Source organism: Leptodactylus fuscus, chromosome 2, assembly GCF_031893055.1.
Source record: "Leptodactylus fuscus isolate aLepFus1 chromosome 2, aLepFus1.hap2, whole genome shotgun sequence".
Classification (NCBI taxonomy): domain Eukaryota; kingdom Metazoa; phylum Chordata; class Amphibia; order Anura; family Leptodactylidae; genus Leptodactylus; species Leptodactylus fuscus.
This window is the reverse complement of record NC_134266.1, coordinates 170,958,623-171,246,980: the sequence shown is the minus strand read 5'-3', so window position 1 is coordinate 171,246,980 and position 288,358 is coordinate 170,958,623. Positions and strand designations below refer to the sequence as shown.

The 288,358-nt window shown below is 42.4% G+C and overlaps 2 protein-coding genes across 5 annotated transcripts; both read left to right on the top strand.

Moving 5' to 3' along the window:
• The first annotated feature begins 114,200 nt into the window (after positions 1-114,200).
• MAP4K4 (mitogen-activated protein kinase kinase kinase kinase 4) lies at positions 114,201-235,546 on the top strand. Of its 4 annotated transcripts, XM_075265153.1 has the most exons (33): positions 114,202-114,607; positions 115,032-115,097; positions 153,587-153,643; positions 182,839-182,964; positions 184,656-184,766; positions 185,498-185,588; positions 192,947-193,077; positions 193,402-193,456; positions 193,544-193,622; positions 197,498-197,673; positions 198,920-198,992; positions 202,542-202,752; positions 204,673-204,834; positions 206,172-206,258; positions 207,396-207,641; positions 208,003-208,164; positions 212,929-213,159; positions 215,553-215,659; positions 216,850-217,001; positions 217,290-217,387; positions 217,821-217,829; positions 218,501-218,676; positions 218,768-218,888; positions 219,622-219,804; positions 221,521-221,638; positions 222,706-222,876; positions 225,530-225,673; positions 226,527-226,661; positions 228,231-228,331; positions 228,466-228,615; positions 230,778-230,937; positions 231,024-231,163; positions 232,645-235,545. In XM_075265153.1, the coding sequence occupies exons 1-33, from the start codon at positions 114,551-114,553 to the stop codon at positions 232,726-232,728; spliced, it is 4,170 nt and encodes a 1,389-aa protein (XP_075121254.1). In that variant the 5' UTR covers positions 114,202-114,550; the 3' UTR covers positions 232,729-235,545. The 4 variants fall into 4 exon arrangements, with proteins under 4 accessions (XP_075121255.1, XP_075121254.1, XP_075121256.1 ...); XM_075265154.1 differs by lacking the exon at positions 219,622-219,804 and having other exon boundaries at positions 114,201-114,607; positions 232,645-235,546; XM_075265155.1 differs by lacking the exon at positions 212,929-213,159 and having other exon boundaries at positions 232,645-235,544.
• An 11,121-nt stretch (positions 235,547-246,667) lies between these two features.
• Positions 246,668-278,386, top strand: LOC142196190 (interleukin-18 receptor 1-like; the record flags this gene model as incomplete). The annotated part of the gene is made up of 10 exons (XM_075266409.1): positions 246,668-246,717; positions 249,016-249,184; positions 254,687-254,834; positions 256,147-256,203; positions 261,427-261,495; positions 263,427-263,580; positions 265,533-265,669; positions 271,862-272,023; positions 272,783-272,938; positions 278,022-278,386. Coding segments are annotated over 10 exons (1,467 nt in total), but the record flags the coding sequence as incomplete, so codon positions are not given.
• Positions 278,387-288,358: the final 9,972 nt, after the last annotated feature.

Sequence of the window (288,358 nt, the reverse complement as noted above, 5' to 3'; positions counted from 1 at the left end):
TGATCAATCCCTCACCAATCTGCACGTATCCTTTATCTTGAGGGTAGAGGATATGTTGCTATTGTGAGCAAAAGCTTTTAGCACAGACTCCATTAAAGTCAATAGGGGCTAGGTCTGTCCCTGTTTGATCTAAGCCCTACTCTTTTAAAAAATGACGGATTAAGGGTAAGTTCACATGGGGCTTTTTGGACCGGAACCTGAGGCAGAGGCTGCCTCAGGTTCCGGTCCAATATATGGGTAGCCGTGACTGAATGCAGGTGCACTGCACCAGCATCCAGTCGCGCACTCCGCTCTGGATTAGGCCCAATGAATGGGCCTAGTCGGGAGGAGGGAGGGTCTTCAGGCCGAATCAGGAGGCAAATCAGCCTGAAGGATGAACATCTCGCTTCTTTTTCTGGGAGCCGGAACAAACCGGCTCCTGGAAAAAAAGAACTGACCGGCTCCCATTGATTTCAATGGGAGCCGTCTTTTTGATCAGGATTTTGACGCGGATCCGGCCTCAAAATCCTGACCAAAAAACTCTGTGTGAACTTACCCTTAGTGTACTAATGCCGGTGCAATGGCTCATTCTCCAACTGAAGTATGAGGATGCATCTTATATATAGTATGATAAGTCACATGTCTCCTCGTAAATGAGATACACTTTCTGCTGGGCTGTGAGGCTTGGTGGAGAATATATTTTTAACTTTCTGGCATAAATGATGATAATTTTGGCAGAGCTGTTGGACCCAACAGCCTGCAGACCCTTACCATACATCCCTTTTCGGGAAAGTGGCAAAAGTGGTGCAGAGTAGAAAAAAGTCACAATTTGTATACCTTGTACGCCAGAAAACTGGTTTATAAGGCATTATCAATGTACCTCTAAGTGCCTTCTCAGTACGGTATATGTGGTAAACCTTATAATTTAAGCATAATAATGTTCTCTACTGTCAAGTGGGGAGCTGATAGTCAGTCTGGAGCAGATAGTCTGCAAGAAGAGACTATCACCAGAAATTATTGCTCAGGAATGGTGGGGTCCAGATAAAAAATTTCACCTGTGCTGTAATCAGTGGAGTGGCACCTACCGAAGACTGCAAACACCTGGAGTTGGTAGAGCTCAGAAAATGTTCTCTATAGATACAATGTGAAAGCAATGATTTGTAATAAAATATTCAGCAATTTACTAATTTGAGTTTTGATTACTCGCCATTTTTATAAATGTTTTCATTTACTTGCTACAAAAATCTTGACAATATTGAAGAACTGATATACAAAGCACCAAACCTTGCACATTTGTTGCAGAAATGTCTGCAACTGAAAATCGGCTCTATTGTTTGGCTGCATGCACTTGTATTACTACAAGACTTATTCCGTTAAATTCCGATCCAGGAAATTACAGGCCGGTAAGTCTGACCTCGATAGCAGGAAAAATCTTTGAGCAAATTGTCAAGGAACATTTACTTCGGTACCTGGATGGGAAGGCATTAATTAACCAGAGCCAGCACGGCTTTATGACCAATAAATCTTGTCAGACTAACCTGATTTCCTTCTACAACAAAATCACTGAATGGTTGGACCAAGGGAATGCCGTGGACATAGTATATCTTGACTTCAGTAAGGCATTTGATAAAGTATCACATAACCTTCTTATTGAAAAAATGATTAAGTATGGCTTTGACAAAAAATCAGTTAGGTGGATTCACAACTGGCTTAATGATCGGGCACAACGAGTAATACTAAATGGCTACACATCGAACTGGAAGAAAGTCAAAAGCGGGGTGCCGCAGGGCTCTGTTCTGGGCCCAGTACTTTTTAATATCTTTATAAATGATCTGGACGATGGAATTATTGGGGAACTCATAAAATTTGCAGATGATACGAAGATAGGAGGAATAGCCAACACTAGAGAGGAGAGAGAGTGTATTCAAAAGGACTTAGACACACTGGAACAATGGGCTGAGGCGAACAAAATGGTATTTAACAGGGACAAATGCAAAGTTCTACATCTGGGTAACAGAAATGTAAAAAACATATATAGTATGGGAGAAATAGAACTAAGTGATAGCATAGGGGAAAAGGACTTGGGCATAATAGTAGATCACAAATTCAACATGAGCCAACAGTGCGGTGCTGCTGCAAAAAAGGCTAATAAAATTCTGGGATGTATTAAGACAAGCATTGAATCTAGATCAAGAGAGGTCATTATTCCGCTGTACTCTTCCCTGGTCAGACCACACCTGGAATACTGTGTACAGTTCTGGGCGCCTCAATTCAAAAAAAGACATCGATATATTGGAGCAAGTCCAGAGAAGAGCAACCAAAATGGTGGAAGGTCTGCAAACCATGTCCTATGAGGAGCGGCTAAAAGAACTGGGATTGTTTAGTTTGCAGAAGAGAAGGCTGAGGGGAGATTTAATAGCAGTCTACAAATATCTGAAAGGTAGTCACAGTACAGAGGGATCTACCCTATTCTCATTAGCACAAGGAAGTACAAGAAGCAATGGGATGAAACTAAAGGGAAAGAGATACAGATTAGACATTAGGAAAAACTTTCTGACAGTGAGGGTAGTGAGAGAGTGGAATAGGCTGCCACGGGAGGTGGTGGGCGCTCCATCAATGGAAATCTTCAAGCGGAATCTGGATAAACAAATGTTGTAAAAAACGATGCAACAAATCTGCAAGTGAAAATAGAATAAATAAATTCCAGAACTTACAGTATGTCCGCACAATAAATAAGTTTACTTTCAGAATGGGAGCACATTTAATAACAAAACCATATGGGAAACTTGGGAAGCAGAGTTTTGGTTGTGGATAAATAATGGCTGGAGAACTTTTCATTATACAAACAATAATATTTATTTGCTGAAACTGAACAACCCCTTTAAGATTTTAAATATTTACTATATGGTCAAATCTAAAAAAAAACTTAGTAAAATATTCTATCATAGAAAAATGTTTCATTCTCCATTTTCTTTCCTCTTCCTTCCTGCCTCCTAGTGTTTATTCGCTCTCCATTTTATGCTGAGGGAAGGGTGAGTCACCCTTCGTACACATCTGCATTGGTATTCCGTTCAAGGGAATCCGCATACGGACCCCTCCCGAATGGAATACTAAATGCAATTGCAAGCACTGTGCAGTAAAAGCCCACAGATCCCCATAGACTATAATGGGGTCCGTGTGCTTGCTGTGAGATCTCCACACAGAACATGCGGAGAGGAAAGTACTTCACAATCTACTGTATATACTCGAGTATAAGTCGACTTTTTCAGCACAGTTTTTATGCGGAAAAAGCCCCCCTTGACTTATACTCAAGTCAGGCAACTCAGGACTGCAAGGACCTGCAGGGGCGGATCCAGGGCCGGGCGAGCCGGGCAACCACCCGGGGCCACGCGCTTAGCGGGGCCCCGCGGCCCGGCCCTAATAAAATGGTCCCGGTCAGCCTCGGCATAGTCGGGCAAGTGCCGGGGCCCACGGAGCCTCTGGGGGCCCCCCGGCACTTGCTTGTCACGATTTCAGCTCATCGGCGTCCGTCCGCCGATGAGCTGAATACATACGCGATTAAAGCAGGAGCTATGAGCTCAGCTCCTGCTTTAAAGCTCCGGCCTGGCTTGCGTGTGTAGGCGCGATGACGTCATCACATCACGCTTACACACGCTTACTCCTGCATCGCGTATGTGACTGGAGTGAGAGAGAGGAGCGTCGGGGGAACGATGGAAGGTGAGTGATAGAAGGTGAGTGTAAGTGTTTGTTTGGTATTAAATACAGTGGCGGATCCAGGGTTTGCGGGGCCCTGGGCAATCTGCCCCAGTGTCATGCCGTTCTCCCCCTCTTCATCTGCCCCAGTGTCATGCTGTTCTCCCCCTCCATCTGCCCCAGTGTCATGCCGTTCTCCCCCTCTTCATCTGCCCCAGTGTCATGCTGTTCTCCCCCTCTTCATCTGCCCCAGTGTCATGCTGTTCTCCCCCTCCATCTGCCCCAGTGTCATGCCGTTCTCCCCCTCTTCATCTGCCCCAGTGCCATGCCGTTCTCCCCCCTCCATCTGCCCCAGTGCCATGCCGTTCTCACTCACACACACTCACACACACACTCACCATTCCTCGTTCCCTCGCAGCTCTCTCCCTCATACACATATTGTAGCCGCGATGTGATGACGTCATCACATCGCGGCTACAAATGCCGGAGGCCGGAGCTCAGCGTTAAAGCAGGAGCTGAGCTGTGACAGCTCCGGCTTTAAACGCCTATGTATTCGGCTCATCGGCGTCCTACCGCCGATGAGCCGAATACATAGGCGTTTAAAGCAGGAGCTGTGAGCTCAACTCCTGCTTTAACGCTGAGCTCAGTTGGAGTCGGGACATGCCGACCGGGACCATTTTATTAGGTCCCGGCCGCGCCGCGGGGCCCCGCTAAGCGCGGGGCCCCGGGCGGTTGCCCGGCTCGCCCGGCCCTGGATCCGCCCCTGATTAAATATTAAGGTGGAACATAATGAAGGGGGCCCATGAAGCTGGGGGGCAAATGAAGGGGAAGGGGGGAACGGCATGACACTGGGGAAGATGAAGGGGGTGGGGAGAGAATGGCATGACACTGGGGACAAAGATGGAGGGGGTCCAAAGAAACTGGGGGGCAAATGAAGGGGAGGGGGGAACAGCATGACACTGGGGCAGATGGAGGGGGGGAGAACGGCATGACACTGGGGCAGATGGAGGGGGGGAGAACGGCATGACACTGGGGCAGATGGAGGGGGGGAGAACACGACACTGGAGCAGATGGAGGGGGGAGAACAGCATGACACTGGGGCAGATGAAGGGGGGAGAACGGCATGACACTGGGGCAGATGGAGGGGGGGACAGCATGACACTGGGGCAGATGGAGGGGGGAGAACGGCATGACACTGGGGCAGATGGAGGGGGGGTACAGCATGACACTGGGGCAGATGGAGGGGGGAGAACGGCATGACACTGAGGCAGATGAAGGGGGGAGAATGGCATGACACTGGGGCAGATGAAGGGGGGGATGGCATGACACTGAGGCAGATGAAGGGGGGGAGAATGGCATGACACTGGGGCAGATGAAGGGGGGGAGAATGGCATGACATTGGGGCAGATGGAGGGGGGAGAACGGCATGACACTGGGGCAGATGGAGGGGGGTACAGCATGAAACTGTGGGCAGATAAAGGGGGAGAATGGCATGAAACTGGGGACAGAGATAGAGGGGGGAGACATGAAACTAGGGGTAGATGAAGGGTGTATATGAAAATGGGGAGAGATGGAGGGGGGAGATATAATTTACAGGTGACTGTAGGAGGATTATACTGTGTGGAATCACATGAAAAATGAATGAGAATGGGCGGAGTCAACATAAAAGTGGGCAGGGCTTAATTTGCTGCGGCGCGCTGCGCGTAGGGCCCCACCAAAGTCAATTGCCCAGGGCCCCGCAAACCCTGGATCCGCCACTGAGGACCTGCATAAATTAAGTGAAGAGGGAGTGTCCTTCAGTGGTTGCTACAATAATGAGATACGACACTCCTCCCTTCACTAGTAAGAGCCGGGAGGCGGAAGGTCCCTGCTCCTGTGTCTGCATCGAGGAGATCTCATACAGTAAAGAGAAAATAAAACACACAGGTACCTGCTGAGGTTACTATTCCTATTAATGTCAGGCATTTGGGGTTATTAATCTAGTTTCAGTAACTCGATGTGCCTCACATTAATAGCAGTTAACCCCATCATGTCCTTCATATTAATCCCTGTGTGCCCCATATAAGGGTTACTAATATGTGAGTCATATGGAGGTAATAATAAAGTGCCTTAATAATGTTTAATGTAATAATTATTACCTCCATGTCTCTCACATATCAGTAACCCTTATGTGAGGTACACAGGGGGTTATTGTGAGGGACATGATGGGGTTAACTGCTATTAACTTGTGGCACATGGTACTAAACTGTAATACACATGACCAGACGCTTTATCTGCAATGGTGAATAAAATTATGGACTATTACAATTCAGTGGGCCCATACACATAGATGCCGTCACTTTTGAGGCCGTGTGTCCGGGCCAAATTGAAGAGCTGCAACTTAGGGTGCAGGTCCTATATGTGTCCTATACCTGTTTTATATGTGTCTGCATTTGCAGCCCTATCAATTCATTTGTAATGTAAAGATCGGTGATCAGTTAATGTAATTTTATTGGTATCTTTTAATTTTTTTAATTTTCCAGTAGCTGCTGCATTTCCCCCTCGGCTTATTCTCGAGTCAATAAGTTTTCCCAGTTTTTGTGGTAAAATTAGGGGCCTATGAAATCATGAAACTAGTCTGGTTACAGTTATAATTGCTACAGAAACTGAACTGGCTCTATCTCTCTAATATTACAATATTACTGATATAAATGGTTATCTCAGGGCTGTATCTTTACAGTTTTTTTGTTTTAATTAACATCAATTTTTGTTCATTTTAATTGACATCAGCTAAAACAGATTTGCCATTTACAGATGAAAGATGGAAGAGTTTGGTCTTTCATCAGATTCAAGCTTTCCTGCATTTTCATGTAAAACCCCAAACTATATTCTTTATTGTCTTAGCATAGTAAAGCCATTCCTAACACTGCCAAGCTGTTGTTTGTTTTTTTTAAATAGGGCAGTAACTCTATTATTGATCGTTGCGGGTCTCCACCAGACAGTCTGTCTACAATTGATTTTGAACAACTGTGCAATTCTGATATATAGTTAACTAGTGACTGCGGGTGAACATCTTTGTAACTATATATAATAGCCCAGATGGAGAATTACAGACAACTGGTGGGATTCTTACAGAAGTATGTTTGTTTGTCCAATAACTGCTCCAAGTAGTTCTTCTTGGTCTTCAGTTTTCCTAGTCACAATTCACAGTTTCTGTAGGGGGCTTTCATTTTTATACAAGAAGCATACACCTTCAAAAGCTATTAGGCTAGAATATGGCGGCCGTCATACACGTAAGATAAGAAACATAAGTCACTTTTCCATTATATGTATGGGGTGCCAACAAAATAATTTCTAAAGTACTTGTATGGTAGGGGTGCTTCATTGCATAATAAACTTACATTTTTGTGCACTCTTGCTGTTACGAGAACCCAGCATAGCAACCCAGCCTAATGTATAGATAGGGTAGGGTAACCCGAATCAAATGGTGCTTACCCCTTCTGCCTCCATTCCCAAGATGGTGCTGTTTATGTCAATATGCAAATGAATTTGTTTTGGACCAAATCATTCTATTGTTTCAAAGAGGTAAAATGGCATCTAGGTCAGCTTTGACCGAGGTGCCGGTGGGTTTAATGCCCGCAAAACAGCAGACACCCGGCAGCTATGATGGCCACCATATTTAAATACCTGATACCCGCTGTACTATTATGGTGGATGTCGGGAAAGGGTTAATAGACAATGTACATTGTGAGCCCTATATGGAGCTCAAAGCTACATAAAAGAAAGAATACATAGAAAAGCAAAGAATCAAACTTTTCATAGGAAAACCATGTCGGTAAGAAGCAGTCATGGCGGTCTGGGCCATTTGGGAAAGATGAAGAAAGAAAATAATTGCATTCAGAGGAAATGTCATTTCGGTAATAGGTATGTATTTTTCATGTGACTGCATCTAATCAGTATTGTCTTTGGTATGGGATGGGGATAAATAGGGTAATATTCAGGATATATGCATTGGTGTTTGGGCCCCAAATCCTTTAAAACCCTAGCAAAGCCTCTGACCAGTCATACATACCAGCCAAGAAGCGGCAATGGCCACAAGAACACCTGAATCTAATTCCCTTTGAGATGGGTTTTTTTTTTGTGAGGTTTGAAATAGGCTATACATGCAGAAAAACACTCAAAAATCACACTGCTGTAAAAAAAAAAAAAAAACTAAAATTCTGATCACTGTTATTTTGTCATGTCACATATATCTCCAGTTTGTGCTTCAGAAACTTTCACGCATGCATTTCTGAATATCTGCATTTTTTTTTTTTTAGAATCCATTCTTTGTATTTTTTTATGTTTCCACAAGGGGGCATCAGATTTCAGTGCTAGAACTCAAACTCAGAAACAGTTTCCAAATAATGATTAGATTATACTAAGAATTAACAGTATGTAATATATAACATGAACATTAATGTAATAAAATAATAAAATAAGCAGGATAGTATCACATGTAACACACTTGAGACATTTGATATGAGGAAGTCAAAGATATGTAAATATACACTGCTTATGGTCATGGTTGTCAGCAGATTAAGTCAGCTGTTGGTGCAGATGTACAAGTCACGCAGTGTTATAAAATGTTATATTGTAATATAATCTTATTTTAATGAAAAACTATAATAAATAAAGTCCAGCAGATGGATACGGGTGAAGGGAACGTATGTTGCATGTGCATATCCCCACTATTCAGAAATGAGTGATTATAAATCTTTGCTAAGCAAATCCCCAGAGCCAGATACTCATTGACCCTAGAAATGTATCCGTGGTCCTTTATATTTCATGCCATATTCTAGTTTTATTGTTGGCCTCTACAAATGTCAGTTTGCCTCCTGGAATAGTTGAATTGGTTGCTGAAGTCTGCACATTGCTACAAATTTCATAGACTTCCTATTTCACTTGTTAAAAAAAGAAACTTAACCCCTTCTCGCCAACGGCATTTTTTGATTTTCGTTTTGGACTCCTCTCCTTCCAAACCCCATTACTTTTTTATTTCTCCGCTCCCAGAGCCATATGAGGTCTTCATGTTTGTGGGACAAATTTTTCTTCATGATGCCACCATTATTCTGTACAATGTACTGGGAAGTTGGAAAAAAATTCAGAATGGGAGGGATTTGAAGAAAAAATGCATTTGTGCAGATTTCTTATGGGCTTGGTTTTTACAGTGTTCACTGTGCAGCCAAAATGACATGTCACCTGTATTCTCTGTTTCAGTACGATTCTGGTGATACCAAATTTATATGATTTTATTTACATTTTAACCCATTAACAAAAAATCCAAAACTGTGCCAATTTTTTTTTTCCCTTACTTTCCGTACTTCTGTGTACGGGGATGTATAGGGCGTCTTTTTTGCGGGGCCGGGTGTACTTTTTAGTTCTACCATTTTGGGGAATTAGTATTGCTTTGATCATTTTATTCAAACTTTGTATGAGAGGCAAAACAGTGAAAAAATGGTGGTCTGGCACTTTTGACTTTTTTCCTGCTACGGCGTTTACCGTACAGGCAGCGCCGCACCTCCCATGAGGCGACCTGAAGCGACCGCTTCAGGCGGCGCTATGCCAGGGCCTCAGGGAGGGCGGCATTTTTGGTTACCTAAGCCAGTCCAGGACAAGCTGTCCTGGACTGGCTTAGCACCGAGCAGTTTGCTCGCCTCGGGCGGCGAAAGGGGCAGGTTTGCCCCTGCGTACAGGAAAAATATTTTTATAGATTTGTAGAGTGGGTGTTTTCGGACACAGGGATACCTAAGGCTCCATTCCCATGGAGTAACGCACCACTCATTTAGACACGTAAACACGTGTCAGAGCGAGGCGCTTCAATACAGATCCCATTTATGTGTCTAAGTGAGCGGCGCGTTACATCGTGGGAACGGAGCCTAACGTGTATTTGTTTCACAGTATTTAACTACTTTTATATGTGTTCTAGGGAAAGGGGGGTGATTTGAATTTTTAATACTTTTTTAATTTTTATATATATATATATATATATATATATATATATATTTTTTTTTTACTTTTTTTAATTTTTTGTTTTTTTCCAATTTATTAGACCCCCTAGAGGGTTCCTGAACCCCAGGATGTCTGATCACTAATGCAATGCATTAAAATGCTAATGCATTGCAATACATTGCAAAAAAATCGTCATTTCTTTTGCAGGCTGCATAGAGCAGCCTGCAAAAGAAAAGCATTGCAGACTGGCAGGGAGCCTTTATAACGCTCTCGGCTGTCATGCCAACGTGACAGCGGCCCTGGAGCATGCTCCAGCCGCCAGCGATCACCGGCATCTACTTTTATCCCAGAATCTACTTTTATCCCACAAGCTATGTGAGCCAGACAGAACCAGTCAGAGGGCTGGATGTGACCCGCGGGCCGTACATTGACCAGGTCTGGTCTAATAGGTTTATAACTCAGTGAATTCACTATCTGTCCAGTGGGCTGTCTGTGATGACTTAAAGGAGTTTGCCAAAATTGGAAAAAATAATATAAGCTATATTTGGTGCCAAAAAATAAAGGAAAAAACATTACTCGTGTCAAATCCCTGGTTGATCTACTGCAACTGTTCTGGTGAAGCCAACTACATTCCTTAGAGGTAAAGCATGCATGTATGGCATATAGGGTTGAGCTGATCCTGACTTTTCAGGATCGATTTTAAAATCCGATTTCCGATCATTTTTCATTCAAACCCAATCTCGATCCCAATTCTGATCCCAATGCAAGTCAATGGGATTTTTTTATTAATCGGATTTTAAAAGCAATCCTATTCACTATACAGCATGGAATCTAAGAATTGTTAGAATCCATGCTGTGTAGTGAATCACTAAGTAGCCAGAGGATTTTTTTTTAATCCTCTGGCTACTTAGTCCCCCCTGGTGTCCACTTACCTCCAGAGATGGCTGCTCCACTGTTCGCCTCCCCTCCCAGTACCCGCCCACACTCTCCTAACCCACCCACACTCTCCTAACCTGTCAGGGAGGGGGCAGCGAAGGGAGAAGAAGACTACAGCTGGACCGGCAGCGAGGCGAACAGCAGCGGAGCAGCCATCTCTGGAGGTAACTAGCTACTAGAGATGCTACTTTAGTCTCCCATTAGAATGAACAGAGGCAGCCGGCGTGCAGGGGGTTAAGGCTGTGTGCCGGCTGCTTCCATTCATTCCTATGGAACCGCAGCAGAGCCTTCACACTGAGTATACGCTATATCCTCAGTGTGAAGGCATTGCGGGAAATACTACCGATCCCACCTAAAACGATCGTGTTTGGAATTCCGATCGCGATCGTGAAATTTTCTCGATCGCCGATCGGAATCCGATTTTTTCCGAACACGATCGCTCAACCCTAATGGCATATCATCACTTAGGAAAAATCATCAGTTTCTTGCCTTGATTGGTTGTCAATGAATGGTACAATGAATGGAGAAACTTTCTATGGTCTGTGAACTGTCACTACTAGCCCAGCCATGATATCCTTATTGTGGTCAGGTTATTTCCTTGTGCATGTAGTATGTCAGGATTCTCTTTACGGCTGCTGCACCTTTAACGCTACCATACCAACCTGGGAAGCTTTTGCAGTTTCAGAGTCTTCCTGGCTTATATAAGACCCTGCCCTCCAGACACAAGTGCCAACTAAATAGTTTGCTTCCTAGTTTGGCTCTCCATATTATCTGTGTATACCTGTTCATTTACTGACTTCTGACTTGTTCCCTGGATTCTCTATTTAACTCCTGATTGTATTTTGATGTGCCCATTTGGATTTGTGGCCCCTGGCTTGTTTCCCAGATTTTACTTTCATCTCCTGATTTTGTATATTATGTTCTCTCCTGGTTTTGACCTGTGCTTGTACAATTTCTCTTGTCTCCATGCCATTGAGTAAGTTTTAGTGGACTTTGTTTTGGTTTCTGCAAAGGTGCATTCAATGGCTAGAGATGAGCGAACAGTGAAATATTCGATATTCGATTCGAATAGCCCCTCAATATTCGACTATTCGAACGAATATCGAATTCCATTATATTCTATGGGGAAAAACTGCTCGTTTCAGGGGAAACCACTATTCGACTCAGGAGGGTCACCAAGTTCACTATGACACCTCAGCAAATGATGACAACACCTCTTGAATGCAACTGGGACAGCAGGGGAAGCATGTCTGGGGGCATCTAACACGCCCAAGTCACAGTTTTACCCCACCATGACAGCCTATCAACTACACACTTTCCACACTCAAAAAAACCTCTATGAGGGTGCATTCACACTACGTAAACGGCAGCTTATTCTGAACGTAAAACACATTCAGAATCAGCGGCGTATAAAGCAGTTCCCATTCATTTCTATGGGAGCCGGTATACGAGCGCTCCCCATAGAAATGAATGGAAAAAAGCAGCCCATTCATTTCCATGGGGAGCGCTCGTATGCCGGCTCCCATAGAAATGAATGGGAACTGCTTTATACGCCGCTGATTCTGAACGTGTTTTACGTTCAGAATAAGCTGCCGTTTACGTAGTGTGAATGCACCCTGAAAGTGGAAAAATACTTGGAGACCTTCTTTCCTCCCCAATTGTATGGACTGAAACCCAAATTTTACGCTAATGAAACCTTAACAAGCACCCCTTTAAATCACGTTGCCCATGACAACCACAGATGGAATAGGCAATGGGAAATCCAACAGTACTTACCCTTAACTCTTATTGTGTATGTATGTGTGTGTGTGAGTGTGCGAGGAGTTCATCACAAGGCTGACAAACCCAACTCCAAATGCTGCAGCACAAGCAACCAGTAGTCATACTAAGATGGTCTCTTCTTCAAGTAAGACACAAGATTCTTTGGAACCAGAACAGGAAAACCCAGTGATTGCAATTGCAGCAGTGCCTAGGCCATCTTTCAGAGCAGTTCATTCAGAGATTGAATTGGAGAAAAATAAGAACATTTACTGCGATCGAGTCTTCATGCACATTAGTGGGCATGGACAACCTAACGTACAAGATCCTCATGCTGAGCTGGCCTCATTACTGAACAAGATCAACCAGGATAATCAGGGCTGGAAACATCCATCAGATCTTACCGAAAGGAATCATCCTCGGTTTGTAAAGAAGCCATCTAAACCAGGGGTGGGCAATTAATTTTCCCATGGGGTCACATGAGAAATTGTAACGGTTCTAGAGGGCCATACGCACAGAGGCAAATTTAGCTCCACCCACTTCTCCGCTGACTCCGCCCATTCTCAATCATTTTTCCATGTGCCCCACAAAGTAAAATCCTCCTACAGTCACCCTAACATTATACACCCCCACATTATAACGTTTCCCTCCAAGCCCTAAAACATTGAATTGCAGGCCCTTGTGGGGGAGCCCTAAAAGATTGATTTGCAGGCCCTTGTGGGGGAGCCCTAAAAACATTGATTTTCAGGCCCTTGTGGGGGAGCCCTAAAAGACTGATTTGCAGGCCCTTGGGGGGGAGCACTAAAGCATTGCATTGCAGGCCCTTGGGGGATATCCCTAAAAAATTAATGAGGTTTTTTTAGTATTACATTAGGGTGAAGGGGCTGGGGTTGGAGGAGGAGGATGAGTGAATTGGGTGCTGGCTGCCCCTCTCTAGTACCTGGACTGTGGACTGGATACCCAGCTGGATATCCACATCCACATCCTCGCCCCCTTCTGCTACTGATGAGGGACACTGCTGGTAGCCCCTCTCCAGTACCTGGACTGTGGACTGGATACCCAGCTGGATATCCACGTCCACGTCCTCGCCCCCTTCTACTACTGACGAGGGGCATTGTTGGCAACCCCTCTCCAGTACCTGGACTGTGGACTGGATGCCCAGCTGGATATCCACGTCCACATCATCGCCTCCTTCTTCTACTGTCAAGGGGCACTGCTGGCAACCCCTCTCTAGTACCTGGACTGTGGGCTGGATGCCCAGCTGGATATCCACGTCCACATCCTCGCCCCCTTCTGCTACTGATGAGGGGTATTGCTGGCAGCCCCTCTCTAGTACCTGGACTGTGGACTACACACCCAGCTGGATATCCACGTCTACATCCTCGCCCCCTTCTGCTACTGTCGAGGGGCACTGCTGGCAGCCCCTCTCCAGTACCTGGACTGTGGAATGGATGCCAAGCTGGATATCCACGTCAACATCCTTGCCCACATCCCTTGCTGCTACCCTGCTGTATGATTGGCAGGTTCACTGTATGTGTACAGTGTTCCTGCAGTGTATCTCTGAAAAGAGCTGTTTTATAAGAATGTTTTCCTGCCTAGAAAATGCTAAAACCTGTTTATCACCCTAAGAACAAGCTTTCCCTATCTCTCCAAAACGAAAATGAGATGAACATGGCCAACACTATTCTTATGAATCAGAGGTCACCTGATTTCGGCAGCCAATGCCTTTTTCCTATTTTTTTTCAATGCCTACATTGTCGAAGTTCCTGTCCCACCTCCCCTGCACAGTTATTGGTGCAAAATAAGCGCCAGGGAAGGTGGGAGGGATTACAAATTTTTACTGCGTTTTCCGCGTGGTATTTGTTTGGAATTGAATATCTCGAACATCCTGATATTCGATCAAATAGCTATTCGATTGAATGCTGTTCGCTCATCTCTATTAATGGCACATACTGTATCTCTGTCTCATGACATTTCATATTCCCAGATACAGTGCAAGTCCATCTGGCCTCGCGGCGAGCTCTGCTGAAGGCGTCTGGAGATCCATATTGACTCACAGAAGTGTTCCACTTTTAAATAGCTGTCTCTACTGCTCACAGTTATCAACCAATCTCCTGCTATTGCTTTTGTTGTGGCCTTACATCTAACCATAGTGTCCCTAGTGGACATAGTTTCCCTGCTTGATACCTGGCCCAATAAGGAAATCATGGCCAGGTCCCAGACCACAGAAATTCCTGCATTCATAGTTGTATACATTGGAAAATTATCAAAACAAAAGAATATCACTACTTAGATGGTTAGAGAAAAATCTATAAAAAACTCTTCAGAATTTAATGATTTGTATTTGCAAAAATGTTTTATTTCATTTCTCTCCAAATTTAAATATGGTTATGTTAGTTATGGCTCCTTTTTTTGTTAAATAGCATTTCCTCCTCTTAGCTTAAAGGGTACTTGAGATTTCATGAAAAGTTGAAATATCTACCACTATTATTATACTCGGGGGTCTTTTCAGACCCTCCCAGTATAATAATCAGAGACTCAGAGGAGATGAAGAAACATAAAAAACACTGTTACTCACCTCTCCTGGATCCGATGCTACTCTTAGCAGGCTTCGGGCCTTTATAGTAATGTATTAGACGTTACGTGGACAGTCCACATGATGTCTGGGACATTGCCATAAAGGCCCAAAGCCTGTGCTAGTAGTAACACCAGATCCAGGAGAGGTGAGTTAGTAACAGTGATTTTTTTATGTTTCTTCACCTCCCCTGAGTCTCTGATTATTATAGTCTTAGCGTCTTTCGATCATCCGCCTCAGGCAGCACAGAAGCTAGGTTCACCACTGCCAACTGCTGTGCTTGACCACACAAATGCTCTTATGGATGAATGGCCAAAATTTCCAACAGACACACGCTGTTGTAGGCAGTCTTCTCAGAAGAGTGGAAGCTGTTTTATAGTTGCACAGTAGGGGATTATGTTAATGGCTATAGATTTGTAATATAATCTCATATAAGCTCCAGTAGGTATAATTTGTAAGTGTCTCAGTCCAGGGAAGCATAGGAGGGGTAGCAGCATAGAGAATGTAACTTGTTTCTGTGCAATTTTGCTGCTGAAATAAAAAAAAAAATGTTTTTATATGTATGTAAATGATGAGGTATTCAGTACAACAGGGTATGGCTATGTCTGTGAGAACACCTACAGTCTTAGGGGTTAGGGGTTTGTGCTGGGTGGTGTCCACAGGCCAAAACGTGTACACTGGCAGACAGGACCACAGACCCAGTGCACCAATCCATGTATTTGCATACAGGGTTCATTTGCATATTTCCCATTTCTGGAAAACACCTTTTACTATTGTATGAACACTTAAATGTCCTTCAGCTTGATCATATCAGAAGAATAAAGACTAAATAGATATACAGTATAACAAAGACATTGCAGGGGAGCTCAGTATAAAAGAATGAACTGAAGAACAAGCTGACTTTGCAGTTTTCAACACAATACAAAATACATTACACTAACGCTCTCTCATCCTACAGAATCCTGCAAGAAATCTGATATGCAAAAGACTATAAATAAAATTGCGGAAGTCTGTGGAGGGAAGTGGTGTATGCGCATAAATAACACATTTAATCCAAACCATAGCCCACAAAGTTCATGCCATTGTTTGAAGATTTTATTTGGTATCATATAGTACAACTTATGTCTATGTGCTGCATGCAATATATATGTTTGTCTATCTATCTATCTTTACTCACACATATGTACAAATAGAAAATTGCAACTTTCCATTTACTCAAAAAGATTTAAAAAAAAAGGCAAATAACACCGTAAGATTGAGTTTACATTTTGCTAAACATATTCATAAGCCCGTATTGACCTACACTAATTGAAACACCCTTCACCCACCTGCTTTCTAAATACCATAATTTATCAAAAATTTATATTTACCCATACACCTGGAGCGCTCATGTGGTCTTGCAAGCAGCTCCCACGCCTGTGCAGTAGAGGTGGATCGTCAGCAGCACTGGGACTATAGCACGCAGCGGCAGACAGGGGCGGATCCAGGGCCGGGCGAGCCGGGCAACCGCCCGGGGCCCCGCGCTTAGCGGGGCCCCGCGGCCCGGCCCTAACAAAATGGTCCCGGTCAGCCTCGGCATAGTCGGGCAAGTGCCGGGGCCCACAGAGCCTCTGGGGGCCCCCCGGCACTTGCCTGTCACGATTCCAGCTCATCGGCGTCCGTCCGCCGATGAGCTGGAATACATACGGGATTAAAGCAGGAGCTGTGAGCTCAGCTCCTGCTTTAAAGCTCCGGCCCGGCTTGCATGTGTAGGCGCGATGACGTCATCACGTCACGCTTACACACGCAAGCCGGGCCGGAGCTAAGCAGGAGCTGAGGTCACAGCTCCTGCATCGCGTATGTGACTGGAGAGAGGAGCGTCGGGGGAACGATGGAAGGTGAGTGATGGAAAGTGAGTGTAAGTGTTTGTTTGTATTAAATATTAAGGTGGAACATAATGAAGGGGGCCCATGAAACTGGGGGGCAAATGAAGGGGAGGGGGGGAAAGGCATGACACTGGGGAAGATGAAGGGGGTGGGGAGAGAACGGCATGAAACTGGGGACAGAGATGGAGGGGGCCCAAAGAAACTGGGGGGCAAATGAAGGGGAGGGGTGGAACAGCATGACACTGGGGCAGATGGAGGGGGGGAGAACAGCATGACACTGGGGCAGGTGGAGGGGGGGAGAACGGCATGACACTGGGGCAGATGGAGGGGGGGAGAACAGCATGACACTGGGGCAGATGGAGGGGGGAGAACAGCATGACACTGGGGCAGATGGAGGGGGGAGAACAGCATGACACTGGGGCAGATGGAGGGGGGGAGAACAGCGTGACACTGGGGCAGATGGAGGGGGGAGAACAGCATGACACTGGGGCAGGTGGAGGGGGGGAGAACAGCATGACACTGGGGCAGGTGGAGGGGGGAGAACAGCATGACACTGGGGCAGATGAAGGGGCAAGAACGGCATGACACTGGGGCAAATGAAGGGGGAGAGAACGGCATGACACTGAGGCAGATGAAGGGGGAGATGGCATGACACTGGAGCAGATGAAGGGGGGGAAAATGGCATGACACTGGGGCAGAGACGGGGGGGACATGAAACTGTGGGCAGATAAAGGGGGAGAATGGCATGAAACTGAGGACAGAGATAGAGGGGGGGGCATGAAACTAGGGGTAGATGAAGGGTGTATATGAAAATGGGGAGAGATGGAGGGGGGACATATAATTTACGGGTGACTGTAGGAGGATTATACTGTGTGGAATCACATGAAAAATTGATGGGAATGGGCGGAGTCAACATAAAAGTGGGCGGGGCCTAATTTGCTGCGGCGCGCTGCGCGTAGGGCCCCGCCAAAGTCAATTGCCCAGGGCCCCGCAAACCCTGGATCCGCCACTGGCGGCAGAATCAGAAAAGAAGGATGGGTCATCCTGCAAGAGGAAGCCTGGAAGGAATAGATGTAAGAATAATGGGGTCAGGGGTTGGACTGAGTAGGTTGGGAAAGGCTAGTAGTGGGCTGGATAGCTAGAGAGACAAGGAGGGGGTGTAAGTGCGGCAGGAATAGAGAAGGGAGGGGGAGTGAGGTGAGAGTGATCTAGTGTGGAAGTTACATAGCAGGAAACTGAACCAAGTAAACAAAGTGGAGATGATGTGTGTGACAGTGGAGATGATGTGTTCCGGTGACAGTGTGATGAGCTGTGTTGCTTTTACGCCAAACATATCGTTTTGCATTGTGGCCAAAAAGTTCAATTTTGGTCTCATCTGACCAGAGCACCTTTTTCCACATGTTTGGTGTGTCTCCCAGGTGGCTTGTGGCAAACTTTAAACCAGACTTTTTATGGATATCTTTGAGAAATGGCTTTCTTCTTGCCACTCTTCCATAAAGGCCAGATTTGTGCAGTGTACGACTGATTGTTGTCCTATGGACAGACTCTCCCACCTCAGTTGTAGATGTCTGCTGTTCATGCAGAGTGATCATGGGCCTCTTGGCTGCATCTCTGATCAGTCTTTTCCTCGTTTGAGATGAAAGTTTAGAGGGACGGCCGGGTCTTGGTAGATTTGCAGTGGCCTGATACTCCTTTCATTTCAATATGATTGCTTGCACAGTGCTCCTTGGGATGTTTAAAATTTGAAAAAAAAATTTATATCCAAATCCGGCTTTAAATTTCTCCACAACAATATCTCGGACCTACCTGGTGTGTTCCTTGGTCTTCATGATGCTCTCTGCACTTTAAACAGAACCCTGAGCCTAACACAGAGCAGGTGCATTTATACGGAGACTTGGTTACACACAGGTGGATTCTATTTATCATCAGTCATTTAGGACAACATTGGATCATTCAGAGATCCTCACTGAACTGAACGGAGGGAGTTTGCTGCACTGAAAGTAAAGAGGGCGAATAATATTGGACATCCCATTTTCAGTTTTTTATTTGTTAAAAAAGTTTAAAATATCCAATAAATTTTGTTCCACTTCACAATTATGGCCCACTTGTTGTTGATTCTTCCCACAAAAATTAAAATTTGATATCTTTATGTTTGAAGCCTGAAATGTGGCAAAAGGTTGAAAAGTTCAAGGGGGCCTAGGGTTGAGCTGGTCTTGAGATTTCAGGATCGATTTTAAAATCTGATCATTTTCCATTTGAACCCGATCTCGATCCCAATTCCGATCCTAATGCAAGTCAATAAGATCGTTTTCAAAAGCTATAAAAAGTTACCAAAAAAATACATGCAAGTTCTTAGAATGCATAGAAAGAGCAAGAGAACACTTAAATGGCCATTAAAAATAGTTTTTAATCGCTTTGTGAGGACGACGAGGCACTCACCATATAATAAGCCATGGATGAAGTTCGTGAGTAGATAGATACTATCTACTCTTCTGTTGTCTCCCTGCTGTGCCATATACTGGACTCTGCTACATCTGCATTACTGTACATTGACTTGTTTATCTACTCTTCTGCTTCGTCCCTGCTTTACCGTATACTCAGCACTGCTACATCTCAGATGTAGAAGAGCTGAGTATACGGTAAAGCAGGGAGGAAGCAGAAGAGTAGATAGACAAGTCAATGTGCAGTAGTATCTATCTACTTGCGAACTTTATCCATGGCTTATTATATGGCGAGTGCCTTGTTGTCCTCACAGCAGCGCACTGAAGAACAGGAATACCTGCAGGCCTACGAGGACGTGCTGGAGAGATATAAAGTACTGGGCAGAGAGGGCACCGATCCGGCTGGTAGTACAGTGAGGGAGAAGGGCACTCACCTAAAATAGCTGCAGCCAGCAAGTGTCAGTTACTGCAGATAAGTCAGCTATAGCAGCAGCACAGAGTGATTTACCTCAGCCTGCCACTCTTCTGCTTCCTCCCTGCTTTACCGTATACTCGGCTCTGCTACATCTGAGATGTAGCAGTGCCGAGTATACAGTAAAGCAGGGACGAAGCAGAAGAGTAGATAGACAAGTCAATGTACAGTAATGCAGATGTAGCAGAGTCCAGTATACAGCACAGCAGGGAGGAAACAGAAGAGTAGATACTATCTACTCTTCTGTTTCCTCCCTGCTATGCCATATACTGGACTCTGCTACATCTCCATTACTGTACATTGTAGTAGTAGTAGCTAACATTGTTAGCTTTTCCCACAATGCTTGGCCAGTAGCCAAGCATTGTGGGAAATAACCTCCGACCTCGATCCCGCCGATCGCTCAACCCTAAGGGGGGCGAATACTTTCGCAAGGCACTGTGTTATGTATGTTTCAGATGCTTTATAATGCTTAGTAACAACCAAAGAATAGGTATTCTGAATACCAGACCTCTCTATAGCCCTTATACTAAAATCTATATGTACTAAATAGTAAGGCATACCATGCTAGATTTGCTTTTCAGTGTCCTGGTAAAGCTGTGTAGCATATCAGGTAATGCTGTAATCAGGACTGCTGAATAATCAATTAAATACTATGATATATGATATAATATAAAATAAATCTCCACAATCCTCAGCCTTATAGATATGCCTTTTTGACTTCTGGGAAAGTTGAGTAACATAGTATGTGGAACTGTAATAAGAAATATTGAATATTGTATTTACCTATATAAATCTTCTCCAGCGCTATAATCATTCTAGAGCTATAGCTATTCTATTTCCCTTTCAGGATTCTGGGAAAACTGAGTAACATATCAGGTAAAGCAGTAATAGGGACTGCTGAATACTAGATATACCCCAATAAATCCCTTTGCTTGCTCCAAAATCATACCAAAGCTACTTCAGGGTTCTGGCAAAGCTGGGTAGTTTAGCATGTGGCGCTGTGATAGCGAAGACTAAATACTACATTTATGTAAATAAATTTCACTCCTTGCCAAATTGCACTATATATATCATATCAGATATTCTTTTCATTGTCCTAGGAAAGCTGAGTAGTATATCCAGTATTAGGGACTGCTAAGTACTAAATAGAACAATATATATAAATATGAGTAAACCGTTCTCCCTTCTCTGTAATTGTTCCTTAACTTGAAAGATGTATCTTTCAGGGTCCCAAGAAAGCTGAATAACATACCAGTTAATGCTGCAATACAGATTGCTACAGAAGCAATATCTACCATTATAAACCCCTTCCCTTTCAGGAATTTGGGAAATCTGGGTGATTTTCACAAAGTAGAAAACGGCACACAGGTAATCCTGTCTTCTCCCTGATATAATTCATGTCTCCATTACACTTCATGGCACTACTACATTGTTAGGCTGTATTCACACAGAGTAACGCCAGCCGTTTTTTGTGTGCTTTTTGCACATAGCACCGCGTTAACGCCGGGCAACGCCACCGCTAAATAGCGCGGCGTTAACGCGGCATACACGCGACGTTAACGCGGCGCTACGCGGCTTTAACGCGGCGCTATGTGCAAAAAGCACACAAAAAACGGCTGGTGTTACTCTGTGTGAATACAGCCATAGAAGGAATAAGAGCTAAGTCCCACCCCTCCTGAACTTCCTCTGATGTCATGCTAGTGCTTATAGCTGGTCTCCTGCCGGTTATGGCATTGCAGGAAGTACTGTCTGCCTAATCTATGTCTGTGAGATTTATGCTCCGAAATGCAATTTAGCAGTTAGTTCTGCAGGCATAGCTAGCTTGCATATTTTTGATTTTATTCTTAGTTTTCAGAGTTTAATGTTCCTTCAAGCTAGTTCCAGAATGTATCATTTGGTGAGAAAAGTCCATTACAAATGTTGTTCGTAAGTAAACTTATATGGGTATCACTCTATATTAGGCTAGGTTCACATCTGCGTTTGGGTTTCCGTTCGTGGGGTCCAATCCATTTAAAAAAAGCGGTTACCCATGGAAACTTGTGGACTCCATTGACTGTGGGGTCCGTGTGGTTTCCGTCCAAAAAGGACAAAAAATGTGGCGAGAAAAGTGCTGTTTGCATCACTTTTCTGTCCTCATTTTTCAAGTGGAGAGGGGAACGGAATCCCCGTACAGAGAGCCAACGCTGGTGTGAACCGAGCCTTAGTTACTTTTCTTTTTTTTGATTCAAGAAGTTTTTATTGAGTTTTTCAAAAAATTTTTCACAAACAGGGATGGAAAGGTGAAGGGATGGGGGGGTAGAAGGGCAAAAAAGCATGAATGATGGCAAACAAATAAACATAGCCATTGTATAAGATGCACAAGCTTAATCTAGGCATAAAAGTACAGAGTATACTCAATGTGTACATAACCTATATTCAAGTCCATCCAGAAGGGTATGGAAGGAGTAGAACGGAGTGGGAGGGGAAAGGAAGAAACGATGAGGAGATGACAAGAGGGGGGGGGGGGGTGGAGTAGGAAGGGGAGAGGAGTGAGTAGGTGCAAGATCGGGGGCAGAATGTCAGGGCATTTGGTGAGCCGGCTCCAATTATCCAATTGCGCTAAGTAGCGTTCAAGTAGGGTGTGTTGACCTCCAATACTCATGCCAGGGCTTCCAGAGCTTGATGTACCTATCGTGTGTCCTCCGAGCCCAGCTGAGCAGTTCCTCTAGTCTCGAAATCTCATGGATCGTATTCTCCCATTGCGAAAGGGGGGGTGCTACGGGTTGCAGCCAGTATTTCGAGACCAGGAGTTTGGCGGCTGATAACAAGTGCGTGACAAGTCTGTCTTTCTCAGGTTTATACGTTGGGCTTGGGTGGGCAAGGAACAAAGCTGCAGGCGTCAAATCTATAGGTGAGTCAGTGATGGTTCTAATCTTTTCTGTCACATCTTCCCAAAAACTGGCAATGACGGGACAAGTCCACCATATGTGTAAAAATGAACCAACTTGTTGAGAGCACCGCCAGCATTTCGAGTCGTCACTTAGTCCATGCCTGGCCTTCCATTCTGGAGTTTTATACCACCTGGACAATATCTTATAATGGTTCTCTTGGGTGCGGATGCAAGTAGAGAAGCCATGTGAGGATTTCAGAATATGTGTGACCTCTTCGGGAGAGAACTTTACCTCGAGGTCCATTTCCCAGGAAGTAATGTACGCAGGCTTGTAACTGGTCGGTGGTGCCACAAATCTGTGTAATAGAGAGGAGATTTTGCGAAGCATCCTAGTTCGGGAGACCAACAGCTTTTCAAAGGGGGACAGATGAATTTGCAGGTCTGGAGTGTCTCTCAGCTTAACGAGAAAAAAACGGACGTGTTCTTTATGAAGAAAAGACAGATTCGATAATTGTGGGAGGCATGTCGGGTCTGATATCAGTTCGTTCTTCTACTCATCCCATAGATCCCTCAGGCGCAGAGATTGCAGAGCAGACCATGCTGAGGTATATTGCCTGAGAAAGTCTCCATAAAAGGCTGGGAGTAGGGACACAGGCAACAATGGCGATGGGCCGGGGGCTAGGCTCGGTCCAAAGGATCTCCATGTCTCAATTGCGCCCCTGAAAAGAGGGTTTAAAGCATCCGGATGTGGTTTCTTCTTATGGGGTAACCACATGTCCCTGATCAGTGCGGGAGGCAGGGAAGCCGTACATGTCGAGATCGGAAAAGCAGGTGAGACCACCAACCAAGCTGGATCGCCTGATAGTAGAGGATTAAGTCCGGAAGACCAATCCCTCCTTGAGTTTTGGGCTTCACTAAGAGAGACCATGCAATCCTAGGTGCTTTATGTCTCCAGATGAACCTCGAAAACAATGAACGGATTGCTGCGAAGAAATCTTTCGGGACGTGGATGGGGAGCATGGATAGCTTATAGACAATTTTCGGCAACAGGTAGGTCTGTATAAGCGCTTTTCGTCCAAACCAGGAAAGTGGTAAGTGTTGGTAAGAGCTTAGATCAGATTTCAGTGCATTGAGAAGGGGCTGAAAATTATTTGAGTAAAGGTCCTCAATCTTTGGGGTAAGGCGTATGCCCAGGTATTTGAGGGAGCTATTGGCCCATTGGAACGACGCGACTGCCTTCAGAGGAGCCACACGGGATCGTGGAAGCGAAATGTTAAGGACTTCTGACTTCTCCAGGTTCGCCTTGTAGCCAGACATACTTCCGTACTCCAGTAGAATCTCAGTGATGCGAGGCAGTGCCACTTCTGGGTTAGTGACAACAAATAGCACGTCATCAGCAAAGGCTGTTGCTGATGTGACCACGTCACCAGTTCTCATGCCTTGGACAATCGGGTCCTGGCGGACTTTCTGGAGGAGTGTTTCAAGAACTAGGACGAACAAGGTCGGGGATAACGGGCAACCTTGTCTGGTTCCGTTTCTAATCTGGAAGGAGTCTGACAGCGTCCCGTTGACCCTCAATTTGGCGTAGGGGGATGTATAGAGTGTGAAGATGGCGTCCACGAAAGGCGGTGGGAACTTAAAGCGTAACAGTGTCTCTCTCATGAAGGCCCAGGAGACCCTATCAAAGGCCTTTTCCGCATCAATCCCTAGGAGGACGAGGGGGAGGTTGTCTTTTCTCGCCTTGTATATCAGTGGCAGTAGGCGCATCATGTTGTCCCTGCCTTCCCTGCCAGCAACAAAGCCCGACTGTTCTGGATTCACAAGAGATGGTACGAGTGGCTTCATTCGTAGGGCTAGAATCTTGGCCCAAATTTTTAAATCCAGGTTCAAGAGAGAAATCGGTCTGTAATTACCGCAAGCAGCAAGATCTCTTCCTTCCTTGGGTATAAGAGTGATGTGGGCCTCTAGCGTTTGGGTCGGGAGGGCCTCCCCCGAGAGGAGCGTGTTGCACATGTTCGCCAAGTGAGGGATTAAAGTGGATTTGAATTTTTTGTAGTAGAGAAGAGGCAGTCCGTCAGGTCCCGGACTTTTCCCCGCAGGGAAGCTGCAAAGAACATCTGATATCTCTTCATGTGAGATTGGATCTAGGAGTGCTGGTCCACTTCCAGCAGGTAGTTCAGGTAGGGTGAGGGTATCCAGAAAGTTTGTGATCAGGGTTCGACGACTCGATTCAGAGTCCCGGGTAACTCGGCTCTCCAGGTTATACAAGTGTGAGTAGAATTTAAGAAATTCGTTCGTTATCTCTGAAGTGTCAGTGGTAGTATGTCCCTGTTCCGTTTTGATGCTAGAAATGTAGGCCTTCTGTTTGGCTTTATGGAGAAGGGATGTCATAAGATGACTGCCTTTGTTCCCATGGGAATAGAGTAGTTTGCGAAAATGTAGGTGATGCTTGGCTGCTTTCATATTCAGTGCATTTAAAAGCGCTTCTCTATAGCCCAACAGTTCTGAGAGAGTCGCCTCTGCCTTGGTCCTTTTGTGGACGCGTTCCAGTCTTGCTATGTTAGCGAGGAGCGCGTCAACTTCCGCTTGCTTCTCCCTCTTCTTTTTCGCAGCAAGAGATATAAGGACGCCCCTGATATAGGCTTTGTGGGCCTCCCATACCATTGGGGAGGAAACATCAGGAGTGGTGTTGCGAGTAAAGTAGTCCTTCAGATGTCCCTCCAGGAAGTCCACAGTTTCCTGGGAGTCCAGAAGGGACTCGTTTAGGCACCATGTCCACTGGCCTTTCGGGACGTGTCGGAGCTGGAGCGAGAGGAGGACCGCTGAGTGGTCAGATACCGCAATGGGGCCAATTTTAGCATCTGATGAGAGAGGAAGGAGGTCTTTCGTGATGAGAAGATAGTCTATTCTATGGTACGAGCCAGCGGTAGATGAGTAAAAAGTATAATCTCGAACATTCGGATGCAGCATCCGCCAGGAGTCAACCAGGTTCAACTCTTGGAGAGCCCTGTGTATCGCACTGAGAGATCTCTGAGACAGGAGAGCCTTAGAAGTGGAAGAGTCCATTAGGTGATTCAGCGCAACATTGAGGTCTCCGCCCACGATCAACTGTCCTTCAGCGAAAAGATGGAGAGATTCCAGAGTTCGTACAAGCCAGGAGGTCTGGTTTTTGTTTGGCGCATAGAGAGATGCAAAGGTATACGGGATTGACGCTATGTGCCCTTTGATAAATAATGCGCGGCCATCTGGGTCAGTATACTTCGCTTTAAGAGCAAATGGAGTGTTGGTATCAATCAAGATGGAGACCCCTTTCGATGCAGAACTAGGGTGAGTACTATGGAAGCATTGATTGAAATGTTTCCCAGGAAATTTGGGCAATTTCAGGCCTTTAAAGTGCGTCTCCTGTAGGAATGCAATGTTCGCTTTCCAGCGCCGGAGCAAGTATAGAACGTGGTGTCTCTTGTTCGGAGAGTTGAGGCCATTCACGTTCAGCGTCACACACTGGAGCCTGGCAGAAGCTGGAGGACTTGAGGAAGTCATGTCTCGGTGCGGGAACTGTGAGGCACCTAATCAAGGGGGGGGGGGGGGAGAGAAGGATGGAGGAGGGAGAACTGGAAAAACAGTACAGGGTCAAGTACGCAAAAACAATAAGACAATTCAATCAACGCAATATATGAAAATCTAGAATTACGTTCTCTAGGAATTGCGACCAACTGAAAAGTAGTAGCACTTTCAGAGTCTAGCAGTATCGCAAAAAGAGTAGAACTGAAGGGACGCTGGTGCAGCCACACTAAGAGCAAAAAAGCAAAACAGTATGCTAAACACTACTGTGAAATCGAGAGTTATAACATGTATCATTCAACATCAAACTGAGATAGAACTATACCATAATGGAGCAAAAAACACATTAATCGTGAGTCAGAGACATCTACTTAGAGGTGGGGCACGGGGTGGGGTAGGAGGGGGGGGGGAATCGGAGGAGAGGGGTCAAGGCAAAGGGTATGTCTCCTGACTAGATGCATATAAGATAATACTCTAGCATTTGCTAACAGTTCCAAGATTGAGGACAAGCCGGCCTGCATGTAGTTAGTTGGAATCTGGACCACGCAAAAGTTGTTTCTTAGACCTGGGTGATCGGAAACGACCCGGAGTACGTGGAGGGTCCAGGAGATATTGGGCCGAAGACGGGTCTGGCTCTCTTGGTATCGGTAGCCAGGACGGCACTGGAACCGGGGGTATATTTAACAGTTCCCAAATTGGTCCTAGGTCTCTAGGAGTGAATATGTTGTACTTCCGCCCATTTCTAGTGATAGATAATCCAAAAGGAAAAAGCCAGGCATAAGGGATATTGTGAGCTTTTAGAACATCCAATAGCGGGCGCATCAGGCGTCGTTTTTGCAGCGTGGCAGGGGCTAAATCTTGGAAGAGTTGAAGATGGGCATCTTCATGGACTAGTTCCTTTTTATCCCTGGCCGCCCGAAGGATGTCAGAAGCATGGGCAGATGAAAGAAAACCGCAAATAACATCCCTGGGCGGGTCATTGCTATCGGGGCGAGGGCGGATTGCCCTATGGATTCTCTCTATTTCGATTTTCTGTGCTTTCTCCTCTCCAAGTAAGGACTTGAAGACCGTGCCCGCTATGTCGGCTAGCGACTCAGGAGGGTATGTTTCCGGAAGGCCTCGTATGCGCACATTTTTGCGCCGGTTACGGTTTTCCAAATCTTCTAACAGGAGATAGGTCTTGTTAAAGTGCTCCGAGTGGGAGTCTAGCGTATTTGCCATAGTAGCGTTGACCTTCTGGGTTTTAGCTTGTTTGGTTTCCAGGGAGTCTACCCTCTTTCCTAATGCTTTCATATCTGCCCGTAGTTCGGCTATTTCAGAAAGGACAGGGACAAGTGCGTGAGAGAGGGCTTCTTTCAGGAAGCCCTGGGTTATAACTGTGGATTCTGTGTCCATATTGAGAAGTTCCTCCTCAGAGTCTAGGGCTTGAGCCCCTATGGAAGAGCTCTCCCCCTGCTGCTGTTTGTGAGATTGGGCAGGCCGGTTGGGGTTCTGTTTTTTCAGAAATTTCTGCATGTTAGCTGTAGAAACAGGAGATTTCTGTTGTAGCTTAGAGTCTGGGGTTCTATCTCTCCTGATTTTTACCATATCTGAGTGTAGCAAGCGAAATAAGTGTGGAACAGCGTCCTAAGGTGGACCTCACGGGTGCATTAGAAGCGGTGTAGTAGAGTACAAAAGAAAATATATATATAAGTTCGTATGGAAGTGGGTTTTAGAGCGTGTAATGTCCAGCCAAGGCAGTCAGCAATATAGAGGTCATAGGAGAGGAGAAGAGGCAGGCACAGTATAATAACGCTGGTAATAATGAAGGAGAACCAGTGATGAGGGGTAGGAGGGGGGAGAGGGGCCCGGGAGGTATGAGGAGCCTCCCTGATCTATGTGTAGAGGCTCAGCACTCTACCTCCCGGGGGCTGCAGTCCAGTAATGATGGCAGTTGGTGGCAGCTAAGTTCTGATGGCAGCAGCAGGGGGGAGGGAAGGGAGCAAGCAGGAGAGCGGGTCACAGGGGAGACGTAAGTGATAGAACCGGCACACTTATCTGTAGGTTGAGGCTGGAAGGTTCTCTCCGCCGTTGTCTAGGAAGAGGAGGGAGCGAGAGATCCACAGCTGGCCGTCACGTAGGTGCGATGGGAAGGGAGCGGTCGGCTGTTCACCTCCGTCACTGCTGAGGAGCCGGCAAGCTTGCGAGGGACGCTACGAGGCGGCGGGACCGGAAGTAGGCCCTAGCTGCGCTTCGGGAAGCGAGGAGTCCGGGAGATCAATGTGGCTGCAGGCCGTATGGGTCCAGAGGGAGTATCGCGGCTAAGGATCGCGAAGGAACCGTGGCTTCAGGAAGCGGGTAAGTGAGAGAGTCACTTCAATTATAGAGGCTGCAGTTCTCCCTCGCGGCGGGCATTTCCGGCTGCAAGATGGTGGGCGGCAATGCTAGTGCTGTAGGCCGTGGGTCCCCGACTCCGAGTATACCTTCGGAGAACCGCAATATCCGCAGGGAACGGTGCGATAGGTTGCGATATGCTGGGGGCAAAGTCCCTTAAAGAAGGTCTAGTGGATGGTGGCACTGAGGAGGCAGATGGAAAGGGATTTCAGTGTCGGTAGCGCTGGAGCTCCAGGGAGACACGTCTGTTCGCCTCGACAGTTAGGCCACGCCCCCGCCTTAGTTACTTTTCTGGACTGTACTGTCATATTGATTTTTGGCCAATACCTTTTATAATTGTTTTGTTTGTGCACTTACTCTAGGTTCACACCTACACCCGGGTTTATGTTCTTCGGGTCCGCTTGGGGATCTGGAAAATGGAAACCCAATCTGCCTAAAAAGCGGTTATCCATGGAAACCCATGGACCTCATAGACTATAATGTTTGTAGGACCTTTTTCTCCACATTTTTCATGCAGAGTGGGGAATGGAATCCCCAAACAAAACCTGGGAGCAGGTGTGAACCTAGCCTTATATTGTGGGCTCGTATGTATACCTATTGGGTCTCTTTGCTTTGAGGTTGGTTTTGGGCAATGTTGTCTATATAAATGATATTTGCACATGTGCTTATTCTGCAGGTGTAGGAGCAGACCTTTGTTTGAGATCATGAGGAGCACACAAGGCAGACAGGCAGGTAATAAATACTATTTTGATTATGTAAGTGTGCAATTCATGTTTTTGATATTTTTACCATCTCTCATTGATAATTATTCATACTCTGAGAAAACTGCATACCCAGCCATACACATGTTCTTTGCTCAATGCTACAGACATCACTACTTATAATTGAGCATTTAATTTTCCATATTTTTGAGGCTGGCTTTCTTTTTTCACATTTTTTATGTAAATTTTTATTAAAAAGAAAGAAACCACTGGTGTAATTATATTATGTGTCTCTGTGTACAGAGCTGAAAGTTATTTTTAGTGTGGCTTTAATAAAGTGATTAACTATTTCTTATTTAGGCTAAATCCAGATGTGCAGATATTTACTCAAATATATCAAATTTTTCAAATATAAACCCTTTCAGTGTTAGTGTAGATCATGGTATCCTAGCCAAGGGGGCTGTAACACTGCATGACATACAACACACAGAGACCCCTTCCCCAGAGAAACCACAGTGTTACTGCCCACTTGGCTATTATACCCTAACCACTACCACGGCTTATATCTTTGGAATGGCGGAATGGATTTGGATAAACGAAACACCAAAATGCTCAGGGTAACACTTCCTATAAGAAAATAATTTTTGTTTGCTTTTGAGACCTGGTGATGGATCTTGTTTAAATATCACCATCACTCACTACTCGATATTCATCACCAAATCAAATCCTAATATAAGTTATCTACTAAAATTGACTATACACTTTAGAGAAAACTTTATCAATTTTGGTAGGGTGGGATTGGCTGATGGCTGGAGATGGGCGATCCACTTAGTCACAAACTCAAATCAACTAGAATATTCCAAATTGTTTGCTTAGATTTGTCTAGGAAGTTATAAAATGTCTGTCAGCACATTTTTAAACAGGAAGTACAGAAGAGATGTGTGTATAAGTCATTGAATCACTGTGTGACATGCTAGCACGAGCTGACGGCCTCTCAATCGATAGACAGTGGTAGGTGGACACCTTAGGGAGCATTCACACGGCGTAACGTCCCGCGAGTTTTGGCACGTGTACGCCGCGTGACCCTTTGCGTGCCGTACACGCTCCCATTCATTTCAATGGGAGCGGGGAGCGTATGCGCCGCGCTAGTTTGCGGCCGTGCATTTATTCACGGCCGCAAACTAGCGCAGCGCATACGCTCCCCGTTCCCATTGAAATGAATGGGAGCGTGTACGGCACGCAAAGGGTCACGTGGCGTACACGTGCCAAATCTCGCGGGACATTACGCCGTGTGAATGCTTCCTAAGGGTGCATTCACACAGAGGAAAACAGTGCTGAATTTGGTGTGGATTCCGTGTCAGATTCAGCGCTGAAAAAAAAGCGTCCCATTGATTTCAATGGGTTCTTTTTTCAACTGTACAGTACAAACTCTGGCTCGCCGCCTGACCCCCTGACCTGAAAGTCTGGGTTCCAGTCCAAGAAGGAGACAAGCAACCCCCGCAGACTATTACAGAGGTTCCAGTTCTCCCGCTGAAGAATCTGGAAGTGCTGGACCTGGTGCAGCTAATAGAGCGAGCCGGCAGCCTTTGTGCATCACAGCGGAGGCTCTTGTCTGACACCTGGAACTATGTGAAGACAGTGCAGTGTAACTTCTTGATGGAGGGCTCTGGATCTTTGGAATAGAGGAGGAAAGATGGAATAGGATAAGAAATGTTAGTGTAGTGTGTGGAGGTGCAGAACAATGTGATTAAGTCATGTGATAAGCCAGCCTAAATAGATGTAATTTTAGGGTAGTTTTGAGCTGCTATAGTTGGGTATTAATATAATTGTCCAGGGTAAAGCATTCCAGAGCTCCGGTGCAGCTCAAGAAAAGTCTTGGAGACAGGAGTGGGATGTTCAGATAACAGATGTATTAGGATTCCGATACAGGGCCAAAATGACATGCACTAAAATATAGGAGAGTAGCAGCAGATTTGGGCTGACAACTATGAGCAGTAAAAATGCTACTTAAAGGCAATACACCTCTGTAAGCCAAGACCAGACACAGACGCCTTCACCAGAGCTCCTTGCAAGAAGAGATGGCCTTTTTGCTGAATCTGAAGGCTGAAATTGTCATCAGAACAGAAAGTGTATCACAAATAAATGCCCTGCAGTAGAACATTACTACTCACAGGAACAAAGATCAAAGAATAGTTGTCAATCACAGGTCAGCAGATGAAGAGAGCAACGAGGAGCCAAATCATGAGACAAAGTCGAATAGTCGAAACCAATCGAGAACGCCAGAACAAAATTGTATGACAGAAGAGTAATCAAGTAACTTAGCCAGAGGTCAGTATAGATGTAAACAACACAAGGACTGCAGTCAAACTGGAGTACTACAAGTTTTACCAGCAATCCTAGTTTAGCAAGGAGGGGTTATAAAGCAGCAACATTCCTGACAAGAGGATGCAAGTCCAAGGATGGTTAGGACAGTAGACAATGACGAGGGAGGAGATGTAGGGAGGTATAGCACTATGGATGGATTTGTGGGTGAGTTGGATAATTTTATATTGTAGTCTGTGGGGGATGGACCACCAGTGCAGTGACTGGCACAAGGCAGATGCAAAGTGAATGAGATTTTGGTTAATCTAATCCACACATTGAGGAAAAAAAATGCTGGATATAAACTGAGTTCCCTATAGATTTAATAAGAAAAGAAAACCCAAACAGAAAAATACTTCAAAAACGCAATGATAAACGCTGCGGGGAAAAAAGCGTGTTTTTTCTGTGTTTTTTTCCACAGCTTTTTTTAGCTGTAGTTCGCTAGGTGGGGCCTTTGTCTTAAGGTATGCAGTGCTCACAAACCCAGGTATGGGCAGATGATGGTGCTCCATACGGTAGACTGTATACCAGGGGTAGGGAACGTACGGCTCTCCAGCTGTTGCAAAACTACAACTCCCAGGATGCATACTTGCTCTGCTGTTCTTGGAACTCCCATGGAAGTGAATGGAGCATGCTGGGAGTTGTAGTTTCACAGCAGCTGGAGAGACAAAAGTTCCCTACTCCTGCTGTATACTAATAAGAGTAAATGGTGATGGGCTCATCTGTTCTATGAGTAGAATAATGCTGAATGTGTCTAGATATCAAATATTCCACTGCTGCTCTGCCTGCTCACTGGAGCTGAGAGGGATACGTCCCTAACCAAAAGATGCACCAAGAATAATAAAATGTCTGGATGGAGGGAGTTCACAGGCTCAATGCATACATTTATTAATACTATGTGTTCTGGCTCTGGACAAGCACTTTCACAGGTATAAATACATATGGACAATACAGATCATGACTCTGCCTTCGCTGACTTGCCTTTCTCTCATTCTGTATCCTGGTGCCATCTGTTCTTCAGGTAAGCTATACTCATGCGCTTTGCCATCCATGTGATATAAAAAAAAAGTGATTTATCAGACCAAGCGTCCATATACTTTTACTTTTACTTTACTTTTTGGTAGAGTTGGAAGGGACCTCAAGGGCCATCGGGTCCAACCCCCTGCGAGTGCAGGTTTTCCTAAATCATCCCAGCTATATGTTTATCCAGATTCCGCTTGAAGATTTCCATTGATGGAGCGCCCACCACCTCCCGTGGCAGCCTATTCCACTCTCTCACTACCCTCACTGTCAGAAAGTTTTTCCTAATGTCTAATCTGTATCTCTTTCCCTTTAGTTTCATCCCATTGCTTCTTGTACTTCCTTGTGCTAATGAGAATAGGGGAGATCCCTCTGCACTGTGACTACCTTTCAGATATTTGTAGACTGCTATTAAATCTCCCCTCAGCCTTCTCTTCTGCAAACTAAACAATCCCAGTTCTTTTAGCCGCTCCTCATAGGACATGGTTTGCAGACCTTCCACCATTTTGGTTGCTCTTCTCTGGACTTGCTCCAATATATCGATGTCTTTTTTGAATTGAGGCGCCCAGAACTGTACACAGTATTCCAGGTGTGGTCTGACCAGGGAAGAGTACAGCGGAATAATGACCTCTCTTGATCTAGATTCAATGCTTGTCTTAATACATCCCAGAATTTTATTAGCCTTTTTTGCAGCAGCACCGCACTGTTGGCTCATGTTGAATTTGTGATCTACTATTATGCCCAAGTCCTTTTCCCCTATGCTATCACTTAGTTCTATTCCTCCCATACTATATATGTTTTTTACATTTCTGTTACCCAGATGTAGAACTTTGCATTTGTCCCTGTTAAATACCATTTTGTTCGCCTCAGCCCATTGTTCCAGTGTGTCTAAGTCCTTTTGAATACACTCTCTCTCCTCTCTAGTGTTGGCTATTCCTCCTATCTTCGTATCATCTGCAAATTTTATGAGTTCCCCAATAATTCCATCGTCCAGATCATTTATAAAGATATTAAAAAGTACTGGGCCCAGAACAGAGCCCTGCGGCACCCCGCTTTTGACTTTCTTCCAGTTCGATGTGTAGCCATTTAGTATTACTCGTTGTGCCCGATCATTAAGCCAGTTGTGAATCCACCTAACTGATTTTTTGTCAAAGCCATACTTAATCATTTTTTCAATAAGAAGGTTATGTGATACTTTATCAAATGCCTTACTGAAGTCAAGATATACTATGTCCACGGCATTCCCTTGGTCCAACCATTCAGTGATTTTGTTGTAGAAGGAAATCAGGTTAGTCTGACAAGATTTATTGGTCCTAAAGCCGTGCTGGCTCTGGTTAATTAATGCCTTCCCATCCAGGTACCGAAGTAAATGTTCCTTGACATTTTGCTCAAAGATTTTTCCTGCTATCGAGGTCAGACTTACCGGCCTGTAATTTCCTGGATCGTCCCTTTTCCCCTTTTTGTAGATGGGGACAACATTTGCCCTTTTCCAATCTAAAGGGACCACTCCTGTTTCCCATGACTTACCGAAGATTATAGCAAGGGGTTCTGTTATTTCCTCTGCTATCTCTTTCAGGACTCTAGGGTGTAAATCATCTGGTCCTGGGGACTTGGTTTCCTGTAACTTGGCTAAGTGCTCTCTTACCAGACCTTCGCTTATAGTCAGCTTGGAGTCCTCCTTCCCCTCATCTCCATAACCATTAATGTCGATATTTCCATTAGTTTCTTGGGAGAAGACGGATACAAAATATGAATTTAGTAGCTCCACCTGCTGTTCCACCATGTTAACTGTTTCTCCTTTGTCATTCTTCAGGACTCCAATGGTCTCCTTCACTTTTCTTTTGCTTTTAACATATCCCCAAAATCCTTTTACCTTACTCTTTGCCTCTTTTGCAAGCTTCAATTCGTGTTCAGCCTTAGCTCCTTTGATGCTTGTCTTGCAGAGTCTGCAGACTGCTGTGTACTCTTCCTTAGGTATAGTTCCCATCTTCCACTTTTTGTATGTTTCCTTTTTCCTTTTTAGCAGGTTATGTAATTTTTTGGTCATCCATCCTGATATTTTTAGGTGCTTCCCATTTTTCTTCCTTCTAGGTATTGTTAGTTCCTGTGCTTTAATGATTTCCCTACGGAAGATTTCCCACCCTTCATGTGCATTTTTGTGCTTAAGAATTTTGCACCATGGAATTCTGCTAACCCTTGCCTTCAGGCTCTTGAAGTCTGCCCTGCTAAAGTCGAGCCTTGAAGTCTGTGTCTTCTCAGGTCTTCTTCTTCTTGCAACCCCAAACTCAAGTATAGCATGATTGCTCAATCCCAGTGTCCCTGCTACCCGTAGTCCCTTAACCATGTGCTCTTTGTTGGTTAGGACTAGGTCCAAAATGGATGTTCCTCTCGTGTTTTCTTCTACTAGCTGGGCAATGAAGTTGTCCGCTAGAGAGGATAAAAATTTGATGGAGCCTTTACTCTTGGCTGTGTGGGTTTCCCAATGAATGTCAGGGTAATTGAAGTCTCCCATGATCACTATTTCATGTTTCTTTGAGAGCGTGGTCATTTGCTGTGAAAAAATCTCATCCATGTCTTCTGTCTGTCCTGGTGGTCTGTAATAAATGCCTAGTATGATGTCCTTATCATTGTTTTTCCCTTGAATTACTACCCAAATAATTTCCAGTAGATTATCATTCTGTAAAACTGTAATTTCTGTGGAGATGTGTTCTTTTTTAACATACAATGCAACTCCACCCCCTCTTTTATTAGTTCTATTCTTTTGGAATAAGTTGTATCCTTCCATCTGTATGTTCCAATCATGCATGTCGTTCCACCAGGTTTCTGTAATGCCGATGACTTCATAGTTTTCCTTGTGTATCATCAGCTCTAGTTCTCCTTGTTTGTTTCCCATACTTTGTGCGTTTGTGTAAAAACATTTCAGATTGTGCTCTGCTGTATCCTTTTTCGTAATTTCCTTCTGAGTATCCTGTCTTGGGTCCTCTTTACCACATCTAGTAACCTTGTTAAGTATGTCTTTTAGCTGCATGTTCTTGTCTCTCTTTTTTCTTCCCATCCCCTCTTCTTCTAGTTTAAAGCCCTTCTGATGAGTGTGGCAAGTCTTCTGGCAAATATGTTTTTCCCAGGTTTTGTGAGATGTATCCCGTCTCTAGCAAGGAGTCCATCGTAGAGGTAATTCACGCCATGGTCCAAAAATCCAAATCCTTGCTCTCGGCACCACCGTCGAAGCCAGGTGTTTACCTATAGTATTCTACTCCATCTCCTGATGCCATGACCATCAACTGGGAGGATTGATGAGAATACTACCTGCGCATCCAGTTCCTTCACTGTCTTCCCCAAATTTTCAAAGTCTTTATAGATAGTTGGTAAATCATTTTTGGCCGTGTCTTTTGTACCTACATGTATCAGTAGGAATGGGTAGTCGTCCTTGGAGCTGAGGAGGCTTGGTATCCTATCGGCCACATCCTTGATTTTTGCTCCTGGGAGGCAGCATACTTCTCGTGCGGTTAAGTCTGGCCTGCAGACAGCTGCCTCTGTGCCTCTTAGCAGTGAGTCACCCATAACCACTACTCTTCTTTTCTTCCTTGCAACACCATTTCTTGTTGCTCCTGATTGTCTCTGGGTGACGTTTGTTTCTTCTTTTTGCTGATTTTTGTCATTTTCATCCGCCTTCATGAGAGTTTCATATCGGTTACTTAGCTGTGTGAGTGGTGATGGCCTTGTGATCCATTTGCATCTCTTGGTCACATGTGTCCAGTTTTCTGCCTCTGTAGGTTCTCTCAAGTATTCTTCCCTTACTGTATTCGGGGGACTTGCATCAGTCTCTGCAACTGTAGGCTCTCTAGCACTTTCATCCCCTACTGTGTTCTGGAGGCTTGCTTCAGCTTCATCAATGAAGACCTCACTTTCTTTGATGCTTCTCAACGTCACTATTCTTTCTTCCAACCTCTGCACTTTTTCTTCTAAAAGGGCCACTAGTTTACATTTCATACAGGTGAAGTTGGCTTTATGGTCCGGCAGATCTATAAACATATAGCAAGTGTTGCAGCTCACCATGTGGGTTTTCTCCTCTTCCATGTTGCTCATTAAATTTGGATGAATGATCTTGTATATGTTTTTTTTTTTTTTCTCGTCTGACGCTGTCTACGAAGTGTAGAAACTCGCGCGCCGTCAGGCGTGCGGTTTTGCGATGTCCTCTAACCAGCGAGACCCAGCAATTCCCAGCAATCGATAAGATTAAGGCGACTCTTCTCCTCTTCCCAGAATGCACCAGAAATATTCAGATGAGCTTCCAATCCCAGGTTTTGTCCATTGTCCATATGTCCATTGTAGGTGTTTTCAGTGATAGTTGGCTGCATGGGCAAGCCAAAAATTTTGTGACTACACAGTCTCATACACAGTTAGTGCAGTGCACTGTGTGTTCTGACACCTAGCATAGCCAACATTAACTTTATCTACAATTTGTGCTACGGTACTGAGCCACATGCAACAAAAAGCCTTTGGTATCCATGATGCTTTCTCTAAATCACTGGTTATTTATCCTTAGACCACTTTCTATAGGTACCGGGAACATTCCACCTACCATTTTGAAGATAGCATTTAACCATAACAATTTAGCCCTTGTCAAAACCAATCCAATCCTTACATTGCCCATTTTATCTGCTTCCAGCACATCAACAATCAGGAAATGATGATGTAATTGTTGGAGAATAGTGATACTCTATTGATTTTCTAAGGTAGTAGATGGACCTGCTCTATATGTGGGCCTATAAATACATTATTATAACTTTATTAGTAGTAGCAATTTGATCCTTTATAATAAGCACAAATAGAACGAGGAACTAAATAATGTGACTTACACCTCAGACATCCTGGGCAGGACTCAGCTATTTCTTTCTCAGCCATATACTTGAATTAAATATAAGAATGCATTATTAACTTTTATGGTTCAATTTTCTTTCCATGAAATCAGTGATGTGTAGCAGACTTCCAAGTGTAACGTGTTCCCAAGACCCCAGCTGCCAGTTTTGCTTGTTTATTTCTTTCAACTCTTACAGTTTCCTTCCTTCATGTGTCTGCTGTAAGATTTCCTGGTAGGGATGCTGTATGAGGAATGTGCTAGAGGACTCTCTCTTTAGGGAGTGCTAATATTACAGTCTGGGGGATGGGGCTATAGGCAAACGTTCCCAGCCACTAAGCTAAAGTAAAGTCACCCGAAGAGTAGAGTCACGTTACATGGGAAATAACCCTTCTGAAAACTGCTCCTGTGGGAATAACTCTGTATATAATATTGTTTTTACTCACTAGTAACCATTTATTGAAAAAAAAACAACCTGAAAGTATGTTTTATTACTTTTAAATATTGGGTTTTAGTCTACAAATCACTCAAAATATGGTGCTTGCTGGGGTTTATATAAAGTATTTGAGATAGCAAATTCCCCTTAACCATAATTTTTAATTAACTGAAGTTAGAAAACAAACAAAATCCCATATAAGAAATAAAATAATGCAAATGCAGCAAGTATTGTGTTGCTGTAATGTGCCAAAAATGATGTCATGTGGTGTACGCTGGTGTCTCCCTTTGGTTTATCAAGATAACAGCTATCAGCCATAGAGCGAAGTCCAGTATACCCTCATAAAGAGAACCCTGCCTCCACAATAGATGGTATGACAGGGAACTGCAGCGGATAGAATATGTATAAAAACCATATGTTCATTTCTAAAGAGAAGGATTCAATGCTAAGTTCTTATTCTATCATAGCAAAGCCTGCACTTATAATAGTATGTTTATATACAGCTGTATAATTTATATTATATACAAATCCCAATCCCAATTGTGTTTTTAACCACAAACATAACCCATGGAAATAATTTATGTAGCACCGCAAGAGAATCTCCTCTTTCATATGACGCCAAAAGTAAGTTTGTATGTTTTATAATGTCCGATCTATAACTGTTTAAAGTAACCCTCTATTAGCCTTACACAGCCCTGTACTCCATACACAGTAACATTCAGTGAGAGGCAGAAACAGCTCTCAATACAGAAATCACGGAAAGAGTGAGAAAAATGCAGGATTTCACAAAATGATTCAAAATTTGTTAATAAAGTATATTACATAGTTTATAATGACACATATATTACAAGAAAATAAAAAGTTGTCCAAAAGTTTAGTTATGCTTTAGGGTGGGGATTTGTACCTTGTAAGAGGAAAATGTAGCAATAACCACTATTGCGATATGCTAAGAAGTCACAATAGAATACAGACCCAAATATGTAGATTCCCTTTCATTTACTATATATAGATCACACTTGGGATGTGATAATGTACTTGCAACTTCAGCCAATAACTGCATAGCATTAAAGAGATAAAGAAAAATGGGACAAGACAATGGCTGCTACCACCCTTAGGGGGCGATCACACTACCATTAGTAGTGTCCATTGCTAGCATCCGTTACAAAATTATTAACAATGGACACTAACAGAACTGTGATAAAACCGTTACAAAATCCAATTGATTTCAATGCTATTTTATCTATTGTCATTTTACACCAAACCTGTCCCATGTCCGTTTTTTTTTTGTCTTTTGCAGGACTTTTGTGTCTGTTCAAAGTAATGGACTTATGATGGACTTTAAATGGATCAGTTAAAAAAATGGACACGTTATCATCAGTTAGTGTCCATTTATGTCTGTTTAATAGACACTATCACAGCAGACACCCAACGCTAGTGTGATCGCCCCCTTACAATCTACTGTTACTGAAACTTTGTATAATTAAATTACACAGAATGTATGGACTTTAAGGCCGGGGCCCCACGGACCGGAAACGCAGCAATTTGCCCGCAGTGGAGATGCTGCGGGAATAATCGCAGCGCTGTACAGTGCAGGCAAAGTGGATGGGATTCATGCGAGTCCCATCCCCACTTTGCGGAAAAGATCGCAGCGCGAACATGCCGCGATTTGCAAAGCCGTTGCGGCTTTTCAAATCGCAACATGTCAATTATATCTATGGAAACCCCAGCGGCTTTCCCGTAGATATTATGTTAAGAGAAAGTCCGCAAAGGAAAATTCTGTGAACTTTCTCTTAAAAGCGCTGCGGAAAGAACCGCAATGCGTTCACGCAGTGGTTACTCCCGTAGCGCTTTAGCGGTGCGGATACAGCGCGTGGGCAAAAAAACGCAGTGTAAAAAAACACAGAGAAAGCGCTGCATTTTCTGTCGCGGAAAAAAATGCGTATGCACATGCGTTTTTCATTTTTTTTGCTGTGGAAATTCATATGAGTTTTCTGTTGAGTTTTTCATCGCGTTTTTGTCTTCATCTTGCCTTCGCCTCCACCAAGCAAAACAGTGAGCTTTTGTCTGCGGATTTTGATGCTTTTCCGCGGCGTTTCTGAGGAGTTTCCGCAACACATTCATCAAGCTGCGTTTTTTCTGCAGTTTTCACACTCTCCATAGAAATCTATGGAGGGAAAAACTCAGCGTTTCCGCAAGTATAATTGACTGCATAATAATAATAATAATAATAATAATAATAATAATAATAATAAATAAATGATAAATAAATAATATATAAAATAAATAAATAAATAAAAATAATGGACTGCATTGATGCCTTTTACTCCCTTGATTTGTTATGACTGTTAAAGATGTTTATACATAACATTCGTGTGTATTACCCAAAAGATATTGCTTACAACTTCTGTGATTTGTTACTCACTTATATGTAATTTGTACCTATTTAAATGTTTTTCCATGTTAACGTGAAGAATTTTCAATAAAAATATTATAAAAAAAACAAACAAACTATAATCGACATGCTGCATTTTTCAAAACCACAAATGTTTTTGAAAAACGCAGCTTTTCCGCAGCATTTTTTTCCACAGCGTGGGGCAAGAATTAGACAAAATTGTATTCACTATGCTGGCACTATAAAACGCTGCGTTTCCGCCCAGTGGGGCCTTAGCATTAAGGTGCAAAAACTAAAGCACGTGGCGTGTTGGCAAATGCATGTTTCACCTTATCAAGGATAGTTATTAGAGATGAGCGAACACTAAAATGTTCGAGGTTCGAAATTCGATTCGAACAGCCGCTCACTGTTCGAGTGTTCGAATGGGTTTCGAACCCCATTATAGTCTATGGGGAACATAAACTCGTTAAGGGGGAAACCCAAATTCGTGTCTGGAGGGTCACCAAGTCCACTATGACACCCCAGGAAATGATACCAACACCCTGGAATGACACTGGGACAGCAGGGGAAGCATGTCTGGGGGCATAAAAGTCACTTTATTTCATGGAAATCCCTGTCAGTTTGCGATTTTCGCAAGCTAACTTTTCCCCATAGAAATGCATTGGCCAGTGCTGATTGGCCAGAGTACGGAACTCGACCAATCAGCGCTGGCTCTGCTGGAGGAGGCGGAGTCTAAGATAGCTCCACACCAGTCTCCATTCAGGTCCGATCTTAGACTCCGCCTCCTCCGGCAGAGCCAGCGCTGATTGGCCGAAGGCTGGCCAATGCATTCCTATGCGAATGCAGACTTAGCAGTGCTGAGTCAGTTTTGCTCAACTACACATCTGATGCACACTCGGCACTGCTACATCAGATGTAGCAATCTGATGTAGCAGAGCCGAGGGTGCACTAGAACCCCTGTGCAAACTCAGTTCACGCTAATAGAATGCATTGGCCAGCGCTGATTGGCCAATGCATTCTATTAGCCCGATGAAGTAGAGCTGAATGTGTGTGCTAAGCACACACATTCAGCACTGCTTCATCAAGCCAATACAATGCATTAGCCAGTGCTGATTGGCCAGAGTACGGAATTCGGCCAATCAGCGCTGGCTCTGCTGGAGGAGGCGGAGTCTAAGGTCGCTCCACACCAGTCTCCATTCAGGTCCGACCTTAGACTCCGCCTCCTCCGGCAGAGCCAGCGCTGATTGGCCGAAGGCTGGCCAATGCATTCCTATGCGAATGCAGACTTAGCAGTGCTGAGTCAGTTTTGCTCAACTACACATCTGATGCACACTCGGCACTGCTACATCAGATGTAGCAATCTGATGTAGCAGAGCCGAGGGTGCACTAGAACCCCTGTGCAAACTCAGTTCACGCTAATAGAATGCATTGGCCAGCGCTGATTGGCCAATGCATTCTATTAGCCCGATGAAGTAGAGCTGAATGTGTGTGCTAAGCACACACATTCAGCACTGCTTCATCAAGCCAATACAATGCATTAGCCAGTGCTGATTGGCCAGAGTACGGAATTCGGCCAATCAGCGCTGGCTCTGCTGGAGGAGGCGGAGTCTAAGGTCGGACCTGAATGGAGACTGGTGTGGAGCGATCTTAGACTCCGCCTCCTCCAGCAGAGCCAGCGCTGATTGGCCGAATTCCGTACTCTGGCCAATCAGCACTGGCTAATGCATTGTATTGGCGTGATGAAGCAGTGCTGAATGTGTGTGCTTAGCACACACATTCAGCTCTACTTCATCGGGCTAATAGAATGCATTGGCCAGCGCTGATTGGCCGAATTCCGTACTCTGGCCAATCAGTGCTGGCCAATGCATTCTATTAGCTTGATGAAGCAGAGTGTGCACAAGGGTTCAAGCGCACCCTCGGCTCTGATGTAGCAGAGCCGAGGCTGCACAAGGGTTCAAGCGCACCCTCGGCTCTGATGTAGGAGAGCCGAGGGTGCACTTGAACCCTTGTGCAGCCTCGGCTCTGCTACATCAGAGCCGAGGGTGCGCTTGAACCCTTGTGCACACTCTGCTTCATCAAGCTAATAGAATGCATTGGCCAGCGCTGATTGGCCAATGTATTCTATTAGCCTGATGAAGTAGAGCTGAATGTGTGTGCTAAGCACACACATTCAGCTCTACTTCATCGGGCTAATAGAATGCATTGGCCAGCGCTGATTGGCCAGAGTACGGAACTCGACCAATCAGCGCTGGCTCTGCTGGAGGAGGCGGAGTCTAAGATCGCTCCACACCAGTCTCCATTCAGGTCCGACCTTAGACTCCGCCTCCTCCAGCAGAGCCAGCGCTGATTGGCCGAATTCCGTACTCTGGCCAATCAGCACTGGCTAATGCATTGTATTGGCGTGATGAAGCAGTGCTGAATGTGTGTGCTTAGCACACACATTCAGCTCTACTTCATCGGGCTAATAGAATGCATTGGCCAATCAGCGCTGGCCAATGCATTCTATTAGCGTGAACTGAGTTTGCACAGGGGTTCTAGTGCACCCTCGGCTCTGCTACATCAGATTGCTACATCTGATGTAGCAGTGCCGAGTGTGCATCAGATGTGTAGTTGAGCAAAACTGACTCAGCACTGCTAAGTCTCTGCATTCGCATAGGAATGCATTGGCCAGCCTTCGGCCAATCAGCGCTGGCTCTGCCGGAGGAGGCGGAGTCTAAGGTCGGACCTGAATGGAGACTGGTGTGGAGCGATCTTAGACTCCGCCTCCTCCAGCAGAGCCAGCGCTGATTGGTCGAGTTCCGTACTCTGGCCAATCAGCGCTGGCCAATGCATTCTATTAGCCCGATGAAGTAGAGCTGAATGTGTGTGCTTAGCACACACATTCAGCTCTACTTCATCAGGCTAATAGAATACATTGGCCAATCAGCGCTGGCCAATGCATTCTATTAGCTTGATGAAGCAGAGTGTGCACAAGGGTTCAAGCGCACCCTCGGCTCTGATGTAGCAGAGCCGAGGCTGCACAAGGGTTCAAGTGCACCCTCGGCTCTCCTACATCAGAGCCGAGGGTGCGCTTGAACCCTTGTGCAGCCTCGGCTCTGCTACATCAGAGCCGAGGGTGCGCTTGAACCCTTGTGCACACTCTGCTTCATCAAGCTAATAGAATGCATTGGCCAGCACTGATTGGCCAGAGTACGGAATTCGGCCAATCAGCGCTGGCCAATGCATCCCTATGGGAAAAAGTTTATCTCACAAAAATCACAATTACACACCCGATAGAGCCCCAAAAAGTTATTTTTAATAACATTCCCCCCTAAATAAAGGTTATCCCTAGCTATCCCTGCCTGTACAGCTATCCCTGTCTCATAGTCACAAAGTTCACATTCTCATATGACCCGGATTTGAAATCCACTATTCGTCTAAAATGGAGGTCACCTGATTTCGGCAGCCAATGACTTTTTCCAATTTTTTTCAATGCCCCCGGTGTCGTAGTTCCTGTCCCACCTCCCCTGCGCTGTTATTGGTGCAAAAAAGGCGCCAGGGAAGGTGGGAGGGGAATCGAATTTTGGCGCACTTTACCACGTGGTGTTCGATTCGATTCGAACATGGCGAACACCCTGATATCCGATCGAACATGTGTTCGATAGAACACTGTTCGCTCATCTCTAATAGTTATACAATGCACTGCGTGGGCTATTTAGGGAATCTCAGAGAGGCAGAAGTGTACTACTTTCCAATTACAGTGCCAGGAACCCTGTCCTATCGGGAGTTGGCATACAGTTAAAAAAACAAACAGACAGATAACAGATGGTCATGTGGTGATTCCATGTCAGCTCAGACACTATTGATATGTATTAGGCTCTTTCATTTGCCTAACCCTATGCAACCCTTGTAGACAACATTCTATCCTTTCAACAACCTATATCCATGCTGTCATATGTGAGACAGAAAAGCAATGTGTTATCCAGAAATTTACAAATTAGAATCTTCCTATTTATAAGAAACTATATTAGTATATTTATATATAAAAGCTAATTCTTTATTCGGTGAAAACAAAGTATTTGAGATAGCAACTTCTCCTTACAACATAACTTTATTTAATAAACTTATAAAACACAAACAAAATCCTATATAAGAAGTTAAATATTTCTATTACTATTACACTACTGTGCATGTCAGTTCGGTCATTTTCCTGTGGCTGAACGGACACTAGTGTAAGAGGCCAAAGGAAAATGGCCAAATGGATATGCACAGTTGGCTCTGTTGGTTGATGACACGGCGAAGAGGCATCTGGAGAAGAAGAGAGAGGCGTCCCTGGAGATTCTATGGGGAGCACAGGGGATGTCCCCTGGGCTTTCTGAAGACTCACAGAAACTTCACAGAAACGGTGGCGTGGATCAGAATGATAAAGGTAGAAGAAGAATAGCCTTTATAAAGACTATTCTGACAATGACAGAATCCCTTTAAGAGTGGAAATTCACAATTTCAATATCTTGGAATATGCAACTGGGTGTTTAGACCACCAGGCTGGGAGTTAGAGAAACATCTGACACTAGGTTCATCCTACCATTTAGGTTTACCCGTGCAGACCCAAAAGATGGAGACCCAGTCTGCTTGAAGAGCAGTTACACGTGGAAATCCATGGGCCAGGTTTCTGCTGCTTTCCACTGGTTCTATACTAATACTGGTGGAGAGAAAAGTCCTCTTTGCAGGACTTTTCTCTCTGCTGATTTTAAAGGGGCTCTATCATTGGAAAAAAAATCATTTTTAGCTAAACATATACTTGCATAGCCTTTAGAAAGGCTATTCCTTTTGTATGTAAAGCGCCTCAGTAGTTTTTGAATGAGCCCATATTTATTCATATGCTAATTAGCCTCCAGCATGTACCCGGAAGTCTCCTCGATCACTGTCTGCTGTGTGTACAGCACAGGCTGCTGCTGATGATGACTCATCTCCCTGCTCTCACACACATAGCAGAGAGAGAGGAGTGCTCACTGAGACTTCTGGATGCTTGCTGGAGGCTAATTAGCATATGAATAAAAACAGGTTAATTCAAAAACTACTGAGGCGATTTACATACAAAAGGTATGTGTGGAATAGCCTTTCTAAAGGCTATGCAAGGATGTGCTTAGTTAAAAAATGACTTTTCCCAATGATAGAGCCCCTTTAAATGGATTCTGCGGTGGAGATTTCTATTAAGAATCCAATACAACTGTGAATCCAGCCTAAGAGCACTGTTCTATGATGCCTCCTTAACGCCCAATAAATGTGCTATGAAACAGCATAGCACAGTGAGCTATATTGTTTCCTTTAATTCTGGCACTCTGGAAACAGTATTGGATTGCTCTCCTACACTAGTTGTGTAACCACTATTCACTTCTATCATAGCTGCAGGAACTTCGTAGCAATGCCTGCTTGGTTGTTTTTATATATCGCAGTCACTGCATGCAGACATGCCAGACCTGGGGGTGCCTGATATTGTGCATGTCCCAGGAGTCACTCTGAGATAGCAATCCCCTTTTAGCCTATTGCTTCTCCATGCTGTAACCTTATTCCTTTACCTACTGTGTAATCCAACTGATCCATATAAAACTGGAGGAACACAGAGGTACGGGCTATTATTTACAGTTTTAATGACCTCCAGGAACACTATTGGCTTTAGCTTACTGTTTAAAAAAGTCACTGCCGCTCCCATGTAGTTTTACTTAGGGTTTAGCAATTGCTTTCTGGCATAATATTTTTAACTCACATGATGTGAAGAACTGAGAAAATGCAGGGTAGACGACTAAAAAATGTAGGGTGCTAATGTTTAAAAAAGAACAGATGGACAACATGTCAGAAAATAACTACACTGAAGCTATTGCTTTATTTTGGGCATATTCCCATGAACTATTCACATTAATGGATGATGTCACAAGCTCTCCTCGGATGCAGAAATCTCCGAGGTGCATTTCCAGTATGCTGGGGAGTTTAAATTAGAAACACATTTAATTCTGGTTAGCAAAGTTGAAATGAGGTGACTTACCCGCTCATTGAATTAACCTTTACAGGATGCAACGAATAGGCAGCATGTGTTCTATCAGTCTTTGCTTTAGAACTGGATTGAGTCATTTAGTTTAGAGTTCTTACATAAGTCTATGAAGTGTGCACCTGCTTACCTTCAATCTTGAGGCATCCCTATTAAACCTTTCCACCAAAATGACATACATGTGTGTCCTTGGTGGAGAGAACCCCTGAAAGATGCATTATGTATAAGCAGAAAAGCTGTTACTGTATGACGATCAGTGATCCCTGCCACAACCCCGTAGGCACCAGAGATATCACTGATTGCTCCATGCATGTCAATCTCATACACAGGATGAACATATTAAACCAGAAACACAGTTGAATAAGTCAGTATCACCTGATTTTAATTCTGAGATATTCATTTATTTCAGAATATGCAAATGAGCAGTCCTGAGCACCGAGGGTGTTGCACCAATTTGCTATGCTCTACCCTGCCTACGGATACTTTTCTTCTCCCTCCATTCTTTGAGTGACAGAGCCTTGCCCTATCATTCTACGAGGGGAGATGGGAGGTGCATTAGATTAGTGTGGAGCCTACCAGTTTGAAGCATTGAAACAGCCCTCGTTGCTCCAGATTGCTCATTTGCATATTCTGAAATAATAAAACGTCTCAGTAATTGGGGCACAAAAAAGAGATACAATCAGTTGAGCCTGACCTATCTATGTTGCTGGTTTAATATGCCTTCTTCTAGTGACAGCCTTCCTTTAACACTAATACTTAGCCTAACATATATGCTGGAAAAGCTCTTGGCACATACTGTAATACTCCATAGGCCCAAATTCATCAGATGGAGGCCAATAGTGTCCTTTTGGGCATCATCTGGTCAGTAAGCATCAGTAAACCGTTTCTACAGCAGACATTCGTTCAGTGGTGGAATCTGTGATATGAATGACGCCACCATCAACATTAACAAGTAAATCGCTCTCCTGCTCAGTCAGTTTAGTTGCTAATGATGGTGGGATTTATGACTTATTTATTTAATTGATGCAGTGAATCTTCACAAATTGGCTTATGATTGGGTAAAATCGGCCAATCATGCTAGACTGCCAGCCAAACGTTTACAACCCAATGGTCATTAATGATAGATTTCTAACTGATCATCAGTCAATATCAGCCATTATAAGCCAGGTGTGTGTCCCCTGTAACCCATATAGCTACATGGAGCAGTGGTCGCACAGTTTCTCTGTCTTAATCTCCATGGGTCTGTCGTAGAGAAGCTGAGTACATTGTTCAGCACAGTGGTCCCATTATGTAGAACAACATGAGAGCATGGCATTGCAACCACTGCCCCATTCAAAGGACATCAGTTTTTGTGATTGGTGGTAGTCCCTGTATGTATTGATTTGTTTATATACTGTATACTGGTTATAGTATTTTTCCACTATGTGTAAGAGGACTAAAGCTGGAATTCCTTCTGTGAAAATACCACTTACCCTCAAGGTCAACAAGCTTATTTGGGTGTGTTAAACAATAGTCCCGAGGGGATATTTCTCTACCTGCTTTACATTAGTAGAAACCTGTTTTAGTGCTACCTAAACTAAGAGCTGTGGCATTAAATGAAAATATATATATATTGTTGACATTTTCACAGGGGTACATATCTTGATGATGCAATAAAAAGGAAAGACATCCACTTTTTAACACCATGTCATCTTTAATTGATCAGTTTCCTAGAAAGTCTTTAGTGTGATTAAAGGAGTATTCCCATCTCAAGGATGCTATCTATACTGGTAGCTTATGTCAATTCAAGAGTATTCCTAAATATATTGCATTAGCAATGCTGCTTTGTTTGCCTGGTATGTGAAGTTATTCCTCCCATTGTTTACACAGAATTTCCATGGAGCTGGACCAGTCTGATAATACAGCTGATGATGAGCTGAGTGCTCTCCCTCTCTACAGCTCTCAAGGACAATCAGTTCAGCTAATTGCAGTTTTCTGATAAAGCCCTATCTGTTATCTCTCTATGGAAACACATAGATAACACTGAGTCTTTCTCTTCAGTCATGTGCATATTATTTGATCTATATTTATAATGGATTTCTAGTAATCATAATAAATAATCAATAATGGTAAATGCAAAGTCTCTATTGTGATACTTCATAGTGTCCTGTTCAGCAAGCTGGGGTGAGGCAACTTTAACTGTTTGATGAAAAATACAGGGAGTGAGAAGAAGAGACAGCAGGCAAAGCTGCTGAAACAGGTAGATGGAAAAGCCCCTTTAAGGCTGGGTTCATACTGGGTTTTTTGGTATGCATTTTGATTCGGAATCTGTGTCAAAATCCAGCTCAAAAACTGCCTCGCATTGAATGCAGTGGGTTCCTTTTTCCGTGAGCGGTTTGTTCCCGATCGCGGAAAAAAGAAGCGACATGCCCTTTCTTGAGGCGGACAGTCCCTCCCAACTAGGCCCATTCATTTTGACCTATCCTGGAGCGGAATGCCGCAACTGGATGCTGATGCACTGTATGCACTGCACTGGCATCCAGTCGCAACTAGCCATTTTTTGGACCGGATTCTGAGGCGGCCTCCGCCTCAAAATCCTGTCAACCCCCCCCCCCCCCCCGTGTGAACCCAGCCTAAGGTTGTATAACTTCGATATAGAGCTCCAATACCATAAACATAGCACTAAATTCTACAAGCCACTAAGCCACCTCTAGGGGAAAATTAAAGGGGCTCTATCAGCAAAATCCTGCAGATAGAGCCCCACATATGCGTGCATAGCCTTTAAAAGGCTATTCAGGCTTCGGTAATGTCATATTAAACTACCCCCCCGTTTTAAAATAATAACTTAAAAAAGAATGTGCTCTACTTACCGAACGTGCACGCTGGGCGGGCATTCAGGGTGTGTCTTCATCTTCTTCCCCGCCTCTTCTTCCTCCGATGTCTTCGGGTCCCGTCCTCCTCTGGCGCTCGCTCGCGGACTCTGATAAAAAAAAATAGCCTCGGAGCATGCGCAGTAGCCGTAGTAGAAGCCGCGTGCTACTGCGCATGCACCCGGGCCGTTTTTTTTATCAGTGTCTGCGAGCAAGCGCCGGAGGAGGACGGGACCCGAAGACGTCAGAGGAAGACGAGGCGGGGAAGAAGAAGACGGCGCACCCTGAATGCCCGCCCAGGGTGCACGTTCCGTAAGTAGAGAACATTCTTTTTTAGGTTATTATTTTAAAACTGGGGGGGTAGTTTAATTTAACATTTACGGTGCCTGAATAGCCTTTTTAAAGGCTATGCACGCATATGTGGGGCTCTATCAGCATGATTTTGCTGATAGAGCCCCTTTAAGGATTTACTGCATGAATTTGACATTCAGAGAGGATACACAGAGATGTACACACAGAGAGGTATAAAACAGCCCCAAAGTACAGCTAAGCATGCAATATTATGGATCCATACAACTCAGATTTTCTTTGGGGCCATAACAAGATTAAATGCCCATTTTTTTATTATTATTTTTTTTTAATAGATACAATTTTACAATTTAAAGCTGAGGCCCCATGGAAATTTCAGCTTTTTGTTGAAGATTTTGCTGCATTTTTTGAGCCAAAGCCAAGAGTGGCTACAAAAAGAACAGTAAATATATAGGAAATTCTTCTACTCAATCCACTCTTGGCTTTGGCTCAAAACGTGCAGCAAAATCTTCAACAGAAAAACCTTTATTTCCGCAATGTGGGGCCTCAGCCTAACAATAAGTTCACAAATAGTTTTTTGGTCAGGATTTTGAGGCGGAATTGGCCACAAAATCCTGACCAAAAAAACACGCTCCCATTGAAATCAATGGGAGCCGGTCAGTTCTTTTGAAAAAAGCAGCGACATGCTCATTCTTCAGGCGGATTCACTCGTATTTATGGACCAAAACCTGAGGCGGCCTCCGCGTTAAATTCCAGTCCAGAATACCCCGTCTGAACCCGGCCTAAGGCCTACCAGAGCAAAACGCAACAAAAAAAAAGTGATGCTTTTCCACTGCAATGTGCAATGTGTGGATGGGATTAGCCAGAATCCCATCCACTTTGCAGATCCTGTAAAAGCGCATCATTTTTGCAGTGTGGATCCAAGCCTAAGGCTGAGGCCCCACAGTGCGGAAAAACAGCTTTTTTCATTGCAGATTTTGTTGCTGTTTTTTCAGCCATCTGCAAACTGATGTTAGGTCATCAATGTTAGAAACTGGATAACCCCTTTAATGTTTTCTGTTCATCTCACACCTGAAAAATATAAAATATTAAATACAGATTACAATGTCATATTTCATACTACAATATTGAACAAATAAAAAGGGAATTCATTCTGCAAAAATCAAGCCTGCATACAGCCGCTCAACACTCTTCCCTGCACGGAAGCTCTCAGACTGTGCTGACAGTATGCAGGAGGAGGGTAACTATTTTTATCCCTGCGATTTAAGATGACCCCAAAGGAGAGGGTAACATCAACTTTTGTACCCCAAGACTGCTACTATAAAAAATAAAGTCTTCATGCAAAAAACAAACATTTTCTGGCTCTAACAAACCAGTTTTATTACCCCTGGACAAACAGATGGCAAAGGAAGAAGGGAGGGTAATGACCCTGAGCTCAACCCCAGACACAGCTTTCCTGCAGCCAGGAAAACATCCTTCTTTGGGGGCATTCACATGATGTAACGCAGCGTTGATTCTGACATGTAAACTCGTGTCAGAATCAGCGCTGCAAAACAGAATCCCATTGACTTCAATGGGTTCCGTTTAGCGTGCATAACACATTGAAATCAATGGGTTAAAAAGCCTCCCATTGATTTCAATGTGTTACGTGCGATAAACGGAACCCATTGAAGTCAATGGGATTCTGTTATGCAGCGCTGACTCTGACACGAGTTTACGTATCAGAATTAACGCCGCGTTACATCGTGTGACTGCCCCCTTTCTCAGGATCCTGCATTTGGGAATAGGAGGAGTCGACACCCTGGCAGGGAAATGTGGCTGGACACTGGCCTTAACAGAGACTGGGATCTGAGAACTGTTGTCACATCTGTGGAAGCAGCTAGGAGAGCTGGTTGTGTCTCCTTCACTACAGAAGGTCTTGCAAGCCTGGAACCAAAGACATTAAGTATTATTCTGTTTTCCTCCCATTTATTTTAAAGCTGTTTGCATTTTGTGTCAATTTTTAGTTACTGTAAAACACATCATTTCTGCCGTGGCCAAATTGCGCTATTTTCACAGTGTGGGGGCCTGGCCTAAGGTGGTAAATGATACTTGTAAATTGTCACAAAGCACATTACCTAAAAACAGAATGCGTCCTAGAGAAAAAGTTTACAATTTTATTGTTATCATAAAAGGACATAGGATCAGGGATATGAAGACAAATAAATCATATTGTCTATTAATACATTTCTAGGAGGAATAAGAAGAACAGCTCAGTGTAGAGTTCTACAAAATGTAGCCTTTATTTTCCCACAAGATAATCTGTAGTAGATTCATTTCCAATAATTGAGAATAATGAAGTAATTTGTACTGCTAGATGTAGACGCTATTTCCCATTCTGGCATACTTCTGTAAGGCCCACTTCTTAGCGAACCCTTATGTTTCAATAAGGGCAAACCTCCAATCCCAGAGAAGATGTCGCAGTTTGAAGACCATTTTAAAGCTTCCTTAGTAACAAGCTTTTTGTGTCAAAAGGACTTGGCAAAAACATCAGCATTTGGTTTTCTATGTATGAGCTGTTAGGGCAGCACCGGCATATGTATTATAGTTAATTCAGTCACCATTGTTTTTTTATATGAAGTTTTATCTTGCTTGAATTCTTGTTTCAAGCATATCTTGGAAAGCATGCCATCTTAGAAATTAAATATTTATTACCCTTTGGATTTTACGCTGTCTACAGTCATTTTTCAGCTATGCCTGCTGCTTCTCACTTTGTGATGATTTTTTTCAAGCATGCTATACTAGGCGCTGCTGGATTTTTTCATGTCAGTATTTTGGTTAGTGATTTGTATCAGTGATTATAAACCAAAACCAGGAGCAAATTGAAAACACAGAAAATCTTATGCAAATCTTTCCATTATACCATATCTCTACGTAATTTCTACTCCTGGCTTTGGCTCCTTTTCACTGATACAAATCACTAACCAATACACTGATGTGTGAATAAGGCCTAAGTCTGGTTACAAATTGTCTTCATTAAAGGGGCTATATCATTGGGAAATGTTATTTGTAGCTAAGCACATCCCTGCATAGCCTTTAGAAAGGCTATTCCACATGTACCTTTTGTATGCAAATTGCCTCAGTAGATTTTGAATAAGTCCCTTTTTATTCATATGCTAATCAGCCTTCTCCATGCACCCCGAAGTGTCTGTGTCTGCTATTCTTTATGTGTATGCACAGCAGAGATGAGTGATCAGCACAGTAGCTTCTGCTGTACATACACATAGAGAATAGCAGACACAGACACTTCCGATGCACGCTGAATCCTAATTAGCATATGAATAAAAACAAACTTATTCAAAATCTACTGAGGCAATTTACATACAAAAGGTAGGTGTGGAATAGCCTTTCTAAAGGCTATGCAGGGATGTGTTTAGCTAAAAATGATGTTTCCCAATGATAGAGCCCCTTTAAAGTACACTACCATTTAGCTCCTAAACATATCTATACTGTATGTCTCCATGGTGACAGACAACAAGTAAACCTTATGTACAGTCCTATGAAAAAGTTTGGGCACCCCTATTAATCTTAATCATTTTTAGTTCTAAATATTTTGGAGTTTGCAGCAGCCATTTCAGTTTGATATATCTAATAACTGATGGACACAGTAATATTTCAGGATTGAAATGAGGTTTATTGTACTAACAGAAAATGTGCAATATGCATTAAACCAAAATTTGACTGCTGCAAAAGTATGGGCACCTCAACAGAAAAGTGACATTAATATTTAGTAGATCCTCCTTTTGCAGAGATAACAGCCTCTAGTCGCTTCCTGTAGCTTTTAATCAGTTCCTGGATCCTGGATGAAGGTATTTTGGACCATTCCTCTTTACAAAACAATTCAAGTTCAGTTAAGTTTGATGGTCACCGAGCATGGACAGCCCACTTCAAATCATCCCACAGATGTGCAATGATATTCAGGTCTGGGGACTGGGATGGCCTTCCAGAACATTGTACTTGTTCCTCTGCATGAATTCCTGAGTCGATTAGGAGCGGTGTTTTGGATCATTGTCTTGCTGAAATATCCATCCCCGGCGTAACTTCAACTTCGTCACTGATTCTTGAACATTATTCTCAAGAATCTGCTGATACTGAGTGGAATCCATGGGGCCCTCAACTTTAACAAGATTCCCGGTGCCGGCATTGGCCACACAGCCCCAAAGCATGATGGAAAACTGAAATGGCTGCTGCAAACACCAAAATATTTAGAACTAAAAATGATTAAAATTAATAGGGGTGCCCAAACTTTTTCATAGGACTGTATTCTAATCTTGAAACAATCAATCTGCCCCAACAGTTTAATAACATATATCTGATAGAATAGCAAGAGGTATAGAGCAAATTGAAGGGAGTGTGACTGTTTTATCAGATATTATAGAGATATATAGATGCATAGGAGTGGCATACACAATTTTTTTTTCAATTAGGACTATTTGTAAAGTTGATAAATTTGTAATAAATTAGCTTCATATAGTGCAGGGTGGGAAAACTTGCACCATGATCTCCCCGCTCCGCCGCTTTTGCCATAGATCCCGACTAGAGATGAGCGAACACTAAAATGTTCGAGGTTCGAAATTCGATTCGAACAGCCGCTCACTGTTCGAGTGTTCGAATGGGTTTCGAACCCCATTATAGTCTATGGGGAACATAAACTCGTTAAGGGGGAAACCCAAATTCGTGTCTGGAGGGTCACCAAGCCCACTATGACACCCCAGGAAATGATACCAACACCCTGGAATGACACTGGGACAGCAGGGGAAGCATGTCTGGGGGCATAAAAGTCACTTTATTTCATGGAAATCCCTGTCAGTTTGCGATTTTCGCAAGCTAACTTTTCCCCATAGAAATGCATTGGCCAGTGCTGATTGGCCAGAGTACGGAACTCGACCAATCAGCGCTGGCTCTGCTGGAGGAGGCGGAGTCTAAGATCGCTCCACACCAGTCTCCATTCAGGTCCGACCTTAGACTCCGCCTCCTCCGGCAGAGCCAGCGCTGATTGGCCGAAGGCTGGCTAATGCATTCCTATGCGAATGCAGAGACTTAGCAGTGCTGAGTCAGTTTTGCTCAACTACACATCTGATGCACACTCGGCACTGCTACATCAGATGTAGCAATCTGATGTAGCAGAGCCGAGGGTGCACTAGAACCCCTGTGCAAACTCAGTTCACGCTAATAGAATGCATTGGCCAGCGCTGATTGGCCAATGCATTCTATTAGCCCGATGAAGTAGAGCTGAATTGTGTGTGTTAAGCACACACATTCAGCACTGCTTCATCACGCCAATACAATGCATTAGCCAGTGCTGATTGGCCAGAGTACGGAATTCGGCCAATCAGCGCTGGCTCTGCTGGAGGAGGCGGAGTCTAAGGTCGGACCTGAATGGAGACTGGTGTGGAGCGATCTTAGACTCCGCCTCCTCCAGCAGAGCCAGCGCTGATTGGCCGAATTCCGTACTCTGGCCAATCAGCGCTGGCCAATGCATTCTATTAGCCCGATGAAGTAGAGCTGAATGTGTGTGCTAAGCACACACATTCAGCACTGCTTCATCACGCCAATACAATGCATTAGCCAGTGCTGATTGGCCAGAGTACGGAATTCGGCCAATCAGCGCTGGCTCTGCTGGAGGAGGCGGAGTCTAAGGTCGGACCTGAATGGAGACTGGTGTGGAGCGATCTTAGACTCCGCCTCCTCCAGCAGAGCCAGCGCTGATTGGCCGAATTCCGTACTCTGGCCAATCAGCGCTGGCCAATGCATTCTATTAGCCCGATGAAGTAGAGCTGAATGTGTGTGCTAAGCACACACATTCAGCACTGCTTCATCACGCCAATACAATGCATTAGCCAGTGCTGATTGGCCAGAGTACGGAATTCGGCCAATCAGCGCTGGCTCTGCTGGAGGAGGCGGAGTCTAAGGTCGGACCTGAATGGAGACTGGTGTGGAGCGATCTTAGACTCCGCCTCCTCCAGCAGAGCCAGCGCTGATTGGCCGAATTCCGTACTCTGGCCAATCAGCGCTGGCCAATGCATTCTATTAGCCCGATGAAGTAGAGCTGAATGTGTGTGCTTAGTCATTGGCTGCCGAAATCAGGTGACCTCCATTTTAGACGAATAGTGGATTTCAAATCCGGGTCATATGAGAATGTGAACTTTGTGACTATGAGACAGGGATAGCTGTACAGGCAGGGATAGCTAGGGATAACCTTTATTTAGGGGGGAATGTTATTAAAAATAACTTTTTGGGGCTCTATCGGGTGTGTAATTGTGATTTTTGTGAGATAAACTTTTTCCCATAGGGATGCATTGGCCAGCGCTGATTGGCCGAATTCCGTACTCTGGCCAATCAAACATTGGCCAATGTATTCTATTAGCTTGATGAAGCTGAGTGTGCACAAGGGTTCAAGCGCACCCTCGGCTCTGATGTAGCAGAGCCGAGGGTGCACAAGGGTTCAAGTGCACCCTCGGCTCTCCTACATCAGAGCCGAGGGTGCGCTTGAACCCTTGTGCAGCCTCAGCTCTGCTACATCAGAGCCGAGGGTGCGCTTGAACCCTTGTGCACACTCTGCTTCATCAAGCTAATAGAATGCATTGGCCAGCACTGATTGGCCAGAGTACGGAATTCGGCCAATCAGCGCTGGCCAATGCATCCCTATGGGAAAAAGTTTATCTCACAAAAATCACAATTACACACCCGATAGAGCCCCAAAAAGTTATTTTTAATAACATTCCCCCCTAAATAAAGGTTATCCCTAGCTATCCCTGCCTGTACAGCTATCCCTGTCTCATAGTCACAAAGTTCACATTCTCATATGACCCGGATTTGAAATCCACTATTCGTCTAAAATGGAGGTCACCTGATTTCGGCAGCCAATGACTTTTTCCAATTTTTTTCAATGCCCCCGGTGTCGTAGTTCCTGTCCCACCTCCCCTGCGCTGTTATTGGTGCAAAAAAGGCGCCAGGGAAGGTGGGAGGGGAATCGAATTTTGGCGCACTTTACCACGCGGTGTTCGATTCGATTCGAACATGGCGAACACCCTGATATCCGATCGAACATGTGTTCGATAGAACACTGTTCGCTCATCTCTAATCCCGACATCAGAGTACATTCCTAACTAGAGATGAGCGTGTACTATTCGAAACGGCCCCAGTAGCAGTGTCTTTATCTTCCACTTTTGTCCCGACCTGACATTAGTGTGTAAATGAGACCCTCCTAAAAACCCACACTTCCCAAGCCACCTTGCGATTGCACTAATTATTTTCTGGAAAATGTAGAGTCAGTCTCCTCAGGTGCCATCTCCTGGGAAGCTCACAAGTCGGTCATGCACAAACATTTTATTATGCTGCCATCAATGCTCAAAAATGATAGACAGGAAAACCCAAACTCTAATAACTCAAGTCTAACCCCTCATCACCCATTTGGTGGAACACCCTATCATCAGTCTTCGTCAAATTGTAGCGGCCTGTGCAGATCTGACAGACTTGGCGACACACAGTACAGTGTCTTCACCTTTACATTTGAAAGCACTATTACGCAATATAATGGCCCCAATCACTGGGCCCCATACAATAAGGAAGACCAGTGAATGGGGCACTGTATGGGGGGGGGGGGGGGGACCAGTCAAGTGGCCAAGAAAAAATTTAGGCCAAATCAACCACTTTAAGTAACTTTATCTTTATTGCAGTGACCCCTGTGATGTAAAGTGGAAAAAAAAAAAAGCATACTCTCCTGTCCCCATCACCCTGTTTTCCCTAGCCAGGGTCAGTTTGGTCTCATGTCGGCCTCTCATTTCTGGAAATCCTGTACCTAATTAGTCTCAGCAGTCATATGCGGCGCAGGAATCCTGGAAAGAAGATAACGGCACAAGTCTGAATGGACACTGGGAGTTTACAATGGAGTGCTGGGACAGGTGAGTGTGTTCTTTATTTTACACCTCACGTCCACCACATGGGTTGCTCCAATTCCTGGACACCCTTTAGGGTTTTTTCATCTTTTTAATATTGATGGTCTGTCCTTAGTATAGGCCATCATTACTATATTTGCAGAGGTCCGACAGCCAGGACCTCAGCAGATCAGCTTTTCCAGAACAGTGAGGCTACTGCGTCCTGGGTCATGTGACGTCCGACGTCATAGAAGAAGGACGGCGGCAGAGAAGACAGCATAGGAGCCGGGGGACAGGTAAGTAACAGTGGATTTTTATTTCCCCGGGTCTCCGATTATTATACTCTGGGGTCTGAAAAGACCCCAAAGTATAATAATTGTTTATGGGTGTCCACTATGGGCTATAATACTGAGTGCAGGGGACACTATGGGGGAAAATACTGTGTGCAGTGGACACTATTGGGGATGATACTGTGTGCAGGGGCCATTATGGGGGATAATACTGTGTGCAGGGGCCACTATGGGGCATAATACTGTGTGCAGGGGCCACTATGGGGGATAATACTTTGTGCAGTGCCACTAAGGGACATAATACTGTGTGCAGGGGCTACTAATGGACATAATACTGTGTGCAGGGGCCACTATGGGGGATAATACTGTGTGCAGGGGCCACTAATGAACGTAATACTGTGTGCAGGGCTTACTAAGGGACATAATAGAGTGCAGAGGAGGGGGTTGGTTGATGTCTTCGACGTCGGTGTCGGTTTGGGGTGGGCATGTCAAAAGTTCGCCATGGGGCCCCGCCATTCCTAGTTACGCCACTGGATAACATAATTGTCAGCCTAGGACATACATTGGCCCGCACTACAGTAATGAACTGATGGTGTTATGTACGTTCAATACAACTTTTGATTCTGTGTCTATGTCTTTACTATGCTCTAACACTAAGATCTCTTTATGTTGTGACTATTTATGACAGGAATGATAATACACCATGCTATGGTATATTATGTTTGCATGCTTTCTTACAAGCATTTTGTCAGTGTAACACAAGTCTTGTGAGACATGGAATGATGAAGTGATACTAATAGACCTTTGCTGCAGAAGATCAAACTTACTGTCATATGGTTCTCAGTAGCAGTACAGAAGATGACTTAAGACCCATTTACACCGATTCACGTCTTCTGAGAAGTGTTTAGAATCCTGAAAAATCATCATAAGGCACATTGTATCAATAATTGACATTTGTACATAGGCCTGAACCGTATGTCAAGTAATATTGTTTAACAGACAGAAAAAGTAACTACAATAACAATCTGTTATTATTTTCCTTCCCCTTTTCCAAAAAAATTATCACTTTGAAAACACTATTCCACTAGTATAAACCCTCATGTTACTGTGTAAGAAATATAATGTTGTGTGATTGGCTGCTGTTTCTAAAAGCCTTCATTTTATTGCTTAAATATAAGGCTAAGGCCCCACATAGCGATATATGCCTAAATTATATTTATAGGGAAAATGCCAGTGTTTCTACATATGACATGTGGCTGCTCTTTAGCTGCAGCTTTTTTTCTGCAGTGTGTGGTTGGTAGCCAGAATCACATTCACTTTGCAGATACTGTAAAATGCAGCTTTTTTTTTGCTTCAGAGTTTCCATATTGGTAAAAACACTGCGTGTTTGCAACGTGGGGTTTTAGCGTAAAGCACACAATTAAAGGGGTGGTCCAGGATTAGTATGGTCAATAGAGCTTTTTTTTTTTACTATTGCAGACATGCCATTTAAGTATGACAAAATAAATGAATGGTAAAAATACACCACCTCTCTAGACCAGATCCAAATATCCCAACCTCAATAAAAAAAATAGTAAAGGAGCAAGCGCATCCAAAGTTGTGTTAATTGAAAGATAACATAATTGTCCACCCACATTATATATTGGCCTAATCACTACAGTAATGAACTGATAGTGTTATGTTCATTTGTTAGGGCTCGTTCACACGTGAACAAAGGGGCGGATTTTGACAGCGGATTTCGCTTCAAAATCCGCCCCTTTACAATGGTGGTCTAAGCAGACCGCCGGGCATCTTTTTTCCGCTAGCGTCGGGCTGCTGCTAGCGGAGAAAAGAAGCGACATGCCCTTTCTTCAGGCGGAAGCCGCAACGCGCTGGACTGCGGCTTCCGCCTAGCGGCAGCACCCTCCTGTGTCGGCTCGTTCATTTGAGCCGACATAGGAGGGGAAAGCCGCGACCGCGATGGTTGCGGCAGGTGGGTTTTGACCAGAGCCGTGTCTCTCTCTGTGTCAAAACCCGCGCGGGACTCACAACGTGTAAACTAACCCTTACTGTAGCAATTGGGCTGGTCGGCACTTACTGAATCATATCTAACTATGGTGCAGTGATTCCTATGCACACGGACAAGTTCAATCCTGGTCCTATCACCCACACGAGGACCGTTTTCTACAGACAGGACTTGTTTGTGTGCAATGGCCCTAATCAGACAGAGCACATTCTGATCATAGAGAGATATGTGCAGCCAAACAAATACAGCTGCACAGTCTTCTTTATCCTCTTCCTGTATTCTTTTCTATGAGAGTAGGGACAAAAAAGAAAGATGCAGCATGGGCAACATTGGAGCTTAGAGAGGGGAGCAACCACTGAAGCCAAGTAGGCAGCATTAACCATTTCAAATTCAATTCAAGTACCTCGACAAAAACCCTTTAAGTACCCAAGTTGAATTTCTGCCCAAGATCCCATAAGCCTCTATAAACAATTTTGTAACTTTACTTTTTTCGAACAGTTGGCCAGATAAGTTAATACTGACAGATCAATCTTAGACTAGTCTTACACTGCTACATATTTTTCAATATGTATTTGACATATCAGACTTTTAGACTATGTAACTCACTTTACATCACTTATTAGTTGCTTTCATTTCCAACAAAGAAAGTGTCAAAAATAAACTCTGTCCAATTGTTGTACAAGGTGCAGAAACTGTTAAAAAGTGTCTACAGCACTTAGTAAATGAGGTATAAAGCATACCCTGTTTCCCCAAAAATAAGACAGTGTCTTATATTAAATTTTGGTCCTAAAGACATGCTATGTCTTATTTTCAGGGGATGTCTTATTTGCTAAGATTGCACAAAGATTGTATAAAGAAAAACATTGCAGCCGGCTGAACGCTGTGTGCGGTGCTCTAACAGTAGATACAACGTATTGCAGCGGTGTCAGCAGCCGGCATATCTGTGCACACAGAACATTGCGCACAGTGTTCAGCTGGTTGCAATGTTTTTCTTCATACAATCTTTGCGCAGAAAGATTATTACCGTATTATTGGGGGATGTCTTACTTTCGGGGGGTGCCTTATATTAGACAATTCAACAAAACCTCTGCTATGTCTTACTTTTGGGGGATGACTTATTTTCGGGGAAACAGGGTATATGCCAGTTTAGTAGCGCAAAATATGCAGAATTTTTGGCTCTTTTTCATTAGTTTATGTGATAATGCAAGTACTGTGTGGAAATACAAGTACTTTCTAAAAAAAAAGTTATGTCAGAAGAGCTGAAGGGTAGTCTGTAATTTTTCACATAATGGACTGTTTCAGTTGTAATTGAATTGATGTTTATAAAATATGAAATAATTCTAGTATGATTGGCAAAGTTGTAGCTGTAGAGGAAATAGCAAGAACTAAAAATATTCCCTAGTTCAGTGATTACATGGTGGCTAATTCCAGTGATTCACAAAGCACATGGACCAAGTTGTTAGGAATCTCAGTGTCTGTGTTCCTATTTCTCCACCTTGTAGCCATAACTTAAAGGAGTTCTCCCATTTCAGTCTTTCTGCAGGCTGTATGCAGTGTCTGCTTCTCACTTCCTGTATTTCTCTCCCTCCTGCTGAATGGGACATACAACACTTCTGCAGGTCAGATATTATAATACCACCCAACCATCCTGGATTCTGCGGGACATTCCTGGATTCAGGGTCTTGTCCCGCAGTCCCAGTTGGTGGGAGGTATGTCCTGTCTTCAAATCAACTATGCCCGGAGTTGAAAACACAGTGAAATAGGAGCTGTCACAACTCAGCTCCTGCTTCACTTCTGCGTTCTGGCTCCTGGAAATGTAGGCGTGATCTGATGACATCACTCACATCACACCTACAACTCTGTGAGCGAGACTGCAGGCAGAGTTATGGGGGATCGAAGGAAGGTGAGTATCAGTGTTTTTTATGTTAAACCTTGAGGGAAAATTGGGGGGGAACATAATGAAGGGAGCCAATGAAACTGGGGGCAGATGAGGAGGGGAAGACAACATGAAAATAGGGGCAGAGATGAGGGGGAACATGAAACTGGGGACAGAGATGGAGGAGGGGACATGAAACTGGGGGCAGAGATGGAGGGGAACATGAAACTGGGGCAGAGATGGAGGGGGGCATGAAACTAGGGGCAGAGATGGAGGGGAACATGAAACTGGGGACAGAGATGGAGGAGGGGACATGAAACTTGGGGCAGAAATGGAGAAGGAGACATGAAACTGGGGGCAGAGATGGAGGGGAACATGAAACTGGGGACAGAGATGGAGGAGAGGACATGAAACTGGGGGCAGATATGGAGGAGGGGACATGAAACTGGGGGCAGAGATGGAGGGGGGGCATGAAACTAGGGGCAGAGATGGAGGGGAACATGAAACTGGGGACAGAGATGGAGGAGGGGACATGAAACTTGGGGCAGAAATGGAGAAGGAGACATGAAACTGGGGGCTGAGATGGAGGGGAACATGAAACTGGGGACAGAGATGGAGGAGGGGACATGAAACTGGGGGCAGAGATGGAGGGGAACATGAAACTGGGGCAGAGATGGAGGGGGGCATGAAAATAGGGACAGAGATGGAGGGGAACACGAAACTGGGGTAAGAGATGGAGGGGGGGACATGAAACTGGCGGCAGATCAAGGTTTTTTTTTTAGCAGTTCCATAAAAGATGTAGAACTTACCGAGGAGCCCTCGATTATGACATGCTCTTTAACAAAAACATCTTAGAGTGCAATAAAATTAAGTATTGTGTAAAAGTGTTAGGCAGGTGTAGAAAAAATACTACAAATTAAGAATGCTTTAAAAAATGGAAGTGTTGGTTGCTTATTTTTGTTAATTGATAATATGCAAACTGTTTGAACAAAAGACTAAAAATCTAAGAAAGGCTATGGAAATATTCCATAACAAATTAGATAACACAAGGATCAACCACAATGTGTGGAAAAATATCCATAAGAACGTTGCACAATACAGAGCATCAAAAACAAAGGGAAAGGAATAGACAATATCTGTGTTCGAGTATACTGTACCTACCATTTCAGGTGACTTTTCAGATCAAAGCATCATGTGTGTACATACTGAGGATTAATGGTATTTTTAACCATTATATGATTTTTATTATACATTTTTCATGAGTTTTCCCCTTTCTTGGCCACTATGGGGTATAATACTGTGTGCAGGGGCCACTATGGGGTATAATACTGTGTACAGGGGCCACTATGGGGCATAATACTGTGTGGAGGGGCCACCATGGGGCATAATACTGTGTACAGGGGCCACTATAGGGCATAATAGTGTGTGCAGGGGCCACTATGGGGCATAATAGAGAGCGCAGGAATGCGGGGGGGATTCGGTCGTTGTCTTCGGCGGCTGTCAGTCGGGGGGGGGGGGGTCATGTCAAAAGTTCGACACGGGGCCCTGTCGTTCCTAGTTACGCCACTGGCCCCACCTGACTATACTCTTCCATAGAATAATACTGGGGGTCGTTCTTCACAGCTTAGCATCATCGCTGGTTGGTAAGGAATGCCCATATGACAGTACAGGGCTATCACAGCCCAGCTAGATTGTCAGGAACGCCCTTCTGACAGTGGGCAGAGATCGTTAACGGCACCGATATCTCTTGCCCCGGGGCACATAACGGGAAAGCCGACAGTTCACTAAATTCAGCGCACTGTCAGCTTTCTAGTGGTATATAAAACCGCATGTGTCCGAGGACATGAAAGGCCCTCTTTAACTAATGTCTATGTGTGTCTCTCTGCTTCTATTTCTCAGCACCTCATCCCTTCTATTCCCTCCATGCATACTTATACTTTCATGAGCTGAAAGTCTGTCTTGTCTCTCAAGATGAATTTAGCAAATAATTTAGAATGCCTAAACAGTTTATTAGGGTAGGGGAATGAAAGGAGACTGATAAGTGGAGAAACAAGTATTTTTCTCCTATGGTAAAATATTTTACAAAGTTTCTTAGATTTGCATGTATTAGATTTATTTGTTAAAACCGTGGTGACCATGTAACATGCATTTGGCATTATTAAAATTATGGTAAACACACTGTACATGTTACTGTCTTGTAACATTCTGTGTCTGAAAAAGGTTTTCCAATACCATAGTTACTACCTAAATTTTAATATGGGCCAGTGCATGATCTCCTTGAAAGGAAAGGCTTTTACATATGCAAGGCATCATGCTTTCTCAGGTTCAACTTGAAAATTGCTCCTTTAAAGCATTCTTCTTGTGCAGCACCTGTGCCCTGTACATTATAATTTTTCATTGTAGCTGTTCTTTCAGTCTGCCATTATTGAAAATTCCATTTCTAAAGAACAGATAATAGATTTGCCAAAATGGTTCCAATTCATGTTCCTTTTTACAGCTATACAGAGTACAAGAAGATTAATACTTTCTCAGTTGTATTTGTCAGGAATATTCAAGAACAGTAAAGTAGTTTATTTAGTAATTGCCTATGGCCAAACTGATTTGTAGTGATGTGCATGTTCTTAAATTGAGCCTACCACCAAAATGACTGTTGTAGAGCTGGTTAGTGGCACAGTGAATATAACTTTCTTTTTCAAAGTACAATGTTGCTGCTGAGAAATGAACTGTTCGGTGCACTCAGGGAGGAGCTGCACCTGCTGGAGCACTCAGTGTAGTTCAAATGCTAGTGTGAACCCAGGCTTAGTTTCGATATGACAGACCCGATTATAGTCAAAGAGGTCCGCCAGGCTTTGTGTGTAACAGCTATTTCAGCGGTCTGCCTTTCCAATGTTTTGGTCCTCCAACGGACCACAACAGAGACAGTGTGGGACTAGAGTCAGAGAGAATTAGGGAAAAGAGAAAGCCAAGAACAAACTTAAAGAGGACCTTTCATCAGATTGGGCACAGGCAGTTGCATATACTGCTGGAAAGCTGACAGTGCGCTGAATTCAGCGCACTATTGGCTTTCCCGATCGGTCCCGGTACCGTAGTGCTTTACAGTCAGAAGGGCGTTTTTGACAGTCAGTCAGGATCGTCCTTCTCCATAGCAGCGCCTATCGCGCTGCACAGTGTCAGCGGGGAGGAACGCCCCCTCCCCTCCTGATAATACTCATCTATGGACGAGCACTGTGAGCAGAGGGGTGTTCTTGGTGGGCGTTCAGTTTCAGTACTGGTCATCTCCCTGCACAGGGTTGACTGCTCTCTCTAAGGGTGAGTTCACACGGAGTAACGTGCCGCGTGATGTGGCACGTATACGCTGCATGAGCTTTTGTGGGCCGTATATGTTCCCATTGATATGCTCCCATTGATTTCGAGGCGCTATTTTGCAGCCGTGATTTTGAGGCCGCAAAATCACGGCAGCAAAATAGTGCTGCATATACGATCCCGGCTCCCATTGAAATCAATGGGAGCGTATACGGCACGTTACTCAGTGTGAACTCACCCTAAGACTGGCCTTCAAAGGTTGCCATGGAAACTATAGTCTCCTACAACCTGCCCAGTGGCCTGTGATAGGCCAGGGCTGAACCAAGACAAGGCTTTGAACAGTGAGGTGGAAAATAACAAGGGAAAAGCTGCAAAAACAATGACATATAACACAGAATATACAGAACATAGAAGACGAGACATACCAATATAACCTGGAAGCACAACAGACAGACAATTAAGCAGTAGCACTCCAGGATGCTGCAACAGAGCAAAACATCTAACAGAGCAACATGTAGAAAGTAAATTTGGAAATTAAAAAGTTTTCCTTACCTGGCAGATAACCTGAGGACTGCTATGACTCCATTGTGCTAAATGTATATCCAGGGCAAGATTTGGGAGCAAAGACTGAAGGAACACATCTTAGGCTAGGCTCACATGGCGATGAGATTTGTGTCATTTGCGTCCGCCAGGGTACTGGAACAACAGAGAGCCTGTCTGCTAAAACAGCGGCTACCTGCGGACACCCATGGACCCGATAGATCATAATGGGGTCTGCTGGGTGTCTGTCAGCTTTCCATAATTTCTATACTAAAGCCAGCGGAGAGAAAAGTCAACTCAGATGTGACCCTACTGTGTAATAGTTAAGTTTAGCTATAAGGCAGGTTATCATAACTGACAGATGTGCCCATGACTTCTCTGTTATAAACCATTAACAAAAGCTAATATCAACCAGGCATGCAAGATGCGCATCAGGTAAGGCTGCTTACCTTAACTGGCATAAGTCCCCATAAATCATGCTGTAAATACACAGATGTACACGCGTATACCTTGCTAAGACCTAGGAACGGGAGAGGAATTCTTTGGGCTGATTGATGTCCAGCCAGTGTAACTCCAAAGGGAGCAAAAGGATGAATTGTGTACCAAGGGAAAGCTGAGCGCTGAGGTCATCCTGCCAGAGGGACAGGGAACCAGCCCTATATAAAACCCAGAACAAGGCCTAGTGCGATCTCTGTACCCCTTTAGGCAGAGGGACAGGAAACCAACCCTATACTGTATGTAGCAAGGAACAAGGCAATTCCACGATGATCCGCATAGCCATGATGATGCACGTAGATTTGCACTGAGTAGATGTCCACAAAATGTCATTCAGTATTGGGTACTCCAAATAAAAGTAGATAGCCATACACTATCCTATAAACTGTGTAAAAAAGGGTATAGGCTCTTCAGGTTATAGTATCAGATACTTCACGGTATACAGCCTAGAATACAGACATAGGTTTTGTACAGAACAACAATCCTCCTTCCTGGATTTTGGTGTGGGATTTCATAATGTATGGTAACCTTGTGCCGTTACATTGACTTGTTTATGGAACCAGGGGTATGGCCATTTCTCCAAAGTTTCCGAGGAACCGTTATTCAATAGGACAATGCCACATGCCGTATGTTGCTTGTGTTACTGTATGCAACATGTATGGCCTAAACATGCTACTATGGCCTGTAGAATCTCTGGATCAAGCAAACCTGGGGCATCATTGGTCAGCAATTGCAAAGGGAGCTGCCAGCAGTCAACTGGATAATTTGCGTGCCCAAGTACATTCAATGTGGCATAACATTTATCAGACAGCTATTTATAATCTAATTAATAGCATGCCAAGGCATGTAGTTGTGTATATTTCTATGCAAGGCACTTATAGTCAATACTGAATAAATCAAGATCTGCGAATATTTTGTTTCCATTCATTTATCATTTGCACGTCTATCAATCCAGTGATTTCCACACTTCCAAGACCTTTCCTTCTTACTATAGTATTGAAATTTGGGGAACATAAAAGGAAATGCATATTATTAAAATATCATTTAAAGAGGACCTTTCATGTCCTCTAACATCAGCCGTGTTATATACTGCTGAAAGCTAGCTGTCAACTTTGCGGGTAAGTATTGTTTTTTTCGGTATTGGTATCACTGCACTGTCAGAGGGGCTGGCCTAACAGCTCAATATGATCGCTGCTCCTAACAATTCCATAGAAGTGTACCATCGGGGGGCGTTCCACACTGTCCAGTGATGACACTGAGCTGTAAGGCTGAGCCATCTAATAGAGCAGTGTTATCAGTCCCGAGCTATTAACACTGATATTGCTGCAGCTGGAGCTCATGCCAGTAAAGCAGACAGTTCTTGGAATTCAGCACACTGTCAGCTTTCCATAACACTCTTGATGTTAAAAAGACATAAAATGTCCTATTTAAATCAGGTTTTATTATAAACATATTTTAAATATCTTTGATGTTTTTCATATTTTGATGTGGTTATCCATAAAAAAACACAACATGAAATATTCCAGTTTTCATACTGGTCACTGTAACATATACCTAGGTAAGCTGATATTTTCTGTTCTCAGTAACTTACTTTCAGCTTACTTTCAGAATTACTTTAATTGAAGTGGTTTTCCAAGTTCATACATACAGTATATGACATATCCACTGAATATACCAAAAATATCTAACAGATCCAGGTACCACCTTGGGGAAGGGAATTTATCTTCACAGCTGGTGTGCTGCCACAACCACACAAAGAAATAACAGAGAGGTGACTGTCCGAATAGCTCTCTCCATTACCTTCTATGGATATGTTATAACTGGCTGGAACTAAAATTAAATGGATTTTCCCATTTAGACACATGCTTTGTCCACAGGATAGGGGATATATGTCAGATCTCTGAGGGACCAATTGCTGTAAATCCCAGCGATCAAGAGAGCAAGGGTGCATTCACACGGATGAAAATGGTACCGAATTTGGTGTAGATTCCACGTCAAATTCACTGCTAGAAAAAAAGCCTCCCATTGAGTTCAATGGGTTCCTTAGCATAGGCTTTTTTTCAGCACTGAATCTGACGCGGATTCTACACCAAATTCAGCACCATTTTCCTCCATGTGAATGCACCCCAAGGCTGCGTTCACACTGAGTTTTTTTGATCAGGAATTTGGTGAGACGTTTTTTGGAGGAGGAATTTCAGTCGGGAAGGGGTTAAATAAAATTGCGTTATACCCTAATTGACTGGCCTTCTGTAAAGCTGCGTCAAGAACTTGTACTGATAAAATTTGGCAAAATACTGATGGGCCACTGAGAGGGCATTACATTCTATGGGGGTCACTAAGGAGGTATTAAACACTGTGAGATCTATGAAGGGGCATTATATTATGTGGAGACCACAAAGAGGGCATTATACTTTGTGAGGGTCACTTAGGGGACACTATACTGTGTGACAGAGGCATCATCACTATGTGCGATAAATTGAAAGGCAATATTATTGTGTTAGGGTACAAAGGGATATGATAGAAATGAGCAGGGTCAAAGGGGGCATGGGGTTAACAATAAAAATATCTGCTGCAGAGCACTGTGTGCACTGCTACACTTATCTACCTATGTTTTCTCTGAGAGTTTGAAGGTATGTTTAAGTGGCGGTGATGATACAAAGGTCACTTATGAAACCTTTACACTAAGCCCACCAATGTGTTAAAATGGCCCTGGGACTGAGTGTTGAACTCCGAACAATCAGATACTGATGACCTATCCTGTCAATAGGTCATCAATATAAAAAAAACAAACATTGGAATGTATTTAAAGGAATATCTTCATTAATAACAGATCCATTGTTCACAGGAATGGAGCAAGAAAGTACCCCTGAGTACGCCACTAAAGTAGTGGTGATATACTTGCTTGGAAATCACTACATTCACTTCTGTGGTACTGATGGAGATTGAACCTGTCAGGATACGGAGTCGCCGCGGTCTCCTTGCTGCGCGGCGTCTCCCTGGGAGACGTGTTAGGAGTTCTATTGGGTGTGCTTAGGTCATTAAGGGTTAATCTTTTCCTTGCTTTCAGTCTCCATGTCGTTAGCCATCAGGTGTGTTCTCTGCTGCTATTTAAACCCCACCCAGGCATGGATCCTTGCCAGCCATTCACTTGGGTTTCCTGGTCCCCCTGCTCAGTCTGATTCCCTGTCTGTTTGTTTTCCATACAGTCCTATGAAAAAGTTTGGGCACCCCTATTAATCTTAATCATTTTTAGCTCTAAATATTTTGGTGTTTGCAGCAGCCATTTCAGTTTGATATCTCTAATAACTGATGGACACAGTAATATTTCAGGAGTGAAATGAGGTTTATTGTACTAACAGAAAATGTGCAACATGCATTAAACCAAAATTTGACCGGTGCAAAAGTATGGGCACCCTTATCATTTTATTGATGTGAATACTCCTAACTACTTTTTACTGACTTACTGAAGCACAAAATTGTTTTTGTAACCTCACTGAGCTTTGAACTTCATAGCCAGATCTATCCAATCATGAGAAAAGGTATTTAAGGTGGCCAATTGCAAGTTGTTCTCCTATTTGAATCTCCTCTGAAGAGCGGCATCATGGGCTACTTAAAACAACTCTCAAATGATCTGAAAACAAAGATTGTTCAACATAGTTGTTCAGGGGAAGGATACAAAAAGTTGTCTCAGAGATTTAACCTGTCAGTTTCCACTGTGAGGAACATAGTAAGGAAATGGAAGACCACAGGGACAGTTCTTGTTAAGCCCAGAAGTGGCAGGCCAAGAAAAATATCAGAAAGGCAGAGAAGGAGAATGGTGAGAACAGTGAAGGACAATACACAGACCACCTCCAAAGAGCTGCAGCATCATCTTGCTGCAGATGGTGTCACTGTGCATTGGTCAACAATACAGCACACTTTGCACAAGGAGAAGCTGTATGGTTGAGTGATGAGAAAGTTGCCTGAGGTATGCAAAAACACATTTGGATAAGCCAGCGGGAAGAAGGTCCCGTGGACTGATGAAAGATTGAGTTGTTTGGTCATACAAAAAGGCGTTATGCATGGAGTCCAAAAAAAACAGCATTCCAAGAAAAACACTTGCTACCCACTGTAATGTTTGGTGGAGGTTCCATCATGCTTTGGGGCTGTGTGGCCAATGCCGGCACCGGGAATCTTGGTAAAGTTGAGGGTCACATGGATTCCACTCAGTATCAGCAAATTCTTGAGAATAATGTTCAAGAATCAGTGACGAAGTTGAAGTTACGCCGGAGATGGATATGTCAGCAAGACAATAATCCAAAACACCACTCCAAATCGACTCAGGCATTCATGCAGAGGAACAATGACAATGTTCTGGAATGGCCATCCCAGTCCCCAGACCTGAATATCATTGAACATCTGTGGGATGATTTGAAGCGGGCTGTCCATGCTCGGCGACCATCAAACTTAACTGAACTTGAATTGTTTTGTAAAGAGGAATGGTCCAAAATCCCTTCATCCAGGATCCAGGAACTGATTAAAAGCTACAGGAAGCGACTAGAGGCTGTTATCTTTGCAAAAGGAAGATCTACTAAATATTAATGTCACTTTTCTGTTGAGGTGCCCATACTTTTGCACTGGTCAAATTTTGGTTTATTGCATAGTGCACATTTTCTGTTAGTACAATAAACCTCATTTCAATCCTGAAATATTACTGTGGCCATCAGTTATTAGATATATCAAACTGAAATGGCTGTTATAAACACCAAAATATTTAGAACTAAAAATGATTAAGATTAATAGGGGTGCCCAAACTTTTTCATAGGACTGTATGTCTCTTGGTTTTTAGACCCGGCCTGTATTTTTAACTCTCCCTTGTCTTTTGATTTGGTACCTTTATTATATCTCCTGGCTCGACCTCTTGCTCGTCTGACCTCGCCTTCTCTTCTGTGTCTTGCTGGGACTTGTGGTCCTCCCTGGTTCCATGCTGTTTTAGTCTTTTGTTTTGCATTGCAGTACACTGTGCTTTCTGTTCAGGTGTGACCCCCGTGACGCCAGCCCCTAGGACTTTCAGGGCCTCCTCTCCCCGTATCCTAGCCGCCGGATAGAAGTGTCAGGAGCCTTGGTAGGCGCACTTCAATTAGGAAGTGCATGGGTCTGCCTCATCTCAGATACTACAGCATAGTCATAGCCGCAGGGCCAGCGACCCCTTTTGTCCTTAGCTGCACAGTGTTGCTTTCCCAGCTGTGTCACTTTGCACTGCCTGACCCTGACTCCAATCCTTACAGAACCCTTGGGCTGTGTTCACACTGAGTTTTTTTGGTCAGTAATTTGGTCAGGAAACTGACTCAAATTCCTCCTCCTAAAAACACCTCACCATGCAGTCTAAGGATCTGTTCCCACGTAGTAACGCGCCGCTCATTCTGACACATAAACACGTGTCAGAGTGAGTGCTGTAAAACAGAATCCCATTGACTTCAATGGGTGCCATCTTATGCACGCTACACATTAAAATCAATGGGAGGCTTTTTAACCCATTGATTTCAATGTGTAGCAAGCGTAAGACCGCACCCATTGAAGTCAATGGGATTCTGTTTTACAGCGCTCACTCTGACATGTGTTTATGTGTCAGAATGAGCGGCTCATTACTCCGTGGGAATGGAGCCTAAGGTTGTTTCATGGCAGGAACTGCCCTGTCTGCAATGAAAGGTTGTAATAGAGTCTCCTAAAAGATTCTCATCCTAAAATGGCACCGTGGAAAAATACACCTAATTGTGCTGGAAACAAGACCTCAAACTGCTACACTGATTGAAAGTAAAAAGTTACGGCTTCGAAAATGACAATGCAGTAAACAGAAAAAGTTGTGTTCTTGTCAAAACTGACTGTCTTCTTAAGAGGTTAAGAAAGTAGTCAACTGCTACAGTACAGTTTTGGTAAACACTAGAGATGAGCGAACAGTGTTCTATCGAACTCATGTTCGATCGGATATTAGGCTGTTCGGCATGTTCGAATCGAATCGAACACCGCGTGGTAAAGTGCGCCATTACTCGATTCCCCTCCCACCTTCCCTGGCGCCTTTTTTGCTCCAATAACAGCGCAGGGTAGGTGGGACAGGAACTACGACACCGGTGACGTTGAAAAAAGTAGGCAAAACCCATTGGCTGCCGAAAACATGTGACCTCTAATTTAAAAGAACAGCGACGCCCAGCTTCGCGTCATTCTGAGCTTGCAATTCACCGAGGACGGAGGTTTCCGTCCAGCTAGCTAGGGCTTAGATTCTGGGTAGGCAGGGACAGGCTAGGATAGGAAGGAGAAGACAACCAACAGCTCTTATAAGAGCTAAATTCCAGGGAGAAGCTTGTCAGTGTAACGTGGCACTGACGGGCTCAATCGCCGCAACCCAGCTTTCCCAGGATCCTGAATGGAATACACTGTCAGTGTATTCCCGTATACCCGATATATACCCCGATACCCGTTCCAACGGTGTGCCCCCCCACCTTCACCCCAGAAATACCCTGCAAGTCCCCTAGCAATAGAATTGGGGCTATATACACCCACAATTTTTACTACTGGTATACAGTGCCATTGTCTGACTGGGAATTCAAAGAATATATTGGGAATACAAATACCCTCATTTCTTGCTACTGCCATATAGTGCCAGTGTCTGACTGGGAATTCAAAGAATATATTGGGGTTACGTGCACCCACAATTTTTACTACTGGTATACAGTGCCATTGTCTGACTGGGAATTCAAAGAATATATTGGGAATACAAATACCCTCATTTCTTGCTACTGCCATATAGTGCCAGTGTCTGACTGGGAATTCAAAGAATATATTGGGGTTACGTGCACCCACAATTTTTACTACTGGTATACAGTGCCATTGTCTGACTGGGAATTCAAAGAATATATTGGGGTTATAAATACCCTCATTTCTTGCTACTGCCATATAGTGCCAGTTTCTGACTGGTAATTCAAAGAATATATTGGGGTTACGTGCACCCACAATTTTTACTACTGGTATACAGTGCCATTGTCTGACTGGGAATTCAAAGAATATATTGGGGTTATAAATACCCTCATTTCTTGCTACTGCCATATAGTGCCAGTTTCTGACTGGTAATTCAAAGAATATATTGGGGTTACGTGCACCCACAATTTTTACTACTGGTATACAGTGCCATTGTCTGACTGGGAATTCAAAGAATATATTGGGGTTATAAATACCCTCATTTCTTGCTACTGCCATATAGTGCCATTGTCTGACTGGGAATTCAAAGAATATATTGGGGTTACGTGCACCCACAATTTTTACTACTGGTATACAGTGCCATTGTCTGACTGGGAATTCAAAGAGTATATTGGGAATACAAATACCCTCATTTCTTGCTACTGCCATATAGTGCCAGTGTCTGACTGGTAATTCAAAGAATATATTGGGGTTACGTGCACCCACAATTTTTACTACTGGTATACAGTGCCATTGTCTGACTGGGAATTCAAAGAGTATATTGGGAATACAAATACCCTCATTTCTTGCTACTGCCATATAGTGCCAGTTTCTGACTGGTAATTCAAAGAATATATTGGGGTTACGTGCACCCACAATTTTTACTACTGGTATACAGTGCCATTGTCTGACTGGGAATTCAAAGAATATATTGGGGTTATAAATACCCTCATTTCTTGCTACTGCCATATAGTGCCAGTTTCTGACTGGTAATTCAAAGAATATATTGGGGTTACGTGCACCCACAATTTTTACTACTGGTATACAGTGCCATTGTCTGACTGGGAATTCAAAGAGTATATTGGGAATACAAATACCCTCATTTCTTGCTACTGCCATATAGTGCCAGTTTCTGACTGGGAATTCAAAGAATATATTGGGGTTACGTGCACCCACAATTTTTACTACTGGTATACAGTGCCATTGTCTGACTGGGAATTCAAAGAGTATATTGGGAATACAAATACCCTCATTTCTTGCTACTGCCATATAGTGCCAGTTTCTGACTGGGAATTCAAAGAATATATTGGGGTTACGTGCACCCACAATTTTTACTACTGGTATACAGTGCCATTGTCTGACTGGGAATTCAAAGAATATATTGGGGTTACGTGCACCCACAATTTTTACTACTGGTATACAGTGCCATTGTCTGACTGGGAATTCAAAGAGTATATTGGGAATACAAATACCCTCATTTCTTGCTACTGCCATATAGTGCCAGTGTCTGACTGGTAATTCAAAGAATATATTGGGGTTACGTGCACCCACAATTTTTACTACTGGTATACAGTGCCATTGTCTGACTGGGAATTCAAAGAATATATTGGGGTTATAAATACCCTCATTTCTTGCTACTGCCATATAGTGCCAGTTTCTGACTGGTAATTCAAAGAATATATTGGGGTTACGTGCACCCACAATTTTTACTACTGGTATACAGTGCCATTGTCTGACTGGGAATTCAAAGAATATATTGGGGTTATAAATACCCTCATTTCTTGCTACTGCCATATAGTGCCAGTTTCTGACTGGTAATTCAAAGAATATATTGGGGTTACGTGCACCCACAATTTTTACTACTGGTATACAGTGCCATTGTCTGACTGGGAATTCAAAGAGTATATTGGGAATACAAATACCCTCATTTCTTGCTACTGCCATATAGTGCCAGTTTCTGACTGGGAATTCAAAGAATATATTGGGGTTACGTGCACCCACAATTTTTACTACTGGTATACAGTGCCATTGTCTGACTGGGAATTCAAAGAGTATATTGGGAATACAAATACCCTCATTTCTTGCTACTGCCATATAGTGCCAGTTTCTGACTGGGAATTCAAAGAATATATTGGGGTTACGTGCACCCACAATTTTTACTACTGGTATACAGTGCCATTGTCTGACTGGGAATTCAAAGAGTATATTGGGAATACAAATACCCTCATTTCTTGCTACTGCCATATAGTGCCAGTGTCTGACTGGGAATTCAAAGAATATATTGGGGTTACGTGCACCCACAATTTTTACTACTGGTATACAGTGCCAATTTCTAACTAGGAATTCAAAATGCGCAAGGCTCCCGGAAAGGGACGTGGACGAGGCCGTGGGCGAGGTCGGGGGAATGGTTCTGGGGAGCAAGGTAGCAGTGAAGCCACAGGGCGTCCCGTGCCTACTCCTGTGGGGCAGCAAGCATTGCGCCACTCCACAGTGCCAGGGTTGCTTGCCACATTAACTAAACTGCAGGGTACAAACCTTAGTAGGCCCGAGAACCAGGAACAGGTCTTGCAATGGCTGTCAGAGAACGCTTACAGCACATTGTCCAGCAGCCAGTCAGACTCTGCCTCCTCTCCTCCTATTACCCAACAGTCTTGTCTTCCTTCCTCCCAAAATTCCGAAGCTTTACAGAACAATAACCCAAACTGTCCCTGCTCCCCAGAGCTGTTCTCCGCTCCTTTCATTGTCCCTCAACCTGCCTCTCCACGTCACGATTCCACGAACCTAACAGAGGAGCATCTGTGTCCAGATGCTCAAACACTAGAGTCTCCTCCATCTCCGTTCGATTTGGTGGTGGATGACCAGCAACCCACCCTCATCGACGATGATGTGACGCAGTTGCCGTCAGGGCATCCAGTTGACCGGCGCATTGTGCGGGAGGAGGAGATGAGACAGGAGTTGGAAGAGGAAGTGGTGGATGATGAGGACACTGACCCGACCTGGACAGGGGGGATGTCAAGCGGGGAAAGTAGTGTGGATGTTGAGGCAGGTGCAGCACCAAAAAGGGTAGCTAGAGGCAGAGGCAGAGGTCAGCAGCTTAGGCGAAGCCAGGCCACACCCGGAATCTCCCAAGATGTTCCAGTTCTTACCCAGCCCCGAAAAACTCCCACCTCGAGGGCACGTTTCTCGAAGGTGTGGAGTTTTTTCAAGGAATGCGCCGAGGACAGATATAGTGTTGTCTGCACAATTTGCCTCTCGAAATTGATTAGGGGCTCTGAGAAGAGCAACCTGTCCACCACTTCAATGCGCCGTCATTTGGAATCCAAGCACTGGAATCAGTGGCAGGCAGCAACGGCAGGACAAAGGCCGCCTGCCGTTCACGCCACTGCCACTGCCTCTGCCACTGCCTCTGCCACTGCCACTGCTGACTGTGCTGGCGATGCACTCCAGAGGACGAGCCAGGACACCACTTCATCTGCCTCCGCCACTTTGTTGACTTCTACCTCATCCTCCCCTGGTCCTGTCTTATCTCCTTCTCCTGCACCATCAAAGGCACCATCAGGCGTTTCTTTACAACAACCCACCATCTCTCAGACATTGGAGCGGCGGCAGAAATACACTGCTAACCACCCACACGCGCAAGCCTTGAACGCCAACATCGCTAAACTGCTGGCCCAGGAGATGTTGGCGTTCCGGCTTGTTGAAACTCCCGCCTTCCTGGACCTGATGGCAACTGCGGCACCTCGCTATGCCGTCCCTAGCCGTCACTACTTCTCTCGGTGTGCCGTCCCCGCCTTGCACCAGCACGTGTCACTCAACATCAGGCGGGCCCTTAGTTCCGCGCTTTGCACAAAGGTCCACTTGACCACCGACGCGTGGACAAGTGCATGCGGACAGGGACGCTACATTTCACTGACGGCACACTGGGTGAATGTAGTTGAGGCTGGGACTGCTTCCCAAACTGGCCCGGTGTACCTCGTCTCCCCGCCTAACATTCCTGGCAGGGACACGAGAAGAACACCCCCCTCCTCCTCCTCCTCTACCACCTCCTCCTCCGCCACCGCCTCCTCCTCCGCCACCGCCTCCTCCTCCGCTGTTAGATTGACCCCAGCTACGAGTTGGAAACGTTGCAGCACTGGCGTTGGTAGACGTCAGCAGGCTGTGCTGAAGCTGATCAGCTTGGGGGACAGACAGCACACTGCCTCCGAGGTGAGGGATGCCCTCCTCGATGAGACGGCAATATGGTTTGAGCCGCTGCACCTGGGCCCAGGCATGGTCGTTTGTGATAACGGCCGGAACCTGGTAGCAGCTCTGGAGCTTGCCGGACTCCAACATGTTCCATGCCTGGCCCACGTCTTCAACCTAGTGGTGCAACGTTTCCTAAAGAGCTACCCCAATGTTCCAGAGCTACTGGTGAAAGTGCGGCGCATGTGCGCCCACTTTCGCAAGTCGACAGTAGCCGCTGCTAGCTTAAAATCTCTCCAGCAACGCCTGCATGTGCCACAACACCGGCTTTTGTGCGACGTCCCCACACGCTGGAACTCAACGTTTCAGATGTTGAATAGAGTGGTTGAGCAGCAGAGACCTTTGATGGAATACCAGCTACAAAACCCTAGGGTGCCACAAAGTCAGCTGCCTCAGTTTCACATCCATGAGTGGCCATGGATGAGAGACCTTTGTGACATCCTACGGGTCTTTGAGGAGTCCACAAGGAGGGTGAGCTCTGAGGATGCGATGGTGAGCCTTACAATCCCGCTCTTGTGTGTTCTGAGAGAATCCCTGATTGACATCAGGGATAACTCAGATCACACAGAGGAGTTAGGGATAGCATCCGATCCGTCACAGCTGGAGAGTAGGTCCACACATCTGTCCGCTTCACTGCGTTTAATGGAGGAGGAGGAGGAGGAGGAGGAGGAAGAAGAGTTGTCCGATGATGTGATGGTGATACAGGAGGCTTCCGGGCAACTTCGAATCGTCCCATTGTTGCAGCGCGGATGGGTAGACATGGAGGATGAGGAGGAAATGGAGATTGAACTTTCCGGTGGGGCCAGAGGAGTCATGCCAACTAACACTGTGGCAGACATGGCTGAGTTCATGTTGGGGTGCTTTACAACCGACAAGCGTATTGTCAAAATCATGGAGGACAACCAGTACTGGATCTTTGCTATCCTTGACCCCCGGTATAAAAACAACATCTCGTCTTTTATTCCGGTAGAGGGGAGGGCCAATCGCATCAATGCTTGCCACAGGCAATTGGTGCAGAATATGATGGAGATGTTTCCAGCATGTGACGTTGGCGGCAGGGAGGGCAGTTCCTCCAGTAGGCAACCAAGTTCTCACCGGTCCACACAAACGAGGGGCACACTGTCTAAGGTCTGGGACACCTTGATGGCACCCCCTCGCCAAAGTGCCGCCACGGAGGGTCCTAGTGTCACCAGGCGTGAGAAGTATAGGCGCATGTTGCGGGAATACCTTTCCGACCACAGCCCTGTCCTCTCCGACCCCTCTGCGCCCTACACGTATTGGGTGTCGAAGTTGGACCTGTGGCTTGAACTTGCCCTATATGCCTTGGAGGTGCTGTCCTGTCCTGCCGCCAGCGTCCTATCTGAGAGGGTGTTCAGTGCAGCCGGTGGCATAATCACTGACAAGCGCACCCGTCTGTCAGCTGAGAGTGCCGACCGGCTCACTTTGATAAAAATGAACCACCACTGGGTAGAGCCGTCATTTTTGTGCCCACCTGTGTAAAGCACCCCAACATGAAACTCCATGTCTGTACTCAACCTCTCCAATTCCTCCGCATCCTCATACTCATCCACCATAAGCGTTGCACAATTCTGCTAATACTAGGCTCCCTCCACCCTGATTTCCCCCAACTCTGCTGGTTAGAGGCTCCCTCCACCCTGATTTCCACCAACTCTGCTGGTTAGAGGCTCCCTCCACCATGAATTTGCCCAAACTGGGCTGTTTAGAGGCTCCCTCCACCATGAATTTGCCCAAACTGGGCTGTTTAGAGGCTCCCTCCACCATGAATTGGTCCAAACTGGGTTTTTTAGAGGCTCCCTCCACCATGAATTGGTCCAAACTGGGCTGGTTAGAGGCTCCCTCCACCATGAATTTGCCCAAACTGGGCTGTTTAGAGGCTCCCTCCACCATGAATTGGTCCAAACTGGGGTGGTTAGAGGCTCCCTCCACCATTAATTGGTCCAAACTGGGCTGGTTAGAGGCTCCCTCCACCATTAATTGGTCCAAACTGGGCTGGTTAGAGGCTCCCTCCACCATTAATTGGTCCAAACTGGGCTGTTTAGAGGCTCCCTCCACCATTAATTGGTCCAAACTGGGCTGGTTAGAGGCTCCCTCCACCATGAATTTGCCCAAACTGGGCTGTTTAGAGGCTCCCTCCACCATGAATTGGTCCAAACTGGGTTTTTTAGAGGCTCCCTCCACCATGAATTTGCCCAAACTGGGCTGGTTAGAGGCTCCCTCCACCATGAATTGGTCCAAGCTGGGTTTTTTAGAGGCTCCCTCCACCATGAATTTGCCCAAACTGGGCTGGTTAGAGGCTCCCTCCACCATGAATTGGTCCAAGCTGGGTTTTTTAGAGGCTCCCTCCACCATGAATTTGCCCAAACTGGGCTGGTTAGAGGCTCCCTCCACCATGAATTGGTCCAAACTGGGCTGGTTAGAGGCTCCCTCCACCATGAATTTGCCCAAACTGGGCTGTTTAGAGGCTCCCTCCACCATTAATTGGTCCAAACTGGGCTGGTTAGAGGCTTCCTCCACCATGAATTTGCCCAAACTGGGCTGTTTAGAGGCTCCCTCCACCATGAATTGGTCCAAACTGGGTTTTTTAGAGGCTCCCTCCACCATGAATTTGCCCAAACTGGGCTGTTTAGAGGCTCCCTCCACCATGAATTGGTCCAAACTGGGCTGGTTAGAGGCTCCCTCCACCATGAATTGGTCCAAACTGGGCTGGTTAGAGGCTCCCTCCACCATTAATTGGTCCAAACTGGGCTGGTTAGAGGCTCCCTCCACCATGAATTGGTCCAAACTGGGTTTTTTAGAGGCTCCCTCCACCATGAATTTGCCCAAACTGGGCTGTTTGGAGGCTCCCTCCACCATGAATTGGTCCAAACTGGGCTGGTTAGAGGCTCCCTCCACCATTAATTGGTCCAAACTGGGCTGGTTAGAGGCTCCCTCCACCATGAATTGGTCCAAACTGGGCTGGTTAGAGGCTCCCTCCACCATGAATTTGCCCAAACTGGGCTGTTTAGAGGCTCCCTCCACCATTAATTGGTCCAAACTGGGCTGGTTAGAGGCTCCCTCCACCATGAATTTGCCCAAACTGGGCTGTTTAGAGGCTCCCTCCACCATGAATTGGTCCAAACTGGGTTTTTTAGAGGCTCCCTCCACCATTAATTGGTCCAAACTGGGCTGGTTAGAGGCTCCCTCCACCATGAATTGGTCCAAACTGGGCTGGTTAGAGGCTCCCTCCACCATGAATTTGCCCAAACTGGGCTGTTTAGAGGCTCCCTCCACCATTAATTGGTCCAAACTGGGCTGGTTAGAGGCTCCCTCCACCATGAATTTGCCCAAACTGGGCTGTTTAGAGGCTCCCTCCACCATGAATTGGTCCAAACTGGGTTTTTTAGAGGCTCCCTCCACCATGAATTTGTCCAAACTGGGCTGGTTAGAGGCTCCCTCCACCATGAATTTCCCAAAACTTGGCTGTTTAGAGGCTCCCTCCACCATGAATTGGTCCAAACTGGGCTGGTTAGAGGCTCCCTCCACCATGAATTTCCCAAAACTTGGCTGTTTAGAGGCTCCCTCCACCATGAATTGGTCCAAACTGGGCTGGTTAGAGGCTCCCTCCACCATTAATTGGTCCAAACTGGGCTGGTTAGAGGCTCCCTCCACCATGAATTGGTCCAAACTGGGGTTTTTAGAGACTCCCTCCACCATGAATTTGCCCAAACTGGGGTGTTTAGAGGCTCCCTCCACCATGAATTTGCCCAAACTCTGCTGGTTAGAGGCTCAATCCACCCTGATTTTCAAAACAAATGTTGGTGCCAACCTCAACTTACTACAAGGGCCAAATTCACTGCTGGTGACAAGCTCTCCTCACTGCAAGTGCCAAATACACATGTTTCAAGGTGTTTTCCTACTGTCAGAGAGGTGGTATTGAGTGTGTAAAGTGTGTAGTTGTTAGGCTGTGATGTTGGGGTAATAGAGGGTCTTTGGTGTGTTAGATGCCCCCAGACATGCTTCCCCTGCTGTCCCAGTGTCATTCCAGAGGTGTTGGCATCATTTCCTGGGGTGTCATAGTGGACTTGGTGACCCTCCAGACACGGATTTGGGTTTCCCCCTTAACGAGTATCTGTTCCCCATAGACTATAATGGGGTTCGAAACCCGTTCGAACACACGAACATTGAGCGGCTGTTCGAATCGAATTTCGAACCTCGAACATTTTAGTGTTCGCTCATCTCTAGTTAATTGTAGTCTTTCCTGTGTGATTGGCAGCCTTTCTTCCAATCAAGCCTTGGGCAGGTCTTTGGCTTTCTATATACAGGCCATCAGCGCACATAGACTTGCTGGCTATTGTGACTCTGTCCTTAGTAGAGATGAGCGAACACTGTTCGGAACAGCCGTTCCGAACAGCACGCTCACAGCACGCTCCCAAAGAAATGAATGGAAGCGGCCGGCACGCGGGGGGTTAAGCGGCTGGCCACCGGCAAAGTCTGCATGCCAGGTGCTTCCATTCATTTCTATGGTTGCATGCTGTTCGGATCGGCTGATCCAAACAGTGTTCACTCATCTCTAGTCCTTAGGCTTTGTTCCTGCTAAAGCTCCTCTTTCTGCTATTATATTACTGATCTCTGACCCTTGTTGTTATTTGTCTTGTCTGCGTTCTGTGTTGTCATATATATAGGTAGGGCCCGCCCACCAGTTGTCACCTATTGCTTAGGATAGGACCAGCAAGCAGGAAGGGACAGCGGGGGAATTTCAGCTTAGGGCTCACTTTCTATTGTGCCCCTTTCCCCAGGGTTCACCAACAACTACTGGGCAATTGCTTGTATTGCAATTCCCTTACACATAGCTTCTTGCCTCTGTGCAGTGCAATTACTGGCTGGAGACGGACTACGTGCACTAGCATGACATCACAGGAAGTTTGGGAGGGGCTTAGCTCCCATTCACTATATGTAATATTTTGCCTGGACATCCACCTCTTGATTTTTGAATGGATGGACAGACTTCATTTTGTATTTTTCTGTTATGGCACTCACATGATGCAGGCAATTTTCTTGGCCAAGAGACCGTTATTGATAAGGTGGATGATACCATTTCTCTTTTCTTTGGAAAATCTTCATGGCTGATCCTCGATTTGAATCAGTGACCTTCTGCTTGGGAATCAACCTAGTAATGCACTAACACTATATTCACATTATAAAGCAGGCCTTTTCTCTATGCTGATTTCAGTATAAAATCAGTGGAAACTGAAGCAGAAACCCAGCTGACCCTATCATAGCCTAATTGCTTTTTAAGCATATAAGGTTTCTGTTTTTCGGTTTCCCAAGCAGACCTGAAGAGTGGAAACCCAAACGCTAGCGTGAACCTAGAAAATGTGAGAACAGGTTGTAATTTGTAGTATAAAAGTATGCAAGAAGAAAAAGATTTTTCCACAACCAAGAACAAAACAGTAATAATGTATAATCATAATCTGCATAATTTATTATATGCTAAATAGTTGCAAATCAAATTGTCTATAAAATAATGGTAGTCTCACGTTCGAACCCGTAGTGGATGGGGAGATATGAATACTGAAAGTCAAAGTTCCAAACATTGTTACCCTTTTTTTTCCAATTCAAATTTTTATTGCAAATTTTCCAACAAATTTTAACAGTGTATCAAATACTTATTTTCCCCACTGTATGATGGTGGGAGTCCCTGCCTTCCCACCAACTACTGTCCATTACTGAAAACCTGTTTATAGTACAGAACAGTCGTCCCACAGGGAAGCAGGAACTCAGCCTGATAGATCACTATGAACTTTTCAATATGGATTATACACACACGTTTTATCATCATGGCAGTTTTTGTTACCATAGTCTTAATAGGTCTGTTGTTGGTTTGCATTGTAAAAGAGTCCTATTTATATAACTTCAAAAATCATAAATAATGTATATATGATTGGAAAGCATCACAGTTGCTGACATGGGCAGTTCTACAAATTCTAGAACATATTAAAGTGGTCATAGAATTGTTGATAATTCATCTACTTGTGACTGCAACATAGCAATTAAAACTCTTGGCTAATAATTTACCATTTAGGTCAATGAAATATTTTCCTGGAAAGATTGTAATGCTTTTCTTGTTTAAAAAATAACTTACAGCAAAATATTATTAAGACTAAGGCCTGATGTAGCGGGGCTCAGAGACTTTCTGTTTCAATTACTCCTATTAGGAAACCGCTGGCAGAAACCGCAGTGTCCCTGCTGCACCTTTTTTTTTTGACAAGGTGTAGATGGGATTCTATCGCTGAATCCCATCCACCTTGCCGCTGGCAAACAGCAGTGTTTCTGCTATATAGGACCCTGGGCTAAAGGGGTGTTTCCCTCTTACACATTTATGGTATATCCACACAAAGATAATTGGGACCTTTTCTTATCAGAAGGATGGGCGTTGCTATATTATTTTATACTGTACACCTCTTTTTGTTTTCAAATGTTTTTTGGTTTTTTTAAGGGCCATTGTGGTTTCAGCAGATAGAGGTTATTCATTGAATACTGTTATACAATTTTCTTGTCTGCTTGCGTCAGTTCCTAAAGGCTCTATTACATGGGCTGATTATTGAGCTAATTATCAGGAACAACTATTCTTAGTAAAGTGGCCAGCATTCAGCCAGCAAAAGAACAGTTGCAAATTTGTAAGATATTTTATGCACCATCTAAAATCCTAATTTGTTGGCAACATACTGCCCTTTGTAAACAAGGTAATACATTGAACCTGAACTTGAACAATTCATTTTCATACAGTAACAATTATTTTAAACATACCCAACATGTTGATAATGATTGGGTATGACTGTTTCTAGGAATATCCATTTCTGATCATTGCCCTGCTTGACAAAGCTTTGATAACTCTACTGCAACTGTAATGGAGGTAAGCCAACTGAAAATTGTAAGGGGTTGACACAGAATGTATTTTAGGACATTGTGTAACATATCCCTATACAATGAATGAGCTTTATTTACACTAGTTTTTTATCACTATAAGTAAACACACCACACAAAAGGTTTTACATAGCATGGATCTAATGAGCATATGGCAAATGTGGTTAGTATGTAAAAAAAAAAAAAAAAAAGACAGATAAAGGAGAAGCAGAAATGACAAAGTTTTCCAATCTACCAGCATCTGCTCGAGTGTTTCTATTTAACTCTTTCATAGGCTGAAAAATATAATTGGACAAACAGGGATAATGGGGCATTTTTGAAACTGTCTAAGGCTGAAGCCCAACATCACGAAAATGCAGCGTTTCTTGCCACAGCAGAGACACTGTGGCAATAAATGCTCCATTTTACAGTACATGCATAGTGAATGGGATTCTTCCACCAGTACCCTCATTCACATTCCCCTCCTTTGAAGTCCATGCTATCAGATTTTTCCGCCCACGCTCCTGACGTGTAGCTGTGATCTACCGTCCATCTGGCTCACCCTACCAATTTTTGGACCACTTTGCTTCTTGGCTTCCCCACATTTTATATAGTGAAATACTACCCTCGTCATGGGTGACTTTAACATCCCTATTGACGCCCCTGTCTCCCCAGCTGCATCACAGTTTCTTTCATTAACCACTTCTCTTGGTCTTTCACAATGTTCTTCTTCTGCCACATATGTAGATGGCAACACGATTGATCTTGTCTTCCTTACAGTTTCTAAATTTACTAACTCTTCTCTGCCGCTCTCTGATCATAACCTTCTATCTCTCACCATCAGTGCTCTTTCCCCTTCACAAGATACACCTACCCAACACACATATAGGAATTTGCGTGCTATCGACACCCAGCACCTCTCAGATACTCTACAGTCCTCTCTGTCTCCATCTCCTCAATCTCCTGTCCCAATCTGGCTCCAGTCACTATAATGAAACCCTTAAAAATGCATTGGATGAGGTGGCTCCCCCCTCCACTCGTAAAGTCCCACATTGGAGGAAGCAAACCTAGCACACGCCACAGACACATTTTCTTCAGCGGTGCTCTAGGTGTGCTGAACGTCTGTGGAGAAAATCACGTTCACCTGCAGATTTCCTCCATTTCAAACTTACCTCGCCAAACAAGACTATTTCACCACCCTCATCTCTTCTCTCTCCAGCAACCCTAAAAGGCTCTTTGAAACTTTTCACTCCTTACTCACACCCAAGGTGCAGACGCCATTCACAGACCTTAGTGCCGATGACCTTGCCACTTATTTCCATGATAAAATTGATAAAAATCCGTCAGGAAATAACTGCCCAATCCCCTGATGCATTGATTCCCTCACCTACCATAGTACTGATCCCCTCACCAACCACACTTCAGACTGTCCATTCTCAGCTTTTGAACCTGTCACAGAAGAGGAAGTCTCTCAGCTACTTTCTTCATCTCACCCTACAACCTGCTGTAGTGACCTCTTCCCCTCACACCTTCTCCAATCTCTGTCACCTGCTGTCACGACTTACCTTACTAAAATATTTAACCTCTCTTTCGCTTCTGGAATTATCCCATCCTTGTTCAAGCATGCTGTCATAACCCTGCTATTGAAAAAACTCTCTCTGGACCTGCCCTGTACTGCTAACTATCGACCCGTCTCTAACCTCCCCTTCATCTCTAAACTCTTGAAATGCCTGGTCGATTCTCATTTAATCCGCTATCTCTCTTCTAACTCTCTGCTTGACCCCTTACAATCTGGTTTCCGCGCTCTGCACTCTACTGAAACGGCCCTCTCAAAAGTCTCCAATGATCTCCTAATGGCTAAATCTAATGGTGACTTCTCTCTTCTTATTCTTCTGGACCTCTCTGCAGCTTTTGACACTGTTGACCATCAACTCCTCCTTACTATGCTCCGCTCAGTTGGCCTCAATGACACTGCGCTCTCCTGGTTCTCCTCTTATCTCTCAGACCGCACCTTCAGTGTATCATTTGCAGCCTCTGTTTCTTCCCCTTTTTCCCTTGCTGTTAGGGTTCCTCAGGGCTCGGTCCTAGGCTCCCTGCTTTTTTCTCTCTACACAGCCCCCATTGGACAAACCATCAAGAGATTTGGCTTCCGGTACCATCTTTATGCTGATGACACCCAATTATACACATCTTCCCGTGACATCACCCCTGCACTAATACAGATCACCAGTGACTGTCTTTCTGCTATCTCTAATATCATGTCTTTGTTCCATCTGAAACTAAATCTCTCTAAAACTGAACCGCTACTGTTTCCACCATCTAATAGATCTGTCCCTGATATATCCATTGTAGTCTCAGGCCTTACTATAACTCCTAGGCAGCAGGCCCGTTGCCTTGGGGTCATGTTTGACGCAGACCTTTCCTTCACTCCCCATATTGAATCACTGGCATGCTCATGTCACCTCCACCTCAAGAACATCTCCAGAATACGCCCTTTCCTTACCAGAGATACATTAAAGACACTTATTGTCTCTCTGATTCATTCTCGCCTTGACTACTGTAACTCCTTACTAGTAGGTGTTCCCCTTACTAAATTCTCCCCTCTACAATCTATTCTGAATGCAGCGGCCAGGCTCATCTATCAGGCTAGACGCTACAGCGATGCCTCTGGTCTGTGCCAGTCGCTACATTGGCTGCCTATTCATTATAGAATAAAATATAAAGTTATCACTCTCATCCACAAGGCTCTCCATAATGCTACACCTCCCTACATTTCCTCCCTCATCTCTGTCTACCGCCCAACCCGTGTACTCCGTTCACTCAATGACCTAACACTTACATCCTCTATTATCAGAACTTACCACGCTTGTATACAAGACTTCTCCCGAGTTGCACCACTCTTCTGGAATGCTCTATCCTGGAAAATCAGATTAACTTATAGGTATACATAAAAAAGGAATCCAGCATCCACCAGGCGAAAAATAAAATGTAACTTTTATTGCTTCATAGTAAAAACCATTATAGGATACCCGAGGGCTATTGAGGAAGAAACATTGGGAGGTTTCGAAACGCGTAGCTGTTTCCATACTGTATCATCTGCAATAGCCCTCGGGTATCTTGTAATGGTTTTTACTATGAAGCAATAAAAGTTAAATTTTATTTTTCGCCTGGTGGATGCTGGATTCCTTTTTTCTGTATACCTATATGGTGATCGTTGGCTGAAGTCCGCCTTCATCCGTGCAACCGGGAAGAAAAATCTGGATAAAAGGGTGAGCTGGATATTCTATTGACTTTGTAAAATCAGATTAACTCCCAATTTCTACAGCTTCAAGCGCAAACTAAAGACACATCTTTTCAGACAGGCCTATCAAAATTCCTAATGTAAACCCTTCTGTACCGTCATTAGAATCCCCCAAATCTAACCCTCCTCTGTTCCAGCTCCCACATTACCCCACATGATATGATGCCATTTCAGGCTAACTCTATATGTCCAAGCACCATCCACATGTTAAAGGCCACGATTGGTGATGGCTCATAAAGTTTTATGTTTGTGTAATGACAGTCACCTCTATTACAAAATTGTCTGACCTCTGTATAAGCAATACCGCCCCTGCTACCTCTTGTGTCATCACCTCTACCTCATAGATTGTAAGCTCTTGTGAGCAGGGCTCTCAGTCCCATTGTGTGAAATGACTTTCTTTGTAATGTATCTTTCTGTCTGTATTTGAACTATTAATCGTACAGCACTGTGGAATATGTTGGCGCTATATAAATAAAATTTATTATTATTATTATTCTTTTTCAAAACGCAGCATGTCAATTATACCTGTGGAAACACTGGTGTTTTCCATATAGGTATAATAGGGGCAGAAAGTCTTTAGGTGAAAACTCTGAGAAATCACAATGCAAAATGCTGCGAAAGAAATCAATGTGTTTCTACCATGGATTTTTCAGCAGCGTTTTTTTTGCTGTGCTTCACTATGTGGGGTATTACCTTTAGGGAGGGAGGACAGGGCACTGCTCCTGCTGCTTCTACTGCTCACAGTACTCTTCCATAGACGAGCACTATCAGGAGGGGGGCGTTCCTCCCCGCTCACACAGTACAGTGCTATAGGCGCTGCTGTGCAGAAGGACGTTCCTGACAGAGTGTCAGAAACGCGCTTCTGACTTGAAGCGCTACAGTACCGGCACCGATAGCTCTTCACCCCGGGCACAGTTCGATTGAACCCTAGGCCATATGCACGGTTCATTTTGTGTACCAATAAAAAGCCTATGTCTTGAATTTGGAAAAAAATCACATATGATTTATTACTAAAAAAGGGTTCGGTGAATGTGCATATGAAACCGGTGGGTTCGGTACCTCAAACAAGGTTAAGAACCACTGCCCTAACTGTATGTGTGGCTTGCTTCAGGAACACGGTCAACATAAAAGGCAAAAACAGAGGCAGCAGTTCACACTGGACTCTCACCAGTTACCAGGATCTTAGGACAGAACCCAGCTCCTTCTCTCTCCCCCAGGAACTTTGGTCTTGCCAACCTTTTACAGGCCTTTAATGAGGCCAAGCTCCCACCTGTGTTAGAAGACTTCTCCCTAGTAGGATAAGAAGAGGTTAATAGAACAAGCCTTCTGACGGCTAAGGTATTGTTAGCTACCTGTGTTACCACACATAAGTGAGGAATCTGGGGGAGATATAGTGACTTTCGAGAACTTTACCTGTCACCTTCTCACAAACATATATTTTTACCCAATTTAACCCCTTAGCGACCCTTGACGTAACTGTACGTCATGGGTCGCATGGGGATGTATGGAGCGAGCTCACACGCTGAGCTCGCTCCATACAGGGCAGATGCCGGCTGTATCATACAGCCAGGACCTGCCAATAACAGCAGCGGTCGGTGCCCGAGCCGATCGCTGCTGTTAACCCTTTACACACTGCGGTCAAACGTGACCGCAGTGTGTAAACGGCGCCCTGCGGCATGGGCGCCGCCATGTTTCGCCGATCGCCGCCCTCCTGAACGTCACATGAGGGTGGTGATCGGTTGCTATGACAGCCGGAAGCCTATTGAAGGCTTCCAGGCTTGTCTCTGCATGAGATCTATTAGACGATGCCAGAGGCATCGTCTAATAGAAGTGCTGGGATTCTGCTATTCACTGCAGTACTGTAGTATTGCAGTGAATAGTATGAGCGATCAGACTCCCTAGGTTTCAAGGTACCTAAGGGGTCTGATCATAAATGTAACAGAAGAAAAAAAAAAGTTTTTAAAAGTATTAAAAAAATAAAAAAAATATAAAAGTTCAAATCACCCCCCTTTCCCTAGATTAGCTATAAAAGTAATTAAAGAACATTAAACATAAACATATTAGGTATCCCTGCGCTCCAAAATGCCCGAACTATTAGAATATTAAAACATTTATCCCGTACTGCGAACGGCGTAGCGGCAAAAAAAATAAAAACCGCCAAAAAGCGTTTTTTTCAACACTTTGCCTCCTATAAAAAATTGAATAAAAAGTGATCAAACCATCAGATCTTTCCCCAAATGGTATCAATAGAAACGTCATCTTGTCCCGCATAAAAAGACACCACAACCAGCTCCATACATGGAAATATGAAAAAGTTACAGGTGTTAGAACATGATGACACAAATTTTTTTTTCTATTTTGCAAAGTTTATCATTTTTTTAAAAGTATCAAAACATTTCAAATACTATATAAATTTGGTATCACCGCGTTCGTACTGACACGTAGAACACAGGTAACATGTCATTTGTACCAAACAGTGAACGCTGTAAAAATTAAACCCATAAGAAAATGGCGCAAATGCATTTTTTCTCCAATTGCACCTCATTCTGAATTTTTTTCCAGCTTCCCAGTACATTGCACAGCATATTGAATGATGCCATTACAAAGTACAATTTGTCCCGCAAACAATAAGCCATCATGTGACTCTGTGAACTGAAAAATGAAAAAGTTATGGCTCTTGAAATGTGAGGAGGGAAAAACGAAAATGCGAAACCAAAAAATGGCCGGGTCCTTAAGGGGTTAAAAAAAAATGGATCCAGAAGAAGACAGCATTATCCATACTGTATAGTGATTACTTCCATTGAAGTGCCATTATACAATGGATAGAGCTGCCTGCTTCTGGCTCCTTCCATTGTGGCTCTCAACATCAGATGATTGTCGGAGTGCTGAGTGTTGGACTCCCACTAATTTGATAGTGAGGATGTATCCTAAGGATTAGTCATTAGTATCTTTAGTCTGGAAAACCCCTTCAACCAACACGGTAATGCAGATTTGATATTTTTAAAATACCTATGGATTGGACTATCAGAATATCAGGGGAAAACATAATAAAGCTATGACATTTTATACGTTAGCAAACCTCCTTCCTAAACACAATTTAGCATTTTTGGATGTTACAATACATAAAAACACATAATACACTGTTAGTCTTCTATGTGCTCTGAATGCATTATATAGAAAGTCCTTAGTTTGTATTTTGACCTTGCACAGACAGACACATTAGATACAGTATGCATTGTAAATACATAGACATATAACACGAGGCAAGAATCAGCCTATTGTCTAGTGCCCCACCCCTGGTGATAATGAATATGAGCACATCCGTTTTGTCATGTCTTTGCATGGAACAAATTGCAGAGTGGATTACATACATGGGGCTTAAGTTTTTTAGAATCAGCAGGGAAGGGAAGGGGAGCTGTGCCTATTTCACACACTTGTGCTTTGGAAATGAGGCATCCTTCTTCTTTCCCTCCTCCCTGTCATTGTGTTACTCCCTTTTAGAGCTGGAGGGCTGCAATGTGTGAAGAAAACCAGTCTGGCAGGTGTGTGGGGAAACAATTCAAAGGTTACCACACCAAAGCTGGGTCATTGTTTTCATGATCAGAATTCTACAGAACCTAAGGGCTTGTGCTGACGTACAGGCTCTGCCAGATACCAAATATACAGAGATACACTGAAGAATACCTCTGAATCTGGTAAAACATTCATACAGAGACCAACATACAATAATAAATGCATTAACTATCCAATGATGCATTCACATGCTTGACTAATGACTATCTAGTACAGTAGAGGTCAAAGGTCACCGCGTTGCTTTGTAAATATCACAAACTAGAGGGAGGACCCGGCTTCGCACGGGTATATTACATTTTATGTTTGTGTAGTGGCCCCATAAGAAATGTCCAATTTTGCACTGGTGTATTTTGTATGTGGTTTGTGTGTATGTCCATAAGTGTCATGTGATTGTGTGTATCTCATTTTGGATATCAGTGAAAAACCTATGATCAGTTGTTATGGATACCTGGAGTAAAGCTGTATCTAATCCTTCCCCGTGTAGTACTGTGTTTAGACTCAAGTATCTAATCTTTGTTGGTGTGGTACTGTTTGCAGATGCACATATCTAATCCTCCGGCGTGTGGTACTGTGTGCAGATGTGTGTATCTAATCCTCCCCTGTGTGGCATTGTGTGAAGAGGCACGTATCTAATCCTCCGGTAAGTGAAACTGTGTGCAGACGTGCATATCTAATCTTACGGCATGTGGTACTATGTGCAGATGCGCGTATCTAATCTTCTGGCGTTGTAGTACCGTGTGCAGACAGGTGTATCTAATCCTCTGGCGTGAGGTACTTTGTGCAGATGCGCGTATCTAATCCTCGCCAGTGTGGTACTGTGTGCTGAGACGCGTATCTAATTATCTGGCATGTGGTACTGTGTGCAGAGGTATGTATCTAATCCTCCAAAGTGTGGTACTGTGTGAAGAGGCGCGTATCTAATCCTATGGCGTGTGGAACTGTGTGTAGACACACGTATCTAATCCTACAGCATGTGGTACTGTATGCAGACGCATGTATCTAATCCTATAGCGTGTACAACTGTGTGAAGACGTGCGTATCTCATCGTCTGGCATGTGAAACTGTAAGCAGACGCGTGTATCTAATCCTACGGCATGTAGTACTGTGTGCAGACGTGCTTATCTAATCCTCTGTTGTGTGGAACTGTGTGCAGATGTGCGTATCTAATCCTCCCTTGTGTGGTATTGTGTGAAAAGGCGCGTATCTAACCCTACGGCGTGTGTAACTGTGTGTAGACGCGTGTATCTAATCCTACGGCATGTGGTACTGTGTGCAGATGCGCGTATCTAATCCTCTGGCGTGTGGTACTGAGTGCTGAGACGCGTATCTAATTCTCTGGCTTGTGGTACTGTGTGCAGAGGCATATACCTAATCCTCCAAAGTGTGGTACTGTGTGCAGACACACGTATCTAATCCTCCCCTGTGCGGTATTGTGTGAAGAGGCACGTATCTAATCCTGTGGCATGTGGAACTGTGTGCAGATGCGCGTATCTAATCCTCCCCGTGTTGTACTGTGTGCTTAGACACGTATCTAATTCTCTGGCTTGTGGTACTGTGTGCAGACACACGTATCTAATCCTCACCTGTGTGGTATTGTGTTAAGAGGCACGTATCTAATCCTGCGGCATGTGGAACTGTGTGTAGACGCGCGTATCTAATCCTACGGCATGTGTTACTGTGTGCAGACGCGTATATCTAATCCTCTGGCGTGGGGTACTGTGTGCAGATGCACGTATCTAATCCTCCCTGTGTGGTACTGTGTGCTGAGACGCGTATCTAATTCTCTGGCTTGTGGTACTGTGTGCAGAGGCATGTATCTAATCCTCCAAAGTGTGGTACTGTATTCAGGCACACGTATCTAATCCTCCCCTGTGTGGTATTGTGTGAAGAGGCGTGTATCTAATCCTATTGCGTGTGGAACTGTGTGTAGACGCGCGTATCTAATCCTACGGCATGTGGTACTGTGTGCAGACGCGCGTATCTAATCCTCTGGCGTGTGGTACTGTGTGCAGATGCGCGTATCTAATCCTCTGGCATGTGGTACTATGTGCAGATGAGCGTATCTAATCCTCCCCCGAGTGGTACTGTGTGCTGAGACGCACATCTAATTCTCTGACTTGTGGTACTGTGTGCAGAGGCATGTATCTAATCCTCCAAAGTGTGGTACTGTGTGCAGACACACGTATCTAATCCTCCCCTGTGTGGTATTGTGTGAAGAGGCGCGTATCTAATCCTACGGCATGGGGAACTGTGTGTAGACACACATATCTAATCCTGCGGCATGTGGTACTGTGTGCAGATGTGCATATCTTATGCTCTGGTGTGTGGAACTGTGTGTAGACACGTGTATCTAATCCTATGGCGTGTACAACTGTCTGCAGACGCGCGTATCTAATCCTCTGGAGTGTGGAACTGTGTGTAGACGCGCATATCTAATCCGACGACATGTGGTACTTTGTGCAGACGTGCAAATCTTATGCTCTGGTGCGTGGAACTGTGTGCAGATGCGTGTATCCAATCCTTTGGCATGTGGTACTGTGTGCAGACGCATGTATACAATCCCCCGGGGTGTGGTACTTTGTGCAGACGCGTGTATCTAATCCTTCGGCATGTGGAACTGTGTGCAGACGCACGTATCAAATCCTTCAGTGTGTGGAACTGTGTGCAGAAGCGGGTATGTAATCCTCTGGTTTGTGGGACTGTGTGCAGACGCATGTATCCAATCCCCCGGGGTGTGGTACTTTGTGCAGACGCACGTATCAAATCCTTCAGTGTGTGGAACTGTGTGCAGAAGTGCGTATTTAATCCTCTGGTTTGTGGGACTGTGTGCAGATGCCTGTATCTAATCTTCTGGAGTGTGATACTGTGTGCTGATCTGTGTATCTAATCCTCTGATGCGTGTATCTCAGTTTGGATATCAGTGTTGTATTGCGCATGTGGAGTGACTGTGTGTATTGCAGTTGGAATATGAGTGAAAGACTTGCAGGTTTGTACTGGCTAAGGGGGGGGGCACTGTCTTTGGAATGCTGTATCTCAGCAACGGTACGTCCGAGTGAGTTGGAGTCTTGTCTTAAACCTTCCCGGATACCTGAAGTATCTCTGTACCAAATTTGGTGAAGATCGGTCCAGTCGTTTGGTTCGCATTAGAGCACAGACAGACAGACAGACAGACAGACAGAAATTCATTTTTATAATATAGGGAGATATATCGTACTAAATACTTAGTAATGTTATTAATGAAGACACTAGTACTATGGAGAAGCCCTGGCACTGACTGTCAGTCTATCAGACATTTATAGTAATAATAATAATACATTTTATTTAGATAGCGCCAACATATTCTGCAGCACTGTACAATTTGTAGGGTTCAAATACAGACAGAAAGATACACTACAAAGAAAGTCATTTCACACAATGGGACTGAGGGCCCTGCTCACAAGAGCTTACAATCTATGAGGTAGAGGGAGTGACACAAGAGGTAGCAGGGGTGGCATTGCTTATGCAGACAGGGGTGAACCTGCCCTTTTCACCGCCCCCCCCCAGGAGGAGGAGCGGAGGGGGTGTGGTGAAGCGAAGGGGGCGGAGTGAAGGGGGCGGGGATTAGCGGCATTAGCAGGCAGGGAGAGGACCTGCTCTCTGCCTGAGCGTGAGGGGAGGCTGCTGGAGCAGCGCTACTCCAGCAGCCTCCCCAATCCACCGCTCGGTGCTAAGCCAGTCCAGGACAGCTTGGACTGGCTTAGGTAAGCAAAAATGCCGCCCTCCCTGGGGCCCTGGCATAGCGCCGCCTGAAGCGGTCGCTTCAGGTCGCCTCATGGGAGGTGCGGCGCTGTATGCAGAGGTCAGACACTTTCGTAATAGAGGTTACTGTCATTACACAAACATAAAACTTTATGAGCCGTCAACATTCGTGTCCTTTAACTTGTGGATGGAGCTTGGACCTATAAAGTTAGCATAAGATGACATCATATCATGTGGGGTAATGTGGGAGCGGGGACAGAGGAGGGTTAAGGGTTTACATTAGAAATTGTGATAGGCCTGTCTGAGAAGATGCGTCTTTAGTTTGCATTTCAAACTGTAGAAATTGGGAGTTAATCTGATTGTCCGGGGTAGAGCATTCCAGAGGAGTGGTGCAGCTCGGGAGAAGTCTTGTATACGAGTGTGGGAGGTTCTGATAATAGAGGATGTAAGTGTTAGGTCATTGAGTGAACGGAGAACACGGGTTGGGCAGTAGACAGAGATGAGGGGGGTAACGTAGGGAGGTGCAGCATTATGGAGAGCCTTGTGGATGAGAGTGATAACTTTATACACTCACCGGCCACTTTATTAGGTACACCATGCTAGTAACGGGTTGGACCCCCTTTTGCCTTCAGAACTGCCTCAATTCTTCGTGGCATAGATTCAACAAGGTGCTGGAAGCATTCCTCAGAGATTTTGGTCCATATTGACATGATGGCATCACACAGTTGCCGCAGATTTGTCGGCTGCACATCCATGATGCGAATCTCCCGTTCCACCACATCCCAAAAATGCTCTATTGGATTGAGATCTGGTGACTGTGGAGGCCATTGGAGTACAGTGAACTCATTGTCATGTTCAAGAAACCAGTCTGAGATGATTCCAGCTTTATGACATGGCGCATTATCCTGCTGAAAGTAGCCATCAGATGTTGGGTACATTGTGGTCATAAAGGGATGGACATGGTCAGCAACAATACTCAGGTAGGCTTTGGCGTTGCAACGATGCTCAATTGGTACCAAGGGGCCCAAAGAGTGCCAAGAAAATATTCCCCACACCATGACACCACCACCACCAGCCTGAACCGTTGATACAAGGCAGGATGGATCCATGCTTTCATGTTGTTGACGCCAAATTCTGACCCTACCATCTGAATGTCGCAGCAGAAATCGAGACTCATCAGACCAGGCAACGTTTTTCCAATCTTCAATTGTCCAATTTCGATGAGCTTGTGCAAAATGTAGCCTCAGTTTCCTGTTCTTAGCTGAAAGGAGTGGCACCCGGTGTGGTCTTCTGCTGCTGTAGCCCATCTGCCTCAAAGTTCGACGTACTGTGCGTTCAGAGATGCTCTTCTGGCTACCTTGGTTGTAACGGGTGGCTATTTGAGTCACTGTTGCCTTTCTATCAGCTCGAACCAGTCTGGCCATTCTCCTCTGACCTCTGGCATCAACAACGCATTTCCGCCCACAGAACTGCCGCTCACTGGATGTTTTTTCTTTTTCGGACCATTCTCTGTAAACCCTAGAGATGGTTGTGCGTGAAAATCCCAGTAGATCAGCAGTTTCTGAAATACTCAGACCAGCCCTTCTGGCACCAACAACCATGCCACGTTCAAAGGCACTCAAATCACCTTTCTTCCCCATACTGATGCTCGGTTTGAACTGCAGGAGATTGTCTTGACCATGTCTACATGCCTAAATGCACTGAGTTGCCGCCATGTGATTGGCTGATTAGAAATTAAGTGTTAACGAGCAGTTGGACAGGTGTACCTAATAAAGTGGCCGGTGAGTGTATTTTATTCTATAATGAATAGGCAGCCAATGTAGTGACTGGCACATATCATGTGGATATATAAAAAAATGTTCCAGATGGGAATACCCTTTCAACCCCATCTTAAACCACCATGTATACTATCATTAAGAAAGTGTATTCAGGGCCAAAACTGAATTTTGTAGCCTGAGCACATGAGTACTTCCCCAAAACCAAGGCACTTTTCACAAGTTGTTGGCATTTTTGATTTACTGGATGAGGCTGGAGAGGTACTGGCAGTCCGTTAAATGGATCATAAACCCTTATGAATTATAGACTATATGGCGTCCTTTCAATGGTATATGGTGGATTTTCTGTCTCTTTGTACAGAAAAGGGCATTAGACTGCAGGATTCTTTATAGTGATTCTCGGAAAAATAAAAAAAATAAAAATTATTTTTTTTCTACAGCAGAATTCTGTGGGGACAGATGGCACTGTATGGCATCCTTCCCAGCCTTCTGTTAAATGTATATCTAGTCAGCATTATCAACATATATGTTTAATGGAAGGAGAAATACACAGTGTGATAGTAACAGATAAACTGTGGCATACTATCAGGCCAGAAGAGGAATTCTGATGTACAGTACATAGCTCACATAGGATTTTGCAACTTAAATAGAAGTGTTCCTGGGGGCAACATGGTGGGTCAATGGTTAGCGCTGCAGGCTTGCAGCACTAGAGTCCTGGGTTTGAACCCTACTGAGGACAACACCTGTAAGGAGTTTGTATGATCTCCCTGTGTTTGCGTGGATTTCCTCCCATACCAAAAATACATATGATAGGGAAAAATGGAATATTACATATATTTTACATTTTAGTCTTAAGATGTGAACAACTATTTTCCCTTTAATTGACAGCACCAGTGCTCTTTAACCCATTAAGGACACAGCCCAAAAGTGCGTTAAGGACCAGGCCTTATTTTTCAAAATTGACATGTGTCACTTTAAACGGCAAGAACTTTGAGACACTTTAACTTACACTAGTGATTTTGAGATTGTTTTTTCGTGACACATTGTACTTCATGTTAGTGGTAAACACTAATCAATATTTTTTGTATTTATTTATAAAAAAAAAAAAAAAAAGGAAATTTGACGGAAATTTGGAAAAAAATCTAAATTTTCAAAATGTGATATTCTCTGCTTTTCAGACAGTCATACCACCCAAATACATTAATAAATATTATCTACCATATCTATACTTTATAATGGTATCATCTTTTGTTTGTCTTTTAATTTATTTTGGATGTTAGAAGTCTTACAAGTGTAAGGCTAAGACCCCACGTAGCGGACACGTAACTTATTTTGTTTCAGATTTTGTTGTGTTTCTTTGAGCCAAAGCTAATAATGGCTTCAAAAGGAATGGGGAATATATAGAAAGCTCTTATACAGTACTTCTACCTTTTGTTTATTCTACTCCTGGTTTTGGATCAAAAAAAAAAAAATGCAACAACATCTGCAGCAAAAAACCCTGCATTTCTGTAAAATGGGGCCATAGCCTAAGGCCGGGCCCCACAGGTTGGAAACACTGCGTTTTGCCTGTGGCGGAAACGGGCAAATATCGCAGCATTCTACAGTAAGTGCAAAGTGGATGGGATTCATGTGAATCCCATGCCCACTTTGCGTTTAACTGCAGTGCGGACACACTGTGATTTCCAAAACCAGTACGGTTTCCAAAACCGACAGCTTTCCCGTAGATATAATTGTAACAGAAAATCCACGGAGGAAAGTTCTGCAACCTTTCTGTTCAAAGCGCTTCGGGAACTACCACAATGCGTCCTGTGGGGTCCTAGCCTCACAGTGATTTTCCAGATTTATGAGAAAATTCCCCAAACTATTTATTTTAGGGATCACTTCAGTTTTGAAAGGAATTATGAAGGTCTATATAATAGAAACCCCCATAAGTCACACCATTTTCAAAGCTGTACCCCTCAAATAATTCAAAACAGCACTTGGGTTGTTGTTTTTGTTTTTTTTAATCCTTTAAGCATTTCATAAGAATAAAAATAATATGTAGGTGAAATTTATTTAGACATTTAATTTTTTTTCACTAATACAAAAAAGCTAAAATTAACACATTCACAAAGAGTTAAAGGAGAAAATGCATCTCACATTTTGTTATGCAATTTCTCCCGCGCACAGAAATACCTCACATGTGGGTGTAAATTGATATTTGAGCACACGGTAGAGCATGGAAGGGAAGGAGCGACACTGGACGTTTGAAAAGTAGATTTTGCTGAAACAATTTTCAGGTGCCATGTCTCATTTGCAAAGTCCCAAAATAATGGACAACCCCTAAAAGTGACCCCATTTTAGAAACTACAACCCTCAAAGAATGTCTCAAGGGTTATTATCATTTTGAGCCTAAAATGCTTACCAATAATTAATGCAAATTGAAATTTTTAAAGAAATATGCAATGTCAGTGATTAATATGTTGTACCTACTTTGTGTCATCAGAGACCTGCACTCCTAAAAGTATTAAGTGGGGTATCCCAGGGGTCAAAAAATATATATGCTTGAGTATAAGTCGCATTTCTAAGCAGAGTTTTTGTGCTGAAAAAGCCCCCCTCGGATTATACTCGAGTCAAGCGGAAAAATTTTTTTCTTTTTTTTTCTTTTTTTTTTTGGGGGGGGGGGGAGGGGGGGTCTATGGTCAGCCGCAATAGTAACGTATAGCATTTCCCATAAAATAGTGAAAAAAAAAGAAGCTTTAAAAAATATAATAAAAAAATAAAATAAATAAAAGTTCTAAATCCCTCCTTTCCCTAGAATGCATATAAAAGTAGAAAATGACTGTGAAACACATTATACACTATAGGTATCCCTATGTCTGAAAGTGCCCGGTCTACTGAATATAGGGTATCTGCAGTGCTCCTCTTCCATCAGGAAGGGGTTAATAGGGGTACTGTAGATACCCTATATTCAGCCAGGCTGAATTCCAAGTGGGGGAAAAAAAACCCAGTCCTCAAGCTCAGGGAAGGGGCAGACGTACAACCAAAACACCCCCTCCCCTTCCCCAACAACTACTGCACCAAAAAACCATTTTAATTTTTGAAATTCTCCAGTAGCTGCTGCCTTTCCCCCCTAGGCTTATACTTGAGTCAATACGTTTTCCCAGTTTTTTGTGGTAAAATTAGGGGGGTCAGCTTATACTCGGGTCGGCTTATACTCGAGTATATACAGTATGTGGTTGTAAACTGCTGCTTGGGCTCAGAAGGGAAGGAGTTCTGTGCTTTTAGCTATTGGGGTACAGATTTAGAGGGACTTTCTGGACACCATGTTGTTTTTGCAGAGCCCTGGAGGTGCCAGTAAAATAGAATTCCGCAAGAAGTTACCCCATTTTGTAGGAGCAATTTTATTATCTCTGCAAATGTGACATGGTGTTCAAAAACCAACAATCTAAATATGTGCTCCAAAAGCGCATAACTCTCTTTCACATCTGCGCCCTGCTGTGTACCCAAATGTCAGTGTATGACACTGGTGTACCCTAGATAATGTACTTAATGCCTTATGTGGGTAGAAACAGCTGTTTGGGCACAGCCGGGCACAGAAGGGAAGGAGCGCTATTTTGGTTTTTGGACCACAGTTTGGTTTTTGGACATCAGGCCACTTTTGCAGAGCCCCTGAATTGCCAGTAAAGTGCAATCTGCAGACTTGTGAACCCATTTTGGAAACTACACCACTGAAGGGATTTATCAATTGGCATAGCAAGCATTTTCAGTTTCCAGAAATGAATGCGTAGCTGATAATGAAAAGTTAAAAATCCAATTTTTACATAGATACAGCATTTCAGTCCGCGATATGTTGTGCCCACCTTTAGTCAGCAGAGAAACACACTCCAAAAACTGTTAAGTGGGTACCCTGGCACAACAGCTTTTAGAGCGTTCATCTCATACAAGCTGGGCACAACATATTATGCGCTGAAATGACAGATTCCTGGAAAAATTGTCATTTTCACCTCTCACAATCAGCTGCATATCCATTTATGGATAATAAATTATAGCAACACTTGGGGGTTAAAAATGCTCTCTGTACCCCTGGATGAATTCTATCACATATCAGGGGATCCCACTTTACTGGCATTTCAGCCCTGCAAAAGTGTCATGATGTCCAAAAACAAACCATCCAAGTCTCTGATGTAAAACCCAAATAGCACTCCTTCCCTTCTGTGCCCAACTGTGCCCAAACAGCAGTTTATTCCCACATATAACATTACGTACGTTATCCCAGGTACACCAGTGTCATACATGTGGGCATAAATTGCAGTTTGGGCACACAGCAGGGCACAGAAGGGCTGGAGCGCTATGTGCTTTTAGGAGCACAGATTCAGATCTTTGGTATCTGGATGCCATGTCATGTTTGTAGAGCCTGTAAGGTACCAGAAAAGTGAATTCCCCAAAGGAGTGACCCCATTTTGAAAACTGCACCCCTCAAAGAATTTATCAGGGGGTGTTGTGAGCATTAGTATCCCAGACGTGACTGCACAGCGGATGGTGGAGTGAACATGACAGCTGTGCGGAGTACATTGTGAGAACCAAATTCCCTACTATATCTCCAGTAGTTTCTATTATTGGGGGGGGGGGGGGGGGACGAAAAGAAGAGAGAACAACACCGAGCCATATCTAGTGTAGTATAGTAGTATTACATGTGAGAGATGACAATTTGTTAGTGCGTAGGACTCTCACCTGGTGTAGTTGTGAGAAATTCACAACTATTTATGGCGCTTAGGAACCAATCACAGGGGGCTCCCTCCCTGGGTGGATAGCAGCAGCAGATATTTCCATCACCGATGGTGAGAACAATACATAGAAGGACCAAAAGAAGGATCTGCGCAATTAGATTTCAATTGTTTATTAGTTCAGACACACAACGCGTTTTGGGCATATGATTTCCCTTTCTCAAGTGCAATGAACTGAGGTTGCTGCTGTGGATGACTGAATGCTATACCTTCAGTCATTCATAGCAGCAACATAAGTTCATTGCACTTGAGAAAGGGCAATCGTATGCCCGAAACGCGTTGTGTGTCCGAACTAATAAACGATTGAAATCTATTGGACGAGTGGAGCGCAGATCCTTCTTTTGGTCCTTCTATGTATTATTGGGGGGGGGGGAGGTGATCACTTTGGACGTCACTTCTGGTTTATTTTCCTTCATAAGCTATAAATCTGGGGTGTTTCCTGATATACACTTGTACATTCTCTTCCTGCTGCAGCCAGTTGTGTTCTAATGACTTGACGATTTTGGGGGTTTTTGTCTTCATGTTGTACAAGCTATATTTTCTTTATTCTTCTGGTGATGTGGCCATATAAGGGCTTGTTGTTTGCAGGATGAGATGCATTTTGTATGGATACCATTTTTGGGTGCCTACAACTTATTGAATACATTTTATTAACTCTTTCCTGCTGGATTAAAAAAAAAAATCAATTCTGGCATTGCGATTTACCTTTTGAAATTTCGCCGTGCCCACCCCATACACTATAATGGAGTCCGTGTGCTTTCCGCGCGGTCTCTGTACGGAACATGCGGACAGGAAGTACTTTTCTGTCTGCATGTTCTGTGTGGACACCGCACACAAAGCACACGGACTCCATTATAATCTATGGGGTCCATGTGCTTTCACTGCACACCGCTTGCTAATGCGTTCAGTAGTCTGTTTGAGGGGGGGCCCATGCAGACTCCCCAAATGGATTACCGAACGCAGATTTGAACCAGGACTGAGTGGTATATAGTGTGTGCAATCCCATCCACACATTGCAGAAAAATACACGCAGTGGACACACTGCAATTTCCAAAACTGTTGTAGTTTTGGAAATTGCAGCATGTCACTTATACCTACAGACACATTGGCGGTGTCCCTGTAGGTATAATGGAAGCAGAAAGTCCTCAGAGAAAACCTCTGCGGAGTTTCTGCAATAAGTGCTATGGGAAAAACTGATGCGTTGCCGCCGGGGTTTTTCCACAGCATTTTTTTCTGCGGGATGCTACATGGGGACTTAGCCTTATAGAGTAGTACACAGTATATATATATATTTTTTTTTTTTTTACGTAGATTGTGAGCCCCATATAGAGCTCACAATGTACATTTTTTCCCCTATCAGTATGTCTTTTTGGAATATGGGAGGAAATCCACGCAAGCACGGGGAAAGCATACAAACTCCTTGCAGATGTTGTTCCTGGCAGGATTCAAAACCAGGACTCCAGCGCTGCAAGGCTGCAGTGCTAACCACTGAGCCAATGTGTTGCCCCTAGTACACAGTATATTGAGATGATCAGGATGAGGCCCAACAACGAGACGCAGCTCAAAAACCCTGTGGAATAAATAGCGGCAAATCTCAATGTATTTTTTCCACAGCGTTTCTTATTGCGCTTTTGATGCATTTTCCCAATACTTTCTCCCGATTGCGCAGCTGAAAGTACCCGGCCATGTTTTTAGAAGCGCACGCATTTTAGAGTTTGTGGCTGTTCCACATCTTTTTTTCCTGCAGTGTGTGGATGAGGTAAATTTGATTACATTTCATTCACTTTGCTGGTTTTGTAAAACACATATTTTTTTTTTCCTATAGTAGCCAAAGACGTTGTGTTTCTGCAATGTGCAGTTTGATGTATTTATGGCTTATTCTGAGCATAGGCCATAAAAAAGATAAACCCTGGACAACCCCTTTAATATGCCCCACACATTTTAACATCCCCCCATCTGCACAGGATGTTACCCTATCACTGCTCCCACACAATATAATAGCCCCATCACTGTACCCCATACATTATGGGGGACCAGTGAAGAGACCACTGTATTGAGGGAGACCAGTAAGTGGCCATAAAAAAATTTGGCCCAAACATCCCTTTAAAAGAGGTTGTCTATAAACTGTAGTGATCACTGTGGTGGCCCCCAGGGAGGTGTAAAAAAACTAAAAACAAATAAAAAAAAAAGTGTACCCACCTGTCCCCAGCACCCAGTTGTCCCCCGCCTGTGCCTGTTCGGTCTCATGGTCTCATGTCTGGAAATTCTTTACCTAACTAGTCTCAGCTATCACATGAGGTGCTGGACTCCCAGCAAGGAGGCGCCCGCACGAGACCGAATGGACACTGGCAGCGCACAACGGAGCGACGGGGACAGATGAGTATGCTTTTTTATTCATTTGTTTTTGATTTTACACTTCCCGCCCGGGACATGGGTTGCACCAATTCCTGGACAACCACTTTAAAGGCTCGTTCACACGGAGAAGTTGGCAGCAGATTTTGAGGCGGATTCTGCCAAAAATTGCTCCCAATGACTTCAATGGGAGCCGCTCGCTTCTTTTTTCCGCTAGCTAGTACCGGAAAAAAGAAGCGAGCTGCTCTATCTTGCCGTGGATTCCGTGGCTGAGTCATTCTCAGCATCCACGGCGCGAGACTCCGGCCCATTCATTTGGGCCTAATCCGGAGCGGAATGCCACAACGGGATGTCTGGCATCTGCGACAGAATGTTCACACATGGAGTTCATGTATCTCCGTGTGAACTAGCCCTAAAGGATTTATTCATCTTTCTAATATTGATGGTCTGTCCTTAGGATAAGCCACCAATATTACATCTGCGATGATACAACAGCCAGGACCTCTGCAGATCAGCCTTTTCCAGGACCGAGCAGCTACAGGTAATAGTAGTATTTATAGGAGCCATGCTGTTCACTTGCCATACAAGGTGTAGCAGTAGATTTAGGTAGTGAACATGGTATAGTGGGTGAGCAGCATGGCTCCCGACATGTTATTACTTTTAGTTGTCGTGTCTTGGTACCGCCACTGATCTGCAGGGTCCTGGCGGTGGTCTAGAAACAATTCCACTGGTGGGCCCTAGACACCCCAGTCCGACCCTGACTGTACGGATGGCTTACTACCAGCCACACAAATCAACAAAAAGAGTGCAGTACAGTCTTACTAGACTCACAGTGTCAGGACAGACCAATGCACTTTCTCTCGCTCCCAGTATCAGCCCTGAAGTGCAGGCTCTTATAGCCCAGTAACGAGCCTAGGACCCACACCTGGGCTGAAGCCTATTCAAACCCACACTGGACCACACATAAGTCAGAAACCCTGGGGAGATCTACCCTGACTCCGGCACTCTGCCTGTCACCTGCTCACTATATATATATATATATATATATATATATATATATATATATATATATACAGTATATATATATATACAGGGCCGGCTCCAGGTTTTTATGGGCCCTTGGGCGACAGAGCCTCAGTGGGCCCCCTTGTAAAGGAGGCGGGGGAGTCGAGACACTGTGCGTCGCAGATGAAGCAAGTGACGTCATGCAGGAGTGTGGCGTCACCAACGCCATACCTCCCAATTTTTAAAGAGAAGAAAGAGGAGCAAAATGTGCGGCGCAAAAAATTTGGCTCCACCCACTTTTGTTGATTCCACCCATTCTCATTCATTTATCATGTGCTCCCACACAGTACAATCCTCCTACAGTCACCCGTAAATTATATGCCCCCCCCTCCATCTCTCCCCCAGTTTCATATACACCCTTCCTTTGCCCCCAGTTTCATGTCCCCCTCCATCTCTGTCTCCAGTTTCATCACGTTCTCCCCCTTCATCTGCCCACAGTTTCATGTCCCCCGTCTCTGCCCCAGTGTCATGCTGTTCCACCCCCTTCATCTTCCCCAGTGTCATGCCGTTCCCCCCCTCCCCTTCATTTGCCCCCCAGTTTCATGGGCCCCCTTCATTATGTTCCACCTTTATATTTAATACAAAACAAACACACTCACCTTCCATCGATCCCCCGACGCTCCTCTCTCCAGTCACATACGCGATGCAGGAGCTGTGAGTTCAGCTCCTGCTTAGCTGCAGCCCGGCTTGCATGTGTATGCGTGATGACGTCATCGCGCCTATACACGCAAGCCGGGCCGGAGCTTTAAAGTAGGAGCTGAGGTCACAGCTCCTGCTTTAATCGCGTATGTATTCAGCTCATCGGCGGACGGACGCCAATGAGCTGAAATCGTGACAGGCAAGTGCCGGGGGGCCCCCAGAGGCTCTGTGGGCCCCGGCACTTGCCCGACTATGCCGTGCGCTGACGCCGGCCCTGTATATATATATATATATATATATATATATATATATATATATATATAGTACTCAAGAAACATTTCATTATGCATTGAAACTTTATTTAAATTAGTCGTCGTTGCAGCAACAAAAGGACTTAATGTGACCCCATTCATTTGCAATAGTGCAGATATTGCAGGGTGACACAGTGATCTTTGTTGCACACCATGAGTTGAGGCCAAAATCACTATTTAGCCCTAGTTTTAACTAGATATTCCCATCTGAGGCTAGGATCCCACATATCATAATCGCAGTGTATTAGCCCACTGATTTCAACTCCTCTGATTCTGGATGTGTGATGTCAGATGGGCAGTGTCAAGCAATGGCAGGAAAGGGGGTGTGATTCAGAACTCACTTCAGAGGTCGGCTGTGCCAGAACTCAGAATCACACCTAAATAACATATGAGGCACCAACAGCACCTATTGCTTAGGAACAGTGGGAATTAGAGAAAAAATTCTAACTGTGCTGGAATTAGTGGAGCAAACACTATTAAATGATGCAAAGAACTGGAATTGTTACAAGTGTTTATAGGTTCTCTTTAACATCACTGACAGTGGCGTAACTAAAGTCTTGAAGGGCTCAGTGAAAACCTTTGTCCAGGGATCGCTATCGCCTTCCTAGAGTCAATTCTTGATAGTAGCGGTTACAGGTGCTGCACCGATATCTGAGATATAGCTTTAGTACCCACAATTGCAGTTATCAAGAATACGGTGGGTGAGCAGTGCAGCCCCCAGCATGTAAACAATACTGGTACAGTATTATGTGCTCTACAGTGGCCCCCAAACAATATTACGTGCGCCACAGTGGCTCCCAAACAGTATTACATGCTCCACAGTGGCCCCCACACAGTATTGTATGCTCCACAGTGGCCCCACACAGTATTATATACTCACAGTGGCCCCCACACAGTATTACGTGCTCCACAGTGGCCCCCACACAGCATTGTACGCTCGCAGTGGCCCCCACAGTATTACGTGCTCCACAGTGGACCCCAAACAGGATTATGTGCTCCACAGTGGCCCCAGAATATAACAATAATATAGTAGAGTCCCAGGAGAAGTGATTAAAAATAGAAAACACTTATACTCACCTTGCCTCACCTCTCCGGGGCATCTTTGCTCCATCCTGCCATCTGCAGCATCCTCTTCTGTCTTATGCTGAGGACTTGGGATCACATGGGGCGCGATGACATCATTACATCGGCGCGCCCCATGTGGCTGCTTGTGTAACCTCAGTTACCGGCAGGAAGAGCCCCAGAGCAGATGTTCAGTCTAGGACAGGTGAGTATCAGTATTTTTTTAAATTTTTATACACCTCCCCTGGGCTGACATTTAATAGAAAGGGACAAGGCCAGGCCCCTTTCCATTAACATGTATATGGTCGGGGAACAAAGCTTTCCCCAACCACTATCATGGTGGTTTCCGGACCCAGTCACAGTCGCACTTCCTGCGACCACGATCATTATGCCACTGATCACTGACCCTAAAAGTCAATCAAAATAAACACCAATCTTAATTAATTTCCCTGCTGGTGAACCAGCTACTTAAAGAGGACTTTTCAAAACCTCCGCCAAGTCAAACATTTGTTAATAGGCACTGCTCCACTGATTTCAGCACAGTTGGATTTTTCTCTGTAGCCCCCACAATTCCTGAGCAACATGTGCAGTTAATTTTGGTGCTCAATGTGCTAGTTGATGCCAGAAAGGCAGTGTCAGGCAGGTGGGTGTGATTCAGAGCTCCAATCAGAAGCAGCCAGTATCAGAGCTCAGGATCACACCTCTTGCCTGCTCCTGCCCGACACCACCCTCCTGACAGTACAGAGCCTAAATATCATATCAGGCACCAAAATTAACAGCAGTGATTGCTCAGGAATAGTGGGCACTAGAGCACAAATTCCATCTGAGTCAGAGTCAGTGAAGCTGCACCTATTAACAGATGCTAAGAACTGGAGTTAGTTAATGGCAGAAAGGCAGTATGAAGCAGGGTGTGTGTGACTGATAGCTCCAGTCGCGGCAGCAAAAGTCAGAGCTCAGAATCACGCTGTCTTTCTGCCAGCAAAAATACTAAATGGCAAATCAGGCATCAAAGCTAACAGCATTGATATGTCGGAAACAATGAGGGAAAAAGAAAACATTCTATGTGTGCTAAAATCTGTGGAGCAGCACCTATTAAATGATGTAAAGAACTGGACTTGTTGGAGATTGAGAAAGGTTCTCTTTATTAATTCTGGGGTATTTCATGTGGTCCTGTGCACCAGAATTAAAATCTACACTCACTATCCAGGGTCTATCTTAAATTTCAGACATATAACATGCCAGTTCTCATGTGAGTTAAAGGGATTCTACCACTAAAACACTTTTTTTTCTAGTTACCACGTCGGAATAGCCTTTAAAAAGGCTATTCGTCTCTTACCTGTGGAAGTGCTCTCCGCCGTGCCGTTCGTTCAAAATACCGGTTTGTACCGGTATGCTAATTAGTTCTCTCGCAGCGATGGGGGTGTCCCCATCGCAGGAGCAGCGATGGGGGCGTCCCCATTGCAGCTCGAAAACCGACCGCAGCGCCGCCTCTCTGGTCTTCGGTGTCCTCCCCTTGCCTCTTCAGCGTCTGTCGGACGCCTGCGCAGTATGCTCTCTGTTCGGCGAAGCTTGCCGAACGTACTGCGCATGCGCGAAAGTGCGGTCCCAGCCATAATACGGGCACCGCACTTTCGCGCATGCGCAGTACGTTCGGCAAGCTTCGCCGAACAGAGAGCATACTGCGCAGGTGTCCGAAAGACGCTGAAGAGGCAAGGGGAGGACACCGAAGACCAGAGAGGCGGCGCTGCGGTCGGTTTTCGAGCTGCAATGGGGACGCCCCCATCGCTGCTCCTGCGATGGGGACGCCCCCATCGCTGCGAGAGAACTAATTAGCATACCGGTACAAACCGGTATTTTGAACGAACGGCGCGGCGGAGAGCACTTCCACAGGTAAGAGACGAATAGCCTTTTTAAAGGCTATTCCGACGTGGTAACTAGAAAAAAAAGTGTTTTAGTGGTAGAATCCCTTTAAAGTAAATCTGACAGACTGAGGTGTCCCCACCCCAGCCCACCTTGATCCCTGCCTTGTCCATCCACATGAAAAATGGTTTAAAAACTGCATATGTGAATTATTGTTGTTAGGTCATATAACCTTTCAACCTAATGAAAACAGTCAAACATTAATCACATATAGGCTAAGGCTAGACATTGCGGAAACACAGCATTTTTGGCTCTGGTGAGAACAGCAAAAAAGCAGACAAAATGCTGCATTTTACAATATCAGCTAAGTGAACAAGCTTTCATTATCTCTCATGCACATATTATGAAAAAAAAGCTGCAGAAAAGTGGCATTTTCAAACATAGATGTGTTTTTGAAAATTGCAGCATGTTAATTTTACCTGTGGAATCACAAACATTTTCCCTATACTATTTGATAGTTGAAGAAAAACTGCAGAGAAGAACAAAGCAAAAATTCTGCATTGTTTTTAGCATTACCCAGAGCATGCTGTGTTTTGAAAAAAAGAAGCAAAAAACGCCATGAAATGTAAAGAAAAAGGAAAAAAAATTACACCACACACGTAAGGTTTTCGTAATCTGTTTTTAAATAACCTGTAACTGATAAAAAAAAACAAAAAAAAGAATGTGAAACCAGGTAAGGTTGAGGCCCAATGTTGCGGAAACACAGCTTTTTTGTTGTTGCAGATTTTGCAGGAATGGGAAATATATAGGAAGCTCGTATGCATCTACTTTCTGCTAAAATTCACTCCTGGCTTTGGCTCATAAAAACCGCGGCAAAATCTGCAACAAAAAAAGCTGTGTTTCCGCATCGTGGGGCCTCAGCCTAAAGAAGTCAATATAAAATGTCTGAAAAAGAAAACAGCAGATCCAGGGAATGCTGCATTTTGAAAAGTAAACAAGGACAAAATAATGCAGTGTTTGTTGGACATTACCATTAACTAATCGTTAACATATGAATGAGTTATTTTTTTCAACAAAGCATGGGTTCATAGACACTTTGCCGCTTTCAGTTTAGAAATGGTGGACACTCGGTTGATCCCACCATAGTAAATGGGGTCTGCCAGTCTCCCTGTTTAACCCCTGGAGAGCTGCACATCTACCATGGTTGCAGAATGGTACACAATGAACAAAGATACCAAACTCCATAGTAAAAAGATAGGAGACAAAATGCAAGTTATTGATGCAGGTATAAAGCAAGAAAAAATCAAAATCCAACTATACAGGCCACACTGACACCCAAAATATTTATAATATGAATAATTATTAAAATAAAATCCCATTACTTAAAATAATCCACATAAAAAAAACATAGGGGATAAGATAACAACAAAGAACAATCAGAAATGTAAAAAAAAATCCAAAAATCACTGATGTGAGAAATCAGCACCTTCTGATACACTCATAAAAATCACCCAAATCCTAGTTTGTTGTTGAGTCCCTTGAGCGAAAGGATATGCAGCATCACCATCCATGTTGTTTCTAATTGCAATAAACATGTGGGCATGAGCAGTCGGCTTTGCCCTAGGGCCAAGGCCTAGAAGTTTGAAGCCAACCCCTGGAAGAAGACGCGTGAAGACCCCGTTCCTGAAGAAGATGGAGTCGGCGCTGAAGTGTTCTCTCGCAGCATTGAGGACGTCCCCAGTGCTGCTAGAGAACTCATTTGCATATCGTCGAAAAATGGGATTTTAACTGAACAGCGGGGCTGAGAAGACATTTAAAGGTAGGAGAGGAATAGCCTTTCTTAAGCCTATTCCACCGTGTCAACGAGAAAAAAAATGTTTTTAATGGTAGAATCCCTTTAATGCTGAGGATTCAAAAAAATACACTGACAGGAAATGTACCGTATTTCTATGAGATGCACTTTTTCCCCCCCAAATCTGGGGGGGAAATGAGGGTGCGTCTTATAGTCCGAATGTGGTGGAGATCGCCATGTTCCTGCCGCTGCTGGCTTCCTGCAGCGACAGGAGCGTGGCAATGCTGCAGGCCCCAGCACCTGTGTCGGTATCTAAAACCCCCTTCCTGACATCCGCTGTTCTATTGCCGGGATGCCGGGTCTGTAAGAATAACGGCGGCCGCTCTGCTGCAGAGCGGTCGCCATAGCAACCGGGTCTCCGCTATACGCGGAGGCCCAAATCTAATGCCCGCAATTAGAATGCATTCTAATTGCGGGCATTAAAACGTAACCCCCCTTCCCCCAAAAGTGTAGCATACCCCCCGGGGCCGGTCCCTAAAGCCCCATATCTTTAAAGTTGCAGGCCGGCTCCTGCGCGGCGAGGTCGCAGGAGCCGACCTGTTCTGGTGACAGCCGGGAGCCTAATGAAGGCTCCCAGGCCTGTCACTGCTATATTACTATTGCGGTTGGTCTATGACCAGTCGTAATATTAATGTAGAGAATCTCCCATAGATGGCAATACACTTCTATTGCCGTCTATGGGACTTGCAATCAAATGATTACAGGTTCAAGCCACCTAGGGGGAAGGATAAAATAAAATAAATAAAACTTCTAAATCACCTCCTTTCCCTACAATGCATATAAAAGTAGAAAATGACTGTGAAACACATGTTCATTAGGAATCCCTGTGTCCGAAAATGCCCGCTCTACTGATATTTTTCAAACCACCGTGTTTTTTTTTTCTTCACCATTTTGCCTCTGATTTAAATAAAAGGTGACCTAAGCAATAGACATTCCCCAAAATGGTATAACTAAAAAGTACATCTGGCCCCGCAACAAAAACGCTGTATGGATCTCCGTACAGCTGCAGGGTCAACTGTCAATGTGGCCTTGCAGATGTTGCAAAACTAAAACTCCCATATATTAAATATTTTACCATTTTTTTTGCTTCAAAATTTTTTTTCCCTATTTTCCTCCTCTAAAGCCTAGGTGCGTCTTATAGTCCAAAAAATAGATTGTGGGTCCTACATGGGACAGTGATTGACAAAAGTTTGTAAAGCTCTGCTGAATGTGATGGAACTATAATAATAATAATACATTTTATTTATATAGTGCCAACATATTCTGCAGCACTGGACAATTTGTAGAGTTCAAGTACAGACAAAAAGATACATTACAAAGAAATAATCAATTCACACAATGAGACTGAGGGCCCTGCTCGCAAGAGCTTGCAATCTGAGGTAGAGGGGGGTGACACAAGAGGTAGCAGGGCGCCATCAGAGGTAACATTGCTCACACAATGATCTGACAATTTTCTAGTATAGGTTACTTTCATTACACAAACATAAAACTGTATGAGCCGTCACCAGTCGTGTCCTTTAAAGGGGCTCTATCATTGGGAAAAGTCATTTTTAGCTAAGCACATAATTGCATAGCTGTTAGAAAGTCTATTCCACACGTATATTTTGTATGTAAATCACCTCAGTGGTTTTTGAATGAGCCCATTTTTATCCATATGCTAATTAGCCTCTTGGTGCACCCTGGAAGTCTCATCTTGCACCCTCTGCCTATTCTTTCCTATGTATGTGTACAGCACAGGCTGCTGCTGACTTCCTGCTTCCTGTTTGCACACACAGATAGGAAAGAATAGGAGAGAGCAGTGCTGCTGGGAACTTCCTGTGCTGGCTGGAAGCTAACTAGCATATGAATAAAAAATGGGCTCATTTAAAAGCCACTGAGGCAATTTACATACAAAAGGTAGGTGTGAAATAGCATTTCTAAAGGCTATGCATGTATGTGCTCAGTTAAAAATGACTTTTCCCAATGATAGAGCCCCTTTAATGGTGCCTAGACATATAAAGTTAGCCTAAAACGGTATCATATCCTGTGGGGTAATGTGGGAGTGTGAACAGAGGAGGGTTCATTTTATGGATTCTAATTACGGTATCATAGGGTTTACATTAGGAATTGTGATAGGCCTGTCTGAAAAGATGTGTCTTTTGTTTGTGCTTGAGGCTGTAGAAATTGGGAGTTAATCTGAGTGTCCGTGATAGAGCATTCCAGAGAAGTGGTGCAACTCGGGAGAAGTCTTTTATACAAGTGTGGGAGGTTCTGATAATATAGGATGTAAGTGTTAGGTCATTTAGTGAACAGAGAACATGGGTTTGGGGATAGACGGAGATGAGGGAGGAAATGTAGGGAGGTACGGCATTATGGAGAGCCTTGTGGATGAGGGTGATAAGTTTATATTGTATTCTTTAATGAATAGGCAGCCAATGTAGCAACTGGCAGAGACCGGAGGCATCGCTGTAGCGTCTAGCCTGATAGATGAGCCTGGCCACTGCATTCAGAATATATTGTAGAGGGGAGAATTTAGTAAGGGGATGACGAATTAGAAGAGAGTTACAGAGTGAATCAGAGCAACAGTAAATGTCTTTAGTGTATCTCTGGTAAGGAAACTGTATAAGGAAGGAACTATATAAATAAGCAAAATAAATAATAAATAAGACTGACACTTTTTTAAATTCCCAACATACAAAGGAATTTAGGATTGTCCACTAGCTCAATTGCCGTATTGGGAGAGTAGTGTACTTTGTAGAATGCCCATGTGGCATGATCTATGGTGGCTTGACATCTCAGGAATTAAGAATCTGGATATCTGCTGTAATTTTCCCTTAATAGAAAGAAGTATAGGTTTTACTATTTTTGGAAAATCAGGCACAGTTTAAGTTTATTAAGTTTAAAGTTTAACTTTGCCCTGTAAAAGTTAGACAATGTTTACAGTATCTGTCTCATTGTAAACAGCTTAGGGAGCTGATTGGTGCCTGATTCATGTGTCAAACCCCCACCAAACAGACACTGATGGCCTAACCTTTGGATAGGTCATCAGTATCCAACATACATGGGGTGTTGGACAGCCCCTTTAAGCTGGCCATAAACTTTAGATTTTGAACAGCCGTGATGTGGCCATACGATTGAGGTTCAATCATTATTCATTTATTTTACTTATATAGTGCCATCATATTCCGCAGCCCAGAGATATTGTCAACACTGTCCAAAGTAGGGTAGTAGTACAATCTATAGTTCCTATCCGTATGTCTAAAGAGTGTGGGAGGAGATGTTGTTCTTGGTCGGATTCAAACCCAGGACTCCAGCACTGTAAAACATCAGTGCTAATCACTGACACTAGGTTCACAGCTGCGTTTGGGTTTCCGTTTGTCAGGTCCGCTTTGGGACCCAATGAATGGAGACCTAATCCACTTAAAAAAGTGGTTCAAGCACTACTTTTCTCTCCACATGATTCGTGTGGACACCGCGCAGAAAACACTATATTCTCTGGGGTCCGTGTGCTTTCATTGCTCATCGCTTTTTAATGCGTTTCGGGGGGGGGGGGGGGGGCAAATGGACTCGAAATACCGAACACAGATGTGAACCAGGTCTCAGAGTCTGTATGTATATGCTGTCTTGAGGTGGCTGTCAGCGAAACAATTGTTCTAGACCTCTGCATTGTGCTGTCCCCCTATTATTATTCCTGGGAATGAATAAATAAATTGATCACCATTTATGTCCTGTTGGACACTGTCAATACTTTATGATACTTTATCATTGATATTGGGGGTCAGCAAATCATAACCCTATGGATTTTAGTGTTCATGTTGACCTGTAGGACTCCATTGCACCACTTTATAGAGCTGGCACAACTTTTTAGCAGGGCTATTATGGTATACATGTTGTGATGCCACCTCTAGCCACAAAAATGTCCTTCTTATTGTGTCTCGTTCAGTTCCCCATTGGTTTCAATAGCACAGATGACACATGCATCCCTAATGGCAGAAAACTCCTTGTATAATGGGTGTGACAGGGCATAAAGACGGACTACAATGTACACAAGTCGGGGGATGTCGGCACCCGGCGAGTGCCCTGTGGCAGCCCATGATGGTAGAGTTGGGTGGGTAGAGGAGGAGGAGGAGAGGAGATGTTAGGGTGCCAGGATTGGCGCTGCCGGCTCCAGTAGCTGTGCTGGTTGAGGATTTTCTCTTCCCCACCCCCTCCCTCTGTCTCCTCTTTGCATGTCTGTGTGTCCGAGGGGAGGAAGAAAGGAAGAAAAGAGGGAGGGGAGGGGAGGGAAGGAAAGAGAGACGAGCCCGGATCACTGTGCTGGGAGCTGCCACCTCAACATGGTGTAAGATCGCCATCCTGCAGCCAGGGCACACGAGAGACGGTCAGAGAGAGGGGGCACACCGGAGACCAGGCGCCGCTGCACCCCAATGAGGAGTCGGAGCCCTGCAAGGAGAACGTGAGGGAGGAGAGGATCTCGCCCTGCTGTGTCTGGATCCAGGGCGGGGAGGAGGGCACAGCCTCTGCCGGGGATATTACACAAAAAAGGGGCGACCATGGCCAACGACTCGCCTGCCAAGAGTCTGGTGGATATAGACCTCTCCTCCTTGAGGGTGAGTGTGTGAGGGCTCTACACAATAGAAAGGCGTGGAGCGGCCTCTGCCAGCCCTGTGCTTGTCGTGCGCTCCATGTACGGCCGGGATTTGTGCAGTTTCACTGTGATGGAAGAAGCCCCGGCAGCTGCATCAGCAGCCCCCCACCCATATGATGGAGGCAGGGCTGGGCCCCTCTCTAGCATGTAGGTGGAGGCCGATGGGGGGCAGTTGTTTGTTTCCTGCAATGCCTTAGTTTTGGGGAGGATGTGCCCGGGCATTGGGCGGCTGGTGGCACAGTCACACTGGCTTCCTTTGTTAGCATGTATTGGCATGTGCCTCAAGTGGTGAAATAAAGAAATTAGGGCGCAACAGCTGCATCCATCCCCTGCCTGCATGCCCACATTACCTCACATAATGCCTCCTGTGCTCTGCTTTCTTTCAGGATCCGGCTGGGATCTTTGAACTGGTGGAAGTGGTGGGAAATGGCACCTATGGGCAAGTATATAAGGTGTGTACTGGATTATATAATGGTTATTCATATGTATAAGGGTTATGGGCATGGTGTATATGTATTACTGTGTGTGCATGTGTAATAGGTAGAATATAGTGGCCATGCAATATAAGGAAACATAATGCAGTCTGCACACACGCCTAGTATATACTTATTACAACTGTCCTTTCTTAATAAAGGCCCTGACAGGTGTGAGGCCACAACAGTTCTGGCCTGGGGTATAATAAACGGCGGTCTGAGATGTTCCCACCCCTCTCTCCATCCCTCTACACCCACTTTCGTAAGAAGTGGCGGTCACGGTGTAGAACAAGGGATATGGAAAGGGTCATGTGTCAAAGGTGCATCACAATTCAAAACTGGTTTAGGTGGGTCAGTTCCCCTCAGGGAGCGTAACCTTATGTTTTCTGACTATGCACTCATATAGTGCTATATAATACATATAGCGCTTCAGATACATGGAGTATATGTATATTGACGTTGGAGCCCATATAGAAACCTTCTATCTTCTCTTCATTTATTTATTTTTCAAGTTTATCCTTCGATGACTTCTACTTTGTGACCTCTGAAGGGTACTCCTTATGGTGTTTTTTTGCATCACTAAAACAATGACGTGCAACATTTTAGCAATAGTATATTGAAAGTGGGCGTGGTCTTCAAAGGAAATGTTCCGTAGGCCTGATATTTTTGTAGGGAATGGCACAGATTTTGCTAAAACTTCTAATGTACTGAATGGCAGCAAAAGATGAAGCAAATCTATTGAAAAGCATTATATGATACTGTGCTGTAAGTGTGTATAGGGGTAGATGGTAAGGTCCTTAGGTACTGCCCATTCTCATGTGGCCTTTATAGCCATGTGTTGAGTAGGAAGTTGGCCTCCATGATGCGTTGCCTCATGGAGCTTCAGGGAAGGCAGTGTAGACAGCAATGTATTTACAGTAAATGGAGGGAGCATCTCCTGGGGTTGCATGACTGAGCAGAGTTCTACAGATGTGACTAATAGACAGTGATCAGACATGGATGATAAGAAGTCATTTTGCTGGAAATGGGATAAGCTGAATGCAATGTTTGTAATACACAGACCTGTGGCTATCTCTGTACCGTATACTATGTATGTAATGCAGATTGTATGAAGGAAAACTCCAGGGTTGTCTATTGATACATTGTATAGGCCACTCCCTGTATGCCCTGTTACAGTAAAGTTTCTACATTGTAGCAGATTGTGGTTATTTGTTCCCTGGACAGATGATAGCTGGTTTACAGTAGTGAAGACTTGAAAATGGTAGCCAGAAATGATATATCATGTGGTCTAGTAAAAATAAATACAAAAAACAAATCTGCTATTTCCATGCTGCCATCTTACAAATTGTGCCTCTATACCAGTTACACTGCAACTAAAAATAAAACTTGTTTTAAGCTGTAATATTTTGTCTAATAATCAGCCTGTTTTTTTTTCATGGAGAATTGTTTAAAGACACGTAGGGGATTTATGAGTTGTTCTAGTTTTCTGGTGTTTATTTATTTTTTTATTGTGCCACTTACACCACCAATAGTAGATGGGGCTTAGTGTGAACAGTCTGATAGATTTACAATATTTTCATGTCTTAATGTAGCGTGTAAGCCTAAAGCCACTTTTCATAGTTGGTATAGCTTGCTTGATTAAGTGAAAAACAAAGTACTACTAAAAAAAAAAAAAACTTTTTAAACTAGTTTTTCCTCTCTGTTGTGGAAATTTTTATTTAGTATTGTATCGTCGGGGGTGGGGCTAGAACCTGTAATGGGGATGTATTATTGGCATTTGTGTATACAGTGCTCATTCTCCTTCTCTAGGGGAGCTCCGGCTGTAGTAACAGCTGGTTCTCCTTTCTGCAGCTGCATGGTTTTGTTCCGGTACCACTATCCCAGCGTAAAAACCCAATGGGCTGTCCAGAAGTGGTTGAGTGATCAACTGTATATAGATTAGAGAGGACCTTTAACCACCTCTGCCATGTCAAGCTTGCTGCAGCTCCACTGATTCCAGCAGGGTTAGAATTGTTTGTATAGCCCTCACTGTTTCTGAGCAGTGAGAACTGCCACTTTTGGTGCCTGATGTGCTATGTAGTCTCAGGTAGGAGAATGAAAGGCGTGAGTCTGAATGATACCCCCTTGCTTGCTCCCACATGACACTTCTCACCTGATAGTACAGAGCTTGAGTAGCATATCTGGGCCCCAAAACTAGCAGCACTTACTGCTTGGAAATGGTAGAGGCGAGAGAAAAGGATCCAACTGTGCTGGACTCAGTGGATATGTTCCTATTAACAGATTCGAAGACAGTGGTTCTTAACCAGGGTTCAATCGAACCCTAGGCCATATGCACGGTTAATTTTGTGCACCAGTAAAAAAAATATACCTATGTCTTGAATTTGGAAAAAAATCATATTTGATTTATCACTAAAGAAGGGTTTGGTGAATGTGCATATGAAACTGGTGGGTTCGGTACCTCAAACAAGGTTAAGAACCACTGTTCTAAGAACTGGCGTTGGTAGAGGCGATAAAAAGGCTCTTTAATGTTTGTTGCAATTAACTCTAGGTTTACACAGTATTTTTTTTACCTCATGTATGCACTTTATAAACCCAGTGTAAACCTTAGGCCGTTCTTTTATATCCGTTTTTAATTGCAGTAATGGCTAGCGCACATTACTATGCATTGTTATTATATGCTAGTCAAAAGCCATGAGTGATCACTTTTACTTTTCTCTCCTAATGAATCTTCTCTGGTGTTGGCTCAAAAAAAAAAAACCCCAGCAAAATATGCAACAAAAACCTGCAGTTTTTCTGTGACTTCAGTTTCAGGGTGCTATTACACATCTGTATCCATTTGTCCTCACAGTAGCAGCCCATTAAAATATGACGATTTTTTTTTTTTTAAATCCAGGAAACTGACTTTTTTTTAACAATACAAATCTGTTCTGATAGTGGCTGGAAACGTATCCATTGACTTCTACTGGGCTGTGCAACTGTCAAAAAAAGCCAGACATAAGACATTTCCTATTTTATTGATGGTCTGTTAAAATATTCAAACTATAGATATGTGAATAGCCACTTTGAGATCAATGACCAAGATTTACTATTGTGGTTCTAACTAGATTCTGGCGTAAATGTAACACATCTACAGCACTTTAAGCAAAAATTTTTCAACTTCCTACAACATTCGGGTATGGCTTAAATGTATCTAAATGCACCAAGACTGTTCCAAAATTGTCATAAAATTCTGGCTTGAAGTAAGCCCACTAAAAGGTGATCTAAACCTAGACTAGACAGTGGTAAAATGCATCAAATTTATTATCCAACAGCAGCCATTGAGATAAATCTGGTATATTTTCAGACTGCCTGTAAGTTTACACTGTCTAACTATTAGTAAATCTGGTCCAACACTGCACTGAAATCTGTATAGAGGCTCCTATGGAAGGATACTAAGAGATAGTGTTGGTGAAGGTGGTGAAAGGTCCTCTAAAACCCCCCCCCCCAAAACAACCCAGCACCGTAACTCCAGTGCATTGCAAGTGAGGGGTGCTTTTACACATCTACTCTGTATAGTCTGCCATATTGTCTGAGTTTGTTGGTTTCTCCAGCTTAAGGGGGTTTAATGGGATAGATATTTATGGAATATCTCTGTCCAGGCTTACTTCAGTATCGCTAAAACCAAAGAAGTGAATGGGATGAGGGTCCCTGTGGATATGATATAAATGTTTTTTGTTTTTTTTTTGTATTCCCCTTTAATTTTACAATATGTAATAGTTGGAGTTTCTACTATAAACGTGTTTATATGGACAATATTTGGACTATTTAAAATGTATTTCCTCTTCTTGGTGATATGTATGAGAATATCTATTAATATAGCTTTATGCAGAGGTGGGACAAACTGATCTTTGTTTGAGAGGTTTCATTTGATCAAGAGATTGTCCAGGGGAGTCTTGACTTGCAGCTGAAACAGCATCAACCAAATACATTTATGATCCATACTTTGTTTTGGCTTCAAAAACTGCAACTGAAAACCTGAGTGTATAAACAAATCCTGTGGGGAGCGGCTCATGAGACACAGGTGTTCTTGAAAATGAAGCCTGTATCAGTAATGAAAGGAAGTAGGGATCTTGCAGGCTCCTCCAGTCTTTCAAAGAACTCCATTCGCATGAAGGAAAGTGGTGCTGTATCTGGCGCTGAATTTTCCAAGCTGAAAAAAAAAAACCTCGATTGACTTCAATGGGTTCCGCTAGCTTTTTTTTTTTTCCGCTAGCAGAAAAAAAAGCTAGCGGATCCCATTGAAGTCGATACAAATATGTGCTTAGCTAAAAATGACACTTCCCAACGATAGAGGCCCTTTAACCTACTGCTTTGTCCAGACTGTCATGTTCTGTAAAGACATCTGTCTGTCTCCTAAATTCAGTGACTAGGTAATAACTTCTTATGGCTGTCTCAGTCCTAGTTAGCCCAGGAAAAATATGTTTAAGGCTAAGGTCCCATGGGTCGACTTGCAGCTATAAAGCGCTGCAGGAAAACCCACTGTGGCAACGCATCGCGGTTCTTCCTGCAGCGCTTTAAACAGATAGTTTGCAGCGTTTTCCACTTCGGACTTTGATTCACTTATATCTATGGGGAAACCGCTGGCGTTTCTGTAGATATAGTTGACATGCTGCGATTTCCAAAACCGCACCAGTTTTCCAAAACACTCCGCGATTTTTACTGCAAAGTGGGCATGGAATTCGTAAGAATCTTAGCCACTTTGCAGTTACTGTAAAACAACGCGATTTTTCCCGCGGCGTTTCTGACCCATGGAGCACTGGCCTTATCATGTATACTCTTACATAGAGTCTTAAAGTTTTCAGCTGCCACAACTTTGTTACAGAGAGCATATCACGTCAAAGTTCTTTCTCTGAATGAGGCAGTTGGCTCACCAGGTTATGCCTTCAGATCCTGGACCACCAGATCAAATTTTACTGTGTAGGATGGAAGAAGTCATAGCAATGAGAGGATCAACTCCCGCTGCTAGCAGAGGGGAGGTGTCAGAGTGGAAAGAGCAGTGCTCCAGGAGGTGAAGTATGCCCCCAGTGCACCAAATGCCTCATTTGCATAATGCTTCAAACTTGTTTTTTCCCAAATCCACAAAAGCGACATACATAACAAAGGTTTGCTGTTTATCACTGTAAGTTGCTCTATAACACTTTAGTGACAGTGAATATGCTTGGCGGAGGTGGTATACTCCCTTTCAGTTTATTTGGTAGCTCAACGTCTATTTTCTTGGAGGTGTTGCATGTACTGAGAAAAAAATAATTCAGTGAAAATGGCAAAGCTTTAGTATTTTCTAAGGTGTGACATGTAAACGGCAAAATGGTTAAAAATATCTTACTTTGGCATACATTATAGCTAACAGAGCTGCTTGGCGACTAGAATCTGGAGACTGGAACATGTTGCATACTTTTACTGTGATGACTTTTCATGGCTACTATAACATTAAAGGGGTTATCCATATTCCAAAAATTATCTGCAAATACATCCACTACATTGCTAAATATTCAATGTTCCATTGTGCAGCCTTTGCTTGGCTTATTTTACTTGAGACTCCTTGTATCAGTGTTATTTACATGCAGTGAACCTGTGAACAAATAATATTTCCCATGATTCATTACTTTCTGTATACCCTTGTCTTCTCCTCTCTCCCTTGCGGTGAAATCACAGGTAATAAATCACTCCCACATCTGAGGTCACATGCTGCTGTGATGTTTCTTTTGCAAGCTCACTTCCCTTCCCCAATCCCCACCATGAGCAGTAAACGCAGAGTGAGAGTAGGCAAAAGCATTTTGGTAAATGTAGTTTCTTCATGGAGTCTCTGCTTGTAAATAACAGTGCTTAGGAGTCGATGGTAAAATAAAGCCATAAAAGGCTGCACAAGTAAACGGTGAGTATTTAGCACTGTTGTGGATGTATCTGCAGATAATCTTTGGAAGCTGGATAACTCCTTTAACAGAGTAGTAGAATGATATTGATATGTAGGGCGTGGTAATAATCGAAAAATAACCAAAACTGAATATCAAATAGGATAACTGGTTTTGTACACAGCTGATAACTACAATATTTGGTAGGTTCTAACGCATACAAAACAGATCTGATATTGTAATAATCTGGGGTCTTCTATAATAAGTAGAGGCTCAGGGGAGATGATCAAATATAATTTTTTAAAAAAAAGAAAAAAGTAACTCGCCTCTCATGTGGCACTTCTGCCTGAATGTCATGGTCCATAAGGTCTATGATTGGGCCTTAGTGCGTCACATGGCATTGTGACGCAAAGTCACAAGCATCATGCACGATGCTGCATGACCCATGTGACCACTGAGGCCCAATCACAGGTTTCAGTCATTCCTGACGCCAGGCAGAAGCGCAGAAGACAGCAGGGATTGTGTCACAGCCCAGGAGAGGTGAGTAAGGGCTCGTTCACATCTGCGTCGCCCTCTCCGTACTGCAGGTTTCCGTTTCCTGCCTAAAACAGATGCAGGAGACGGAAGCCTTTAGGAGACTTTTTCACCCATTCATTTGAATGGGTGAGAAAGCTGTCCAGCCGTGAGCGGCGGTGAGCGTTTTGCGCTCTCCGCCGCAAAACCGGGTTTTATAATCCGGACACAGAGTCGGACATTCACTACTCTGTGTCCGGATAAAAAAAATCCGGTTTCGTGGCGGAGAGCCTAAAACGCTCACCGCCGCGCACGGCCGGACCCGGTCTATGGTTTCCGTCTTCTGCCATGCAGAAGACGGAAACCATAGAACGGAGACATGAACGCAGGTGTGAACCCAGCGTCACACTTTTTTTTTTTTTTTTTTTTTTTTTTTTTTTAATGTTTTCTAACCTTCCATGGGCCTCCGCTCATTATACTCTGGGGTTTGAAGAGATTCCACAATGTAATAGCAGTTTTGGTCTGGGCCAACCTTGCAGTACGAAATTTGTGCAATTCGCCTAACTTTCTCATACTGTAAAAGGGGTGTGGTTTTGGTATTAATTGTAATCGAGGTAAAATGTGTGATTAATCTTGCTTTGTATATGGCTCATAATCGCCCAGTCCTATATTGATAGGCCACTTTAGTTATATGTTATGTTGCTGGCCTAAAGAACAAAAAAAATTATAAATGTAATTTGAAGATTCTTTGTTCTTTTGCATTCTTGAGTAATATATTTAGATTGGAATTTATCATATTGGGAGAGCTGCGAGAGACTCTGAAGAAAAAGAAAATGACTAAAACTATGGTACGTTCACAGTTGTCTACTTTTTCGCTTGTTTAGCCAACATCTGCAGGATCTTTCCTGAGTCCATCATAACCATGCAAGCTTGTTCTGGCCGAGTGTCTGTGTGCTTTTCAGTGAGGAGGTAAAAATATGCTCTTGCCAGATACCTCTGGCGGTGGCCTAAGAGTAAGTTCACACGGCGAAAACTTTTTCTGCCGTGTGACTTTCCTGCTCAGCTAGCCGCAATGGGATGCCATTGAGGTGCATTGGCATCCTGACGCGGCATCCTGCTCTTGATTAGGGACAAATGAATGGACCTAATCAGGAGTGAGTCTCGAGCCGTGGACGCCATGGCTTACTCAGCCACGGAATCTGCGGTAGGATTGTACAGGGCCCTTTGTTTTTTTTGTTTTTTTACCCGATAGGGGCAACAAAAAGCGAGGGACTCCCATTGAAATGAATGGGGGGAGACATTTTTGTTGGCGGATTTTTTTGTAGGCGCCTGCAAAATCCTCTGTATGAACAAACCCTTACCCAATCCTTTTGACTACAGGAGTATGTTATACTCCTGCATTTCCAATTCTTTTATCCCTGACATCTTCCATTGAGAGAGTTGGGAGACATTTTCTAGCAGGTATCTTTCCACTCCAATCCCAGTGATAAGATCCTCATGATCAGCAAGTAATGGCATATCACAGTCATGACTAACAATCTTTTATTCTTTAAGATGAAAAAGCGAAGCATTGATATCTACAATGAGCTTTATGGTTTGGATGTTTTTGTCTAAGCATGGTAGTGTAGACATAATTTCTTTTTCTTCTGGTTTCCATAGAGAGGAGTTTTATCTAAATTAAGCAGGGGTGAGCACTTTGTCTCTGTTTACCACAATGTAATTTTCAGATTTCAGCTTTTTGCTTTCTGCCCGTCTGTCATTCTGTATGGAAGTGTGAAGGCGAGCTGCACATTCCAGGTCGTGCGCCTCATACAGTATGTCTGTGTTTATTAGATAGGAGCCTTGTCATCTGCTGCCAGTTCCTCTTGGGAATACTTCTTTAGACATTCTGGGCAGTTGCAAGTTTCTGCATGACTTCTAGAAAGCGCTCCCCTGCTTTGGTCTTATGTTACAGGTTTGCCATCTGTGTCTCAATCCCTATAGCTGTGTTCTTCTGGTCATTTTGTCTTATCTCTGTGATAGTACTGTGATGGTGTATGCTATACTTGTCAACAATTATGACATGGGTATGAAGCTTAAATCTCCTGGCTTTCTTGGTTTTGACATGTCTGAACTTGTTCAGGAAGACTACAGCTTCCTCTTCAATTGTATCTGAGTGAATGAAAACAAAACCTGGAGTAACCGTCAGAACATCAACCTCCTACACTGCTGTCTGCTCGCTGACATTGTCTGTGCGCTCAATAGTCTTACTGAAAACCACACATTTATTGCTTATGTAGTGGAGAAGGCTCAGGAGTTGTGGGGAAAATGCCTTTCTTTAGAATGTAAATGTGTCTAATTGTCAGCTCTGATCTGATGTACGTCTGCTCCAGATTTCATTAGATGTTGATACAATTGTGACTGACAAGTCAGCCCAACATAATGCACCTGTGTCATATCCATAGTAGACAATGGTCAGGAGTGTCTTGAAGAAACCCTTTTTTTGTGTGTTTGGTCCATTTGGAAATGACATGAGGTGTATAGTGCTGGCTTTAATGGCTATGCTGGTGGCTTTATTGTTCTCTGTGAGCTTCTCTGAAAAGCCAAGTGTGATTCTAATAGGAATGTATAGAGAGACTGATCTCCGGTCCATACAAAGTATTCTGTAAGATTAAGAGAGTCGGACTGCAGTTTATGCGGTGCTGCAGATTGGCAATAGATTGGCAATAAAGCATCTTGCCACATGTAATAATATAGATTTCATATTTTTGTTTATGCCCTCAAGAATATTTATCTTCTATCCATAGGATAGGTAGTTAATAAGTGGGAGCCCGACTACTAAGACCATCATTGATCCTGAGAACGGGGGTGTTTTCCCCTCTTGTGTGATCAGCCCGACTGCAGCCAGGCTGAATATACGCATGTATCTTGGGTGACTGTCCTTTTCATTTCAGTGGGAGCCCCAACAATAGTGGAATATTGTACTTCAACTATCACTGGCCCTCCTATTGAAATGAATGGTAGCAAGAGATTTGTCTGTCAACTATGTTACATCCTACGTTAATCTGACTGGGGTCAGGCTGAATTCATGATGACTGGAGAAAACCTCTGGTCTGAGTAGTCAGACCCCCACCAATCAGCTATTTGCCCTATGGATAAAGGAGAAGTATTCTTGCTGGTATAAACTATTTAATGTGTAAAGGGGCCTCTCGTATGTCTCGGTGCAATTTTGGTATCTTGGCTTTCAATATTCCTGGTGCTTTTGTTCACCTGGATTAAGTTTCAAAACTGCTACTTGCCCCCAGACTGCGTATTCATGAATAAACTGATAACTGGATGTTACCTTTGCCCCTTCAGAATCGGCACTGACTGGGCAATGTAAAACCCGATTTGTCAATTTATTCAGATATTACTAAGAGAGATGAACAACAATTGTTATATTATGAGGCATATTAAGCAGAAGCATTTACTAAAATATACTTGTCAGGTGGACAAGTAGTTTACAGAACTTCTGTAAGAGATCTTAATGGTTGCTGAGCACTTCTCTGGCTACTTAAGGTCACTGGGTCAGTATAAAGGAGACTGAGAAACATCTGTTACTTTTATAATGGCAGTGGGCCTGACCCTGCCATAGTAATATGAAATGTATAGTATCTAGTGTCTGTTTGCACTACCCAAAGCATCTGTTCAGATTTCTTAGATAAGATTAACAGAAATGAACAGAGGATATAAAAATGCTTTGTACCTCTCTATACTGCCCTGCACCACCAAGAATATCTAGAAATCTGTTTCCCCAAACATGGTGAACATTATTCTCGCAAATTACAGAAGATTTCCCGGTGAATTGCAGCTCCTATTTGGAGGACGGGGTGTCCATGGTGTGCAATTTGTTCTGAAAGTAAAGCAACCATTCATTTAATTGTCTTGACTGTTAGCGCCAGGGGTGTGAAGGTGCCTGGATTTATTGCATGTTCCTATGACAGGCACCTGGTAAACACTCTGCCCTTGCTTACATGTCATATTTATTACTCTGAGGGAGCTGGTAACAAAAAAAAGTCATGCTGTGTCTTTTGAGCTTGTTGTCTCAGCTGGCTGATTCAAGGCTTCAGTGGGAACTTTCAAGGAATATGGCATTCTTTTCATTGAGTCTCTTTACTAACCATCATTTTTCACATTACTGACGGTGTTATGTGGCCCTTTAACAGGGCTGTTTTTTTTTTTTTTTACTCATGTGCTCTTTATCCAACACCGACACAGATCAAAGATGCATAATTCTGTGTGGATTCAGAAAATACATGTGTTAAAGTGAGTAAAAAGCTGCTGTGTAATAGCACCCGTTCAGTTTCCAATTTTAAGGAACAATATGGGGAGCAAGCTTAATGTTACGTTAGGTTCACATTAGCACTTGGGTTTGTATTCTTGGGGTCCGCATGTGGACCAGAATAATGGAAACGATCCACTTAAAAAGCGGTAAGCCGCAGACCCCATAGACTATAATGGGGTCCACTGGGTTTCTGACTGAAATCTACTGAGAGAAGTCCTGCTTGCTGGACTTTTCACTCCGCATATTTTAAGCAAAATGCGGTGCTGAGTCTGAACGGTCACCGAACGCTAGTGTGAATGCAGCCTTAGTGAATCTTGCCTTCGAAACCTGTTACGGGGCTGTTATTGGCAATGCTTATGGCAAATGCGTTTGTGTGGTATTGTGCGATATTCTAATGGCACCTCCGAGTATGACCATCGTGGCTGCAGCACTTGTGTGACACAGTAAGTTGCAGTAGATAACTTGTCCCAACCCTCAACTAGTTAGTCCATGAAGTACTATAATGAGAGCTCAACGCCTTCATTAGGACCCACTGCATTATGTTATAGAGAGCATCTTGACAATGATGGAAGAATCCCTTTAATGACAAGTGACTAATAATGACTCAAGGAATATGTTAACTGAAAATATGCAGGATTTTATCTACTCCTGTTTCTAATGAGGAAAATCCCAGAAGCAAAGTAACCTAACATATAGAGATACCTATATATAGATAGATACAGGTTTGATTTTCTGTTTTCCTGTTTTTCCATTTTTTTAAATATTTTTTTTAGAATTTCAACATATATATATATATATACATATATATATATTTTTTTTTTTTATATTGTATTTAGATTTTTGTGAAAGTGTTTTTATTTCATATACTTCAGAGTATTCTTCATAGGCCTGGTTTATTTTTCTGTGAAACTCTTTAGTATCTGGGGCATACATGTTGTAAAAAAAAAAAAAAAAAAAATCTGTGAAATGATATCAGACCGTATACTCAGTTTATGTTGATTGGCTGAAAGTTTGATATATAACTAGTTCTCCCAGGTAAACTGATGCCAACAATTACCTTATTAATATCTGTATGCTTTTATATTGTACCATTAAAGACATATAGGTAACTGTATGAAGAAATGTGCCATATGGTAGCTCTTGTCTGTCAATTACCTTGTTTTAAGTAGAAGAATTGCCTGATTCCCATTGACGTGAATAGGAAGCAGATTTTTTTTGTAGCAGAGTCCATCACACGAATTCTGCATCTACATGGTGTACAGCAGGGGTTCCCAACCGCCGGTCCGCGGACCAGTACCGGACCGTGGGGCATGTTGCAGCGGTCCACGTACTGGCGACGAGGAGTCAGCAGCTGCTGTGGAGCCGGCGAGTGCCCGGGGTTGAGCAAGGGCCACAACACTGACGCTTGCTTGTTGCTCATCGGGACAAGGTGAGCAAAGTGTGGAGTTGAGCCGGGACCCGCTGTATGTCCGGGATTCTACTACTATGCAGGCCATGCAGCAGGTCTTGGCTCCACCCTGAACTCACCTACCAAACTTTGGGCAACTACATTACATGTCACTTGTCCCTGTGACGTGTTATGTAGCTGTAGTGAAGATAATAGCAGCATTAGTAGGAGTGATATCCGTCATCAGTATCCATCTTCATAACCTGCAGTGTCCGTCAGTTTGCACGTTCTCTTGTGTTTTCATATGTACATGATTCTAATCTACACCCCCATGCCCCCAACCATACCCCTTCCCGCCCCCACCAGGCCATAGAAAAATTGTCTTGCTGAAACTGGTCCATGGTGGAAAAAAGGTTGGGGACCACTGGTGTACAGCATCTTTCCCTGATTTCTCCAACGCATGGAATCTGCTTAGATAGGTGAAATGTAATTGTGAGCTCCATCGCAGAGTGATGGCTAGCTACAAGATATATAATACAAGTAATAAGAAATAATTGATAAATACAGTACAGTAAATATCTGTGAAATGTGTATAAGACCAATCTGTATTTGCTGTGGATTTTCCATGCAGGCCTTATGCAAAGACCTTTGAACAGGTATACATTGTTTGTCCTGATTGGTAGACGGGTGCAAGTGCATCGGAGTTGAGATGTGCACCTTTTATTAGGTGCCATAACCGCCTCAAAATCCTTACCAAAAATATTGCTCCCATTGAAATCAATGGGAGCCGGTCAGTTCTTTTTTTCTGGGAGCTGTTTGTTCCGGCTCCCGGAAAAAGAAGCAAGATGCTCATTCTTTCAGGCGGATTCGCCTTGCGACATCCGCCTGAAGACACTCCCTCCTGACTAGGCCCATTCATTTGGGCCTAATTCGGAGCAGAATGCAGTGCATCGGTATTCAGTCACAGCTACTCGTATTTTGGTCTGGAACCTGAGGTGGCCTACACCTCAGGTTCAGGACCAAAAAACCCGTGTGAACTTACACTTACTCTACCTTTTACTTAGACTGGTATAAAAAAAAAAAAAAACCACCGTCTTGGGTAATGTGGGTCATTGTATTGGTCGTCATTTTGCTTGCTGCTGTTCACCCAATGTCCATGAAATTAATGTATGCCCTAGATGCTATAGTTTCACACAAAAAAATCAGTCCCATGAAGAATACTCTGAATACCTAAATAAAACACATTTTCAGACAAAAATAAACACACAGTTCAAATTCCAAAAAATAGAAAAACTGTCTGGCAAAGCAGAAAAACAAATCTCTATCGCTCTCTCTATATGTTGGGTTACTTTGCTTCCTGTATTTTCCTTATTAGAAACAGGAGAAGTTAAAATCCATGAAAGTCCATATAAACATTAGTTTTATGGCAGTGATGGTGACCCTTTTAATAGACACTGCCCAATCTGTAATCCAAAACCCACTAAATTTTCGCAAAGTGGCAACACTGCAATTTAACCTTAATACTGTGCGGACAATTACAGGCCCGCAAAATACATTCGTGTGAATGGGGCTTTACCGAGCTTTCAATGATACAAACAACTTTGTACTGAAAGGTAAAGGTCTCTGCATTTGGTACTTTTGAACAATTAATGTTCACTATTTACATTGCACAGGATCTGTTTTATAGTGACCGTGCAATGTTATTACAGCCTGTACTAATATCATGTCTGCTATAAAACAGATACTGTGTGATATAAATAGTGAAGGGGCCTCCACACAGTACAATCTGCGACACAGTGGCCCCAATGCAACCCACAGTGGCCCCCACTCAATATCATATGCTCCACAGTGGGACCCCTCCCACACAGTATTCTATGCTTCACAGTACCCCCCCCCCTCCACACACACCCCACACAAAGTATTATACTTATTTGGAGCCCCACGAAGAGTAGCCAGGCGCCGTCCTCCTTCTGACTGCAAGCGCTGATGACTTAGGTCATTGTGCCTGTGTTGGGGTGGAGATCACAATCTTCAGTCCGTGTAGGAAAACGGCCTACACTGACAGCTTTCAGCCGTATGTGCACCAACGATTGCTCAATAGCAGGGAATCCTGTACCGAATTCCGCGTTAGTGAACAATATAGGTGATGTTCCAACAGAGAGGGCTCTGTGCACCCTCTCTGGCACGTGTTCCATAGGCTCGCCAACACAGATATATGGGCTCTGTGGGTAACTGCTTTTTTAAACTGATTATATTTCTGCAAGTGGACCCCATGAACGAAAACCCGAACGCAGGTGTGAACCTAGCATAAGGCTGAGTTCACACTAGCTTCGGTGTCTGTAGCTAATGTCCGCGCAAGATTTTAGCAACGGACACTACATGTAGGATTTTGCTTTCTGCTTGAAAAATCGGACATGGTTGTAAACGGACACTTAAGGACACAAAATAATATCCCATTTAAAATAATGGAAAGTGTAAGCGGACACAGCTAGTGTCCATTGCTAAAATCTTGCACGGACATTAGCTGTTGGACACCGATGCTAGTGTGAACCCAGCCACTGAAGTGGAAAATCTATTGCTACAGTTGTTTGGGTAAAAGTAGCCATGTACATTGCTTTGGGGGGATGATCAACCTCAATTTTTGACTAAATCTGGGTGATGCTAGGTTCACACTAGCGTTCACCTCTCCGTTCTGAGCTTTCAGTCTTCTGCATGCCAGAAGATGGAAAGCTCAGACCGGGTCCGGCCGTGAGCGGCGGTGAGCGTTTTATGCTCTCCGCCGCGAAACCGGATTTTTTAATCCAGACACAGAGTACTGCATGTCAGACTCTGTGTTCGGATTAAAAAACCCGGTTTCGCGGCGGAGAGCGCAAAACGCTCACTGCCGCTCACGGCCGGACATCTTTCTCACCCATTCAAATGAATGGGTGAGAGAGTCTCCTGCAGGTTTCCGTCTCCTGCCTCTGTTTTAGGCAGGAAACGGAAACCTGAACTACGGAGAGGAGAACGCTGATGTGAACGAGCCCTTAGATTTTCTATCTTTATGTAATTACAATGTAATAGCCATCTCTGAATTAGTCCTGTTGAGACATATGCCCTTCACACATACAACTGTAATTGAAACTTCTAGTTCGTCTGCCCAAACCAGTTATTTGTTGAGTAATCGAACCAAGAGCGGTCATGTCTTAGGGGTGTTTACTGTCACCTTGTTCGTGTTGGCACTGGTCATGGATTGATATGTACCCAAGCTAGCACCAATATATCCCATTGTTTTCTATGCTTATTACTTTAGTGTGATATGTAATGTGCTTCTCTTCTGTTCTTTGTTTACAAAGAGGTCTGTTTACAAAAAACACGTCACTAGAATTTAGCATTCAAGAAATTAATTTTCCATATTCTTGACATTTATACTAGGTTCACACCTATGTTCGGGTTTCTGTTCTCCTATTCTGCTTGCGGACCCAAAAAACAGAAACCCACTTCACTTCAAAAAGCGGTTACCCATGCAACCCCCATAGGCTATAATGGGCTCTGCCAGTCTTCGTCCGAGAAATGCAGAGAGAAAAGTTCTGTGACCCTAGCTTTAGAAATTCTGTTTTGGCTGGTGATCAGTGGCAAACATGCTTTTCTGTCTTAAAGGGGTTGGCTACTTTCAGACCAATACCGAGACACATTTTATTGGAAAATAAGTATTTGATACACTGATGATTTTTGCAAGTTTCCTACCTACAAAGAATGGGTGAGGCTTCCGGGTGCACAGAGAAGCTAATTAGCATATGCATAAAAACAGACTTATTCAAAATCTACTGAGGCAATTTACATACAAAAGATACTTGTGGAATAGCCTGCATGTATGTGCTTAGCTAATAATGACGTTCCCCAATGATGGTACTGCAAGGCAGTAAACCACCTTGACGCCAGATAGTGGTAAATCGTTCTTTATGTGAATTTTTCTGCTTTTATATTGCTCTTCTGTCTGTCGTCACTTTTAGGTCCCCCCCCCCCCCCCATTTAAAGAAGCCCTTCAGGTTCAGGGAATATTGAAGTTGACGTATCATATGATTGTTTTTTGGACGACAAAATCCTGTTCAATAGATGAATCCTGAGCTTGGTTGCTCTTAGGTTTCATGTTCCTCTTCAGATCTGTAACCTCTTTGACCCTTACGTCTGTTCCTGGCGAATATCAAATGACGAGAAAGCCTTTGGGGCAAATCTTGGTGCTTTAATTTGTCTTTCAGTAGTTTCCTAATTGCATTTTCTTACGTACACGTAATGTGTGATTCATATCCTAATAATCGGTGTACTTATATTTTCATCATATAAATCAAAGCCTTTTTTGTTTCTCTTTGCCCCCAGCTGACCTTTCGTAGGCCTTACCATAAGCATGTCCACCTTTATTGTAATTGGGCAGCATGTTGGTTCAGTGGTTAACACTGTAGACTTACAAAGTTTGGGTCCTGGTTTGAACTGACCACAGGCAACATCTGCACGGAGTTTGTATGTTCTTTACAAGTTTGGATGGGTTTTCTCCAAGTACTTTGGTCCATATAAATGGGGAATTTTAGCTTGAGCGCTACTAGAGAACAGTAAATGATGTGAAATGCTGTGGAATATGTTGGTGCTATACTGTATAAGCAAAGGAAACAAATACTTATTTGGATACTTCTGGTGAGTACATCACATGAAAAATTAGTAAGAAAGGTAAATGTATCTTCTATTTAGGAGCCTGGTCTGCAAGTGCAATGAACAATAATGAATGATGATATCTTTCCTTTTTGAAAAGTGTTTTTTTTTTTTTCTTCCGCTGGTTTTAGTTTTAAAATGACAGACGCCCGATGGACCCTCTTATAGTTAATGGGCAGTGTAGTGTTCGGCGATGTTAGTATGAACCTAGCGTTAGTGGGTGAGTGATAATTGAAGACTTGATATTTTGTATGGCCAATCGGGTGCTAGCTCTCTTCCTGTTCATTTAAGGTTACTTTCATTAGTGCAATATGCCCGTGTCTTACAAATCTCCTTTATTCCAAGAAAACTGTCACTTGGAACATTATTAATGTCATGGTTAGAAATGTATTTGTATGAATTAACTCTGCGCTATGAAAGACTTTTGTTAGGTTATGATTTAATTTGACATATGATGGCTCCTAACAATAGAGGCTTAATTTTATTTATGGGGGCACAAAGTATTCGAGCATAACACCATTACTTGTGTTTACATACAGAGGGTTTTTTTTTTTTCTTCCAAAAAAGAGCAGATGTATAGTTAAACTAACTTAATTACTTGGACAAAAACATTGAGATGTATATTAGGATGATTTTTACTAAAGCTAGACCGTTCAATGGGGTTTTCCAAGCTCAAGTCAGCTTTTCATGCTGATGACTTATCCACGGAATAAGTAGAGGCCGCACACACTCCCTGTCCACTGCTATAACTTCTGGCACTCAGATGCTGATGGCTTTTCCTGTGGATAGGTTATCTTTATAAAAATATAAAATCAATTTGGAGGGGAGGGGGGGGGGGGGTTCTGGATGTAATGTTCATCATAAAGGCATACCAGCGTTCCATTGACTTCAGTGGAAACACCAGATGTAGCCAAGGGCAATTTCAGCAATCTCCAGCTGCCCCAATACAATCAATGGATCGGAGGATGCATCCTTTTGATGAAGCACTGGTCATGTTGGCAGGAACAATACCCCCTTTCTTGTAATTGGTGGAGGTTCTAGTGGTCAAACCCCCCCCCCCCCCCAATCTGCAATTTAGTTATCTTGTGGATAAGGGATAAGTTTCTGCTTTGGAAAATCCTCTTAAACCCTACAAATTTTCAAATGGCTGTCTGCTGAGCACACTTTTGGCTTTCCTTGCAACTATATTTAATGGGGAGCGAAAACTAAGCATTTTGCAGACTCCTCTGGTTACAGCTTACCTCCTTGGATGAGAAAAGTAAGCTGAACCTGCTGACTGTCCTACTCTGGTGGCTTCCATATACATATTTCCAGACTGAAGAAGGATGTGACATGTTGAATCTGCTCCCCCACATGAGAAGTTGCTGATAAGGGGCTCTGGCAGTGGCTTGTTGCCCTCTCTCCATTATAACCACATACCTGGCCAAAACACATGTCCATGACTGCTACTGCAGGAATATGGCACTTTTAGGATAATGGTGTGGTAGCAAAGAACAGAAAATAAATTTTAAAAAAATTGTAAAACATGACTCTCATTTCGAGTAACAGTGACTTGCGGCTGTTAACATCCGTTAGTAAGTATCTACAGTTCATGTTGGCAGAGGGAACACACACACTCATTGTTTGGCTTTGTACCCCAGGCTATTCACCTGTGCAGGATTGACATGTTGTGCAGTCTGCCACTTCTGAGTCCTCTTTGGTGCGGATTGCTATGTTGATATGTGAGAAAGCTCGGCAGCTCTGTTGGGCTGTTTGGAAGTGCCCATGTGATATCTAGGTACATGTTCCAACTTTAACAGTTTTTCCCTTGGAAAAGATTGACTGAAGTCTTATGGTGTGGGTGCTGTAGCTGTATTGTTGCCTATTCATACATTTTTGGTGTCCGATAGTAGAGCGAGTTCAGTCAAGAAGTTTTTATCCCTTACTTACCCTTCTATGTTTTAACTGCAGTTGACTGCTGAATTGTGCTTATTGCTGTGAGATTGGGTGGAATAGCCAACTAGAGGAAGTGGTTTGCCTGTAGTCGGTCCACAATTTGTGTTAAAGGAGATGTGTTGCCACAAAATGGCCCTTTTACATTGTGATTTGGTAGAATAGGGGTCACAAGCCATTTTGAGAAGTTTGATCTCCATACTGAAGTGCAGACTGGAATGGAGTGGTTTAGAGTGGTGGATCCAGTAGGTGGTGCTGTCTCGGCTTGGGGAGACTCTGCATTATTGGGTGCTGCGAGGTCAATGTATGGTCTAACTGTGTCCCTCTTGTATGCAGACCCAATGTGCCTGGTTTGATGTGGACAAAGCAAGTGGTGCCTCATACTAATAGTCACTTGTGGCAGCGCTACCTACTGGATCCATGGTATACCAGTCAGCACCGCATTTTACCTGCAGACTGAGAGCATTTCTAATTGCTTTCATTTTGCAGACACTGCAAAAGGACCTTTCATGATGTCACAGTCATGTGACCAGGAGAGACGCTTGTGCGACGGTAGCAGAGTTTGAAGGGTGATTGAAGGCCGCAGAACTGCTTGTAGGGCGAAAACAAGAACGTAGCAGAGGTGTGTGTACATGTATGTATGTAGCGAGAAAACCTGGGTGTAGCAGAACTGTGGATGTGTAGAACATGGAAGTAGCAGAGCTGTGTTTTGGGGGAGAATGTAAAGGTACTGTAGCAGAGGTGAGTGTGAAGGAAGAAAAAGCAGAACTGAGGCAGTGTACCACTGTCCTGCTAGACATCTCAGCAAATTATTTGGTTTAGTGGCCAGAGTCAGAACTCCAGGATTTTTTAAGATGTATTTACGATATGGTTAACATGGGCCTGTGGCAGGCCTCAATCGGCATGTAGTGATTTACTCCTAGTCTGTAATACAATAGTATTGCAGTCTGAGACAAGCTGGTTCAAGCCTCCTTGGGAACGAGGGGGACTAATAAAAATAAACAAAACAAAAAAAAGATTCTTAAACATGTTGAACATACATCTTAAAAAGAATAGATAATTTTTTTTGGTGACACATTCCCTTTAAAAAGATGGACAGAACTTTCAGGTCCCCAAGCCTGCAGTCACCATGTGTGCTTTAAATCAATATGTTTAGGGATCAGTGATCCCAGTCATGTGATAATATCTTTGCTTTGTTTATTTCTACTGAACGGGTTTGAATGCATACAGAACTAGGACACCTATGTGTGCATAACCTCATTCCCCGCTGAGAGCTCAAGTCACACCCTTTGTGTGAATAAGCAGGTCCTCTATGATTATGGTTTAGAGGACTGTGGGAAAGTTATTAATATATACAGTATTCTGGATTACAAGTACTTACTACTTCTATTTTAGTAAAGGGTTTGCTAGTTCAGAGTTTCTATTCCAGTAGTTTTCAAGAGGGTATGTGTCTGCAAGATGGAAAAACACAGTGGCACGCAAGTAGAGCTTGTCATCTTGTCCGAATACACCCCAAATTTTGTGAAATTAAATGGCATCAGTTTATGACCAGAGGTAAATTGTTAATCACTAAATTGACATACAATTAGTACATATTTTACCCTAGGATAACCTCTTTAGCCAGATGCTTAATGCTTAAAGGGAATGTCTGGGAAAAAATAAAAATTAACCCCCTAAACTAAAACCCCTCGCTTACCTTTTAATTTATTTAGTTTAAAATAATAATAATAATATATAATTGCCCAGATTGCCAGGGCACACTTTCTGATGATTCCGTGACCTTGTTTCCCTGTTTCCGGACTACCAATAGTATTGGGCATGTTTGTGAAGTCTGTGGGCTTAAAGCTGGTTGGTCGACTGCTGAACAGCCAATCAACCAGCTTTAGGGATGAGCCAAACCCGAACTTCAGCGGTTTGGATTCGCTCATCACTATTTGCCATCATTGTGAAAGGGTTGGGATCTGTTACCTTGCTTTGACTGTCATAAAAATTTAAGGTTTAAAAAAACCTTTGATTTTAATGAGATCTTAGAACATTCCTTAAAGAGGACCTTTCACCACTTGGGGCACATGCGGTTTTATATACCGCTGGAAAGCCGACAATGCGCTGAATTCAGTGCACTGTCGGCTTTCCCGTTCTATGCCCCAGGTGAAGAGCTATCAGTCCCGGTAATGTAGCCCTTAACCATCAGAAGGGCGTTTCTGACAGTCAGTCAGGAACGTTCTTCCTCACAACAGCGTCTATAGCGCTGTACAGTGTGAGGGATGAGGAACGCCTCCCTCCCCTCTATGGACAAGTACTGGGGGAGGTGCACAGTGGGCTTTCTAGCGGTGTATAAAACCGCATGTACCCAAAGTGGTGAAAGGTCCTCTTTAACTTTCATTTTTCACATGAGTAAATCAGACATTGTAAATATATATATATATATATATATATATATATATATATATATATATATATATATATATATATATTTTGTAAGGCCAGTCTAGGAAGTTTACTGTTCTAAAAAAATTTCATTCTTAAAGTGGTCCATTCATGTCCTCTGACATTGGCGGTGTTCTATACAGCCAATAGCTAATTTTGTGCTGCTATATTCAGCTGTACACTTTGCTGCTATTTCTCCTGGTTGCAGTTAGTTTTGTCACCAAAATCCCTGCATTGTGAGAGGGGCTATCCTGACAGATTGGCGTCATTGCTGGGCTGTGAGGAATGTGCCCCCCCTCCCGACTGTACGCTTCCATAGCCTTCACATTTCTAAAGGAGCAGAATTATTATTTAGCTTACAGTCTAAAGTCCTTATTAGGGTCCATTCACACTGCGTTTTTTGGCGAGGAAAAAATCTGCTTCAGCAATAAGGAAATTTGCCAATTCCACGTGGATTTTCCGGTTTCCATTGACTGCGTTGGTTTTTGCAGGAGGAATCTGACTGACAGAAGCTTTTTTTCCCGCTAGCGGAAAAAATCCACTAGCGATTTAAAAGAAAAAAAAAAAAGCAAGCAGAACCAATAGAACTCCATGGGAAGGCGTTTTTTTCCATGTGGATTTTTACACGGATTCAGCGCTAAAATCCTCACCAAAAAAATCAGTGTGAACCGTTATTAGGGTCCATTGACATGGAGGAAAATGGTGAGGAATATGGTGTGGAATTTCAGCGCTGAAAAAAAAGCCTCCCATTGCCTTCAGTGGGTTCCTTTTTCTGCTAGCAAGAAAATTCCGCTAGTGGAAGAATAAAATAGCAGAACCCATTGAAATCGATGGGAGGCTTTATTTATTTTTTTTTTTCTTCAGTGCTGAAATTCCACACCGAATTCCTCACCATTTTCCTCCATGTGAGTGGACCCTTAGTATGTCTTTCCTAGTTTTAGGGGTGCGAGGCTAGCAGCAGCCAGCTTAGTAGATAAACTTCACTGATTGACTTTGCTCCCTTTCCTTCATGCAAATGTTCTGCCTTTGCTAATTTCCATTTTTATTCGTAGTGCACACATGAAAATTATGTAAGAAAATGTTCTCTTTATCTGGCACTTACAATAGAATATGTGAAAGTGACCCTCTATGTATAAGAAGGGAATATTCAGTTAGACTGGTGTGTGTGTGTCTCCAAAAAAGTAGGCGGCACACCAAGAAGTATGTGGAAAAGTGAAGGAGGTTTATTGCCTCATGCTGCGACGTTTCGGCTCCAAGAGCCTGTTTGAAGCATTACAATAGTCATAGTATGCACATATATATATGTTTGGACAAAATTAATCAACAATCACTTAATTAGCATAGACATGTCATGCCAGTAATATCAAAGTGTAAAAATACAATACATTAAAATGGTGTAACAGGTGATCTTGTCATAAATGTGTAAGACAAAAAGACAAAAAAAGATTAATAATATGAATCTAAGGGTAATGGTGTACTATCAAAACTAACATTAGAATACGGAGGAAGAGGAGAAGAAGACGCCAAGCGGCAGCGTGGGCAAGCAAACCACTCCTGGTTCAGTTACGTAAGACCTGAGGTAGAGAAATCCACGTTAAGACACTCGGGTCATAAAGCGTCTTGGTGTGCTGCCTGCTTTTTTGGAGTTATATTGAGCGGGATAAATCCTTTTCCCTTTGGTGAGCACCCTATGCTTATACTGGTGCAGATACATACACATATATATATATATATATATATATATATATATATATATATATATATATATATGGAAAATGTTCGTTGTTGTACCGTGTTAGCCAGTGGGTTGGAAATATAAAAAAACACGAAAACTTGGTGATCTTCAGTAGTTGATACCTTTTTAATGGCTAACTCATAATGATGACCTGAGTTAGCCATTAAAAAGGTATCAACTACTGAAGATCACCAGGTTTTCGTGTTTTTTATATATATATATATATATATATATATATATATATATATATAATTATATTAGCTTTACAACTGCTCAAGCTGAGCATTAGATAAAAGCAGGCAAATTCACTGTCTGCAGTATACACAGTATGTAAGGGTATCCAGACAGACTCTGATGAAGTAGGTATGTTGAACTGTATTATATGTAATATTTTGCTCCTGCTGAACATCTTTGAAAAAATTGTCATGCTGGCATGTTCTAATGGACTTGGTCAATAGCTATTATTATCATCCGCTTTAAGCTAGGGCTAATTGGCGATTTTTGGCCATGACTCCTGTCATGTGATCAAACCTTCCTGGGTTACCCTGCAGTTCCTTCACTAATGTTAGTGAATGGAGTCCTATTGTGACCTAGGCTGCTGTGACTTTCTAGTTCAAACACTTAGTCATGTCATACTTGGGGTTGCAATGCGACTCTATTGACTGACATTAATGAAGGAATCGTCTGGCAATCTTTGGTTGTGTGACAGAAGTCACATCAATAACAGTGTGTAGCCCTTGCATTAAACAGATTCATAGGGAATGAAGACCAGAACAAATGGCAGTGTATTGGTGAAAATAGGAACACTGCAATGGGTCCCATTGGTTAGTCTCCTGTAGCATCTAGGGTTCTTTACCCCTTTTTGAGTCTCTGTTCACATATTGCAATATTGGTGCAGTAGACCGCAGCATGAGTTGTATTTAGTCTGAACCCATATTACTTATGTGAAAGATAGGTCTTTTATTACATTTTCTCTCTTTCTGCACTAAGCTGCTTTAAAAGTATTGAAAAGTACAGCAAGAGAGAGAATATGCTTGAGCTGATAAAAATAACTCTAACACATGCATAGGTGGTTGCTATGGAGATAGACGTTGAGCCTTCTCTCTTATATTACTATACATTTTGTGGATCATATTCTTGTTACTTTTGGTTCTATAGGAGTTCTGCTTGTCCTATGGACACAGTAAACTGTGTTTATCCTGATGTATGCTCATGGCTTAATAAGACTCCACACACCTAAATGGTGGTCTCTCCCTATGGAGTGACGATACCCCCCCCAACCCTGTCTGAAGCCTCTCACCTCTGCCAGGTCAGTCCTCTCTGTGCCAAGCTGAGGAGATGCAATAACATGGAAACAGCTGTCCTTGGCTGAGAGACTACCTGGTATAATCCCAACATCATTGCAAACAAAAGCCTCTGAGAAGGTCGGGCATGATGTTAAAGGGAGCGCCCTCTGTTGGGTTGCATGACTGAGGCCCTGTCTTTCTAACTACATCATGGAAGATAGACTTGCACATCCTCAGTGAGCGCCCTCTATTGGTGTGCATTCTTGAGGCATTGGCTTCCTAATTGCATCATGGAAGTCAGATTTGCATATTCTTCCCATGTACAGTGTTTGTAGGGAGACAATGTTATGTTTAACAATCATTTTGCAATATAAAGTAAAGGCAGAGCAAAGCAGATCTACAGCAATTCAATGGTCCGGGACCTCAAAATCACAAATAGTATGGGAGAAAGGAAAATGGGTAGCCCTGGACATGAAACCACTGGAAGTGGATACAAAAGTTGTATTCTGTACAGTTTGCCTGCTACCGTATCTGCTACTAGTAATCGGAAATCATATGTAAAAGGAAGAGCCAATGGCTGCCGAAATAAGGAGGCAAGACCAGAAATTTTAATACAACTAGTGGTTTCTTTTTTGATTGTCCAGTTTCAGGAAATCTGTTATTGTGATACTTGAAGCATGTATCATGGTTATTTTATTGTGCGGTCTGTATCTGCAGCCCCTCAGGTCTACAGGTATATTAGCCAAGTGTCACTGTGGTTTCTCTTGGTGTTGTATATCATGCAATGTTACCACACACTTCACTGATAGACCATAATCTGCATCAACACTATAAGGGCTTATATCTTTGGAATGGCCGAACAGATTTGGATAAATCAAACACCCAAATGTTCATTGGATGATGTATGTCATTGGCGTTTTCAGACCTGGTTACAGGTTCTCTCTAATTTCCAGCCACCAATAAAAATGTTGCTAAATCTTCAGTGCCATGTTTCTACCAGGTGTATGATGTATAGTAAGTGCTGCTTGGTACAGAAATGTAACTATTGCAGGTCTTGGCCCCACCCTCTTCCTGTTGACGTCATTGCTGTGATAGCTTTGTGCTGGAGGTGCCTGACTCATTAGCTACTTGCTCTTGTGACTCAGGTTTATTTCCAGCTTCCTGTGCTTTAGTCAGTGCTTAGTGGCCAGAGGTGCTTCATGTCGGATGCCAGGCTTGCCTTAAATGAAATATATTTATAACTGCGGATGCAGGGAGACGTTATTGTCATACGAGCTGCTTTCCTACATACACTTGCGTACATTTTAACTCCAATATATGAAATCTGTATTGTTTTATACTTTTCCTATGTTGTAGTGTCTTTCAACTGCTCACAAAATGTCATTATACTTTATTTTCATTGTGCCACTATATTCCACAACTGTATGTTTTCAATTGCATTGTGTCCCTATGGATAAGGTCATTGTTGGTTTTCTGCCTGACTTGCATATTGCAGTATGGTTGTTAGGAGACTGTGGAGCATATATTTCTTGTAGTGGTTGTAGAAAAATTGGTCACAAAGTAGATAAACACTTTATCCATAGTGTAATACTATGTGTTTCTAAATATTTGTGTGCGTGTCTCCCTCTTCCTAACATGTTAGCTTAGGCAATAGTCAGTCAGTCCTACAGCCATCCCAATAGATGACAGACCAATATGTAACAGATTGCCAAATGTATTCCTACAAAGGTATGTGGTTTACACAACACTATATTTCCATACAAATTTTTATTTTCTGCATATTTTGTATGAAACCTTAGACTTCTTCCTCAGCTGACATGGCAAACTGTAAAGAAAGACCTGAAGATCAAGCAGCTTCATATTGTGTTCATGTCCAACCTTGATGTGACCTTGTATGACAGCAGCCCAGCCATTTATCTAGGTTTGTTTTGAGGACAGGCAATGTTTATATTCACACTGTGAACACAAATAGGAGAAGGAAAGTTTCTGCTCTGTGCTCTTTGCACCATCAGCAAAGGAGAAAATCCCTGTTTGCTTTAAGCTTTAATGGCTGCTCCCACCTCCCCCTTCCTTTGGAAGGAAGATAAACTCTAGGTCAGATTCATGAGTTCTTCAGCTGAAAACAAATTGAGACATTGTAAACTTATGAACTGGTCGAACAGTCGCAGTTCTTCAAGAAGGCTTGAATATTCCCATACATTCTTTAAAGAGGACCTTTCACCATATCTGGGCACAGGCAGTGTTATATACTGCCGGAAAGCTGACAGTGCGCTGAATTCAGCGCACTGTCGGCTTTCCCGATCTGTGCCCGGTGTAAAGCGCTATCGGTCCCGGTACTGTAGCGCTTTACAGTCAGAAGGGCGTTTCTGACCATTAGCCAGAGACGTCCTTCTGCCTCGCGGCGCCTATCGCACTGTGCTGTGGAGCGGGGAGGAACGCCCCCTCCCTCCCTGATAATGCTTGTCTACGGACAAGCTGTGTGAGCAGAGGGAGGGGGCGTTCCTCCCCGCTCCACAGCACAGCGCGATAGGCACCGCGAGGCAGAAGGACGTCTCTGGCTAATGGTCAGAAACGCCCTTCTGACCATAGAAGAGCTACGGTACCGGACCGTAAGCTCTTCACACCGGGCACAGATCGGGAAAGCCGACAGTGCGCTGAATTCAGCGCACTGTTAGCTTTCTGGCAGTATATAGAACTGCCTGTGCCCGGATATGGTAAAAGGTCCTCTTTAAAAATGTGGCCCACATTTACTAAGGCTTCGTTCACATCTGGGTCAGAGTCTCTGTAAGAGTCCTACATGGAGGACTTTTCTCTTTACCGGTTTCAGCATAAAACCGGAAAAAACCTGACGGACCCCATTCTACAGTAGTCTATGGTGTCTGTGGGCAACCACTGTTTTAGCGGGCGGGCTCTCCGTTATTCGGGTCACACGGCACATATGAATAACTGAGAGCAGGGCAAAAGTGTGAACCATGCCTAATAGTTACTGTAAATTTAGACAGGCAGTCTGAAAATACACCAGATTTCTCACACTGGCTAATGCTAGATGATAAATCTGGTGTATTTTTAGACTGTCTAGTCTGTTGATAGCCCTCTATTGATGGCTTACTTTGAGGCAAAATTTTACGGCACAAGTATGGCGCATTGTAGCTATGTCAATTTGTCTAGTAAGTCCAAAAATCTTAGCCCAAACTATATGCTCCACATTGTGAGCCATACACCTTCAGCAGCTATTTGTCAGGAGGCCCCATTACACACAAGATATTCAAGTGGTCTTGCCAGAATAGGCCGTTTTGGTTAACTTTTCCCTTAATCTATGCAATATTGTGGTAGCCTTAAAGGGATATTCCCATGTACATAATTTATTTTTACATTTGTAGATAATTAAAAGTTAAACCTTTTTGCAAATGTAAGTAATTAAACATTTTGCAGAGTTTTAAAGATTTTCTCTAAATATCTTGTTGTCACAGCTTTGTTGTCTTGATCGGTTGCCAGTGGATACGAACATGAATGCAGGAACTTTCTAAGGTCATAAGATCAACCATGATTTCCTTATTGTGGCCGCGATATCTTCTGATGCATGATAACCCAGCTACAATAAGAAAGTCATAGCTGGGTTCCTGACAAGTCCCAGACCATAGAAAGTTTCTGCATTTGTGGTCATATCCATTGGCAACCAATCAAGACAACAAGCGGTCATCACTAAGAAGGTTAGAGAAAATGTTTAAAACTCTGCAAGATTTTTAACTACTCATATTTGCAAACTTTTTTAACTTTTAATTACTGTATCTACAAATATAGATAGGATGATATTCATGGGAATACCCCTTTAAGGATGGGGAGGTAGGGGGCGGTATTTCTGTTCAAAACCTTTTAACCACTCTTATGATTCTCGAATTTGCGTTAAGGTGTAAATGTGTAATTAGAATTTTCTTAATACATATTCTAAATGATAAAGGTTCGCCAATCCATATGGCTTGATTCTTTCGGTAGGTCTTACTTACCAATCTGTTTTTGTGTGTGATGATCCTGGCGAAGGTAATACTTTAATGTGCCTTTGTATATGGATGCTCTTTTACTCCAGACATTAATTTAAAGGGAGAAAAAAAAAAATCTACATGCAGCAGAAAGATTCTGCGCTGCAGATTATAAAATCTGCAACCTGTTCTGTTCAGCTGCAGATTACTTCCATTACTATGCAAATGATAAGATCTGCAGAAAATGACTGCGGGTTCCCCTATGGGTGGCCTGTTACAGCTCCATACAAAACAGACATAATATGGCTAGACGCATGAGGCAAAAAGTGCAACATTCCACAAAGGTGAATTCTTGTTTTAGGCTTCAAGGCCCACAATACTCTTATGTATGAATAGGTTTATCATTGTATAAAGAAATGATAAGCAGATGTGTTGTGTGTGTGTTTTCTTTTTTTATTTTATTTCTTACTATTTTCAAGATTGGTTTGCTGTCAGTGAATGAAAGCATTCTTGTTTATACCCAGAGGCTGTACAGAAGTCTCAGTTCCCTCCTTTATCACAGGTTTCTCTAGCCTCGCTCTAGACTTTACCTGTCCTGGTACTCTGCACTACATTATTAAAACAGGAGAGGTTTGTTCTACTGGCTGTTTAGTATTACACAGTTATTAGGTAGTATTACACCATAATGCTAGGAAAACTTCATTTATTGGGAATTTCCATCTACAGGATATACCATAAGTGTAAGAGAGATGCCGAATCCACCTCTGGGACTCACATGTATCTTGAGCACTTGCTCTGCTATTTTTAGATACCTGATAGAAGTGAATAGGCTGCACTACTTCTCCAGTGGCTGCAAGATTGGGGTTAGGGGACCTGCATTCTTGATGTAGGTATGGGTCCCAAAGGTAGCACCTACATCTGATGGACATCTGTGGATGCATCATAAATGTTGAAGATGTGAATGACACTTTTAAATAAAGTGAAGCAATGTGAATGATATTATACTGAATGAATTATACTATTTTATTTTGGATGTGTGATCTGAAAACTTTATTTGCCACTGATATGAAACTGGTGTAGGTCAGCGAGGCTAAGAATCAAAGACCTACCAGCTTCTATTGGCTAATATGGGTTATCTGATGTCATATGAAGAAAGGGCCTTGAGGTGGGCAGCAAGCGGTGCAACTTTTGCTTTTGTGAATGTCATTGGTTTGTTATGCAAACCTGGTGCCATATTTGCTTTGGTGAATGTTGCTGGGTTGTTTTAAAAAATTTAATCTAAAACAATGGGACAGGTACTAACGCTGTCAAACTTTGTCAATTTAGAATTAGACAGTCTTAACCGCACCAGAATTTCTAATATGCCTCATGTAGTTTGAAAATCTGGCATACTTAAATAAGACTACACAGACTTAATTTCCAACCAGAGAAGGTAAAAACCAATATTTTACCACTTTGTGTGGTGTGTTTTTTTTTTTTTTTTTGTTTTTTTTTTGAGCTGGTTTCCAATATATGGTAGTGAAGGAAGTAAAGGAAACCAGCTGCATCCAGGAAGACGGTCAAGTGAACTCAAGGGTAATTAAAATTTAACTTTTATTTTCCATACACGGTTTCCAATATACTTTGCTTCTGTTATCAGGCCCCTCCCACTTGTTTGGGGCTCAGAAGTTGTTATAAAGTTCCTAAACGTACAGAAAATGAGGTGTAATGCTTGTACACCAGCTTCTAGGGGTTTGTTTTTTGTGGCACAAATCACACCTGAATTCTGGTACATTTTTATTAGATGATCTGCCCCTATTTGTATGTCAATGAGGATAAGAATAAAAGACCTGCAAGCGTCTTTTGGTTAATATGGGTCATCTGATGTGATATGGAGGAAGACCTTTGATGTGGAAGTCATACTTGTAGGCTAAGGCCCCATGTAGCGAAACACCGCTAAACAATGCTGCATTGTAAACACATTACGTTTTTTTCTGCAGCGTTTTTCATTGCAATTCATTCTTTGCTAAGTTTTTCTTTGTTTTTCTTTGTGGATTTTCTTCCTTTTTAATAAATCTATAGGAAAAACGCCAGCGTTTCCACAGGTATAATTGATATTCTGCAGTGTGTGTGTATGTGTGTGTGTTTATTTTTAAATAAAATGCTGATGTTTTTGATAATGCAGTGCTATGTTTGTTTGTTTTTTTTTGTTTTTCCCCCTGCAGTGCATGGATGGGGTTAGCCAAAATCTCATTCACTTTGCAGGTATTTTAAAACATAGCGTTTTTTTCACAGCGGGAAAAACACAGTTTCCCTAACATGGGGCTTTAGCCTCAGTGTTTTAGTGCCCCTTCAAGAGACAAAGATGCTGCAGCCTACAGACTGAGATAATGTCTTTGCCTGACACATATTGAGCTTGCACAGTCTGGATGATGTCATACTACATCTAGAGATGAACATGTGATCTCAATTAAAGAGCTTCTCTGTGTGCGGAGGGGTGTTTGCTGGTATACTGCTATGACAGGGCACTTCATTGTTCTGCACTACTCCATACAAGAGAAAAATGTGCTTTCTATTGCAGCTAGTTGATATGGTAAAAAAGGAAAAATAGATTAAATTACTGATGATAAAATAAAAATTTTATTTATTTCAATCAATGCATCCATATAATTAAGATTTTTATTTTCTTTTTATGGACTAACAAAATACACTTTTTTTTCCGTCTTTGTATGTGCCATTCTTGGTTTTTCCTTACAAAGTACTGGCCAAATTATTTTTGTATGAAACTTCTACACATTGTTTCAGCCATGGCATACAAATTGAGGCCGTACTACTTCTTTTTTTTTTTTTTTCTCCGAAAGAGTAAAAATACTCTCCAGTTTTGAAGAGTATTTTTATCTAAGGAAGAATGTGAAATTTGCAATAATATATGCATGCTTACATGCATAAATAACAAAGTTAAGATGTTTGTTTGTTTATTTTTTGTTCGGGGGGCTGAATGATTTCTGCTTAGCTCGGTTTTGGTTTTTATAGTCTAACCGCCTGGGACGAAAGCCTTCCGATAGCACTCCTTCTCACACTTTGGGTGAAGCAGTCCGTCACTGACAGTAATAGGAGATATTGCCATCTAAACCAACAAGTAGTATTCCCTTTGAGAAGCGAACACGTGGCAGGCACATGGACTAATTTGCAACTGGAACTATTGTGTGGTGGGGAGAACACTATTAGCAGCAGATGCACGGACCATGCACGGACCATGCACGGAAATCTCCAAGCTTATCAAGCACTACATGTGACACATAAGAAAATAGAACTGTTGCTACTGAACTAAGGGAACCTTCACATGGAGTTACGCTGCGCTCATTCTCAACGTAAAAACACGATCAGAATGAACGCGTAAAAAGCAGCTCCCATTGACTTGAATGGGAGCCGGCATACGTGCGCTCCCCATTGAAATCAATAGGAGGCTTTTTTCCCTATTGCTTTCAATGTATTATGCGCGTAACGGGAAATCTGTTTTCTAGCGGTATATAAAACCATATGTACCTGAGGACATGAAAGGTCCTCTTTAAATGGAATGTAATTCATCAAATGTGCTAGAGTTATTGGGGCAGATTTATTTCTCTATCCATGCCGCTGGGCATTTTGAGGGGTGGATGTAGAAGAAAGATTTGAGTGCATTAGGTGAGAAGGGATGAACTCTGGTCTTTTTGCAGAGGTATGGCCAGCAGCTGCACCTCTGACCATTATTCTTAGACAGCTGTGTTTATTTAAGGCTTCAGAATGGCTGAGGCTGTGTTTATCTGCCCCACTTTATGGTTGGTTGACCAATGATTACTTTGATGTAAAGCAGAATTATTGAAAATGGTTCTGGGTCAAACCTGTTTTCTGGCTTATATGTGTTATCTATTTTGAATTAGTTTATCTGTGTTGATGACCTTTTCATGTGTCATTGACAGCTGATTCTACACATGCCAGATGTTGTGGTGTGTGTGTTTGTTTTCACTTGTAGTTACACTGATGGGTAAAGAAGAAAAAAAAGGCAAATATATGAAACTTGGTGATATGATCAGAGGTAAATGCTTCTTGTTCTCCCCATCACAACCCACCTCATCCCATTAAAATCTTTTTGAACATTTATTCTGTAATCTTAGCCAAGTTCCATATTTTTCCCTCAAGATAGACTGGCAGCTGAGTGAAGGATCAGATTGCTGCTGTCCATAGAAGTCTATGGAGAGAGGAGGGAATGGAGGAAGAGGAAAAGAGCCTGATTAAATAGTTGCTTATGTGCTTGTTCTCACTATTCACCTGTGCAACAGGACTCTGATCAGTCAGCCAATGAGTAATTTCTTGTTTGTCTGTCTGGTGCTTTTAGGGTGGGTTCACACGGGGTTTTTTTGGACCGGATTTTGACGCGGAGGCCATCTCAGAATCTGGTCTAAAAAAACAGCTAGCCGCGACTGCATGCCTGTGTAGTGCATAGAGTGCATCGGCATCCATTTGCAGTATTCCGCTCCGGATTAGGCCCAAATGAATGGAGCTAGTTGGGAGGGAGTGTTGCGCCGTGGACAAATTCGCCTGAAGAAAGGGCATGTCTCCTTTTTTTCATGAGCGGGAACAAACCAGTCAAGGAAAAAGGAAGCCATTGAATTCATTGGGAGGCGGTTTTTTTGAGCCAGATTTTGATGCGGATTCCGTGTCAAAAAAACCTGCGTGAACCAAGCCTAATTAAGGGTATTTTCACAGTGTTTTACAGTTGGATTTTGAAGTGGAATCCACTTCAAAATCTGCCTTCAAAAATGCTACCCAACTCATTTGAATGGGAGCCAGTAGCAGATTCCCCACCCTCCCTCTAGCTGATATCTCAGTTATAAGAGAAAAGGAGTGTCATGATCTATCTTCAGGTAGATGCCACCTTGCAATAATCCTCAAAAGCCTGACCAAAAAACCCAGTGTGAACTTGCCCTAAAACTTTTCACAAGTTTTGTGATCTACCTTATTAGGGAAAAGTGTAGCCCTCCCACTGCCTCAGACTTCTTTCATTGTCTCCCCCCCCCCCCCCATTCACTGCTGAAATCCATTTTCTGTGAAGACTGGCTGCAGGCTATAGGATTTTATGGAGAGCGAGAAGGAAGAGGAGCCGATTGAGAGACACATAGTCGGGGTTGCAGCTAAAGCAAAAGCATTTTAGTATCCAAATTATAGTGCCAAATCCCTTTCCTGACCACAAGTTCAGTGACCTGACCTTGGGGAAAAGGCCATGTCTACTGGAGTAAAGTAATGAAGCTCCAATGTCCTTATTGTTCTCTTTTATAGTGTCATGGTAGTGATACATGACTGTCTTGTTTTATAGTCTTGCATTAAATATCTTAGCTCTTTTGAAGTTGATCTACTTTAATAGCGACACCTTCTGAGATGTTGCTCATAAACACTTGCCTTCTTTATCATTGAGTGGCTTACTGACAAAAGAGTACCGCAGGGTATGTTATTTCTGTTCCCCTAACCCTTAAAGAAATAGGCAGAGACAAACTGCTTCATGTCATCTGACTGTAAGTTCTGTGCATGAATGTGTCCAAAGGATTTTCTCCATTTAATATGTAAATATTTGCTTGGCGTCAAGTTTTCTACCCTTGCTCTTATTATATAAAAGAGAACCTTCATTTCCAAATATAAAAGGTATATGTATATAATCTACATGTGATGAGCTTATATTTTTCATTGTACTAGGTAAAAATAACACGATCATATAAGAAGTCTGGGCAACTCACGTGTAGTAAGCCAAACAATAGTGGAAAATATGTTTTAGTGATTTGTATATTTGTACTAAATATATGACCTAAAACTTCTCTGCATGGCAGGCTTCTATGTTCACATGTAGGAATTTGCTGAGGATTTGGGGGTGGATTTCGATACTGAATCCTCGGCAGATTTGCCTCCCATTGTTTACAACGCGAGGCAGAAATTGCTGCAGGATGTTGAAAAAAAATAAGCCTCCTACTTGATCTTGCTGCAGATTTCGTGGCTTTAGACTCTCTGCTGATAGACTGTAATCCGCAAAGGAAAGAGTCGACATTCCGTCACTGTAACCTGTGGCTGAATATAGTGCCGGAAAATGAAGAGGAACGTCTCCTCATTTTCCACCTTGTGAACGTACCCTTACTAGATACAGATGTCTGAGTTTATTCTTCAACAATTTTTACAATACAATTTATCATGATGCTGATTGAAAACTATCTCATACAATTGAGGAAAAAAAAATATTTATAGATATAACTTAGGAGTGTGTGGGCAATGGATGGTTGATGGCTGACATACATCTCTGGTTATGTTGAAAACAGAATGAAGTTCACATATCAGGATTCCCCCGCCAGCACATGGGCCCATAGATATTAATGAATTTACATGACTGTTTTAATGGTCTGCATGAATAATCTGAGAAGAGAGGGAACATAATATTTCTTGGCCCGATTTCAAGGATCCCTCAATTGCCCCCCCCCATGAGGAATCTATGAAAATAGATTTTTATAACATAACCAAAAGGCTTTACTCTTCTGCTTGATCCCACACCATTCCAGCCCCATTGCTTTGTTACTCTCTGCTGGTACTAACTACAACAATTGTCTGCGGTGTGGTCCTCATGACTGGAACACTGGAAACCAAGACCTTCAGCGAGCACCAAAGGGGGATCTAGTTTTGGGAACTCAGAAATCTGCTTTAGGCTAAGGCCCCACGGCCGTAAACACAGTGATAAAGCGCTGCGGGAAGAACCGCTGCGTGATCGCATTGCGGTTCTTTCCGCAGTGCATTGAAGAGAAAGTTCACAGAGTTTTCCTTCGCGGAATTTCTCTTCCCATTATATCTACGGGAAAGCCGCTGGCGTTTCCGTAGATATAATTGACATGCTGCGATTTGCAAAGCCGCAACGGCTTTGCAAATCTCAGCGTGTCCGCACTGCGTTTTTTTTCTGCAAAGTGGGCATGGGATTCACATGAATCCCATCCACGTTGCTTGCTCTGTAAAACGCTGCGATTTTTTTCTTTTTTTCCCGCAGCGTTCCTGCCGCGGGCAAATTGCGGCGTTTACGTCCCGTGGGGCCCCCAGCCTTAAGGAAGGGCACATACAGATGTCACCATGGAAGTGAAATGGCATGTTTTTGGGTTTTTTTCAAGTTTTTCAGCTGGTTTGTTGTCTTGCTGCATTTTTTTCAGGGCAATGGGCTTTGGTACTACTATATAAGGTGCTAATGTTGTTTATATTAGACATGTTGCTAGTTAAAAACCATTTGAATAACTAGAAACAAAGAAATTGTCTATTGTTCTGTCTCGAATCGCAGCCTCTACATGATTCAGAAATTCCTCTGTAATGGTGGTTGAAGAAAAGGATCTGTTTCTTTTTTGCCTTGAAAATTTGGCACAGATGTCTCCCAGGAGGATGTAAACCTCTTCATAACAACTGTGAGAGAGGCTCTGGTTTATACTCTGGATACTTGAGCAAGGATTTACATTTGCCCGTTAACCATTTCGGCTGTTGATGGACATTCATCGGCAGGGGGAAATCTTCATTATTATGTTAGACATACCTTAATGGCGGCTGTCCAGGAAGTGGTTGCTTTAGAACTTTGTTCATTAGCACATCTTAGGTTTGACCATGTTCTCACAGGGAGTGTTGGAGGAACTGTTTTTCATTTTGTTTTGCTTCATGGTGCCAGCAGCAAATGCTAACCAATTTTATTGCTGGCCTTTTATGGTGGTGGTTCTTGAAATGCAGAGCTCCTGTGCATTAAACGGTGCTCAGGAATGTCAGTGATGTCATTACAATTTACACACAATTATTCGGCCACATTGGGAGCTATTAACCCCCGTACTGTAGGTGGAATGTTTCTTTTCATAGTATAAGTTCTCGTTTGAGGTTTTGGATGGTTTAAAAGGCTTTTTCATAACTTTGAGTTGATGGTAGATTTTTCTGCAGTGAGGGTAAGTTCACACAGGTTTTTTGGTCCAGAACCTGAGTCGGAGGCCACCTCAGGTTCCGGACCCAAATACGGGTAGCTGCGACTGGATGCTGGTGCAGTACACTGCTCCGGATTAGGCCCAAATGAATGTCTTCAGGCGAGACGAATCCGCCTGAAAGAATGAGCTTCTTTTTCCGGGACCTGGAACAAACTGCTCCCGGGAAAAAGAACTGACCGGCTCCCATTGACTTCAATGGGAGCCGTCTTTTTGGTCAGGATTTTGAGGCGGATATGGCATCAAAATCCTGACCAAAAAAACCTCATGTGAACTTACTTTATTAGTTCAGGTGCAGTTACCTTTTTCCCTGGTTTCAATGCTGCTACAGTTAAGTAAATCATTTTAAATGGGTGTTTCTCTTGTGAAACTGTTGGGAAAACTCCACTAAAGGTGGCCGAAAATACGGTTTTAAGACTTGTGTGAAGCAGACTGGGCCACACAGGTATGTAATAGGCTGCTTAGCGGATGGGATTTACATAAATCCACATACTGCAACTAAAATCCATAAAATGTTTATTACTGATGCAGATTTTATCTTCAGCTTTCAACATTTTGCAGTTCAAATGGTTAGATAGAGGTTGGCTAGAAGTCATCCATTTTGGGTGAATTTTGTAGTGGCTGCTTGCAGATTTTGCAACACGTTTAATTCATGTGACTGTACACCTTGTTTAGCTATCAGCCGACATCATTTATTTTTGTTTTCCTATACACTTGTGTGTGTTTTCAGCGGGGCAGGCGGAATAGGCTGCATATTGATAGCATATCTTTCAATATATCAGATGGATGCTAGGAGTCTCTCGCTCCCTGCAGGACTGAAAACATGATCACATGACAGCACAGGCTAGCATTACTGAGGACTACAATTACATGAAGAGATTTTAGGTTTTGCTTTTTTTTTTTTTTTTTTTTTTTCATTCTTTTAATGGTTTATTTCTGTTAGTTAACAAAATTAGCACTTCCATTAAAAGCATTCTTGCTTTGTAGTGCTTGTCACCTGCCTAAAAGTATTGCACAGTACTGTATACATGGATACATTGTCTAAATGAAATGTTGTGTAAATGGAGCCTAAGCGCCGATTTGCAGCAGTGTTAGTGAGAGACTTCTTGAAGCTGAGCATGTTTCGGATGTGTAGATGAAGTCATGGCATGCTAGTGAGCATGTGTGCTGGAATGGCACAGCTGTAGTCCTCTCCTGCTCTTCTCTCTGCTGGATTACACTTGGCATGCACAGATCAGGGAGGGGGGAAATACTCCAGGAAAGGTTTCCCGTGTGGCACTTCAACTCTGGAGAACACACATGAATGGTTTACGAAGCCTGAATTGTTTCTCCATAGGGACATTACTAATTTAGAGCAGTGGACAGACAAAGCAGCAGACTGACATTACATGCATGCTGAGAGCATTCCTCTTCCTGGATATATTTTCCTGTTTCAGTCCCTTACATGTGTGTGGACACTTGCAGCATTGTATTGTAGAGAGCATGCATTGTAGCTATACCATATAGTGCTGGTCTGGGTTCCATGTCTGTAATGTGCACTGCAGTTATTGCACTGTGATTGAGGTAGATTACTGGGAGACAGCATGGGATACGTGCTGTTATATGCACTTGTGATTAGCTTCTCTTCCCCCCCCCCCCCCCTTGTGGCTGCATGTACAGTTGTGATCTTAGAGGCTGTAGAACGTCTAAAAGTTCATGACCTATCCTTAAAGCGGTTGTCCATCCAATAGGGGGAGGGATAGGGGTTGCACGGCTGTCCTCCCAGCACAGTCCGATCCTGCTGCTTGGCTGTCGTCTTTTGTGGATGCCCTCGCCAGCTGTAAAATCTCAATTCCCTCCTTTACACCCAGTGGTGTAACTAGGAATTGCGGGGCCCCATGGCAAATTTTTGACATTGGGGCCCCCTGACCGACACAAGTGTTTTGTTTTTTTTTCCTAACCACTACGCCACTTGTCTCAAACTCCATAGCCCTGATACCTAGCACAGTTACCATACAGTGTATGCAATGCAGTTTATGGGAAGCAGTCAGGAGACCGCAGCATTCAGACAAGAGTTGCAGTCTCTATAAACAGTTGATTGGGGGAGTCAGGAAAACCCCTTTAGGAAGAAAGGACAGATTGTGTATGTATTTATATGCAAGACTCATTCAGCAATAGCAACTTGAAACACTATCAGTTTGAGAAAGGTAAGCTGATATTGGTAGGTCGTCTGCTAATGTATATTATAGCATGGTCACTTGGTTTGGATATTGTTTTACTGGAACATTGTAAACAAAACTTTACATGTTAAATGTTTACTTTTATTTTTATAACAAAAAAATATTTATTTTCTTTCTTCCTTATTTTGTTCAGGGCCGTCATGTCAAAACTGGTCAGCTTGCAGCTATCAAAGTCATGGATGTTACAGAGGTAAGTGATGCCATCACCTTGATTTGCTGGCTTGTAAACTATTCCTGTTTTGACACTAACAAGCACCTTTGTAAAATGAACAGATTTACTTGTACCTGTAGTCAAACTGGTGGTCACTCTTGATCTTGGTTTTGTAAGCTGGCCATACACACAGCAAGCTGTCCACTTCTTTGACTGACTGATGTGCCGCCTCTCTTCCCAATCATATGCACACTTGTTCAGTTTATGGGTCTTGAACGGGGATAAAGGAGAAAGCCACGGCCAGGGGAGGGTGGCAGCTACTTACCTCCCTGAAAACATAAGGATCAAGTATGCTGAGATCGAACTGTGTGCCCTTCATCTTGCCTTGGGAGATTCTGCGGGCCACCAGGCACATTAGGTGTATTGTAGGGCCAGCTGAAATCAATAGGCTTGGATAGTAAATTTCTAATATCTGTGGCCAGTTTCCCTATAGGTTGGAATCCGTTTAACAGGAAAGCCTTTTATTTACACCTAACTGTACCGCGTTTCCTTGACTGAAAGCATTAAAACTGACAGAGTTTCAACCTGTAAGTCCACTTAAGCTTCTGGGATTATTCCCATTGAAGAACTATCCCAAAATTTAAAGCTTGGGATGTTTCATCCGTACTGTTATTAGTAAAGTCTGTATATAAAAAAAAAAAGGGCACCTAAAAATGATATACTCTGTTCAATGCACAATCTGCAACTCTATAAGCCCTATAAATGCTGACATATGTTTCCTTCTAGTATGGAAAAAGAAAACTGGAAGTGCTTATTTTGTTGTATTTCCTTGACATGGTTTTCCTGACTGTCTCAATCATCAGTAGTGTCACACAGGAAAGGAGGTAGCACTTTGCTACAGACAAACACTCGCTAAACATAAGCCAAGTCCCTGAACTCATTGTCTTCTATATATTTATTTATTTTTTTGTTCCTGTTCCTAGACTGCTCTGGTGTGACTACATTTGTAGAACTGTAAGTTGTATTGCCAGTCATTTGGCAATATAAAGTTAGATAGGAGTAGTAGTGATTTGCTTTAGGCCTCATACTGTAGATATGAAATATGTCTGTGTGTATAATACTGCTGCCTTAGGAATATGTAGACCCAAACTGTAACACAGATTTTACATACAAGTATTTTCTTAAGAACTTGTAGATCTGTATGAAGGAGATTAGTTCCATAGTAGCCAATGAATATTGGTAATTTTTGTGATCTAGAAGTGCCATCTCTTACACTTTTATACTCTTACACACTTATCTATTGCAGGCTTTTTCTACCACATTTTTGCACTCCATTGACATCAGGGTTTGATCATATCATGTGACCAGGATAACCAGGTCTAGTATTTGTGTATATTGGTGGAATAGATGAAAGTGAGGGCCGCAGCCAGACTCCTGTTTGTTTACTGGCAATTTAACCATTAGATAGTAAGCAGGAGGATGCTTTGCCTTAGGCACCACTTTTTCTCTCTCCAAAAAAGGGGCTCTTCACTGACACACATTAATGCCTCTTTACATTGATAATGTCCCTCTGGCTGTATTTTACTGTTTCCTGAGTTTAGCATTGTACTCTATGGGAGTCTAGATGAGAATGCATGTTATATAGCTTAGCTAAAAAAAACTAGGGCACACTGCTGAAATCCCAAGCTCTCTACCAACAGTTCATATATAGTAGAATGAATCTGACAGTATTTGTTGTCTCGCCACTTACCTTGCATTTCCAATAGGATTTCAGTTTGGAGGTGGGGAATGGTCATGAAGAGCAAGATTGAAGAGTTGTGTTGTTGTGTGTTTTTTTTTTTTTTTTTTTTTTTTTTTTTTTAACCTGTTTGTATATAAGTATTTAAAGGGGTTCACTATCTCTTTCCATATGCTGTATTGGGTATATTCTTCATCTGCTCTATTGCATACAAAAGAACAACCACTGGGACCCTGACTGATTGCTAAAATGAAGTCGATGCGGGCCTAGGAAAGCACAGAACTGCCATATTTTCTGAATAACACCGCCCCATCTAATGGTGCCACTGCCCCTTTGTTTTAGGGATTTTGGGACATTTCTGTTGAAGGACTCCCATAGATGACTATGCACTGGCATATCCTAGAGTAATGCCACTACTTAAAGGAAGTCTATCAGCAGGAATGTTGGTCGTATAATAAACATTTAGGCAGAGATTTATCACTGGGCAGTTTTTCAGTTTAGTTAGTCGTGCAATGACGTACTTTACACCAAATTTATCAAGTGTTGCATGAATTTTAATACATGTGTTACATCTATAAGTCTAACACTTCAGTCCTGACTGCTACTCCTTTTTCTACTCTATTCACTCACTGGAGTGCGATGGCGACTATTTTGCACCTTTTTAAAAAGTTGCAGTTCACTGCACACAGCTAGACAGTTTTACTATGCAAAGTATTCTACCCACATTTTAAAATGTAAAAATTTGCAAATCTCTACTTTACAAGTTTTTAACACCAGAATTCTCTAGTGTAGGGTTTGATAAATTCCTCTCTAGTACTGTAGCACACTTCACATTGATTGCAATGGTACCTTTTTATTGGTGTCTGATTAAAGAAATCTTACTTTTTATATGTATGAAAATGAATCTTCAGATGCTACTGCAGATGCCAGTGACCAAACTTTCTTTCTTGGCGTCCTTATTGCTTCCAGCCCATTCAGAAATCTTATTCCTGCACACTGCCTCTTGAGTTCTGTGTAGAGTCCTTACCTCCAGCAGTGTCGCAGGTGGAATACAGAGGCAGTGTGCAGGTGCAAAAGTTATAGCCAGGCTAGAGGCAGTGATGTAATTCAGAGTGAAAAGAGTGCTATGTCAGGCTTTTGCATCATCATAAACTCCCAAATTTGCATATGTATAAAAAGCAGGATTTAGAAGTGGGAACACCAAATGTTAATGTAAATTTTGGAAACCAGAGTTTTGGAATGCAGAGCTCAAAAACTACTCCTTATGTTTTTAGTCTACAGCTGCAGTTTAACATTGGTTCTGTAGTGATACTGAGTTGAATGGGAGTGCAAGTGTTCACCTGCATTGAACATATCCAATATATTGTACATCTGGTTAACATCCAACCTAAACACAAGTAGATACAAAAATGAGGCTGGGTTCACACCGGAAAAGTTCTGCAAGCCCAACTTTTCTGTCTGGAGATTTCAGTTTAAAACAACGGACACTTGACTGATCCATTTATAGTCAATGAAGTCCCGTCTGGTGCTGTTGGTACTCACTGTTTTAGTGGGCTGTTTGTTCAGTGCACTGATGTCAGCATAGCAAAAGGACAAGTATAATGCAAAAGCTGATAAATCTTTCTTTTCTATCCACTCCTATGTTTAGCTAAAAACAAACTGCATGCGTTATTCCAGTGACTAGACCTACAGGAGATATTTGGTGGATAACTAGTTCTCCAAGTTTTGTTCTCCAATTTGACATATTATACCTTACCTTACATATTATATAGTTTATTAATTAGGGAAAACCCTCTTAGACTTTCCTCTTGATTCTTGAGAAGGTTTCCACTTTCTTCATCTGATTCTTAAACATGTATGTGTGATGCACATGCTTCACTTCACATGAATAACCTGAGCAGCCAGTGGCCATTATCTTATTGTTTGATGATAATTTGGCTTGACACCATCTTTAACGTCATTGATCAGAGTGACCTTACAACTAAAGGACGTTTAATCTGTGTGTTTCTCTCCTCAGCAGAGTTTCCAATAAGAGTGTGTATAAACTGTACACATCTCTTATATTGTATACTGTGTCTACTTGTCTAAGATAGGATAATCCTTTAATAGTCCCACCATGGGGAAATTCAGTGTTACAGAAGCATAGATAATACAATAATATAAAAATATAACATACAAAAAGCTCAAATAAAAGATAAAGGAAAGAACATAGAAGGAGGAATATCACAACTTCAGGATTATTTAGTTCTCTGTGTGGAGTAATCTTCACTTAGCCTGCTATTGATTATACAGCCTGACCACGGTTAGGAGGAAGGATATAAGATAGCACTGCTTCTCACATTTGGGGTGAAGCAGTCAGTCACTGTACTGCCAAGTGCTATCACGGTCTCATACATAGGATGGGACTGAATAGATGAACTTCACAGTTGATTGTGTCAATAAATCACCATTTATTGGTAAAGTTGAGTAAATGTTTTCGGTCAAAAGACCTTCCTCAGATCCTGTAGTTTGTTAGGTATATGAATCACAGCACTGGGTGGGACCCTAATTTCACACATATAGGACCATGACTGTATCCCTACATTCACATACATAGGATGGGAGTTATTCTCCAGCATGGAACTCTCCACGGACAGTATCCTTCTGCCACCCACCACCTGCATTGGGTCCAGGGGTCTCCCCAGGACAAAGCTTGGCCCTTCTAATCAGCCTGTCGAGTCTATTTCTATTCCTGGCTGGTATGCTACTCCCCCAGCAGGCCACTCTGAAGAAGATTGCTGATGCTACTACAGAGTTGGAATAGTCCCTAAGAAGTGTTCCTTGGACTCCAAAGGCCCTCAGCCTCCTCAGCAGGTAGAGGTCTATCATGTACCTGTAGATCATTGAATGTTTCTCTGTTAGAGATGAGCGAACAGTGAAATATTTGATATTTGTTCCGAATAGCCTCTCAATATTCAACTATTCGAACGAATATCGAACCCCATTATAGTCTATGGGGGAAACCACTCTTCGACTCAGGAGAGTCACAAATTTTTTGTGCATTTTCCGCGTGGTATTCGATTGGAATCGAATATCTCGAGCAGCCTGATATTCGATTGATTACCAATTTGATCGAACACCGTTCGCTCATCTCTAGTCTCTATCCATCTAACAATTACAATAGTGCTAAAAATTTTCATCTTGCTGTCCTCAGTCACAAATATCCTGCTCAGAAACAAAAACTGTATAAGACGTCCTACAACAGCCCTCTTTTTCTTTTTGTAGTGATCATGCATTCACGCATATACAGTAAAAGAAAATTGGACAATAAAAAGCATGGCTTGACTAGGTACCCTAGCGAATAGTTATAAAATGGTTAATACTTTTGGAAATCTTTTCCTCTTATTGTTACAATAGATCTGTTATTCTTTCACGGTCTCTTAAATTAAACTTTTTTTTTTTTACCATCCCGTCAGAAAAATACCAAACTCACAAGTCATCCCTGTGTCCTGAACTGGCCTTGGTGAGGCATATTTTCTTCCAGATAGCACTTGGTGTACAGATTAACATTAGGTAGTGTACATTGGCCTTTAGGAGGTCTGCAGCAGTGTGTGGGGTTCCTTGGGAATTCTGGGTAGTGGTAAGTGAGTGGTGTGGCACATGGGAATTGAGCAGCTGAAAGCATACGGTACATACAAGTCTTCTGTCTGCCTTCTACAAGATTAATGAACAAAGCCCTGATGAAGTCACATGGTCTCGGGACGATTTTCTGCTTGACAACATGATCCTGTCAGCCAAACAACATTGTAGCTTCTTATGACCTCACTTTCCTGAAATAAACAGTCAGGAAGGAAGAACTTCTAGCAGAAAGCTCTGATTTACAAGGTGTCATAGAATGTGTACAATTCCTAAGTGGGTGCTGGAAGTGTGAAAGGATAATCAGATTTTATTCACAGTTTTTAACTGTTGTAATATCTCTTCTAGCACTGGTAAAACTTGGCTTATGAAGAGGAAAGTGAGTTTGGGTATGTTTAGTAGTCACTGTTCAATATTATACTTTAGAAATGGCAGCCAAGTCCAGAAATTGAATGGGCGAGTGGAAAAGTGCCATATATACTACTAGATTGGTGGAATGACCATTATGTATGGTCATATGCTTATGTAATAAATGAAGGGATAGGAATAGAGAGAGATATATACAGAGGTGGTTAATCTGGTTTGTTCTCTGTAGGCCGGGTGTCATCTTGACCAGTTGATTACATGGGTTTCCTTATAGAAATTTGTCTTTGCCAGGAAGCTTAGTTAGTGAAGGGAGCATTGTAAATATATAGTCTTTGTATACTTTTTTTTGGTATAAAAAAAAGGTGACGTTTTCATGCACAAAGAACTGATCGCTAACCAAATCTTCGGAAAGTGTTAACTTTTGGCAGTTCCACAATGTTGAGGTCTCCCTCACCTCACTTAGTACTTTCAGAGATTTTATAGGTTGCCTTGTCTGGATGGATAAGTTCTGTACTTTGCAAACTTACAGATGAAATTTTTGCATTGTGGGTGATGAGGCTTAAAGGGGTATTCCCACCTCGCATACTCACCAGTCTTCACTCCTGTAAAATCTTCTTTCTTCCTGGTTTCTTGCATCAATTGGTGGGCGGGGTTTCACATGCAACCTGCCGTTTAGCTCCGCTCTCAAATTCATGTGTAGATCCGCCCACCCATTTTGGACTATGAAGTACAGGCAGCAGCAACTCCATTCTGTGTTACATACAGAGACTGCCTGTCTCTGCCATAATGAACACAACTGAATTAGCTAGCCTGATAACTGGGAGAACAGAAGAAATGAAAGCAGCTCCTCTCCCCTATCTGAGTGCAGGACCTAGGTCACGTGGTGTAGACACAGGATTAGCTAGATACACAGGCTGGCTCCCTGTACTTAGCCCCTCCTCCCTCCCCCCTGAGAGCAGCAGATACATCACTTGACTCAGGAGCAGCTAGGTCAGGGCTGTGGCCACAAAGAATTGAATAAAGTAAGATAGTGGACAAACGAAGCAGTTTTGCTGAAGCAGTGTACTGTATTTAGGAAAAGTCTTACATCCACATTAACAAGCAGTATAGATAGGATCCTTGTGATGGGACAACCCCTTTAAATAAATTTAGTCCCCTAAAGCAGGGTAAAAAGATTTACTCCCAGAGGACAACGTCTTACATTGGTCTGTTGAGGTCACTGTTCATTTATGGCATTGGTACAATAACCAGAAACACAATGTAGATACTTCTCTTCTCCGCATACACAGACTGCATTACTTTTATGGATTCTCTCAAGTTGCTTTTGCTGTCACTTCCATTACACAAGAATTTTTGCCCTGCTAGATGCCCGGATTTGGTGTGTCTATAGCCAAGATAGAGGAGTGGCCATTAAAACCTGTAAAATGTGTTGAGTGTATCTCCCGCTTCATACTATGTATCAATCCTTTTGGCAGATCTGACTAGCTCATGTTTTCTGGATTTTTGCATTTCCCCACAGCAGAAAGGAATGACTCTAGCACAATCTGATGTTCACCGACGTTCACCTGCATGCTGAGAAACCTAGATGTTGGTAATGTTTCTGCAGGTCTGAGGTCTTTAGTAATGTTTTTCCTAAAAGCACCCTGAGAGCTTCACTGCAGAGAGAGAGAGACAGAGCGTGGGATTTTGTGTATAAAGGGATTTGGCTTGTTTCTTAATTTAAAGCTGCCAAATGAATCTCTGGATGCCGATCTTGATTTTCAGGTTGCCAGGCAGACTGTTAGTGCATTTGTCCCCTGTTCTGTTTTCATCCTGCTAGGAATCCTACAGTGAGCATGCTATGCTATTGGATCTGCAAGAGGCTGATGTGCAGTGATTTGCTGTACAATAGATGGAAGCTGTTTTATCCAGTCATATTCTCAGGATACACCGTATATGCCTCATCATTGGCTGCACGCCAAGTTATAAATAACACCTGACCTCACAAGCAAGCGGGGATAGCTACAGCACCGAGCTAAAACGTGTCATGCACTTACCATTCACTAGCTTCATTTATTGAAATGAATGGCAATTGGGATAACAAAATTTATTGCTTGTTACAGAGTACTAGCACTCCTACTAGGCGCACCCCCCTCCCCCCTTTCTGTATACTGACCGTTTTAGTTCAGTTAGCTGAAATCTTACTGACAAAGCGGTCAGTAAGATTTCCTACCTATGGGCATACCCATGTTGTTTTGAGTCATGAATATATATGAAATCTTACTGACTTGGGTTTACCTAGATCTCCTCAGCATTCTTTATGTTGTCAGCTTGTAATCATTAATGTCTCTTTCAGTGTCTTCCTGCTTTAATGGAAAATGTTTAAGAATTAATAAGAGGAATGAATTGAATCCACTTGAAACCTTGGTGGTCTTTTCCAGGCTTCGCTGTGCACTGAAGGTCCAGCAATGTGTTCTTGTCTGTGTGTGTGTGTGGGGGGGGGATTCTATATTGAGCAGGTTATGCTGTGATGTTGGAGTATTTTTGGCGTTGCTTTCGCTTTGTATTTCTGGCTATTCGGAAATGCAGATTGTGTTTAATTACAGCTTGTACCCCTCAGAGGGTACCACTGCCCCCTGACTGCGCTGTAGAGTCATTTGTGCTTTTTACATGCAGATAATAATTATCTCCTTTACAAGTGAATGGAATGACATGCACTTGGAACAGAAGCTTATTCCACAGCTTTGTCTCTATTTTAAGTTGCTCTATTAAATGGTTTACTGTTTGTTTTGGGTTTTTTTTTTTAATCGCAATTCTTTCCAAGCTGTCATTTTGATCATTTCTGTCCATTCATACAAGGAAGGATTAAGATGCCTCTTCTGAGGACTTGTCACTTTGATTTTAATTTCTTAATCTGCTTTAGTTTTTCCAATACTCCTCAACCGGTGTGTAATTTTATAATGAACACGTTGGCACAGCTTAAATCTATGTAGTCATTTTTCAGATAGCTGTATGTAAACAGGAACACGTCAGGTAACCTATGGCATAATAAAGGTCAGCTTCACAGTGTTTGCTCTTGGGGTTATTTCTACAGTATGTGCATGGATTTATTCAGATACATGTGACAGATGAAGACTTTTCTGATACAAATCTGCCACATGTCAGTATATCCTAATGAGCATATGAATTTTATGAGCTACTGTAGTTAAAGGGAACCTGTCAATAGAAAATCTGTATCAATCTGACAGTACCTTGTAGAGCTACTTTTCCACTCTCCAAAGAAGCCAATCTCAATAAGTGTATGCTAGTTTTTTTGTTTTTTCAACTAGCTGAGAAAAGTGGCTATCCATATATTGAAGCAGACGAAAACACTCCAAATCCCACTGAAATCAATGAGACGCAAAAAAAAGTGCTGGATTTTTTTTTTTTATTTATTTATTTTTTTTTTATATAATTGAGCTGTTTTTTGCACTTTGACAAAAGCAGTGTGAACCCACCCAGCTGTGCAATGATTGTAACATGTTAACAGGATGACTCTCCCCCCTTGGCCGCACATCCCCCATTTACACACACAGATTTGTTGCCAACAAATGAGCATTTTATACGTTTGCTTTGTCTTTACATAATAAGTTTACCATACACTTAGTAGTACGTTGTGGTTTTAAAGATGTACGATGCAAAATAAATATTAGATATACAATCAAAAGGGCGTTCATACTAAAATACTCATTTGTGTGCTGCCAAACAATAGAAAGGTTACTATGCAGTTAACAGTGAATATTATTTTCTACTGTATGCTATATGCTGATATGCCTGCATGTATCTATATAGCCATGAGAGTATGGAGGGAAAGGTCAGTATATGGTTCACTTATGTACAATTACATCTTGTTAAAGAGGACCTTTCACCACCTGGGGCACGTGCGGTTTTATGTACCGCTAGAAAGCCGACCGTGCGCTGAATTCGGCACACTATCGGCTTTCCCCTTCTGTGCCCCCAGTGAAGATATATTGGTGCCGGTACCGTAGCTCCTCACTGTCAGAAGGGTGTTTCTGACAGTCAGGAACGCTCTTCCTCACCATAGCGTCTATTGCGCTGTACTGTGAGAGCGGTAAGGAACGCCTCGCCCCCTCCCCTCCTGATAGTGCTCGTCCATAGACGAGTACTGGGGGAGGCGTTCCTCCCCGCTCACAGTACAGCGCTATATACGCTGCTGTGAGGACAGTGAAGAGCTATGGTACCGGCACCGATAGCTCTAACAATCTATTCATCTGGTTAACTAGGTGTTAAAATGTCGATCCGGTTTCAGTTTTTAAATCGACGGACATCTTTACGGGATCACATTATATAGTCACTGGGGTCTTTTGGACTCCATGCGTAACTACTATTTTAGCAGTCTACCTATCTGTTGTTCTGATGCTCCTCCGGACTAGAACATTGGATAGCCGTTGCCAGTGTGAACTAACGGAAGGCGCTCTCGCAGAAAAGATCACCAGGTAGACTCCTAAACCCAGAATGGAGTTTTCTGGATTAAAATAAATGAATACGAATTAGACATCTGAGCATAATAAACACAATTATTTATAGTTTAGTACTAAAATGATTACTGTATACTAACAAAATTTTGTGATGTATGAAGGGTGTGTGCTTCGCTTCCACCCCCACATGGTGCAGTTGAGCTCCGTGAAAACTGCATTGGTAAAAACTACTTGCATTTTGTTATATTTGCAAGTGAAGCACATTTGACATATTTCATCTATAAAACAAAAACCGGCAGCAGGTTCTTGAAGGGACCTCTCATGTATATAGCATAGCGTTACTGAACTGTTGGACAGGGGCATGTGCACATGCTGCAATACACACAAATGATATTTGCTCCATTTTCTACATTGTTGGAAATAATCTTGTACATCTTTCCATTCAGCTGTCCGTTCTGTGCTACTAAAATTGCTGTTCAGATGGTGGCTAAATCTATTTGTTACATTGGTGATGTGTTGACTGTGTAGGCATATGTTCTGTCTGTCAGAAGCCGTACAGCTGTGGTAGGTCCTATATCCATATCAATATATGAAAGACATTCTGCCTCTTAAGCATTTTGGTGTCATTCCTGCTATCCCAGGGTAGTTGAGGTTACACAGTATTGCAGTATGAAGAAACAGGAAAAAAATCATTAACAGTAGTTGGCTGAAGCCTGCCAAGTCCTACAGTGAAGCAGCAAATAATTTTGGTCTGGCTCTTCTTGCAAGGAAAGACATTAACTGTAAGCTGTGTTGTGTGTCTGCTTCTTTTTATCCCAGCATGACCTCAGCCAGGCTGCTATAATCTAAATGCACAGTGTTGATGTAGTCAGTAGGTCAATCCTCCTAGTAATCTGCTCACACCTGGGATGGCGGTGTATTCTCCTCGCCATGCAGAAGAGGCAGCGCTGCTGATAGTCTCTTGGAGTGCTTTGTGGTGAAGGATTACAACGGGCTCCCAGGTGACAGTGGATTTTCTGGACCATATGGTCCTGAGCTCTCACTGTAGACAGAGGTCCTGTTCGCATCTTACGAATATTTAACCTCTCATACAGTTCTGTTGTTCGTTTATTTAGGGAATAATGTCCTTCTTATTTAGTTTTTTTTTTTTGTGTTGTCATTGTTTTTCATTGTGTAAATTATGGCTGAAATTTATGCAAGTTCCTAGCAGCCAAAGCACCACAAATTGCTAATAGATGTGGCAATTTAATAATGGGCATGCAGTGCTTCTTGGTCTAGAAGGCTGGTCTAGGCTAAGAGTGGTCTTGGTAAGCTGGCCCAGTTATATACAACTAAAAATACTGTATCCAGAAACTTCCCTGCTTATTGAGTTCAAGTGGGTCAGCTCAATGGCGCAGAATTATTAAAGGATGTGGGACTGACCCGAAGAGGATGATTCACTGCCTGAGCTGCTTGTTTCTAGGGGGCAGGAGTGGGGGTAATAACTGTTAGCCAGATTATAAATGGCAAGAGCACAAATCGGCAAATAACAAAACTTCTGAGTAGAGATGAGCGAACACTAAAATGTTCGAGGTTCGAAATTCGATTCGAACAGCCGCTCAATGTTCGTGTGTTCGAACGGGTTTCGAACCCCATTATAGTCTATGGGGAACAGATACTCGTTAAGGGGGAAACCCAAATCCGTGTCTGGAGGGTCACCAAGTCCACTATGACACCCCAGGAAATGATGCCAACACCTCTGGAATGACACTGGGACAGCAGGGGAAGCATGTCTGGGGGCATCTAACACACCAAAGACCCTCTATTACCCCAACATCACAGCCTAACAACTACACACTTTACACACTCAATACCACCTCTCTGACAGTAGGAAAACACCTTGAAACATGTGTATTTGGCACTTGCAGTGAGGAGAGCTTGTCACCAGCAGTGAATTTGGCCATTGTAGTAAGTTGAGGTTGGCACCAACATTTGTTTTGAAAATCAGGGTGGATTGAGCCTCTAACCAGCAGAGTTTGGGCAAATTCATGGTGGAGGGAGCCTCTAAACACCCCAGTTTGGGCAAATTCATGGTGGAGGGAGCCTCTAAAAACCCCAGTTTGGACCAATTCATGGTAAAGGGAGCCTCTAACCAGCCCAGTTTGGGCAAATTCATGGTGGAGGGAGCCTCTAACCAGCCCAGTTTGGACCAATTAATGGTGGAGGGAGCCTCTAACCAGCCCAGTTTGGACCAATTAATGGTGGAGGGAGCCTCTAACCAGCCCAGTTTGGACCAATTAATGGTGGAGGGAGCCTCTAACCAGCCCAGTTTGGACCAATTAATGGTGGAGGGAGCCTCTAAACAGCCAAGTTTGGACCAATTCATGGTGGAGGGAGCCTCTAAAAACCCCAGTTTGGACCAATTCATGGTGGAGGGAGCCTCTAAAAACCCCAGTTTGGACCAATTCATGGTGGAGGGAGCCTCTAACCAGCCCAGTTTGGGCAAATTCATGGTGGAGGGAGCCTCTAAACAGCCCAGTTTGGGCAAATTCATGGTGGAGGGAGCCTCTAACCAGCCCAGTTTGGACCAATTAATGGTGGAGGGAGCCGCTAAACAGCCCAGTTTGGGCAAATTCATGGTGGAGGGAGCCTCTAAACAGCCCAGTTTGGACCAATTCATGGTGGAGGGAGCCTCTAAAAAACCCAGTTTGGACCAATTCATGGTGGAGGGAGCCTCTAAACAGCCCAGTTTGGGCAAATTCATGGTGGAGGGAGCCTCTAAACAGCCCAGTTTGGGCAAATTCATGGTGGAGGGAGCCTCTAAACAGCCCAGTTTGGGCAAATTCATGGTGGAGGGAGCCTCTAACCAGCCCAGTTTGGACCAATTAATGGTGGAGGGAGCCTCTAAACAGCCAAGTTTTGGGAAATTCATGGTGGAGGGAGCCTCTAACCAGCCCAGTTTGGACCAATTCATGGTGGAGGGAGCCTCTAAACAGCCCAGTTTGGACCAATTAATGGTGGAGGGAGCCTCTAACCACCCCAGTTTGGACCAATTCATGGTGGAGGGAGCCTCTAAACAGCCAAGTTTGGACCAATTCATGGTGGAGGGAGCCTCTAAAAACCCCAGTTTGGACCAATTCATGGTGGAGGGAGCCTCTAACCAGCCCAGTTTGGGCAAATTCATGGTGGAGGGAGCCTCTAAACAGCCCAGTTTGGGCAAATTCATGGTGGAGGGAGCCTCTAAAAAACCCAGTTTGGACCAATTCATGGTGGAGGGAGCCTCTAACCAGCCCAGTTTGGACCAATTAATGGTGGAGGGAGCCTCTAAACAGCCAAGTTTGGACCAATTCATGGTGGAGGGAGCCTCTAAAAACCCCAGTTTGGACCAATTCATGGTGGAGGGAGCCTCTAACCAGCCCAGTTTGGACCAATTAATGGTGGAGGGAGCCTCTAACCAGCCCAGTTTGGACCAATTAATGGTGGAGGGAGCCTCTAACCACCCCAGTTTGGACCAATTCATGGTGGAGGGAGCCTCTAAACAGCCAAGTTTGGACCAATTCATGGTGGAGGGAGCCGCTAAACAGCCCAGTTTGGGCAAATTCATGGTGGAGGGAGCCTCTAAACAGCCCAGTTTGGACCAATTCATGGTGGAGGGAGCCTCTAAAAAACCCAGTTTGGACCAATTCATGGTGGAGGGAGCCTCTAAAAAACCCAGTTTGGACCAATTCATGGTGGAGGGAGCCTCTAACCAGCCCAGTTTGGACCAATTAATGGTGGAGGGAGCCGCTAAACAGCCCAGTTTGGACCAATTCATGGTGGAGGGAGCCTCTAAAAACCCCAGTTTGGACCAATTCATGGTGGAGGGAGCCTCTAAAAAACCCAGTTTGGACCAATTCATGGTGGAGGGAGCCTCTAACCAGCCCAGTTTGGACCAATTAATGGTGGAGGGAGCCTCTAAACAGCCAAGTTTGGACCAATTCATGGTGGAGGGAGCCTCTAAAAACCCCAGTTTGGACCAATTCATGGTGGAGGGAGCCTCTAACCAGCCCAGTTTGGACCAATTAATGGTGGAGGGAGCCTCTAACCAGCCCAGTTTGGACCAATTAATGGTGGAGGGAGCCTCTAACCACCCCAGTTTGGACCAATTCATGGTGGAGGGAGCCTCTAAACAGCCAAGTTTGGACCAATTCATGGTGGAGGGAGCCTCTAAAAACCCCAGTTTGGACCAATTCATGGTGGAGGGAGCCTCTAACCAGCCCAGTTTGGGCAAATTCATGGTGGAGGGAGCCTCTAAACAGCCCAGTTTGGGCAAATTCATGGTGGAGGGAGCCTCTAAAAAACCCAGTTTGGACCAATTCATGGTGGAGGGAGCCTCTAACCAGCCCAGTTTGGACCAATTAATGGTGGAGGGAGCCTCTAAACAGCCAAGTTTGGACCAATTCATGGTGGAGGGAGCCTCTAAAAACCCCAGTTTGGACCAATTCATGGTGGAGGGAGCCTCTAACCAGCCCAGTTTGGACCAATTCATGGTGGAGGGAGCCTCTAAACAGCCAAGTTTTGGGAAATTCATGGTGGAGGGAGCCTCTAACCAGCCCAGTTTGGACCAATTCATGGTGGAGGGAGCCTCTAAAAAACCCAGTTTGGACCAATTCATGGTGGAGGGAGCCTCTAAAAACCCCAGTTTGGACCAATTCATGGTGGAGGGAGCCTCTAACCAGCCCAGTTTGGACCAATTCATGGTGGAGGGAGCCTCTAAACAGCCAAGTTTTGGGAAATTCATGGTGGAGGGAGCCTCTAACCAGCCCAGTTTGGGCAAATTCATGGTGGAGGGAGCCTCTAAAAAACCCAGTTTGGACCAATTCATGGTGGAGGGAGCCTCTAAAAAACCCAGTTTGGACCAATTCATGGTGGAGGGAGCCTCTAACCAGCCCAGTTTGGGCAAATTCATGGTGGAGGGAGCCTCTAAACAGCCAAGTTTGGACCAATTCATGGTGGAGGGAGCCTCTAACCAGCCCAGTTTGGACCAATTCATGGTGGAGGGAGCCTCTAACCAGCCCAGTTTGGACCAATTAATGGTGGAGGGAGCCTCTAAACAGCCAAGTTTGGACCAATTCATGGTGGAGGGAGCCTCTAAAAACCCCAGTTTGGACCAATTCATGGTGGAGGGAGCCTCTAACCAGCCCAGTTTGGACCAATTAATGGTGGAGGGAGCCTCTAACCAGCCCAGTTTGGACCAATTAATGGTGGAGGGAGCCTCTAACCACCCCAGTTTGGAACAATTCATGGTGGAGGGAGCCTCTAAACAGCCAAGTTTGGACCAATTCATGGTGGAGGGAGCCTCTAAAAACCCCAGTTTGGACCAATTCATGGTGGAGGGAGCCTCTAACCAGCCCAGTTTGGGCAAATTCATGGTGGAGGGAGCCTCTAAACAGCCCAGTTTGGGCAAATTCATGGTGGAGGGAGCCTCTAACCAGCCCAGTTTGGACCAATTCATGGTGGAGGGAGCCGCTAAACAGCCCAGTTTGGGCAAATTCATGGTGGAGGGAGCCTCTAAACAGCCCAGTTTGGACCAATTCATGGTGGAGGGAGCCTCTAAAAACCCCAGTTTGGACCAATTCATGGTGGAGGGAGCCTCTAACCAGCCCAGTTTGGGCAAATTCATGGTGGAGGGAGCCTCTAAACAGCCCAGTTTGGGCAAATTCATGGTGGAGGGAGCCTCTAACCAGCCCAGTTTGGACCAATTAATGGTGGAGGGAGCCGCTAAACAGCCCAGTTTGGGCAAATTCATGGTGGAGGGAGCCTCTAAACAGCCCAGTTTGGACCAATTCATGGTGGAGGGAGCCTCTAAAAAACCCAGTTTGGACCAATTCATGGTGGAGGGAGCCTCTAAACAGCCCAGTTTGGGCAAATTCATGGTGGAGGGAGCCTCTAAACAGCCCAGTTTGGGCAAATTCATGGTGGAGGGAGCCTCTAACCAGCCCAGTTTGGACCAATTAATGGTGGAGGGAGCCGCTAAACAGCCCAGTTTGGGCAAATTCATGGTGGAGGGAACCTCTAAACAGCCCAGTTTGGACCAATTCATGGTGGAGGGAGCCTCTAAAAAACCCAGTTTGGACCAATTCATGGTGGAGGGAGCCTCTAAACAGCCCAGTTTGGGCAAATTCATGGTGGAGGGAGCCTCTAAAAAACCCAGTTTGGACCAATTCATGGTGGAGGGAGCCTCTAACCAGCCCAGTTTGGACCAATTAATGGTGGAGGGAGCCTCTAAACAGCCAAGTTTGGACCAAATCATGGTGGAGGGAGCCTCTAAAAACCCCAGTTTGGACCAATTCATGGTGGAGGGAGCCTCTAACCAGCCCAGTTTGGACCAATTAATGGTGGAGGGAGCCTCTAACCAGCCCAGTTTGGACCAATTAATGGTGGAGGGAGCCTCTAACCACCCCAGTTTGGACCAATTCATGGTGGAGGGAGCCTCTAAACAGCCAAGTTTGGACCAATTCATGGTGGAGGGAGCCGCTAAACAGCCCAGTTTGGGCAAATTCATGGTGGAGGGAGCCTCTAAACAGCCCAGTTTGGACCAATTCATGGTGGAGGGAGCCTCTAAAAAACCCAGTTTGGACCAATTCATGGTGGAGGGAGCCTCTAAAAAAACCAGTTTGGACCAATTCATGGTGGAGGGAGCCTCTAACCAGCCCAGTTTGGACCAATTAATGGTGGAGGGAGCCGCTAAACAGCCCAGTTTGGACCAATTCATGGTGGAGGGAGCCTCTAAAAACCCCAGTTTGGACCAATTCATGGTGGAGGGAGCCTCTAAAAAACCCAGTTTGGACCAATTCATGGTGGAGGGAGCCTCTAACCAGCCCAGTTTGGACCAATTAATGGTGGAGGGAGCCTCTAAACAGCCAAGTTTGGACCAATTCATGGTGGAGGGAGCCTCTAAAAACCCCAGTTTGGACCAATTCATGGTGGAGGGAGCCTCTAACCAGCCCAGTTTGGACCAATTAATGGTGGAGGGAGCCTCTAACCAGCCCAGTTTGGACCAATTAATGGTGGAGGGAGCCTCTAACCACCCCAGTTTGGAACAATTCATGGTGGAGGGAGCCTCTAAACAGCCAAGTTTGGACCAATTCATGGTGGAGGGAGCCTCTAAAAACCCCAGTTTGGACCAATTCATGGTGGAGGGAGCCTCTAACCAGCCCAGTTTGGGCAAATTCATGGTGGAGGGAGCCTCTAAACAGCCCAGTTTGGGCAAATTCATGGTGGAGGGAGCCTCTAACCAGCCCAGTTTGGACCAATTCATGGTGGAGGGAGCCGCTAAACAGCCCAGTTTGGGCAAATTCATGGTGGAGGGAGCCTCTAAACAGCCCAGTTTGGACCAATTCATGGTGGAGGGAGCCTCTAAAAAACCCAGTTTGGACCAATTCATGGTGGAGGGAGCCTCTAAACAGCCCAGTTTGGGCAAATTCATGGTGGAGGGAGCCTCTAAACAGCCCAGTTTGGGCAAATTCATGGTGGAGGGAGCCTCTAACCAGCCCAGTTTGGACCAATTAATGGTGGAGGGAGCCGCTAAACAGCCCAGTTTGGGCAAATTCATGGTGGAGGGAACCTCTAAACAGCCCAGTTTGGACCAATTCATGGTGGAGGGAGCCTCTAAAAAACCCAGTTTGGACCAATTCATGGTGGAGGGAGCCTCTAAACAGCCCAGTTTGGGCAAATTCATGGTGGAGGGAGCCTCTAAAAAACCCAGTTTGGACCAATTCATGGTGGAGGGAGCCTCTAACCAGCCCAGTTTGGACCAATTAATGGTGGAGGGAGCCTCTAAACAGCCAAGTTTGGACCAATTCATGGTGGAGGGAGCCTCTAAAAACCCCAGTTTGGACCAATTCATGGTGGAGGGAGCCTCTAACCAGCCCAGTTTGGACCAATTAATGGTGGAGGGAGCCTCTAACCAGCCCAGTTTGGACCAATTAATGGTGGAGGGAGCCTCTAACCACCCCAGTTTGGACCAATTCATGGTGGAGGGAGCCTCTAAACAGCCAAGTTTGGACCAATTCATGGTGGAGGGAGCCGCTAAACAGCCCAGTTTGGGCAAATTCATGGTGGAGGGAGCCTCTAAACAGCCCAGTTTGGACCAATTCATGGTGGAGGGAGCCTCTAAAAAACCCAGTTTGGACCAATTCATGGTGGAGGGAGCCTCTAAAAAAACCAGTTTGGACCAATTCATGGTGGAGGGAGCCTCTAACCAGCCCAGTTTGGACCAATTAATGGTGGAGGGAGCCGCTAAACAGCCCAGTTTGGACCAATTCATGGTGGAGGGAGCCTCTAAAAACCCCAGTTTGGACCAATTCATGGTGGAGGGAGCCTCTAAAAAACCCAGTTTGGACCAATTCATGGTGGAGGGAGCCTCTAACCAGCCCAGTTTGGACCAATTAATGGTGGAGGGAGCCTCTAAACAGCCAAGTTTGGACCAATTCATGGTGGAGGGAGCCTCTAAAAACCCCAGTTTGGACCAATTCATGGTGGAGGGAGCCTCTAACCAGCCCAGTTTGGACCAATTAATGGTGGAGGGAGCCTCTAACCAGCCCAGTTTGGACCAATTAATGGTGGAGGGAGCCTCTAACCACCCCAGTTTGGAACAATTCATGGTGGAGGGAGCCTCTAAACAGCCAAGTTTGGACCAATTCATGGTGGAGGGAGCCTCTAAAAACCCCAGTTTGGACCAATTCATGGTGGAGGGAGCCTCTAACCAGCCCAGTTTGGGCAAATTCATGGTGGAGGGAGCCTCTAAACAGCCCAGTTTGGGCAAATTCATGGTGGAGGGAGCCTCTAACCAGCCCAGTTTGGACCAATTCATGGTGGAGGGAGCCGCTAAACAGCCCAGTTTGGGCAAATTCATGGTGGAGGGAGCCTCTAAACAGCCCAGTTTGGACCAATTCATGGTGGAGGGAGCCTCTAAAAACCCCAGTTTGGACCAATTCATGGTGGAGGGAGCCTCTAACCAGCCCAGTTTGGGCAAATTCATGGTGGAGGGAGCCTCTAAACAGCCCAGTTTGGGCAAATTCATGGTGGAGGGAGCCTCTAACCAGCCCAGTTTGGACCAATTAATGGTGGAGGGAGCCGCTAAACAGCCCAGTTTGGGCAAATTCATGGTGGAGGGAGCCTCTAAACAGCCCAGTTTGGACCAATTCATGGTGGAGGGAGCCTCTAAAAAACCCAGTTTGGACCAATTCATGGTGGAGGGAGCCTCTAAACAGCCCAGTTTGGGCAAATTCATGGTGGAGGGAGCCTCTAAACAGCCCAGTTTGGGCAAATTCATGGTGGAGGGAGCCTCTAACCAGCCCAGTTTGGACCAATTAATGGTGGAGGGAGCCGCTAAACAGCCCAGTTTGGGCAAATTCATGGTGGAGGGAGCCTCTAAACAGCCCAGTTTGGACCAATTCATGGTGGAGGGAGCCTCTAAAAAACCCAGTTTGGACCAATTCATGGTGGAGGGAGCCTCTAAACAGCCCAGTTTGGGCAAATTCATGGTGGAGGGAGCCTCTAACCAGCAGAGTTGTGGGAAAGCAGGGTAGAGGGAGCCTCTAACCAGCAGAGTTGGTGGAAATCAGGGTGGAGGGAGCCTCTAACCAGCAGAGTTGGGGGAAATCATGTTGGAGGGAGCTTAGTATTAGCAGAATTGTGCAACGCTTATGGTGGATGAGTATGAGGATGCGGAGGAATTGGAGAGGTTGAGTACAGACATGGAGTTTCATGTTGGGGTGCTTTACACAGGTGGGCACAAAAATGAAGGCTCTATCCAGTGGTGGTTCATTTTTATCAAAGTGAGCCGGTCGGCACTCTCAGCTGACAGACGGGTGCGCTTGTCAGTGATGATGCCACCGGCTGCACTGAACACCCTCTCAGATAGGACGCTGGCGGCAGGACAGGACAGCACCTCCAAGGCATATAGGGCAAGTTCAAGCCACAGGTCCAACTTCGACACCCAATACGTGTAGGGCGCAGAGGGGTCGGAGAGGACAGGGCTGTGGTCGGAAAGGTATTCCCGCAACATGCGCCTATACTTCTCACGCCTGGTGACACTAGGACCCTCCGTGGCGGCACTTTGGCGAGGGGGTGCCATCAAGGTGTCCCAGACCTTAGACAGTGTGCCCCTCGTTTGTGTGGACCGGTGAGAACTTGGTTGCCTACTGGAGGAACTGCCCTCCCTGCCGCCAACGTCACATGCTGGAAACATCTCCATCATATTCTGCACCAATTGCCTGTGGCAAGCATTGATGCGATTGGCCCTCCCCTCTACCGGAATAAAAGACGAGATGTTGTTTTTATACCGGGGGTCAAGGATAGCAAAGATCCAGTACTGGTTGTCCTCCATGATTTTGACAATACGCTTGTCGGTTGTAAAGCACCCCAACATGAACTCAGCCATGTCTGCCACAGTGTTAGTTGGCATGACTCCTCTGGCCCCACCGGAAAGTTCAATCTCCATTTCCTCCTCATCCTCCATGTCTACCCATCCGCGCTGCAACAATGGGACGATTCGAAGTTGCCCGGAAGCCTCCTGTATCACCATCACATCATCGGACAACTCTTCTTCTTCCTCCTCCTCCTCCTCCTCCTCCTCCATTAAACGCAGTGAAGCGGACAGATGTGTGGACCTACTCTCCAGCTGTGACGGATCGGATGCTATCCCTAACTCCTCTGTGTGATCTGAGTTATCCCTGATGTCAATCAGGGATTCTCTCAGAACACACAAGAGCGGGATTGTAAGGCTCACCATCGCATCCTCAGAGCTCACCCTCCTTGTGGACTCCTCAAAGACCCGTAGGATGTCACAAAGGTCTCTCATCCATGGCCACTCATGGATGTGAAACTGAGGCAGCTGACTTTGTGGCACCCTAGGGTTTTGTAGCTGGTATTCCATCAAAGGTCTCTGCTGCTCAACCACTCTATTCAACATCTGAAACGTTGAGTTCCAGCGTGTGGGGACGTCGCACAAAAGCCGGTGTTGTGGCACATGCAGGCGTTGCTGGAGAGATTTTAAGCTAGCAGCGGCTACTGTCGACTTGCGAAAGTGGGCGCACATGCGCCGCACTTTCACCAGTAGCTCTGGAACATTGGGGTAGCTCTTTAGGAAACGTTGCACCACTAGGTTGAAGACGTGGGCCAGGCATGGAACATGTTGGAGTCCGGCAAGCTCCAGAGCTGCTACCAGGTTCCGGCCGTTATCACAAACGACCATGCCTGGGCCCAGGTGCAGCGGCTCAAACCATATTGCCGTCTCATCGAGGAGGGCATCCCTCACCTCGGAGGCAGTGTGCTGTCTGTCCCCCAAGCTGATCAGCTTCAGCACAGCCTGCTGACGTCTACCAACGCCAGTGCTGCAACGTTTCCAACTCGTAGCTGGGGTCAATCTAACAGCGGAGGAGGAGGCGGTGGCGGAGGAGGAGGCGGTGGCGGAGGAGGAGGCGGTAGAGGAGGAGGAGGAGGGGGGTGTTCTTCTCGTGTCCCTGCCAGGAATGTTAGGCGGGGAGACGAGGTACACCGGGCCAGTTTGGGAAGCAGTCCCAGCCTCAACTACATTCACCCAGTGTGCCGTCAGTGAAATGTAGCGTCCCTGTCCGCATGCACTTGTCCACGCGTCGGTGGTCAAGTGGACCTTTGTGCAAAGCGCGGAACTAAGGGCCCGCCTGATGTTGAGTGACACGTGCTGGTGCAAGGCGGGGACGGCACACCGGGAGAAGTAGTGACGGCTAGGGACGGCATAGCGAGGTGCCGCAGTTGCCATCAGGTCCAGGAAGGCGGGAGTTTCAACAAGCCGGAACGCCAACATCTCCTGGGCCAGCAGTTTAGCGATGTTGGCGTTCAAGGCTTGCGCGTGTGGGTGGTTAGCAGTGTATTTCTGCCGCCGCTCCAATGTCTGAGAGATGGTGGGTTGTTGTAAAGAAACGCCTGATGGTGCCTTTGATGGTGCAGGAGAAGGAGATAAGACAGGACCAGGGGAGGATGAGGTAGAAGTCAACAAAGTGGCGGAGGCAGATGAAGTGGTGTCCTGGCTCGTCCTCTGGAGTGCATCGCCAGCACAGTCAGCAGTGGCAGTGGCAGAGGCAGAGGCAGTGGCAGAGGCAGTGGCAGTGGCGTGAACGGCAGGCGGCCTTTGTCCTGCCGTTGCTGCCTGCCACTGATTCCAGTGCTTGGATTCCAAATGACGGCGCATTGAAGTGGTGGACAGGTTGCTCTTCTCAGAGCCCCTAATCAATTTCGAGAGGCAAATTGTGCAGACAACACTATATCTGTCCTCGGCGCATTCCTTGAAAAAACTCCACACCTTCGAGAAACGTGCCCTCGAGGTGGGAGTTTTTCGGGGCTGGGTACGAACTGGAACATCTTGGGAGATTCCGGGTGTGGCCTGGCTTCGCCTAAGCTGCTGACCTCTGCCTCTGCCTCTAGCTACCCTTTTTGGTGCTGCACTTGCCTCAACATCCACACTACTTTCCCCGCTTGACATCCCCCCTGTCCAGGTCGGGTCAGTGTCCTCATCATCCACCACTTCCTCTTCCAACTCCTGTCTCATCTCCTCCTCCCGCACAATGCGCCGGTCAACTGGATGCCCTGACGGCAACTGCGTCACATCATCGTCGATGAGGGTGGGTTGCTGGTCATCCACCAACAAATCGAACGGAGATGGAGGAGACTCTAGTGTTTGAGCATCTGGACACAGATGCTCCTCTGTTAGGTTCGTGGAATCGTGACGTGGAGAGGCAGGTTGAGGGACAATGAAAGGAGCGGAGAACAGCTCTGGGGAGCAGGGACAGTTTGGGTTATTGTTCTGTAAAGCTTCGGAATTTTGGGAGGAAGGAAGACAAGACTGTTGGGTAATAGGAGGAGAGGAGGCAGAGTCTGACTGGCTGCTGGACAATGTGCTGTAAGCGTTCTCTGACAGCCATTGCAAGACCTGTTCCTGGTTCTCGGGCCTACTAAGGTTTGTACCCTGCAGTTTAGTTAATGTGGCAAGCAACCCTGGCACTGTGGAGTGGCGCAATGCTTGCTGCCCCACAGGAGTAGGCACGGGACGCCCTGTGGCTTCACTGCTACCTTGCTCCCCAGAACCATGCCCACGGCCTCGTCCACGTCCCTTTCCGGAAAGCCTTGCGCATTTTGAATTCCTAGTTAGAAATTGGCACTTTATACCAGTAGTAAAAATTGTGGGTGCACGTAACCCCAATATATTCTTTGAATTACCAGTCAGAAACTGGCACTATATGGCAGTAGCAAGAAATGAGGGTATTTGTATTCCCAATATATTCTTTGAATTCCCAGTCAGACAATGGCACTGTATACCAGTAGTAAAAATTGTGGGTGCACGTAACCCCAATATATTCTTTGAATTCCCAGTCAGACACTGGCACTATATGGCAGTAGCAAGAAATGAGGGTATTTGTATTCCCAATATATTCTTTGAATTCCCAGTCAGACAATGGCACTGTATACCAGTAGTAAAAATTGTGGGTGCACGTAACCACAATATATTCTTTGAATTACCAGTCAGAAACTGGCACTATATGGCAGTAGCAAGAAATGAGGGTATTTATAACCCCAATATATTCTTTGAATTCCCAGTCAGACAATGGCACTGTATACCAGTAGTAAAAATTGTGGGTGCACGTAACCCCAATATATTCTTTGAATTCCCAGTCAGACACTGGCACTATATGGCAGTAGCAAGAAATGAGGGTATTTGTATTCCCAATATATTCTTTGAATTCCCAGTCAGACAATGGCACTGTATACCAGTAGTAAAAATTGTGGGTGCACGTAACCCCAATATATTCTTTGAATTCCCAGTCAGACACTGGCACTATATGGCAGTAGCAAGAAATGAGGGTATTTGTATTCCCAATATATTCTTTGAATTCCCAGTCAGACAATGGCACTGTATACCAGTAGTAAAAATTGTGGGTGCACGTAACCCCAATATATTCTTTGAATTACCAGTCAGAAACTGGCACTATATGGCAGTAGCAAGAAATGAGGGTATTTGTATTCCCAATATATTCTTTGAATTCCCAGTCAGACAATGGCACTGTATACTAGTAGTAAAAATTGTGGGTGCACGTAACCCCAATATATTCTTTGAATTACCAGTCAGAAACTGGCACTATATGGCAGTAGCAAGAAATGAGGGTATTTGTATTCCCAATATATTCTTTGAATTCCCAGTCAGACAATGGCACTGTATACCAGTAGTAAAAATTGTGGGTGCACGTAACCCCAATATATTCTTTGAATTCCCAGTCAGACACTGGCACTATATGGCAGTAGCAAGAAATGAGGGTATTTGTATTCCCAATATATTCTTTGAATTCCCAGTCAGACAATGGCACTGTATACCAGTAGTAAAAATTGTGGGTGCACGTAACCCCAATATATTCTTTGAATTCCCAGTCAGACACTGGCACTATATGGCAGTAGCAAGAAATGAGGGTATTTGTATTCCCAATATATTCTTTGAATTCCCAGTCAGACAATGGCACTGTATACCAGTAGTAAAAATTGTGGGTGCACGTAACCACAATATATTCTTTGAATTACCAGTCAGAAACTGGCACTATATGGCAGTAGCAAGAAATGAGGGTATTTATAACCCCAATATATTCTTTGAATTCCCAGTCAGACAATGGCACTGTATACCAGTAGTAAAAATTGTGGGTGCACGTAACCCCAATATATTCTTTGAATTCCCAGTCAGACACTGGCACTATATGGCAGTAGCAAGAAATGAGGGTATTTATAACCCCAATATATTCTTTGAATTCCCAGTCAGACAATGGCACTGTATACCAGTAGTAAAAATTGTGGGTGCACGTAACCCCAATATATTCTTTGAATTCCCAGTCAGACACTGGCACTATATGGCAGTAGCAAGAAATGAGGGTATTTGTATTCCCAATATATTCTTTGAATTCCCAGTCAGACAATGGCACTGTATACCAGTAGTAAAAATTGTGGGTGCACGTAACCCCAATATATTCTTTGAATTCCCAGTCAGACACTGGCACTATATGGCAGTAGCAAGAAATGAGGGTATTTGTATTCCCAATATATTCTTTGAATTCCCAGTCAGACAATGGCCCTGTATACCAGTAGTAAAAATTGTGGGTGCACGTAACCCCAATATATTCTTTGAATTACCAGTCAGAAACTGGCACTATATGGCAGTAGCAAGAAATGAGGGTATTTGTATTCCCAATATATTCTTTGAATTCCCAGTCAGACAATGGCACTGTATACCAGTAGTAAAAATTGTGGGTGCACGTAACCCCAATATATTCTTTGAATTACCAGTCAGAAACTGGCACTATATGGCAGTAGCAAGAAATGAGGGTATTTGTATTCCCAATATATTCTTTGAATTCCCAGTCAGACAATGGCACTGTATACCAGTAGTAAAAATTGTGGGTGCACGTAACCCCAATATATTCTTTGAATTCCCAGTCAGACACTGGCACTATATGGCAGTAGCAAGAAATGAGGGTATTTGTATTCCCAATATATTCTTTGAATTCCCAGTCAGACAATGGCACTGTATACCAGTAGTAAAAATTGTGGGTGCACGTAACCACAATATATTCTTTGAATTACCAGTCAGAAACTGGCACTATATGGCAGTAGCAAGAAATGAGGGTATTTATAACCCCAATATATTCTTTGAATTCCCAGTCAGACAATGGCACTGTATACCAGTAGTAAAAATTGTGGGTGCACGTAACCACAATATATTCTTTGAATTACCAGTCAGAAACTGGCACTATATGGCAGTAGCAAGAAATGAGGGTATTTATAACCCCAATATATTCTTTGAATTCCCAGTCAGACAATGGCACTGTATACCAGTAGTAAAAATTGTGGGTGCACGTAACCCCAATATATTCTTTGAATTACCAGTCAGAAACTGGCACTATATGGCAGTAGCAAGAAATGAGGGTATTTGTATTCCCAATATATTCTTTGAATTCCCAGTCAGACAATGGCACTGTATACCAGTAGTAAAAATTGTGGGTGCACGTAACCCCAATATATTCTTTGAATTCCCAGTCAGACACTGGCACTATATGGCAGTAGCAAGAAATGAGGGTATTTATAACCCCAATATATTCTTTGAATTCCCAGTCAGACAATGGCACTGTATACCAGTAGTAAAAATTGTGGGTGCACGTAACCCCAATATATTCTTTGAATTCCCAGTCAGACACTGGCACTATATGGCAGTAGCAAGAAATGAGGGTATTTGTATTCCCAATATATTCTTTGAATTCCCAGTCAGACAATGGCACTGTATACCAGTAGTAAAAATTGTGGGTGCACGTAACCCCAATATATTCTTTGAATTACCAGTCAGAAACTGGCACTATATGGCAGTAGCAAGAAATGAGGGTATTTATAACCCCAATATATTCTTTGAATTCCCAGTCAGACAATGGCACTGTATACCAGTAGTAAAAATTGTGGGTGCACGTAACCCCAATATATTCTTTGAATTCCCAGTCAGACACTGGCACTATATGGCAGTAGCAAGAAATGAGGGTATTTGTATTCCCAATATATTCTTTGAATTCCCAGTCAGACAATGGCACTGTATACCAGTAGTAAAAATTGTGGGTGCACGTAACCACAATATATTCTTTGAATTACCAGTCAGAAACTGGCACTATATGGCAGTAGCAAGAAATGAGGGTATTTGTATTCCCAATATATTCTTTGAATTCCCAGTGAGACAATGGCACTATATGGCAGTAGTAAAAATTGTGGGTGTATATAGCCCCAATTCTATTGCTAGGGGACTTGCAGGGTATTTCTGGGGTGAAGGTGGGGGGGCACACCGTTGGAACGGGTATCGGGGTATATATCGGGTATACGGGAATACACTGACAGTGTATTCCATTCAGGATCCTGGGAAAGCTGGGTTGCGGCGATTGAGCCCGTCAGTGCCACGTTACACTGACAAGCTTCTCCCTGGAATTTAGCTCTTACAAGAGCTGTTGTGGTTGTCTTCTCCTTCCTATCCTAGCCTGTCCCTGCCTACCCAGAATCTAAGCCCTAGCTAGCTGGACGGAAACCTCCGTCCTCGGTGAATTGCAAGCTCAGAATGACGCGAACCTGGGCGTCGCTGTTCTTTTAAATTAGAGGTCACATGTTTTCGGCAGCCAATGGGTTTTGCCTACTTTTCTCAACGTCACCGGTGTCGTAGTTCCTGTCCCACCTACCCTGCGCTGTTATTGGAGCAAAAAAGGCGCCAGGGAAGGTGGGAGGGGAATCGAGTAATGGCGCACTTTACCACGCGGTGTTCGATTCGATTCGAACATGCCGAACAGCCTAATATCCGATCGAACATGAGTTCGATAGAACACTGTTCGCTCATCTCTACTTCTGAGCTCAAAATTCTCCATCCCGTATCACTCACGCCATAGTTATCTGCTCAGAAATAGGTTCCCATGGTTGAGCAGCTGCACACAATGCCAGATGTCATGTGGAGTCAAGCAACCTCTTATTGTTCCACCATTCCAGAGTACAGTATTCTTGTTAGGAATGTTGGTCCAGTCCAGATACTAATTCAGATTGGGAGGTACATTTTCAATTGTCAAATGCTTTATGGTTTCCACTCTCTCTCTGGATCCATATGCTGAAAGTAATTGTTCCATCCACACCTATGCTCATTCCTTAGCTGAACTTTTAGCTGTATCAGGCCTAGTTCACATCTGCGCACATATTTCCATTCAGGGGGTCCTCTTGCAGACCCCCTGAGCAGAAACCTAATCCGAATTAAAAAACCCATTACATTACAAAACAAACATTACATTAGGAAACCCATAGACTATAATGGAGTCCGTGTGGTTTCCGCTCTGTTTTCACACAAAAAACGCAGAGAAAAAAGTACTGCTTGCAGCACTCTTCTGTCCGCGTTTTTCATGTGGAGAGGGGAACGGAATTCCTGAACGCAGATGTGAATTGGGACTTTCTATATATTGAATTGAGATGTCTAACGCACATGTAAAGGTGTGCTCATCTAGTGTTCACATACTTTTGCTGTGTAGTGTGTGCGTTTGTGTATTTCTGAATGTCTCTATACAAGTGTGCATATATACAAATACACATGCATATATGGGTACAGTGTATGTTAGTGAAACCATATTGCTTTATTCATTCATTTATTTTTTTGTGCGTGCGTCAGACTGTTGGGAAACCTAATGTTTAAGTCTAGCACCAGATTACCTTTTGACTATGTGCCAAGTACAGACAGGAGGCGACAATGAAGGGGAGGATTTGACATGAGTATCATATTTCAGGAGCATTCAGTCTTTGAAAAATATGAGCATATGGTGTTTGTAATCCTTCCTGTCTCCCCTTACAATCAGGTGGATTCAGTTCACCCAAGTAACCATGCTTTCTTATGCTACTGCCAGGCGTCGCCTCTTAATCGGAGTCCGTCAATAAGTATGGTTCTATTGTGTGGCAGGTTTCTAATGTCAGAATCAACATTCTGAAACTAGGAAATTATGTCGTCCTATTTATTGTATATCCCGTAGGATGGTTTTACATTTTGGACTACTGAATCTGGGTCCCCCCCCCCCTTTTGTACCTGTCGCAAGATCCAGTGGTTCTTAATAAATCTAGCCATACTCTTTAGATGTGTGACATCTGTGTCTGATTGGGTCAGTTGACCATCTAACGTATATTGTAAGGGGGTGGTCCTATCAGTGACTGGACACCCTCCACCCATGACTACGCATACAGAGATAACGGGCCATTACTAATAATTAATAATTAATTACACCCCTTACACCATTTCCTTTTTCCTATGCTTAGAAAGAGTAATTGTGTGAGGGGTAGTCCAATCACATATAGTTTTACAGAGTTTTTTGCCACAAATCTATATATTAATCTACTCAGTTTCTCCTGCTTTCTAATATGCAGATTTTATTGCAATTTTACAACCAGTTCCCTTTATGGTTAAATGACTTATACAGGGTTTCCTTACATATGTTTATGGGATTTCTCTCTTTTTTTTTTTTTTTTATTTAAAGGATGAAGAGGAGGAAATCAAACTGGAAATCAATATGCTGAAGAAATATTCCCATCACAGAAATATTGCCACTTACTATGGTGCTTTTATCAAGAAGAGCCCTCCAGGGCATGATGATCAGCTGTGGGTAAGCTGAAAATCTATACCAGATAGACACATGATACGTGTTACACAATTACACTGGGTTCACACATTTCGTATGGAGATTCCAGCGTAGGTGTGACTCCAGCTTTAGGATACATTTGTATGTTCAGATTTCTGAGCACTTTCTATTCAGTTATACCAATATTTGAGGGCCGTATTACAGAGGTAAGTCACATTATTATGGCCATCAGCAAATATCCAGAGTAACTGCCACGTGCAGCATGAACAGCAGCTAGACAGCCATGGAGTGAATCCATAAAGTACTGGTAGGTAGTCTTGGGTATCTGGAGATCCACAGTGCGAACATGACAATTGGGGTGGTCCTAGAGATGCTCAGTTTGGTTCAAGTCTAGGGAATTAGGGGGCCAGGGCAGTACTTGGAAATCTGCCCTTCCAGTCACTGTCAGACATTTTTATATGTATGACATGTCTCATAGTCTTCCATGATACAGGTGGCATCACAAGACAAACAGCATGCATGGGTCTATGTAATGAGTGGGTCCAGAGAATGCCATGGAGAGATTTCACAGACTATAACGGTAGCACCACCAGCTTGTGTTCTTCCAACAATGGTTGTATGGTGTTTGTTCTTTGATGTTTCTCACCCGTCACACCAATGTCCTGAAAGCCAATAATCATCAGTTTTTACAACTTTGATAAATCACTCTTTTTACCCATTACAGCGACAAGTGGTGTGTTCAGATAGCCTACCGCACAACTTGTATACCCACCAAACTAGTCTTTGACAATTCACTTCCTCCATGGGCTTTGCACTACCGATGTTGATGGTAGGGGATTTAACGGTGTATATGCCAAACACAGCCTGACTCTAGTCTCCTGCTCTAATTCCTTCCTAAGTAGCTGACTGCCCTGATCAAACAAATACAAGAAAGCTCCTCTGCATTATTAGACCACTGGTCTGATGATCTGATCTGTCAGCATCATTATTACGATCCATAGAATACAACTACATTAATGCCATCTGAATTTGACCTAAAGTGGGGCACCAGAGGAAATGGTGGTTTAGTTGCCAGTTCATTGAATTTACATACATACCGGTACATACATACATACATACATACATACATACATACATACATACATATTCAACTTTTTAGTATACCTGAAAACGTTTGACTTATTTTTCCAGGAATTAGATATTGATGAGCTATCTTTTTAAATTCCTTCATGTGAATGGGAGCAGAGTTGCTGTAACCTGGCGCAGCCACTGCACAATGAACACAGGGGTGTAAGCCTCTGGGAACCAGTGCAAAATATGTAACAGGGCCTTAACTAACGTACATTTCTTGAAGGAATTTCTCTTGAGATCTACCTTGTACACTTGCTAGATATAGTTTAATGAAGATTTTAATATAATTATGAATTTTGGATGGGAAACCAGGTAGATTCTACTTGTCTTGCATATCTTGTTAATGGTTATCACTGTATCTTTTATCAATTATATTATAATCCACTTGTTTGAAAGAACTTTTCCAAGTGCTGAGGAAATATGGTATGAAAGCCTTCCTCATAAACATGTAGTCTAGGCATTGTGGCGATTCTTACACTGCCTACATTCAGTTCTGGTTACAATTGTGGATCTAATGTTAAATAGTATAGCTGTTACTAGATCTGTCATACTATACCTTGCTAATACCTTGTATTGTTTCTCAGCTTGTAATGGAGTTTTGTGGTGCCGGCTCCATCACTGACCTGGTGAAGAACACTAAGGGGAATAGCTTGAAAGAAGATTGGATAGCTTATATCTCTCGAGAAATCTTGAGGGTAAGGAGGCATAGTCTTGTATGCATGTTTGTTTTTTGTTTTTTTGTTTTGTTTTTTCTAAATACTTTTATAAAGAATTTTTTTTTCCCACCTATGAAATATGAATCATGATTGAGGAGTCTACTAAAGGGAGCATATGATAGCCATTATTTGCATAAAGTAAAGGTAACTGTATTTTCTGTGTAATAATACGGGTTTATCTGGTGTACAAGCATGGTGCCATTTCAGTTGGCTCATATGGTCTATGGAGGACACTGAGCCAGGGTTATGAATGTTGGTATGATGGTTGTGAATTGCCCTATTTTGTAGTGTCACTAGGAGGTGAAAAAAAAATAAGCAGAAATTGCTTGCTCAAAAAGGTTTTATAGTGTAGTATGTCCATGTACTTTATTTTTTTCTCTTTTTTTGATGGTTTGAATGTTGCTTACCCCTCTCAGCAAATCACCTCACGTAAGTCTTAATAAAATTGCCCTAGTTTTGTGTGGCTATATTTATTGACTGACTGATATTTGACTATAGTGCACGCCTAATGTAGCCCGTATCTGTAAAGTGGTGTCAGTCTAATTGTTTATCACATTGACTGCCATATGTATTTACTTATAAATAAACCAAGATTGGGAGTCACTGCCTCCTGTATTGTAGCATCCAGTTTTCTATAATGTCTTAGAAGGATAATGTATTTTTCATCATCTTACCTGCAATCTTACATTTGGTTATCTCATTTGTTCTAGGGCTTGGCTCATCTCCATGCTCACCACGTGATTCACAGGGATATCAAAGGACAGAATGTACTGCTGACAGAGAATGCAGAGGTGAAGCTGGGTAGGTGACATAACAAAAGATATTTGGTGAATGTGAATACGTTCTCATGAAAACTAAACCTGTAAAATGTTTGTTGGAATTTTTCTCATTTTAAAAACTGTAGCATTCCTTAAACTAGTGTATAACGGATTGCTTTTACAACAAATGTCTAATTTAACATAGTAATTGATTTTTAGGCTGTTTTTGCAGAGTTCTGTTTTTCAAGCAACTTTTTTAGGTTTGGCCAATGCAGAAGGTGTTAAAGGTCAGTTATACCCTATCCACAGTATAGAGCATAAGTGTCCAATCTGTGGGTATTTGACCTCTGGGTCCTCTAGTGATGAGAATGGAGGACCGTATGTCACCCAATGCCGCCTCCTTGTAAATGGTGCCCTGTTGTGTTTGCATGACCAGCGTTTTATTCACAAGTAGAAGGCATGTGGAACTTTGGGTCCCCCTTTCTCCTAATCTCCCAGAGACTCTGCAGTCAGACCCATGGCAATCTTGACACCACAGGATGGGGATAAATGCCCTTAATAAGACAACTCCTTTTAAGTGATTGGCTCACCAATTTAGAATGTGTTGTCTAAGCCAATGTTTCTCAACCTTTTCATATCAACTCACGCTTTGTGAAAAAACAAGTGCCCCCCAATGGAGTCTGTAATGTGCTCGTGATCTCAATTGACAAAGAAAAACTGTTATGCATATGTGCTAGGCACACACAAAAAGTTTTGAAGGCCTTTTAGCTACTGACCAGCTTTTACTTGCCAGATCATAAATCAGAAGTCATCTTATCTATTCAGCACAGACAACTCAATGCTGTAGAGACCCCTTAACCTGGACCCAAGGTCGGCAGACACCGGACTCTGCTTGGCAGCTATTTTGCTTCAGTATTTAAAGGGATCCTATCATTAAAGCACAATTTTTTTTTTTTTTATAGCTGACACGTAAGAATAGCCTTAAGAAAGGCTATTCGTCTCCTACCTTTAGATGTCTTCTCCACGCCGCCGTTCGGTATATAAATCGGTTTTCGTCGGTATGCACATGACTTCTCTCGCAGTACTGGGGGTGGGCCCCAGTGCTCAGACAGTACTGGGGGTGGGCCCCAGTGCTCAAACAGCACTGGGGGCGTCCCCATTGCTGTGAGAGAACTCTCCAGCGCCGCCTCCATCTTCTTCAGGAACGTCCTCTTCATGCATCTGCTTCCAGCGCAGGTGGTCAAACTTGTAGGCCTCAGGCAGAGCCGACTGCGCATGCCCGCGGCCGCAAGAAAAATGGCCGCTCATACAGTAAGTAAGCGGCCTCCGGGAGCCTCTGAATCTGAACACTTGCTAAATCTGTCATTTCCAGAGCAGTGGTTCTCGGTCATCTGAGACTGCATGAAGTACTCCCTGGGGTATGTGTACCACAGGTTCAGAACCATTGGTCTGAGCAGTCCACCCCTATTGTAATGTGATATCTTTTTACTGGAAGGAGTTTCCATATGTGTGGAGTCAGCTTGTACAGTATTTTATTATTTTGAGCTTAAACACCCAGGCTGGGGCATGTGACGACACTTTGTGTTTTTTTGGCAATAAATGGATATCCAGCACTCCGTAACTTCTTTATATAAAAGGTATAAGTTTATTTCGGAGACATGCTCCCTTTAAAAGCCGAGTATATACAAAGCATATGGTGGTGCAGATAGGATGGTAACGAAGAAACCGACGCGTTTCGAGGTTATTCACCTCTTAGTCATGGTTTACAAACAAACAGACATGTGTATGTATATATACTGTTTAAAAACAAATGCCGGAAACCCTTATAACTATTAGTCCTTGTTTCTATTCATGATTTAATAAACATGTTTTGTTAGAGTATTTTTAGGTTTTTGTCTAGTTAATTTGATTCTATTACCTCTTCAAACTTTCTCCAAAAATATGATGAAAATTTAGAAGAGTATGTGGATATAAGAATATGTATACACAGAATGATGAATTTATCCAAAACTGTGTGAATACTATTAGTTCTTAATTTGAATGGATGTATACTCTAAAGAAATATAGGTATTTCCAATGATAAATATGCAGTGAATAATGGACACCGGATACTAAAATAAAATTGAAGTTAAAGTTAAGACTGAGCCACAGATATAAAGGGTGTTATATATAAAAATAAAAATAAATATAAGTAAATATAACCCTGCTTTCATAGTAGGCAATGATCAATAAACTGCTATACAATACATGCGTGGTATAATAGTCCTGCTTACACACAGGACCGATGCAGGGAACAAAACTCATAGAGAAGCCGCGGCACAAGGATATCGGACCATTTACAAGTCCCGCGCATGCGCATTATGTTTATTGCGCATGCGTGGCAGAACATCACTCCGAATAGGTATCCATACAAAAGAAGGATGCCCGTCTGTAAGAGCATCAAAAGTGGACAGACACCTGAATCCAGCAAAAGGGCAACAAAGGTAAGTAAAAGTTTGATAAGAAATAGTATAATAATGAGTGAGATTTGAGTGTGAAAAAATGTTGTGGAAAACAGCTGGTCTATCTCAACTGAAATAGTGTTAATAAAAAAAAGTCAGTTTTGAAATTCATACCTTTCGGAAATCTGGTTTTCAAATTAAAAATCCAATGGGCTTCTCTTTTTAGTAATAGACGTTGCCAGTCGCCTCCCCGATTAGGTCGGCCGACTGCCTCCAATGCATGGAATTTTAGTGTTTTAATATTTCCTTGATGGATGTCTATAAAATGTTTGGAAGCCCCAGATTTCCCTGTTTTTTCATGATTGAAGATATCTCTGATATGTTCTGCTATTCTCTGTTTTAGTGGTCGGATGGTGCACCCTACATACTGTAATCGACATTGTTCACAGACTATCACATACACCACATGATCTGAGTTGCAATTGATATAAGAATTGATATTATAGATTTTGGTACTATAATACCCTGAAAAGTTCTTAGTTTTTTTTGAAAACTGACAGACATTGCAGCGTGCACCACCACATCCAAAAAATCCCTTGTGACTAGTAGCCTGTTGGTCTTTCCAATTAGATGTAAAATAACTGGGGGAAATTCTATTGCCAAGGGTACGTCCCCTTTTGGCGACGAAGTTGCATCCTTCTTTTAAGATGTCATTAAGGATGTCATCCTGCTTGAGGATATTGAGATTCCTTCTTACTATGTTAATGATGTCATTATATTCTCTACTATAGGGAGTAGAGAAGAACAATTCTCCTGTTTTGTGTGTACAAGAAGGATTGATTTTATTGTCTTGTAACAAGGATGCACGATTTTTGTTGTTTACAATGTTTGCAGCTCGATTCAAATTCCACTTGGAATACCCACGTTGGGATAATCTGGAACAAATGTTGTTAGATTCTACCATATAATCTGAACTTTTAGAGCAGATTCGCCTGGCTCGGGTCAGTTCTCCTACCGGAATTGCTTTTATGGTGTGTGTGGGGTGGCAGCTTTTTGCATGTAATGTTGTATTGCCAGCGTTATTTTTTCTAAAAAGTTTCGAGATTACACATGAATTGTCAGAATCCCCTATAAGAGTTACATCGAGAAAATCAATTTGTTGTTCATTGAATGATGATGTGAATTTTAAATTGCATTGATTATGATTCAAATGGTCGGTGAAGGATGAGGATGAAATTTTTTTATGTTTGACAACACCTATTATCTCCAGCTTCAAGGAGTCCCCATGGGAGCCAAATTTTCCCCTAGCCTCGCTAATTTAACCATGGCGTGGTTTGAAGAATACTATGTATATTCCTTAAATAATCCTTACGTCGACAATATACAGTTCTATGGTAGATACATAGATGATATCTTAATTGTTTGGTCGGGGGAAGTGTCGCAATCCTCATCCTTCACCGACCATTTGAATCATAATCAATGCAATTTAAAATTCACATCATCATTCAATGAACAACAAATTGATTTTCTCGATGTAACTCTTATAGGGGATTCTGACAATTCATGTGTAATCTCGAAACTTTTTAGAAAAAATAACGCTGGCAATACAACATTACATGCAAAAAGCTGCCACCCCACACACACCATAAAAGCAATTCCGGTAGGAGAACTGACCCGAGCCAGGCGAATCTGCTCTAAAAGTTCAGATTATATGGTAGAATCTAACAACATTTGTTCCAGATTATCCCAACGTGGGTATTCCAAGTGGAATTTGAATCGAGCTGCAAACATTGTAAACAACAAAAATCGTGCATCCTTGTTACAAGACAATAAAATCAATCCTTCTTGTACACACAAAACAGGAGAATTGTTCTTCTCTACTCCCTATAGTAGAGAATATAATGACATCATTAACATAGTAAGAAGGAATCTCAATATCCTCAAGCAGGATGACATCCTTAATGACATCTTAAAAGAAGGATGCAACTTCGTCGCCAAAAGGGGACGTACCCTTGGCAATAGAATTTCCCCCAGTTATTTTACATCTAATTGGAAAGACCAACAGGCTACTAGTCACAAGGGATTTTTTTGGATGTGGTGGTGCACGCTGCAATGTCTGTCAGTTTTCAAAAAAAACTAAGAACTTTTCAGGGTATTATAGTACCAAAATCTATAATATCAATTGCAACTCAGATCATGTGGTGTATGTGATAGTCTGTGAACAATGTCGATTACAGTATGTAGGGTGCACCATCCGACCACTAAAACAGAGAATAGCAGAACATATCAGAGATATCTTCAATCATGAAAAAACAGGGAAATCTGGGGCTTCCAAACATTTTATAGACATCCATCAAGGAAATATTAAAACACTAAAATTCCATGCATTGGAGGCAGTCGGCCGACCTAATCGGGGAGGCGACTGGCAACGTCTATTACTAAAAAGAGAAGCCCATTGGATTTTTAATTTGAAAACCAGATTTCCGAAAGGTATGAATTTCAAAACTGACTTATCATTTTTTTATTAACACTATTTCAGTTGAGATAGACCAGCTGTTTTCCACAACATTTTTTCACACTCAAATCTCACTCATTATTATACTATTTCTTATCAAACTTTTACTTACCTTTGTTGCCCTTTTGCTGGATTCAGGTGTCTGTCCACTTTTGATGCTCTTACAGACGGGCATCCTTCTTTTGTATGGATACCTATTCGGAGTGATGTTCTGCCACGCATGCGCAATAAACATAATGCGCATGCGCGGGACTTGTAAATGGTCCAATATCCTTGTGCCGCGGCTTCTCTATGAGTTTTGTTCCCTGCATCGGTCCTGTGTGTAAGCAGGACTATTATACCACGCATGTATTGTATAGCAGTTTATTGATCATTGCCTACTATGAAAGCAGGGTTATATTTACTTATATTTATTTTTATTTTTATATATAACACCCTTTATATCTGTGGCTCAGTCTTAACTTTAACTTCAATTTTATTTTAGTATCCGGTGTCCATTATTCACTGCATATTTATCATTGGAAATGCCTATATTTCTTTAGAGTATACATCCATTCAAATTAAGAACTAATAGTATTCACACAGTTTTGGATAAATTCATCATTCTGTGTATACATATTCTTATATCCACATACTCTTCTAAATTTTCATCATATTTTTGGAGAAAGTTTGAAGAGGTAATAGAATCAAATTAACTAGACAAAAACCTAAAAATACTCTAACAAAACATGTTTATTAGATCATGAATAGAAACAAGGACTAATAGTTATAAAATAAATATTTTTAATATAAAGAATAGTCACAATAAATGGGGATCCAACATAAAAATATTTTTGACCTTTTTATAATATTTAACATCCACTTTTTATTTTTATGACACACTAATGTCATGAAAACCCCATATATACATAAATACAGGTAATCCCTTATTTATTTATTCATTCTTCTTTTTTGATACATCTTAGCTCACTATTTATAAAACTATACAACTATAATGGATTATCAATATGCTATTTTTCAACTTATTGTGAACCTAAAAGTTCATTGGGTATTAATCTGTTATTTTATTATTTTCTCATTTCTTATTCATGATCAACATTTCACTATGTTTTCACATGTCAGGGTGTTTAATTGTGCATCAATTATCACATTGTATCCCCTCCGTGGTGTCTCTATTCTTCTACGGCTTAATGGGATTGAGTCTTATCTATCCTTAATTCAGTTCATAGATAAACAATCATTGTCTCTTGTGATGTCTTTCATGAGCTTCCATGTCAGGTGAAGTCTAATGAAATTAATGAACGGATGTTTCGTCTTGGTGCAGACGGGAGGGTTTCCGGCATTTGTTTTTAAACAGTATATATACATACACATGTCTGTTTGTTTGTAAACCATGACTAAGAGGTGAATAACCTCGAAACGCGTCGGTTTCTTCGTTACCATCCTATCTGCACCACCATATGCTTTGTATATACTCGGCTTTTAAAGGGAGCATGTCTCCGAAATAAACTTATACCTTTTATATAAAGAAGTTACGGAGTGCTGGATATCCATTTATTGCCATTCTCTCCTTACCTACCGGAAGGTTCTCCGTGCATCTCCAGGATACTTCTTTGGGTCTCATTCCGTCGGATAAAAGTAAGACAATAAGCTATCTATTATTTCATGCATTAATGCGAAGCTGTGACTCTACTCTGCATAGTAAGATTTGTGTTTTTTTGTTTTTATTGTAGAGAGACCACATGAGAGTACATCATATTTGTATAACATACCACAGAGCTTCATCTGCCTTGATTATAAATAGGCCTGGCCTGCAGACCTAGGCCCCACTATGTCTAGTCATATATTTAGAGGAGTGGGAAGGAATTAAAATAGAAAGAAGACTTTCCAGGAAACACAGAGCTATTTAGTGATAGAAAGGCTTCAAGCCATGGCACAGATTGTGCTACTAATGTGCCTTAATAAAAGGTTATGTGCTTATGTGTGCAGTTGTTGGTCATATAGCATACTCTTGAGCAGTGCCTAATGCAATGCTGTGATCTCTTAGGTTTTCATTAAAATATGTGATGCATAGTTGACATTGCTGTCGTCTCATTTTACTGAACCATTACTTTTTCTTATCTATTGCAACTTTTTTCAAAAGAGATTGTATGAACAAGTTTTAAAAGATATGCCTTTGTTATAATAATTACGGTGCAAAAAAATATATGGCCGTGTAAAAAAAAAAAAAAAAAAAAAAGTGGTTAGAAAAGCATCACATTATTCGCTAAAATGTTTAAAGGGCTAAAGCAATGGTGCAAAATGATATTGATTTAATGTCATCCTGTGAATTCGTAATGAATGTTCAGAACACTTTACAGCGTATAGATCGGCTGACTATGCAGCCTGTAACTAGATATATTTTTTTCAAGATGTCAAAGTCTTGTGCTCTTGTGTCTCCTGCAGTGGATTTTGGTGTCAGTGCACAATTGGACAGGACCGTAGGCCGAAGAAATACATTTATTGGTACACCATATTGGATGGCTCCAGAAGTTATAGCTTGTGATGAGAACCCAGATGCTACCTATGATTACAGAGTGAGTTGATTCTGATTTTAATATGACAAAAACTAGACTAGTGAATTTTGACTTATTTGTTGGCATATTTTCCCCATATACTCATCAACTTGTGCCATTCGCTGTAGATTTTGTGTGCCATAGTTAAACAATATATATGCCAGGTTGTTTTGCATAAGAACGGCTTAGCACATGTTGCATTAATTTTTCTGTTGCACTAGGTAACTTGCAATAATAATAATAAAAAAAAAAAAATTCAAATGATACATACAGAAAAACAACTGTGGGGATTTTCCGGGACTAATAGATTTTTATTTCTTTTTTCTTTTTTAAAATATATTACAGAGTGACCTTTGGTCTTGTGGTATCACAGCCATTGAGATGGCAGAAGGGGCACCCCGTAAGTTATTTATATTATTTGGTTTATGTTAAAGTGTTTTATACAATTTGTGATGTAAATTACATTTCCGTATTTATTTTTTCAAAGCTCTCTGCGATATGCACCCAATGAGAGCGCTGTTCCTTATTCCAAGAAATCCTCCCCCACGGCTAAAGTCAAAGAAATGGTAAGTGTAAATTACCTAATGGTGTCTATGCTGACTGGTCTCCCCCCACCAATATTAAATATGCTGCTCGAAGTCCTCACTTAGTGTGTGTGTGTGTGTGTGTGTGTGTGTGTGTGTGTGTGTGTGTGTGTGTGTGTGTTTTTTTTTTTTGTTTTGTTTGTTTTTTGTTTTAAAATGTGAGACAAATGGCAGTCTAAAGTATTTTGGTTTCTGCAATGTAGGAACCACTAGAATATTGTCCTCACAATGTGGCATCTTTTTCTCTCAATTGGCTAAAAATGTTGCAAGACTTTATGGCCTCCACAAATTTTGCAATACTGTGGTGATGATCACATGAATTCTGTCGGGCATTTATTGTTACATTATTTCAGTCTTTTATTTTTTTTTATTTTTATTTTTTGTAGATTGTGAGCCCCACGTAGAGCTCACAATGTACATTTTTTTTCCTATCAGTATGTCTTTGGAATATGGGATGGAAATCCATGCAAACACGGGGAGAACATACAAACTCCTTGCAGATGGTTTTTTTGGCCTTGGTGGGATTTGAACACCAGGACTCCAGCGCTGCAAGGCTGCAGTGCTAACCACTGAGCCACCGTGTGGCCCCTCAGTCTTTTATTTTTATTATAATGAACATATTTTTATAAGGCTAGGTTCACATCTGCACCTGCTCTCCGTTGGGGGATGCAAGCAGTGCTTTCCTCTCTGCATATCTCGCGCCCTGTTTGGGCAGAAACCCAGTGGACCCCATTATAGTCTATGATTATAATTTCTTAAGTTACTATTCACATTGAGTTTTGACAGTGGCCACAGGAGTAGAAATAATATACTGCTGTATACTATATAATATATTGCTGTATAGTATAATCATCTAATCATTTAGAAGGTAGATAAATTAGTCAGTCCTATTTCATTGCTGATCAGTGAGTGCTATTATTACAGAGCCTAACCTGCATGTCAGGCACCAAAACTGTCAGGTGAGCAGTGTCAGGCCGAAGCAGGCAAGGTGTGTGATACTGAGCTATGACACTGTTCACCTATGACTGGAGTTCTGTATCCCACCCCCCTGTCTACCACCAATACTAACAGCACTTATTGATTGGGAATGGTGGAAGCTAAAAAATTCCAACTGTACTGAAATTCGTGGACCAGCGCCCATTCACAGATGCTACAAACTGGAGCTTGTGGTGGTGAAAAGTCCTCTTAAAACCGTAATTGCCTAAATTGCCATGTCATTATCTATATTTGAGGAAAATACAGTATTAAAATTCTGCAGTTTTGATTCCGGTTATTAGGTCAGATCTACTGAGATGTCCGGTTTTCTGTAAGAGATTTCTTTGCAGCAGTCATCTCACTTGTCAGCACACTGAAGATCACAGCTGTCAAGTATATGTAGATAAGACACAGACTCCACCAGTCACATTAGGTGATCACAAGTAGAAAACTTTGGCCAGAGAATCCCCATGTGGATTAGCCCCACTGTAACCCAATGAGCAGGGGGTGAGGTGAGGGAGATATGCATGTTTGCATCTTTTTTTTTTGCATTTATCTAGTTACGTGCGCTTTTTTTTTTTTTAACTTATATTTTCATACTCCACAAAATGAGATTTTATATTGTAATATAGTTTTATAATTCCCTCATAAAATATTACTCCAGATACACCACATCCACTTTTCTAATCAATAAAGCAGTGTGTGAAATTTTATGTAAAAGTTGTGAAAATAGGCACAAAAAGAAAGATATAAATCCAGTGTACGAAGCGTGAGGTGTTAAAGGCACAGAATAAGAAGAAAGGTGCTAGAGGATTATTAAACCGCCCCTCTCCTGGATCTAACCTGCAGTATAAAATAGTTCATCTACAGGTCAAGAGAATGCTGGCACATTCTGTTATGATCTAAGAACAGGATTCTTCTCTAATATACTGTGTGTCTGAATCCTAATTGTGTGAATATGGCCTAAATGTTCCAATTATATCTTTAACTGGAAGGATTAAAAACTTTAGTCAGTTTAACACCATGTAGCAGTGAAACCAAATAACTGAAGGGTGACAGGTTTACGTGCTTTATTCATTAAGGTGAGATTATCATCTTTTATATGCTGGTATATTTACCCATAAACAACAGCCACAACTAAAAGTATCATGCAATTTTCATTGTGATAGTGTTTCATTGCATGTGTACATGTATTATTTTCACTGAAACTTTAAGAATGTGCATTGCTTTAATTCTTATTCATCCCATCTTTGTTATTGGTGTACACTCTGTGCTTGTATTTCCACATACTGTATTAAATTCTTGCATAGTTAAAATTCTGTACGCACAATTGGAAGTTTCTTATTTTCCATTGAGCTGTTACCTTATTTGCCTTTTAAAAATCAGTAAGGACTAGAGATGAGCGAGTAGTATTCGATCGAGTAGGTATTCGATAGAATACTACAGCATTCGAAATACTCGTACTCGTTCAAATACTACTCGCTATTCGCAGTAAAGATTCAATTCAGAACCAGCGTTGATTGGCAGATTGCTATACAGTGTGTAGCATTCGGCAAATCAACGCTGGTTCTTCAGCAGGCTTGTCTTTACTAGTTGGGAGAGATGGCAGCTTGCGGTTATGCGGGAGCTGACTTTTTCTCATAGGAATCAATAGACCAGCGCTGATTGGCTGAATGCTGTACACTGGCCAATCAACGCTGGTTCTGCTGGAGGCTTGTCTGTGACGAGGCGGAGTCTAAGAATGGACCACAATGGAGAATGTTGCATTTCTTGGTAGAAAATATTTCTCCCACATTGCAGTTCTTTTGCAGACTTCAGCATGGCTTTGTTCCTTTTATTTTTCCTCGTTTGTTTCACCTACGTCATTCATAGCCCTTTAAGAACCTATCATATGTACCCCAAACCATGATTAAGTCACTACTTGGCTTAAGGCGGTGGTCCAGGCAAAATTGGACAACCCCTTTAACTTTGAAATCAGCCGAGAGCAGTGGGAAAAAAAATGCATACTCTCCTGTGCCAGTGGCTGATTTAAAAGTTGGACAACCCCTTTAACTATGGGGACCTGCTTCTGGTCAATAAGCCTCCTCCAGCCCTAGAGGTGTTTTCCACTGATTTCAGTGTATCTTTCATGTATTATGATTGATTATATTGATGTTGTGTGAGGTTTTCTTTTCTGTTTTAGTCGTTGTAAAGTTGTCATAGGTGATGTAAGTGATGTGCTCACTCACCAGTGCCCTATCTGCACATTCATTTTAGATTTTGCAACACAATTAAAATTTGCTGCAGATGTAACATGCCATGAAAGGATACTTTTTCGCAGCATAAAAATTCCACTGCATGCTAAAATGGCCCTCACTTTTGCCTTAAAGGCTCAGAATGCTGTAAAATATTGAAATAAATCATGCTCCTCTTATCAGTCCCTTGCCTCTCCCATTCCAATGATTCCCAGGTACCTTGTTGATTTCTATTTCCTGGTCCCTCTTAACATGCATTAAATGAACACTTTATGTGTGCATCGACTGGATTTAATGGCGCGCACACAGCTCAGCTGGACTAAACTCAGCATGGCATGGTTAGTTCAGGTCAACTGGGCTGTGTTCAGGACAATACATGGACTGAGTTTGCTGGCCCAAAGTCTGATGTATTAAACAGCGTAAAATTTAACAATCTCAGGGATTCCTTGTTTATCTCTAATTACATACCCATGGGTATGGCACAGTGAGTAATTTTAATATTAAACTTTTGTTGAAAACTTAATATAAAAATACAATTTCAAAACAAAAAAATTCATGTGCAGTTGGGATACATTTCATGGTTTAGTCATTTAAATATGTGGTGTGTTGGGAGTGATATCTTAAGTTGTGGTGTTTGGTTTTTTTTAGGTCAAAGAAGTTTTTTAGTTTTATAGAAGGTTGTCTTGTGAAAAATTACATGCAGCGTCCTCCTACAGAACAGCTTCTAAAGCATCCATTTATAAGAGACCAGCCAAATGAACGACAAGTCAGGATCCAGCTTAAGGATCACATCGACAGAACTAGAAAGAAGAGAGGAGAGAAAGGTTAGTGGTCAACAGCATTGCACAGAATTTTCAGATAACCTATAAGCAGTCCTCTTACCACCGTATAAAGCCCACATTACAAAGTTGTTCTATCTATCCACCAATCCTGCTTTCAGAATGTCCATGTTTAAATAAATAACACTACTTATGTCTTATATTCTACTGCCACAAAGCTTCCATTTTAAGTACTGTGTGATGATGTTTTTTGTGGTTGCCTTGTGTATAGGAAGTCACTCGTCTTCGCTTCCCTATGTAGTTGAAATAACTATTTAAATGCACACTCTCTACTGATATTCTTTTGCGAATTCAGGTGAATGGAACCCTAGGGATACATTTGCCATTTCTCTGATACTCCTTTTAGAAATGTATGAGTAAATTTACAACCTGTCAGAAGGGCATGCCACCAAACAGTCTGACACTGGGGAATGGTAACATCCAGTCAATTTATTCATACATTTCTAGAAGAAATCACAGAGAAAAGACACAAGACAGATTTAAAAGATTTAAATCCTGCTCCTGAATTGTTGTTTTATGGGGAGTGCAAATTTTAACTGAATCATTAAAGTTAGCTGGTATACCATCTTAGGATACTCAGGCTTTTTGAGTCATAAAATTATAGTTCATACTCTCTTCTTGAAACTCCTGCATTTTAGGGCTTATGTGCTATACTGGGATGCAGCAGCTGCCGTATTCACATGACAATATGGCACACCATGGCTGAAGCCATGTACATAGAGACTGGGAGTGTAATATGATACACATTATGCTGGAGGGGAAAGGAATAAAATGGGCAAACATGGGTTTATTTACTAGTTTATGACCTAAGCAGCTGTCAGAGGATACATTTTTGAGCCCTGGAAAACCCTTTTAGTTCTAGATATCTATCCACACCATTCATGGAGTTGAATTTCTTAAACTATTTACACAACGTTTTAGCATAACGTTGCAAATTTTTGTGTAAGCTTGTTATACGAACATTTGGGACCTTTTGCTGTTTGGTGCCTAGCAGGAGGGAGTATGACCTCCCATGGGCCAATGGCCTTGCTATAATTTACACTAGAAATTGCTGCACCAAACTTTGCCAGCACTTTTTATGTTCTGGTGTATGGACTGATGGATGATATGCCAGATTTATTATTTATTTATACTCTGCTGTCTTATTCTTGTTCACTGTCGCTTTTGAGGTGATGCTCTTTGTCAAACTCACACACTTATTTATTTATTTATTTTTTTCCCTCCTAATAAGATGAAACGGAGTATGAGTACAGTGGAAGTGAAGAGGAGGAAGAGGAAGTGCCTGAGCAGGAAGGAGAACCAAGGTATTTTATTTGGAATTTTCTCAGTTTTTTGGTTGAAATAAATAAATACCGTATATACTTGAGTATAAGCCAACCTTGAATATAAGCCGAGAACCCCTAATTTTACCACAAAAAACTGGGAAAACTTACTGACTCAAGTATAAGCCAAGGGGGGGGGGGGAAATCCACCATTGCAGATAAAGTCTGGTCATGTGCATTGCAGCTTAGTAACTCCATGGGGATCATAGTAATAGTGGTTAACCCCATCATATCCCTCACATTAACCCCCTGTGTGTCTCACATAAGAGTTACTGATATGTGGGACATTTGAAGGTAATAATTAGTTATCTTCATAATTAAGGTCCTTTATTAGTACCCTCATGTGTCTCACATATTAGTAACCCTTATATGGGGCGCACACAGGTTAATATAAGGAACATGATGGGGTTAACTGTTATTAATGTGAGGCACATGGAGTTACGCTAGGTTCACACTAGCGTTCGGCAGTCCATTCTCAGCTTTCAGTCTTCTGCATGCAGAAGATGGAAAGCTGTCAGACTAGGTGGGGCGGTGAGCGTTTTATGCTCTCCGCCGCAAAACCATTTTTTTTTTTAAAAAAAACAAAATCTGACACAGAGTACTGCATGTCCAACTCTGTGTCCAATTTAAAAAAAAAAAAAAAACGGTTTCGCGGCGGAGAGCATAAAACGCTCATGACCGGACAGCTTTAAAACCCATTCAAATGGGTTTGAAAGAGTCCTGCAGGTTTCAGTCTCCTGCCTCTGTTTTGTGCAGGAAAAGGAAACCTGAAGAACGGAGACCGGGCGCAGATGTGAATGAGTCCTTACTGAAACTAAATTAACCCCAAATGCCTGATATTAATAGGCAGAGTAACTAAAGGAATGCACCTGTGTGTGTCACTTTACTGTAGCTTCCTCTCCTCCATACAACAGACATCTTCCATAAGACTCAATGAATCCTGGCCACTCATCTGCAGGGTAGATGCTAAATCCTTGTGTGCTAAAGGACCTTTGACGTTATGACCATGTGATCGGACTCTGGTGTGGGCGGAACTACTAGGATTTAGACTCAACCTTATCTGCAGATGTTACATACCAGTGGCTACAGGACTTTTGACGACATCACAGTCACGTGACCTCATGACAAGCCAATCACAGAGCAGTAGCACTAAAGGACCTCCCCCTTCCAGTTTTCTGTGCTCCGTGGGCCCTGACTCGTGTATAAGCCGAGGAGAGCTTTTTCAGCATGAAAAATGTGCTGAAAAATTTGGCTTATACTCGAGTATATACGGTAAATAAAACATTCTCTGAATTATTCCTTTAAAAGCAGTTCCATTTTCTATTAGACTTGAATTTGATGGTAGTATTGTAAATTGTACATAAAAAATACATGCAAATACTCTATTTTTGATGAAAAGACAGCCTGTTTATATCTTTTATGACTGGTATATTAACGTTAATATCTTAGGAAGGAATACAAAATGCACATTCAATCAGAAAACAAATTTCCATATATGAAAACTGCAGTTTAATATAAGAAACTTTTGTTACTTAGAAGACTAAAGAAAGTGGAGTGGGATCTGAAGGCTGCTGGATAAGACACACACTCTCCCAGTGTAGCAGATCCCAGAACTCAAGAAAAACATTTTCCTCTTCACAGAATACTGGACCAAATCACTTAAAGGGGTTGGCCAGTTTCAGCAAATAAATGTTATTGTTTGGGTAATGGAAAATCATGCACATTTCTAATATATTTTCTGTATCCATTCCTAATTCTTTCTCTAGGTTTCTGCTTGCTGTCATTCTTTATTTACTTACAATGGATAAAAATCAGTCCATGATCATGTGATGAACACACAACAGTACAACTACCGTATTTTTCGGACTATAAGACGCACTTTTTTTTCCCCCAAATTTGGGGGGGACAGAAGGGTGCGTCTTATAGTCCGAATGTGGCGCCTGGCACCCGCTGTACTAGAGAGGCGGATGCCGGGGAGGGATAGACGCTGGCACAGGTGCCGGGGCCTGAGACATCGCTGCGCTCCTCTGCCCTGCATGAAGCCAGCAGCGGGAGGAGTGATGCTATTCCGCTCCTCCGTCCCCCCGCCGCTGGCTTCATGCAGGACAGTGGAGCGCAGCGATGTCTCAGGCCCGGCACCTGTGCCGGCGTCTATCCCTCCCCGGCATCTGCCTCTCTAGTACAGCGGATGCCGGGTCAGTATCGGTGGCCCCTTCTCCCCCGGGGTCGGTCCCCACTGGCCCCGTACCTATGAAGTTGCAGGCCGGCTCCTGCGCGGCGATATCGCAGGAGCCGACCTGTTCGGGTGAGAGCCGGGAGCCTAATGAGGCTCCCAGGCCTGTCACGGCTATATATTAGTATTGCGGCTGGTCTCTATGACCAGCCGTAATACTAATAGACAGAATGTCCCATAGACGGCAATACAGTTGTATTGCCCTCTATGGGACTTGCAATCAAGTGACCGCAGGCTCAAGCCCCCGGGGGGAATAAAATAGTAAAAAAAAAAAAAAAAAAAAAAAAAGCTTTAAAAATATAAATAAAAGTTCTAAATCACCTCCTGTCCCTAGAAAAAAATAAAAATAAAAAAATAAATATATATATATATAATATCTCATAAACCACCGGGTTTTTTTTCAATACAAGGTGATCTAAGCAATAGATATTCCCCAAAATGGTATAACTAAAAAGTACAGCTGGCCCCACAAAAAAAAAACACTCTATGCATCCCCGTACAGCTGCAGGGTCACCTGTCAATGTGGCCTTGCAGCTGTTGCAAAACTACAACTCTCATATATTAAATATTTTACCATTTTTTGCTTCAAATTTTTTTTTTCCCTATTTTCCTCCTCTAAACCTAGGTGCGTCTTATAGTCCGAAAAATACGGTAGTTACAGAAGTCTGATTACTGTGCGGTGACAGTATTGAGCTGTGCGCTTGTGTCCATCACATGACCATGGACTCGTTTTTATCCACTAAAAGCAAACAAAGAATGATAGGAGGTGGAGAACTAGAAAACTGTGAGGAAATGATACAAAAATTATATTGGAAAATGGTTTAACCTATTATACAAACCGTAACCTTTATTTACTGAAACTGGGCAACCCCTTTAACTATCAGGCAGCAGCTACCTCCTCTCCATAGGCTTCTGTGCAAATGCTAGGAATGTTTATTTTTAATAAAATATTGCAGAGTTTCTTATATTTGTCTGTGCTATTTATTTATGGAAAGTGGTTTTATAATTGGAGGTATATTCTTTAATCTTTGTTTTCTTTATGAGAGCAGCGTAGAAAAATGGGAAGCGCTTAAATATTTCTTCAGAACTCGACCACATGAGATGCCAAACATGAAAACTTTTTTATACATAGACCTTGCTTTCTTGCAAATGAATGTTTTTTTTTTTTTTTTTTTTTTTTTTTTTTAATTAGAGGTAGTATTGAGTATATAACCTGTGCTACAGGGAATTATTCAAGATACTGTTGACTGCTGTCCATTTTATGCATATAGCCACATGTACCAATATTATTCCTTCAGCTCAATTGTAAACGTGCCTGGGGAATCCACCCTTCGGCGTGATTTCCTGAGACTGCAGCAAGAGAACAAGGAGCGTTCTGAGGCCTTACGAAGGCAGCAGCTGTTACAGGAGCAGCAACTTCGAGAACAGGAGGAATACAAGAGACAACTATTGGCAGAGAGACAAAAACGCATAGAACAGCAAAAAGAGCAAAGGAGGCGACTTGAAGAGGTACAGAATCAGCAAAGTGTTCATTCTACGACAGCTGTCAGTTTTGTGGAAGTGGATTCCTGGACAATACTTCAGTTTTTTCCCTGATTATAATAGTTTGTATGCCTAGATGTATAGAGAGTTTAAAGAGGTTTTCCTTCTAATGACATTTATCTCATATCGTCGAGATAGAGGATAAATGTCTGATTACTGGGAGTTCAACACAAGGGCCCCTCAGTGTTCACAATAACAATGAACTACAAATTTACCCAATTGCCCCATGTGAATGAAGAGGAAGTGTGCATGTGTGGCCACCACGCCATTCACATTTGTGGGTGGGAATATTCATCTCTACTGCGAAATTGACATGGTGTACTCGGTGGAACTTGCAGGCCCATATTCTTAGGATTTCTAGGGAACAGAGATAAGATACCTTTTCCCCCTGGATCGGTTATGGAATACACGTGTCCAGTGTTAAAACCCCTTTAGTCTTAAGAATGGATTTGAAAGATGCTGGCACATTTCCGTCTCCTGCCCAGTTTTGTGCAGGAAACCTGCAGAACGGACTCCCGGGCGCAGATGTGAACGAGCCCTAAGTTCGAAATTGTGCAGTTGGAAATCCACTCTGCTAGTTACTCATTATAGTATGAAGGGGGAAACCCCTTTAAGTGTACTTATTGCAATGTATCTTATATTCACATAACTACAGAGAGTTCTGTGTGTGAACTAGGATGATGATTGATCACAAATGCTCTACTTATGTCAGAGTCTTGATCGCAAGGGAGATGTTAGTCAAGTTTAGGAAGCAGGGCTGTGCATGGTTTTCAGCACAGAAGCAGAGCTGGAAATTGAAGTCTCAGTGACGTAACTAAAGTCTTGTGAGCCCCCGTGCAATCTTTTGTCCGGGACCCTCTACCTCATCCCTACAGTGAATTCTTGATGGTGATGGTTACGGGTGCTAAGGAGTTTAATCAGCCTTAGTGTGGTTAGGGTAATCTGTGGGGCTTCTTGGCTTATGGGCCAGATGTAAACTGCAATCTCAATAGTGATGCCAGTGCTTATGAGCCCCCTAAGCCTCCTGGGCCCCAGTGCAACTGCACCTTCTCAAGTTATGCCCCTGGGATGTTTCTTCCCATTACAATCGATCCTGCGTTGCATACTTGGAAAAGGTGATTTTCTTGAAACTGGAGTTTAATATATAACCCCAGTATCTTCATGTATTTGTTTAAAATACAATTTATATACCCAAAGTAATCAAAGGTTATAGCACATGTTTGCTTGAGATTCTTACACATTCTATAAGAAGTGGTTGGCAAGAGGACTAATACGTTCAAGGAATGGAAAAAATTCTATTCCTATTTTTAGGAAGCATGGTATAGCAAAGTATTTCATGTAAGCCAACTGATTTAGAGTTCCCTTCCAGAAGATTTGGGTCAGCAGCTTTCTTTCTATCCCTGCCTTGGTGGTTTCTTTTGCATTTAACATATTTTTTTGTAGCATCTAAGTGAATGGGGTTTTCACATGCTGAATTCACTTGCACTATTTAAAAAAAAAACAAAAAAAAAAAAACTTGACAGTTTCAAATCCATAGCATGCAGATTTCAGTATTAGCCTGAGAATAACTCCATAAAAAATGAAGGAAAATACAGTTAAAGTTACTAATTGAATATATTTGACAAATTACCTCTGATTTATCTTAATTTGCATGAAGACAATAGTGCAAGAGTATAATTTTCTAGAAGAAGCGGGTTGTGTTTTTCCGAATGATTAAAAAGTACCGTATGTTTCCGCATTGAGGTAAATAAACAAAGCCTATGAATTTATTATGTTGTGCAGCTGGCTCATTCAGTAGATGCGGTGTTATTTGTTTGGTACAGTATGTGTATGCAAGGTAATGCTAGGCCTCTCTGTTAATTTTTTTTATTTAACTCTTCTGAGTAGCAACAGAGAAGAGAACGTGAAGCTCGGCGGCAGCAAGAAAGAGAGCAAAGAAGAAGAGAGCAGGAAGAGAAAAAACGAATGGAAGAAATGGAACGGAGACGTAAGGAAGAGGAAGAACGTAGAAGAGCTGAGGAAGAGAAAAGACGAGTGGAGAGAGAACAGGTAGAACTTAAAGATGACAAATGATTTTGATGTGTTCACTATATGTGTATTGCAGTTAATTGTCGTATTTCACCATGTTGTCAGCCAGTTTAGACTTTGGGGGGAAAAAATTTCTTTTTGGTGGTTAATTGGATTACCGGCAAATGTAGTTGAAAACTTTTGAAAACTATTTTTTATCTCTGACCTCTCAAGTTCTAAGAATCTTCTGAAACTTTCACATACTTGCAAATTCTATTTGTGAACTCCATTTCCCAAACTGCTAATGGTGCTCTTTATATTAATCCTTTCAATAAATATTGCAGTTCTTTAAGCATGCATACATAAGTTACATACATACCTAGCCTTAGCACAAGAGACAGTTTCCTCTTTAAAGGGCTATTCAATATTTAGGTTATATCTTCTGGATATGCCTTCAATATGATGTATTCAGGTGCCTTCTATGAACACTCCCATGTACTCTCATTTCTCCATTTCTGAGGGGCTGTGAGACTGGGATCTACCTTCTGAATTGCTGCAAAACATGGGTCCCCTTTTTATAAGAGACTGATGGACAACTTTGCGCCAGCCTTTTTGACTTTGGCACATTTGCTTACCACACTGCACTTTTCCAAATACTGGCTGTGTGTGTGGTGGGGTGGGAGGCTTAGTGGAGAGGCACATAGTAAATTCAGCCCCCATAGAAACAGAGACAGGGCAGAGCATCCCATGGGTCCAGTTTAAACAAATGCATAGCATATGTATGATAAATTACAGTCCCTGAACAACCCCCTTAAGGGGTTTGAGCAGCAATATTTTGAGTGTCCCGGAGAAAGGGCGCCACTTAGTGTCTTCTTCAGATAATTACACAATGAATGTTAAAATCTATTGAAATTGTACAGTAAAGTTCCTATAATCTAGCACTCATGGGTTCTGGAGGGTTTTATGTGATCTGAATAGTAACACCGAGATAGGCAAATGTGTCAAAAAGACAGGCTATTAAGGAAAATGTATCAAGTTAATTTGAGAAGAGTAGAGAAAGTAGACAAAATTGTTAGGAAAAAAAAATGCTCGATTAAAGGAATTTTCATTGTATAGAATTTTCACTGTATATACTGCATTTAGGTGGACTTTAGTGTTGCTAGCAGTAATGAAATGAATTAGAAATTATGAGCAACACAGTGTAAGTGCTTTCACATATCGCCTTGTGCTCACTGTGTAAATATTATCATTTGTTTTTACATGTGCCTCATGTCTTGTAAGTTGTAGTTGTTGGTATTTGGCAATGCCATTAGTGCATGTGCATTTTACACACTGCTCAGGTTAACAACCTGAACCCTCCAAAAATGTTTGTGTGACAGGAGTATATCAGACGACAGCTGGAGGAGGAGCAAAGGCACTTGGAAATCCTTCAACAACAGCTGCTTCAGGAGCAGGCCATGTTACTGGTGAGAGTTTACTGGTGATCTGATGCCATAACTGTAGCAGGTTGTGGGGGTCAGCTTTGTCTCGGCACAGCTGCACAAGCTGTACAAACAAGTAGCTGTTGTGGGAATTGCCCAGTCTACACTCTAAATTGACAGGCACAGCCACATGTAGTCTCTATAGCAGGGATAGGGAACCTTCGGCTCTCCAGCTGCTGTGAAACTACAACTCCCAACATGCTCCATTCACTCTCATGGGAGTTCCAAGAACAGGAGAGCCAGTATGCATGCTGGGAGTTGTAGTTTTGCAACAGCTGGAGAGCCGTACGTTCCCTACCCCTGCTCTATAGGCACATGCTGCATTAAGGCATTAAGAAATGAAATGTGAGTGTCCGTAATTGGTTTATTCCCAGGATTTGTTAATACACAAGATTTTTTGGTTATTATTGGTCAGGGAAAGGATTTCTTTCTGCTCTTATTGCTGTAAATCTTGAACTTCTAGTTCATATAAATATAAAGTAGGATGGTTACTGCATGTCAAAGTAAAGAACTACTGCTCTGGCAAAACCAAGGTCCAAATTTTTCTTTACTTGTCCTGGGTTACACCAAAACATTTTAGAGCAAAAATAGAAAAAAAGTTTAATTTAGTTGCATGTTAAAAAAAGAAAAAAAAAAGTAGCACTTAGCCAATGAACTTGCTTCCAGTGCTAGATTATGTAAATGCAGGTTTTTTTTTTTGTTTTTTTTTCCTAAAGTGGGAGTAAACCATGTTGCCCAGCAGCCAGTTGTTGTAAGGTTAACACAGTAAGATTGTAAAGGTCTGTTAAAAAAAAAAAAAAAAAAAAGTTCCTGTCCTTGCTTATTCAAGGATCTTGAACTTTACAAGTAATGTAACTATACGCTTACCGTCTAATAAAAAGAGAACTTTCAACTAATGTTGCAGGAAAGGTATAAATGCGATTGCTCATGAAAAGCATCAGGAGCTAACTTGCTTTCTTTAGCCACATTCTAAATAATTGATGGAATGTATAGGATTGTTACAACCAATACTCTCGCTAAATGTGACATGGATCATATAAGGGGGAGAAATAAAGCCTAGTTACTGTTCTTAATCTGCATGTTTTGTATAGTATTTTATATATTTTGACCTTTTGATTTTAGGAATACAGATGGCGAGAAATGGAGGAACACAGGCAGGCAGAGAGACTACAGCGACAACTGCAGCAAGAGCAAGCATATCTTATGTCTTTACAACATGATCACAGGCAACAACCTCAGCAGCAGCAACAACCACCGCAGCAACCACAGCCTCAACAGCCACAGACACAACAGCTAGAAAGAAACAAGCAAAGTTATCATACCCCAGAACCTAAACCCCACTATGATCAGGCTGAACGTGTGCGAGAGGTAAACTCATCCCTGGACCCTGTATATGGATACGTATGGCCTCTGTATAGAAATAATCCATTTCTCCAGTAAAGATATTTGTAATGTGTTAAACTATTTACACACTCCTTTCACCATTTTAGAATGCTACTGATAATGTAGGATTCTGTGGGTAAGCATTAGAAAGAAGCGCATATTTCCACCCTCTCCAACGATTTGGCTAATTTCCAAGTTAAAGTACAACTGCATCTTTACTTGTATAAAATGAAGTAATTCTCATCATGTCTGTGTGATAAATACATTTTTTTTCTCTCAATTTTCATAGCAACTTTGTCTTTCATAGACTGCCGTATTTGATTTTTGTGTCTTGCTTATGGTACAGGCAGAAGAGCGACTTAGGAAAACTAACCAAGGCTCTCCTGAAGCACAGTCAAAGCAAACAGGGAGAGTGTTGGAGCCATCAGTGCCTTCAAGATCAGAGTCATTTTCCAATGGGAATTCTGAGCCTGCTCAGCCTGCCATGCATAGGCCAGTAGAGCCTCAGGTATGGTAATAGTTGGTAGTCTCTAGATGTTGTAATTTACATGTCAATAGTTTAAGGAGGCCTGACATCACCACTGCTGCCGGTGTAAATACTGATAGAAAGTGCCATATTTGTCATATTAAGGTTTTAGCCAATTGTGCAACAAACTCTCCACCTTGCTACTCAGACATAAACTATTTGAAGGAGTTAAGAATTTCGGTGGTGAGATAATCCATATAAAGTAGTTTGGTATAAGGCAGACCTGGACCATCCGACTGTCTCTGACCGGCCCGCATAGGGTGTAGATTAAAGGTAGATGCCGAATGGACCTTTGATGTCATCAAAGGTCCTTTAGCTCACTAGGATATGATAAGACTCATTAGTGGATAGAGCCACGCAGGACAGTGTGGTTGTGTTACACAGAAAGAGCAAGCTGCCAGGAATGGAGACTGATGGAAGACAAGAAGGAGAGAAGAGAAGGAAGATGGGGGGGGGGGGGGGGATGGGGGGGCAAGAAACTAGGAGGCAGATGGAAAGGAACATTAAACAGGGGTCAACTGAAGGAGGATATTAATCCATGGGGTGTAGCTGGAGGGGAACATATCTGCCTCTAGTTGCCCCCAGTATAATGTCCCCCTCCAGCTGCCCCAGTTTAATGTCCCCCTCTAGTTTCCTCTAGTTTAAACTGGGGCACGAGGAGAGGGACTTAATACTGTGGGACATTTGGAGGAGAACATTGTAACGTGGGTGCATATAATGTACAGGTGACTGTGGGAGCATTATACTGTGTGCTGGCACATGGAAAAAATGGATGAGTGGGTGGAGCTAAATTTGCCACGGCGCACATAGCCCTCTAGAACCGTTTACATGTAGCCCCATGGGAAAATTAATTGCCCACTCCTGGTATAAGGTGACTGTTAACACTGAGTACCTGTGTATACTGCTTTTTTTTTGTTTGTTTGATTTTGTGCATGGCAAAAACATCTGTGAAGCTCTGCTTTGGAACAAACGTCAAGAGTGTTTTAGAAAGTAAACCATTAACTCACTGAATATATAAGCAGTCCAATAAACTGCTAATGGTGCCTAGACAGTGTTGCAAATGAGAACCATCAGTGACAGTTCAGACTGCTCCCCAACAATGAGTGACTTGCACAGATCAATCATTGGGAATGTGAAAATATTGAAGACTCTTACAAGACTAGAAGCTATTTTGATATGTTACAGAGCAACAGATTGTACAGAAACTCTTTATCTCTATTAGGAGGTTTTTGTTTTTTTTATAATTATCCAGTGACTTTGTATAGGGTCAGTGGGGAGGTTCTCTTTAGAGGAACAGTAAAGTAAGAAATAATAAATGTAAACAGATGGTTAAAGCTGCCCATACACTTTATTCACCCATTCACCCCACACCTATCTAATTATGTGATCTGGTCTGCTGCCTCCCCTTCCCCCTTCCTTCATGAGCATTTTCTGCTCAACTGAGTTATGCATGTGACCTTAGACTGGAGTAGGATGCTGCCAGGCTCTACAGACAGCAGCAGTAGTTGGAATCTGAAGGCCACCTCCATACAGATGATAGATGTTGGCTGATACATCTCTCATAAGTAGACCATTTTCTTAGAGACCACAGGGGGTTCATCTATGTTGTATACACGACACATTGGTATAAGCGGCATGCAAGAACTCTCAGACTCAGTGTTAGTTTTCACCACAAGCATTAATTTCTATGTGTTTGTTACAAAATACTCCTTCAGTTGTGTGAAGGCTCCCATAAGTCTAAAGTCCTGAGTGACATTTTTAGTGTGATAGATGTGTGCTTTCAGAAAATATGTGATTAATGGGGATCGTATGGGTTTTAGTTACATAGTTCAGGTTTTATTTGTGAATATTGTCCTGACAGCAAAAGGGTTAAAAGGGTTTTCCCATGTCAGCCTTTCAGCCAGGCTGCGAGCAGTGTCTGCTCTCACTTTCTGTATTTTTCTCCCTCCCTCCTGCTGAACAGGACACAGAACACTACTGAAGGTCAGATAATCTGCAGATTCTTATACAGAACAGGGTTATCTGTGTTTTTACATAGAGAGATAACAGACTAGGATTTATCAGATAATTGCAATTATCTGAACAATTGTCCTGCTGGCAAGAGGCAGTGAGTGAGTGACGTCACTTGTCCGTGGTTATAGCAACGCAGTGTAAACAATGGGAGGAATAAATTCACATACCAGGCAAACTTAGCAGAGTTTCTAAAGCAATATATTTAGAAAAAGGCTTCAATTTACATATCAGTATAGATAGGATCCTTGAGATGGGACAACTCCTTTAAGGGAGGAACTTTTTTCTTTTTATCTTACAGTTACATGTACACTTCATTTCAATTTTAATTTTTAACCAGCCTTTGCAAAGCTGTTCTCCTATTCAGATCCATTATACTTTTTGGACATTTTACCGTATGAGAAAACAACTGCTGCAGCAGATTTGTTTGTCATAGAATAGGAAACGTTTCTAAATCCATGTTTGTTAGGCAGTTATTTTCTGAACCATTGCTGCTCTGCTCTCTGTGGTGGTCTGTATTTTTAGAAACAACTTACTGGAGCACATACATCCTATTTATAGTCTCCCAGAATACAACCCAGAGAGAATCCACTTGTACACTTCACCTTAACTGGCCATTTCTTGCCTAATTCACTGGGGGACACAGCACCATGGGTATTAACCTGTCCACTAGGGGATGAAAAGAATTGTTGGCTCTGCCTTCGGTCTATACCCGTCTTACAAACACTGTGCTTAATTAGTTTAAACCTAGAGTCTGTAGGAGGCCGACATAACCTGACTCAGGTCTTACATTGTTTTACTGTCTTTTGCCCAGGCCCAAGCAACAATGTGAATGTTTTGTTTGTTTGTTTTTGTTTGTTTTTGGTTTTTTTTTTGTTTTTTTCTGCCTGGATGTTGTTCGGGCATTTCGGGACTATTTGTCTCACTGTACTTTTCTGATGTTCAGACACTTTCCTCTTCCCTCCTGAGGGCCGTGTTAGAGGTCTGCTTCCAACTCCCTATGGATCTTGTCTGCGAGCTAGGAAGCCTATTGGCTTAAGGGTAAGGCTCTGCCCTTTCGTGTGATGGCTCAGTCCACGAGAGCTATTGAAGCTCCCTGGGTAGTTCGGCATCAGGCTTCTGTAAGGCTGCCAACTGGGCCTCCATCCACACTTTTACTAAGTTTTACCAGATCCATTCTGAGGCCTCTGCTGAAGCCAGTTTGTGTCATAAGGTTCTGCAAGCAGCTGTGTGCTAGGTGGTTCGCATGGCTGTGTAATCCCCACCCTCTGAGACTGCTTTAGGACTTCCCATGGTGCTGTGTCCCCCAATAAATTAGGCGAGAAAGAGGGATTTTTTTGTACTCATCTTAAAATCCTTTTTTCAACTTTTTCACTGGGGCACACAGATCCATCCTTGTTTTTGTTTTTTTTGTTACTGTTTCCTGTCCAAGCTGTTTGGTTCTTTTCGGGTTCAGGAAATGTTGGTGGCTGTTGGTTCCCTGCTATTTTTCTTTTTTGTGTCTCTTCCCAAATGCTGCGGTACAATCTGAGTAAGCACAGTGTCTGTGAGATGGGTGTTTGTCACACTTAGTCTGAGTCCCCATGTTGCAGAGAATCTGTTTTGGGGTTTGTTTGTTTTTTTTGTAGGTTTATCTAATAGCAGCTATAACAGCAATTGGAAATATATAGAAAGCACTTATACTTCTCCCTTCTGTCAAATTTAATCCAGGCTTTGGCTCAAAAAACCGCAGCTTTTCCACAATGTGGGGCATTAGCCTTAAAGGAATTGTCTACTATTTTCTTGGGTCTAGGCAAGAATATGCAGTGGTATCAAATAAAGAAGTAATCTATGCGCTTCTCAGTTTTCCACAATAACGGTCCCTGGTGGACTTGCTGCTGTGACATACATCATGTGACCAGTGAATAACATATGTGACCAACCATAACAGGACCCACAGAGAATGGAGTTTCAGGGGATTGGGTTGAGTTTATAACTTATGTCTTTATTTTATACCACTTGCTACAATTTTGGACGACCCCTTTAATTTTGAGTTAAAAAGAAATTAAGTTGCTAACCTATAGCAAAAATATTCCACTTTCCAAGAGATGGAACTTAAAGCACAGACTACAGTGTAACCAAGGAATAGAAGTTTTGCTTTTTACCATATTTACCTCGCCGTACATGCAGATCATAAGAAACACTGTTCTTGAAAAGTTCTTGCAGAAATATTCTGGTTGTATGGAAAAGATGCCACCAGAATCCAGTAGAGGTGACTTTACAGTGTTTGGAACAGTATAATTTTCCTCTATAAATTACTAAGCCCCAGTCATAGACTTGATTCTTCATGATCTGTATCATATGGATTCTGAATGCAATCCTTATAGCATTCCATGGGTCCATGAGCCTCTGTGTGCCTCTTTTCTATGGGAGCAGTGGATTATGTGGAGGCCTTAATGTGTATATGTAACTTTCAGGGTGAGTATTGTTTCACAACCGTTTTTTTTCCTCTATGGTGTCCTTTCAATGACAGGCGGTGCATGAATTTTTGCTTAGCAGTTCACTAACAGTATTTCATCATATTGCCAGCCCATCATCTATTCCATGCGATTATTTTTCCCTACAACTGTGTCAGTGAGCTTGCTTTTGTCTTGTTTTTGTCCTTGTCTGACTTTTTCAATTCCAATGGAAAAGAATTTAAAAAGTCAGTGATGCCAGTGCTCCATGTAAATGTTTTATGTCTTGTTTTCTTGTAAGGTACAATGGTCTCATCTGGCATCCCTCAAGAACAATGTTTCCCCTGTCTCGCGATCCCATTCCTTCAGTGACCCTTCTCCCAAATTTGCACCTCACCATCTTCGTTCTCAGGACCCACACCCACCCCCACGCAATGAAGTTCTAAGTCAAAGTTCTGACCCTAAATCTGACATACCTGAGCCCAACCAAAGAGTTTGGGCTAGATCAGACAGTGAAGAGGTGCCACCAAGGGTAAGATGTAGTAAATAGTAAGATAAGTACCATAGTTTGTGTGTGTGTAGGGCCAGGCTATAGTGTGTCAGCACATGACACAACTTACAGGTGCATCTCAATAAATTAGAATATCATCAAAAATTTTATTTTTCTTAGCAATTCAATGGAAAAAGTGAAACACACTTAGAACTTATAACACACAAATATTATATTGAGTCATTACAAACAATTAACTTTTTTTCAAGTGTTTATTTCTGTTAATGTTGATGATTATGGCTTATAGCCAAGGAAAACCAAAAAAATATCTCAGAAAATTACAATAATGAACCCAAAACAGCTGCAAAGGTTTCCTAAGCGTTTAAAAAGGTCTCTTAGTTTGGTTCAGTAGGCAGCACAATCATGGGGAAGACTGCTGACTTGACTGATGTCCAGAAAGAGTCATTGACACACTCCACAAGGAGTGCCACAAAAGATCATTGCTAAAGAAGCTGGCTGTTCACAGAGTGCTGTATCAAATCATATTAATGAAAAATTGAGTGGAAGGAAAAAGTGTGGTAGAAAAAGGTGCACAAGCAAACGGGATATCCGCAGCCTTGATAAGATTAAGAAAAGGCCATTTAAAAATTTGGGGGAGATTCACAAGGATAGGACTGCTGCTGGAGTCAGTGCTTCAAGAGCCACCACACACAGATGTATCCAGCACATGGGATACAAGTGTCACATTCCATGTGTCAAGCCACACATGAACAATAGACAATGCCAGAAGCGTCTTACCTGGGTCAAGGAGAGAGAGCTGGATTGTTGCTCAGTGGTCAAAAGTGGTGTTTTCAGATGAAAGTAAATTTTGCATTTCATTTGGAAATCAAGGCCCCAGAGTCTGGAGGAAGACTGGAGACGCTGTACACAATCCAAGCTGCTTGAGGTCTAGTTTGATGTTTCCACAATCAGTGATGGTTTGGGCAGCCATGTCATCTGCTGGTGTAGGTCCACTGTGTTTTATCAGGACCAAAGTCAGTGCAGCCGTCTACCAGGAAATTCTAGAGCACTTCTGGCTTCCTCTGCCGCAAGCTTTTTGGAGATGAAATTTTCATTTTCTGACAGGACTTACCTGTCCACACTGCCAAAAGTACCAAGACCTGGTTTAATAACCACAGTATCACTTTGCTTATTTGGCCAGCAAACTCGCCTGACCTTAACCCCATAGAGAATCTATGTGCTATTATCAAGAGGAAGGTGGGACACCAGACCCAACAATGCAGACAAGCTGAAGGCTGCTATCCTATAACCTGGGCTTCCATAACACCTCTGCAGTGCCACAGGCTGATCCCTCCATGCTACATTGCCACATTGATGCAGTCATTCATGCAAAAGGATCCCCGACCAATTATTGAGCGCATCTACTGGGCATACTTTTGATTTGGCCAACATTTATGTGTTATTTTTTATTTTTTTTTATTTTTATTTTTTTATTACAGTTGGTCTTATATAATCTAATTTTCTAAGGTAATGACTTTTGGGTTTTCTTTGGCTCTAAGCCAATAATCATCAACATTAACAGAAATAAATGCTTGAAAAGTTCACTCTGTAATGACTCAATATAATATGTTTCACTTTTTCAAATGAATTGCTTAAAAAAACAAAAAATTTTTTTTCATATTCTAATTTATCGAGATGAACTAGTTATGTTTATGCACAGAATGGTGGGTGTTCTAGTTAGGTCTACAGTAGATGTTTTTCTATTAGCAAGTGTGGACCTATTTTCACAGGGCTACATATTGTTCAGTTTGCAAGCTAGTTCATCTTCTAATAACATGTTGGATTAGTTGTATTGAACAGTCAGTAACATTCAGGGTTTAGCTACAGCTGGTTATCTTGGTGCCTCAGCATGTGTAGTCAGGTGCTTGAACACAATTGGAAATGAAGATATTTCATTCCTGCCATCTAGCACAAGAGGATTTAGTTTTAATTTGTACTTCTCTTCTTCTGTCCATTTTAGAAGAATTCAAATGTCAGCATAGTTTTCTTGTCTTGTTATAGTCATTGTATATATGGATCATACCTAATGAAATTCAGTTTCTATGAAATATCACAAGCTGCTTTCTTCTTTATGGAGGCTATCTGTGCGTTTCCTTTATATAAGCTTCACTACATACGACTCATGTAACCTCATTATGTTGCTTCGCTTCTCACATGTTAACAAAGTAATCGACTCCCTGAGAAACTGAAGCAACAGTTCAGCGTAAATGTTCATGGTGTGCAGTCTGAATGAAGTTTATTTCAATTTTGTGTGCGTTTTTTTTTTTTTTCTGTTGCTTTTTATATTAAAATATGTTTTTCTACGAAGAGCTTTGTTAGATTTATTGTTGACTCTCATTTGTTTCCCATTTTCTGTATTTCCATTTAATATTAAGGTGCCTGTAAGGACAACATCAAGATCACCGGTGTTGTCACGTAGAGATTCTCCTCTCCAGGGCAGTGTACAACAAAACAGCCAAACTGGACAGAGAAATTCCACAAGGTATGTCTAGAGGTGCTAGCATATATTTATAATGATGTTTGTTTTAACTAGTCCACAGTTTAACGGGTTTTGATTCTTTACATGAGCTAAACGTGTTGCCTGAAGTCACATTAAATTTTTCTTTCTTGGACAAGTAAAAATATCCTCTTATTTTTGAGGAGTAATTTTTTTTTTTTTTTTATATATACTAAGGCGAAATTCACATGGCAGTGAAAACATGTTTTTTTTTGTTTGTTTTTTTTTCCCTTTAAGCTGTTTTCACAGATCTCTTCATACACATATACACATACATATAGGGGATCGGTGAAAACTGATGCCCTTGGGCACAAGACGGCCATGAAAAATTTTACTTTTCACGGTCGTTTTGCTCCTCTTTCATATGCACCTTGCCTAAGAGGTCACTATTTAAGCAGGGAAACCATTACTACAACTGTGTTCATGTTTAAATAGCGAGTTTTAGGGCCTCTTCACACGATCAGCTGATCCAAACAGCACGCACCGCAGAAATGAATGGATGCACCTGGAACTTCCGCTTTGACGGCGGCCGGCCACTTAACCCCCCACGTGCCGGCTACGTCCATTCATTTCTATGCGTGTGTGCTGTTCGGATCGGCTTATCCGAACAGTACTCGCTCATCTCTAGTATACACGTGACCGAGCACGGTGCTTCAAAACAGAGCCCATTGATTTCAATGGGAAGTGTGCGTATATGCCGATGTACGCACGCTTCCCATTGAAATCAATGGGCTCTGTTTTGAAGCGCCGCGTTCGGACACGTCTATACTTGTCTAAATGAGCGGCGCGCTTACGCTGTGTGAAGAGGCCCTTAGGTTTCATGTTATACTGCTTTTTCAACACTTTCTATTTTTGGGGGGTTGGGGGGGGTAGTAAAATGTTGATTCCATTATTTTGAACTTTTACAATGCATTGCTCACCATATGGGATGAATGTTTGTGGTTTGGAGCATTTATGGACACAAACTTAGCTACATTATTTGTTTAATTTGTGATGAAGGGAAGATTGTGTGTGGGAGAGATTTGAAAATAAATATCTATCTATATAGGGGGCTTGAACTTGTGGCCGTTAGATTGCTTGTATCATAGACCGAAATAGATCAGGTGTTATTGCGACATTTGTATATTGCAATATTATAGCATTTACCTTTTTTAAATTGCTTGTTTTTCATTCAGCAATATTGAGCCCAGATTGCTTTGGGAGAGGGTGGAAAAACTTGTTCCCAGACCAGGCAGTGGCAGCTCTTCTGGATCCAGTAATTCCGGTTCCCAAGCAGGCTCTCATCCAGGATCTCAGAGTGGTTCTGGAGAACGCTTCCGTATGAGATGTGAGTAGGTTTCTGTGTTTTTCTTGGTAGATCACCAGATATGGAGTCTAGTTTGATTTAACGTGAAAGCAAAATGGTTATCAAGTCATTGCTTCTGTTCCACAGTTCACAGATATTGCCTCCAGTTTTGTGCAAAGTTGATCCAACTTGAAAAAACAAAACAACCCCCCCCCCAAAAAAAAAACAAAAAAAAAAACAGATATGTGGGGCAAAGGGCCATATGTATGTCCTCTACTTTTAATTTGGTATTTTTGTGTAACTTTATTTTGATATTTACTTCCTTGCTAGCATCCTCAAAATCAGAAGGGTCACCATCACAACGTCCCGACAATACAGCCAAAAAATCAGATGAGAAAAAAGAAACTGGAAGACCAGCCAAGCCTACTGTAAGAGCACATATTTTTCTTACTTGTTATTTGTCAGCTTAATGTGTTTTTTGCTCCTGAAGTGCATCTATTTAAATTGTAGTTAAATTTTCCAAGGAGTGAATGATGATCTGTAATTTCTGATGGTGCAGGGTCATATTTCATAGGAAGCGCTGAAAGGCTAAGTTTATAAGAAACCTTTATAATCTATATCATACCTCCATTTTCCCTTACAAAAGTCCTGATTCCCCTTTCTGAGACAACAATCTTTTAGGCATTTCTGGCATTTCTTATGGATATGATGGGAGTGTTGCTATTAAACATAAATCTGTGGATGCCACTTATTACTTTGGTTCAGAACATGGTTGTGTTTATTATCACTAACGTTTTGTTTCCCATTTTGTCTTTCTGGTCTTGTCTTTTATTGCATCATAACCTGAATGGGTTTATCTAGGGAGAAGTGGTAAGTAGAATCCAATAATCTGTCAAAGTATGCTTTGTTGTTATTGCTCTTACTATCATTAATGTTCTTGTCGTCGTCATCGTTATTGTCCTTATCATTAATATAGTTTTTGTTTTTATCTGCTAGTAAACTGTGAAGTATGTAGAAAAAAACCAAATCTCCTCTTTACTGGCTGCCATCAAAATTACACATGCAGCTTATATTTGCCAACATGTCTAGTGCATGGATGTTGTGCCTGCTGTAACTTGTATTGGGGTACAAGGGGTGTAATTGATTCACCCATTAAAAGAACTGAATTGGAGTCTAGGGCCTCCCTCACCCAAGCAAATATTGTCTGGAAAATGTGGACCATTTATGTTACCTGCATTTTTCAGACTGAATCTAGTTTGGAGATAGGACTTCTAGTGAACTCTTGGCTTCTGTAGTTCTAGTGTCCCACAATATATACACCGTACAGGACAGTAGGACTGGGAAATGGCCGTTTCTTTGCAGGAAATAAAGACAATATATGGTCTTGTTTTGCTGCACTAAAATTTCCCATGTACAAGAGGCCGAATAGCTGTTTGTATCAGGAACCCTTTTGTTGAATTTCTTACATTATTTTTCTGTCAGACTTTATTTTGCTTGCCTCACTTATGTTTTGTTTTTTTCTTCTTTTTCTTTTTGAAAAGGACCTGACTGCTTTAGCTAAGGAACTTCGTGCTGTGGAAGATGTGCGGCCTCTGCATAAAGTAACAGACTATTCTTCATCCAGTGAAGAATCTGGTACCACAGATGAAGAGGATGATGATATGGAACAAGAAGGAGCAGATGAATCAACCTCCGGCCCTGAGGATGCCAGAGCTATGTATGATTTGTATAAGCTCCATACTGCTTACTAGTTCACATGTTACATATATATTTCTCAAATTGTATTTTCTTTCATTTTCAATGGTTAGGTCCGCATTAAATTTGAGTAATGGAGAAACTGAGTCTGTAAAAACAATGATTGTCCATGATGATGTTGAGAGTGAGCCTGCCATGACTCCTTCCAAAGAAGGCACATTAATCGTCCGCCAGGTATGAGTGAACCAGTAACCACAACATAACCAACTCATTCATTCATGCTGTTCATTTTCCTGCATCTCATTTGTGTTGTATCAGTTAGCATCCATTCTTTATGGCAGATAATTTTTTTTTTTCTTTGCATGTGCAATACATAGATGAAGCCCCATTAATTTGCTGCTTCCTGCATGCTCTGCCACAGACACACTCTACTAATATTCTAATAAACCAGTGGTTTTCTGAACCAGAAGACTTTTAACAGACCCATTTTAGACCCTAAGCACAGATAAAACCTCTGTGATTTTTCCCATAATGTTTAAGGCAAACAGTGGGTACATTCCCATAACTGTAGTGGTTTCTTTTAAAACACTAACACTTTAATTGGTGCATAAAATGTGTGACACAATATTTTAGCTTTTGCTTCAGAAAATACAAAGTTTATAAACTCAAATACATGACTTCATACTTGGTGGTCCAGCAGTTTGGTCAAGGGTAGCCTTGCAGATAATCTGAATGTCAACCACGACAATTACATACAGGACAAAATGGGCTATGATATAATGAAATAGTATGAATACAAATAATAATTTAAAAAAAGCCCTTCACCTTTACTGTGGCCTCAAGACATGAAGTTACATGGCAGCCTCCCCCACAATCAGTTATTGTAGTCCAACGTTTAGAATTTTCCAGGGATAGTATGTTCTTAAGCAGCACTTGAACAAGACAAGTGTGCCTGTTTTTTCTACAGAGTACAGTTGACAAAAAGCGTGCCAATCAACTTGAGAGCAATGGCTTTGCCGGTCGCATTCATCTCTTGCCAGATCTCTTACAGCAAAGCCATTCCTCCTCCACCACCTCTTCCCCATCCTCAAGTCAACCGACACCTACCATGTCCCCACAGACACCCCAGGACAAGTTAACTGCTAATGAGGTATGTCTGAGACTAGTTGGCTGCTTTCATCAGGAAGCATTAACTCCCATAGTGGATGGTAACACACAATCTGGTCATGTGCTTCTGAATAACTCCACCCCAGGTTATCAATCCATACACAATTTAACATCACCAATTTATTCACGGGTTGCACCTTCATCTGCATGTCTTATTGTTCATTAAATATACATTGCACTAAAAGATCATGGGATGTGACAAACCGTAAAAGTGTTATCCTTGTTCTTGCATCCAGTACTTTTCCTCATATGTACTTTGTTTTTATTTTCATATTTATTTGTGTGTGATTCATATGATTCTTCACAATATATAGGGAGAGCAGTTTTCTCAGTCATGGAGTGTGCATAATTGATTTGGTATTCTACTCTGTAGATAAACCATTTCAAGACCATGATTAGACTTTTATATAAGAGAAACTACGCTGAGTTTTGAAAGCAATATATTTTTGTTTGGTTATTCAAATACAATTTTTTTGTGTTTATAGTTCCACCTCTCTGTAACACTTGTTTTTGCATAGGGGGATAAAAAATTGTGTCACCAGGGACAATGGTAGAAGCTCTGTCATCTTATTTTATATGTTAAATATATGGGGTTTTTGTGTTTTATTTTATTTATTTTTTATAATTTTCCATGCCACAATCTATTTTAACCCTCGGTTCACACCAGTGTTTGGCTTTCCGTTCTTCAGGTCTACATGGGTACCTGAAAAATGGAAACCCTGTTCACGTAAAAAGAACTTTTTAACTAAGCAAACATGCTGGAATTGGGTCTGCTGGGTTCAGTGGTGGAGTCTCCTACAGAGACTTCAATGCAGGGGTGAATCCAGCCTGATATGCAAGTTGGGAATAACTCCAAGCGAAGTTAATGCCACAACTATCAATGTCATACCCCCATCATCCTACCATTATTATTTTTACCTGTCTGACACATTGTATTAGTAATAAAGGGAGTGTTGCGGCACTTGGAGTTAGTGGTTTTTTGTTTGTTTTTTTAAGCAGTGTTTTCATATGAAGACTCCTAAAAATAGGCAGGACTAGACCTCGCATTACCTATCTCTTTGCTCGAATGCACAAACTATTTTTCTTTAGTAATACTGTGCCTTTGTCCATGTAAATGTGCTGGTAAGCAGATGTAACATTGTTCTTCTGTACATATGTGTATTTTCTCTGGAGCTGTTTGTGCTAATATTTATTTTAGCCCTTTTTTTGCCAACTCTGCTTGACTGCTTCATTTTAGAAAAAAACCCTTGTGCTTGCTCCATCTATGTAACCTTCACCAGGAAGAGAGTTAACTAAGCAAACATGTTAGAATGGTTGTTTCCATGTGCACTCCAAGGATGTGAAAAATTGTATTTCTGCTGCTTGTGTGTTGGGTTGTTTTCCACCACACAAGCACAACACATATGCTTGCAGTATCATGCATCTAAAAGTGCTTATCATACACTGCACACACATATTTCCTCAGTCATTTTAGAGATTACGCTTCCCACCCCAATCCTTAACCTAGCTATGATAAGAAGTTATTTTGCCAATTATGTACCTTTGATTTCACTGCTAATGTCACAAGCAATGTAATTTCCTTTAATCTTTTCAATGTGAATGTAGCCAATGTGACATCCTCTTTGTTCCCCACGTGTAACCTCTCATGTGTGGCAGGTAGTAGTTTGGTTTCTTTAACTCCTTTTGTTTTTCCTTGTAGACCCAGTCCGCAAGTAACACTCTTCAGAAACACAAATCTTCCTCCTCATTTACACCCTTTATTGATCCTCGGTTACTCCAGATTTCTCCATCTAGTGGAACAACTGTTACATCAGTGGGTAGGTACCCTCATGGAAGTAGTAAAGGTGATATTAGTACTTCCTGAGTCTTCATTTTACGCAAGGGAGGAATTGAACTAATTTTTTCGTCTTTAGTGTGTTAGATCAAATTCTTCCTTTTCGACTCAGAGAAGACTATAGTAACCAAGTTTTCTTAAGAATGTAATTTGTTATATGAAACACATTAGTTTTGCTCTGCTCTCATTTTGTGAGGTTTTGGCATGTGGTACTGTAAAAAGAGTGTTTCGTGTGCTCCAGGCTAACAGCTTCCCTGCTTCTAACAACTTTACAATGCTTATGAATTGACCATACTTAGACAGGCGTGAAGTATTCAGTAGCATAGTGAGCCTGCTGAAAACAAATCTACGCCGACTCAACAAAGATCAGCAGTGCAATGAAAGATACTTAGTGCTTTGGTTAGCTGTGTGCACATTGACCGCATCCATCAACGAATGAGCATTTTATTTTACATATTCTTAAGTCTTTAATCTGTTGACCTCTGGAAGGTCATTGTTCACAAATATGTACTTCATTTGTGGTGGTGTTGACAACACTGTGATAAAAATGAATCTAACCATCATTTCTACATCCTGTGCGTTGCTGGCCACATTTTCAATAAAGGTTTGATACTTAACTGCATGCAGAGCTTAGTTCCTTTTTTTTTTTTTTTTTTTTTTTTTTTTTCCTTTTCCTTCTTCTTTTTTCCTTTTGTAACCCAAACATAGTTAGGATGTCAAGCATGCTAAGTTTGTGGGTCATATCTATCCGTGTCTTACAGCTGTAGTCACAGATTATATACCCACCCCTGTTAACTACACTTCAGTGCCCCCAAATGTAAGCCCTCTGGATTGTCTGTGTTAACAGTGTAAATATACATACACAGGGCCTTGTGTTTTCCCCCACACCTTGTAGTGCCGTCTGCCTCTCCACCCTGCTTGCTGTGTGCAGTGTAAAAAAAAATAAAAAATGATGAAGTTTTTGTCATTGAACATGTAATTGCTTATATCTTTCAGGTACATACATGCGCACACTGGAAGCTAACCTTAAAAATACTAATTTTATTTTAGTGGGATTTTCCAGTGAAGCGCTGAGGCCAGATGCTATGAGGCAGGATCCCACAAGGAAAGGATCCGTTGTTAATGTTAATCCCACAAACACAAGGCCACAGAGTGATACTCCTGAGATTCGGAAATACAAGAAGAGATTTAACTCTGAAATACTCTGCGCTGCACTATGGGGTAAGTTTATCCTGTTTATGGCATGAAGAATATATTTTTGAAATTTTATTGAAGATCCTGGACTGCGGCCTATTTTTGCATTTATTTGATGGTGGATTCCTGACCTGGATCCTTATGTGACATGTACCCTACCTATTTTTATTCTACCTAGTATGCCTCTCTGGAATTTTGTTTTTGGTGTGTGTGTGTGTCTATATAGATAGAGTGCCTTGCAAAAGTATTCGGTCACCTTGAACTTTTCAACCTTTTGCAACATTTCAGTCTTCAAACATAAATATATAAAATTTTAATTTTTGGGGGGGAAGAAACAACAAGTGGGACACAGTTGTGAAGTGGAATGAAATTTATTGGATATTTTAAACTTTAATAAAGAAAAAACTGAAAAGTGGGATGTGCAAAATTATTCGGCCCCTTTACTTTCAGTGCAACAAACTCACTCCGTTCAGTTCAGTGAGGATCTCTGACTGATCCAATGTTGTCCTAAATGACTGATGATGATAAATAGAATCCACCTGTGTGTGATCAAGTCTCAGTATAAATGCACCTGCTCTGTGATAGGCTCAGGGTTCTGTTTAAAGCGCAGAGAGCATCATGAAGACCAAGGAACACACCAGGCAGGTCCCCGATACTGTTGTGGAGAAGAATAAAGCTCGATTTGGATACAAAAAGATTTCCCAAGCTTTAAACATTCCTCTAAACTTTCATCTCAAACAAGGAGAAGACTGATCAGAGAGTCTTCCCAAGATTACTCTGGATGAACTGCAGAGATCTACAGCTGAGGTGGGAGAGTCTGTCCATAGGACAACAATCAGTTGTACACTGCACAAATCTGGCCTTTATGGAAGAGTGGCAAGAAGAAAGCCATTTCACAAAGGTATATATAAAAAGTCTGGTTTAAAGTTGGCCACAAGCCACTTGAGAGACACCAAACATGTGAAAGAAGGTGCTCTGGTCAGGTGAAACCAAAATCGAAGTTTTTGGCCACAATGCAAAATGATATGTTTGGCGTAAAAGCAACACAGCTCATCACCCGGAATACACCATCCCCACTGTCAAACATGGTGGTGGAAGCATCATGGTTTGGGCCTGCTTTTCTTCAGCGGGGACAGGGAAGATGGTTAAAATTGATGGGAAGATGGATGAGCCAAATACAGGACCATTGTGGAAGAAAACCTGTTGGAGTCTGCAACCTGAGACTGGGACAGAGATTTATCTTCCAACAAGACAATGATCCAAAACATAAAGCAAAATCTACAATGGAATGGTTCACAAATAAACGTATCCAGGTGTTAGAATGGCCAAGTCACAGTCCAGACCTGAATCCAATCGAGAATCTGTGGAAAGAGCTGAAAACTTCTGTTCACAAATGCTCTCCATCCAACCTCACTGAGCTCCAGATGTTTTGCAAGGAAGAATGGGCAAGAATTTCAGCCTCTCAATATGCAAAACTGATAGAGACATACCCCAAGCGACTTGTAGCTGTAAAAGTATTAACGCAAGGGGGGGCCGAATAATTTTGCACGCTCAATCTTTCAGTTTTTTATTTGTTAAACAAGTTTAAAATATCCAATAAATTTCGTTACACTTCATAATTGTATTCCACTTGTTGTTGATTCCCCCCCCCCCCCCAAATTAAAATTTTATCTTTGTTTGAAACCTGAAATGTGGCAAAAGGTTGAAAAGTCATTACAATTGTAGGTACACATTAATGCAATTTATATGCTGAAAATTATCTTCTGCATTTTAAAGCATCCGCCTTTGGCACTCTAGCTGCTGTGAATCTATAACCCCCAGCATACTCCTTTCACTTCTGTTGGAGTTCTAAGAATGTGTATGCTGGGAGTTTTACAAGAGGTTAGTTATCAAAAGTTGCTGAGCCCTGCCTTAAAGGGAGTAAATAATAGTAACGTGTTTTACATTTGTATAATAAGTGATTCATCCAAACATTGTTAAATGGGAATAGCTTATTGTAGCTATGGAGCTAATATTTCTTGTCCCTCAGCATATGTTGCCATATTTGCCAAATCTGTTGCTTCTGCTGTGGAATTTGCAAATTCCACTCAAATTCTACACTGGCCAGGTGTTATCTTCAGACCTCCCATTCATTTCTAGGGGAACACGCTGGCAGAATCATGACATTTATTTTGTCTGCTAGCTGAAAAAATTCAGCATCTGTCTTCCTTTTAAAATGAACATTGACTACAGTTAGGGCTAGTTCACACGCGAACTGCCCGCGCGGGTTTTGACACAGAGAGAGACGCGGCGACCATCGCTGTCGCGGCTTAACCCTCTGCTGTCGGCTCAAATGAATGAGCCGACATAGGAGGGAGCTGCCGGGGGCGGAAGCCGCGCGGCTGAGCCTGCGCGGCTTCCGCCTGAAGAAAGGACATGTCCTTTCTTTTCTCCGCTAGCAGCAGCTCGCCGCTAGCGGAGAACAGAAGCCCGGCGGTCTCCATAGACCACCATTATAAGGGAAGGTTTTGGACGCGAAATCCGCTGTCAAAAACCTCCCCTTATACTCACGTGTGAACTAGCCCTTAGGTAGTATTTGGAGCTGACTTTCAGGTGCAATTCACCTCAAGATCCACTCCAGATTCTGCTATATGAACATATTCATACAGGTTCTAATGTTTTTTCTGCTTTTCTCTCACAGGTGTGAATTTGTTGGTTGGCACTGAAAGTGGATTAATGTTATTAGACAGAAGTGGTCAGGGAAAAGTCTACCCGCTTATCAACAGAAGACGATTTCAGCAGATGGATGTCCTTGAGGGCTTGAATGTGTTAGTTACAATATCAGGTACATCTGAATTTATAATCCCTTCAAAACCATATAAATCATATCTGCAATTAACGGAATTTGGGTAAATACATGTAGCCTGTGATAGTGAGTTTTTTGTTTCTTGGTTTTTTGTTTTTTTTTACATTTCTTAGGTAGTTTGTTTTTGGTTCTACTGGTGCCTTGCTATACAACATACACAGAGGAATAGCTTGAAGCTCCTGGTCCCGGTTGCAAAATTTGTTAGAGGGGCCTCTATTTAGCCTGTGCTATTTAGAATTGTGGTATATTTTGTGTCATGGGTTCCCACTCAGGGTGGCTACTCAAACCTAGGTACATAACGGGCTTCTAGGGGGTACTTTAAGAAACCTAATTATTGGTCTTTTTGTAATCTCTAGCATTGTGTAGGATCATATTTTAATAAGGCTTATCTAATTGAGGGATGAGTACTTGGCTTAGAAATGTTAAGACACTCTGTTCTAAAGGATCCAGTAAGTGTGCAGTTTAGTAAAAGTGATATTCAAGTTAGGGATCTGTACCGGATTAAAATTTCAGGAGCCCAAAACCTTAGGCACACAAAGCATATATCCGTTATGTTGAAATATATTAACCATGAACCAATCAAGATCTATCAGAGAGCAACATGCATTCAAAACAATTAATGTAGCTTTGGTAATATCTAAGGCATTCAAAGTCTTGTGAAAGGAAAGTCCAAATTTCAATTCCTAATTTTAATATAGGGTACATATCTGTAATGGTCAATATTATTCGTGCTTGGGTCCTATGAATTGTAAAGTGCTGTAGAATATGTTGGCACTATACAAATAAAGATGATTATTGTTCTTATAGCATAGTGTGTGTTTGCTGTCAATAGGAAAGAAGAACAAGTTGCGAGTATATTACTTGTCTTGGCTGAGAAACAAAATTCTCCACAATGACCCAGAGGTTGAGAAGAAACAAGGATGGACAACTGTTGGTGATTTGGAAGGTTGCGTGCACTATAAAGTTGGTAAGTATAAGGGTGGAGTCATTTATATTGAGTTGTATGTTTTATAATTTTTTTTTAAATTTATTTAATGATTTACTATTTAAACAGATTGCTTCCTAAATGCAAGACTGTGCCACTTTCTAAGTATTCTTCATGAACCTTTTCCCATTATTTTAGTGCTGAAGGGAGTGTGTAATTTACAGCTCGCGGAAAAAGCAAATGACCGGCTCCCATTGAATTCAATAGGAGCCAGTTTTTGGTCGCGGATTCCGCGCCAAAATCCGGACTAAATAACTACGTGTGAACTGGGATTCACCCTATATTCACACAATAATCGACCATGTGATAGCAGTTTGTTGTTTTTTTTTCTTTTCTGGTTTTTATTTTTTTTTATTTTTTATTAAATCATCCTGTGAATATAGGGTAAGCCCTAAATTCCTTTGTTACTGTAGTACTTTTAAAATGCCAATTTGATAGCTCGAGCTTGACTCATTACATACATAGTGTCATCATCCAAGTTGCTTTGCTGTTGAGAACATGCTGAGTACCTTATGCTTTTTGAGAGAGAACTGAAATAGATTATTCAGCTGTGTGAAATAAGTGAAAATTTGCTATGACCATGATGATTATTAGATATTTACACTTAATCCTTTTAACTTTAGTGCACACAGACCTCACCAGGTCTTGTGGCACACTGTCTCCATGGTTCTCCTATTTAGTATGACTAGTCTTGCTTTATGGCATCTTAGAACTAATAATAGCATTAGAAGAAAGAACAAAATAATTGAAGCCTAGGAAACAATGTACATAACTTAATTTCAGTCTTTTGCATGTTAGGAAACTGCCAGAGTTTTCATAGGTATAATTGACATGCTGCAATTTGGAGAAAAAAAAAAAACAATTGGTTTTGGAAATCACAGCATATTTTTCTGCACTGTGTCTTTGCAGGAACTGTAGAACACTGGCCAAACCGCAGTGTTTATCGCATATGGGACCCCAACCTTAAATGGGTTTTTCCATTTTGGCATTTATGGCTATATCCATTTACAATATGAGGGCAGGTCCACACCTGCGCTCGGTCTGTGCTTTGCAGGTTTCCATTTTCTACCTGAGAAACTGAACATGAGACGGAAACCGGCAGTCAGTTTTCAAACCCATCCACTCAAATGGGTTTGCAAAGTGTCTGCCCTTGAGCGTTTTCTGCCTCTCTGTGGCGCAACCGGTTTTTGTTTTTTTTAACTGGACACAAAGTTGGACATGCAGGACTTTGTGTCCAGTTAAAAAAAAAAAAAAAAAAAAAAAATTTGCAGCGGAGACCAGAAAATAGTCACGGGCAGACACTGACTGCCGGGTTTCCGTCTCCTGTCCAGTTTCTCAGGCAGAAGACGGAAACCCACAAAGCGCAGTCTGGGCGCAGGTGTGAACCCGCCCTAAGTCATAAATACAAATATTGTTTGTTTTTTTCATTTCATACTCACCAGCACACAAGTAATGTCAATATATGAAGTGCTTTCTTTGGAATAATGTTAAAATGCTCTTAATGGCTGTATGAGTTTAAGTTTTAATATTTGCTGTTTTCTTTTACTTTAGTAAAATATGAGCGCATCAAGTTTTTGGTAATTGCTTTAAAGAGTTCAGTGGAAGTTTATGCCTGGGCGCCCAAGCCATATCACAAATTCATGGCCTTTAAGGTTTGTATGCTGTTAATTTATTTATTTTTAAGATGTATGTTATAGTATGCAAGTGTTTATACACTTTTGCAGTTGTCTTCAGACTTAAAAAAAAAAAAAAATAATTGACTTATTTTATTATTCTTTTGTTGTAGTCATTTGGAGACTTGGTACATAGGCCCCTCTTAGTTGACCTGACTGTTGAAGAAGGACAAAGGCTAAAAGTGATTTATGGTTCCTGTGCTGGTTTTCATGCTGTTGATGTGGACTCAGGAGCTGTCTATGACATTTATCTACCAACACATGTAAGTACTGTAAATTTCAAAGAGCACTGTGGGCTCTTGGAACTTTCCCACCATTGACATGTCACATCCATTGGTTTTGGCGTTGCTGTTTAAAGGAGCTCTATCATTGGGAAAAGTCATTTTTAGCGAAGCACATACTTGCATAGCCTTTAGAAAGAAAGGCCATTTCACATGTACCTTTTGTATGTAAACTGCATCAGTAGTTTTTGAATAAGTCCGTTTTTATCTATATGCTAATTAGCCTTCTCTCCGTGCAACCAGAAGTGTCTCTGTGCACCCTCTCTGCTATTCTCTATGTGTGTACAGCAGAGGCTGCTGTGCTGATGACTCCTCTCCCTGCTCTCATACACTGAGAATAGCAGACGGTCATCACAGACACTTCCGGGGTGCACGGAGGAGGCTAATTAGCATATGAATAAAAACTGACTTATACCTGAAGATCGTTACCCCGAAACGCCTTACCTTATACCAATAGAATCCACTTTTGCCACTACTTCTGCCTAATGGATTCCTGTTCTTCGGAGAGCGCATGCAACAGGGTTTGGTTTTGGTAAACTTTTTCCTCCACCCGTACGCCCCCCAAGTGAACTAAGCCTTATAGATACAACACAGTTTACGGGAAATACTTTTGGGGTTCATTGAGGTATATATTTTTTAAATACATGAAAGATATTCCCACTCCAGTAAATTAAAAAAGCAGAATGTGGTTAAATGTAGAATGGCATCTGTCATTTCTCACCTCTTTTATGATCACATAAACTTGTGATGGCAACCAGCCCGTCACCTTGTGCTGTCCACAATAATGAAAACTGTATGGACAGCAGAAAACAATAGATTATACAAAAAAAAAAAAAAAACACACCTCAAAATCAGTGCAACATATGAATCAATGTAATCTAGCACTGGCTGACTTGCTTTATTTATTACTAGCCTCTGCCCGCGACTTCGTCTGCGGGTTGTTGGCGTCGATGATCCACCTATATTCAGCAAATTGCTGCCGTCGATGGTTTGCATGCTCCGGCATTTCGCCAGCTCTCAAGCTGTCCTGCTGCTGACCTTGTTCCTCGCACCGTGCCTGTGATTGTTCTGGCATCTCAGAAGCTCGCTGGGACGCCATATAATGAGCGTGTTATTGGTGTTGATGTTCTGCATTCTCCAGCGTTTTGGCAGCTCTCAAGCTGGCCTGCCGCTGAACTTGTTTCTTGCACTGTGCCTGTGATTGTTCCAGCATCTTAGCACCTTGCTGGAACGTCATATAATGAGTGTGTTGTTGGCGTTGATGATCCGCCTCTCCGGCGTTTCGGCAGCTGTCAAGCTGGCCTGCTGCTGAACTCGTTTCTCGCACCGTGCCTGTGATTGTTCTGGTATCTCAGCAGCTCGTTGCGACGCCAAATAATGAGTGTGTTGTTGGTGTTGATGACCCCCTCAGCTCCACTTGTGTAGAACTCTGTGACTTCTGGCTACCTTCATATCTGTCCTTGTTTGAGACAAATTAGATTTTCTTTTTCCAAGCATGTTAAAAATTGGCAAACTGCAAATTTGGATTGAAGGTGTTTGCCCATGTCAGTTTGTCTGCAATGCCTGGAGCAGATCAGATAATATGCAGATCAGATGTTGTACACTGAGGGTTAGCTGTTACACAGAGAGATAAGAGTTCTGGCTTTCTCAGAAGCGGAGATAAGAGCAGTGTAATATAGTATGTGAACCAAAATTCATAAGTCGTGAAGCTATATCATTTACTGGGATCAGAAGTAACCTACGTATATTTTAATCGAGGTTACAATCTATTTATGTGCCAAATTTGATTTGAATCCGTTGACCCACAAACATACAAACTTTCACATTTATGATATTAGTAGGATTATTGCTGGGCAATTTTATATTTTTGAAGTATTATGTTTTGGTTTTTTTGCAAAAGAAATGCTAGCGGTTTTAGGAAAAAGAAACCCATGTGCTAAGCAAAATGCTGCTTTCAGGAACCTCTCCAAAAAAATCTTCTTCAAAATCAGCTTAAAAAGTAGATTTTTTATTTTATTTTTTTGTGCCTGACAAAAAGCCGTGTGTGAGTTTACCCTAATCTGTTGAGGAAAAAACCCATATGCAGTAGCCCAACCTAGAGTGACACTAAATCTTACTTTCGCCTTTTTTTTGTTCTTTTACAGATCCAGAGCAGTATCCAGCCACATGCAATTATTATTCTCCCAAATACAGATGGCATGGAGTTGTTGGTTTGTTATGAAGATGAAGGAGTTTATGTTAATACTTATGGCAGGATCACCAAAGACGTGGTTCTACAATGGGGAGAAATGCCAACATCTGTTGGTATGTATTACAAGGCAATAGATTTAATATACGTTATAAATAATGGTAAAATGTTGCTTCTGTCTAATTGTCTGTTTATTTTTCAGCATATATTCGATCTAACCAGATAATGGGATGGGGTGAAAAAGCCATTGAAATTCGATCTGTTGAAACTGGTCACCTTGATGGAGTTTTTATGCACAAAAGGGCACAAAGACTAAAGTTTTTGTGTGAGCGAAATGATAAGGTAAAACTCCTGCTGGGCACTATGCATACATCAAATATGTCCACCAAACCCACACAAAACATTTTATATTTTCAGAGCTTTAAAATGTATCTGCCAATTCCAATACATTTAACAGCAGTGACTAGTAACCAACATCATATACATTGATGGTCTGCAGCTGCAGTATATCATGCATTATATGCAACCTGTTTAACTCCTTTCCCAACATCCACCGTAATAGTACGGCAGATGCTAGGTCTTTAAAGATGGCAGCCACTCTACTTCAGCACAGCTGTCATAGCTACTGGGTCTCAGCTGTAATGTATAGCGGAGACCCAGAGCTAATGCTTGTGAGTCCATTCTGATTGAGGGCAATAGAGGCCAGAATTCCCGCTCCCCAAAATAAAAAAGTTTGCCCCTTACCTTTCCAATTGCAGGCCGGCTCCTGCGATCTCCTGTTCCCATGGCAGCCTAGAGCCTTCTAAAGACTTCCAGGCCTGCAATAGGGATATTACTATAGCAGTTGATCTATGGTCAGCTGCAATAGCAATATACCGAATGTCCTATAGACTGCAAAACAGTTGTATTGCAGTCTGTGGGGCTTGCAATAAAACAATTGCAGGTTCTAGTCCCCCAGTAATAATAATAAAAAATAAAATAATTAAAAAAAACCTATAAAAAAAATATTAAACTGCCCAAAAGTTCAAATCGCCTCCCTTTTCCTAGAATACATATGAATCTAAAAAATAACTGTGAAACCTCAGAAGTGCCGAACAGACACTTTTTATCTGTTTCACATCTGATAAAAACTTAAATAAAAAGTGATTAAAAGCAAAAGACATTCACCAAAATGGTATAACTAAAAAGTACACCTGACCCCTCTAAAAAGACAGTTTATGCATCCCCTTACATGGAAATATATATATATATATATATATATATATATATATATATATATATATATATTTAAAAAAAAAAAAGTTATTGGTGTCAGAGTTATTGTGACTTCAAGAAAAAAAATGTTTGCAAAGTTTTAGTTTTAGGGGCTAAAATGTAAATCTATATAAATTTGGTATCCCGGGAATTGTACTGAAACATAGAATACAGGTGACATGTCATTTTATTGTCAGTGTATGTAAGGCTGGTAGGTTTAAGGCTATGAAGGAAAATCAGAGGCAGACTATGTAAAAGACCATGCAAAAAGGCTCTGAGCCAGAAGTGACAGGTCTGAGGGCAGGACCAGCAGATATGGAAGGTAGTGCCTAGGGCATTGCAGCCCCTAAAACACAGGTGATACTCTAGGGTAAAAGCTGTGGGGACCAGATACATCCTGTTCAGGATCTTTAAAGAAGGTTCCATAAGAGTGACCTGCCAACTGCTTATGCAAATAGAAGTACAGTATTCAATCCATTGGGCTGTGGCTAAAAAAACTTTTGAAATAGTGAAATTATTATTTTTTTTATTCTCTTTGTAATATTACTGATTCTCTAATCTGTACACAGGTTTTCTTTGCTTCTGTGAGGTCTGGCGGAAGCAGTCAAGTATATTTCATGACCCTGGGCAGGAGTTCTCTTTTGAGCTGGTAACAAGTGGAACTGCTGACATCTCCCCTACAGTCTTCGTAATCTCCGTAACTTGAAATCATTTGCAACTGGAGTACAACCACATTCATTTAGTGGATTTTGTGTTTCTAACATAGGGGAGAAGATTACAGAACCTTTATGCAGCTTGCAAGGCAGCTGGGGCTGTAATGCCTTTTGTTGGGTGCTACAAAACATCTGAGGGTTCTACTAACTTAGACATTTCCTCTTACTTAAAAATAAGTTGTAAGTAAGACATGAAACAATAAGTCACACTAAAAGCACCCCTTCACCAAGAAAAAAATGGAATTTAACACAGTCCAAGAGAACTTAACAAGCCTTTCTGATGATGCACAGCCAGGCTTACTAATATTTCACTTATTTAATTTAGTGGTTTTTTTTCTGTTTTGTTTTCTTATGTTGATTATGACAAAGGAAAGTTCATATAATAAACTGTATTTATAAAATGTGAAAGGCAGCAGCTAACGTTTTTTTTTTTTTTTGTTGTTTTTTTTTTTTTTTTATTGCTACACAGTCTCGGGCCAATGTTGTAAATTGTTGAAGTTTGCCTTTTTTTTTTTTTTTCTTCCACATTTTGCATCCCTACACAATGTGTCACAGTATTAGCGCTGCCTCATCCTTAGCTTTTTATTGAGTTTCTCCTAGAAATCCACAGTAAGCGTGCATGTAGTCAAGCTGGCTTAAATTTGTACTGTAGAAAGGGAACAAAACAGGGTTGTGGAGTTGGACATTGCAGGCAAATTCCAATCAACTTATTTTTTTCTCCTACCTCATTTTGAGCGATGCACAAACCCCTTTTGTGCCATGAGACTTGCCTGATAGTTTCAGGTACCTTGGTCACTCAAGGGCTTGATGAAGAGGTTGACTCATTTTGCTTAAATATCACTTCTAACATGAATGTGTAATTTTAATACCAAATTTATGCCAGGCTGATATTAAAAGTTCATCCACGCTGGCAGAAGTTGGCATTAATAACGGCACAACATAGCAATGCGGTGGTGACAACAACTTGTGTTCATTGGTTTTTCACTTTTCAGTTCTATGTGTACCATTTTCATACAAACCTGTAGGGCTTTCTGCTCTGTGAAAAACAGATGTAGCATTAAAGATCAGTTTTAGGCTAGTTCTCTAAATTCTAAATTGTAAGTCACTACATGGGGTATGGGAGGGATGGCTTATTGCTGAATGGGAGGTGTATTATTATTTTTTAAGAATGCAATGCACTAAAACAATTCTAAGAATGTAGTTAATAATACTTATTCCTAACAGACATACTGTACCTGTGTTTCAATGTATGATTCCCAGTTCTGACTTTTTTAATAAGAATATAAAATAGTCCACTTTATTTTCGGAAAGTTTTGACATTTGTAACAAATGTCTGGACAGGGAATAACCTGCTTATTGACTCCCCCATTCTTGACTTGAGGTTTCTGGAGTGTACAGTTGTGGTTGATGTAGCAATGCACAGTGTCATTCAACCCTTTTTGACGGACTCTTTCTTTCTGGTGTGAAGTACATTGTTGACAGCTGCCTTAAGCTGTTCATTTGTGAACAGTTTCTCTTTTTAATATAGACATAGACTACTCTTCCTTTGTTTCTGCCATTGTATGAAAGCATTTTTTTCCACTTGCTCTTGTTCTATACAGTGAAGGAATGGAGTGGATTATGGCAAGGCTGGTTTGTTTTAGGGTAGGGGGACAGACACCAGGAGTTCATGGGGTTTTAATAAAACCTGGGTTATTGACTTGTTCCTCCAATCCTCCACATGTGCACACGTTTCTGCAGTCACTCACGTGGTATGAAAGCCTTATTTTTGATGGCAGAAATCTAATTGTGGAATTTTGTTTCCATATTTTTCAGACGCACTGAAAAGTACTGTTCACATGTACATTTAGTTCCATTCTGGTTGTGAAGGGCAGTATACATATCAAAGAGCAGAGTTCCTGAGCTTTCTGAAATTTCACCACCAGAACAGGTTCTAATCCCTAATTTTGTCTCCCATGAGCCCAATAAAAAATAATCACTGGAACAAATTTCAGGTTTTAATGGTGGTCTGTGTTAAACCTACTGAAGGTGGAGATTAACTGGAGCAGATCAAGCTTTGCAAATGTCCATCACTGCAGCAAGTATGGGGTCATCCGCGTACCTGTACTTGCTTTTCAGTGGGATCTATTTATAATACTAAAAGCTGATCCAGTTTAAAACCAGTATTAACAGCAAAAACCACTGTCAGAAAGCTGAATGCATTTGCTCTTTGATTTAGTTACTTCATAAGAAATTATAGGGTTGAATTACAGAAACTGTATGACTGCAGTGTTGCTTACTTTTTTCTGTTTTATGCACATGTGACATTGGAGAAAATGTTTACATTTTTGTTAAACTAATGTGCATCACATATTTATGTTTTTTTAAGTGAATTTTTTGCATAATTTTAGTAATACACATTTTGTGACCTATAACCTCATTTTTTCATTAATAATAGTGCGAAAAAGGCAACAGTGACAAACTGCATAAAATTACTAATTGTGTAACTGCAAAGCAGACTTGTGTCAAGTAAACATTCTCAGACATTTTGCAGTGCTATCTAACTTATGTCTACTGTGTTTCATGGAAGTTCCTATTTTCCCCATTTTTTCCCCCTTAAATAAAGTAAAATTGACACCTACATTTATGTGGACTGCATTCATTTCATAGATTGCAGTGGTGGATCGATAATAGGATTGACTTGTCCATTGATGCACATTTATAGTATATGTCTAAGTATAGCATAAATGTTTATGTGGAAACCTGGCAAATGCCAGAATTCCTTACCTGCAGTGGAATCCATAATTTTGAAATGTATTGACTTGTTCTATTGAAGAAAATGTTTGCAAATATCTGGAACTCTGTGTTATTCTTACTGGTTTCAATAAGAGCCCATGTCTGGTCCAAAAATAACCTTAAGATGTGCTAAAATATTTCACTTTGGACTGTATTTTACTGGTAAATTAGATAGTGTGTTCTTATAGTAGCCAACACCAGAGAACTGAACACATTATATTAACATTACCTAGCTGCCATGATCAGCATTTACAAGGCCCCTAAAACTCAGCACAGCTGATCACTGCCTCATAAACCAGTAGATCCCAGTCAATTAACATCATTTAACATGATCTGGATTGTCAGGAACATTAACAAAAACTAAAGCTAACATGAGGAGCATTGTTTTTATTGTACTGGATGCGATTTCATCAAAAGATTCAGTAGTTCAACTATAAATTATATATTTCATTTTGTGTTTCTCCTGAGGATCGCCTCTGCTGGACACACATCAAATCCAGGCCAAACAGAAGCAGATAGGAGTAAGCTGACACCGGGTCAGGTTTAATTGATCCAGTTGCAAAATTTATAGAAAATAAAACAAAAACAAAACAGAAAGTAAATCTTGTCTATCTGGCACCTACTACACATTCAATAGCATTTAAGTATATAGCAACTGGAGCGATTCTCCCTGCCAGCTAACATTTATATCACTATCTAACAACCTCTTGCTGATGTGTATCTGTCACACAGGTAGGCTTTCTGTGTTCTCAGAGAGAGACATTCCTCTAGTCTTTATTAACCCCTGGTGACATCTGGTGTAACAGTACATTGGATGCCAGGTCTTTAAAGATGGCAGCCACCATAGCAACTGCATCTCTGCTGTAGAGTACAGTAGTTCACTTTGATCATGGAAATTGCAGGCCAGGGTGGTAAGGAATACCCCCTCTGACAGTTCAGTGCTATGTTACAGTACAGTCAGGGTGGGTGCCTCACAGCCCAATGATGACTCGTAGCTATGAGGATTGCCCTTTTGACAGTGGGGATGCATCAGTGACGAAACGGATTTCTCCACCATTGGGTCACATACAGGGAAAGCTGACTGATCGCTGAATTCACCACACTATTGGCTTTCTAGCTGTATATTTAAACTGCAATCAAACAAATCAACCCCCCCCTTTCCCTTGAATACATATAAAAGTAAAATATTAATATGAAATACATACACGCTGTATGTATTTGAATTTCATATGTATATGAAATATATACACGCTAGTTATCCTCGTGTCCGAAAATGCCCAGTCTACAAACTTCTAAAAAATATTTTTTCCCATGCGGTAAATGCTGTAGTGGGGAAAAGAAAAAAATCAAACATGCCAAACCACTGTTTTTCACTGTTTCGCCTCCTGATAAAAACTTGAATAAAAAGTGATCAAAGCAATAGACGTTCCCCAAAATGGTATAACTAAAATGTACACCTGGTCCTGCAAAATAACACTCCATGTGCATGCCCGTAAACGGAAATCTAAAAAAGTAATGGTGACTTGTAGAAAAAAATTTTTTTTGCAAGTTTTAGATTTTTAAGGGATAAATTTGGTATCCACAGATCCGAAACATAGAATATAGGTGGCGTGTCATTTTGGCTGCAGATTGAAGCCTGTAAGAAAGCCACACAAATACTTTCTTCAAGTCCACTCCATTCTGAATGTTTTTTTTTTCCAGCTTCCCAGTACATTGTACAAAATAATAAATGGTACTATTATGAAGAAAAATTTGTCTAGCAAACATAAAGCTCTCAAATGGCTCTGAGAACAGAAAAATGAAAACTGTATGGGGTTTGAAAGGCAGGGAGTTGAAAATGAAAACTGGAAAAGTCACAGTTGGAAAAGGGTCAAATACCCACCCTCTCTGAATTAACTAATTTAATTAACAGGTGAGGGCCTCTGCCTGGTACATCACATAGGAGAGGAATTTGGGCCAAATCTGCCTGCCCTCCACAACCAATCCTGCACCAGTATTTCAGTATGTTTTGTGCAAAATGCTGCAATAGAATAGAAGTGATTACTATAAAATAGAAGTTTACTTTGTCAAAAAAAAAAAAAGTGAACAATGAATAAAAAAAGCAGTTAAATCAAATTATTGTTTGGGGTGACCAACCTGTTGCTTAAAATCTGAATTAATTTTTCAAGGTAAACTTGCACATTTTTGAAGGAACTCGGCAAGGAGGGTGTTCAAAACATCTTGAAGAACTAATCACAGATCTGTGAATGTTGACTTGTTCAAATACTTCTGTGTTTTCATGTAATCCCAGACAGATTTGATGTTGAGATCAGAGCTCTGTGGCGGACCATGTCATTACTTCCAGGTCTCCTCTAAAGTGTGATTTGATACTGATTTTGTTCATTGACAAAAATAAACTGTTAACTTTCCCTTTACCCCTTCCCCTGTCCCCGGACACACATCTAATACTTCTGCAGTGATTGTACATGTGTATAATATGTATACTATGTATACACACTTGCACACTTTTTTTTCACATTTTGTTTTGTACTTTTGAGGCCTTAAATTTTTTGGATTTAGATTGATGGGTTTCCCCCATCAGTCTGTGCTCAGTGCCCTATAATGAGAATGAATACAGAATTTTAGCAATTTTTTTTTGCAATTTATTAAGCATTAAAAACTAAAATTCTGCATGGACTAAAGTATTGAAACCCTTTACTATGACACTTGTAATATAGTTCTGTCACTTTTTTAAATCAGGTATTTGGACATGATTTGGACACACCACTATCTAAATAAGGTCTCAGGGCAAAATCCCAAGTCATGAGGAAGAAAGATCTGCCTTTAGAGCTCAGATAGGACTGTGTGCAGGGCTGCTTCAATCCTAGGATAAATGGTGTTTGCACCTGGCCTTATGGTACCAGTGACCCGTTTAGTTGAGCTGGGTCGAGGGGATTGGTCCTGCATTTAGAGTGCTGTTCCTCTAGGGCCTTGGGCAATTTGTGACCAAAATCGCAATTAGCTGCACATTTTACTTCAATTAATGACTGATTTTAGGAAACTCCCCCTTTTACATGCCACCCAAGAGTATTTTGATCAGTTATATGTCAGCAATTCTGTCTGGGTAGTGTGTGGAAATATATAAAATAATTGAAATATAGACTGTCCGTTATAATTTTACAATTAATTGCTCAGCCCTAAGCCCACCTGTTGAGTACAGGTTTGAAGCAAACAGCTATCAGCAACCATTCAAGCTTCAGCAATGGATATGATATGCCATGAGTGTCGAGCCAGACACATTTCTACAGCCAAATCCTGGATCTGTAGCAACAAGGTTAAGAGAGTATAACTTTTTTTTATTTAAAAAAAAATGCATATAATAAAATAGTCAATGGGATAGCGTTATGTGAGGGGACACTATATTGTGTGGCCCACTTATGAAACCTTTGAATAGTGCCCACTAACAGCTCTGACTATGTGGATGCACAGACCTGGAGAAGGTTACAAAATATGTCTACTGCACAGGAAATTCCCATGGACATGGTGGCCTCCACAATTCTTAAATAGAATATGTTAAGAACAACCAGGACTCTATCTAGAGCTAGCTGCCCCAGAAAAGTAAATAATAAGGGGAGAATGACTTTGGAAAGAGAGGTGATCAAGAACCCAATGGTCAGTCTAGCAGAGTTCCAAAGATCTTCTGTGCAGAAGGGAGAAACTTCCAGAACGCCAACCATTACTACAGCACTCCACCAATCTGTGCTTAACGGCAAAGTGGCCCCAAAAGAAGAAAACAAGATTGAACTTTTTGGACCTCAATTCTCTGTATCATAACTGGAGGAAAGCAGACACTACTCTTCACTTGCCCAATATCATCTCTACAGGGGAGCATGATGATGGCAGCATTATGAGGTGGGAGAGTCTTTCAGTGGCTGGGACAGGGAGGCTGGTCAAGTTTGAGGGCAAATTGGAGCAAAGTACGAAGATGATCTTAGGGGAAAACCTGATCGATTACTCTCAAACTGGACTGAAGATTTACCTTCCAACAAGACAATAACTGAGCAAACAGCCAAGACAATACATGAGTGGCTTATGGACAACTCTGTGAATTGACCAGCCAGAGCCCTCACTTGAGACCAGTTAATCACATCTCGTATCTCTGGAGAGACCTGAAAAACAACGGTCCCCATCTAACCTGATGAAGAATGGCAAAAAATCCCCTAATACAGGTGTGCCAACCATGTGGCATCAAGACTGGAGACTGTAATGACTGTAAAAGGTGCTTTAACAAACTACCAAATAAACGGTCTGAATACTTATGTCAGTGCAATATTCCTTTTCAATAAATTAGCAAACGTGCAGAATGATGGGGGTCAACTTTATTTGCTTTAGTTTAGCAAGAGGCTACAACATAATTAAGTTTATAAAGTGAAAGGGTCAGAAGACTTGTAAATGTATTATATAAGCATATGTGGAAGAACGACATTTTATTAAATGAAATCTATTTCAATACATATAGTTGTCAAACACAGTTGTGCCGATGTAGTAGTTACACTCAAACATTCGTGCTTAAGAAGTCTTAAATACCCCTCTGTCACTTAAGAAGGAACCAGTATTACCATTATTACATGGTAGGTGGAAAAGTCTGTTAAATGCAGAATTTTAGTTTTGGAACCTGAAAGTGACAATGTACAAATCCCATTCATGTCAATAAAAAAATTAAATAAAATCTTCAGCAGATTGTTGGCAGTTGCAAACTTCACAACTGTTTTTCACTGTGGTTTTCCATTTATTACTATGCAAAAATGTAAATCTGCTGGTATAGCTGCACCTAAATGATGTTATGTTTTTGTGTGGATGTGATAGTGAGTTTAACAGTGTAATTGTTATTGTGTGTGAACAAGGTCTTACAGATTTTGCATTGGATTCCTCAATTTACTGTTCTAATTTTCTTTCAGTATGAAAGGAATATGCATTATTTATGCTTGCAGACTCAACCCCTTCTCTACAAAGCTGTGATGCCCTTTTTCCTATACAGAGGCAGCATGCACAATGGAGATTAAATGATTATAACCATGTCAATTATACAAAGGAAAGTTACACAGGAGTGAATGCAGTCAGAAGAAAAAAAGTAAAATGTAAAAGTTCTTTAAAGGGGTGATCCAGTTCTTTTTATGACATAGGGTGGCTTACATGAACAATTGTTATATACGTACTGGAGTTCTAGCAGAAAGTCTCTGTACTGGTCCCTGGTCTTCCTGATCTTTGGTCCACATCGGTGCTGATCAGTGGCTGAGGAGTCATGTTCTGTTAAAATGGAGTATCAGTGCTCAGTTAATGATTGTCTTGACATGCTGATGTACAGACAGAAGGAACATAAAGACTAAGAACCCGAACAGTGACTTCCCGCTGGATCACAGCTGAACAGACAGCTAGGTTTATAGTAGTTGTTGTTTTATCCCAAAAATCTAAAGAATCAAAAATTAGTAAAAACTTCTAGGGAAAAAGAAAGCACAAAAAGTAACTGTGTATATACAGGATGTATAGGAAATGACCTACTCAGCAAAATAATTGCATCAAAATGTGTCTGATAAAGTGAATCAATATAATAGAAATTTTCTATCAAATGTACTGCTATATGGATCATGTAAGGATCTCATCTTAAGGCCGCGGTCCCATGTGGCATAAACACTGAGGCAGAAAAAAAAAATCCCATCCACACCCTGTGAAAAAAATATGCACTGCAGATATGCTGCAATTTCCAAAAATGTTGCGGTTTTAGAAATTGCAGAATGTCAATTCAACCTACGCAAACACCCGTGGTTTCCATATATATATAATTGAATCAAAGTCTGCAGAGGAAACCTCTGCGGACTTTCTATGAAAAGTGCTGAAGGAAAAACCACAATGCGTAGCTGCCATGGTTTTTCCCACAGTGGTTTTTTTTTTTTTTTTTTTTTTGGTGCAGCACTCTACGTGGATCCTTAGCCTAAAGGGCTTTTTGGGGGCTTAAATAGTGAAAAGAGGGTTATCTCAGATCAAGAGTTTTGAAAGCAACTGGCAGAAGAGATATTAAAAAAAAAATAAAATGCACTGATACCCCTGCTCTAGACTGCTGTTCGCTACACTGCTGTTTGTATACAGAGCGACTTTAGCCGTAAAATTACGTTGACTGGACTACTGCTGGGAGTGGGCTTTGGTTCTAGTAGTACAGTTTATGTGATGTCATTGCTACAGACACCATCAGTAAACCAACAGAGTAGTGGAAGTGATGGGTGACCCAGCAGAAGAGCATAGGTAAGGATAAAGCTAAATATCAGTGCGTCTTTATTGTGTACATCTTCCCTACAAATTGCATTCTAATTTTTGATCTAGTACAACCCCTTTAAACTAATTGGAAGTCCAAACTTAAAATACATGGGTACAAAAGGGCATGCCCCTGCACAGGTATATAAATCGCAGGGAAATGATGAAACTAGGGATTTGATCAAATCCCGAAAGATGTTAAAATAACAACTTTGTTGGGTCATTTCCCTAAAGAAAGTAAGTGATTTGATGAAATCCCTGAACGGTTTTAGTTAAATGATGAAATAACACAAGTCAGGACTCACACAGCTCTACGTTTCTCTTGTTACCATTCCCCCTTTACTTCACCGCTCCCCTCCGGCATACGTGCCGGCCGTCGTGCCGTGTTTCTGACGTGACGCACATGAAAAATGGGTGCAGATATAGAAAAAAAAAAAATCAAACTCTGACCAAATATATATCTGAAAAATAGTTTAATGAAACTATCTGGACATGTTTTGAAGAAGCGGCATGATTAAGAAAACGCCTTTGTGACTCACTAAAGGTTAGAAGAAGCTTCACAGCCATGGAACAAATTAAAAATAGCCGAACTACTTACACTACAACGGACTCATACACAGGATTATTATGGAAAATAATTACGATGTTATGGAAGTAGGTGCTAAAAAAATATATCAGCTTAAGTACCAATTTCTTTTATTAATTAGTTTTGAATAAATTTGTGTTTCAATGACTAATGTTGTATTACCTACTCTACATTTAATAATGCACGGTTTACTAAATAAAGACTGTTCATATCTAAAACAATATTATTTCATCATTTCACTAAAACAGTTAAGGGATTTGATCAAATCACTGACTCTATTTGGGGAAATGACCCAACAGAGTTATTTTAACATCTTCCGGGATTTTATCAAATCCCTAATTTCATCATTTCCCTGTGACCTATATATATCAGTGGCATAACTAGAAATGGCAGGGCCCTGTGGCGAACTTTTAGCAGCCCCTTCCCCCCCCCGAACTGGCCGACGCCAAAGACCCCGATTGACAGACATCCCCCCCCCCCCGCACGATTATGCCCCATAGTGGTCCCTGCACACAGAATAATGCCCCCATAGTGGCCCCTGCACACACATTTCAGACCCCAGAGTGTAATAAGGGAGGACCCAGGGGGGATACAAAACTAAAAAAAACCATTTGCATACCTATCCCCAGCTCCGCTGCACTCCCCGCTGATGTCGGCCATCTTCAATAATGTACGGGATGTCACATGACCCGGGCCTGTGTCACGACGCATATGGATTCAGGCCCCGGTCATGTGACGTCAGGGACGTCACACTAGTAGGCTCGAAGTCTACCCAGAGAGGTAAGTAAATGGGGCCCAATACCTGCTGGAGTTACTCCAGCCGGTAACGGCTTATTAAAAAAAAAAAAAAAAAAAAAATGCAGTGATAGCGGCTGTCGCCTGGCCCCTTCATGTCCTGGGCCCTGTGGCAGCTGCTACCGCTGGTACACCACTAGTTACGCCACTGACATATATAATTTTTATTTTTTATTTTGCTCTCTTCATAGGGAAGCAAGTTTTCTGCACTTTTCAATACTCTATAAAACACTCTTGAAATAGAGCCTCTTTAAGTGACTTAAGATCGAAGCCTGTTTCTTGATTTTTCATGGGATGGGAAAAACAAATATTCTGGCATTAATTTAAAATTCTTCAGCTGTTTACCATACAGCATACATAATGTTCTTGTAATTCTACTGAACCAAAAAGAGTAAAGGGGATACCAAAATTTAGGTTGGATGTTTGTTTTGTTTTATTATTTACTAATTTTATGTAATAAAAACACCCTTTTTTTTTTTTTCTACTGTTCCTTGGTACCATTCTGCAATTCATGTAGTTTTTTTTTATATTTTCATTAATTCAAAACACCATTTCTGTCATTTGGCATTCTTTAGCTAAATTTCAGATCCCGTCAACCATCCCCTGAAGGCCTGTACGTCTGCTGTAGCATTCCAACACAGAAAGATCAGAGAACCTCTGGGATTCATAGGTGTTTATTACAGAAACTGTTGAAGAGAAAGTAATGGCTATCTGGATTTTGGGAGTAGTGTCACGACAAATTGTTGGTTACAGCGTTATAAACAAATTAAATACATACAAAAATATGTAGAAATACAAACTTTTAAAGAAGCACAACACTATACCGAAGCTGGGTGTAGGTCCAGAGGGGATGTGGCCACCCAAGCACTCCAAAATTTTCAAAAAGAAATTGTGTTTTATTCCAGATGCGACGTTCCGTTTCCGGACTGAGACTTGAGGAAGGTTCCAGTCTAGGAACCGAAACGTTGCATCTGGAACACTGAATTTCTTTTGAATATTTTCGAGGGCTGCCGTTTTTGCCGTTCTACGTAAATGTGTAGATATTTTAGAAAAATGTTCAATTGTTCTAAAGATTTAGATTATGAAGATCATGTAAAAAAAAAAATGCAAAACCTATATAAAAAAAATCAACTTTATATACATAAAATAAATAAAACTTTTGTAACAAAAGAATAAAGATGAAGCTTCTCCTTCAACATAAACTTCATAAACTCTTACAATTCTTCACATAACTGCAACCATCAAAATACTGAACGAAGCTGCTATTTTCTACAGATAACCCCTATTTTACATCAACATTGTGCCAAATGCTCCCAATATCTCAGGCTTGCCTATAAATGTATTGGTGAGTACTGCCTGTTTATTGCCTGTAGATGTCGCTGTACACCATTTCCACAAACCTATGTGAAACTTCAGTTCCCTGCTGAATGCTAAATTGCTCCAGCCTTTATGACATGCTCCAACTTGACAACCTGTGTGTGTTGGGGAGGGGGCACTACTTGTACTGGATTAGTGAAGTTCTAGAGGGGAGTGGGTGTTATTCCATGTATTGTACTACAGGCAGCAGCCAGGTTTGTTTTGAGGAAACCCTATTGACTCTCTTATGTAATGTCTTCCTTGTGTATTTGTAAATGTATTTCTTGCTGGTTGGTTCAGATTCCTACCATATGATACAATAGTAATAAAATCTCTTTGCTCATTTGTATTAGTAGCCGTACATGGGAAATTACAGCTGAATCACAGCACTGAGGAAACTGCTTCGTTCTAGTTTCTTGAGAAAAAATCCCCACTGTGAATAAAGCGTTCACATTATCTGTCAGCATCAGCCATTGCGTAAGAGCTTCCTCTGTAAGCACCAAATGTGTAGCTTGAGGTTGAGCCGGAAACCAGTATAACACCAGAGGAGAGGAGATGGAAAAGTATTCTGACTGACAGATCGCAGGCAAGATCATTGGCTCGGTCACCATCGTATAATGTACACTGGAAGAGTGAGCAGCGTCTTACTTGTAGTTACATGTTTCTGTAAACTGGGTAAGTCACGTTTATCTTTCTGTTCACAAAGAGGAGCTTTCATGTCCTCGGGCACATGCGGTTTTATGTATCGCTAGAAAGCAGACAGTCCGTTCAATTCAGCGCACTGTCGGCTTTCCCGGTATGTGCTCCGGAGCTGGAGATGTCAGTGCCGGTAAGGTCAGCACCAATATGTCTCCTGAGCATTCCTCAGAGCTCAGCGTCATGTCAGGGAGGTAGGAACGCCCCTCTGGCGACAGTTCAAGGCTGAGTACAGACACGAGGCGTTTGTCAGACACTAGGCTATGAGGAATGTCCTTCTGACAGGGGAGATATTGGTGCTGAATTTAACTGTACCAATATCTCCACCACTGAGGCACATTTTGGGAAAGCGCACTGTCTGCTTTCTAGCGGTATATAGAACCACACATTGTGGTGGATTTAAAGTGGCTTTATCATTGGAATAACGTGATTTGTGATATTCGTATGCCTGAATAGCCTTTAGAAAGGCCATTCAGGTGTTGCTACTTGTTTTTGAAAAGACCTCCACCCCCTGTTTTTATTACATATCGGTAAAACCGATATGTAAAAGAGCCTCTCCGTGCACCCTGGGCATTCCCCCAAGCCACGAGCGCCTTTTTCTCGTGCGCTTGCTTCTATAGTCCATTGGGTTTACGTTGGTTTTATACTGAAACTAGCTGAGAGAAAAGTGCTCTATGCTCTGAAGATGACGCTTGTGATATAGTAATAATTCCCATGTGGAGCTTAAAACAATGTTATGTAGGGGTAGATCGTTAACGTTACCTGTAGTCACTAATACTCATGATGACTTTGGTTGTCATTATATATCATATCATACATCGCAACTATATATATATATATATCAAAGAAAAGTAATTGCAGCAGCACCAGCAAATCTGGGGATTATCCCACAAATTGCACGACAGAAACCCCTCTCCAGGCAAGAGGGTTTGCAATAGAAAAAAACAATCCGGTCTGTCAGCAACTTGTATGGATGGAAAATGTCCTTTTATTGGAAAAAGCAGTACACCACATATTGGTCCCAGTGTGGACCGATACGTGGTCTACTGCTTTTTCCAATAAAAGGACATTTTCCATTCACACAAGTTGCTGATAGACTGGATTGTTTTTTCTGCATATATATATTGTGTGTTTTTGTACACGGATGTAGCACTCTGATAACTTAACTCTATAATCTGATAGCTGCAACATATCACACAACAAAAGCCATTGAAGAGAGAGCTGCAAGTGTTTACTTAAACTATGCTACATCTGTACAAATATATACTTGTATTTTACCTTTTGCACTACTGTCTACCTGTATTTTTTTTTATAGCTTATCCAAGTTCTTTTGAGGACAAGGGTTGTATTTTTCATTGTGCTAGGAACAGCAGCCTACATTTCAATCAAGAAAATATTTTGGATGATCTCTCAGTGCAATATTTCTGTACATCACAGTAAGTGAACCATTTGTTATCTTATAGAGGTCCTTTCATGTCCTCGAGCACATGCAGTTTTATATACCGCTAGGAAGACGACAGTGCACTGAATTCAGCGCACTGTAGGCTTTCCTGTTATGTGCCAAGGGGCTGGAGATATCAGTGCCGTTACTGATCTCAGCCCACTGTCAGAATGGCATTCGTGCCAGTCTAGCTGGACTGTGAGGAACACCCCCCCCCCCCCCCGACAATAATTGTCCATAGCTTTATACTGTCAAGGGGAACGTTCCTTACCACCCAACGATAACGCTGAACTCTGTAAAATGCCTCCCCTGACTGTACTCATCCATAGACTTATACTGGGGAACGCCCCCTCTGACAGTGCAAGGCTATGGCCGAGTACAGCCAGGGGAGGAGTTCTTCATCTTCACCGCTTAGCATCATTGCTGGACGGTAAAGAACGCCAACTCAGACGGTACAGAGCTATGGACAGTACTGCAGTGGGGGCATTCCTCACTGACCAGCTAGACTGTCAAGAATGCCATTCAGCACACTGTCAGCTTTCTAGCGGTATATACACTCACCGGCCACTTTATTAGGTACACCATGCTAGTAACGGGTTGGACCCCCTTTTGCCTTCAGATCTGCCTCAATTCTTCGTGGCATAGATTCAACAAGGTGCTGGAAGCATTCCTCAGAGATTTTGGTCCATATTGACATGATGGCATCACACAGTTGCCGCAGATTTGTCGGCTGCACATCCATGATGCGAATCTCCCGTTCCACCACATCCCAAAGATGCTCTATTAGATTGAGATCTGGTGACTGTGGAGGCCATTGGAGTACAGTGAACTCATTGTCATGTTCAAGAAACCAGTCTGAGATGATTCCAGCTTTATGACATGGCGCATTATGCTGCTGAAAGTAGCCATCAGATGTTGGGTACATTGTGGTCATAAAGGGATGGACATGGTCAGCAACAATACTCAGGTAGGCTTTGGCGTTGCAACGATGCTCAATTGGTACCAAGGGACCCAAAGAGTGCCAAGAAAATATTCCCCACACCATGACACCACCACCACCAGCCTGAACCGTTGATACAAGGCAGGATGGATCCATGCTTTCATGTTGTTGACGCCAAATTCTGACCCTACCATCCGAATGTCGCAGCAGAAATCGAGACTCATCAGACCAGGCAACGTTTTTCCAATCTTCAATTGTCCAATTTCGATGAGCTTGTGCAAATTGTAGCCTCAGTTTCCTGTTCTTAGCTGAAAGGAGTGGCACCCGGTGTGGTCTTCTGCTGCTGTAGCCCATCTGCCTCAAAGTTCGACGTACTGTGCGTTCAGAGATGCTCTTCTGGCTACCTTGGTTGTAACAGGTGGCTATTTGAGTCACTGTTGCCTTTCTATCAGCTCGAACCAGTCTGGCCATTCTCCTCTGACCTCTGGCATCAACAACGCATTTCCACCCACAGAACTGCCGCTCACTGGATGTTTTTTCTTTTTCGGACCATTCTCTGTAAACCCTAGAGATGGTTGTGCGTGAAAATCCCAGTAGATCAGCAGTTTCTGAAATACTCAGACCAGCCCTTCTGGCACCAACAACCATGCCACGTTCAAAGGCACTCAAATCACCTTTCTTCCCCATACTGATGCTCGGTTTGAACTGCAGGAGATTGTCTTGACCATGTCTACATGCCTAAATGCACTGAGTTGCCGCCATGTGATTGGCTGATTAGAAATTAAGTGTTAACGAGCAGTTGGACAGGTGTACCTTATAAAGTGGCCGGTGAGTGTAAATCAACAGCAGAACAAGCATTAGGTTATACTAATAACAACTACTGTATGTTTATTGTCAATAAAGTGACAAAATAAAATTGGGATTGGCCACTGTTGTCACCATTACAAAAATAAATAAATAAAAGTATTAAAGATGAAAAATATAAAAATATATGATGAAAATGAGTTTTTTTGTTTTTTTTCCCCCTCCTCCCCCAACAAAATATATACTTCTACCACACACACGAATAATAGAGGTTCTGCATAGGCAAATGCATTTTTTATGGGTGTTGTAGGTACTTAAGTAATGATATACCCCTGCTATTTACAATGTACATTGCCAGTTTTGACTGTTCTACCCAGTCTCTATATCCTTTTGCGCCATTACTTAAAAACTTCTGTGAATTAGAGGGAAATACACATAAGCGTTTTTTTTCACAGCACTATAGCTATGCTATACAATGTAAACATATTTGATTTACATCGCTAAATATGGGGGAAGATGCCTTCACTTAATAATGTTTTCTTTTGCTAGACAGAACAGAACTTCTGAAGTAAATAATTTCACAATGAAAGAGAAGATCACTCCATATTGTAATGATTCCTCTTCAGCAGAATTGTTGATAAAAGTTTTGGGAGAACCTGTAACAATAACTATACCTGATTTATATAAAGCCTCCAACTACTCCATAAGTTGGTATAAGGTATGTACATTATTATTTATGGCATAGTGTAATAATAATTATATGTAGTTCATAGTTCCAAAGCAATTGTCTTCAACCTGTGACTCTGAGACTACAGCTAGACGCATGCGCAGGGATGCAGGGTCCTCAATGTCACTTCTCCTCACATCTTCCAGCTGCAACCTATCCAGGCCTTTCAGCAGCGTCAACTGGGCCTTTTCAATGGCCCGACAACCAATAAGAAAACAAGTGGCGCAAATCCACTCCTCAAGCTGAGTATAATAGTGATATGGACAAAAGTATTGGGATACAGCTCTTAGAAATGCAGATGTTTCATTCAGTCCCATTGCCACAGGTGTATAAAATTCAGCACATAGCCATGACAAAGACAAACATGTTCAACACGCTTTTTTCACACAAGGGACTCAAAGCATAGGGAGTATTGTCAGTGGCTACCACATGCCCATCCCCACAAGGGTCTGGTGTATTATGGGTAGCCAATTCATCTATCAGTATATCTTTGACATGTGGGAGAAAAATCACACAAAAACAAAGAGAACATGCAAACGACCTAGGACCAAAGCCAAACACACCAAAACTACTGTAGACATCATGGGCAAGAGTGCTAGCCACTGTACCGCCATGCGCTTCACACGTTATTGTGAAAGAACGGGTCATTCTGAAGAACTCACTGAATTTGAGTATGGTGCTGTAATAGGATGGTACTGTTGTAATGTACCAGTTCATGAAATTTCTTCCCTATTAAACAGGAGTGTATTGGTAGCCTAATATAGGTGGGTTAAAGAGGACCTTTCATCAGATCGGGCACATGCAGTTTTATATACTGCTGGAAAGCTGACAGTGCGCTGAATTCAGCGCACTGTCGGCTTTCCCGATCTGTGCCCAGTGTAAAGCGCTATCGGTCCCGGTACCATAGCGCTTTAGTGTCAGAAGGGCGTTTCTGACACTTAGCCAGGGACACCCTTCTGCCCAGCAGCGCCTATCGTTCTGTGCTCTAAGACTGGGGAGGAACTCCTCCCTCCCTCTCCTGATAATACTCGTCTATGGACGAGCACTGTGAGCAGAGGGAGGGTGCGATAGGCGCTGCTGGGCAGAAGGGCGTCGCTGGCTAAGTGTCAGAAACGCTCTTCTGACTGTAAAGCGCTACTTTACCGGGACCGATAGCGCTTTACACCGGGCACAGATCGGGAAAGCCAATAGTGCACTGAATTCAGCGCACTGTCAGCTTTCCAGCAGTATATAAAACTGCATGTGCCCGATCTGATGAAAGGTCCTCTTTAAACTAGTGTAAAATGCAACAAACATAAGTAGGCATTCAGAGGCATGGTTTAGGTAAAACATCTTCAACCATGAACTGCATGGGTTATGTTTGTGAGACTGTGAGATATTGTAACCATCACTGTGTTCCTGTACTGAGAGACTGAAGCTTTGTACTGCTAGTATTAAACTTTGTGCCTCTTGAAGAAAAGTAAAGCTGCAGGTCTGCAAGTCTGGAAAACAGGTAGTGATCCTGTGACTTCCGTACATGTGCTTTATGTGAATTCTTATTATTATGATAGTTGCCTATGGAGATGTACAGTTGAGTCCAGGTCAGCAAAACCTCACTATGATCTGCAGTGTTGGCATTCTGCGCTTGCCATGCTACTGCCTTTCTGAGCAGACCTTGTTGTCTTGCTACCTTTGTATGGGTTCCTGTGGCTTTCTTTGGGAATTGGTGCTTTCATCTGTTCCTTCATTCTGCTAATCCCTTTCTGTCTGTATTTACATCTGCTTCTCTAGCCACACCTTGGCTGAGCAATAATTTCACTTTCCTGGTTAGGAATCTATTTTTCACGCATGTATGCTGTTGTTTTGTTTAATGTAGTCTCTGCCTGCCATATCTGAACTACCGTATTTTTCGGACTATAAGACGCACTTTTTTCCCCCCAAATTTTGGGGAAAAGAAGGGTGCGTTTTATAGTCCGAATGTGGCGCCTGGCACCCGCTGTACTAGAGAGGCGGATGCCGGCAAGGATAGATGCAAGTGCCGGGGCCTGAGACATCGCTACGCTCCTCTGCCCTGCATGAAGCCAGCAGCGGGAGGAGTGATGCTATTCCGCTCCTCCGTCCCCCCGCCGCTGGCTTCATGCAGGGCAGAGGAGCGCAGCGATGTCTCAGGCCCTGGCACCTGTGCCAGCGTCTATCCCTCGCCGGCGTCCGCCTCTCTAGTACAGCGGATGCCGGGTCTGTAGTCTGTATCGGTGGCCCCTTCTCCCCCGGGGCCGGTCCCCACCGGCCCCGTACCTGTGAAGTTGCAGGCCGGCTCCTGCGCGGCGATATCGCAGGAGCCGACCTGTTCGGGTGACAGCTGGGAGCCTAATGAGGCTCCCAGGCCTGTCACTGCTATATTAGTATTGCGGCTGGGTCTAGGACCAGCCGTAATACTAATATACAGAATGTCCCATAGACGGCAATACAGTTGTATTGCCGTCTATGGGACTTGCAATCAAGTGACCGCAGGTTCAAGCCCCCGGGGGGGGGAAATAAAATAGTAAAAAAAAAAAAAAAAAAAAAAGCTTTAAAAATATATAATAAAAATATGAAATAAAAGTTCTAAATCACTCCTTAGAAAATCATATGTCATAAACCGCCGGGTTTTTTTTCAATACAAGGTGATCTAAGCAATAGATATTCCCCAAAATGGTATAACTAAAAATTACATCTGGCCCCGCAAAAAAAAAAACACTCTATGCGTCCCCGTACAGCTGCAGGGTCACCTGTCAATGTGGCCTTTCAGCTGTTGCAAAACTACAACTCCCATATATTAAATATTTTACCAGTTTTTGCTTCAAAAATTTTTTTCCCTATTTTCCTCCTCTAAAACCTAGGTGCGTCTTATAGTCCAGTGCGTCTTATAGTCCGAAAAATACGGACTATATATGTTCTAGTCCTGTTTGGATACAAGTTGTTGTGTCTGCGAAGTCTGAATTTATCTTAGTCTCTGTTTGAATTCAAATTCTTCTTTCTGCCTTGACTGAACTATGTTTTTTGTCTGCCAGGTTTGGATTTTCTGCTCCTGATGTTTGACCTTTTGGATTCTGCCATGTAGGCATCTGTTGCTGTATGGACACACTGTCCTTCTGTTCCTTGTTTCTGTATGGACATGTAATCCTTCTGTTTCTTGTTCCCACATGGATAGGCATTCCTTCCACCATTTTTGCTTATATTTACATATTTGTCCTTCCGTGTACTCTCTCTGGCTGATCTCTGTGGATGTATTCGTTCATCTACATGCAATGTCTGAATGATGTCCTAGTCTGTGCATGACATGTCCTTCCATTATAAGTGTGATAACTTGAGGCTTCTGTAATATCTCTGTTACACAAGGTTCACACTTGCGCTGGCTCTCCGTTGTTGGGGTCCATTGGGAGACTTGAACAACAGAGAGGCAGACTACTAAAACAGCAGTTACACACGGAGCCTGGCGGTGCATTCAGTCCTAGTGGTGACTCCCAGGAGAGGAAAAGCCCAATTTAGTGCTGATTTCATAGGTTTTGTCTTAGTCAACAAGTATTGAGTTTTCCTTACATTGTATATGGAGAAGGAAGGTGAGCAGTATAAATTATTTGCTGTAGCCTAGATTACAGTTCTTTCAATTGTACTTTTTCGCTGTATATTATATGTAATTGACACTTATGTCTTTGAGGGGCATAGTAGAAGTTTGCAATTAAAATGTTTTTTGCCTACTTTAGACATCAGCAAATTGACCTGTCTCTAGGAAACCAATTTTACCGCCACATCTGTCAGATTTTTGAACAAATCTTGGATTAAGTGGTTACACCATTCAACACATGCCATTTACTTTAGAGGGTTCAACCTCTTAATGGTGCTCTATCATTGGCAAAAGTCATTTTTAACTAAGCACATACATGCACAGCCTTTAGAAAGGCTATTCAACACCTACCTTTTTGTATGTAAATTGCCTCAGTAGTTTTTGAATAAGTCTTTTATCCATATGCTAATTAGCCTTTTCTGTGCATCGGAAGTGTCTGTGTCTGCTATTCTCTTTGTGTATGAGAGCAGGGAGATGAATCATCAGCACAGCAGCCTCTCTGCTCTCATACATACAGAGAATAGCAGAGAGGGTGCACAGGGACACTTGCAGGTGCACGGAGGAGGCTAATTAGCATATGAATAAAAACAGACTTATACAAAAACTACTGAGGAAATTTATATACAAAAGGTAGATGTGGAATAGCCTTTATAAAGGCTATGCAAGTATGTGCTTAACTAGAAATGACTTTTCCCAATGATAGAGCCCCTTTAATTCATAGATTAGTCAGATGGGAGCTGGGGGTCACAAAGAAAGATCCTGATGGTCATTATGTGTTCATTCAGGCATGGACTAACAGCAAACCTGTTGTAATTCTGGTTCTCTATGTTCCACCATCATCCTCTATTGCTGATCTATATGAAGCCGCCCAGCTCACTGCTTCCTAGCCAAAAGCCATGATCCCTTGTATAGGTGAATTTATTACCCTGCCCAACTCGTTCAGTCAACATGTGGCCCCCCTTCCCACACACACACACCAACCTCCTTGGCATTGCTTCTTCATTAGATTGAATGGTGGGACGTGTGTTGCGATGAAAAGCTGGCCACCGCAGAGTATCATTTGTACACCCCAGGCAGGAATTCACCATCACAGGCAGACTATATATGTAGAAATACTTGTACTTACCTACACCACTCTATATTCCATAGCCCACTTGTCACATAGAAGATTCTGGGCATACTAGGGGTATTTCTGTTCCTGTATATATTCCACAACACTGACTCCAGTGTGGCTCACAGTCCAAATTCCCAAATTCAAACATACTTGTTGCCTTATACCTACTGCATGAACCAGAGCTAAGGGCCAATGGAAAGTGTAACTCATATCTGTAATACTCAGTAATTCTTATGTTAAAGGGCAGCTTCTAATACAATATTTGTAACATTACTGCAAAAGAAATGTGTGGCTACCCACACCTTTCTCCATCAATCACAGTAGATTGGAGATTTCCGATTTCCGGTCCAGAAGGATTAATAAGGGAGGCAACCCCTTTAAAAGTATATGTTATATTTAGCACAATGCCTCAGAATAGATCAGAAAATCTGTTAAATGTCAACTCCCTAATGTAGTTTTTATGAGGCTGTCTTGAATCTCCATAAAGCTGTATTTTGGTAATTGTAGATTTTCTCTGCCAATCAATTCATGTGGGGGTCCCATATGCCCCTTATAAATAGAGCTGCAGATCCTAGGTGCACTGTACTTCACTTTCTCCATCAGTAGCATAGATATGAACAGAGCAGCAGCTCCCATGTAAACCTGCCCCTCCATTCATAAGAGGCACATATGACCCCACTGATCAGACAGCTTGTAGATAGAAAGTAACTGGAATACCCCTTTAAGTAAGATTACATTATAATGTATTCCCCATATTAACAATCATTTTGATTAAAGATAATTGTTTGTTTTTTAGAACTGTACAGAGTACATGAAGAATACAAGTCAAGTCTCATTTACCTCTGTACAGCAATCGGACTCAGCTGTATACACATACGTTATTACTCAGAAGTTCAATAGTGAAAACTACAGTGTATGTGGGAAGAAATTGCTTATAGTAAAAGGTAATCCAACCTTACCTCACAATATAACATTCAAGACTTCATAATGTATGCAAATAAGTTGCCCCTAGCTAGCATCAATTCTTTAAAACATACCTATCATCTCCTGTAAATGGTCACTAGTATTTCAACAAATTTTGCAAAACTCAATATTACAGATGATTATAAGAAACTTTGTAATATATCTTATTAGAGGAAAATACTTCACGTTTCTGCTTATAAGGCTGTTACATTGCTACTCCTTTGTCTGCTCAACTGACCTTCACTCTTACAATTCTGCTATATCTGTCTCCAGTCAGACTGCAGGTCAATTGAAACAGAGGAGAGTGAAAAGAGGGAGACAGCTAGAACAGCAAAAACACAGGTTTAATGAGATCTGCTATATGGGAGCTATCACAGCCAAAATATTTTATTAACATCAGTACGTTAGTTCTTCATGTATGTTCTACATGGCCCTGGGGATGTTTCAGAGTAGAAGAAAGACAGTTATGGAGCAGATTTTCCTCTACTTACTTTGTGAAGTGTATGTCAGCAAGTTTACACATACCAACTCAGAGAGAAATGCATACTACATGTGAATCCTGCAGAGCGGAAAATTTTTTAAAAAAGGCAGAATAGTAGTTATGTAATTAACAGACACAGTGTTATTTGCTGTGCACAGACTGAGTTTTTCTAAACCTAACACAAAGTCGGACATGCAGGACTTTGTGTCCGTTTAAAAAAAAAACGGTTTAGCCGCAGAGAGTTTAAAACGCTCACGGCCGGACCTGGTCTGCCAGGTTTCCATCTTCTGCTGGCAGAAAATGAAAACCTGACTACGGACACCGAACGCTAGTGTGAACCCAGCGTCAGAGGTGACCAAGAGTCAAACTGGGTTGGTAACACAATGGGTTCTCAAATGGTTACTAACCTTTTCCGTAACAGTTTCATTTCTCTGAATGTACCATAGAGAACTCAATTTGTTTTCTGCCCAAACAACTTCTTTCATATAAATGGACCTGCAAATTTGTAAGTATTTCCTTATGCAAACAGGTCCTCTACGCCTATCTGTTTTAGTGGTTTTTCACTAGAATAACTTAGACTGTTAATATATATTTAAAACAATGATAGAATTGTTAATATAGGCTGTTAATATAATGAAAATAATGATAGAATTATTGTAATTATTTATTTCACAAAATTATGGAGAATATGATGTCAAGCAAAACATTGCATTTATCTGAATAGCCATCATAGAATCTGTAACATAAAGATTACTGACTAGGCAGTCCTTAGTATTGCTAATACTTTTTCTCTAACTCTTTCATATTTAAAGCGCCAATAAAGGAGTACCCGATAACCAACATACCTGATAGGATAAAAAGTACAAAAGGTAAGAAATCCTAAAGAGGATCTAAATAAATTCCCTGCCCACAGCAGCATCCAAGTGTTAAAGTCCAAAAATAATGAGACTTGGGGTCTTAGATATGAAATGTTAAACATACATTTGGCTGGTAAGTTACACAGAATGTGATGAAGATGTCTCAGTCAAACAATCCCAACGTTCATAGTAATGTAGTAGATAAGGTTTGAAAAAGGCAGAAGTCTATCACATCCAATCTATAAGCCTACAACGTTGTTCCAGGGGAAGGCAAACCCCCCCAAAAAACATATACAGTCTGTGGATCAACCTCCTATCCCAAAACTTTCTGAAAACTGATATTCTTACTTTTATGAAAGGCGTCCAGGCTCATCTGGAACTTGTACAAAGTCCAGTCAAATTAATGTGACCAACTATCAAAATCCAGAATAACAACCTTTCACAGAGTGGACCACTGGGAGACGTGCAGGAAGAGAGGGGATGTTGTGATGATGATCACTTGGAAGTTGAGCCATGCCGACTCCAGTGCCATGGCCAGCTGCGCTAGGTTACACGGTTGAGCATCCATGGTGCGAACAACCCGATCAAGGAGTCCCACAGATTCTCGATTGGGTCCAAGTCCGGGGAATTTTCTGGCCAATGGAGTACAGTAAACTCATCCTGGTGCTCCTCGAACCACACACGTACACTCTGAGCTTTATGACACGTCATATTGTCCTGCTGGTGGATGCCATCATCCTGAGGAAAAACAATTCACATGTAGGGGTGAACATGGTCCGCAAGGATAGATGCATACTTGTGTTGATCCATCGTGCTTTCCACAATGATGACTGCACCCAGATGGCTGATGACACGTGCCTTCTGTGATTGGTTATTTAACGTTGATGTCAAAAGTAGGCGGTGGTCACAATAATATGGCTGGACTGTGTATAAGGTATCAGTCATCACCACATCATATGGCAATGAGTTCCATAGTTTCTCCACTCTTACTATAAAGAAGTCCTGCTTATGTCTGTGGTAAAACTTTGTTTTTCCTCTAGACATAAAGGATGCCTCCTTATCACAGTTACAGGCCTCGATATAAAGATACCATTGCAAAGATCTCTGTACTGTCCATTCATATATTTGTACATTACTGAACAATCGCAAATGTGATAACCAAATCTGTTTTTATACTCTAATATGTCATTTTGTTGCCCTCTTCTCCAGTTCAGATACATACATCATATGCCCAAATCTGTTCACAGTATTTGTGGCCTGACCAAGGATTTGTATAGGAGCAAAACTATATCTTTGTCAATAGCTTCTATTCCTGTCTTAATGCAGTCCTTGATTTTATTTGCTTTAGCAGCAGCTGCCTGTCACTGGTCGCTAAGCTTACTGTCCTCTAATATCCCCAAGTCTTTTGACAGTAATATACCCATGTTTTATTATTTAATGTATACCTGTAGCACTTGTTTCCATGTCCCAGGGGCCTAACTTTAAATACATTTATCCCTATTAAAACTAATTTCTGTGCCCAAGCATCCAGCTTCCCTAACCCCACTCTGGGAAGAATATGCAAATCTGTCTTCCATGATGTAATTAGGATGTCAGTCGCTGCCTCAGTATTGCAAACCAATAGAGGGCGCTCACTGGAATGTGCAAGCCTGTCTTCCCTGATGTAGTTAGGAAGACAGAACTCCAGTGAAACAACCCAATAAAGGCTGCTCCCTTTAGCATCATGCTCGACCTTCCAAAAGGCTTTTGTTTTGCAATGACGCTGGGATTATTACCAGGTATAGTCTCTCAATTGAGGACGGCCGTTTCGATGTACTTGCATCTCATCAGCTCGATGTAGAGAGGACTGTAACCTGGTAGAGGTGAGAGGCTTAGACAGGGTTAAGGGGATATTGTCACTCCTTAGGGAGAAATCACCATATAGGTGTGTGGAGACTTATTAAGCCTTTAGCACTCCACTTCGCAAAGGACTATGGGAAGAATATGCAAATCTGTCTTCCATGATGTAATTAGAAAGTCAGTTGCTGCCTCAGTATTGCAAACCAATAGAGGGCGCTCACTGGAATGTGCAAGCCTGTCTTCCCTGATGTAGTTAGGAAGACAGAACTCCAGTGAAATATTGGGTTTATAGTGAAATAACCCTTTATTGGGTTATTTCACTGGAGTTCTGTCTTCCTAACTACATCAGGGAAGACAGGCTTGCACATTCCAGTGAGCACCCTCTATTGGTTTGCAATACTGAGGCAGCAACTGACTTCCTAATTACATCATGGAAGACAGATTTGCATATTCTTCCCATGGTCCTTTGCGAAGTGGAGTGCTAAAGGCTTAATAAGTCTCCACACACCTATATGGTGGTCTCTCCCTAAGGAGTGACAATATCCCCTTAACCCCACTCTGTAATATTACACTGTCCTCCTTGGGGTTGACTACTTTACAGAGCTTAGTATCCTCTACAAACATTGAGATTCTACTCTGTAAACCCTCCACCAATTCCTTAATAAATAATATATAAAAATGAATGTGCAGATGTAATCCGAATTTCTACAATTGGTTAAACTGCTGCAGCGTAATATCTTACTACAGAAAACAACAAAAAGTAAATAAGTCATTGCAAAAAACATGTAGCAAGATATCACGTTGCAGCAGTTTAACCTTTTCGCTGCCAAGGGTCTCTGGAAATTTTGCACCTCCAGTAGCCAGAGCAATTTTCACAGTTTTGAGATGAACAAATCAAACCTAAATTGCAACATTAAAAAAGCATCCAACGCCCCCATACCTATAGATTTTCTTAAAGTAGACACCTGCAGCATTGTCAGAATGCCACTTGGTACTGTATATGAACAGGCACCTTCATGCAATTTTGATTTAAAGTGAATGTTTTATGAAAAAATGCAAATAAATGTATATTAGTTGTTAAAAGCGGAAACCAAACAAAAAATTAAATGCACAAACCTCCTAAAAATAAGAGTTCAACATGTGCAGAGTTCATACATATCACTATGGCCTGAACCTGCATGCACGTGTCTTCAGAAAATCGCTAGAACTGGAAGGAACAAAAATCTGCTTTGAAGCTGAAAATGTTAAAAAAGTATCATCCTATAAAATGTAGGGATTACACACCATGAAAAGTAAGTGAACCCCTAAACCCTATATATTTTTTGAAAGTAGACAACCTGAAGATTACAAATATCTTAATGGGTCATCGATAGCCACATCCACCTTCATGCAACTTTGCAACCAACACAAATAATTTTTTGAAAAAATACGCTAAAACACATATTTGCACCTAAAACTCATGTTCAATCTCACATTCATATACAAAATACTTTTAAAATAATAGCTTATGGTGTATACAATGTGTAAATATACTATATGTACTGCAAACATCAACTACAACAAGAGCTCAGACTCCCTAAAACACGAATACAGAAGACAAGCAGGATTTTGCTGTTGTTCACTAATATGTTAAAAAGCTATACTGCACCTACCAAACGGTGACTGTGATACCAAAATCTAACTTTTTTCAGAGTACACAGCATACCGTATATAAAAACACAATTTAATAGTTCATATATACAACCACCTTCATTCAACTTTGCGGCAAACAGAGATTGCTAGCAAAAATTGCGCAAAAATTCAAATTTGCCACTAAAGTGCGGCTCAAGCAATCCCTTTCTGCAAACATAATGTACTGTACATAAAACTGCAATATGTGAGGAGTTCATACATACCACACATGTATATATTTACAGGGGCGGGTGTTAAAGAATCGCCCAAATCGCAGAAATGCGCCATCCCATTTTGCGCATGCAAATGAAGTAGGACTTTACATAAAAATGTTATTTTCCATCCCCCTATAAAAATTTTAGCAAACTATACGTTCATCTCTAGTGATAATTGTTATTACTATTATTTTAGCGTGTAACGGATATCACTAGAGACGTATTTTACTGTAGAAAGCTCAGGTATAGACAGGACAGGGATTGGGTGAAATGTAAACTTTATTTGCGACTTTATGTATATGTTGTGTAAGTGTTTGGTGCGACTTTTTTGGGGGGCGCTGCGACCTGGACAATGGTAAACGTCTGGGTCACAACGCCAATAAACTTCCTGGTTATGTTCAGGAGGTATAACATAAGAATACCCCACTAGTAAAGCTCAGGGGGGAATTACATTATACCTGTATGTGACAATCAGAGACAAATGTATAGTAAGTTCTCTGATTGGCAGGAGAAGGGTTACTAGGGACAATAGAGTCCCTGCCACCCCCCTTCTGCTGTCACATACAGGGTATGTACAGAGTCTGATTGTTTCTCTGTCTCTCTCTCTCTTCTGAACTGCTGGTGTCCCTCTCCCTTTCCTGTTAAAGTTTGCAAATTGCTTGCTTAGACAGGAGGGGGGGGACACTTTGGAGCTCTATATCTTTGGACTGCATCAACATATCTTGATTCTTTCAATTGCATTTTAAAGAGGAGAATCCCATCATTAAAACTGTATCAGGAACTTGATGATTATACTTACGGTTTTGGAGCGATTCACTGTTGAAACGCTGTCGGGAATTGAGATCTGCAGTTGGATCTCAATGACAAATAGTGTTTTCAACAGTGAATCGCTCCAAGACTGTAAGTACAATCATCAAGTCCCTGGTATCATTTTAAACATGAGATTCTCTTCTATAAAATGCATTTTAAAGCATCAAGATATGTTGATGCAGTCCAGAGATATCGGCATTAGTAGGGAGGACGTAGTAACTACGTCCTCGGCTACTGAACTGCCACCTTGGGAGCACGTATAGCTACGTGCCTGGCAGTGAAAGGGTTAACCAATTGCAGAAGTTTGGGTGTAGAGTTCCTGTGTACATAACTAGCTTTGGGCAAAATCAGGATATATTAGCAAAGGTTGCAATTACATTACATTTCAGTACTGCATGCTCAATATATCCACACAGTCACATTGTCATTTTAGTATATTCCAGGCCAGTATGTGTCACTGTATGAAATAGGGTCGAGTCTGACTCTGAGGTCCTTTGGGCAATGTATGCCACTGTTTGCCTTTACACTAGAGAGAGCCACTGTCAAATAACCTTTTCCCATAACAATGCAGTAAAAATTATTTTTCTGTTAAAAGCCACAATATTCATTATCAATATTATGCTTGCAATTGTTCAATTACATGTTGGATAAAAAAGTGTTTGTATTATACTAATAGTATACATTTTTTTATTTGTTATAGGTCATAGAGAACATATCAAACCACGGATCATTGGTGTTGAGAATGAAACAAAATTTGAAGTAGAAATTGGTATGTACCATGTTTTAGGTTGTGAAAATGATCTTAGGATAAGAAGTCTCACGGTTTACATTTAAATGGAATGTCCATGTCTGGCATCATAACGATGTCAATGGGGCATTCTGACTCACGGTTGCTGGCAAGTTTGGCAACAGAAATACAAAAGAAAAAGACATCGAGGAACAGTGCACCCAGAGTCATAGCTAGGGGTTCAACACAGATGTAGGGGCGAACATGTCCCAAGTGTGCCCCAACGTAGGTATACCACTATTATCAATATACATTGACTGTATAGTGGTCTATAGTGGAATATACAGGCCAGAAACATTAGTGACTTACCAGTGACGTCTCTGACTAATTGTTCACATTTCCCGTCTCTTCCATCTGGACCGCCATGACCACTTCTTCCAGTCTCTGTAAAGTTTGCAGTGCAGACATCTTTGGGTCCTTACTTTCCCAGGCACCTGATCCATATTATTGTCACCTGCACAACCATCCTGCTGCTACCCTCAGTTATAAAATATATAATAGAACCCCCCATAATAAATAATACCCCCAAGTGTATCTTTAAATGAATAATTTCCATGTACCCCCCTTTAAATAATGTACCCCTTATTAAAAATGCTCAAGATGTTTTCTAATTAAAAGGTAAAAAAAAGTTTAGTGGGGTTCCAATACCTGGGACCCCCAAGATCAGCTGTTTGAATGAACCGTGGTACCTGTTTAAGCAACGTGACCCCTTCTCTGTTCACGCAGTGTCATTCATTTCATAGCAGCCATGTCATGTAGCTACAGCCTCGTCCAATACATGTCTGTGTGACTAGACTATAAATACATGACAAAGTCACTATAATCAGACAGCATGATAAACAGGCACCATGGCCCCCTCATACAGCTGATCAGTGGGGATTCACTGATGTCTTATTAATGATCTATTCCGAGGATAGATCATCAATAAAAATGAGCCAGGGCCCCTCGTGGCGGAAAACAGTAGCAAATCTTCTATCATCTTTTATCAATAAACCTTTTGTTGTTACCTCTTGTGTTTACTGAATACTTTGTTCCTCCGAAAAAACCTAAAGGATGAACAACTAAAGGATGAACAACTTTTTTTCAGTAAAATGGATGAAGTCATAAAAGGAATGTATTAGTTCTTTGCACTAGCTGCTTTAGAGCCTTGGAACTGATCTGGGTACTTGAGTGAATCAGGTCTAGGACAAGAGGTTCACAGAGTGGCAGCTGCCTGGTGCTCCATTGGGGAAAGTGTGGTGTCTGCTCATCATATAAGTGGTTGTATCAGGGCTGATAACTATGGGTTGACTGATGGTCTCTTTAGCAGTTGTCATGCTAAACTTTAGGTACTAATGGGGCTTGGGCCCTATTAATGAGAATATATTTTTATAACATGCACTGATCAATACAAAACGTTCTGTACTCACTCAGCCTATTACATAAGTGCTAAAGCGAATGTTCCCCCGGCATGTACTGTCATTGTAAGCCGGCAGCAGAACGCTTGTTATACAGGTTTCTATGGTACCAGCAAACAATGATTATTTTTTCCCTGCCAAAATCAACCAAACACTATTAGACAAGCTGATTTATCAGAATGAGGGTTTGTATGGGCATTTGTTCTTGATAATTGTCTGCAAAATCTTCTCATCTAATAGGGCCCTTATTCTAAAATCCTTTGCTTCTAAAAGTTGTACCTCGGAAACCAATAGAACTTGTCCCAATAATCAATGTCCAATTTACCTACATTAGATCTGGATAGAGAATTTTCTGGGTTTGAATGCTGCCATTTTCTAACACATATAAATACTATGTGGGCAGCCAAACAACAGAAGAATCCTGCTTAATCGTTCCCAAAGCTCAATTTTTCAGATCTGTGCAATAATACATTGAGTGAAAGCTGAATGTTGTTTTGTATCGATTTTATTTTTTAGGAGGAAATCTTACCATAAGATGTGAAGCTTCAGTTATTAGAAAAATGTTTGCACAACTTTACTGGGTACAAACAAATAAGAGTATGGTCGATGACCCTAAAGACATTGTGAATCATTGTACTCCAAATAGTACCACAACATGCATGGTCAAAATGTAAGTACTGATACAACGTGTAATATCATGATTCTCTATGCTTTAATATTGAGCCAGTCCTGCATTTCAAATAGCAAGTGTGCCATTTTATTTATATAGAAGAAACAAAATAGTGGAGCACAACCACCTAAATCGTTTGTATCTAATTATTTAATTAACTAATTGTTTAATGAGTTTTCTGGTAGCATATAAAACCGGCATTGTTGGACACTGCTGTTGAGCTATGACTAAGGGAGTCTATTCTTCATCCCGAAACGCGTAAGCTAGTTTGTTTTTATTTGTATGGATCCAAAAAAATTTTTGTATATGTTTTTTAAAAAATATGTAGTAAAAGTTAAATTTTATTCATTTTTTTGTGCTGGAGAATTGTCTTTTTCCTATACACATTTTTATTTATGCCTTTTGGCAATTGCTATATATATTATATTCACTATATTGTATGGTTTGTTATGGTTATGGCAATACCAAATACGTATTGTGATGTTCGGTAAACAAAGTGTATTACAAAAATGGGTTTATTATAATTGACTTCATAATGTTAAATGTTTAGTAATTCCTTAGAATAATTTGCTTTAATTTAATAACTTTAATTGTTCTGGCGAATAGATATCTCTATATACCATCACATTATTCAAAATCTAGTTCTGGTTTTAATTCAAGTTTTTACAAAATCCTTTCACGTACAACTGGTGATCTGTAGCTGCTGGTAGGGTTTCTGCTCAGGTCTCTGCTCTGTAGGATTCCCTGCTTAGCTGTAAGGAGCCCTGGCACCTGTGTGAGGAGATAGGGTTGCCCTATAGGAGTCCCTGCTATGCTATAAGGACCACCAAGGGCTGGGTGGGGCCTAAAGTATTGAAACGTTATAAAACACCATTTGTCACTTGAAGATATTGAAAGAGAATTATAAATTCAATGCATCATGCCAGCTTACTTATACATCAACCATTTTATACAATAATGAGGTCATATAGGTCATGTTCTATTTTTATCTGTTTTCATGGATCCCTCCATAAACTGCAATATATGAAGGATCAGTGAAAATGGGTACCATTCGAGTGCAATACAGCTGCTGTTTACTGACTTTTGCTGATATATGTATGTGTATAACAATGCACATTCAATGCAAACAATTTACAGTAGCACTACAGATATTGTACTCCTTAGGGACCACTTGCATAAGTGTTGTTCATGTCTGTTTGCTATCCAAGGGTAGAACAGTTAGCATGTAAACCGAACACTGACACATCATAGACATTTTGCTTATTCACATGACTATGCTGATAAATATTGGCAGACATTATTTTTGTCACATTCTTGGACAGATCTCACCCATTGTATTGTGCAATCCAAGTTAACTGTACGTTGCACACAGAGCTGATGTAAGAAAGAAAACATGTTCTTAAATAACAAAATTTGACAGACATGTGACAAAGGACATATGTGTTTCATTGCAGTCCATTTTGCAATAAATCCTAAAGGATCCACTTAACTTATAATGGAGTAACAGACGTTATAATGTCCATTTATCAGGCTGAGCTACTTTTTACATAGAAATCTATGGAGAGGGGAGAGGGAGGAAAGGGTGGCTGGAACATACAAACAAATAGCTGCAGCTGCTGCCCTCTGCCATTCTGTGAGTCAGGGAGCTCTTCTAATGCTGCTCAAGTTTGAAGATAAGACTCTATCATTGCACAAAATGAGGCAATAAATCAACCATCAGTCTTCCCGCCCCTCTCCATAGACTAGACTGTATAAGACCGATTCTACATGAATAAACGTTCTGAGTGATGAGAAGGAGGACAGTCTAATAAATAGAGAAGGAAACACATTTGTTTAATAACATATATTACAACATTTCTTATATTTACTTATACTATTCATTTATGAGGCATGCTTTAACCTTTTAATATAACACATTTATGTTTTGCTAATGTTTTTTTTTTTTTTTAAAGAAATTCCCCAGATTTGATTCTGATTACTGAACTGCACTTAAGAAATATAAGTAAGGATGATATCAATTATCCATATAATTGCATACTTCAGTCTATTCAAGGTGGAGACAAGAAGACATATTTTCTGAGACTGAAAGGTAAGGCATTCAATTTTATCAAGCCTGTGTTACGGTAGTTTCCAAAGCCTAAGGCTGGGTTCAGAATGGCTTAAGTTGGAGAATTAATGGGATTAATGAAATATCCAAGCACACTTGCTTAATTAACTTCCATTCGATCTCTGATTTTAAATGCAAAATTATATACATTGAGGATGTAATGCCTTAGAGCAGGGGTGGGCAATTAATTTTCCCATGGGGCCGCATAAGAAATTAAAACTATTCTAGAGGAATGCGCCATGGCAAATTTAGCTCCACCCACTTCTATGTTGACTCCACCCATTCCCAATTATCTTTCCATGTGCCCCCACAAAGTATAATCCTCCTACAGTCACCCATACATTATATGTCCCCACATTATAATGTTCCCCTGCAACTGCCCCGCAGCATTATGTCCCACTCCTGGTGCCCCGGTTTAAACTGAGGGAAACTAGAGGGGACATGAAACTGGAAAAGTCATTTTTAGCTAAGCACATTGTTGCATAGCCTTTAGAAAGGCTATTCCGCACCTACCTTTAGTATGTAAACTGCCTCAGTGTTTTTTGAATGAGACCATTTTTATTCATATGCTAATTAGCCTCTTGGTGCATCCTGGAAGTCTCATCGTGCACTCCTCTTTGCTATTGTTTCCTATGTATGTGTACAGCACGGGCTGCTGCTGCTGACTTCCTGCTACCTGTTTGCACACACAGATAGGGGAGAATAGCAGAGAGGAGTTCTGGCTGAGAACTTCCTTTGCTGGCTGGAAGCTAACTAGCATATGAATAAAAATGGGCTCATTCAAAAACCACTGAGTCTATTAACATACAAAAGGTAGGTGTGGAATAGCTTTTCTAAAGGCTATACAAGGATGTGATTAGTTAAAAATGACTTATCCCAATGATAGAGCCCCTTTAAACAGAAAAGACCTAGTGGATATTGTTCCGATCAATGAGCACAATGTTCCCTCTCCTCTGTCTTTTCAATTATTTGTTTACTGCTGAGTTTTCATGTTGGCCTCTTTCCCAGCCTCAAAGATACAGAAGTGGAGGCTTTTAGGAATCGGCTGTTTAGTTAGTTATGCCTATTATTCATTATTGTTTTCTTGTCTTCTTCCAATGAAGTACCAAGTTGGCAGCAGAAGGTGCAAACCTAAAACATATTTGATGCTTCTTGATCCTCCTCTTGGGGGTTATATATTTGCACGATATGGTTGACTTTTCATTTTCAAAAAGTATGTTGCTTTGTGTGCCATTATATCATTAAAGCTGTATTGAACATAGAGTGCTGCTACAGAAGTGTACCTGTGCCCTTCTTACCCCTTCCCTATTCAATACATAAGCATGTTCAGTGGACCTGAGCGTTTATGCGTATAGAGGGGCTGGGAGCAATAGCTGTTGTTCAGCTCACAAAAATATAAAGTGTATGGCTGATGTTAAAGGGATTCTACCACTAAACCAACATTTTTTCTATTTACCACGTCAGAATAGCCTTAAGAAAGGCTATTTGTCTTCTACCTTGCTCAGTCGCCTCTGTTATGTCAGTCCTGGTAGCTGCAACGGGGCTAAGGGATAGCAGTAGGGAATCTCGCCCTGCACTACTCCCACTAGCTAACCCGGTCCCTGCCTCACGGGTGTAGGTCGGCTGTTCTCAGGCTAAGCCTGACCCCGACAGCTCCTCTCTCACTGACACCGTAGGCCTAGAGGGAAGGGGGAGAAGGAATGCCCTATAAGATCTCTAGGGACTGGAGACTAAAGGGGGTCACCCCTAACGAACAAGTGAAGCTGCTACTGACAGGGACTGACAAGGGTGTGCGCTGACTAACAACACAAGCAGCACACAGGAAACATGTAGGAAAGGAATTCCCCAAACCAATATGGGAAGGAACAATACACTAGGAAACAAACACAGGGAAACTGAGTAGAAATCAAAGGATAAGGCAATTCACTCACACAGTCAATTATACACAGAGGGAGGATTGGTGAACACAGAAGGGAAAACACACTAACCAACTCGTTCACCCAAACCTCCCAAAAATCAACCACGGAACTTCCTCTATCCAAGATAACCACCTACTCCTCCTGCTAAGGCCTAGCTCTGTAAAAGCGACACTCAGCACAGAACCATGGGAGGCATGGGTTTAAATACCGAGTAGAGACCACTCCTCCCAGGTGCAAATGGGAGGACAGACTAACCAACCAGGAAAGAAAGCAATGAACCTAAATACTCCTAACAGCCTCAGGCCCGCCGTTCCGTAGAAATACTGTTTTTTACCGGTATGCAAATGAGTTCTCTTGCAGCAATGGGGGCAGGCCCCAGCGCTCAAACGGTAATGGGGGCGTCCCCATTGCTGCCAGAGAATTGCAACCACCTCTTCTGTCTTCCGATTGGGTCAGAATGCGACGCCTGTGCAGTTGGCTCTGCCAGTGAGACACCAGCAGAGCCGAGTGCGCATGCCGGCCGGCGGCCATTTTTGGGAGGCCGCTCCTGTATTGAACTATAAGAGCAAGAGCGGCCTCCCAAAAATGGCTGCCGGCCGGCATGCACACTCGGCTCTGCTGGTGTCTCACTGGCAGAGCCAACTGCACAGGCGTCGCATTCTGACCCAGATGGAAGACGACGAGAGAAGGGGAGGATGCAGCTGAAGATGGAGGCGTTGCTGGAGACAGTTCTCTGGCACCAATGGGGCCTGCCCCCATTGCTGCGAGAGAACTCATTTGCATTCCAGTAAAAATTGGTATTTGTACGGAACGGCGGACTGGAGGCGACTGAGCAAGGTAGGAGACGAATAACATTTCTTAAGGCTATTCTGACGTGGTAATTAGAAAAAATGTTGGTTTAGTGGTAGAATCCCTTTAAAGAGGACCTTTCATCAGATTGGGCACAGGCAGTTCTATATACTGCAGGAAAGCTGACAGTGCGCTGAATTCAGCGCACTGTCGGCTTTCCCGATCTGTGTCTCGGGTAAAGCGCTATTGGTCCCGGTACCGTAGCGCTTTACAGTCAGAAGGGCGTTTCTGACAGTTAGCCAGGGACGCCCTTCTGCCCAGCAGCGCCTATCACGCTGTAGAGTGTGAGCGGGGAGGAACGCCCCCTCCCTCTCCTGATAATACTCGTCTATGGACGAGCTGTGTGAGCAGAGGGAGGGGGCGTTCTTCCCCTCTCACACTGTACAGCGCGATAGGCGCTGCTGGGCAGAACGGCGTCCCTGGCTAACTGTCAGAAATGCCCTTCTGACTGTAAAGCGCTACGGTACCGGGACCAATAGCGCTTTACCCGGGGCACAGATCGGGAAAGCCGACAGTGAATTCAGCGCACTGTCAGCTTTCCAGCAGTATATAGAACTGCCTGTGCCCAATCTGATGAAAGGTCCTCTTTAAGGTGGTATAATTGGTTAAAGAAACTTTTTATTCATATGGGTGATATTAGTGTTGAGAAACTTTGTTTCTTGAAGCCTAACCAGTAAATTACTATAATATTAGCTTCTGTTAGACTTGCACCTTAGCAGGGCTGGCCTAATAAGCACTGCTGTCTTTTTACTAGGAGGCAGCTAAAACTAAGTATTATTATAAGCCTCTTAAAAGTCAGCCAGTCAGCTGAATTACTCAATGACAATATAAAACTTAACAGCACTTACATTAGTCACCCAGAATGGCATAGAAATCACTGACATTATTGGAGGCCACTGATCTTGTGCATATTAGGCGCCATGCACTTAAAGGGGTATTCCCATAACTCTTGTTCTGCAGCCTGCAGCTCTGTGCTCTCTTCACTTACTAGATTTCTCGGCACATTGGTGGGCAGGGTTTCACTTGCTCTGCTATCTGCTAGGTTTACAGTCAGTAATGAGGGATTGGTTGTAAATGCATTACCACAGTATGAAGCTGATGTAGAAGCTGATATAGCAGAGCTGGGTTTGAGTCAGCTTGCATTACATAAAGCGGTAAAGGTCTCCTTATCTCAGCCCTTATCAGCCAAATTCAATTAAACCGGCTGATAAGTGGAAAAGCTGAAGATAGACAGCACAGTAATCCCGGAGCTCTCACCTCCTCCCTCCCCTATCTGAGGAGCTACGTTGCTTGTCAAGCCCTCCCTCCCCCACTGAAAGCAGGCAGTTAGGTCACTTGTGACATGAGCAAATAAGCCCAGTGGCCATAGAAACGCAGTGTCAACAATGACGTGAATAAATTAAGATAGTGGCCAAACAAAGCAGTTTTGATAAAGCAATGTATTTAGTAAAAGTCTTATATCCACATAAACTAGCAGTATAGATAGGATGCTTTTCATGGGACAACCCCTTTAAACATGTGCATGGTCACTGTGCTAGCTGTGTTTTTCACAGCTAACACACTAGCCCATTATATTATAATAGCCCCATAAACATGCCTTTGTGTTATCATGGACCTGTGTATGGGACCCTGACATAAGATAATCCTTTAATAGTCCCATAGTGGGGAAATTTCAGTATGTTACAGCAGCATAGTAATACAGATACAGGATAATACACAGTAATATATTACAGACATAGACACACATATGCTGAGAGGAGAAGATATACTAGGAGTCCATAACAGCTAAGGAACAGAAGAAGAAAGAAGTCATAAACATTGCTTTCTGTGCGGAGTGATCTTCGCTTGGTCTGATGTAGATTATACAGCCTGGTCGGAGTTGGAAGGAAGGACTTGCGATGGCGCTCCTTCTCACACTTGAGGTGAAGCAGACGGTCACTTACAGTGCTGCTAAGTGCACCCGCATGGAGGTCACCATAGACAGTATCCTTCTGTCACCCACCAACTGTACTGGGTCCAGGGGGCTCCCCAGGACAGAGCTGGCCCTTCTGATCTCCCTGTCAAGTCTATTTCTGTCCCTGGTTGATATACTGCTCCCCCTAGCAGACCACACCGAAAAAGATGGCAGAAGCAACCACAGAGTTGAAAAAGGCCCTAACAAGTGTCCCCTGGCCTGCCCTCAGCCTCCTGAGCAGGTAGAGTCTGTTGTGGCCCTTTCTGTGCAGCACCTCCAGGTGATCAGCCCAGTCCAGTTTATTATTGAGGAGCACACACAGATACTTATAAGTCCTGACTATCTCAATGCATGTCCCTTGGATCTCCACCGGGGTCGGAGCACTTTGTTTGCTAAAGTCCACCACCATCCCCTTGGTCTTCCCAGCATTAATCCTGAGGTGATTCTGCTGGCACCATTCAACAAAGTCCCGGTTTAAGTCTCTGTATTCCCTATCATCGCCATCAGCGATAAGGCCTACTATAGAGTCATCGGAGTACTTCTGTAAGTAACAGCTGGATGAGTTGTGCCTAAAGTCAGCAGTGTACAGTGTGAAGAGAAATGGGGCAAGAACTGTACCTTGTGGTGCCCCCGTACCACAGATCACAGCGTCAGACACACAGTCCTGGGCTCTCACATACTGAGGGCGGTTTGTCAGGTAGTCTAGGATCCAGTTGGACAGGTGATGGTGCACTCCAACAAGGTTCAGCTTCTCCCTCAATAGCCCTGGCTGAATGGTGTTGAATGCACTGGAGAAATCAAAGAAGATTATTCTCACAGTGTTCCCAGGTTTCTCCAGGTGAGAGAGAGCTCTGTGAAGAGGGTGGATGATGGCATCATGTACCCCAATGTTCGGCCGTTAGGTAAACTGGAGGGGGTCCAGAGCGGAGCTCACTAGGGGGCGTAAGTGTGTCAGGACCAGTCTCTCTAGGATCTTCATCAGGTGGGATGTCAGTGCTAAAGGTCGGTAGTCAATGTAGCCCGTCGGGTTGGGTTTCTTTGGTACTGGTACCACACAATATGTTTTCCACAGTTGAGGTACCACTCCCAGATTTAGACTCATATTGTACATTTGCGTGATGATGCCACATAGCTGTTCATTGCACATTTTAAGAACTCTTGCACTTAAACCATCGGGTCCACCGGCCTTGTCTGCTTTAATCCTCTTAATTTTCCTACACACTTGAGACTCCTTGAGGATCAGATAGCCAGATTGCAATTTACTGCCAGTCAATGAGCTCATTGACAATGCTTATAAATGTGCATTATATGATGATAAATATGCAATAATGCAGAAAAATGGGTGGGGAGATACTTCAAAACATTGATCTGGTCAATGCTTATTTTGCATGTGAAGTTAGCCACTGTGGGTCTATGAAGGTTTTTAAACCAATATCCTCTCTTTCCAAATAGCTGAGAGCCAAGACATTTCTAACAAGGTCTTTACAACATCGATTATTGCATCTATCACTTGCTCTGTCTCCATTGTGCTTCTGATCGGCTTGTGCATACTGTTTAGGATCCACATTGTACTCTTATACCGCAGTATAACTGGAGTAGATGAAACCATTGGAGGTTAGTATTGCATCTTTCTTTTTAACATAAATATAGTATATTAATAGATTTGGAAAAAGAAGGTATTGGAGCTCACCGTGAATGGTAATCAGTCCTAGGCGGGGTGCACGATAGGTTTGTGGACCAACAAACGAAGGTATGGGATCAAGACAAAGAGATATGAATATGAATCATAGATATGAATGGAGTCATAGTAGTCGAATGACCCTTTGTATTCTGCTCTTTCATTATATTATACCACGAATCATCTTATTTTTTGCCTTTACCTCTTCTGGCTATGTGTCTTGTTTTTATCCTGTGATTATCTAATTCTACATGTATAAAGGAATTAATATGTATTTTTGTTTTGTTTTGTTTGTTGTTAATATTGAATTGCGAAATAGATACACAGGTGCTAATTATCTTTATTGATTACTATCACATGACTTTTTTGATCCTGTGGTTGCAGTATATATACCAGCCTTTACGTTTGTTGATTTAGGATGCCATGACTAAGGGACTGTGCGTCCCGAAACGCGTTGGCGTTTTTTAATGTTTGTTATTCTTTTTTGTCTTTGTTTTTGATGTTTTTGTAAGTTTATATCAGATGGAATAAAGGACTTTTTTTTATTCACGTCCGCGGAGTGATGCCGATTTCTCTTTGTCTTGATCCCATAGTATATTAATGTATTTCTTGAATATGGATATAAATATAGAATATATAGCATGTAATATTAAAGCATATTTATTGTAATCAGTATTATACATTTTTCCTTACAGATGGGAAAGAATATGATGCTTACTTGTCTTTGGAAAGTTTTTCTACCTTTGAATCCGAGGAAAGACGTTTTGCATTCCAGACTCTTATTCCAATTTTGGAAAATAATTTTGGTTATAAACTGTGCATCTTTGAGAGAGATGCAATTCCAGGAGGAGGTAAAATACATTCGTTTTATCTGTTACTTGTTCATTTCTATACAACATTTCTAAAATCATATGAACATGTAAAGGAAAACTGAGTTCTTAGCTTTGGAGACATTTGTCGAGATATACTAAAAAGGCTAGTCACTGTAATAGTTAGGCACAGACCACCATTAAAGCCAGTGCAGTCCCCTCAAAATAGCCAGCACAGTCCTCCATCATAGCCAGCACAGCCTCTCATAAAAGTCAGCAAGAACCCCACACACACACACACACACACACATTGTTCCATATGGTGTGCGTATGATAGTTGAAACACTGTATCCTACAGTTGTGGCTTCAGCTGTGAGTACCGATTCTGGAACAAGTCATTTACAAATTAAAACACCTTACACACATATATAGAAAGAAGTTTTCCAACACAGCACAATTTTTTAAGAAATCGAAAGCCTTTGTAGCATCTGAATTGTTGGTAGAAGAAACTAAGCAGATGCCTCCATTCACTCTTACATAATTGTACCTCTTGGAATATTTAAAGGGTACCTCAGGCTGTTTACTTTATTTCCAGGGAGGTAGACAGCAGAGTGCTTAACAAAGGCAAGAGGGGATTTAGGAGACATCTCACTCCTCATTTTGTTCTCCTTGTTGGGGTATAGGGATAATGGTGGCAAAATATAATGTTTGGTTTGGAATAGGTGAGATTTGCTGTTTTGTTTTATATTGTTATTGCTTTTTTCTCTCTGTGATGATGGCTTATGCTTACATATGCAACTATCCTTAATTAGTAATTACATTATTTTGAGGGTTCGCATATCTATTGTGTTGTATTGTGATATTAAACAAAAAAATGCAGTTCTGTGTATTGCTGCTCATCAATTCTGATGTGTTAAAGAGGACCTTTCACCATATCTGGGCACATGCAGTGTTATATACTGCCAGAAAGCTGACAGTGCGCTGAGTTCAGCGCACTGTTGGCTTTCCCGATCTGTGCCCGGTGTGAAGAGCTTACGGTCCGGTACCGTAGCTCTTCTATGGTCAGAAGGGCGTTTCTGACCATTAGCCAGAGACGTCCTTCTGCCTCGCGGCGCCTATCGCGCTGTGCTGTGGAGCGGGGAGGAACGCCCCCTCCCTCTGCTCACACAGCTCGTCCATAGACGAGTATTATCAGGAGAGGGAGGGGGCGTTCCTCCCCGCTCCACAGTACAGCGCGATAGGCGCCGCGAGGCAGAAGGACGTTCCTGGCTAATGGTCAGAAACGCCCTTCTGACCATAGAAGAGCTACGGTACCGGACCGTAAGCTCCACACCGGGCACAGATCGGGAAAGCCGACAGTGCGCTGAATTCAGCGCACTGTCAGCTTTCCGGCAGTATATAGAACTGCCTGTGCCCAGATATGGTGAAAGGTCCTCTTTAAGTCAACAATAGCGCTAGTCTGATAGCAATAGTCTCAGCATGTCAGTAGTACACACCCCTGGCAAAGCAATACACATGTGCATAACTGCAATACACAAAATTATGTAATGCAGTGTGAGATATGATGCTGAGTATAGAGTGACAGGCTCCTTCCACATCCTTCTCTTCTGCACAGAGGTGCATGCTCACCACTGTAGTGGAACAATTGAAGCTGCTGACTAATAACTGTGTTTTATGTGAGATCAGCAAAGAATATATTATCATAGTTCAGCATCACAGTGCACCTTCTTCTATTAGCATGTTTTTGGGTGTGTTTTGTATCCCCTCGTTCACATCTGTGTTTGGTAATCCGTTCAGGGAGTCCGTATGGGGACTCCCCTGAACGGAATACCAAACACATTTGCAAGCAGTAAAAGCACACAGACCCCTATAGACTATAATGGAAGGGGCAACACGGTGGTTAGCACTGCAGCCTTGCAGCACTGGAGTCCTGGGTTCGAATCCTGCCAGAAACAACATCTGCAAGGAGTTTGTATGATCTCCCCATGTTTGTGTGGATTTCCTCCTATGCTACAAAGACATACTGATAGGAAAAAAAAAAGTACATTGTGAGCCCTATATGGGCTATAATAGGGTCCGTATGCTTGCCTCGAGATCTCCGCAGGGAACATGTGGAGAGGAAAGTACTTCACAATCTACTTTCCTCTCTGCATGACTCATGCGGAGATCTCGCGGGAAGCACATGGACCTTATTATAGTCTATGGGGTCCGTGTGCTTTTACTGCACGGCGCTTGCAAATGCGTTTCGTAGTCTGTTTTGGGGGGACCCCATACAGACTCTCCAAACGGATTACCATACGCAGATGTGAACGAGGGGTATGTCTTGTCCAGGGGCGGAACTATCGGAGTAGCAGCGGTAGTGGCTGCCACAAGGCCCTGGCCATTATGGGGCCCGGCGACAGCCGCTACTTCTATGAAGTCCCTGACATCAGGCTTCGACTCAGGCCTGGAGACATGTGATGTCCTGTACATCATTGAAGATGGCCAACATCAACAGAAAGTGCAGCAGAGCCAGGGATAGGTAAGTAACAGTGATTTTTTTTTTTAATGTTTGTATCCCCCTCCCCCTCCCGGGTCTTGGATTATTATAGTCTGGGGTCTGAAAAGACCCCAGAGTATAATAATTGTTCATGGCTGTCCACAATGAGTCATAATACTGTGTGTGCAGGTGACACTGTGGGTCATCATACTGTGTGTGCAGGGGCCACTATGGGGCATAATACTGTGTGCAGGGACCACTATGGAGCATAATACTGTGTGCAGGGGCCACTATGGGGCATAATACTGTGTGCAGGGACCACTATGGAGCATAATACTGTGTGCAGGGGCTATTATGGGGCATAATACTGTGTGCAGGGACCACTATGGGGCATAATACTGTGTGCAGTGACCACTATGGAGCATAATACTGTGTGCAGGGGCTATTATGGGGCATAATAGTGCATGCGGGGAAGAGGGGGGGGGGTCAGTCGGGGTTTTTGGTGTCAGTCGGGGGGGGGGGGGGGGTAGAGCATGTCAAAAGTTCACCACGGGGCCCTGCCATTCCTGGTTACAATATATGTTCCATTTACTTTATTGTTTGCAGCTTTCCTTTTTGGAGCACCTGTTGGTTTCCCCCACTGTCTAGTTTGCGCTATACTTGGTATAGCTCTGGCCTATCATAGGTCACTGGGTGAGGTTTGGCAGATGAAGGTCTCCAGGAAACCATTGGGACCGCAGACAAGCAATTAGCAGTGGGCCGTCTAAGTTAGCATTGACTCACTGAGCCCTGTGGTTCTCCATACAGCCCCTGAGGGGGAAGACTGAGCCCAAGTCTTAAAACAAGAAAGCTCTGAAACAGGGATAATAGTTGTCAAATCTTCTGACACCGTGCCAGAAGGAGAAAAGGAGGCCTGACTGTCAGGATGGCCAAAAATGACTACCTTGCACTACAGCCCTCAGCAATACCTGCTGGCTGTCACGAAGATTCATAGAGAGTTGTTGGAGTTGAGGAGATGCCACTTAAAGCCTTATTTGGTCTGTGTTATTTGGTCTGGGCATCCCTCAAGATCAAGTCTGGGCATACTGCACATTGGGAGACTACTACCCTCATTGGAAAGCTTCAAGGTTACAGTTTACAGTTGCCAAGTAAAGTTCAACCTGTTTCACTGCATTACTGCCTTCCTAAGTCGTTCCTGCTTTAATATCAGAGCCCTTCCGAACACCATCAAACTGGCTCAGGGTAAAAGAGGACCCTTCTACCACCACCACCGTTCGTTGCATAGTAGGTCCTCCTCGTTGGTGTCCAGTCTAGGTGGTGTGCTGGGGAGATTGGTTGAGGGCACTTGGTCTGTCTGGTGACACGGTTACCTCTACTTCTACTACTGATTTTTGCTGTAGTTGGCAGTATCATTACCCCATGTCTTTACCTTCATCAGACATCAGTAGTAGAAGTTCCAAAAACTACGGAAACAACTGGTGAGCAGAAAAAAAACACTATTTTCTGTCTGAGAGATTGCTAATTCTGAATTTACTGAGGACCAGGGGCAGATCCAGGGCCGGGCGAGCCGGGAAACCGCCCCCGCCCAGCGGGGCCCCACGGCGTGGTATGTATATATATATATATATATATATATATATATATATATATATATATATATATATATGACAAACTACTAGATCTTAAGCGCTATCAGTTATATGCCTGTTTTAAAGATTGTTTACACAACAAACATGGTGATAAAGGGAATTGAAATATTACACAGTGTAATATTCCCTACATAAGGTCCAAATAACTGAATGACCCTAAAGGTCACAATATAGATACAACAAAAAAACAAAAAAAATGACTAGGGCACAAAAAAAATAATCAAAATGCAAAAACTTTATTAGATAAATTGTAACAAACAATATACAAGGGAGGACAGCATACCATCAGACTGAAGGACCGACTCAGGTAAGTACAACAAGTATACACAAAGGTAAGTCTAAAAGGAAAAATTGGGTATAACAACGATAATGCGCAGCTAGAAAGAATATCAAGTATAAAACAGTAAAATACAGTAAAATATCACAGAGGTGAGCAAGCTATGTTACACCGCAAAATACACTAAATAGATAAAAGATAGGTAAATAGATAGGTAAAAGAAGATGCCTCTGCATTAATGACAGATATTCATCAATATGTCAATAAATCATGTATATGTAAAAATGGTGTATATATAATACCAGTCAGTATACATCTAGTAGATGGGCAAAGTGCAAAGAAATAAAAGAGACCAAAATGCATGATTGCAAATATAAATGAATATCGATCAGGGAGTAGGGAACAGAAAGTTGCCCACTCACTCATTTAGAACAAACCCATGGTGGCAAAATAACAAAGTAAAGGTATTACCAGAGGGAGACGGAACTTCATTAAACCCCTACTCACGCTTTGGCGCTAGCCTTATATGACAAACTACTAGATCTTAAACGTTATCGGTTATATGCCTGTTTTAAAGATTATCAGGATTTTGTAGGAAACACTTTTTTTCTTTTCTTTTAACCACAGTGTAATTTCATATGACTTACAGTATATAATCATATTTACTTAGCTGGGTAATTTTGCTGAAATACTTCTAACCTACATTTTCCTGCGTTGCAGCCTTGGTCGATGACATGAACTCATTTCTTGAAAAGAGCAGAAGATTAATCATTGTCTTAAGCAAAGACTTTACATCTGGCCAAACCATGTATGACTTTGAAAGTGGCTTGCACAAAGCGATGGTGGAGCGGAAGATTAAAGTAATTTTGATTGAGTTCACACCTTTAAGTGAGAAAAGCTTACAACCAGAATCTCTACAACTTCTTAAGAAGAAAAATAGAGTCAAATGGAAAGGCGACAAGTCTTGTCCTCTCAATTCACAATTTTGGACAAAAATCCAGTACTTGATGCCAGCAAAACCTATCAAGTCAAGTAATAGTTTTCCAATGCAGAAGACCAGCCAATCATATGATAATGAAGCATAAACTGCCATTTAGCCATGTCAAAAAACATTTATTTTATAGTACCTGGAAAGTGGATGGGATTCTGGTTAGTCCCATCCACACATTGCAGAAAAATATCTACAGCATAAATCCTCCGGAAAAAAACAAAACGTTGCGTTTTTGTAGATTGCAGCATGTCATTTATACCTACGGAAATGCTGGCATTTTCCATATAGGTATAATATGGACAACTCTGGAAAATTCTTCAGACTTTTTTTTTTTTTTTTTATAAATGTAGATTGTGAACCCCATATAGGGATCACAATGTACATTTTTTTCCCTATCAGTCTGTCTTTGCAGAATGGGAGGAAATCCACACAAGCACGGGGAGAACATACAAACTCCTTGCAGATGTTGTTCTTGGCGAGATTCGAACCCAGGACTCCAGCACTGCAAGGCTGCAGTGCTAACCACTGAGCCACTATGTTGCCCCTTGACTCTTCAGACTTTCTGTGAAAAGTGCTGTGGAAAAAAAAAAGTGCTACATTTCCACCACTGTCTTTTAGGCTGAGGCCCGACATTGCGAAAACACAGCTTTTTTTATTGCGCTTGGAGAAGCCAAAGCTTCTACATTAAGCAGAATGTAGACGTATTTCCTATACATTTCCCATTCCTTTTGTAGCGATTCTTGGCTTTGGCTCAAAAAAATGCAGCAACAAAAAATCCTGCGTTTCCGAAACATGGGGCCTTTAAGGGGTTATGCAGGGATAAATAAAGCTTACCAGTTCATTCCCTTTACTGACAGACCTGACAGGCTTTATTTCTTACATATAGCTAGGTCTTTCAAAGCCCCACTTGCTACCTTTGCATAGCAGAGTGGTGTTGGAATCCTATGTAAATAGCCCTCACTGCTGCCGCACCAGCTGTATGTGATGTCACTGACTCTGCTCTACTCCGGCTCTAGGTCCATAGACTAGAGCATAGTCAGCCATGTGACAGTTTGCACTTCAAATAAAGCTTATCCAGCTTAGGGAGTGCACTGGTAATCTTTGCTGTTTTTTCCCTGGATAACCCTTTAAAATGGATGCTATGTGATTCTATACATTTCTTTATATACCCCCTGATGTTGCACATGTGCTGATATAAATCTCTACTGCTTCACTATCTTTGATGGGTGGAGCGATATGTACATTTTTGGGGTATTTATCATTATTTAATCATTAACATACTGGTTTAACCTGTTACCTGCTGTGATTCATTATATATATATATATATATATATATATATATATATATATTGGGGAATTAATATATCCTTGTATTTGTGCTATTGCAGAGATATTTTCTATACCTTCTACCCCATTATATATTTATATTGGTGAACTTGTTTTATATCTTTGTATCTTCTCTTTGGCTTTTTGTTACATCTGCCCTGCTGCCATATACAGTATTTCTCTTTTATTTTATACTATGTACTAATAAATATTTTTATATTTTATATATAAAAGAAATTCTTTTTGGTGTATTTATTTCTATTGCGTCTTTGGTCCCCATGTTTCGGTTGTGTGGTCTTGTATTTAATTTTGGGGTTTGCATATTGTAATGATTGAGGCTCTTTTTTTCTATATGTTTGCTAACTCTTTAAAATGGGCATTACATTAAAGGTTAGGTTACACCTACATTTTTTTATAGCTGTTTACAAAAAAATATATATCACTGTGAAACTGCTGACCAAAGGAATGCATTGGGCAACATATCCCTTCAAAATCACTGCGGTTTATTTTATTTTATTGCAAGATACTGGGATTTCTTAATGACTAAATAGTAGTAGTATTGAAATCGCTTAAAAATCTCTTTGAGGCTAAGGCACCACGTGGTGTCCAGTGCAAAAAAGTGCTGTGGGGAAAAAACGGTTCCTCCTGCAGCAATTTAGACAGAAAGTTCACAGAGTTTTCTTCTGCGGACTTTCTGTTTCAGTTATACCCATGGGGAAACCGTCGGTATTTCCGTAAGTATAAATGACATGCTGCAATTTCCAAAACTGCGTCGATTTTGGAAACTGCAACATGATTTTCACCACAAAGTGGACATGGGATTCGCTAGAATCGCTTTGCTCTGACTGTAAAACACCACGATTTTTCTGCCGCGGGAAAAATCGCTGCGCTCACGCCACGTGGGGCCCTGGCCTCAAAAATCACTTGCTGTGGTTTGGATTACTCTTTGAAAATATGTCTTACCACCAAATGTTTAGGTGTAGTCTTAGCTTAGAGCAGACAACGTATGTTATATTTATTACAGTTTATTTACTTTGTACTTTACAATTTTTTAAAAATGAGGGGGAAAAAATAGAAACCCACTCCCCCCCAAAAAAATAAAAATAAAAAAAAATTGGTGTTTTGATGAGACTTGGTTTACACAGTGCTTTTTTTTACTGAAGAACTGCATGCAGGGGCGTAATGATCACAGTTACAGGGGGTCGACTGAGACCAGAGGGGTACGGGGCCTGTGGCCACCATGATAGCAGTTGGGGAAAGCTTGATTCCCTGTCAGCTATACATATTGTCAATGGAAAGGGGTCTGGAATTATGTCGGCCCCTTTCCAGAAGTGCCTCATTCCCCAGAATATAATTGGTAATAGGAAGCTCAAGGGGAGGTGATTAAATATAACAAATACCTATAATCATTAGAGATGAGCGAACAGTAAAATGTTCAAGATTCGATATTCGTTTCGAGTAGCCCCTCAATATTCGACTACTCGAATCAAATATCGAACCCTATTATAGTCTATGGGGTGAAAATGCTCGTTTCAGGGGTAGGCAACATTCAATCAAATTATACTTACCAGGTCCACGAGTGAGGGTCGGGCTGGATCCTCCGAGCAGTCTTCTCCGTGCAGCGTCCCCGCGGCATCTTCTGGCTCTGAATTCACTCTGCCAGGCATATGGCCTGGGCAGAGCCGACTGCGCATGCCTGCACTACAAGCGGACATGCTCAGTCGGCTCTGCCCAACGCGATGCCTGGCAGAGTGAATTCAGAGGTGGAAGACGCCGCGGGGAAGCTGCACAGAGAAGACTTCTAAAGGTAGGAGAAGAACCAGCATTGATTGGCCGACTGTATAGCATTCGGCCAATCAATGCTGGTTCTGCATCGAACTTTTCCATTCGAATAGCGAGTGGTACTCGATCGAGTACGAGTATTTCAAATACCGTAGTATTCGATCGAATACCTACTTGATCGAATACTACTCGCTCATCTCTAATAATCATGTCTCCTGGGACTCCCAGCATCTACTTCAGGGCTTTTTCAGCCGAAAATTCCGCTAGTGGAAAAAAAAGCTAGTGGCACCCATTGAAGTCAATGGGAGGCGCTTTTTTTCAGCTTGGAAAATTCAGCGCCAAATAAAGCACCATTTTCCTCCGTGTGAATGGACGCTAAGGCCCCCTGTTGCGGAAATGCAGCTTTTTTTATGCTGATTTTATTGCAGTTTTTTGAGTCAAAGCCAAGAATAGCTACAAGAGGAATGGGATATATAAAGTTCTTATACTTCTACCTTCTGCTCAATGCATTCCTGGCTTTGGCTCAAAAAAAACGCAACAAAATAAGCTGCATTTCCGCAAAGTGGGACCTTAGCCTAAAAGAAGGAAAATCGAAAAATGTGTGAGAAGGGATTAATATATATGGGTCAATACACATTTTACTATATATAGTTAGAGAGCATATATATATATATATATATATATATATATATATATATACTGTGACAAACTCTATTTCATTGTTGATTGAAGATTTTTTGGGGATTTCAAATATGTTGGCATATTTTCATTTTTATACCTTAAAAAACATTAAAATATGAATGATTTGTGACGTGGCATGCTTCCTTATGTATTTTTTACTTTTGATTTGCAAATTGATATCTTGGTTCACCATTGAGGTTAGATATAGAAGATAGGATACTACATTACTTTCTAGTGTGCCAACATACATACATTACTTTACCTGATTTAGATTTCATTCAGAATTTTTTTTTTGGTCAGATTTCAAGAATGAATAGCAGATTCCATGTATAAATCAAAAAAATCCTGCATGTTCTCGAGGATGGTAAATATTTATGTACAGGTCTAGTCTTCCCTAGAGGCACTGCAATGCTTTAGGGGAAGATAACTTATTAATATGGCTCCCGATGGAGTCTGTGCAGCAGGAAGTAGAGGCAGTATTGCTCCATACTAGGAAGCCGTATGTCCTCCTTGCACTTGCAAGTCGTGACTCACCCATGAACAGACACAGACGTGTTCTCTAAGGCTAAGGGCCCATTCAAACGGAGGAAAATGGTGAGGAATTTGGTGTGGAATTTCAGCGCTGAAAAAAAAGCCTCTCATTGACTTCAATGGGTTCCTTTTTCTGCTAGCAAGGAACCCATTGAAGTCAATGGGAGGTGTTTTTTCAGCGCTGAAATTCCACACTAAATGGCTGCTAAAGTAGAAACCACATAATATGTGTTGACAACCATAGAGTATATATAGCCAATAAGACCAATAGTATTAAAAATGTAGCAGAGAGGCAAATACAAATACCAAGTATATATACTGGTAGCTATAGGGTGCATGCATAAATGGCCAACAGTGGGCTCAAATATTACCTAGGGTAAACAACATTGGTCTGGCAATATATCCAGGGTGTATACATACAAAATGCTAGGACCATACAAAGTGTGGGAAGTCAAAGTGGCAATATAGGCATATCCATAGTGACAAAGTCGTCCTGAAAAGGTCACCAGAGTAGAACCTCCATGTCCCCTACACGCGTTTCGGTGCTCACTGACTTCTACCAGGGGTGGTGTCTATGGGCGCAGTGATAAGGGATATATTGTAGATTCACCAATCAGCTAACAATATATCAGCTAACAATATTTTGATTCCGCCTCCATTTTCAGGGAGGGCAGGATCTTCAACTTTAGCCACAGGAATAGAAGGGAGCCCCCTGAAGCAGAAGCAGCTTCCTCTGAACCAGATATTTCAGACTCTGAACGATTGAGGGTGCCACCTAGACAGGTATCTACATTAGGTGGTACTAGAGGTGCGACATCATCGAATCTGAGGAATAGAGGGAGAGCTAGAGGTGGCACATCAATCAAAAATAGGAGGGGGAGGGGTCGTTGTCCAGGGGAGTACTGATCTCAGAATATCTCCTACAGGAGAGGAGGGATTAGCAGATATGAGCTGTGCTTTACAAATTATTAATCTTTCTGGTCCTCTACTATCAAAGCGAGAGAGATCTGTCCTTCAAAAAGGGATGCCCTTTGTCCCGACGACCCGCAATATTGCGTTTACCTGGACTAAGGACCTTCAGCTCAACTGCACAACTACATTCCTGAGTCGCTCCTGCATTACCATCAGGTCCCGTCCGAACACCATCACACCAGCTGTCCAACTGGAAGTGCCCGGGGAAATACTTTGACCACCATCAGGTAGCACAGCAGGCCCCCCTCATCAGTGCCTGGCCTATAAGTAGTGCTGGGGACAGTGGTTGAGAGCACATTACCCGCCGCTAATACTGCGATCCTCCATTTGGGCTGTGCCACATAAGGGCAAAAGGAAACCCCCAACAGTATGGGAGCACTGTTAAGAACAGTCACAGGTTCCTCTTCTTCTGAAGCATGATCCAGGGTACAAGTGAATCAAGATCCCATCAAAATCAAAGTACTGCTTGGTCCGATCTTCAAACATTATGGCCTCCTGAAGCTCAAAGTCCTGAACACACAACAAAGATGGCATCGGCCACGTGTTGCTCGGCGATTACTCTACTCCACCGGAGGAGAGAGATGCAGCAGGGAACATTGCTACCGATGCACGGTGAGGTGACCAAGGCAGGCTCCAAGTGCTTCTCCAGGTCCTACTTGGACTCAGGCAGAGAAGTCACAAGCTGAGTCACAGGAAACGAACATGGGAGTGAGTGATGTCAGGCGGCTGTGTGCTTTTCTGGCTCAGAAGTCTTACTGGCCACTGCAGGAAGAAATGAGTCAGAATCCTCGGTAAAGTTAGCTGGAGGGCTACTTGGGGAGCAAGTACTTCCCTATCTGGGGGTGGAGGATGACAATGGGCTCATTTACAGACAAGAGAGGCCGGAAGCTCTTCATATTTCCAGACAGACTGGATGATGTTGAAATCAGGGCTTTGTGGGGACCATACCATCACTTCCAGGATGACTCCTTCAAATATTAATGTAATTTAGATGTCTCTTTTGTATATCCACTTAATTATTTTAATTAACAACAATAAACTATTAATATCCCTGTTTTTGAAAGCATTCACAGCATTTTATCCACACCTACGTAAAACTTTTGCACAAGATTTTGCATACAACGTTTCTCTGCTTTTTTGAACATTTCAGGGAGGAGTAAATTTACTATAAAAAAGAATGTTTTCAGTAACTTACTACTACATGCACATGCGTTATCTAGGTCAAAGCTTGTTTTCTAGGTCAGGTGCATATCACTTGCAACCGCAAAATGTATGTGAGAATGATGTGTACCTCTTATGACCCAGCAATGTACATGTATCTGTTGTTTATATTGCCCTGACATGCCACTATTGTCAATCAGATAAAATGTGTCATTCATACAATGAAGTATTTGGTATCATTGCAAATACTATAAGCGCATAGTTTAAAGGTAGTTTACTATGCCACCACTGCATTGCAGAGAACATTACAGTAAGAAACAACATCCCTTTGTTATGCATGTTGCTTTAGTAGAGTTTGAAAAAAAATTGATTGGAAACAATATGCAAATAACAAGTACTGCTATTATACTCAGGGGTTTCTTCAGGTGAGCAAACATAAAAAATGTTACTCACCTCTCCTGGGCTCAGACACTGCCCTCCCATAATGATGCCAGCATAATCAACATCTCAGAAGTCATTGAGGAGAACCGAAAGCAGCAGGGAGACGTGGTGAAACCAGGAGAGGTAATTATCATTGTTTTTTTTTTTTTTAAATGTAGATTGTGAGCCCCACATAGAGCTCACAATGTACATTTTTCCCTATCAGTATGTCTTTTGGAATATGGGATGGAAATCCATGCAAACACGGGGAGAACATACAAACTCCTTGCAGATCATTTGTTTTTTTATGTTTTTTGACTCCCCTGGGCCTCTAATTGTTATACTCTGGGGTCTGAAATAGCTCTTGGGTGTTGTACCTCTCCAGACATTATACTGTATGGAAGCTGCTAAGGAACATTATACTGTGTGTTGGGGCCATTATGTGACATAATACTGTATGGAGGCAATGATGAAGCAGGGATCCATCCACTCTCTGCTTCACCATTCATCCCCTCTCATCCCCGGGAGCTACAGACGTGATGTGATGAAGTCACTTGCATTGCGCCTGCAACTCCCTGAGGACTGCAGACTGAACAGCAGGGGAGCGAGGAGAGGTGAGTATTATTGTTTTTTTTTATGTTTGTTTGGTGGGAAAGGAACTTAATATTGTACTTTCTATACTCTGGCACGTGTCAGAAACCCAGCCGTGATGTCCTTATTGTGGTGTTACAGTTAACAATTATTCATTCAAGCTGGATAAGTAAAGTATAACACGGTCTATGTGCGCACAGTCATGGCGAGGATTAGGAAATTATCTGTCAGTGTCCTAATCTGACATCTGTTGAGATACCCACAGGATAACAGGATACTGTGAAATATCTGTTCTCGAAACACTTATGAGGCAACTTGTTAGAAAATTAGATGAGTAAAAGAGAAATATAAGCGTTTTTTTTTTACTTTGCATAATTGTCAAACAACCGCAAACCCTTTAGGCCCATATATATTTTGCTTAATGTATATGACGCATGTATTACGCATTTGAAGTAAATAAAAACCTGACTTGGAAAGGCTTTTTTATAGAGCGGCCTAATTTATTTATTTCTCTTTGCGCACCAGCTGTAATAACGAGCGGACTCTAGAATTCAGTTGGGGTTACTGGAAAACCCTAAGGGCCCGTGCACACGGAGTTAACGCAAGCGCATTTTAGCATAATACACATGTACAGAATACACGTGTAAAAATAACACTCCCATTGACTTCATTTAAATTTTAAACACTTGTAAAACACGAATCAAAATACGCGACACAAAAACGTGACGCGTATTTTGACGTGTTTTTTACATTTGTAAAAAATTTCATTGAACTCAATGGGAGTGTTATTTTTACACGTGTATTCTATACATGTGTATTATGCTAAAATGCGCTTGCGTTAACTCCGTGTGCACGAGCCCTAACAGCGGCTGGGTTATCTCATTCACATAGTGTCCCTGCCTATCCTGTCCACTATAAGGAAATCATGGCTGCATTTCTCACAAGTCTCAGACCTTACGCTAGGTTTACACTAGCATTTGTCTTTCCGTCCACAAGCAGACCTGAAAAACGGAAAGCTAACCCGCCCAAAAAATGCGGAAAGAAAAGTCCAGGTTCAGGGACGAAAACCTCAAATGGAATACAGGCACAGGCGTGAATCCTAGCCTTAGAAAGTTACTGCATTCATGGTCGTGTCCACTCACAAATAAGCAAGATAAGAGACTGTCATCACTAAGATGGTTAGAGAAAATCTTTAAGGCTATGGCCCCATGTTGCAGAAGCAGAGCTTTTTTGTTGCAGATTTGAATGAATTGAGCTTCCTATATATTTCTCACTCCTTTTGTGGCCATTCTTGGCTTTGGCTCTGCAGCAAGAAAAAAAAGCAAAAAAAAAAAAAGCTGTTTCCACAACATGGGGCTTTAGTCTAAAACGCTGCAAAATGTTTAATAATTTGTATCTACAAAAATATTTATCTTTTAATTTCCTACACATTTAAATATGAGTCTGTTTGTGTAATGAACCCCTTTCACAGGATTAGCTCAGGGATCGTTGTCTCCTCAGACAAGCACTTTTAGCACAGCAAAAAAAGTCCAGTCCAGCCAAGTATGGTGCAAATGGCTGAAACTAGTGATGAGCGAGTAGTATTCGATCGAATACTTCGCTGGCATAGGAATGCATGTAATCGGCCGAACACCAAGGGGTTAAATGCTTTGTTTTCAATGCGTTTAACCCCTTGGTGTTTGGTCGATTACACGCATTCCAATGCCGGTGAGGTATTCGATCGAATACTACTCGCTGATCACTAGCTGCAACCAGTTTTATTAGTGCTTTCAGGCAAACAAAACAATAGCAATAGAAAATAAAATGCTAGCCGTCTGGCCACTACCTACAACACAGGTACTTAACTACAAAGAGCTACTGCACAGCTCCTGGAACACAATACACAGCAGTATTACTCACAAGTGGTTTCTCAGGAGAAGAGAGAGGTATATACCTGTTTTCTGTCTGCCCTTATATATACACACTTCAGGATACAAGGAAATTAACCTCGCTCATCCCAAAACCTGGAGTGGTTTAATGAAGAAGCGACAAAACCAATTCTCTGCACTCCAGCAGCCAGACATTTTTTCCAAGGTTTTGGTAAAACCCTCCATCACGGAACACCACTTTCTTACTGCCAGCTGCTTTTAGAAGGTATATGACAGGAACCTGGGAGAAATGTATACTCTGTCTACCACTTTTCCCCTTGTCTTGTCACACCCCTTGAAGATCACAGATATACTATTCTGTTCTGGTACTTAGCACAAATGGACATAATAGGGATCTCTGTGTCATGTGACATAGCAGATTGGGGAATGCATTCTCTCCTTTAACCCTTTGTAAATGTGTAAATTCTAGGGCTAAATGAGTATATTAGTAACAGAAATAGAAAAGTCTAAATTTCACCTCCATTTTGTTTTAATTGCTGTGAAATGCTGAAAGGATTAAGAAACGTTGTAAATGCTGTTTTGAATTCTTCCAGGAGTGCAGTTTTGAGAATGGGCGATTTATGGGGGATTCTTTCAGAGAGGCCTTTCAGGGTACTTTCAGAACTGAACTGGTCCCTTGAAAAATGTGCTTGGGAAATTTACTGCTTTACTTGTAAGCCTTATAATATCTGAAA

Excerpts from the sequence above, each read along its gene's own strand:
- MAP4K4 (XM_075265153.1), top strand. The coding sequence starts at position 114,551 with ATGGCCAACGACTCGCCTGCCAAGAGTCTGGTGGATATAGACCTCTCC. Across the intron at positions 204,835-206,171 it reads GACGAGTGGAGAGAGAACAG|GAGTATATCAGACGACAGCT; the intron begins GTAGAACTTAAA and ends TTTGTGTGACAG. Across the intron at positions 208,165-212,928 it reads ATAGGCCAGTAGAGCCTCAG|GTACAATGGTCTCATCTGGC; the intron begins GTATGGTAATAG and ends TTTTCTTGTAAG.